Source organism: Lepidochelys olivacea, assembly GCF_965140295.1.
Source record: "Lepidochelys olivacea isolate rLepOli2 genome assembly, chromosome: 6".
Classification (NCBI taxonomy): Eukaryota; Metazoa; Chordata; order Testudines; family Cheloniidae; genus Lepidochelys; species Lepidochelys olivacea.
In genome coordinates, this window is record NC_140416.1 from 29,078,343 (window position 1) to 29,350,476 (window position 272,134).

Below are 272,134 nucleotides of genomic sequence, written 5' to 3' on the forward strand. Positions count from 1 at the left end.
CCAATATTCTTATTTGTGGTCAATGGTCTTCACAAAGTGGTACTCCTTCCACCCCCCCTTTTATTTAACAAAAATGACACTTTTAAGTTTGTTCAGAAATTAGGGTTCAGGTTGCAGGGTTTGTGTGACCTTGTTTTTCAGTTTTGCTCAGCGTGGGTTTGCAATATCTTAATTTCTTTTTGAGTTTTGGATTGAAACTAATGCAAAAACCAAAAGTGGAGGAAAAACTGCCATGTTTCCCCTGATCTTGATGAAATACCAGAGAATGATCCAGGTTTGCAAACCCAGGTGAGCTTTTTCAGTGATCTAAAGCGGTCTTTGTAGTTTAGAATTAATCTTGTAGAGATTCAGATTCACTTGAGAACATTTTGCAGCACTTTAATTACAAGTATTATGAAACTCATCTCTTTAAACTGGATTTTAACCCAATTTTATAACTCCCTTTTGAAAGGCTAATACATGCTTTGGAGCCTCCTCAGACTTTTAGCTTACTGGGACCTACCTGCTTACGTGTGTGTTTGTCTTTCAGTAGCTATCCTCACAAAGCACAGATCTAGTCAGAAAAATCACTTTTGAAAACCACATTGCCTTTACATTTGCAAATTTCTTTATCTCCAGAGCTAGCATGTCATAAAACCCAGACTTTATAAATACTGTGTAATACATATTCCTTACATAAGGACATGCACAACCCCTCAATGGCCAGCTCCAGCATGGTGTTGTAACTAACATCCTTGGTATGGGGTGTCACAAGGGCATGGAACTGAGAACAGAGTTTCAGTAAATGTGGTGAATGCCTCTTAAGTTGTCAACTGAGACATTCAGCACATAGCAGTGAAGTTAATAATAATGATGCTGCTCTCCCTTTGCATCCCTCTTAAGTTTCCTCTTATCACATGCTCACGCTTCAGACTACAATGGGTTAAAGACAAAAAGTGAGATACTTAGACACAGGAAACCATTTGGTTGTGCCTGTAGTGAAGCGAAGGCTCACTGGTGCAGCACCTCCTGCTGGTTATCTTGGGAATTAGCCCTTTTCCCAGCATACGGAGCACCCTCTGCAGGCCGGTGTCTCACCTGCCGCTGGCCCTGTGTCCCTCCTGGACCCAGGTGCCCTTTACCTCAGGGTTCTGCCCCTGCAGTACCCCCTCACTCTGGGTCTCCCCTCCCAGGGAAACCCACAACCCTCTAAACCCACCTTGCCTCAGTGGCTACTGCCAGTCATCATCTAGCCCCACTCTCTGGGGCAAACTACAGTCTGTCATGGCCACTTATCATTGGCAAGGAGGTTGGACCAGCTACCTCTGCAACCCCAGTACCTGTTTTGGGCTTGTAACAAGGCTTGTAGCCTGGAGAGTTGCCAGGCTGGAGCTCCCCAGTCCCTCTTGCCTTTCCCCAGCCCTGCTCCACTTCAGGTATCCTTTTCTCCCAGGCAGCTACATCCTTCTCCCTCCAAAGCTGGAGAGAGACTAACCCAGTTCCTCCTTTAGCCCTTATAACAGGGCCAGTTGTGGCCTGATGGAGGCGTGGCCCCAGCTGCGGCTGCTTCCCCAATCAGTGGAGCCTTTTTTCTAGAAGCGAGGGGGGGGGAGGGGTGTAACTGCCCCACTACAGTGCCCTCTTTAAGAAAGTTCTACCCTGTAGCTGGAAATCCTCATGTTATGTATTTTTATTACTTGTAGTAATTCTTCCTTCCCCAGCCTGTAGAAAACCGTGCTCCATCAAAGAAAATACTTCTGAAAGCATTATTAGAACCCAAGCATACCTAGGTAAAGACCCCGACAGAAGCAGAAATAGCATGGTTCTGCTGCACAAGAAATGACAAAGTGCTGAGAGGCTACACAGGGCCCTTTTGCACCTTGTGTGTACACCACAGAGCACTGTCTCCATTTTGGGGCTGGTTTCAGGCAAGGCAGGGATTTGGCTGGTGGTAGCCCGGTTAAATACCCTGCTTTGTAGAAGAGGGGCACAGCAGGTCTGGCTGTCACTGGACCCCTTGGATTGCAGTAGCAGCCTATGGGAGAGGAATGGATTCTATCTTCCCTAATCTTGCATGGGCACTCAGCGTAAAGCCCCAACTGAAACTGGGACCCCATTGTGCTAGGCACTACACAGACAGAGGAAGAGGCAGTCCTGCCTCAAATAAATTGAAATCTAAATAGACAAGATGGAAGAAGGATCATACAAGAGAGGTGAAGTGATTTGACCAGGGTCACTCATTAGGCCAGTCGCTGAACTAGGACTAGACTCCAGGTCTTCTGATCCTCAGTCAAGTGCTCTTTGCGCTGGCTTATGAGGTCTCTCTTATAAGTTTAGCCAAAGATTTTCCAAATGCTTTATGTCAATGTTAAAGAAAATGCAGTACCTACAGTAGGAACACAGACATACAAGGGGAATAGTAGTGCATGTAACGGGATGAATAAAGAGTAACATGTTCTGACTAGATCTTGTCTTTTTCAGCATCAAGTCTAGAGGAAAGGCTCTTGCATAACAAATTCAATAAAGCAATTATGTATACAACAAATACAAGCCTGCTCCTGAATACTTCTATTATACTCTTCAAGTAATATACATAAGTCTTCTAGCTGGTTCCTTTATATAATCCCACATAAAGGGCATTGTATTATTACTTCCTATCATTCTTTGATTCCCAACGAGTTGCAATTAAATTAGTTTATCCAGTATAATTTAGTACACAGCAAACATTTTGCTGGTTTTTTTTCTCCTTAGGAAGATGAGGCCCCTCAGAATATACCTTATGGCTGCACAGATTTACCATCTAGTCCTATACCATACTAGTATATCGAGGTACCACTGTGTAGTCAAAACATTCCAGGAATTATTAAAGAATGACTTGTCTTTGTTTTAGATTAATAAGTAACTCCAGAGCCCTAATAACTGATGTACTAGAAAGCATTGTCTGAACTGCCATGTTGCCATTGACTTAGTATCTAATCAACTGCCTTATTTTCTGATTTCTTCACCTCTCCTATTTCTCCATTACTCTTTCTGCTCTTCTTCCCTCCCACCTCTTCCTTTTTATCTTGTGCCCTTGTGAGAAGACACCTCCTTTGCCTCGTGGGCCTCAGCGTTTCTCCCTCTGGTGCCAGGGGCCTGGAGTAAATCAGTCCCACTCTAAAGGTTTTCAATGCCTCACTCTGGTTTATTTTTCAATATTTTACAAAGGGGGTCCCAGGGTAGGCCCAAGTTGTACTCTTAAGCCAAACAAAAGAAATAAACTCATAACACAAAAAGGAAATGCTTTGCCGGGACCTGCCCCTCTCTGGGGTGTTGCATTATTATGCTGGCTTTGGGTTAACTGGATTGTTTCCCTTATAGGGAAGAGAGCAACCTTCCACCCAAGAGAAGTGTTTTCTCCCTGCTGCCACTAACCTTACTGCAGTTTGTTTCTCATCCCTCCCCCCTCTCTCCCTTACCAGAAGAGGGGCTTTTTAAAGGTCACTGGCAGCCCTTAATTGGACTTGGGTGTCTCTCGTTAGCCTGAGGTAACCTCTTTTCAGTTCATAGAGTAAAGGGCCTTCACCATTCTGGGGCTGATATATCTGTCTTCCACCGCTCTCTTACAGCTATCAGATCGGACTTTGTCACACTACTGAAACATAATCAGACAGACCACCCTCTCTCCTGATGCTTCAGGCTTGGTACTCTGGGTGGGGAGAAATGCACCTCATGTCTGATATGAATTTCAGAACTGCTGCTGTGTTAGTAGAGATTAGCTCTAAACATGGGATGGAGCAGTATGAGTACACTGCTGATATGCAACTGTGTATGATATTCTTTGGTCTATGGAACCTGCAAATTCAACTGCCCTCGGGATGAATGCTTGGATATTACCAGTTGGATTCTCTCAGAGGTGCTTCATCCTCAACCCTAGGCAGATGCAGCTGTTATGGCATTGGGTAGAAATCACCAAATGGATGCTTTTGCTTCCTTTGTTTCCCTTTTCATGGATGGGGACCTGTTTGAAATAAGCAAGCCAGGCCAAGGAACTTGGGGACAGATCCTCAGCTTGCGTAAATTGCCATAGCTCTGTTATCAACGTTGCGGTAAGAATTTACACCCATCGAAGATCTGCCCAGTTGTCTCACTCACCAGGTCTTTTCCACTGACAGACATGTCAGGACATTTGGTATGAGGTTTTTACAGATTTGCAAACTAGACAAGACAAGCCATGTCTATGACACCTGCAACTGCAGTGCTTGACCACAGGACCTATTTATTGTAATTCATAAGAACATAAGAATGGCCATACTGCATCAGACTAATGGTCCATCTAGCCCAGTATTCTGTTGTCTGACAATAGCCAGCCCCAGATGCTTCAGAAGGCAATTTAGGAATTACCGAGTGATCCATACCCTGTTGTCCACTTCCAGCATCTGGCAGTCAGAAGCTTAGGGAAACCCAGAGCATGGGGTTGCATCCCTGACCATCTTGGCCAATAGTCACTGATGGACCTATTCTCCATGAGCTTATCTAGTTCATTTTTGAATCCAGTTATACTTTTGGCCTTCACAACATCCCTGGCAACAAGTTCCACAGGTTAACTGTGCATTGTGTAAAGAAATACTTCCTTTTGTTTGTTTTAAACCTGCTCCCTATTAATTTCATTGAGGGACCCCTGGTTCTTGTGTTCTTGTGTGAAGGGGTAAATAACACTGTTTCTCCACACCATTCATGACGGTTTTATAGACATCTATTGTATGCCCCCTTAGTCATCTCTTTTCCAAGGTGAGCAGTGCCAGTCATTTTAATCTCTCATCATTTGAAAGTTGTTCCATACCCTTAATCATTTTTGTTGTCCGTCTCTGTACCTTTTCTAATTCTAATTCATCTTTTTGAAGATGGGGTGACTAGAACTGCACACATTATTCCAGGTGTAGCATACCATGGATTTATTTAGTGGCATTATGATATTTGCTGTCTTATGATCTATCCCTTTCCAAATGTATCCCAACATTCTGTTAGCTTTTTTGGCTGCCACTGCACATCGAGCAGATGTTTGCAGAGAACTATCCACAATGATTCCCAGATCTCTTTTTTGAATGGTAACAGCTAATTTAGACTTCATCATTTTATATGTTTAGTTGGGATTATGTTTTCCAATGTGCATTACTTTGCATTTATCAACATTGAATTCTCTCTTAGCACAGCTGTTGCCAGTGCTTCTCCACTGCTTCTAGTATGTTCAGAAGATAGTTGTTTGCTCATTCATTTCAGCAGTTGTGCTCATCTTGCCTTTTTAAACTGACAGCTTGTCTTTAAGTTGTCCCGGTTGGTTTTTAAAGTCCTTAACAGTGCTGGTTATATTTAAGATTTTTTTTCTTGAGCCTTATGCTGAAAGATATTTGTACACAGAGAGCACCCAAATTAGAGATACCCCTTCACTACATTTTAGGATGATCAAATCTTTGCTCTGGTAGCCTTTTAGGATGTGGAATTCCCTTCCCTATCTCAGGACATTTCTTTCTACCCTCCACCTCCTTTGGACACGTGTCTAACCTTTTCCCCCAAAAGATGTTTTCACCATAACTTCTTGGTCCTATCTTCATATTTTTCTTTTCCCCTCTTTTTGTGTGAATTCTCCATTTTGGAGTTAAGGGTGGCTGTCTGATGAGGCCTGGTCTACATTATAAATTTAGGTCGATGTAAGCCACCTTAAGTCATAAGAACATAAGAATGGCCATACTGGGTTAGAGCAAAGGTCCATCGAGCCTAGTATCCTGTCTTCCAACAGTGGCCAATGCCAGGTGCCCCAAAGGGAATGAACAGAACAGGTAATCTTCAAGTGATCCATCCCCTGTCGCCCATTCCCAGCTTCTGGCAAACAGAGGCTAAGGACCCCACCCCCTGGCTAATAACCACTGATGGACCTATCCTCCATGAATTTATCTAGTTCTTTTTTGAGCTTGAAGTCAAGTTAATATATGCATCTACACTATCAGCTCCCTTCCACCGACCTACATTGCCTGTCACATTAGAATCATAGAACTGTAGGGTTAGAAGTGACATCAAGAGATCATCAAGTTCAGCCCCCTGCACTGAGATAGGACCTTGTAAACCTAGACCATCGCTGAGAGGTGTTTGTCTAACCTGTTCTTAAAAACCTCCAATGACAGGGATTCCACAACCTCCCTTGGAAGTCTAACTATTCTTATAGTTAGAATTTTTTCCCTAATATCCAACTTAAATCTCCCTTGCTGCAGATTAAGCCTGTTGCTCCTTATCCTATTGTCAGTGGACTTGGAGAATAATTGATCATTGTCTTCTTTATAACAGCCCTTAATGTGTTTGAAGATGTCCTCTTCAGTCTCCTTTTCTCAAGACTAACCATGGCCAGTTTTTTTAACCTTTCCTCATACGTCAGCTTTTCTAAATCTTTTATCATTTGTGTTCTCCTCTAGACATCTTTCCTAATGTGTGGCATCCAGAATTGGACACAGTACTCCCGCTGAGGCTTCTCCAGTGCCAAGCAGAGTGGGACAATTGCTTCCCTTGTCTTACACAGACACTTCTGTTAATACACCCGAGAATTATATTAGCCTTTCTTGCAGCTGCATCACATTGTTGACTTATATTCAATTTGTTTATCACTAGAACCCCCAGATCCTTTTCAACAGTACTACTGCCTAGCTGGTATTCCCCACTGTGTAGCTTCACTTTCTTTGCTTTGCATTTGTGTTTATTGAATTTCACCTTGTTCTCTAATTTGTCAAGGTCATTTAGAATTCTATTCCTGTCCTCCAGAGTGCTGGCATCCCCTCCTAACTTGTCATCTGCAAATTTTATAAGCATACTCTTCACTCCCTTATCTAAGTCATTAATGAAAATATTGACTAATGCTGGACCCAAGACTGGCAGCTGCAGGACCCCACTAGGTATCCCTCCCAGTTTGACAGAAAACCATTCATAACTACTCTTTGAGTACCATCTTTCAGCCATTTGTGCACCCATCTTATAGTAATTTTATCTAGACAACATTTCCCTATGTGTAGTTATAAAGTACCTTGGTGGGGGTGGGGATTTAAACAGTTATATTTTGTCCTGTGGTGGCTCCCTACCACAGGGCCTTGGCTCGGGGACCTCTACACTTTGAGCTAGGGACGTAATTCCTAGCTCAAGGAGACATACCCTCACTAGCTCTGAGTGATCTAGCACACTAAAAATAGTGTAGTTACTGTGACATGAGCAGCAGGATGGGCTAGTCACTTCAATATGTACCTGTCCGAGACACTAGATACATAGTCAGGGCAGCTAGCCCATTCCACTGCCCGCGCTGCCAACTACACTCTATGTTTAAATGAGAACTAGCACCAGGGTGACCATATAGAAAGTGTGTAAAATCTGGACATTGTTGGGGTTTTGTGTGTGTGGAGGGAGGGTAGGGGGGTACAGTTGCCTATATAAGACAAAGCCTCTAATATCGGGTTGGTACTGATAATATCTGGAGGTCTGGTCACCCTAGCTAGCACAGGTATGTCTCCTCCAGTTGGGAATTACAACGCCAGCTCCAAGTGTAGACATACCCTGAATAACCCTAGGGGGGCAAGAGCAAAAGGCAGCCCATGTTATATTTGAGAATGTGCGGATGGGATAGTTAACTCATTGTAGCTTCAGAGATGCTGAGTCCTGAATGCAGTGATATATATATGGGCTTTAGTCTAGGGACGTTATAAATTCTGGGAGTGCTGTATTCTGAAATTGTTTAAAGGTGATTTTAGAGAACACAGATCCCAAAAAGAAACAAAATGTAAAGTGTTTCTGTTTTCTTCTTAATTGTTAATTGATGATGGCCTAAAGCCTGGTTTAAAGGGACATCTGAAATCTTGGACAGAACAGGAAAAATTTCCTGATTTAAGAAAAATTATCTTTCAATGTTGAGCAAATTGATTGGTGATGCAAATGATCTTCCTGGGTGTTGTAAGTTTGCACACCATGTTTGGTGGATCTGTGAATACCAGGAGTCAATGCAGCTAAAAGCACATGTCACTCTTGATACCTACCTTTGATATCCACAAAGAGAGTGGATTTTGTGTGTGAAATTGCACGCTAATCTTGAACAATGCATTTATTACAACTCCTATACTCAATTATTACAAGTTGGTAGATACTCTGTCTTCCTAATATCTAAACTATTCAGCATGCTTGCACTAAAAGACTTATCTGACCAATAAGGAGTTAGAATAGGCTTAAATCCCAAGTTTAGAAGAGGTTGTTTTAATAATAAATTTGGTTTGTAGCGGGTAATCCTAGCAGTTTTTCCTCTCTGGAACCACATTTAGTGCACTGGGCTGTCTTACCATACCATTCCAATGATCACTAGTTTCTAGTTCATGAGAACAGGAGCCCAAGTTCACTCCTAATTAGCAATCTGGTTTCAGCTGCAGCTTTGCAGTTGGGATGGGACATGGCAGTTTCCCCATCCTATGCTGTTCTTCTCTCTCCCTACCTCCTTCCCGCTATTCCTACTTCACACCCAGTCTCATGGGGTCTGTTCAGAGACTGGGCATGCAAAAGGGAACACCTTTGGAGCTCATGTGCTCATTTTATTTGTTAATTGTCTCAAGGTAAGTGGTGCTGTTATTGCTTATTTCATTATTTGATTCTGGCAGCACCCACAATGTGCTAGGTGCTGTACAAACCCAAGAGGGCATAGTTCTGTCCTGAAGAGCTTCTATTCAAAAAAACTCCAAACCACAACCACAAAACAAATAGAGACTAGGGGATAGGGAACAGCACACAAATAAGATGGGGAGGAGGTAATAAGCCATCAGCAGCCATATGCAGCTGGAACCATTATGCGGCTTTGGAGTGATCTTGAGCCTGGCCTTCACTCCCACAGGTGATTAACCCTTGATTTTGGAGATTCAAGAGGGAAGAACACTTCCCTGTGCACACAATTCTACCCCTGAGGTGAGGCTATGAGAAGGAACCACATGTGACAGATGTTCGTCATATCGCTCAAGGCAGTAGTGAAGGTGCTCTGGCACTACAGTGATGCGGGCAGTATAAGACCCTAAAAAGAATAGAATAGACTAAGATGCTGCCATTATTAAGTTGACTTTGAACATCTTGCACAGATCTCTGTTTGACAGGCTCCATTTATTTAATAGCAGATTCCAGAGTTGTTACAGCAAACAATCGATTCTCTGGTGTTAAAATTCTAAGAATGGAACAGTGAGCGACGACCATTACCATATTTCTGAAACACCTAACTCCTGATATAAAGAACATAAAAGCTAAGCATATGTTCAGCTGCTGGTACCAGCTGTTACATTCATTACAGTAATTACTATTATTAGTTCTATTAATATTTCTCATGCAAACTTTCAAGACAAACCAAATGAAAACACTAAATCTGCTCCAGCTGCAAATGTTTGGGCTCATACAAGTCAGAGCATGAGGTGTCATTGATATGTGTGGGAGTTCTGAGTACAGAGGACTTTACAGGATTGGTGCCTTAAAAATAGTTAATTCTTAGTATTTTAACCAGTAAGTAATTTGATATCATGATCTCATAAGAGTAACTTTTCTCATCTGAAGGATGTGTAGATCTTCAAATTTACATGAGTGTGCAGGCAACAGGTTTAGGATCCGATCACCTACTGTCACAAAGACCCAAAGCCAGCCAAATAATACCCACACCTATAGAAGCAGGAAACTTCCTGAACTGATTCACTCCCCCACCCCTGCGTAACTTACAGCAGCCTCAGGGCTACTGTAAATTGCATCTGGGTGCAATGGCTCCCAAAACTCAACTAGCACAGCAGCACTCTGGCCATTCCCCCTAATCCCAGTTTCCTGCAACACACCCACTATATTAAGTCCAGGATGGGGGTGATATAGTGCTGGCTAGGTCAGTGCTCCATCACTCAACATTTTCTTATACCAAAGCAACCTTATTCTGGGCCAGGATCTGACTTCTTGCTCTGGTTTCCTCATTTGTTTGGGGTCTGTTAATTGTCTTCTATTTCAGTACTGTTGAATCAAGGCATTTCAGCTCAGAAATACCAAACGCTATTCACACCAAGTGGTTGGGAAAAAATGTTTTAATTTCATTTTTTTCTTTTATACAGAACCATTAGTGTGGGAGATGCTGTTAATTTAAAACACTCTTATTCATCAGTATGATGTATACCTTAGTTAAGCAGGGACCACTTAATTCTTGTGGTTCATCCCAGGAGAAATATTTGAAGTACTGGAGAATGTTGCTATAAGTGTACTTTGTGGCCTGATCCATTTTCACTGGCTATGAAAAAAAATTATTCAAGACAAATTATATTGGTGGTGCAAGTAAATTAGTAACCAGGAAATGACCCAATATCATGTAACGGCTGTTGTTTCCAATGCAGGTGCCATGTTACCACTACATAGTTACTGTGAAATAACATGTTTCAGAGTAACAGCCGTGTTAGTCTGTATTCGCAAAAAGAAAAGGAGTACTTGTGGCACCTTAGAGACTAACCAATTTATTAGAGCATATATTATGTCATAGTAACTAAAGCCTTGATACCATATTAAGCATGCTGCATATGCTTAACTTCAGGCCTGTGAACAGTCTCTATGAAGGCAGCTGGACTATTTATGTGCTCATGTGAGCTCCATGGTTGATCACGCTCATGATTTTATTGCGAGTCTCATGATATTTGGTGTTTGTCTTAAAGCCTCAGCAGTCATGGGATTATGAGAACTGAATCTTTCATTTTCCAGAAAAATGTTGAGCACATCTGAAAAATTCGAAACTATTAATCCTAAAGACCAACAAAAAGATCCTTAAAAAGAAAAGGGACTTGTGGCATCTTAGAGACTAATACATTTATTTAGCCTCTAAGGTGCCACAAGTCCTCCTTTTCTTTTTGCAGATACAGACTAACGGGGCTGCTACTCTGAAAAAAGAGCCTTAAATTTATTATTTTAAAAACTCTCATGATTTTTAAATGTTTTTTTTTGTGTGTGGGAGGGGGGGCTGACTCATGATTTTTGAACTTGGTGACAGGGCGGGTGTGTGAATACTTGCTCCATATTAGCAGAATTGCCTTGGGCTCCCATGAAGGAGAAGTTTCATCTAATCCTTTTCCTTGTAGTGAGCCGCAAAAATGTAACCCAGTGTCAACTGATTGCTAAGGCTCATAGGAACAAGCAGCTGGGTGCCACTTCTGCAGCATGAGGCTGCCGGGGCAGCTAAAGATTCTCTCTTGCCTCCCCCACACACATTCTTTTCCTGTAAATTTATATAAAATTCAGGGTGTGTCCCAAATAATTATCTCATGAGCATTCCTCAGAATCCTTAGGCTGGCTCTGTGGGTAGCAGCGGGATAATGGAGAAAAATCAGTTCTCTTTGAGATGAGGCATGGCAAAAGAAAAAAGTATGCTACAGATTCACTCAAATATGCTCAGTGTAGTTCTGCTTATTAACATTTTTAGGCTCGGTGAGGCTGGAACTGAGCGGGCTGCTGCCTACTCAAGTAGCTGCCACCCTGTAAGTGCAGCTGCTACCAGGAGAACTCCCTTTCTGTGCCTGCCTCCAGGGCCTCTCCAAGGTGCACTACAAAGTCTGCTGCGAAGCGATAGGCAGGGGGTAAGCTGCTGCTACGCTGAACGGGAGTCTTGCACCCACTTGTCTACTTTCTGGCTGGCTACAAACAGTTTGGAGTATATAAAGAACTCGTACAAGGGGATTGCCGGGACTCCACTTTCCCCTCACCAGCTAGAGGTAAAATGTCACCCCCCACCCAAGGCCTCTCATATCAGCTAGAGGAAACTTACACACACCCCAGCCACCCACCCACCACTAGCTATCAGGGATGTCTAGCTGAAGAGGGTTCCCAGCCCATGACCAGAGGGGTCCTGTTTTTCAGCTGACCAGCCACCTGCTGCCCCACCAGATAAAGTGAGACGCTATCACTAATGCCAGCAGAGGCCTTAAGAAAGTTCTGTTGTATCAGGAATAGCTGTTGGAGGAGACACCATTAAGGGCTGGGGAGGGAGGAGAGTGGATTGAGAGGTAGGGTGCCCTGGGTAGCATATATGGATTTGGATGAGGAGGAAGATAGGGGAAGTTATGGGTTTTTCAGAGATGTCGACAGATTTGGACTGATGGATTTTGTGAGAAATAGAAGGAAAAATATAAAACTAATGGATTTTGAGGGGGAGAGTTTCACTCGGGAAACGTCACAAGAGATGCTGACTGAGGCAGATGAGTTTGAGGGAGCCCTTTTTTTTAATTTTAGCAGCCCACCATTGCTATCACACCCATCATGTTCTATCATCATTTACATTGTACCTCAGAAAGAATAGGCCAGACCTTCAGCTGATGTCAATCTGCATCATTCCCTTGAAACCAGTGAAATTATGCCCATACACACTTACGAAGGATTCAGGCCCCTGAACTTGTAATGTGTTTGATTCACTGCTTTTGTTATTACATACGATAATATTACTCTTGCTCCCACAGATTTTCAATATACATTATAAGCGATATAGAAGATGTTGATAAATTTTTTTTTTCAAATACTAAAATGAGCTTGGTCCCCTAGAAAAACAATTGTACAACATCACATTGCTAATGCAATCAGTAATACTGAGGAAGTCTTGTTGTCATGGTATTAGCTCCTAATATTACAACTCCATCAGCAAAAACATAATGTGAAGTTTATAGTACAATAACAAATTTGGTCTTATTTCCAAATTGCTTATCTTATATGTGAGAATATCCATAACTATGTATTTATCGGGGGGTACTATCAGTTCTCAGTTAAACTCTGTGCAATATGACCTGCAGGATACTAAATTAATTTATTTGTCTGCAAAATGATATGCAAGGAACATGTGAACTGCCTTTGTTTTACTTTTATTGTTACATTTTCATCTAATTTCTTCCTGCAGCTTTTTGTCTGAATTAGGAATGTAGGGCTTACTCCTGAGATCTGCTCCACTTCCACAATGCAAAGCAGCCAGAGCACCTCTGCTAGGGATTTTCCCTGGTGTAGGCCCAACTTGGCAGAGAGGCAGAAGCACAGGGGCCATTCTCAGAGAATTCCTGAGGGAAGAAGGGTGGTAGCTGGTTTGCTGTTATGCTCTGCCAATCCCTGGTTGGTGAATGGCCCTTGCTGCCAGAGCCAACAGGGTATAATTTAAAGTAGCCTGGATGGACCAGTCCCCTAGCTATTCCAGATCAGGCAAATACAAATAACTGAAAGTCTTAAAATTATGGGTAAATTTTGGGGGTACACAAATTAGATGCACACACAAAAAAGCATTGACATAAGCAGATCAGACTGCTACATACAGTAGAGGAGGGCTGTCTAACTGCTCATCCAAATGCAGCATGCAGCTCACAAATCCACATCTTTGTATGCCCAAAATCTCAGACACAGAATTTTGTACCTGCAGTGTTAAAGGTGACTTTTGAAAAATTTGCCTTTTAAATATAAATTGGAATTCTACAAGAGGGGAATTAAATTATAATTCTCTTCCCCTCCTCCCCCCCTTAATTTTGAGTGTTTTTTAAACAGGTACAATAAGCTTGACTTTAGCTAGCAGTTGCCCTGGCTGATTTTTAGAAAAATTCAGTCCATGAAATGATTGCTTCAAGACTGATACAATTGCTGTTTCTTAAGATACTGCTGAACCATCTTTAACTTATAAATGTCCCTATAAAATAAGCATGGACTTTATCCAGGAAATAAGCTCTGGCTCCATCTTTCCATGAAAATCTTTAAGCAGCTTTAGTGAGCGAGAGGGGTGGTTCTACCAGACCTAGCTTTCAATGCTTTAGCTTTGAGCTTTTGTTCTCTTATTAGATGCTTTGCGGCCATAGGGTAGTTCTACTCCTTTTTTGACTTGAGATTGAAAAGGCTTTGGCCTCTCCATTCATCTCTACACTTCATAATCTGTCAGCCTCCTGCTCTTAAATGAATCAATAAATAAAACAGACTTGGCATGGAACATCTCCTCCTCATGTGCAGCAAGCAAGGAGGAGTTAAGCCTCTATTGCGCTGTCTCACCCAGGCACACTGTGCAAGCCCCTTTTGCAGAAGGGGCACAGTGGGTTTTAGATGTGGAATGGGAAGGGGTGAAGGAGCAGGACCAAACACTATGGCGCCATCCCTGAAAGCTAGATTTCCCAGGGGAATTACTGTTGGATGTTTTAATTGCCTTCCTTTCCTTCTCTTTCCCCAACCCCCCATCTCCAGCTGTTACTTTGTAGACGTGCAGGAGGACTCAGAGAATGACAGGCATGTTGCCATAGGGGGGCAGTTGTCAGAAACAGAGAGAGAGACAACATCCACACAAAATAGCTCATGCCACTGCAGTTCTGGTAGGTCCCTTTCTTTGGGTGCCCTAGGACCCATAGGGTTAGGCCTGGCTGAGTTTTCCTCCCTTCTCATGGGCTTCTTTAAAGGAAATTATTTGCCCCCTCACCATGTTTCGTACCACTCAGAATATCTTTCATCCATTACAAAGGTAGGCCACTGACCTTTCTTTGAAAGAAGCCAGACCTCAAAGATTGGGGAACAATATTGCTTCTAAAAGCCTTTTATATGGCATAATGGGGGTGTGAGTGTGTGTTACTCTTTCTACAAGCTGTATTGGTTAGCAGTAAAATAGATTTTCAACTAATGTAAAAATTAAATTCTCTATCCTCACATTGTCTTTATTATTTGAAGTATATTCTATAATTTATAAGCACTGCTCTGGCTAATGCATGTAGCCAGTCTTCCCCAGAGGAATGTACAGCATGTATGTCACCATAAACAAAGGCAGGATGGATGCCCGTTACTCAAATACAATTTATGCACTAACTTGTCTTCAGCTCAAAATGCTCAGCAGGTATTAATTGAATCCAGCTAGGCTTCTTAAAGCAGAGGCTGGCTCTGACATTTTTCACAAAGAACTTGTCACATCCAGGATAACTGAATAACTGCAGATTTACTGGTAAATTGGCTGAGGCACAACCATCCTTTTGAGGATATCCTTGCAACCATCAGCTTATTTCTGCCTCCTTAGGCTACATCTATGCTGCGAGCGAGGGGTGTGATTCCCAGCTTGCCTACGCATGCTTGCTCCGACTCTCCTTTAAGTTGTTATGCTAAAAATAGTAGTGTAGCGGTGGTGGTATGGGCCGTGGTAGCAGTGGCCACCAGGGTCCAAGCGGACGTGTACCCAGGGCAGCCAACCCATGCCACCGCTGCTTGTGCAGCCACAGCTACGTTACTGTTTTTATTGCATTAGCTCAGATGAGAGCTGGCGTGATTGCGTCTAAGCGACCTGAGAATCATGCCCCTAGCTTGTTGTTTAGATGTACTATAGCTAAATAACAGAGTACGTTGTTTTCCCATTCTCCCTTCTCAAGGCCTGATGCAAAGCCCATTTGAACTTACAATCTAAATACACAAAACAGACAAATATTGGGAGGGGAAACAGAGGCACAAAGCCAGTGTGGCGACTTGCCAACCAGCTCCCAGCAGGCCAGTGACAATAGTAGAATTCAGCTCTCCTGAGTTCCAGAACAGTGGTCTACACACTAGCCCATGCTGTCTCCCTGTCTGCCTCCTTATTCGGCATTGTGCTTAGATATTTCCAATGATTTTGGTTCCTAGGGGTTTCCCCCCCTCCGTGTTTGTAATCTTATTTTTTTAAGAAATATTTTATTTTTAAAAATGAGGGGGCTGGATGACGATAGGGTCAGAAAATGTGACAAAACATTTTGGGAACCTTTTCAGCGGGGGGAAAAAATCTCTGGCTTTCATTGCAGAATGTTAAAACTTGAAGATTTTCAACAAGCTCTATTCATGGGCTTGGCAATAGGATACAGAGTCATCTCCCTTTGTGTCTGCTTGGAATTCAGTGTAGGAATAGCGGGAGGAGGTAGGGAGAGAGAAGAACAGCATAGGATGGGGAAACTGCCATTTCCCATCCCAACTGCAAAGCTGCAGCTGAAACCAGATTGCTAATTAGGAGTGAACTTGGGCTCCTGTTCTCATGAACTGGAAACTAGTGATCATTAAGCAAACATGTATCCGTATCACAGAAGCTGTCATTACTATTGGCATACTTTTCAATTTTGACACTTGCAGTGTAGAGGCAACAAACTATTGAGCATAAAGAGAAGACTAAACTTTCCCTCCAAAGGGTGGTCAAATAGGGCTGTGATGGACTGCACAGTGGAAAGGTGATTACAGAGATTTCTGCATGGCTGCTGACTTATTTCTTCTGTGGACAGTGAACTTCACTCACTAAGGATGTCAATCTGGCATCTAGAACAGAATGTTTTTGAAAATATATTTTTTTCATGAAAGGGAACCTTTTTTCCTAATTAATGGTTCAATCACAGGGATCATTATCAAACACTGAGTAAAAAGAGATGTCATATGCTGGCCCTTCAGAAAGTTTGAGAATTCATCAGCAAATTCCTTAAAGCAGACAGAATTAGCATATTTCCTGAATCTGATTTTTTTTAAATTAAATCTTAACAAGAAAATTTGGTACGTGTGCCATGTTCTCCTAGTTTGAATAAATGGGACATGAGACTTTCTAGCATGATCACATTTTTCTTTCTCGGATACTTTCATGTTAGGTTAGCTGCAGGCTAAATGTGCATTAATCTTTTGACTTGTTCTCAGGACTTGTTTTAGAAATGTTTGTTTCTCCCTAGGGTTTACTTCCATAGTGTAGTTTATACCTGAGCCACAGATTGCCCTGAGTTCACTGATCCCAAAATGTAATACATTTAGATATGACTAGGATGCTGTATACAAACTGGTTCATTTAAAAATGAAAAAAAAAAATCAAATTATTCACCTAACATTTAATAGTTAAAATCCGTGGCTCAATAGTACAAGCTCTCCAAGAACAGAACTCCCAGTGGTTGGAGTGCTTTCGGGAGCTAGCTCTCGGTGAAATGATAACTTAGCACTACATTTCTTTTTCTGTAAACACAGACTGACTTGAAAGCAAATTTTCCGTTTCAGAAAAATAGGCAGTATTTGTTTTCTTACAGTTTTCATTAATTTGCCTTATAGTAGGTGTGTTGTGTAATATGAGATCCAGCAAAATTCAGTGCCATTAGGGAGTGAGAAGCTGGCAAACACAGAAACATGTATCTTCATTTTCTCATATTATTTCACGTATGATTTATCTTTGGGTACTTCATCGATGACTTCCTACTAATTATAATAAAACAAATCAGTGCCTTGTATAGCCCATTGTCCCCTTGAAATATACTTTATTTTCAATGCTTTCTGAGTCTTTATCTTTATTGTGGCTTTTTTTCAGCTTGCTGATATAAATGGTTTTATGGGTAGTTCCTTTAATTGTCTTTAGATTAAAACAACGAGGAGTCCTTGTGGCACCTTAGAGACTAACAAATTTATTTGGGCATAAGCTTTTGTGGGCTAAAACCCACTTCATCAGATGCATGGACTGGAAAATACAGTAGGCAGGTATATATACACAGTACATGAAAAGATGGGAGTTGCCTTACCAAGTGTGTGTGGGGGGCATCAGTGCAAATGAGATAATTCAATTAAACTGGAAGTGGGCTATTCTCAACAGTAGAATACCAAGGGAGGAAAAATCACTTTTGTAGTGGTTATGAGGCCAATGTAATCAGAGTGGCCCATTTCAAACAGTTGACAAGAAGGTGTGAGTGACAGTAGGGGGGAATTAGTATGGGGAAATTAGTTTTTGTAGTGACCCAGTCTTTATTCAGGCCTAATTTGGTGGTGTACTGTTTGCAAACTGTAATTCCAGTTCTGCAGTTTCTTGTTGGAGTTTTTTGGTGAAGAATTGCCACTTTAAAGTCTGTTATTGAGTGTCCAGGGAGACTGAAGTGTTCTCCGACTGGTTTTTGAATATTATAATTCTTGATGTCTGATTTGGGTCCATTTATTCTTTTATGTAGACACTGTCCAGTTTGGCCAATGTACATGGCAGAGGGGCATTGCTGGCACATGATGGCATATATATCACATTGGTAGATGTGCAGGTGAACGAGCTCCTGATGGTGTGGTTGATGCGGTTAGGTCCTACGATGGTGTCCCTTGAATAGATATGTGAACAGAGTTGGCAACGGGGTTTGTTGCAGGGATAGGTTCCTGGGTTAGTGTTTTTGTTGTGTGGTGTGTAGTTGCTGGTGAGTATTTGCTTCAGGTTGTGGGGCTGTCTGTAAGCAAGGACTGGCCTGTCTCCCAAGATCTGAGAGAGTGATGGGTCGTCCTTCAGGATAGGTTGTAGATCCTTCATGATGCACTGGAGAGGTTTTAGTTGGAGACTGAAGGTGATGGCTAGTGACATTCTGTTACTTTCTTTGGTTGGCCTGTCCTGTAGTAGGTGACTTCTGGGTACCCTTCTGGCTCTGTCAGTCTGTTTCTTCAATTCAGCAGGTGCGTATTGTAGTTTTAAGAACGCTTGATAGAGATCCTGTAGGTGTTTGTCTCTGTCTGAGGGATTGGAGCAAATGCGGTTGTATCTTAGAGCTTGGCTATAGACAATGGATCGTTTGATGTGGTCTGGATGAAAGCTGGAAGCATGTAGGTAAGTATAGTGATCAGTAGGTTTCTGGTATAGGGTGGTGTTTATGTGACCATCGCTTATTTGCACTGTAGTGTCCAGGAAGTGGATCTCTTATGTGGACTGGTCTAGGCTGAGGTTGATGGTGGGGTGGAAATTGTTGAAATCATGGTGGAATTCCTCAAGGGCCTCCTTCCCATGGGTCCAGATGATGATGATGTCATCACTGCATCGCAAGTAGAGTAGGGCTTTAGGGGACGAGAGCTGAGGAAGCGTTGTTCTACATCAGCTATAAAAATGTTGGCATACTGTGGGGCCATGTGGGTACCCATAGCAGTGCCGCTGACATTTGGTAACAGGTTGCTCAAACCACGACTGTATCTTACAGAGCACAGCAGTTAAAACAATGGAAAAGTTTGTCTCCACCTTTTTATTGTTATAAGGAGAGGACAGACAAGGGCTGATAAGTAAAGCACTGGAATGGGGTACAGGTCAGCAGTTCCTGTAGAGGAGGCAGGATTTGAAAAAAACAAACGATTCTCAGTGGTTGAGTAAAACAGAATGAGGAACTGGTGAGATGCAGCAGACTAGGCCATTTCCAGGTACAGCAACAAAGTACTGGCGCGTGGCAGATTTCCACTGTGAACGCTTAAATTCACTTTTTGTTTTATTATTATGCTCACTGTCTATATGGTCTAAACACATCAATACTTCTTGGGAACAGGCCTGATCCCAAGCCCATTGAAATCACCAGCAGTCTTTACATTAACTTCAGCAGGCTTTTAGTAAATGTCACTGTCAAGGTTCCTCCCCCACTCTGAACTCTAGGGTACAGATGTGGGGACCTGCATGAAAACCCTCCTAAGCTTATCTTTATCAGCTTAGGTCAAAAACTTCCCCAAGGTACAAAATATTACACCCGTTATCCTTGGACTGGCCGCTACCACCACCAAACTAATACTGGTTACTGGGGAAGAGCTGTTTGGACGCGTCCTTCCCCCCAAAATACTTCCCAAAACCCTGCACCCCACTTCCTGGACAAGGTTTGGTAAAAAGCCTCACCAATTTGCCTAGGTGACTACAGACCCAGACCCTTGGATCTTAAGAACAATGAACAATCCTCCCAACACTTGCACACCCCCTTTCCTGGGAAATGTTGGATAAAAAGCCTCACCAATTTGCATAGGTGACCACAGACCCAAACCCATGGATCTGAGAACAATGAAAAAGCATTCAGTTTTTTACAAGAAGACTTTTAATAAAAAATAGAAGTAAATAGAAATAAAGAAATCCCCCCTGTAAAATCAGGATGGTAGATATCTTACAGGGTAATTAGATTCAAAAACATAGAGAACCCCTCTAGGCAAAACCTTAAGTTACAAAAAAGATACACAGACAGAAATAGTTATTCTATTCAGCACAATTCTTTTCTCAGCCATTTAAAGAAATCATAATCTAACACATACCTAGCTAGATTACTTACTAAAAGTTCTAAGGCTCCATTCCTGGTCTATCCCTGGCAGAAACCAGCATACAGACAGACACAGACCCTTTGTTTCTCTCCCTCCTCCCAGCTATTGAAAGTATCTTGTCTCCTTATTGGTCATTTTGGTCAGGTGCCAGCGAGGTTACCTTTAGCTTCTTAACCCTTTACAGGTGAGAGGAGCTTTCCCCTGGCCAGGAGGGATTTCAAAGGGGTTTACCCTTCCCTTTATATTTATGACAGTCACTAAATCTGATATTTTTTCCTCTAACCCCTGCTCACAACCCAAAGCAAGATTCCTTTTCTCCTGTCCCATTTTCCTCCCCACCACAACTTTTCTCCCCAATCTCAAGATTCTTCCTGGTTTATCTTATCAGCCAAAGAGGACTGCAGATGGCTGCTTCCAGAGCTCATCTGTGCCATCCCTGGGGAAGGTTGGAGTGCTACAGAGATACCTGCCCCAGAGTTGAAGCATGAATATTTTTCAGTGGCATTAGCATAATATGTGTAATTCAACATGAAGCACTTTGAGATCATTGTATGAAAATAGCAGTTTTATAAGGAACTTTTCTAATGTGTACAGAGACATTGGTTATGCCTCAGTTGTGCTAATATTATCAGAATCTGACTTTACACTGTCACTCCAGAAGCATAAATCTTATATGCAGGTCCATTGGGACAAGGATGTTTTAAATACATCTGGTTTTGATTTTGCAGCAACAATTCATTTTGAGTGAATGTGGAGGTTTCCCCATGTCTGAAGCTCAGCTAATCACAGCTTGGTGCTAAATGGTCAAACAGTAGCTGACCCTGCACAAGAGTTGGAGACAGTGCAAGAAGCCTACATGTACAGCTTTGTAGTTTGATCAGTAAGTGTCAGACATGTACTTATAACATTAACATGTACTTAGTACATAACTGGCTGTACAACTCTAGAGAAGACAGTGGAGTGGGGCAAATTCTGCTTGCCTTACTCACAGGCACCAAACTGTGGTTACTCGTGTGAGTAGGGTGAGAAAGATTTGGCCTAGAAAGAGGGGGGCTTGTAGCTGAGAAGGAGTTTTGGAAATTTCTGAGAGTCAAAGAAGAGGTGCTGAATCAGACCAGGAAAGAGAAGGACTCCCAGAGAAAACCCTGCAGTACTCTAGGAGAAGCTTGATGAGGCCTGAAGAGGAGGTGAGTTGCCAAAAGAGGAGATCAGATTCACTTAAGACAGCTTTCTGCGTGAAAATTGATACAGGCACAGATTCGGAGCAGTCCTTTTATCTGCATAATTATTTTATTAAATGTACAGTATATAATATATAGAAACTCAGAACATTTTATTTCTTTTTCTTCATTGTTATCTTTTTCTATCCTAAAGCTGCATGAGAAATGTTGCTTTACCTTATCTCCTGTTATGCAAAAAGTGAAAATCTTCTGTTTGAAAAACTCAACTTTTGAAAGTGGAAGTCTCATTTTAATGCATCCGTTGTGGCTTTTCCAGTGCTGTTTGGGTCTGAATACATGCTTGGCTTAGTAATTAATTGTTGTTTAAGTACTTGCAATTTTATGTCTAACGGGGAAATTTTAAAAGCTTAGCTTCCTATGTTGTGCCAAGAAAGATATTTTGCCAACAATATTCTAGCTAACCTTTTATAGAAGAGTAAACAAGACTGCTTTGATTTTTTTTTCTTACAGAAAACGTCTAGTTGAAACATTGAAAAACTTGATGGGAAAACTTGCTTATTACCATATTAATAGCTGAATTTTTGGCAATTTGGTAGGGATGCTCTCACCTCTCTATTAGTTTTGATCTAAGTGCCTGTGTGCAGTGCTAAGGATTGCTGTGCAGAAGGCAATGGGCTGGGAACACACTCCCCTTTGAATCAGTACTGACCTCACTATCCCAGTGCAGTGCTAGAGGGAGTCAACCTTTTACAGTCTGATAGTCAAAAAAACCAACTCCTACCTGTGATTTAGTTTTTGAATGAATGAAGACTGAAGTGAACTGCAAAGAAAAAAAAAAAGCCCCTTACTAGTCTTCTGTGATAGAGAACAACAAGCTTAATGTTTTCCATTAGAACTATGATAACTCCCTCTGGTTCTCCTCCAAGGTCTCTGAGCAGCTGCAGAAAAATCCAGCCAATAGCTGGGGTGGAGTACTGGACACATGTTCTTGGGAGTGGGTAGCCAGCCACGTGAAAAGCGCCTTATGCTGTGGACTTAGGGTACCCCAGTGATCTACAGGTATGGGACACTTCTTAAATCCATGCCTCCCAGAACCCCTTCCCCTTGAAGAGGACTATCCAAAGGAAACTCCACAAAGCCAACCTTGTGGAATTTTCCAGCTTCCCTGGAGCCCTCCTTTGGAAGCTGGGGTGGTCTGAATCAGTCACTGTTAACTCTGTTGTGGCCAAATCAGTTGTAATTAGAAGTGGATGAAAAAAACATTCCCAACCACTGCAAATCTTTAAGATTTCAAATATTTTCTTATTCTGCATCAGGACAAAACCAGAGAGAGACACCCACTGCAGAAGAGCCAATAGCCTGGTGGTTTGGGCACTCACCTGGGATGTGGGAGTCCCAGGATTAAATCCCTATTGTTCCTGATTTAGAACAAGGACTTGAACCTGTCTCTACCACATCCCAGGTGCATGTCCTAAGCACCAGGCTACTGACTATTCTGCGGCGGGTCTCTCTCTCTCTCTGTCCGTGAGCAGAAACCCTGTCCTGGACCTGAGAAATCTTTCCTGATGAAAGCTTAGTCAAAACTTCATACATTCCTGCAAAATGTTTCTGTTTAGACAGATCAGCATTTTCTAATTAATAATATTTTGTCAAAAAATTCCCGACCGGCTCTAGTTATAACCTGGTAAACCATGGGTCAAACCATCTTATAACAATTTTTTTTTTTAAAAAAAGGACTTTTAACAGTCTGGACCGAAAACTCTAGTGCCTGGCACTGACAGCATTTGTGTTAACTCTCTTGCCTTGTCTACAAAGCCAAAACCTTAGTCATATTGAGACAGTGACTCTACAGAACTATGTAATTTTTACCAGTAAAATGAAACCAATAGAACTAATAACTTTTGCAACAACACATAATCAGCTAGCTGTTAAAGTTTAATTTATTCTGTCTCTATATTTGAAATAATCAATTACATTAGGCTACAACTTGGAGAAATACAGACTAAGCAATATGCTCTGTTTGACCTCTTTTACTGGCAAAGGTAAAAGCCTAAGGCAGTGTTTTCCATGCTGAACTCCCCATGCTTTTGCACCCACAATAGGCAGATATGTATTAGTTCAATAATTTTTAAAGCATAATTTACAGGTGTATATATTTCATATAGTAAATGAGCAGATTTGGTATTCCATTTAATAGTATGCATAAGTGATTAACCAACCCACTAGTGAGATTAGCAATAGAATGATGTACATTTCCCTTGGGGTTTAAGCAAAAGGTTAGTCAAGATGGCAGAAATGATGGTCTATGAGTTTAGTGGATAGGGCACTGGACTGGGACTCAGGAGACCAGGGTTTAATTCCCAGTTTAACCACAGACTTCCTGTGTGACTATGGACAAATCACTTCATCTACGCTGTGTCTCACTTCCTCATCTGTAAAATGGAGATGGTACTTTCCTACATCACAGAGGTGATGTGAGGATAAAATACATTCGTGGTTGTAAGGCACTCAGATAGCATGGTGATGAGGGCTGTGTAGAAGGCTCTGTATTGTGAGGAGAGTATCAAAGCAATAATTTAAGCGCTCTTTCACTATGCAGTTTCTTAATTCAGACATTTCCAACCAAAATAGCAAACAAAAGGAATAGCAAAAATGACGAGCTATTTCTCAATCTTAACTGTCATCTGAAGACACTGAAGATTGAGCGTTAATGTACTATATATCCCTGGTTATAAAAAGCTCAACTCATTCTAAATCCACTCCCCCGATTTTCTAGTTACTTGTGTCTCCAGTGTGAGCGCAGCTGAACTGATGTAATTTCTTTTCTTATACATGGAACTCAATCTCATTTTTAACAGAATTGCAACTATATGTTGAAGGGTTCCAGGATAAGTACTACTTGCAACATCTTCAGTTTATTTGTTTCTAAGGAAGCAGACCTCTTTCGCTAATCATGTTCACTGGGAGAAGAAATATAAAGGGCATAAAATTAGGTCATTATATTGATGTTCCAAGCTAACATTTATAGCAACACATTTTCAGTTCCACCTATTAGTTCTGCAGGGAGCACTTCTATTTTGAGGTTCATTTTTATGTGAAGCTAACAGCTTTTAAAAGCAGAAAAATCTGTGGATTTGAAACCTCTTTGGAAGAAATAAAGCTGTACAGAATTATCTTCTGGTTTCAAGAGCTTGTCTATTTTTTTAAATTTATTTTTGGAAGGTACAATTTTGTTTTGAATAAATGTATTTGATTTTTAAAACAAATGTATAACTGTGTCTCAAGCAGGATGGCCAATTGCAAGCAAACACATAGATGTTGGGCACACAACAGTCACTGAAGAAAATTCAGTAAGTAAGCACCAGGAGAAGTTGAGGGGTGCAAGAAGTCAAAACTGTCAATGTAAAAACCCACCTTGTCCCTCTAATATCCTGGGACCAACATGGCTACCACAGCCTTGCATACAATAATGTAAAACTTGGTTAATTTAGAAAGTTCAATGGCCAGAAGAAACCTTTTTAAAATAGAAGCTATGCAAAACTTTAGGAAGAATAGTATATGATTGGTTCAATTTTGTTTTAAAGTATTGTATTCGTGGAGAATTCACCTATGTGAACCATTAATCAAACAATTAATTAAATGAAGGTTGAAGGCAAATCCATCCGATGATCCTGCTAGTTCACTATTTGGGACCTCAATAGCTTTGTTATGGGCTGTGCAGATCAGTCTTATTCTTTGTAAGAGGTTGTGATGGGCTTACTATTGTCGGACATTATTTCCTATGGCAAATCAGATTAACGTGTGATTATGTCCATCAAAATATCTTGTGGCAAGAGTTAAGTTTTGTTACATAGTTCACCACTATACTGAACTAAAATTAAATAACAAGCATCAAGTGACAATTAAAAAACACTGACCAATAGTGGTAAATCTATGGGCTACTATGACTCAGTGGAGTACAAGATTGGGTGTATAGTGCTGGTGGCATTAGCTGAATCCCTCAAAAAATTAATTTTGGCAATACTTATTTATATAGTTTATATAAGCGTTCAGGTTCATTCAAATCACATCGACTTGATTTTATATTCCAAAACACTGGTATTAGATAGACAGGACCTCAGTGAAGCTAAGCAATTAGAACTGAAGCAGTTACAATGAAAATGACTCTTTCCAACTGGCTAGAAAATCATGTTCTAAGGCTTCAGAATAAAGATATTATTCCAGCATATTACTGATGGATATCTGAGCTTTCCAGCATCACAATAAAGAAATAGAAATGTACTCATTGGAATGATGATAGATGAAATAAAGGCAAAGAAAAGTGACCCTCTGCATCTGTCCAGAAAAGCTCAGCCAAGTAAAAAGTGCAATAAATCTTTTACAGATTTATGTCCCTTCCCAGAGTTTCATCTCCAAGTTATTCACATTCACTACACACTTCTTGTATCATAATAGAAAAATGAGATGTCACAAATGCTGGATTTTCATATTACTAGCAAAAGAGGCAGAAAGTTGTAAACTTGGACTTTCTCCTTCCACCTGTCTTTGAGCAAAAAGAGGGAATTTGGCCTAAATGTTTTGAGGACTCATCCAAAGCCCACTGCAGTCAGTGGAAGTCTTTCCATCCAGTCTTTGGTCCAGACTGAAGTTTTTTGGTGAAATTACCACTCAGTGCTTTGATTTTTGCAGGATCTATCTGAAAATCTTCTTTGTTGTTGATCCACTAAACTTCACCTTGTCATATGAAATCACATATACTTTGCATGAGTTCATTATAAAAAAGAAACTGTCTCAAGTGCATTCAAAACCAGTTCCAGCTTACTTCAAAAAGTTTGTGAGCCTTGTGAGGAAATTGTTCTGAGTTTGTAACCCTGAAATCAGGTGAGTTTTACTTAGTTTAGGGTGTGTCTGTGAATATTTGGCATAGCTCTACTTCATCTGAAAACTTGGTTTTCAGGGATTTCACAATGGAAAATCTTACACAACATTAATTGCATTTATACCAGTGCAAATCGACCCTATTTCTCTGCATTTAGGATTTTAAACGGGAAAGCACACAAAGCTGTTCTAATACCACTGGCCTCTAATTCTATCTTCACTCAGCTTTATTAAAGAAAAGAGTTGCACATACACAAAAATTTTTAAATGTTCATTTCTGCTACACTGTGATTTTAATAATGAGTAAAAATGTTTTTCATGGTATGTTCCGATGAAGCCAACAAAGACAAACTATCAGTTCCTGTCGTTTTTAAAAAGAGCATAAAAGGAAAGACCAGATTAGGGTCTTGCTGCCTTTGAATCAATTAGGTGATGTGCCACAGAACTTAATGGAAGCAGGATTGGGTCCTAAAGTAAGGAAATCTCTTTGCTTTTGTTTTTCATGATCATCAATCAAATTAAGAAACTGGAGGCTATCTTTGGGACAAATCAGACTGAAATTTTAATTCAATGCAGGGACTGCCCCCTATTTCTTAGGACAGTTAACAGGTACTGAAAATGCTCAAAGATATGCTGATTTGAGGATCTCTATGTTCTTAGCAGACTGTCTCTAAACAATGCCATTCTGTCAGCCTAGAAACAAGAAAGAAGCAGGTGGTTCTACTAAGAAGGAAGAAGAATAAACAAGAGTTTGAATGGAATAATAAATCTCCAAAAAATCCCCACTTATATCCTGCACACTGATTTCCAAATTGGTACGGATATTTCATATCTGTTTCAAGGATTAAGACAGCAGACTGAGGTTTCATGCTTCAGTGTTGGATGCTCCTTACTTTGATTGCCAGAAGGGTTTTTGCATTGAATTCAGATGTTTTCAACTGTTAGGTAAAGCTGTGTTGTATTATTCATCATCTCAATCACTAAATGTATTTGCAGGACAGCTACCTCACATGGAGGACAAACTCGGAATAATTGCTCAAGTAACAAATCTATATGTAAAGAGACAGTTCTCAGTGAACAAGTTTTGCAATGCACATGAGTTTGCAATCTTAACTACAACACTGGCTTCCAACAGCATTATGATAATACAGTGTTGTGTATATACATCACTTAATCTTTTAAAAATTCTCTTCTTCATCTAATGGAAGTAAGTCTTGCCTATCAGCTTGGTGACTAAAACTAATTAAGCATGAAAACTAAATAGCTTTTGATGGATGCAGTTCTCTTTACAGTTAGCTTTAGCAGCCAGCTATCATGTTGGCTTACAGATATTCCTGCCTTATTACATAGAAGTTATGTACAAGTGTTTTGTCCTGTTTTGTATAGTAACTGTCAGGAAACTGACCACTTCAAAGATCCAAGTCCAGGCTGAGCTGCTAAAAATTGGCAGCAGGTTAAATGAGCACTTATGCACTTCCAGGGCCATCCTGAGGTCTCTTGTACAATAAAGGTACCACCTTGACCCTCCATGAGCTTCCGAGTGAGGACTGCCCTTTTCACCCTCAGTCAGATCCTTGTGAAGTCTGAGTCTAGACACAACTCTAAGTGCACAGATAGCTCAGCTGCGCTGCCTCCATTGCAGACAACTATTGACCCAGAATGAAGACTGGGATCCACACTTCTGCTCACCTCACCTGTCTGAGGTGAGTACCAGATTGTGGTAGGATATTGAGGGTGGGAAAGAACAGAAAGGTTGGAAGCCAAAGACAGCAAAGTGTGGCACAAAGAGTGGGAGGAGAAGCTAAGTGGGTGACAGCTAGGGAAGAAAGAGGAGGAGAGGGGAGCAAAGGGGAAAAAAAGGTAAAAGAAAAAAAACCCCTAAAGCACAGAAAATGCAAGAGAAAGGAATGTGAATTATTTTCCTTCCCTTCTATTTACTTTATGCACATCTTTCTGACCCCACACTGAAACCATACCCTACAACTCCCCCTCTCCCAAGGCAAATGTCCCTGTTTTTCACCTTGAAAATCTGATTACCTTTTACACTTTTTATTTTTAAACATAAACACTCTCTCACGCTATTACACTATGGTAAACGATTTCACCAATTCAAACAGCTCAAATATTCAGCGGGTCCTTTTTGATGTTTGCGTATGAATTCATCTAGCAGACATTTGTACTTGGGGCTTTTTGACAGTACATGTTCTATTGATATCACAAATCCTGACAACATTCTCTGAAGAACTCAAGAACTTCTTGATCCGTGGTGTTTTTTGCTATATTCTGCAATGGGCACAGTTAAAAAAACCAACCCAAACCATTTACTACCACACAAGCCCACAGATATTTCTTCAGCCTATTCTTTTCAATTAAATTAAGATTTTTCTAGCGGTGATGAAAGTGTGGTTTGTTACTCATAGGAACTGCCATACAGGATTGGACCTGAGAGTGTTCTGTCTCCAACAGTGTTCAGCACCAGGAGCTTCGGAAGAAGGTGTAAAAACCCTGCAGGAGACAGATGTGGGATAATTTGTCCCCCCATTAGGTCCTGATCTCTAATAGAGATTAATTAAAGCCCTGAATCATCAGATTTAATATTCCTTCAAAAATCTGTCACAATTCATTGTGATAATCCTCGCTATTGTTATCTGTATAAACATCCACTGCCATTTTGAATTTGCTAAATTCTTGGCTTCAACAGCATTCCATGGCACTAAGTTCCACAGTCCAGTTATGTCTTGTGTGAAAAAGTATTACTTTATCAGTTTTCCATTTGCCATCTTTTAATTTCATTGAATGTCTCCTTGTTCTTGTATTTCTAAAAAAAGAGAACGGAACAGAACAGAAGCTTCTACCATCTCTATACCAGTTTATATAATATTACAAGGTAGAAGCTTCTGTTTTCTTTTTAAAAATATATATATACACACACACTTTTGATCATGTCCCCTCTTATTCATCTTCTTTTTTAAGATAAACAATCCTAATCTTTTCATTCTCTCTTCATATGAGAGCTTTTCCAGGCCCTTAATGATTCTTATTGCCTTCTCTGAATGAACCACCTCTAATTTTACATCATCTTTTCTGAGATGGTGACCATGCCTCCCAACTGCAAAGGATTTATGATCAGCATGATCATACCATAATGCACAGAGACTGCTTGAAGACTTTTTTTGGGGTTGGGGGAACGGTCGTTGACAAGCTGGCTCTTCATAACTCTGCTCCTCTTGTCTCTTTATCATTTTATCCTTTCCTCCTGACCAATGCTGCCAGCCTTGACTCCTTGTTGCTCTTATCTTTGTGCTTTCTTCCACAATGTCTGTCTGCAGGGAACCTCCTCCCTGAAGGATCCATAAGGATTCTTTTCCATCTTCCAAGTCCACCTCCAGATACACTGCTACCTTGATGCCTACAAGAAAATATGAAATTAATAGTTCTAGGTAAATGATATTTAAAGAAAATAAATCGACTGACTATTTTTATCCCTCTCCTCCATCCTTCATTAGATTCCTCTCTCCTCTGATTGTGAATTCTTATTAGTCTTATTATGTGTTTAGACAGAGCCTAGCTGATTGTCAGGGCTTCCACACCACAGTCAATGCATAATTCTTCTAATAATTAATTTAAGATGTGTATGCTCCCGGTCTCTTACTGCCAAAGAAGTAACGCCCAGCTTTTTGTGCTGGGGTCAGTACATACTTGTCTGTATTTAGAAGAGCTTTCCAAAGGACAATTGCCCAAATAAACTGAGGTTCTGGGATGGCTGCTACATCCCCAGCCACTGGAGAATTGTTGGCATTCTGTTGAGATTTAAGGCTTGTATAATACCTTACAAACTAACTATTGTTGTTACTCCTCTGGAAAGAAGGTGGTGGCATCAGATGTGGAAACTGCGGCACAGAAAGGTGAAAGCCAAATTTGCACACTTGTGTGTATAAAGTTAGGCACCTAAATCCATATATAGGCATCCAACTATAAGAGACTTGATTTTATTTTTAAGTGACGCTGAGCACCTGCAACTCCTCTTGAAGTAAACTAGAGTCATGGGTCCTTTGCATCTCTGGACTTACGTGTGCAAAGTTTGGAAATCTTGCTCTGGGGGACTTGATATAGACTGAAAAAGGAGTCTGTGTCAGCCTAGGGTTCCACTTCTTTTACAGCAAGATGTTAGCGCATATGGAACCTAAAGATCACCTGCTCCCACCATTCACCTGAAATGAATTATCAATAATACTGTTGCTTGTGTTCCATTAGCACCCACAGGATATATCTCCAGTGCAAGTGAAGGTGTGATTGTAGCTAGCACAGGAAACAATGGCAGTGCAGACGTGGAGGCAGAGGCTTCAGCAAGGGCTAACAACTACAATCAAGCCCTCAATGAGCCTGGATCCATACTCTGGTTACTAGTCTATGACACCCTGTCTACACTGCTATTATTGTGTAATAAATGGAAACAGAACAGGTTACATATATAAAATGCTATCCTAGGTCTACACTTATCAATGTTTAATAAAGTAGATTTTCTCCCAAGGATTCAGTCTTTGATGGAGATGCTGGTTTTTGGTCAACATCAGGATCAAAGAGTCATGAATATCTCACACCATTCAAGGGGTTTCCTCAGTGAAGGGATGTTCTTTTTTGCCTTCTACTTCTGTCTCCAGAGTTCATTGTCTTTACCCCCATCCAGGATCAGTGTTTGGTATTTTCCTACCCCCTGTTTACTGCATATGCAGACTTGGCTTACAATGAGTAATTTACATCTGCCTTAACACAGACTTTTTAGGAACATACTTCCAGTACACGTACATTACTCTTTACATGGTAGCAATAAATACATTTTGCAAGGATTAGGAGAATCTGTATGACATAGGCTTTTATTAGATACCTTGCATGATATTCTTTATAGATACATCCTAGGAAAGCAATGTGTTAGCTGTAGTGAGCTTGTCAGGCTGACCTAGAACAGTGAACCTTTTGCCAGCTGCATCAATGGGTCTCTGTGTCACAGCACTCCCTTACCTGTGTAACTTGTCAAGAGTCAAGGGGCACCTAGATTCCCAGGCTCACAAAGAAGTGGCTGTGAAAGGACTTGTGATCCGTAGGAAAAATCAGTGACAAGCTTTGAGTCCTAGCGACTGGTTTGCACTGGCTACCTTTTCGGTGAGATCTCTGCAAAGAAAAGGGCTAGATGCATTTAAAAAGGTGCGATTCTCCTTGGCCTTTCTCTTTTTCTCCAACTTCAGGGAAGCCATGGCTATGGGTTTTTGCAGGCCCCCAAAGGCCGCCGGAGAGAGCAAGAGGTAAAGCCTGGCAACATCAAAGCCGTGGCTACTGCTAATGCGGCAGCTATCAGAGCAAGATTAGACGGCACCTGTCGGCCAGCTTCAGTCCCTGCACGCAACCCTCTGGCCGCAAATCCCGTGGGGGGGGGGGGTACATGGCACCCCTCTCCGAAAACACCCAGCCCCCTCCGCTCTGTCAGTCTCCCCGGCTAAGCTCTTTCGAGCCCCCCGCGCGGTACCTCCATTCCCTCTGCTCCCCAACTTTCCTCCATCGTCCCCGGGCCTCGGCCCCCCGCCCCGCTTGCCCCTGTGCAGCAGCCTCTGCTGGGCGTGTATCGGCTCGGGCCGCGGGGATTGGGCGGCGGCGGCGGCGGCGGCCGAGCTGGGCTGCTCGTGCACTGACCCAGCGCGCGGCTCCTCCTCCTCCCCCTCCGTGCAGCGGCAGCGGCGGCGCTGAGTCCGGGGCTGCGGCGGCGGGCAGAGGGGAGCGGGCGGGGTTACAGCGAGGACAGGCGGGCTCGCTCCGCGGCGCTGCCCCCCCTCCCCCACGCCGGGCTGAGGCGGCGAGGGCTCCCGCTCCTGTTCCGGCCGCCTGCGGCCGCCGCTGCCAGCCGGGGACAGGCGAGAGAAGAGCGGGGCAGAGCCGCCGGTTGCTGGCTCTATGCTGCCCGCCCCGGCGCCAGGAGCCCGGCCCGGGGGGATGCTGGTGCTGGGATTGCGGCTGGGATAACCCCCGCCGCCTGCTGCCGCTGCCCGGTCCGGACGGAGGATGCTGCCCGCGTCGCGGGGGACTCTGACCAGGGGACCAGCCGCGGCGTCCTCTCCTCCGGCTCCGAGCGCTCGTGCTGCCCCTGGGGCAGCCGCCTCCGCCGGGGCGCGATGACTTCAAAGCACCAGGCGGACTGGATCCCGTACAGGTAGGGAAGGCGCCTCCCTCCCCCCAGCCTGGTCCTGGTGTCCGGCAGGGAGCAAGGGCAGCCCGGGCACGACGGAGCGTGGGGTGGGCGGCTCGCTCTCCGCGCCTGCAAAGTTTTTCGGGGGGAGGGGGGCTCCCCTTGCTGGGCGGGGAGAGTGGCTCATCCCCCAGTTGTTTTGGTTTTGCTCCAGTTTCGGGGCTGAGCGCGCCCCTCTGCGCGGGGAAGGGCTTCCAGGGCGGAGCGGGTGGTGGTCCTGAGCAGTGTTGTTTCTCGGGAGGCCAGGGAGCCCGTTTTTGGTCTGTTGGGGGAGTCCAATGGGCACCTCGCCTTTGATATCCTGGTTTTAATGACTGGACCCTGAAGTCGGCGGGATCTCTACTTTTTTTTTTTTTTTTTTGAACACGCCAGAGAAATGTGGGGCACCTCCGGTTTTCTGTAGGAAGCCTGGATACTTTCGTGTTTTTGTCTCCCAGGTAAAAGTGGGGGCGCCATCACCAAGTTATTGCTTTTTTTTCTCCCTGCCCCCCAGAGTCCTCTCAGATACAAATGGGCTCTAGGATATCACTGGTGTGAAAGTGAGCTGCGATGGGCCACCTGAGCAAGAGTCCAAATTTGGGGCCCAATCCTGCTCCCACTAAAGTTAATGGTAGCTTTACCTCTGACTTCTATAGGAGCATGTTTAGGCCTATTGCCTGTGATCAATGAACCGCTCTGGCTGCTATAGTATATTCTTCGCAGTTGTGAAACCTACTTTTACTTTGTAGCTGAAAAGCTTTGTAACCGTTACACACGTGCAGTGTTCAGAAGCACTAAGGCTGTTTAGCAGCAGCAAAAGCAGCGGATAAGCTTTTGGGGGTATTTTGATGTTAATTCAAAAGCAGTTCCAAGGATCACTCCTGTTCTATTTTGTAGAATGAATTGCACCACGAGTCCGGTGCTGCACTTGGGACTTATGTCTATTTGTAGTTTCTTGCTGGATGAGGTGACTCTATTGAATAAAGGGGACAGTTACTGGGGAAAGGAAAGGAGTTTGGAGGGTGTTGCTCAGACAGATTAGGTACCTGGCTGAGCATCTGTAGACTGAATCCGCAGCTGGTTTGGTATGTATTGTAGGCATTGGTGGGTAACTTCTTTGTGGAAGAACAAAGTAACCTTTTGTATGTGATGCCTCAAATACTTCCTTTCCTCTTGCCCACTCTCCCACTCTGACACAGTGTAGACACATTATGGGCCATATAGAAGCCTGGCAGTCAGTATTAGCTGCCCTCCCTGCTGCAGCTGCCATGGAGAAGAGCTGTGATTGCCATGGCAGCGCCAGCTATTGCTCTCTGTCATTGGTTCCTTGGTTGCCATAAGCTACCAAAGTCTCTGTCTGCTGGCTCTCCTTCTTGAGAGGTGTGTGCGTCAAAAGTGTGGTGGGCAGCACCTGTCACTCTAGAATGGATCCCCTTATCCCTGTTTGGGTGGGGAGGAGGAAGGGCTATAAAACAGTATGCAGATTGCAATCAGGGTTTGTTGGACAGCTGCACGTTAGGGGCTCTGATCCTTGTTTGTGTCTAGACTGGCACTGTGGCTGAAGTTATTAAGAGTTTGGGTGCACAGGGAATACAGTATAAAGGTTTCAGAGGATTGGTGTAGACAAGTGTGAGCTTAGGGGGGCTTCAGTCCCCCTTCCCCCATGGTAATTGCATTAATAAATAAAGGAAACTGTGGGAGAGAAGTTAATTTATCTCACTTTATTAAAAGTGGTTATGTTATGGTACAAAACTACTAATGCAAGTGCTATTTAGCTGCTTTATTATTTTTAGCTTTACTCACTTAAAAAAAAATTGCTTCTGCCCTGGCAGTGCCTGTATTACAGATAGCTGATGTTGCATCTACAGGTTTATATAATTTCCCTTATGTATCTACCATGTTTGGCTTTTGAATATTTTATTTGGTTTTATATTATCTGTTTCATGAGGTTTCCAGTTGCTTGTGCAGTGCTCTGAACACCTTCTATTACTTATTTTTAAGAATTCGCATATCAGATTTCATTTTAAAATGTTCTGTGTTTTAAATTGAAGGATTGCAAAGAGAAAGTGTCTGAGTTTTATTTAATGGCTTCATTTGATAAAATCACATTTCAGGGGTTTAGCTGCTGTACAAGGAGTAGTTATTAGGGTTATAGATGGAGACATTTTAGTTTGAATAGGTATATTCAGAACATTAGTAGCACAACAAAACTGTCTTATCCATGTTCCACCAGATTCTGTGTAAATCAAACAATTTTTTATATGCAAATAAAGTACTCAACAATTTTAGGAGGAAATCATAATTTTTTAAGAAGTTCGTTACGGAACACATTTTAAAAACTAGTACAACTGTTTGAAAAGTATTGTAGGGAAACTGTGCTTTGCCCCAATATATATTAACCTTTTTATATGAATTACAGCTATCCTAGTGGCTAGATACCATAGTGACAGATGCACTATAAATACAGAAAATGAGTAAATCAGTCCTTAGCATGGAGTAAAAATAAGGTGGTTAATGATGCAAATGAAAACAGTAATGTTTTTCTTTTGGGAGATTCATGTAGATTATAGTCCTAATGAACACAAGTATTTCAGAGATTCAAGAGTTTAAAAATTATTACAAAGAATGTAAGAATGCTGTCATTGACTCCTGGACTGTGCCTTCAGGGTGTGTATCAGAGCAGAGACAGAGCACAAAAGAAAATGGAATACTGCTCCAGAAGGCACGAGCTAAGCCTATTATGTCATTTGGAGCCATGTAGTAAAGAACAGTGTTCAACCAAATCAGTTGTTCCATGACTCTTCCCTGTTGCAGCCTTGCTGTTCCCCTTTTCTCACACAGTAGACGGGCCATGCTAAAACTTTGCAGAGGAGCTGATGGTGTCTATAGAGAGGGAAACAAAGAATGACGTGTTGCTACATTTTCCTTCCACACTGCTCTTTTGGTCTCCTCTGTACTGTACAATTCATAGAAACATACTACCCTTGGCAGTGGTTCTTCATATTTGCCTCTTGTGGATATTTATCGCAATCTGTCTAGTTTTATTTTCAATACATGTTTTCTTTACTATTACAACTAGCAACTGCTAAAAAAAAAAATCAAATTCCTTCTGCTGTGAAGTAAGTGTTTTTGTTTAGATTTATGGTAATGCTATTAATTCTGCCCTATGGAACTTGAGCTCTTTATTTTTCATTTGAGAAAGGGCTGTACTCTGAGTGGTGGTAAGCACTGATAAATCCTATTAAACTCTGTTGTGTTCAGCATCCCAGAAGATCCAGCCCAAAATATGTTTATCCAGAAAACTTGAATCTCTAAAGTGTGTTTTATTTCAGTAGCTGAATTACATATGAAAAGGTGTTAGTAAATTAGGGCAAAACTTGCTCTTTTCAGAGATTTGCACATGCACAATAAGAGAAAACCCTAAAACTTGTGCACATCTTAGACTATGTTCAGTTCTGTCTGAGGGAAAGACTTACACTGGCTGTTCTGACTTCTTACCTCCTATTTTCTCTTGTATGATCTGATTTCAGTGGTGGTTAGCTTTTAAAGCTGAAAGATCTGTTGCATACCTACAGTTGGTTGTCATATCACACCCCTTCAATACAATGAGGAAAGAGCTTGGGGGAAAAGCACAGGACTGTTGGCATGCTGCAGTCCATAAAGACTTGTGTAACATCTCCTGAACTTCATTGACCTACATGCAGCATGGTCCAAAAGCTGTAAGACCACTGCAGAATGAGAAAATAAATTGTAACTTTATTGTAGGCTCTAAACAATTATATAAATCGTTCGCTTATATTGCTCATCCTTGCAATTTGACTATGTCAGTATGTAGATGCATATCTGAATTTATTCAAGCTTAAGAGTCACTTCTTTATAAAATGTCAGACTGCTCATCTGAGTATAATGGATACACTTTTCCTTTAAAATGGAAGGAGCCAGGAAGACTACTAAGCAATCCATGAGTGTCCGAAGCTCATAATAGATTTTAGTACAATTGAGATATTGAAATTTTTTTGAGCAGATTAACTAAAAATATGAGAGAATCCCTCCAGGATCAATGCTAGTTTTTGCTCCCCCGTAATGGATGTAAATGTGCATTATTTGTTGGGTGTGTAAGCAGAGTCAGGATGAGCTCCACCCTGACATCTGGTGGTGAGTCATGGTGGGTTATGGAAAAGAACGTCAGGGGCTGATCTCATTTGCATAGGCACACCCACCCCACCTAGATGGTCACTTTGGCTGCTGTAGGAGCCCCAGTTTCTCTGTTATTGGGGCAGGAAGAATAAACTGTTATTATCCTGATTATGTGAATCAAGGACAGTGGAACTGTACTGGGTCTTTTGTTATGATGGAGGGACTCACCATCAACTAAGCAGCACTCGCTAGGCAAGGGTCATGGGTTCCAAAACCCAGTGAATTGAGAGAGGTTGGGGACAGGTATTAATACCTAGTGGTATGAGCCCCCTGATGAGGGCCTTACATACCAATGGCACCTTCTTTTCTCTCCATGGTGGAATATTAGAGCTAGTTTTGATTCCACTACAAGTCTAGTTACAGGCTACTGAGCTGAATTCACTTTGGGCCAATGGTGTACCAGCACTGAGGCTCCCCTACTACAAGGTGAAATCACTAAAGAGCTAAAATTACTAAGAGCTGAAATCACTGAATGTTATGTTAAGTAGTGGGGGGGCCTGAAGATATACTGTGGAGAAGTTTGTGGGACAGCTGGTGGAGCGGAGCAGCTGGCAGAGCAGAGCAATTCGTGGGGTGGATGGTGGAGTGGAGCAGAGCCCCCTGGAGAGGTTGGGCAATTGGCTTCAGAACACACAAGGTGCCCCTTTACCCCCGCATTTCCACCCAGGTAGGGAGGTAAAACTCTGCAGATAAACTTTCAAACTCTGGGACTGCACTGACCAGGGACAGAGACTTTTGGGTTATTGGACTTTTGGGACTTTGGGTGACTTTTGGGTTGCTGGACTCAAGAACCAAAGGGAAAGGACACGGCCCAATTTGCTTGGGGTGGGTTTTGCCTCATGGGTTGTGTTATGAATCCTGTTGGTGGTGGTTCCCCAACATAATACCACATTGTTTCTCTCTGTTATTAAAAGGCTTTTGCTACACTCAGACTCTGTGCTTGCGAGAGGGGAAGTATTGCCTCTTTGAGACGCTCAACGGGGGTGGTGTATATTTGTCCCAGGTCACTGGGTGGGGGCTCGAGCCAGATTTGCATTGTGTGTTATTGGAATGGAACCCCTAGATGCTGAACCCGGCCCTTGTTGCTGCCAACTCTGACGGGCAGAAGGGTTAGAGGTATAATTTATAGTATTTAACATTTTGCCCCAAATGCTTTTTCTATTCTATTCTATTCTCTCTTTTGTAGCATTAACACTGATAGGCCGTGGCACTGGAGACCTGTGTGTCACCTGCTCTCTCTAGTCTAATGCAATCTAATGTAGATTAGAGCTGCAAAAGTTAAGTTAACATAAAGTTAAGCATGTGAGTGAGTCTTTATAGGATTGAGGCCATAGGTGAGGCCATAGATAGTTGTTAAAAAAAACATGGTTCTGGCCCTCATTATAAGGAAGCAAAAAGAGTTGTAGAGTCCCATTTAAAAAAAAAAATTGTAGATCACCTGCAGAAATTGATTCGTTCCTATTTTCAGGAAGCTACATCTTCCTTAGCAAATGTTTTTGCTTCTCTATGTTAAATATCTTGCTATAGTGTCCGTTGGCAGTTTTCACTGAAAAGTATTGACCAAGAATCACATTAACGTTGTGTAAGTAATGATAACATATGTCTAAATATTTTGATATCCAAAATGTCTGTTGGAGAATCTTGACAAACATATAGGATACCTTAATTCATAAATGTAAGCAGAGGCATTCAAAAACCTAGATCCAAATTTTGCATTGAGCCCATTGCTAAATTGTAGGATCTATGGAGTTTACATATTAGTTTTGTTTAATACTAGGACATTAAAGATACTTTGGATGAAGAGGTACAGTTTCTTCACTAAGACTGTGTGAAACTCCCATTATTACAAAATAGACAAGTGTAGTAAAGGGATAACTCCCTCTGTGGAGTTGTAATGTCTCAGTAGCATGTAGTTTTTGTGACTATTTGAGTAGGTATAAAAATATTTGGCTGATTTTTGATAAGTTTCAACTAAAGAACATTTAAGGCAATGTTTATAAAGTGCAATTTTTACACCAGAAAAATATAGTACTGTCAAGGTTCCTCCCCCACTCTGAACTCTAGGGTACAGATGTGGGGACCTGCATGAAAAACCTCCTAAGCTTATCTTTACCAGCTTAGGTCAAAACTTCCCCAAGGTAACAAATATTACCCCCGTTATCCTTGGAATGGCCGCTACCACCACCAAACTAATACTGGTTACTGGGGAAGAGCTGTTTGGATGCGTCCTTCCCCCCAAAATACTTCCCAAAACCTTGCACCCCACTTCCTGGACAAGGTTTGGTAAAAAGCCTCACCAATTTGCATAGGTGACCACAAACCCAAACCCTTGGATCTGAGAACAATGAAAAAGCATTCAGTGTTTTACAAGAAGACTTTTAATAAAAAATAGAAGTAAATAGAAATAAAGAAATCCCCCCTGTAAAATCAGGATGGTATATATCTTACAGGGTAATTAGATTAAAAAACATAGAGAACCCCTCTAGGCAAAACCTTAAGTTACAAAAAAGATACACAGACAGAAATAGTTATTCTATTCAGCACAATTCTTTTCTCAGCCATTTAAAGAAATCATAATCTAACACATACCTAGCTAGATTACTTACTAAAAGTTCTAAGACTCCATTTCTGTTCTGTCCCCGGCCAAAACGACTACAGACAGACACACAAACCCTTTGTTTCTCTCCCTCCTCCCAGCTTTTGAAAGTATCTTGTCTCCTCATTGGTCATTTTGGTCAGGTGCCAGCGAGGTTACCTTTAGCTTCTTAACCCTTTACAGGTGAGAGGAGCTTTCCCCTGGCCAGGAGGGATTTCAAAGGGGTTTACCCTTCCCTTTATATTTATGACAAGTACTGTCAAATGAAAAGTGTTGTGAGCATGGGGAAATTTGTGTCCCTAGTTCTTGGAAGCGCTCAGCAAAGCATCTGTGTAGTTCTATTGGAAACCTGCAGAGTTCTTCAGATAGTCCCACAAAACCCAGCAGGATTCTGTGAACTGTAAAGCATGGGATTGAGCAACTTTAGCAGATGGCACTATATAAAATAACGTACTTATGCAATACAAGAAATATACATACAGTAGCAATATATATCCTTGGAAAAAACATTTGGATTGTGCATGCATTTTCTGTTGCTTAAATACATTTGCCATGGAATATCTAAGTTGTACTTAGAAATCTGAACCTTTTCAATGGTCAATCTATAGTGACATGATTGATTTTGTAAGATAAAAGATTATGATTTGATAAAAATTGTGTGGGAGAGGTGCCATATCCTAGATTCACAAATACTGGTAATTGGAGCGGTTGGAAATTTTTTTTAGAAATGACACGCAAATAAGCTCTGTAAGAAGGATGTGGCCAATACTTGTTCCTGCTCTGTTAAGATTAGAAAGACATGTATTTGATGTATATTGTCAGTCTGTTAGCCCCTGCACACCAAGGATTGCAATGTAGCTAAAAAGCTCAGCTTCTCAGATGGGTTTGTTTGTGATTGGGAATGTTTGGCACAATATGCACTTGTCACTCAGCCTGTCTGCTTGGAGGGGTTAGGGTTGGATGTTTGTAAAAGGGCTGCTCTTAAGGAGGAGCATCCTTAGACCGAATGTCTGCTGACCACCAGATCAGGCTGATGGGTCTACTCTGAGGATTTCTGTGGTGGGTAAAATTTAACATGGTCTCATCCTTTAGGCAGAGTTATAAGTGAAATGTTTTAATACGGAGACTGTCCTCCTTATAGAAGATGTTATAGAGAATCCAACTGATATCAAAGCCCTGATGGGCTGGGTCTTGTACGAACACATTATAAGAGACCATCCCTGTCCAGAAAATTCTAATCAAATAGACAAGCTAGACAAAAGGTGAAAGAAAGCTAGACAAAAGGTGAAAGAAAAGGAGTGTTACTGTTCCAATTTTACTTTTCGGGAACCAAGCCACAGAGAGTCTGATCCTTTGAAGTCAATGGGAGTGGGACAAGGAAGGATTGTGACTTGCTAAGGACACTCAGGGAGTCAGTGGTAGAACTGGGAATGGAATCCAGATTTCTCCTGTCCGGTGCTTGAACCTCAAGACCATCCTTACTACACTAATAATTAGACTGAGACCAACATCCCATTTAAGATAAAGCCAGTTATCTATAGGATAGTAATGACATTCAGTAACTACTGAGCTGGGCCAGAGTTGAATCCGAGACTTTGAATGGAAATGAAAGATTGTGTGTCCTATTACAAATATCTGAACCAGTGAGGTTCCTCTCTTAGGTGTGGGAATTTGCTCTCCCCCTTGATGCTTCTGCCACTTGCTGATGCATGAACTGGCTTTGTGAAAGGCAGCATTTCCTCTCTGTGGCTGGCTAAAAATGCTGCTTCTGGAGGGATGGATTTTCTCCACATTTCTTTGTCTGTTTCCTTTCCCTCGTTTTGATGACTATTCCTGTTTTTATTTTCTGTTTATGTTCCTCCGATACACTGTTTCCTTTTAACTTGTCCATATTTATCTCTAATCTTTGCTTCCCAAGCCCTTGTTGTTTTTTCCCTCCTATTTCCTTTCCTTCTCAGTTTTCCATGTTGTTCTCCTGCACAATTTATTTTGCCCCTTGACATTGCTTCAGATATTTCCTATAATTTTCAGTGCAAAGGGATAAATTGCTATGCTTTCAGGCCCTTCAGAAGTCTCCCTTCTTCTAGCAGTCCCTGGACTGAATGCAACCCCACAAAAATAGGTATGTTCTGTTGTGTTACTATAGAACCAGGAGGCACTGAAGAGAGCTGTGTGTGTGAAGGAGGAATGCATGTGGGCCCGGAAGCATGGTGCTTAATTTTTGTAGGCAAAAGAAGCAGAGAAAACCTCCTTAAAAAAAGAAGGTGGGAGACTTTGGAAACTGAAGACTCAACAGTGATGTTGCAGTTTGAAAATTACTGTAAGGAAAAAAAGCAACTTACTATTCTGTTTTATAAAAGTCATAAAAAGTGGTCTTTCTATGGAAAACATGAAAGTAGGACCCTAGGAAATTCAAGATCCATTTTGGTCAATTTCACAGCCAGGGTTTTTAAAATTAGTCAGTTTCAAGTTTTCAGATGTTTACATCTGAAATTTCATGGTGGTGTAACTGGGGGGGTCCCGACTCAAAGGCAGTCAGGCTGGAGGTGGGTGCAGGAGTTCGCAAGGCTATTGTAGGGGATCATGGGATTGCCAGCCTTACTTCTGCCCCGCTGCCTTCAGAGCTGGGCAGCCAAAGAGGAAGGCTGCTGGCCGGGTGCCAAGCTCTAAAGCCAGTGCCACCACCATCAGCAGAGCAGAAATGAGGGTCACAGGGTATGGAGTGGTGGGTTACTCTTTTGTCCAGATTTCCCAGCAGTCTCCCACCCCAATGGTAATGGGCAGGGTGTGGTTGACAGCTGGAGCCATGGAGCTTCCTGCAGCCAGGGAAGGGTCCCGGAGATGGATCTGACCTGTACCAAGAGCAGCCCCTGCAAGGGAAGAGGAAATCTCGTTCCTCCCATCCCCAGCCGGGATTAACAGCTGGATCACTGCTTGGACCAGATTTCACGGGGGAGATCAGATTTTACAATCCCTGATGTGTTTTTCACATTTGTGAATTTGGTAGGGCTCTATATATGAGTAAATCAAATCATGAACCGCACCTCAAGTTGGCATATACTACTGTGTTTCATTTGCATTTTTATATATATTATAAGCCTGTTTATGAAAATAGTATGGTGATTTGTTTAAACTCAGCATGTCTATATAGTAAATATGTTCTTCTAACAGGTTTATTACCTTTAATTGGGATTTTATTATGTATAACTCTTAAATAATAGTATCCCAATTTATTATTTTAATAGTTCAATAGTTAATACCCTTTAAAATTAACTGAAATTATTCATTCCACATATTATCAAGTATTGGTAGAAAATTGTTCAATTCGATTGTTACTTCAGGTTACTCAAAGATAAACTTACACAAGTATATTTTTGTAACAGTAGTTTGTTTTTTAACCTTTTCACTGCTTTCTATTGCTCTGGTATTGTAGAATGTAGGTGCCAGTTGTAAGGATTAGTAGATGCATCCTTGCTGTCTAGCTAGGAAGATTGTGGAAATGAATGAGAATTGTGGATTGCGTCAGGGAAGATTTGTGGAAATGAATGAGAGTGGGGAACAAAAGAAATATCTCCTTGGGATTTTGCAGCCTTCTTTACTGTGGGAAGTCCTGTGCAAAGAGGCAAGTCTAGTGTTGTGCTCTGCACATGGAACGATAAGGCCAGGGAATTCTGCAGCTGAGGGCGCTCAGATGAGTGTGAGGAGTTTCACCCTGAGCTCTGTTGTTGTTTATGTTACAGTAATACTGCACAGATATACAGAGACTGGCCTCCCTGAAGAGCTTACAAACAGGGGAGGGAAAGGGATACAACATGCCAGAAAAGTTATCAGGGTGATTATTGCCGTACATCTTGTTACTTACATTCATTTTTTGTTATGGATATATGATCATCAGCTGTCCCTCTAGTTGGCCAATATTGACTGGCTGATTTCTTGTATGTGTTGCTCTAGAGCTGGGTCATATGGAAGGCAGGGGAGGAGAGAGTGGTGGTCTTAAAGTTGTGATCAGGAAAGGAGTTTGTAAATGTGTGGCTTCAGGACAACCCTACAAGAGGTCCCTTGCCTCAGTTTCCCTCTTGATTCCTCAGATAAACTCCATTTAGTCTTTAGAGTACACAAATAGCCCTTCTTGTGGGGTTAATTTATTACTGGAAGTCCCTTGCCTCTACTAAAACCAGAATCCCTCTCCTCCTCCCCCGCAACAGTCCAAACAACAGTGTCTCACTGGTCCCAACAGTCCAACACCAAGTATGGCTCCGGCATGTCTCACCGCGCCTCACCCTAGCATTGGGGTGTTTCTCTGCCTGGTTTCCTTCCCAGGTAGGGTTCCGTGGGCTGATCCCTCTATCATTCCCCAGCCTTCAAGCGTGTCTGGCACTCCAGCTTCAAATCTCTGGCTCAGAGAGCCAGCAGCCATCTCCCTCTGCTGCTCTCAGCCTTCAGCCCTCTCTAGCCTGGGGAAGTTTGTAGGTGACACCTCCCTCTCTCCTTCCCTCCCCCCTCTCCCCCCGACTGCTTTTCACTTTCAGCAGCCTGATTGGGCTTCACTGTTCAGTCAGGGGACTCTCCTACTGTTGCCTCCTTCAGGGGCATCCCCTTGTTGAAGAGATGCTAGTGGAAGGAGTGAAGAGGTGGTCAGATTGACAAGCAAGGATGGTAATCTTAATGGCTGCCATCTGTATGGACTGAAGGGGGCATCTTTGGGATTGAGCTGAGCTCAGGGCTGTCTGCAAGATCACGTAATAGCTGAGGGAATGATGGAAATAGTCCACAATAATCTGAATTTGAAAGAGAATTTATTTTGATTGTATTTGTGACATTCTTGTGTTCACTGTCCAAGCAGTTGAGTGCTCCAGCTTTCTTCCATGAAGCTGAATTTTAGCTTTAGCTCTCAAACGTTCCCCCACATGCTGAGTTCTGAATTGTAAGTTTGATTGTAAAACTTGCAGTTCCTGCTGAGATGCATGTTAACACAAATCTGTGACTATTATAATTCATAATTAGTGATGTAAATCATCTAACAAAGGTAATGAAGTCACAGCATGAGTTTTGAATGGTATATTTGATTGTAATCACAATTTTAGCTACTTGCAAATGAGGAATTATATGTTGAGGAAATTCCTTGATTGATTTCAAATAATAAGTTTGTGAATATGAGTGAAGTTTATCCATGGGTGGATTAGATGCATAAGTACTTGGTCCCAGGTTCGGGGTGGGATCAAAACAGTTCTCTATGATAATGGTATCACTTTGAAAGGCAGAATGGTACAAAGCTAAGTACTTTCCTCAAATAGTGACTGTGCCAGAGTAAAAGTAAAAGGAAGAACAGCTGCACTTCTTTCAGTGTGAGATTGCAGCTGGTCAGATCCGATGCAGTCACACTTTTGTTGGTTTGTAAAGGCAGGAAGACACTACCTCCCTGTACACGACACTTCTAATAAAACAATACAATGTGAAAATTAATGCTGGATGCTGGCTTAAACTATCCACTTGGTTTCCTAGTTGCCACTTATAGTGACCTAAAGAGGCTTGCTATATATTAGAAACCATTCTCCACCCGCCCTCCCCCCTCCCCCCCACAACACACACTTTTTTTTTTCTTGGCAGATCTAAAACCAAAACCCAGGGTAGGAGGAATCTCCTTTCCATTAAACAAGGTTTTGAAGATGTTTGGGTAGCATGTACTTGTATATGCCTAGCTAAACTGCAGGGTAGGCATATGGGGAGATCTTCATCTTTTGGGACACAGCATATACAGAGAAACTGGTAAATAAGGTTTAAGTTGCTTCTGCACACCAGTGAGAGAGACTCTGATAATTGATCTTGCAAGTTAGTGAATTTTATATCACTTCATCTGCTGCTGTTGCAGATTTTAAAAGGAAGTAATGTACAAATTGCTAGCATTGTTTTTTTACATTTCTGTAAATTAGGCCCAAGAACTTTTTCTTGGCATGTAACTAAATATATCCTATAAAATAAAAATGGTGAGTCTTATTCCTTTGTTTGCGGTGGAAATGGTTAAGTATCTTTTATGCTATTTGATCTCTCAGTCTGAAATTGATTATATAGGTTCCTGTGAGCATTAACCCCAGGCTGTTCAAAGATAATTTACCTCAGCATGAGCCATCTACCCTTAACCTCTTTCCTATTACAATTTTCTTCTTGAACCAGGATTGTAATTTCCAGGTATGTAAGAAATAAATGATCACAAACATTCACGTTTATTCTGGGACATCCAGAATAGCAATCCAGAAAACTAGGCAACAAATTTCAGTTATTTTTGTAGAGTGTAATTTTAATTTGGAATTTCCAGGCTTTGTATTCTTTTTAACAGCAAAATTCCCTTGAGGGTTTTCATCCTCTCTAAATAATTGAGAAATATATTTTCAATTGTAACTCTGGGTTAACAGAGTAGTTCTTGTGTGTGGGAATATACAGTCAGACCACTTCATTTAAAGTATGGGGCATCTGGAAAAGTATTTAACGTCTGTGTCCTGTGTCCAGTACAACATTATCACTTAGGTTGAAATCCTAGCCTTTTTGAAGTCAATGGCAAAATTCCCGTTGACTAACATGGGACCAGGAGTTCACCCATAGTCTTAAAGATACAGCAACTCCAACATCAAAGAAACTTAAAATTAAAATGGTAGCAACTTTATTTTCCATATGAAAGTTATAACCCTGAGGCAGCCATCAGTTTATTTGTCTAATAGTGACTATGTGCTTGGGACTGTATAAGATTGAAAACAGTCCTGACTCCAAAGACTTTACAATCTTAAAAGTATAAATTAGGATTACAGGTAAATAGTAGCATTTGAATTTTAGGCTAATGTATACCTACAAGAAATAGAATGTTATGGGGGATTAAACATATTAGAGATTATGGGTGGGATTTTTAAAAGCACTCTGAGTTGTTCTAATTTTGCTTCCATTGTTGGCGCAATACTGAGTCCTTTTGAAAATCTGATGGTATAACTACTACTGACAATGCTGATCATTTGGGGGATGGGAGAGGAAGGAAAATTTGTTCTGCCTATTCAAAATGGCACGCAGCATGTATCTCTGAGACATAGACTGTTTTTGTGTATTCCTTAGTAAGAACAATTCATTCTCAACACAAAATGATTATTATCAAGAGAAAAAAAACACCCTAGGCACAAAAATACTATGTTTTTATGGTGTGATGAGTTATACATACATCCAATCAACAATACTGGGAGTTCTCAAATTAATTCCTTGTGCATCGTGATGTAAATTCAGTCAGAAGGGTCTTAGTCAGTTTATAACTAGCTTTGTAATTTCCATTTTTCTGTGAACAAATGTTTGGATTAAGGATGCTATTCATGACCTGCATATGCAATAAGCAGTAACTAGTGTGTGGCTTTGCTCTTTACTTGAGCTGCATTTGCCTAGTACCATTTTGTTGATCATTCCTTAGCAAAACTTTTCTTTTCTTTCTTTTGTTTGTTTCTTTCGCTACAGTCTTAATAGTCCTGAAATTGTTTATCTTGTGAATTGGAAATAATTTTTTCATTTTCCTTCTGGCTGACAAAACATTTTCCTGTGTATTGTAATAATCGTGTCACTTCTTCGTGAACTCTACTGAATTTTACCTTAGTGACTACTTTCTTTTTTATATGGTCTGGAAAATTGCTATCCTTCTGGTTATGAAATGTCTTTTGGCTCTTTTTGGAAGGGTAGGGATACTGGCCAAATTCCAACTAGGGTAATTGGATTCTGCAATTCCCCCTTTCAGTTTTTTGCTTAACCATATACATCTACTGCTGTAGGATTTCTAGACATGGCATGGATTAAATGTAAAACTTGTCATTAAGTCAGTAGTAACAAGGCATTCAGTATAAACATCTCTCCTCCTTGTAGTACTCCAAATATTCATAAGTAACTAACTAATAGTCCTAAAACAACCAAATGCTTGAGCAAGAAGATGTCATACAGCCGAGGATACTCTGTTGACGATTTCCTGCCTCTGCTCCCAGGTGGGTGCATTTGGGAACTTTCAATGAAAGTAGTCCTAAAATAGCTAGATTCCAAATCTATGTAAGGCTTTATAAATTAGAAACAATACATTGACTTGTATCTGGAAGCAGATGAGAAACAGACACATTCCACACTAAATTGCTCACAACACTCCATTAAGCAAGCTGGTTGTCACATTGCAATAATCCAGTGTGGAGGTGACCAAGGTATTGGTGGGTTCTGAAAGCATGCTCCACACCTCGTCCCTCTCAAATTTTGGTTGGAACTTCAGAATCTTAAACCTTGGGTCGAGTGCTGTAGCTATTTTTAGAAATCTCACATTGGTACCTTCTTTGTGTTGCCAAATCTGCAGTGAAAGTGTTCTTAAAATGAACATGTGCTGGGTCATCATCCGAGACTGCTATAACATGAAATATATGGCAGAATGCAGGTAAAACAGAACAGGAGACATACAATTCTCCCCCAAGGAGTTCAGTCACAAATTTATTTAACACATTTTTTTTAACAAGCATCATCAGCATGCAAGCATGTCATCTGGAATGGTGGCTGAAGCATGAAGGGGCATATGAATGTTTAGCATATCTGGCACTTAAATACTTTGCAACACCAGGTACAAAAGTGCCATGTGAACACCTTTTTCTCACTTTCAGGTGACATTGTAAATAAAAAGCAGGCAGCATTATCTCCCATAAATTTAAACAAACTTGTTTGGCTTAGTGATTGGCTGAACAAGAAGTAGGACAGAATGGACTTGTAGGCTCTAAAGTTTTACATTGTTTGTTTGTTTTTTTGAGTGCAATTATGTAACAAAAACTACATTTGTAAGTTACACTTTCACGATAAAGAGATTGCACTACAGTACTTGTATGAGGTGAATTGAAAAATACTATTTTTAATAATTTTACGGTGAAAATATTTGTAATAAAAATAATATAAACTGAGCAGTGTACACGTATTCTGTGTTGTAACAGAACTCAATATGTTTAAAAAGGTAGAAAAAATCCAAAATATTTAATAAGTTTCAGTTGGTATTCTATTGTTTAACAGTGTAATTAATCGTGATTCATTTTTTTTAACTGTGTGAGTTAACTGCGATTAATCGACAGCCCTAAAAAGCAGATGTAGAGCTGGTTCACATAGTGATGATTCTGCAGCCCAAATTGCCTCACCATGAAACCTCAAATCCCATGTTAAATAGGAAATATGAAAGGAGTTTTGAGGTGGAGAAGTAGCTAACCAGTACCATCCTCTAAGATTTCAAGAAAAGGAAGGAATGAAACCTTTGGGAAATTCTCATTCCCTTCTGCTGGGACCTGCAGATATACAGCAGCATGTCATCCTCAATGTCATCAGGCTGCTGATATTAAAAAAAAACAACCCTGTAATAATTTACGTGGATATAATGTTCTCCACTTCATGTCTTATACTGCTATTGTAAGGGGTTGTCCCCTTACTAACGTTCAGTGTGGGTGTTTTGGTTGACTAGCTCCCAGTACCAAAAGGGGAGAGGCCAATGCTCCAGGTCAGACTGATTGACAGGGAGGACAGGCTAATCAGGGAGTCAGGAGGCCATGGGGGTCCCATCCTCCATGTGAGCTGGAGTTGCCTGGGTCGGACAGAGTGGGGCCGAGCTAAGGAGAAAGCAGGGTCCCAAGCTGAGCTGGGGAGCAGAGCCGTGCCAGATCCAGAGGGGCCAGAAAAGCAGCCCAGGAAGCAGGTCAGAGTTGGGAGCAGAGTTACAGAAGCAGCCCAAGGAGAGCAGATCCTGTGCTGGGAGCAGAGCTGCAGTCACAGAACCAGAGACACAGCCCAGGGAGATTTCAGAGTAGCAGCCATGTTAGTCTGTATCCGCAAAAAGAAAAGGAGTACTTGTGGCACCTTAGAGACTAACCAATTTATTTGAGCATAAGCTTTCATGAGCTACAGCTCACTTCATCGGATGCATGCCAGGGAGAGCAGATCCTGTGCTGGGAGCAGAGCTGCAGCCACGGAGCCAGGTGTGGTGAGCAACTGGGCTCAGCCAAGGGGGAACCCTGGGCAAAGGGCCCAGCGCAGAAAGACACCCCCCCCCCAGCCAAGGGTCCTTGCAGGCCAGACTGGGAGGGGGATCTTAACCCGACGGGGGGCTGATGCTGGGAAGAAGGGTCCCACCACCCAAAGCCCGGAGGTGTGTGGCCACCACCATTGCAAGTGTCCAACCTGCAGCATCCCTTCAGCACAGCAAGGGCCTGCGAAGAAGGCCTGGAACCTATGAGAAACAGACTGTGAACTGCCCTGACGTTCCCGAGACACTATTTGTGATGTTCCCTGCCACAGAGTGGGGTGATGTGTTTTCCTTTAACCGTTCCCATTTTTCCTTGTTCTTTTTAAAATTAATTGTTAATTAAACAACTTGTATTTGCTTTAAATTGTATGAAATGATCAGTGGGTCAGGGAAGTGCCCAATGCAGAGAGAGAGTACCCTGGAGTGGGGACACCCTAGCTCCTGTCCTAGGTGACCATAGCAGGGTTGGGGGTCGAGCCCCCCCAGGAATCCTGGGCCCAGGCTTGTCGGGGTTAGGAGGACTCTGCCAGACAGGGGAGTGGAAGAGGAGTCCTCAAGGGCAGGGAGGCCACTGGGTAAAGGAAGCGGGAGCGAGGACTCAGATCCTTTCGCTAGCCCACCTCACCGGGGTAGTGCAGAAGCCAGAAAAGTTCCCCACAATAGCGGGACCATTCCCCCGTGAACAAAGAGTGGTGTTTTATCCCACAAACTGAAACACAATACTGGTAGTCAAAGTGATTGTATGCAGCCTGTACATTCAGTTAGTACAGTGCTTTGGGATCAGTTTGGATGAAAGGCACTATATTAAATGTAAGGATTATCATAAAGTCCTAATTTGTCTGAGGCCTGGTCTACAATAGAAAATTAGGTTGGTTTAATTATGTTAGTCGGGGTGTGAAAAAATCTGACTTAACTCCCCATGTAGACAGCACTAGGTTGACAGAAATATTCTTTTGCTGACCTAGCCTCCACTTCAGGGAGGTGGATTAACTACGCCAACCGGCAAATCTCTCCCATCGGTGTAAGTAGTGTCTATGCTGAAGTGCTATGGCTGTGCTGAGTGTTGCTTGGAAAAATCGTTTTCCTGTCTGACTGATCTGGATGCCAAGTATAGTTTTTTTTGTTGAGTTCCTGCCATTTCTATGAGTCTAGCATGAGTATTCCAAAATGAGTGCAGAAAAGATTAAAAGGAACAGCAAGGAGAAATATGCAAATACTTTAACAGGCTGGGCACTGAAATTGAGAGTTGAGACTTAGGGCATGGCTACACTCAAAACATCAAAGCGCTGCCGCGGGAGTGCTCCCATGGCAGTGCTTTGAAGTGCGAGTGTGGTCATGCACCAGCGCTGGGAGAGAGCTCTCCCAGCACTCCTGGTACTCCACCTCCACGGGGGGATTACCTCCGAGCACGGGGAGTGCGGCTCCCAGCCCTGGGGCACTGTTTACGCTGGTTCTTTACAGCACTGTAACTTGCTGCTCTCGGAGGGTGTTTTTTCACACCCCTGAGCGAGAAAGTTGCAGCGTTGTAAAGTGCCAGTGTAGCCATAGCCTTAATGTGCAAATAACCACATGATATATTGATTACATCCTGTCATTAGATGGGCCTTTGGTTAGTTCATCAAGAAACCTGGAAATATGCCGTCATGTATAATTATCTGGGAAGCCTGGCCAAACATATGCTGCCATATGGATTTCAATTATGAGTAGAAGGAAACTGTATTTTGACTATATAAACAATTCAATTTTGGAAAGTACACATAGTCCCTTATTCATCAGTATTTAGAAATAACTTCCCACAGTGCCAGAAACAGCTTAATTATATCTGGTACACTTGTACAGGACCTCCAGGATAATCTAATCCAGTCTTCTGCATCTAGCAGCAAAGATAGTTATTTTAACAATTGTACCCCACTTTTTCTGGAACATCCATACTGACTTTTGGCACGAGTGAGTCATGGAATAATTGCTTTAGTGGTCTTTATGTGCAGATGCCACTTCTGGTTTTAACTGTATTTCCCTGGTAACATTGTTGTTAGCTCAATAGACACTATAATACTTTGCCCTATGTGATGATTTGGGGAATCTTGTGAATTCTGTGTGAGGTTATGAACTTGCTGTATGTATCTTTACCAAGCAGCAAACCCCATTTTGAATGTGCAGCCCTGTGAATTCTGTTGTCCTTCTACCTTCCTGTTGGACTCAGTTTCAAGGGGAAGTGATACATGGCTGACCATACAGAGTTGTTAAATCAGGATGGTTTTCTATTCAAATACAAACATCTTAGATAATACTCTGGCTCCCACCACAGAAAAAGTGGTTTGTCAGAGGAGGGATAGCCTGGCAACAAAGTCACCTAGTAGGGGTCTGGGATCACCTGAGGAGGCTGATCTGGTAGTCGCTTGACAGAGGGACTGAAAGGCTATGAAAGGGCAAGAACTGTTTTCTTTGGGGATTTTGGTCATTTTCTCCATCTTAAGCAGATGGAAGCTGCTGCAGGAACCTGGTGAGGCAGGGGGACCCCTGCCTACCTCAACTCAGACAGTCCCCCAGGATTCCCTAGGGAAGAATGAGCTAGAATGTGATGTATTGCATACAGGACATTTGTTGTTTTTTGAAATGATCTGTACTCTCTCATACTATTGAGTAAAAAGCAATGGTGCTTTAGAATACTGTACAAAGTTTCTTTGTGTTGTGTGTTATACCTATTGCATGTCCTGGAAGAGTTAACCAGTGACCCCAGAGCACCCACATGGCTGGAGTTCTTGGCAGTGGGTGTGTTTAAGCTCTGAATTTGAGGGAGTCAGTACTAGTCCCAGGGGCTGGGGTAGTTTGACTGCAGGGTCTACGCTCTCTGGAGAGGGTTCTAAATAGAGGATCAGCACTGTGAGATTGTGCCTAGGGACCCCAAGTTAAGGGCAGTGCGTGGCCACTGTTCAGAATCTGGAGGTTTAAAGCAGACAGGATCCAGTGTTTGGATCCCTTACAGCAGTGAAGTAATGACAGGTTTCAGAGTAACAGCCGTGTTAGTCTGTATTCGCAAAAAGAAAAGGAGTACTTGTGGCACCTTAGAGACTAACCAATTTATTTGAGCATGAGCTTTCGTGAGCTACAGCTCACTTCATTGGATGCATACCGTGGAAACTGCAGCAGACTTTATATATACACAGAGAATATGAAACAATACCTCCTCCCACCCCACTGTCCTGCTGGTAATAGCTTATCTAAAGTGAAGTAAGTGTCCAGAAGGGAGTATTTGACTAGATCTGTGACACCCTGATATGACTATTTTCATCTGAGGATTATGGATTAGGTTGAAAAGGAGGAGAAATATTATTATCCTGATGCTGCATAAGGGGACACTTGAGATGGAATGAGATTGTGACTTTCAGTCACATAGTGAGTCAATGACAGGATCAGGAATAGACCACAAATCTCCCACCTCCCTCCCAACACATTCCCATCCCTTTAACTACTATTAACCATGCTACCTTTTGGGAGTTTTTCACTTGAAGCATATACAACTCCAAAAAAAAAAAAAGAAAGAAAGAAAGAAAAAAAAAAAAGGTAAGTATGCACATGTGTCCAAAATCCAATAAACTCCAAAAGTTACTTTATGGTACTGTATGCATCCGATGAAGTGAGCTGTAGCTCACGAAAGCTTATGCTCAAATAAATTGGTTAGTCTCTAAGGTGCCACAAGTCCTCCTTTTCTTTTTGCGAATACAGACTAACACGGCTGTTACTCTGAAACCTGTCTTTATGGTACTAGAGGCTTAAAAAGAAACTTCTGTTGGGTTTTTTTTAACAATAGTAAATAGATGTTGAATAACCAGTGCAGGAATGACAAGGATAAACAAGGAATACTTTCTATTCATATAAGTCTAATCAGACACTTAAAGACATACATCTCCACTGCTCTCTGCTGTTTGATACATTGTGCATTTAGCACCAAAATATATATTCTAATTGCTAGAACTAAACTATTATTTTTATGAGAAGTGTACTAAATAATGTTAGTTTTCCATTATTTTTTCATGATAGTTTTTCCCTTCTATAAAATCAGTAGTAGACATATTCCAGTATTATGCATTTGTATAATTTTTTCCATATTTTAATTTTTCCATATGAGTGAATTAGCAGGTTCAGAAGTGTGTTCACTGATGGAACCACATGTAAGTCTTTAGTCCTCAGTGGAGAATTGCTCTTACTGTAATTGTTGCCTCTGTTGCTGACAGACGTTATGGCAAATGAACTGGAATGATGAAAATGGCAGCTGCAGTCATACATTAATAAAATATGAAAGTGATGGTACAAAAGCCCTTTTTTGTTGTGGTACGATGCTGTCATTACAGCATCTATTCGCTGTTGCTACCTGATTTTGTAAGACAGGAACTGTATACATCTTGCTTTTCTACAGTGTCTTATCAGCAATGTAAATGAAAGCATAGCAGAGCATATCAACAGTTAAGTTTCCAAGTGTCATCTGTGTTAATTTTGTATGTCTTCTGGGATCCACAGGGGAAAAGTGTTGATGAACTGATTGTGAACATCAGTCTTTCCTTGTTCACTAGGGACTAGGTTCAGGTCAATCTTACTCATCTTCAGTTATGACCTTAATTAGAAGTGAATCCAGACTTTTCCAGAAGTAAAGACTAGTAAATTAACCCCTCTCTCTGCTCCTCATTCTCTTGGTGAAGAGAAACAAAAATTGCAGGTCCTATATTACCTTAAGACACACTTCTGTGCCATGTTTAGCTCCAATCTCCTACTCACATTCCTGGCTCATGTCAGTGACATTCTTTTTAAATTATGATGCTATGAGATGGAGAATTTGGGCTTCTGAAGTTAGACTTGTATGCGTAATTTTGGAGGTAATTTTATACAGACAAAAAAATACATACTTCAGAGTGGCCAAACTTGCAGATTTGTATATAGCTTTTGAATATGTAAAAGATGTTACATTTCAAAAATTTCTTGTTCATGACACGCTTCCTGTCTTGAAGCTCTCATGGTTAGAATGCAAACACTTGGGAAACCACTTTTCATGTGCAAACTGAATATGAATTTAAGATTAATCACAGCCCTACTGCCTGGGATCATAGGCTCAAATTGAGACAGGGTCATGTCTTCATCTTTCCTATTAGGAAAAATTAGTTCCATGCAGCTAACTGTATGCTTGAAGTGTTCTTTTATATTAAATCTTAAAAATTGATGTCTTGCCTACCCTGATGTCTTGGGTGGATGGAGTACTTCCAGTGTTACTTCTGGGAGGAACACAGACCTGCTCTGGTAGTCCTGGCCAAAATGTCTCCTCCCCTTCCTTCCACAGTGTGCTGTGTCACAGTTTCAGGGCAACTGCCCGTGTATTCCCCCTTCATGGTCCCTTGAGGCACCCATTTAAGATTTCTGACTTTGCTCTTGGGTGGAGATCCATGTCTCTCTCCCTCCTGACCAGTAGTTTTAAGGCTGCAGAAATTATAAATTATCATACAGCTCTTTCTGAGTAAGCACATTTATTCTTAAGGTAAAAGTATTACAGAAAACCAGTAAACAGATGTAAACACACACTAAACATACCAGAAGTCACCTGTCCGCCTTATTGGGCCCTAGTAGGCCAAAATCTTTCCAACCCTTTTTCAAGGGTAAGGTCGCCCCTTTGCCAGAAGTTCCTATCCATTAGTTGGATCATAAAGAAGGCCCTGAGTCAATTTCAACCCAGACTTTTTATATTAAAAGCTTTTTCTTTGTCTGTTGGTCTCTGAAAAACACATTTTGAACCAGCATATGCAAGCCTCCCTAACAGAGGTAACTCTTGGAGGTGTTTACAACCTAAGTTTTTCACCTGATTCGACTCACCCCACCACCACCACTACTGTTTTTGGTTCCTATAGGAGCTGTGATAACCCTCCCCACTGGAGTTGCATACAATCCCAGCCCACAGTGATACACCAACTTAATATAATAGAGTCCCCAAACATATTGCATGTGGTTGCAATATCTGTCACACTGTGCACTTACAAAGAAAAAAGGGAATAGTAAGGAAAACAGACTTTGTCTAATTAGTAAATGAATTGCAGTGTTTTCAGCATGAAGAGTGAAAACACTCATTACAATTGCAGATTTTGCTTTCCATTTTGTTTCAAAGCATTGACAAACATACAATTTGCTATCCTATATAATTAAAATCTTGCCAGCATTCTAAAGAATTACTGTTCTTACCAATATCTAGAATATAACATTCTGGCATATATTTTCTATGTACTGTGTCAAGGCTTAACAGCACAACTTTAATGAGAATTGTATTACTAATTCCACTGTTATTGTGCTGGTAATAGATTATTCTTTGCTTATTTTGAGACTCAAAACTATTTGCTATAAGTAAACGTTGTTTTATGGCTAGTGAAGAGTACGTAAGCAATTTCTCAGATGGCTATCGCTTAGTTTATAAAGCATGCCAAGCCATTTCCAAATAACAGCCAAAGAGAAGATTAAAGGCTAAATCAATCAAGAATGACTTAAATGATGTTAAATCCCAAATTCTTTCATTATTCTAATAAATTTGGATTTTATATTGCCGTTTAGGGATTGAGAGTTATTTTGATATTTAAAAACATTTCCATACCTGGAGTTCGATAATTTCCCCTTCCCCCCTTCGTTCCCCTATACACAGCTTAACGTTTTCCCTCTTAAAATATTTAGGCTATATTATTTGTATGTTAAAATATTGTTATAGTGGTCCATCAGAATAAGCATCTTGTTCTTTTGCTTCCTTTGTATATTACTGCATGGAAATGTTGATTGTCTGACATTAGTTTTAAAAAGACATAGGCAACACGTAAAAGCTGATTGACAGGTTAATCAGCCCTCTCTCGACAGCCCCAATTTCATAACTACAGTGTTGTTGAAGCTTCATAGACTTCAGTCCTGCAAACACTTACTTAAATATTCCCATTGAGGCCAATGGGATTACTCATGTATAAAAATAAGACACATTCAGAAGCCTGTGCAGGATTGGGACCATAATTTTAATTGACAGGGCACTTAATACCAGCCCCTAATTTCAAGTACCTATAATTTATTCTTTTTTAAATCCACTGGCCTGCAAACTTCCATATTTGTTGTCAGCTGAAGTGTGACTTTTGGGAAGTTTGGTACAATTCTGTTCTGACCGTTTCTGGAAAATATTTTTCAGACCTTAAATGATTTTTTGGAGAGGAGCATAGTAATTAGAGACACCAGTTGGGTCATCTCATCCAGCTTCCCGATATTGATAGCAAGATTACTGAAATATTTTGTTCAACAACAACAATAAACTATGCTTTCAAACTCTTAAAACAACTGACCAAAACTCATAAAAATGATTCTCGCAGACCTTGAAAATTCTTAATTTTATATCACATAATTATTAACCATTCGCTGGAGGGAAGAACACATTTTGGTGCAGGAACTGTTTTAAACATCTTACAGTGATTGGGAATTGCACATATTAAAATGAGTGATTTCAAAATGGAAGAATAAGAAGGAAGGAAAAAAATATTCAAAAGATCCATCTTATGGATTTGATGTCCCTGCACAGGGGACAGTGGTTGGAACTCTGATTCTCAGGGAAACTTGTTCCCAGCACCATAGAATTGAGAGCTTATTCATTTTGTGGTTTCCCTTCCACACCGCTTCCCAGAATCCCCTTCCTTACTGGCAGCTTGTGTGGGCAGGATATGAGTATGTACACGTGATTAGAGCAAAGTTTTAATCTTAATTTGAAAGCTTGGTATATCAGGTAATAGCCAAAAACACTGAAAAACATTTAAAACAGTTGAGTCATGCAGGTAGGTAGTAATTGATTTCTAAATTTCATTTAAATAAAGAAAATGGAAGATTTCTAGACTTGTCATTCTGTCTACAGTATCCCTTTTTAAAAGCAGTGAGAAAATTGGAGCTGCTTCTATGTAGTAACTCTAAGTGACGTCTTTCCTAATTATCTGCAGAAAGTATCTATTAGCCAAGCAGAACAATCTATAACGCTTACATCAAGTCACTGGGCTACCACTATTTCATATGGCTCTCTGATTCCTCCATACAACATTTGAAAAAGTGCTGTAAGAATAATCCAGAGTAATTGTTAGAATAAATTGTAATTTCTCATGTGATTTGTGGGAGGCAGTTTGAGAGAACCAAATGGAGACAACTCAGCAACTGGTTAGATATACCATGACATATGCCGTTTCTACGTTTGTTATTGTTTTACTTAGAAAGAAAGTAATTCATATTCAATAGCTTGCAGAACACTTGGTAAAATCACTGGGGAAAAAACTGTCTTTATTAAATGAAACGTTTACAAGGCTTACATATTGTAATTTCTCCTAATCAGTGGTGTTGGAACAATTTTTATAGTGAGGGTGCTGAAAGCCATTGAACAAAACTGTAAACCCTGTATATAATGGAAACCACAGCCAGCCAGGGAGTGCTCCCAGTACCTTTAGTTCCAGCACCCCTGCAGACTACAGTATTTGAGAGATGAATGAATAGCTCACACCTGTAAAAATGAAAAATGAGTTACTTTGTCACTGCTTCTTATTGACTCTACTCCCTTATTCCATGATTTTCATTATGATTTTATTATGCTTTTTAAATTTTATTTGTAGCTCCTAGAAGACTGTATACATGCATCATGAAAATTCCTTCCCTGTCTCAGAGTTTACAGTCCAAGGCTCCAGTCCTGTGAAGGACTTATGCACATGCTTAATTTTGTTCCCTGTGAGAAGTCCTGTTTGAAGTCATTGGAATACTCACAGACAATAAAAGTAAAACATGTGCGAGGTTGGGGCCCAGGTATGGAATATGTATGGTATTAGATATATTTAATACTTTTAGAATTCCAGGTGAAATAACAAATAGCTTTTATATGTACAAAATGTAGGCCAAATAAAATTTGTTGTATAGAATCTTGGAGGCTTTCTAAAGTAAATGCCAGTGTGAAATAAACAGTTTTGTTCTCAGGGCAGAGAAGCAAGTAAACTCGATGTTGTCCACAAAAAACTGTCAAAAATTTCCATTTGCGAGTAAGATAAATATAGAGAATGAAGTCAAAGCAGCATGAAAAATTTGCTTGTTTTATTCTCAGCCAATATGATGATGATGATGGCATTAGTATGAAACAGGTGTTAGATAATGAAATTGACATTATAGTTTGATACAAACCAGAAACACCATATCTTGCCATGGTGACTGTATTCTAAAATAAAACTGCAAACCTCCTTTTAAAAAATTAAATAGGAGCTAGTGATTTATCACTTTACAAATATAGCATAGTGGAGCTCTAATTCTTACTGTATTTCTGTTCAGCTTTGATTACTTAAGCACCTCAGGAGTTCTAGCTGGCATATTCTCTCTCCTTCGTCATTTTTATGAATAAACAATTGCACTTTTCACATAATTCAAATAAAACAGAAACAACATTTTTCACATTCTGTCCTAAATCATACAGCAGTGCTCCATTGTGTGTTAAGTGGTTGTACTCCTCCCCAGATATGGTTGCTTTTCAGAGGCGGGAGATGTGATCAAGGCTATGTCTACAATACCTCTTACGTTGGATAATTTATGGCACTCATGAGGTGTGATAGGCCACCCCCATATATGTAAGTTACACTGACCTAAATGCTGGTGCAGACAGCACTATGTCAGCCGGAGAGCTTCGCCGACATAGCTGCTGCTGCTTATTGGGGGTAGATTAATTAAATTGATGGGAGAGCTCTCTCTGGTCGGCTTAGAGGAGCTGTACTAGAGAGTTTACAGTGGTGCAGCTTCGCTGCTGTAAGCTCTCTAGTGTAGCCATAGCCTTAGATATTTGAGCCTGTGCCTGCAAACTCACTGCATGCAGTATTCCGACAGAAAGCAGCAGGAGTGTGGAAGTTCCACCCTTAAGGGATCATCACCATAGTTTATAATGTGTATTTTTATTTGTAAAGCACCATGGGAAACTTTGAGATAAAAATAAAGCTATATAAATATATGCTATTAATTTAAAGGTCAACTTTCGCTGCTTCCTGTTTCATTTTTGTGTGTGCCTCTTTAATTGTAATTGTAGGTAAAGGTATTCATTAAAAATAATAGTACTTAGAGCTTTTCATTCTTGCAGCTCAAAGATGCTTACAAATGAGGGTAAGCCACATTAGCCATCATTTTGCAGACACAGTGGGAGGCTGTACTGCAGATCAGCTGAAAAACTGGGTATAGAACCCAGCTTTCATCACTGTTAGTCAGGTGACCTAGTCCCAGGACCATACCCCATTCTCTCATACAGCTCCACATGAGTAAGTAAAGAGAGAATAGCAGTTCTGTTTACCAAGTATCCTCTTTACAGCAGTGGTTCCCAGCCTTTTCCATGCCAGGATTATCCAAGCCAATTCTAGTTAGCTGGGATCCCCTTCCCATTTAGCAATATTGGAAACCCTAACCTCCAGATTGAGTCCCCTGTTCTACATTATTCACTGTGTCTGATCAATAATGTTTTTCATTTTCCCATATTTTTTTTCCCCCTCGGATCACTTAATTTACTGTTATAGTGTGTTTTTTAGATTTCTGGATTTATATGCTATCCTGGAGCAATGGTGCAAGTAGGATTCATTTCCTACCAGTACATGGCACCAGCTAAATGGGGATGTGTGGGGGGAAGCACGTGACCTCTCCACTTGACCCCAGCCCGGGGCCCCAGGCTCTCCCCCTCCTCTCCCCATGATCCACCCCACATTACCTAGCCGGGGGGAGCACTCCCGATGGGTGGACACAGCACAACTGCTAAGAGAAGAGGAGGGCATGCTCTCTGGAACAAATAGCCAGTTTATAGTCACACCTGCTTTGGGAATTGCCAGCAGAAGAGCTTTAAACCAGCTCCCTCTGACAGCAGAGAATATTTTTTTCAGACACGTTGGCAATCTCCTCCAGTGTGGCTGTACTGCCCCCAGCCCTGTCCTCTGGCGGCGCTGCTGTACAGACCCTGGATAGCAGACACAGGCACACAGCTGCGTGGAAAGGCTGGGGGTGGTACAGCTGCACCAGAGGAGCTGCCAGCGCGGGGCTGTCGGGCGGCCCCACATTCTGCTCTTCCTGTGTTTTTCCGGTACACCATATTGGCTATAAATAGCTTACTGGTATGGCATACCGTACCGTCCTACTTGCACCACTGTCCTGGAGGCTCCTTTTTAACACATTTTGTTTTACCAATGGTTGGGTAGGGTACTGAAATATTAGCCTGTCCAGCTGAATTGTTGAACGATTGGACCTCTCTATGAGTAAGCAAATTAGTGTTGCTGATGCTGTAATGTTACTCATAAGTGTTTTCAGTAATTGCACTTCCTGGAAGTAATGTCATTCATTGTGACACTACATACATTTAGATCACAGATAAAATACTCATCCTATATTAGAGATGTATGGTACTCCTAGTTCAGATTTTTTTTTAATTTGTTCCAATTCTCCTTTATATACCTTTTCACTGATCTATTTAAACTTCATTCTACCTAATCTTGCATACCCAAAGTTTGTTCTGTATTGGAGCTCCATCACTCACGTTCGTTATATACACCTCTCCCTCTTTTGGAGCACAATCTTCATCTTCCTAATATTGCATTCTGTGAGAGAAAAAATAGCCTAGTCATTTCTTCTGAGGCTTCATTTCCATTACCTGTAATTTACTGTTATGTGCTTTCTCAGTCACCTGTCTGCACAGAATGAACCTGTACAAATATTAGTTTAATAGATCTTTCTAGATAAATGGGTCTCATAAAGCACTTGGGCATAGTGTAGGAGACAAGTCTGTCACCTATCATCGTCTGATTTTTTTGCCTTACTAATTGAAAGTCAGCCATCCAAATATTGCATAAAGACTAAACCAAAAACCAAAAACAAGCCTATTTTCTTTGTGATTCTAACTGGGAACCCAGTCCTGCTGAGCGCCTTCTTTTCTCATTAACTTCATTTGGTATTTGAGCACACTTGGCATCTTTTGCAGGATTGGGCTCTTATTGCCGGAATATTAAACCACATCTGAATGATACATAGCACATAAATTATCTATCTACAGTTCTTACTTAATATTTTAATATAGAGATTGCATAGGATTGTTTTGCCTTTCTGATCAACTGTTAATGCTACTTGACTGTCCCATAATATCCCATAATACTCCTGGAGCTTAGTCTTAATTGACTTTTCTCTCTCTCTCTTTCTAAAAATCTGTTTTGTATAATTTTTACAAAAAATCTCATTTCTACGTTGCCAACCACTTTCGTGTGCCCTTCCAGGCATACCCGTGGAGATGTATCTTGATGAATAATGTGAATTAAATTTAAACAAAATTATGAGTTGTACAGGTTACTGTGGGTATTTCATGCATCCCTGGAGACTTCATTGGAGTTTAGTTTAATAATTAGGTACTTGGAATTGAGAAAATAATTGCAAACATATTCTTGTTGCGATATCATAGAATCATAGAATATCAGGGTTGGAAGGGACCTCAGGAGGTCATCTAGTCCAACCTCCTGCTTAAAGCAGGACCAATCCCCAACTAAATCATCCCATCCAGGGCTTTGTCAAGCCTGACCTTAAAAACTTCTAAGGAAGGAGATTCTACCATCTCCCTAGGTAACGCATTCCAGTGCTTCACCACCCTCCTAGTGAAAAAGTTTTTCCTAATAGCCAACCTAAACCTCCCCCACTGCAACTTGAGACCATTACTCGTTCTGTCATCTGCTACCACTGAGAACAGTCTAGATCCATCCTCTTTGGAACCCCCTTTCAGGTAGTTGAAAGCAGCTATCAAATCCCCCCTCATTCTTCGCAGACTAAATAATCCCAGTTCCCTCAGCCTCTCCTCATAAGTCATGGGTTCCAGTCCCCTAATAATTTTTGTTGCCCTCCGCTGGACGTTTTCCAATTTTTCCACATCCTTCTTGTAGCGTGGGGCTCAAAATGGACACACTACTCCAGATGAGGCCTCACCAATGTCAAATAGAGGGGAACGATCACATCCCTCGATCTGCCGGCAATGCCCCTACTTATACATCCCAAAATGCCATTGGCCTTCTTGGCAACAAGGGCACACTGTTAACTCATATACAGCTTCTCATCCACTGTAAGACCTAGGTCCTTTTCTGCAGAACTGCTGCCTAGCCATTCGGTCGCTAGTCTGTAGCAGTGCATTGGATTCTTCCATTCTAAGTGCAGGACTCTGCACTTGTCCTTGTTGAACCTCATCAGATTTCTTTTGACCCAATCCTCTAATTTGTCTAGGGCTCTCCGTATCCTATTCCTACCCTCCAGCATGTCTACCTCTCCACCCAGTTTAGTGTCATGTGCAAACTTGCTGAGGGTGCAATCCACGCCATCCTCCAGATAGTTAATGAAGATATTGAACAAAACCGGCCTGAGGACCGACCCTTGGGGCACTCCACTTGATACGGGCTGCCAACTAGATATGGAGCCATTGATCGTTACCCGTTGAGCCCGACAATCTAGCCAGCTTACTGTCCACCTTATAGTCCATTCATCCAGCCCATACTTCTTTAACTTGCTGGCAAGAATACTGTGGGAGACTTACCTTTTCTTTAGTTAAATCCATTGGCTGTGTGATATGCAGGGAAGGGTAGCTGAGTCAAGATGTTGACATTTCAGCTGTGTGATTTCCAGAAGGAGGTGTTGCTAAAGGCCAGTATTATCGCTTGTACAGATGTAACTACCAAGTGTGTGGTGGTGGAGGAAGGAAAATACTATCACCAAACCCTTCCTCTCCCTCCCCTCCCCCCCCCCAAAAAAACCCCAACAACAACCCCTACTGTGTATTGACTGATTTAAAGTATAAAATTCCAAAAGTAATCCTAATCCACAAGTACTGGAATGTTGGAGTTAAATTATGACTCTGATATTTATACAATGGACCATGAATATTCAGATATACCACGTTGGGGCCAGCACTTCAAACAGTAAATTAATGAGACCTAGGAATGGCAGTGATTTTTAAATTATTGTGGCCACCAGGATTTTTTTTTTTTTTTAAGAAGAGAACTTGGTTCTGTAATTATCAGTACAACTGCAAATCCAGTCTCTGGTACTAGCCATCTACCCTGCAGAAATTACTTTTATGGTTACTTAGAACATTAATACATTGTTTGCTTTTCTTCATTTACTTGTATTTACCCACTGAATCACTGCTGATAATTCTAACACAAATATTATGTATGCAAAATGGATATCAGTATATTTCTGCCCCTCTCTTTTGTCCTCCTCCTGCTTCATCTCATGGGGTCTTTTTAGAGGTTCATCAAACAGCTGCACTAGAAATAAATAATGCTGCACTCCTTCACAGGAGTGCTTTTACCTGTGGTATGAACCTACAGAGTGGAAAGGACAATGAAATCCTAAAAAGAAAAGGAGTACTTGTGGCACCTTAGAGACTAACCAATGTATTTGAGCATGAGCTTTCGTGAGCTACAGCTCACTTCATCGATGCATCCGATGAAGTGAGCTGTAGCTCACGAAAGCTCATGCTCAAATACATTGGTTAGTCTCTAAGGTGCCACAAGTACTCCTTTTCTTTTTGCGAATACAGACTAACCCGGCTGTTACAATGAAATCCTAGTTAGTCTACCCTGCATTTGGTCCTGTGGGTTAAAAACCATTCCCATACAGGAGTGCAGCCCTTCATTTCATTACAGTTCCTGGCACCAGTAGTCTACTGAATGGTTAAGGTGAGTTTCAGAGACTGGATTTCTGCTTTCTCTTTGGTACTCGTAGGTCTCAGGAGAGAAAGTGCCCATCCTACTATCAAAGATGTGTGACGAAGCGGGACTGTTCTTAATGGTTCCTCTGAATATTGTGGGGGTGCCTCAGTTTCCACTATAAAGTTCTTAAGTATCTAGGTGGTGGGATAAGGGTGTATGATCGTTGCAGAGCCCTAGAGGGCAGGTATGTGCAGGGATCTGGACACAGAGAATGGCCAGCGCCCTGTTTCCTGGCAGCTGATGGCCTCGCCCTTCCCCCCTGCAAGATGAGAGCTAAAGGGTTGGAGAACAAAGGAATCAGGTGACCTCCTGGCCTGGGAAAGGGACAAAGACCAGAGGAGGAGGGGCTGGAGAGAGTTTTCAGTTTGGGTCTGGCTGGGGACGAGGAGTGAAGTGCAGATGGGGTTGACTGGCTCACTGCCCCCCAAAATGGACCCAGCTGAGGGGTCCTGTTCTCTGCACCTACAAGCTCTGTTTTAGACCATGTTCCTGTCCTCTAATAAACCTTCTGTTTTACTGGCTGGCTGAGAGTCACGCCTGACTGTGAAGTTGGGGTGCAGGACCCTCTGGCTTCCCCAGGAGCCCCGCCTGGGTGGACTCGCTATGGGAAGCACACGGAGGGGCAGAGGATGCTGAATGCTCCGAGGTCAGACCCAGGAAGGTAGAATTTGTGTGAGGTGTGTCCTGAACACAGTCTGCTCACAGAAAGGAGACTTCCCCAAAGTCCTGACGGATTTCGTACGGAGCAGTTCCAGAGCATCGCCTGGGGATTCCGTGACAAGATGGTTATCGGAGATTCTTCCTTAGATCAAGTATTTTTGGGTTTGAAGGTCCTGGTGAATAGCCCAGCATGAGTTAGCCTTACATACATTTAAAGAAATTTATCCAACTAAAAGGATTCTCTAATTACAGAATTTGTGCAATATATTAATGAGAACTGCTAATGTTCTGCCAAGTGACTTCTAGGGAGCTACAGCATACGGGCTGCATGGGAGCACAGTAGGTACATATGTGGGGACTTTTAGAGGCAGTTTATTAGCTGGCTTGGGAACTTATTTAATTAAACTTGCTTTCAAGGAGCTAATTATGTGGCATTCCCTGTGGAGCTCACGTACAGGTGGGAGTTCCTTGAGCCTATTGCCGGACTTTTGCAGAGGAAGTAAAAGCAGGTCAGTGGTACTGCTAGAAAGCTTTCTGCTAAGCACTTTACAACAGTGGGTTTAAAACTGTGAGTCATGACCCAGTACTGGGTCGTGGAATGTACGGCACTGGGTCGCGGCGGCTCTGATCAGCACCACCGACCGGTCCGTTAAAAGTCCCGTTGGTGGTGTTTCCTGGCTAAGGCAGGCTAGTCCCTTCCTGTTTTGACACTGCTGAGCCCCGGAAGCAGCTAGCAGCAGGTCCAGCTCCTTGGTGGCGGGGGGACCACGGGGCTCTGGACGCTGCCCCAACCTGAGCACCGGCTCCTCACTCTGCACAGGGCTGGCGGGGAGGTGCCTGTGGCCAAGAGCTGCGCGGAACCGCTTGTGCGCCTCCGCCTAGGAACCAGACCTGCTGCTGGCTGCTTCTGGGGCATAGTACAGTCCGTGGTGCCAGGACAGGCAGGAAGCCTGCCTTAGCACCTGCCACTGCACTGCTGACTGAGAGCTGCCTGAGGTAAGCCTGTGCCCCAATCCCCTGCACCAGCCCTGAGCCGCCCCCGAAACCTGGAGCCCCTTCCTTCACCCCAAACCCCTCATCCCAAGCCCCACCCAAGAGCCTGCACCCACAGCCCAGAGCCGCCCCAACCCAGAGCCCCCTCCTGCATCCCAAACCCCTCATCTCCAGCCCCACCCCGCAGCCCTCACCCCCACATCCCAACCCTCTGCCCCAGCCCTAAGTCCCTCCTATACCCCAAACCCTTCATTCCCAGCTCCGTTGGGTCGCGGGCATCAACAATTTTCTTCAGAAAAATAGGTTTCAGAGTAACAGCCGTGTTAGCCTGTATTCGCAAAAAGAAAAGGAGTACTTGTGGCACCTTAGAGACTAACCAATTTATTTGAGCATAAGCTTTCGTGAGCTACAGCTCACTTCATCGGATGCATACTGTGGAAAGTGTAGAAGATCTTTTTATATACACACACAGCATGAAAAAATACCTTCTCCCACCCCACTCTCCTGCTGGTAATAGCTTATCTAAAGTGATCACTCTCCTTACAATGTGTATGATAATCAAGTTGGGCCATTTCCAGCACAAATCCAGGTTTTCTCACCCTCCGCCCCCCCCCCCCCCCGCACACAAACTCGCTCTCCTGCTGGTAATAGCCCATCCAAAGTGACCACTCTCTTTACAATGTGTATGAAAATCAAGGTGGGCCATTTCCAGCACAAAAGTATGGGGGGGGGGGGGGTTGCTCCTTGTTCTGTCATCTGGTTTGAAATCCACTGCTTTACGGTAATGTTTGTCTAGATTTTATCACTATCTATTTAGTGAAGTGATTGTCAGCAAACTGTTAAAATGTAAATGGGCAAATGTCATGGAAACAAGTGTCCAGCAAGCCAAATGCTACCATTTTATAGGTTGTATTTATTTAATTTATGAGAAGAAACATAAGTCATTGATATGTCAGATAAGACTCTGAAAGTTTTAAATAGTTGTTTAAATTCCCAACAACTCATATCCTTAAAGTCAGCCTTGATGTAAAAGATTAAAAGGCCTTCTACTTCTGTTGTGCGTATTTGTGTATGCTTTTTTCCAAAATAAAAATGAAGTCCAAATGAAAAGATGTGAGAACTCTTCATGCTGGCTCTTTTTCTCTCCAGTTTGATCCTGAATGTTATTTCAAATGGTATTTGTAATACTAAATCCTTTTTTATTTTACTCTGAAAAAAGGTGAAAATGTGCATCACTTATAATTTATTTTTGCTTCTGCTCCCATCTGGAAAATGGTGGTAATATGGACTTTTTCACACCCTTGTCTGTTAAGAGCTGATTAGGGCAGAGACTGCCTCTTATGATGTGCATGTACTGAGCCTAGAACAACGGGGCTCTGATTTTGTCGGCACATCTAGGTAGTACTGCAATGCAAATAATTAATCGTAATAATGGAAAAAGGAAAATCCAAGGTAGACACTTTGAATCAGTGTGTGAAGGATCAAATGTTTAGTGTATTTGCTTGTCTGGAGCATTTGTCATTGCAATTTGTATGTTTCTTGACAGCTGGACTGCACAGACAAGTTATATGTCTAGTGCCTGTAAACCTGTTTCATTGAAAATATTCCCTTTAGTGAGTGGTGCAGAAGCAAAGCCAGAAAGGAGAAAAAAGCGCCAACACATTTTCAATACTTGCTTCCTTTTTTCAAAGATACCTTCACTTTAAAAATAATTAGTGAATATGTTCATTTTGCACTTTCTAATAGAATAAATATTTCATTTTTTGTTTTTTCTTACAGGGACTTACTGGAATGTGAACAATTTGCACTTTTAAAGAGACATTTTGTGAGCAGAAGTTGAGAATTAACTACTGTGAAATGCGTTACTTGAATCAAGACATTCCAATTTTATATTAAATTTAAATCCATCTGTGTAAAATTAAATAAATGTAATGAGGTTTATTTACTGAACCTCCTGCCTGTATGCTCCCAAGTTGGGGAACTTTTTTGTAGTCTATCTTAACGCTTCCATTGTGTATTAGCTAAAATCTGGCTCTCACTGGCTTCTCACCTATCTCATTTGGGGCATTTTTCAGATGTTGAAATATTGCCTATAAACAAGACTCTAAAATATTAAAATTATTATCACTGATTTTTTTAGTTTACCTTCGTTATCATACGGAACTTAAAAAATGTGATAAATTTTATCTATGTTGCACTGAGGCATTTCTATCATGCATGTTTCGTGCATTGCTGAAGAAGTGATACCAGACATAGTAGTCTGGCCAAAAGACTGTAGTGAAACATATTAAATCAACCACGGTGAATGAGGAGGACAATATTAAAATGAAATTACTCATTTAAAAGAGGAGGTCATCCATTTTAAATTTAGGACTTGATACAGTGCCCAATTAAATCAATTAATAGACTCTCATTGGCTTCAGTGGGCTTTGGATCAGGTCTTTAGTGTAAATCTCTAAAGTATAGACTTATTGGCCTGATCTTGACTCCTATACAAGGCATATACCTGCTGATCTGAAAGGGGAGTTTACCTGAGCTAGGAGTACAGGATGGCTCCTGTATGGAAAATTATCAAATAGTTGACCTACATAAATTCTAAATCTTTAACTTTATTTAAATTAGAAGTGTATTGCAGCAAAACTGCAATAAATCTTTCAATACTTTACACAACATATCATTGCCTTTAGGGTTTGGCAAAAACAGCTACCAATATATGGTGTTTAATCAACACTAAAAGAGTTGATTGTCATAATTTGCCTTAAAATTCTCAGCTGTTTAATATATGTAATTATTGTAATAATTTGTACCTAATTAAGACTTACTAAATCTGACTACCTTTGTGTTGATGAGGATTTTCTGATTTGCATGTCAAAGGTACAGCCAGATTTAATCTAGTAACCTCACTCTGTACGCAGCTGAAAGCAGCCCCTCCACAATACGCCCATCAGTTTTGCCATTGTACTGTGCTTTAGTCACAGACCCTCTCCATCACTGTGACCACTGATCAGTGAAACTGTGTCCACTTGTTCATTCACAACTACGTTTAGCAACAGTCTTAGGTCTGGTCTACACTACAAAGTTAGGTCAATGTAAGGCAGTTTACGTTGACCTAACTTTATTTTGTAGCATAGACTTGCCCTAAGTCACTGGGTCCTCTGCATGCAAAGGAGGGAGGGAGACTATGAACCAGTTGTATTTCCTCTGTCTGCAGAGGGAACTGGGAAACGCAGAGGATGCTGCTACTGGACTGTGGTTCTCCCATAGGTTGGGAAGGAAGAAAATGCCACTGCTGCTTCTGAACTTTCTTGTCCCCCATAAAATGGTATTGAAAAGAATCCTCTGTAGTTTGATACTAAGGACCGGGACAGCTGTTTGCCAGGGATGCTAAGTGTTGTCTGCTAACTCTTTATACTGGGTTTTCATCTACGTCTGTCAAAGGGTCACTTCAGTGCTGGTAACAGGCCACATCCCAGGATTTTCATGCAGGCATTTTAGGGCAGCACAGGGAGGTGCCACCTGAGTCATCCAGGCACCAGAAACCTATTTTTAAGATGCCAAATGTCCTTTCAATGACATATCTGGTGGGTCATTGAGCCTCATTATAATTTCTCCTGTGGGGAGTTTGGGAATGTGAAATAGCGGTCATTAGCCATTTGCTCCAGGGGTAAATGCTGTCCCTTAGAAAATAATAATGGAACACTATATTTCCAGCTGAGGGTGACCTACTAATATAACAGTAAAACACTGAAGGCTAAATTCTACCCTCATTTTCGTCATTGACTTCATTGGGAGATACACAGACATTAAGTGAGGGCAGAATGCACCCACAGGCACTGTTGTTGGTATTCTGTACTTACTCAAGAATAAAACCCCTGTGTCTAGACTAGGAAGGATTTGAAGGTGTGATATAGAATGTGTTGGCTAACAATGTTCTAACACATCTGAACAGTCTAGTGCAGATAAGGTACGCTGCCTTTCATACACGCTAAACTGGTTGAGATAAAATATAGGCATTAATTTGACCATCTTAGCACATTTTAACATATTCACTGCCTTGTTTGAAAAGTCTAGTGTCCCCTTGTTAATTAGAACTTGTTGGCTAATGCATTCTAACATCACACTTTTAAATCCTAGCCCAGGCAAGGTCTAAGTCAGGGGTGAGCAAATTACGGCCCGGGGGCCGCATCTGGCCCTTCAGACATTTTAATTTGGCCCTTGAGCTCCCGTCAGGAAGCAGGGTCCGGAGCTTGCCCTGCTCCAGTGCTCCAGCCAGGGAGTGGGGTCAGGGCCTTGCCCCGCTCTGTGTGTACCATGGCTCCGCGCAGCTCCCGGAAGCAGCGACATGTTCCTCCCTCCATCTCTTACGCATAGGGACAGCCAAGGGGCTCCACGTTCTGCCCCTGCCCCCAAGTGCTGCTCCAGCAGCTCCCATTGGCTGGGAACCACGGCCAATGGGAGCTGCAGGGGGCGGCGCCTCTGGAGGGGGAGCATGCAGAGCATCCTCCTCTGCGTAGGAGCCAGAAGGGGGACATGCCGCTGCTTCTGGGAGCTGCTTGAGATAAGCACCACCCAGATACTGCACCCCTGACCCCCTCCCATGCCCTCTGAACCCCTCGGTCCCAGCCCAGAGCACTTTCCTGCATCTCAAACCCTCATCCCCAGCCCCACCCCAGAGCCCTCACCCCCCCTTGCACCCCAACCCCCATTTTCATGATCCTTCATGGCCCGCCGTACAATTTCCATGCCCAGATGTGGCCTTCAGGCAAAAAAGTTTGCCCACCCCGGCCTAAGTGATGTCCTGTAGTATAGAGGATTGTTTGAAAATGAGCTGTAGGAATTCTTGGGACGCTAATGATAATATTTTTCTAATGCCTGCATATTTTTGGAGCTCCAAAATGCTTTGTAAACATTAAGCCTCACATTGCCCCTTTGAAGGAGGATGGGAAGGACGTATTCCAGTCCACAGAGAGTGAACTAAGGGGCCAAGAGGAGGCTGGCATGTTCACATTCCAACAGGACTCGATTTCACAGAAGACAACTAGTTTAAATCAGACAGTTTGAAGCTTAAACAACCCGAGGGACAAGGCTTGTAGTTTACACTTATTTATACAAGAAATGTGGAAAACAGCCCAGAGATTTATAAAATAGCCATCAGGCCACAGAGAAGGGCCTATGGAAGAAGCAAAAGAGCTTTGTAAGTTGTTGGCAAGCAGCTCTCAGTCCCAGTTGTGGCTGCATATACTTAGAGATTCTAAAAATAATGTCATTCAACAGGAAGAAGATATGGATAGGTGTCTTAAAAAGCACAATAGTCTCAATACCTGGCTGGAGATTCATTACTTTGGGCCCCATTTAGCACGTAAGGCAGTCACTTTGAATCCATTGCACACTAAATCAGTGAAAATTACATCCATTTTCTGACCAGTCCCTACATACTGTGTAATTAAATCACCATTTATAACACTGTAGGTTTTGGCCCAGACTTCTGTAGGAGTTGCTCTTGTTTACACAAAGCCTGGAGTTAGCCTGTTTAGTCCAATGAATCATAGCTAAAGATGAAAATGGAATTGAGGAGGTCAGCCATCTACTCCTCTGTTTTGACCACTAGGCCCTGTTTCGATATTATGATGAAGTGCACTATAGAAAATCTGAAGTTAGATCCTGGGTGTTCAGCAACTGTATCTATGGTGCAATACTTAGCATCACAGACAAACCAGGATATTACTGGAATATAATGGCTTGCAATAATTAATCTGTTTATATGGGAATGTATATGATGAAGTCTATAGCTCATTTGCTGTATAATCTGAGAGAGGCAGAATGGTCTAATGTATAATATAGGCGATGACATGAAAACAGAGTTCTGTTTCCAAATCTGCAAATGACTTGACTTTGAAAGCCACTTACCCTCTCTGGGCCTCTCCAGGTGCATTTTTGCCTGTGCAGTTCTAAAACTCTGGATTGTTATCTAAGTTTTTAAGCACTCAGTTTAAATCTCAAGAGGGGATTTTTAGTTAATGCACTAGGATTGATTGATACTCACGTTTCACTAAAATCATTTGGCCAAAAATATATTTTGGAGACACGTTACATGTATTATAGGAAAAATAAATATTCAGGAGAATGCAGACAATTTATATAACATGAGGATACTATTTATATACCTTTCATAATGTGCTTTGAGTTTCTCAAAAGAAAGATGCTAAGTACAAATTATTATTTGTTGTAGGTACTTTGTTGAAAAACTCGAGCAAACTTTGCTGTTGGTGCACTGTCTCTTTTGGAAAATAAATACATTGCTTGGTTCTTTTGAGAACAGCATCAAGACCATAAGCTCCCTGGGACAGGGATATGGGTGAGATTTTCACCCCTGCTATGGCCACTGTACAGTCCTGTGCAATGTACAGGGGCTGTAAAAGCCCTGTGGCCAGCCAGGGGCGAATTCTACCCAACAAATGAGTTGTATGGGACAGCTGTAGGCTCTCAAGTGCAAGCCCTGGAAGAGGCTGAGGGTGCATGGTAGGGGCATACCAGAAGACTAGGAGGGTGTTGTGCTATAGTACTTTGTGGTGTTGGGATTCTGGGCAGTTACCATGAATTGGGAGGTCATATGTGGCTTAATGCCACCTTTCCCTTTTCACCCCCAGGGCACTGCACAGTATCTCACTCAAAGTTGTCTTCTGTATCTTGTCCCACGCTGGTTGTGCTGTCAGTGTTTAATGAAGAATAAGAAACTGATATAAATAGTAGGCATAGCTAAGTAACTAATAACTGTAGGGTGTTTGGTGATTAGGAAGAGTCCTCTTGCCAGGGATCCTAAGGCTATTTTAGAATTTGACAAACAGATGGCACATAACTATGACGTGTTTGACATGCCCACCTCTTTTAGCCTCTCTCATGCCAGCAGTGTAATTTATCAAACTGGTATGTCTGAAACACTTGTTCAGTCTCACAGATTCACAAAATGATTTATCTGTATGGTGCCATGTTTTCTCAGAGTTAGACACGTTTCCTTATGGGTCTAGTACAATTTTCACTAAAGTGACAAAAACAAATTTCTTTTTACTTAAACCCACGACTCTCACTGTCCCTCAGGATGTTGTCTTTTGTGGAATGAGGCAGTAAAAGCACAGGTGCCAGCTGCCTCTGGGCCCCAGGTTGCTCAAGCCCCCCACTCCGCCGCAGGCCCTGCCCCCACACAACCCCTTCCCCCAACCGCCTGTCCAACTCCGTCCCTTCTTCTAAGCCCCCTTCCTCATCCCATCCCTGCCCCCCCTTCCCACCCAGTTCTGCCTCCTCCCTCCAGCACCTCCTGCATGCCACAGAACAACTGATCACAGCGGGTGGGAGGCACGGAGAGGGAGGAATTGGTGAGTGGGGCCACTGACGGATGGGAGGCACTGAGGGGGAGAGAGGGAAGCTTGGCTGCCAGTGGGTGCTAAGCACCCACTAATTTTTTTCCATGGGTGCTCTAGCCCTTGAGTACCCTCAGAGTCAGTGCCTATGAGTAAAAGTTTCAAACAGGATTGTTTTAACAGCAGTCGTGACTGAATCTGCCCAGATATATCTCAGATCAGCTGGCCCCAGCTGACGCCCACTCAAAATTTGCAAGTGCAAAGTTCACTTAGATGTCTCAGGGCCAGACCAGTGCCCCTGTCTTGCCTTTGACTTTTTAGATGTAGATACTCAGAGGAAATCTTACCTGTAGCACAGCTGGATGCATAGATGAGTAGAGACTTTTCAGAGGCCATTTTTTATGCCTCTAATGTGGGTACAAGCTTTGAAATTCTAACTGTTTGTCTCTTCATTGCCTGGAATGCTGCATGGGTTGTTGGCAGGTGGTATCCTAAATATAACACAGCTAGCATTATCTCCCTAAAAGACCACAAACTTTTATATCTGTAATTCTTCTAAGGCACAATTCCAGTACTCGATATGAAACTCGCCTCACTGTGCATCTTGTAACATCAGCCTTTTATAAGATATATGTAACGATGCCTGCTGCAGATCTTATAAAAGGCTGATGTTACGCTGCATGCTTCATCACACGTCTTTTATTTCTTTGTTCTCTGGAGGATGAGAGCCCAGAGGTTGTTCCTCTATTCAAGTCTGCCACTCAACTCTATACCATGCTGCCTGCAACCTAGTTAAGAAATGCAGAGTGCGCTGAACTAATATTATGTCACTTTCCAATTTTAAAATACGCAAAGGGCAGTTTTGACTCACTTGTAATTAATCGTCAAGGGTGCCTACAGTATGGGATGCACACTTTTGTGGTGTTATAAGTGGAAATCAAATTAATATAGTCAATTTTAAAGCATGTTATAGTTGTATCTTTTGGTAGTCTATATTCCTCTGTTTAATTAAATCTATAAATTTATTTATCTACTTTAAATTTTTAGTCATAATATTGTTATAGCATGTAGAACTTGTTCCCCCCAGAATAAGGTGGATTTAATAGTTTTATCAAATGTAATGCAAAGAAGGTTTGTCCTTTATTTCCATCCAACATCTAATTTAATGAAAATGACTGAATCTGGCATGACCAATCCCTCAACCAGCAACAATGAACAATCACCTAGAAGCAAAGAGAAAATTATGGTAATTGGTAGTACACAATACTGTTTGGATTGCAGATCTCTGACTTTTTGAGTGCAGACAGTAGATCAGAATCCCTTGTAAGTATAATTCTTCAGATTTTCAGGAAAGAAACCATTCTGGTTCTCAACCTAAAGAACCATTCATTTTCTCAAGCCAATTTAAAATACTGATGATTTGCTAAACTGCTCCTAAAACTCGTTACCATTTTATGTGCTTTATATAGAAATTTACGCTCTTGTCCCACGGCTGTACATGCTAGTATCTTTATTATAAGGTAATGGAGAACAAAGCGTTTCACAGAATATCAGGGTTGGAAGGGAACTCAGGAGGTCATCTAGTCCAATCCCCTGCTCAAAGCAGGACCAATCCCCAATTAAATCATCCCAGCTAGGGCTTTGTCAAGCCTGACCTTAAAAACCTCTCCACCACCTCTCTATATAACCCATTCCAGTGCTTCACCACCCTCCTAGTGAAAAGGTTTTTCCTAATATCCAACCTAAAGCTCCCCCACCGCAACTTGAGACCATTACTCCTCGTTCTGTCATCTGGTACCACTGAGAACAGTTTAGATTCATCCTCTTTGGAACCCCCTTTCAGGTACTTGAAAGCAGCTATCAAATCCCCCTCATTCTTTTCTTCCGCAGACTAAATAATCCTAGTTCCCTCAGCCTCTCCTCATAAGTCATGTGCTCCAGCCCCCTAATCATTTCTGTTGCCCTCTGCTGGACTCTTTCCAATTTTTGTTTGTACTGCAGGCATAAGGCTCCTGTGAAACACTCTGGATTTATGTTCCTTTATGATCTGGCTGAATCTAAACTTTGTAGCATGTAGACATTATACACAGAACTTTATTTATATTTCCCGGGTTGCTTTTAATTCTCTTGACAGCTTGTGCAGGTTTAGTTAGGCAAAACTTCCATGGACTGATCTGGGAGTTTTGCCTGAAGAAGTCCTGCAAAATATGGCTCCAGTAATTGCAACTTGGTGTTCTGTTTGACTGACAAATACTTTCTAATGAATTCTCTTTGTCTTTGCAGTGTTTTAGATGATGAAGGCAGCAATCTGCGTCAACAGAAGCTTGACAGACAGGTGAGATCTTGGAGTCTGCTTTCGGCCTATTTCCTTTTGACAGGTTAGGGCTTGCTTAACTGGATTACTGTGGAATATGGAGACCTCCTTGCATTGATACACATAGCTGATCGAGGTATCCTACCAGAAAATTACATCTTGAAATATTAGTTCCCCGGCCTTTGGAGTGTGCTATACATGCTTAAGTGATGGAAAGGAAAGGACTGTGAAGATTACTATTAGTGTTGTCTTTTTCTTATTATTGTGATTTGAGTGGTTTTCATTTTTGTTGACTTAGAGTTGCATTATGATGACCTAGAATGCATTATTCCTTTCACAGACCATGAAAAAACAAAAAAGAAAAGCACAAGGATACTAGTAAGAGTGTTAACCAGCTGAGAATTAACACACAGTTCTCAGAATTGTTCTTCCTTATTCCCAACCAGATAGAATTTAATACTCTCAGTCACTAAGTCATGTGCTGTGTTGTCTGTCTTTCTACCACATTCTTAAATGGCCTACATGAACATTCATTCTGAAGACCTTGAGTGAAATCTTGTCCCCACTGGGTATGTTTACACTGCAATTAGACACCTGCGACTGGCCTGTGCCAGTTGACTCAGACTCATGGGTCTCAGGCTGCAGGGCTTTTTATTTGCAGTGTAGACATTCAGGCTCAGGCTGCAACTCGAGCTCTTGGACCCTCCCACCTTGCAGGGTCCTAAAGCCCGGGTTCCAGCCCAAGCCCAAACGTCTACACTACAATTAAACAGCTCCTGAGCCCTGGGAGCCCGAGGCTCAGGCCAGCTGTGGGGTTTTAATTGCAGTGTAGCCGTAACCATTAAGGTCAAAGGGAATTTTACCATTGACTTTAGTGGAGTTAGGGTTTCACCCCTTGTCTTTAATTTCTGCTTGGCCTCCTTTTGAAGAACCTCTGGCTCTCTTTCAACATGCTTTTATGTATCAAACTTGATCTTCTGTTACCTTTGCTTCCATTGTAATGTCCATTCCACACCCATCAGGTTAGGGTTAGGGTCTTGCAGTCTGTGCCCCATTTTCAATATCAAATACTTTATATCTATGCCATCTTGCCTCTGATTGCAGTGTTGTTATAGCCATGCTGTTCCCAGGATATTAGAGAGACAAGACGGGTGAGGTAATATCTTTTATTGGACCAACATCTGTTGGAGAAAGAGACAAGCTTTCGAGCTACACAGAGCTTTTCTTCAGGCTTGGGAAAGGTACTCAGTGTCACAGCTAAATATAAGGTGGATCAGATTGTTTAGCATAAGTAGTTAACACATATTCTAAGGGACGATTGAAGGTGAAGTGGCCTGTTAACACCTCTGGGAACTTAAATTCATATCTTTGCTAGGCACTAAAAATCCTGGTCTTAATAAAGACACTGGATTTATGGTTTATTACAATAGTCAGTAACCCACTAACCCCACTCTTTTTCCTATAACTCCAGAGGTGTTAATAGGCCACTTCACCTCGAATAGTTCTTCAGAATATGTGTTAACTGCTTATGCTAAACAATCCGTTCTACCTTGTATTTAGCTGTGATACTCTGAGTACGTTTCCCAGACTGGAAGAAGAGCTCTGTGTAGCTTGAAAGCTTGTCTCTTTCTCCAACAGAAGTTGGTCCAATAAAAGATATTACCTCACCCACCTTGTCTCTCATGTTGCGTCTGAATCAGATTCTGACTTCTAATTCATATTGAGTAGCAGCACATCATTCATGGAGTAAAGTAGTACTCAACATGAGGGAAGGCTGGCAGAAACTGATCCTCTCTGGATATTCCTCTACTTTAATCCAGCCCTTTTGCTATTTATAACAGCATTGTATTTTCTTTTTCTCTCTACATGGAGAGAAGTCAAAAGACAACCCATGTAAAAACAGCATAGTACAGAGAAAGGGGACAAATAAGACACTGGGTTATTAAAATTAAACCACCTTAACCCCTCTAGTTTCTTGTGGATGTTCAAAGTGGCTGTGATAGAATGACATCTCATAAATATACATTGGCTTCTGTCAGGGTATACCCCGCCAAATCTGAACTCTGGGTACAGATATGGGGACCCACATGAAAGACCCCCTAAGCTTATCTTCTGCCAGCTTAGGTTAAAACTCTTCCAAGGCACAGTCTTCTGTGTTGGACAGATATTGCTGCCACCAACAAGTGATTTTTCACAAATATTCAGGGAAGGGTCACTTGGAATCCCTGTCCCCCCAAAATATCTCTTCAAGCCTCTTCACCCCCTTTCCTGGGGAGGCTTGAGAATAAAATACCAACCAGTTGCCTTAGCAATGTGAGCACAGACCAACCCCTTGTCTAAGGACTTTGGAATCAAAGGATTCTTTAAAAAAGGGTAAATTTTATTAAAAAAAAAAAACACATCTGAAAACTCAGGCTTTAGGGATTAAACACAAACAATAACTTTCTTGGGGTTCAGCTTAAAGGTTACAAGCAAAACAAAAGCACCTGGGTTTAGCACAGAGGACTCCACAAACCAAAAAGGTTCCTAATCGCATCTGTCTTAACTTTTCCTGTGCTACTTACATATCTTGGCTTCCAAATGAGGAGTTTCTAGGTATGATGCTGATGATTTCCCATACCTGGCTTAAAGCTTACAGCTCGTTGCTGCCTTCTCCTCTCTCCAGCCCAAGAGACAAAGAAAAAAAACCCACACCCAGCAATTTTTCCCATTTGAAAAGGTACAGCCTCCCTATTGGTTCCCTGGTCAGGTGCCAACTCAGGTTAAGCGTCTCTTAACCCTTTACAGTTAAGGCAATTAGGGTACAGCTGCTATAGCTACTGACTGGGTGTCTGCAAAAGGGAGCTTCCTCCTCCCTCCCCCCCCCGATTTATCATAGCTTCCATCACATTCTAAACTTAGAAACATCTGGAGGGAGAAACTTATGCAATCGTAAAGACAATCCTCTGCCTTCTAGCAGTTAATACTTGCTTTTCACCTGGTGTAAATGAGAATTGAAATTGAAAATAGGGTGTGTAATTAAAATTCAGCATGTATCATTGTTACACTGGGCTTCTGCCCAGTCTTGTCACTTGATTGTAGTTTACAGATTCTTTTCTTGATTTACATAAACATAAATCAGTGTTTTCATGCCTCGTGCTCTTGGTTATCATATTAATTCACAGTGCTCCCACGTTGTTGGCTTCCCAAAAGATTTTTTTTATCTAGCTCTGACACCAGTAGACTGCTCAGAAACATCTATTTGACCTGTTTGGTACTTTCAATAGAGTTTTTAGAAGGGTTTTCTGTGGCTTGGCATCCCAACGTCCTATTAGACTCCACTCTTGCCACTTGAAAATAGCATACAAGGTGGCCTGCCATTGCAGGAGTTGTAAGGATATCTGTTGTGATTTACTGGGAGTTCTACAGTATGAAGTCAAATAACATTCAGTTAAGCAGCATTTGCAGAACAGAAGCTATGTGCACACAGATTCCCCTAGAAAAGTGACATTTATTCTAACAGTAAAGTACTTTTCTTTGTATTTCCCCCAGCGAGCATTGCTAGAACAGAAGCAGAAAAAAAAACGCCAGGAGCCACTGATGGTTCAGTCCAATGTAGACAGCCGCACAAGAACGCGCAGAATGAAACATTCAGAGGAACAAGCGCCATTGGTTGAATCGTATCTTAACAGCAACAGCAGCACCATTTTTCATGGTATATTGACGTGATCTATAGCGTGCATGTTTACTGCTAGAAGTCCTGTTATTTTGTTGAAAAATGAAGTCAGCGTGGGAACAAGAATGTAATCTTTTAAATGAATGCCCTGAAAGCTTAGCTCAGCTGTGTTTGGGGATGAGAATGATAATAACTATGCAGAATTCCAGAATAACCACCCCCATAACTTTAAAATGAACTTTTTCGACAGTGGAAACTTTCAGTAAGATGTCATCCTGGCTTGGGTTCCTGCTCTCCATACTTTACATTCTCCCTTTAAATCTGATTTCAATATGTGAAAGGATGTTGTTGAATGTTTTGTACAAAGATAAAATATGGTAATGTACCATAATACTGGGAGGGGCTACGTGAAATCCAGATTTGAGTCTCCACATTACTCACAAATTGTGAGTGAATTTTTTTTTCTTTTCTGTGGAATTTATTCATAGAAGTTCCAGAATGCATCAACTATGAATAAGGGTTTTTGAATAATAAACCTCTTTTAACCATGCTTCTGAAAGCTGTTTAAGTAACAGATCTGATTTCAGGTGAAGGGGAAAAAACACAGTATTTTCTCTCATAATCAGAGAAAAACATATAAAAAGACTATTTTTTTCCCATGCTGTCTAGGAAGTTGATTTTGTACAGAATTTTATGAAAATGTTTTCTTTGGTAGCTAGCTACAGGAGATAGAAAATTTCCTTTTACTTCTTTCTCATTGTAACAGCTAAACACAGGTGTAAAACCCTGTCCTATTAAATGTTATTTTATGATACACAGCAGCAATTGCCTTCTAAGCCACCCTTTAATGTAAACTTAAATAACAAGGATTTCAAGTCTGCTACAGACCGGAGAAACCAGACATCTCACAAACAGTAGTGAAATCCTTATTTATACTACGCTGAATCCTGCAAGTGCTTGCACCCTGGGCAACCATTCTGACATCAGTAGGGGTTGCCTGGGGTGTGTGTTAAGGCAGAATTTGGCCCTTCATATCACATCACATCAATCTTTTTCCACTCAGGTCGTTCCCTGGAACAGTTACGTCTAGGCCTCAAATTACTTTATTTTAAATTCTCTCTCCAACCCTGCCACCAAAGGATGTCAGTGGACAGCACAGACTTTCAAACCCTGATAAAGAAACAAGACACTCTATTTTACAATGTCATGTAAACCATTAAATTAGGTTCTTTTTACATCTGACATAGTACAAGTAAATAAGATGGGCAGAATAGCCTAGTACTGAAAATGCATTAGTAATATGTAGCTATATTTTCTCACATTCAGCCTGTGGTTTGTAAACTTCTGGGGATAGCTCTCCAGGTAATCAGCTGTTGGCGCATTTATCAGAAGCCTCAATTTAACAGCATTTCATTACCCAATAAAGTGGTTTGTTGCATTGTAAAATCCTCTCTCAGGAGCATTATTCTTGAAAACATTGTGAGAACTACAGAAGTGTCCTTTTTTGTTGTATTTTTCTTCAGGAGTATGGTTGGTAGTGTCAAGATTCATCTGCTGTGTGGGGCATATTTGGGTTTCAGTGGCCATTTTCAACGACAGTATTCATCTCCAATGAAAACGTTGGTATCTGGGAGTGTTGGATGCATGAGACAGCTGGGCTGTATCTAAAGAACTGTTCTGCTCTTTCCCATTCACTTGTTTCTGTTATGGGTGTGCTTTAAAATGACTCTTTGTGGGAACTGGTGTCCTACTGCATAAACTGTACTGCATATATGAGCGAGTCCGTGAGATTCATTCCTATGTAGCAGGCACTGCACATGTACCACCCCACATATTTTTTTTCCTTGTAAAATTCCTGTCTGTAAACTTCAATAGGAAGGTGTAACACAGGAATGCTTGTTTAATTTGATGAGTAAAATTAAGCCTGCCTCTGGTGGGAGGTTGGATGATTAGATTATGGGGTGTATGTATAATGAGAGGTCAGGAACAGGGTAACATGATTCCTTGTTCCCATCATATTGGAGCTTGTCTACACTGGGAAATTGACAGCATAGCTATAGTGGAATAATCTAGTCAGCTATGGATATTCCAGAATAGCTCCCCATGTCAACACTTTATTCAGGAATAAACAAATCTTTATCCCACAGTAAAGTTACTTTTATTCCAGAATAGCGTTCATACAAGGAGCTATTCAGGAATAGCAATAGCAGACTATCTTCTCCTGCTCTAGCTGTGCTATCATCAGTTTCCTTTTTTAGACAATCCTTAGCTGGTGTTGGAATTCTGCAGGGAGCTGCAGAATGATTACTGCTAATCCAAGCTTAATCTATAATCTTAAACTAAAATAGGGAAAGAATACATTAAGAATTACTTAGACAAGTTAGATGTCTTCAATTTGGCAGGGCCTGTCAAAATACTTCCTGGTATACTTACGGATCTGGTTGAAGAGATCTCTGAGCCATTAGTGATTATCTTTGAGAGCTTGTGGAGGACGGGAGATCCCAGAGAACTGGAAAAGGGCAAATATAGTACACATCTATAAAAAGGGGAATAGGGACAACCCAGGGAATTATAGACCAGTCATCTTAACAGAAAGATAATGAACCAAATAATCCAAAGAGTCGGTTTGTAAACACCTAGATGATAATAAGGTGATCAGGAACTGTCAACATGGATTTGTCAAGAACAAATCATGTCACACCAGCCTAATGTCTTTCTATGACAGGGTAACAAGCTTTGTGGGTAAGCAGAAGCAGTAGATGTGATCTATCTCGACATTAGTAAGGTTTTTGATTCAGTCCCACATGATCTTCTCATAAGCAAAGTTGGGAAATATAGCCTAGACAAACCTACTATAAGATGGGTGCACAACCAATTATAGTTAGCAGCCAAGTAGACTTCCCTAGATATTAACAAAATGATATGGTTAAACTCTTAACATGGAGGTGAGAGGCCAGTTTGTTATGCCCATTCATTTCTTGGTGTGTGTTAAAATTGCCAGTGAGAGTCCCCGTTAGCACCCTTAGTGACATGGGTGATGACACTTCTCCATTCAGGAAATGGACTGAAACCATAACTCATTTTGCATATGTCACCAATCACTCAGTAGCTGGTAATTATTTTTCAGTCTCCAATGACCTTTGGCCTAGGACTGAAAGGTGTTGTGTCCCTGAGCCCATCTGTAATCCCATATAGAATTACATGTTTTTCATCTTTCATTCAATTACCATATTAGCATTGGTAGCAATTAATACTATAGGATAACTTCAGAAAGCAACAATATTTGTCAGGAAAAGGCAAGCTTCAGGTAAAGTGTGGGCTTCTAACATCAGTGTGCCAGTCCATAAAGTGACTGAATGGAGCTAAACAATTAGTAAGGAACAATGACAGCACTGATAGAATCTTTTCCCCGTGAGTATTAGTTGAGCTTCTACTTCTAACAGTCTAACAACTGTATTATTTCCATATTAGATAGCCATTGTGGATGGACCATTTCAGATCCATCTGGCCCTACTGAAAATACTTAAAACTATTACTGAAATATAAAGCTTATATTAAACAGCAGTATTTGTAGACAGATGATCTACAAATGGGGCCCTTGTATGAAAGAGGAGTTTTGTTTTGTACTGCTGTTTGGAAGAAATTACAAAATTACCTGTAGAGCAACAGCTGTGTTTTAAAACATCTTTATTTGATCCCAGATTTGTGTTAAACTAGTAACCAGACCTATGCTGATGTAGAATAATGCTTTCACAGATTTATAAAGAACTGACCTTTTCCACTGCTCCCTTAAATTTTCTGCAGAAATGAAAGGCAATTTTCATAGGTAAGAAGGTATCATTTTTTTTCCTGTGAAAATGGTGAGTTTCCACTTGGGACAAATTCCTTTTTTTGCAATTTTGAGAGAGGCTAGAATCTGAACAAGGCAAAGTCTGCTTTTATTAATGTTACTTTTTTTACAGACATGGCTTTTGTATGTTTGGAATTAAAATGTTTTAAATTAAAAACAGAAAAAAACCCTCCTTCAAGTAACTTTGCAACAACTTTTGATTTAGAAGTTTAGATTAACCATGTAAAAGATAGCAACATTACTTTCTCTTTCGTAGCATCTGTGTCAGTCCCAGGATATTAGAAAGACAATGTGGGTGAAGTAATATTTCTGTTGGTGAGAGAGACAAGCTTTTGAGCTTACACGGTGCTCTTCAGGTCTAGGAAAGGTATTGAGAGTGTCACAGTTAAATACAAGGTCGAACAGATTGTTTAGCATAAGTAGTTAGCACATATCCCTCCAGTAATGGGGAGAAAGGAAGGGGTGGGGGAGAAAGATGGGTGGGATGGGGCTTTCCACTAAAAGATATTATCTCACCAACCTTATCTCACTAATATCCTGGGACCATCACGGCTACAGCAACACTGAATACTTTCTCTTTGACATTTGGCAACAGGCTAAATTAGATGTCTGTATTTTGTGCCAAACAGATTTCTGATCACAAGTCATAACTCTGGATTGTTAAATTTGGCATGTCATTCTGTTCTGACACCATAAATGATATGAGAGAGAGAGATTTCCATTGAATGGCAAACTGTCAGATTTTAAGGTGACATCATTTAATCATTCATTTTAAAAACATTTGTGCATGTTCAGCAAAATCTAGTGGTTTGGATCGTGTTTTCTGTTGACTTCAGTTCGAGAAGGTGTTTGTTCTTTTTTGGGAGAAAGCAGGGAATATGTTATCTGCATTAGATCATACTCTGGATACTTGGAGTGCTGCCTTACTTCTTAATGAGGTGTGGGAGAATTTTGTGTTAGAAGATTATAATAATTTTTAGAAACTCCATGGGTCTCTTATAAATGGCAGCATGAGACCTCTAGCATATGTCCCCAAGATTGAAATCCCCCATGTTAATGTAGTTTAAAAAAGATAGATGTTTGAAGAGTTGCTCATTCTGTTCTCTTGTCTGACTTGATATGTAACAGAAAACCCCCCCGGTGCCTCATTTTGTGATTTACTAGTTAGTACATTGATCCTTGTACTATATTGGGGCATTTCTACAAGGAGTTACACAGTTTATGAGGAGCCATGCTATTTTGAATCACTAAAGAGAGACTCCTACAGCAACTTAAATACTAGTTTTTTCCCCACATGAAGCCCTGTTGAATTTGGTGGCGTTCTGTGCAGGCACAGCAATCTGCCTGCTCGCTGCCAGTTGCAGGCGCCTTAGACTGTAATCTTTTGGGGGAAGAGACTGTCTTGCCAAGTGTTTGAACAGCACCTAGACACTGGAAACCTGATCCTAACTGGGACCTTTGGGCATCACTTCACACATTCAGTTTTACAGGCCTTCTACAAAACTGATGAAAATTGCTGATTTTTTTCAATGAAATTTAACATTTTTACCCATCTTTACTTCACTAGAGAGTTCATGTAACTCTAGGAACATCTCATGCCTTGTAAACTACTTAAAAAGTTATAGTTTAAGCTACGTTGGAACAGTTTTAAAATAGATCAGATAAAATTATAGTGGATCACTGTCCGAATAAACAGTAACATTCTCAAGAGCCAAGAAATTACAAAGAAAGGTGCCAAGCCATTTTTATGGAGATACGTGAGAGCACATCCAAAGAGTAGGCAAAAGCCAGTGCATTTATTAAACTGTTGCTTAATTTTCTTTCCTCGATGCTCCTTCTATTTTCACTTGTCATGAAATGAGAAGTGTGAGAACTTTGATAAATGGACTGAATCGTTGCCTAGTAAAGCTGAGTGAATAATTTGCAATGAATAATTTATCCAGCTGTTTAGCCTCTTTTTCCGCTTGTGCTGTGTTTTTTTAAGCAGATTGCAAATTCTTCAAATATATTCATTATTCAAATAATCTTTGATCCAGAAGAGTTCTCAGTGGGTATTTAATATTCACTACATTGTGCGTGTGTTGGTTAGTTGCAATTGAGATAGTAAATGTACATGGTATTGTTTCAATTATCCAGTTGTTGCTACTGGGTATTGGTGTGCCTTTAAATCTCATTTTATTATTTCCATCACTTGCACTTGATTGTCCCATCTTTATCAGGTCCAGTCTGATGATGTGTATTCAAGATGGCAGCTAAACTGAGTGTCTCCATGGCCTTGAGCATAAAATGGTGGAAATCTTTCAAATCCTTCCTTGAGGAGGTCTCACCTCGGTGTTAATATTCAGGCATCTACTGATGAAATTTGTGACAGCTTTTCAAAATTAATTAATGCAGCTGGAACCCACACTAATAATTATTTAACTTCAGGTTAGTTAGGTCAAAGGATAGCTGACATGATGGAAAGTAGTTGGTCCTAAAAAGTTCTTGTGTTTTTAGTTTTTCAGTTAGTAATATCAGAACATTCCATCCCATTTTGATTAAGCCACATTTTAGACTCCTTCAATAGTGTTTGACCTGGATGGATGGGCATATTAAACAAAATATTAGAATGGCTTTAAATACCGGGCTGGTCATTTAATAACTTGTCAGGAAAATACTGAATTCTACAAACTAGATCATCATCATCATGAAAGACACAAAACCAGAGAAAAACCTCCCTAATTTAAAAAAGGAGAGACAGCTGCAAATATAGAACAGAATTACTGGGCACGGAAATTCAACTGTTTTAAAGTTTATTCACAGCAGAGGCTCTTTGCTGCCCTGGTTAGTCAGAGGCCTTTATGACTGGTGAAACGGAGCCTAACGTGCTGCCTTTCATATTAATCTTGCCATCCTCCCTGAGGGATTGAGTGGTCACTGCCTCTGTTCTGTCTCATGCATTATTCACAGTGTTTGGTAATGCTTTGCAAAGGGATTGCAGCCAATGAGCTAGTGACTAGTATCAGTCATTTGCTAAAGACTGTAAGTGGAATGAGGAGTTAGGGTGAAACAGCCCCATTGGCCCATCTGATCATCATCTAACTTCTGCAGATTTCATGGGTCTATTATGTACAAGTGCGCTAACAAAGGTCTCTCTCGTAAAAGAAAGAAAGTGATTAACTCACAGCGTGTTGTAAATTTAAGGTGATTTTTAGACTCGTGTGTTGCAGGAGTGGAGCTGTGAGTTTGAAAATTATTTTTATACAGGTTGGGTGCTTTTCTTGCCTTACTCATGTGACGATTCTCACTTAAGTCAGTAGTATTACTCATATGTAATTCAGGAGACACCATCACAGGGCCTAATAACATCAGCCACACTATCAGAGGCTTGTTCACCTGCACATCCACCAATGTGATATATGCCATCATGTGCCAGCAATGCCCCTCTGCCATGTACATTGGTCAAACTGGACAGTCTCTACGTAAAAGAATAAATGGACACAAATCAAATGTCAAGAATTATAACATTCATAAACCAGTCGGAGAACACTTCAATCTCTCTGGTCACGCGATTACAGACATGAAAGTTGCAATTCTTCAACAAAAAAGCTTCAAATCCAGACTCCAGCGAGAAACTGTTGAATTGGAATTCATTTGCAAATTGGATACAATTAACTTAGGCTTGAATAGAGACTGGGAGTGGCTAAGTCATTATGCAAGGTAACCTATTTCCCCTTGTTTTTTCCTAAACCGCCCCCCCCCCCCCGACGTTCTTGTTAAACCCTGGATTTGTGCTGGAAATGGCCCACCTTGATTATCATACACATTGTAAGGAGAAAAGGAGTACTTGTGGCACCTTAGAGACTAACCAATTTATTTGAGCATGAGCTTTCGTGAGCTACAGCTCACTTCATCGGATGCATACCGTGGAAACTGCAGAAGACATTATATACACACAGAGACCATGAAACAATACCTCCTCCCACCCCACTGTCCTGCTGGTAAGGAGAGTGGTCACTTTAGATAAGCTATTACCAGCAGGAGAGTGGGTTTGTGTATGGCGGGGTGGGGGTGAGAAAACCTGGATTTGGGCTGGAAATGGCCCAACTTGATTATCATTCACATTGTAAGGAGAGTGATCACTTTAGATAAGCTATTGCCAGCAGGAGAGTGGGGTGGGGGGAGGTATTTTTTCATGCTTTGTGTGTATAAAAGATCTTCTACACTTTCCACAGTATGCATCCGATGAAGTGAGCTGTAGCTCACGAAAGCTTATGCTCAAATAAATTGGTTAGTCTCTAAGGTGCCACAAGTCCTCCTTTTCTTTTTGTGAATACAGACTAACACGGCTGTTACTCTGAAACAACTCATATGTATTAGGAATCCAGGATTTGGTCCATAGTGGACTTGTCCCTTAACTTGTGAATTTGGGGAGTGTTTCAGTGGTTCTCAACCTATTTACCATTGTGGACTACATATGCAGCTCTTTGTGTGTTATGTGGGCTGCAGCCACACAATATATATACTAGCTGTATGGCTCTGAGGATGCCACATGGGCCGCAGCTATGTGCTGATTGACCGCAAGCAGCCCGCAGGTTGAGAACCACTGGTTTATATCTTCTATGATAGAGACTACTGGGCCACATGTATCATTGGGCCTTATCTGTTTACTGAGCTTCTGGGGTTTGCCAATGATATTTAAATGATCTTGTGAGCAAGCCAATTCTTTCCTCTAGATTCCTTGCCATATGTAGCTTTTTCTTCCTGAAAGAATTTTTTTATTTTTGTTTCTGGTGCAGGTGAGTGCATAATAATGGCAAATCTAAGCCTTAAAAAAATAGTGGTATGGTATGGGATCCACGTCCTGCAGGGTGGATTCTGTGCAGCTCTAGGGCTAGATCCTCTGCAGATGTAAAGTGCCTCTGAAGTGTTCCTAGCCTCTGTTTGACAGAAGTTGAGAATGGGCAATAGGGAATGGGTCACTTGACGAATAGCTGTTCTTGGTGTTGCCAACTTTCTGATCACACAAAACCGAACACCCTTGCTCCGCCCACTCTCTGAGGCCCCGCCCCTTCTCCAAGACACATGCCCTCCATTGCTCCCTCTCCCCTACCCTCACTCATTTTCACCGGGCTGGGGCAGGGGGTTGGGGTGCAGGTTCCGGGGTGAGACCAGAAATGAGTGGCTTGGGGTTCAGGAGGGGTCTCTGGGCTGGGGCTGAGGGGTTCGGAGTGTGGGAGGGAGCTCAGGGCTGGGGCAGCAGGTTGAGGTGCACGAGGGGGGTGTGTACACGGCTGGGGGTGTGGGATCTGGGGGTGGGGCCAGGGAATGAGGGGTTTGGGGTGCAGGAGGGATCTGAGTGCTGGGTCAGGGGGTTAGGAGGTACAGGAGGGGGTAAGGAGTGTGGGCTCCAGGCACCAGCCTCGCAGCTCCTTTTGGCCACATTTCTGGGCGAAGGAGAGCTGCGGAGATGGCACTCAGGATGGGGGCAGTGCACGGAACCTCCCTGGCCGCCCCATGCCTAGAGGCCGCAAGCACATATCGGCCACTTCTGGGAGCCGCACGGAGCCAGGGCAGGCAGGGAGCCTGCCTTAGCCCCGCAGCACCGCGACCGGACTTTTAGCAGCTCGGTCAGCGGTGTTGACTGGACCCGCCAGGGTCCCTTGGTGACTGGGCGTTCCAGTCGAAAACAGGATGCCCGCCAACCCTACCTGTTCTGTTCGTTCCCTCTGAAGCACCTGGCATTGGCCACTGTTGCAAGACATGATACTGGGCTAGATGGACCATTGGCCTAACCTATGGCCATTTTATGTTCTTATGTCGTAACTCCGCTGATGACAGTTTACAAAAGTTGAAGATCTAGCCCCTAAAGTTCTTATTGTACTGCTCAGTGTTGGTATATTTGGGGGCTGAAGGGCTTGACCATTTCTTTGTATGTAGTTCATGAAATAATTGCTTTAAATGAGTGTGCAAAACTGAAAAGTATCACAAAGCCACTTCGACAAAAAAAGTCACTTTATTTCACTTAAGGGCTCTTAACTAGAAGAATAAACTGGTGTGTGTGTATGTATATGTTTTAACAAATTTAAATACAGTCCTCTGGCAGTACTGTATAATAAATTGTAAATCTTTATTACTTTGAAAGTCACTGCAATCATGATTATTCTGGCTTTCACAATGAATGCTGTGTTCCATTGAGATTTCTACAGAATGAACTAATATGCAGCCCTTATAAAGTCAGAGCAACTTTTTTTTTTACTTTAAATGGATATATTAAGTCTCTATAAATTAAAGGTCCTTTCTTGCCAAAGCTGATTGTGCTGTGAATTTTACCATAAGAAGTGAGTTTTTGAAGTTAAACTCCAGATTATGCTTTTGCAGGAGTTAGCTGTATACTTAAGGCACTGAAAACTATGGGGGAAAAAACCCAACTAGCATTATCCTATATTATTGAGCTGGCTCATGGGGCTTGATCAGTGATCAGCATTGACAGAGCTTCACTACAGGGAAACTTACAGCAGCTCAGCAGCATAGTAACATTTATGGTGGTATTTTGGGCCTAATGCATAGCAACCAATATATTGTAGGAGGGGGAAGAATGGGAGAAGATGAAATAAGGTAAAATAAACCCTAGCCTTAACAAATCTGCCAATTTAAATTCCATTGTAGCTCTGCAATTGCTTGTTTGGTTTAATTTCCTCTCCGCACAAACTGAGATGTCAGCCAAACCTTAAACTCTGCTGCACTTGCATTCTTTTCTGTGGCTTCAGAGAGTTCTCATTTCATTCTCTCTCTCTTGTTTTCCTCTCTCTTTTTCTTTTTGGTGGGTGCCCTGAATCTCTCAAGCAGTTCAGGAGGCCGAGCAGGAAGATATAAAGGTGGTAGCAGATGCTCAAGCTCCAAAATCGACTAAAAAAACCAAGGCAGCAGCTGCAAGCTGTCAAACTGGCAGCACGAGAAAGGAGAAAAAGGGGAAACACAAAGGTTAGCTGCATGCTGCTGAATATCAAACATTGGGTTGAGTGGCAAGATGCTTCTGTATTTTTTAAGATTCTTTGAATGTGTGTGATGGTTGTGATAGCTGACAACTGTTTAAAACAAATATTATACAAATGCATACACCAGATGGGAAAATTTGCATTGCTTGGTCCTAATTTAGCACATACATATTGAAGTAAGGGATGGTCAAGATTTGTTGTCCTAATCGTTTTGCAAAGCCATGTATTAATGTAGCCTGTACTAAAAGAACAAAGGAACAAAATATTAATATAATGGGCACTTAAATTCTATAGAGGTTTTAGGAAATTGTCTGCTTAGAGCCATATTACACCAAATCATTTTTCAGATCAATCTGCACTTGCAGGAATCAGACATAAATTGCAGAAAATTCTGTCCAAAACTGAGTTTTAAAAGCTGTACAAATTTAGGGTCATTGCCCCTTTGGAGTCATTGGGAGTTTTGCCATTGATTTCAATGGGGTCAGGGATTCACCCTTACTATGGATTTGAAGTTATTTCAGAGCTATTACCCTCTGTCAGGTCAACATACATTTAAGGGTATAAATAAACATCTTTATGAAATAGTTCTGGACGCTAGCTCATAGACACACATAGTATCTATCCTAAAAATGTAATATCTAAGGCTGTTTAGCAAAAACAAATATCCACCATAGACAATGACAAAAGAGTGAACAGAAATGGAATTACTGGCAGTATAAGTTTTAGCAGCCGAATCATTTGAAAATAAATGGAGCAAGTGGGATGAACTGATTAAAAGCTGTATCAATGATTATATATATATATATATATATATATATATATATATACACACACACACACTTTTAACTGGAGACTAGATCCAAAGCCCATTAAAAATCAGTAACCTTTCCACTGACTTCAGTAGGTTTCACATCAGGCCATTATAACCTATATTGTCTGCACTCAGCTGTTTTCCCTTTTCATATATATCTGACATTCTCGCTTTAACTTCATAGGTAAGAAAATAATTTGTATGGTTAACAATCCTGTTAACAATTAATTAAAGAAAGCTAGTTGCTAATGCAGGAAGGCCCCTATTTCTGCTTGTGAACCATAACTGGAAACCCCTCTCCTGGAGTTGAGCAGCTTTGGTGCCTAAGATGTTTCTGGTGAGAAGGAGGTAGGGGCCTGCCTTGCGCCATACAAAATGGCCAGAGGAGGAGGCAGCACTCATCTTATAACCCAATGGTTAGAGAAGTCATCTGATATGTGGAAGACCGAGGTTCGTTTTCCCTCTCCCCCACCAGAGGGGAGAAAGAATTTGAATAGGGGTGTCCCACCTCTGAGGAGAATGCTCTAACCACAGAGCTAGGGATGTGGTCGCTCTCTCAGTCTCTCCTGTTGAAGCTGTTCCACTGTGGATAAATACTTAGTCATTAGAACCAGGGGGTTTGGATCCTAGGTCTCCCACCTCCCAGGTGGATGCTTTAACCACCAGGCGATAGAAATATATTCTCTCTCTCTGTCTCTTTCTGTCTCTCAGTGACTCCTAAGTATTTATCCAAAGTGGAACAACTTCAGCAGGAGAGATAGAAGGTGCCCCTCCTCCTCCTGTATCAGATTATTCCATAGCTCAGTGGTTAGAGCACCCTCCTGATACATGGAGGACCGAGGGGGGAATTAAACCTTTGTCTCCTACATCCCAGGTGACTGCTCTAATCACTGGGCTAATAATATGAGGTGGGCAGCACCACCACCACCTCCTCCTCTAGCCAGATTTTGAATGGGACTCAATCCGGTAGGTATGCTCAGAGGCCGCTTTCTAGATCAGGCCAGAAAGGTGAGATGGCACTCCTCTGGCTATTTTCCTCTGGTTCATGGATCACACTTGGGCTTAGGCAGGAGATAGCCATCCCGACACATAGTGAGGTAGCAGTGTGCAGAATGCTAGGCACTTAGGAAACTTTTACCCTGAAAACTTAGGTGCCAAGTGAGTTGAGGCTACTGTAGTGTTAGGTAGCAGCTGGGCAGGAGTTCTGTGGATCTCAGTGATGTGTCTAAAACTGAGATTTAGGCACGTAAGTACCATCATGGTCCTGAGGTAAAATTATATTGTACAAACCTCCTTGTCTCTTTGATACCCTGGGACCAGCATGGCTCCAACAACACTGTGTATTACATTTAAAATCACAGTTTTATATGTATTTGTTTTTTTAAAAATCGGCTTCTGAACTGAATTAAAAATTGCTGTTGGAATTTAAAAAATGGAAAGCCAATATTTCTGGACTTCAGGTAAAAATAATTTACACCAAGGCAGAAATTTGAGCACCAAGTTTTGCTCGTGAGTTAAATCCTCTTAAAATTTTAAAACCTGGAAACTTTCTAATGGAAGTGCTGACTCAGCCTGTAGCTGAGCATTGTGCATAGTAGTACATAAATCATTTTTACTGTATAATCACATAAACTCTGGGCTCTAGTAATACCCAGATTTTGACTGCCATATTTTGACTCTGGTAATAGTCCATTTTCCTTATATGGGATTTCTATACACATACTATATAATGTACAGAAGATAAAATATTACTTCAGTCAGTTAAAATAGATGAGATTTTGACAAATTTATATAATTAAGATTTGCATAATACTAAATTGCATATAACCGACTGCATTATACCTTTTTCTGTGCTGATTTTCAGACCATTTTCTAATCTCTTGGTCTAAGCTCACATGGTGAAACTGACAGGAACTTTGCCATTGACTTTAGTGGGGCCAGGATTTCACCCCATGTTTTCCTAGGTGCTTGTTTGGGTGCTATGGGAGTCTAATCCTGGTTGGGACCTTTGAGCACTACTGCAATAAAAACAATAATAATTACAGGAGCGTGTTGTTTAAAAATGCCTGATATGTCCTATGGGACAATGTCTGATGGAGAATGTTCTATAACCATTGGAATTGTTTTTGCTGGATAGTTGACTCAGTGAGAAAAGATTTGCTGTGTGTAGTTTAGTTTTATCATGATCAGTATGTGCTGACCAAGTTTATTATCTCAGCACTGCCAATAAATTAACACTAAAATTTTTGACCCCCAAAACATTGCTGCTTTGTTTTCAGGAAAGACTTTTTAAAAGGAAAATTCCCAAGCAGAAAAATGTTGACATATTTTAGCAGACATAGGTCATTGCAATTGTAGTAATTGCATATATTTTAGTACATACAACATGAATGAATTTGGTAACTTTTGCAAAGCGTATTCACCGTTTTCCTTGGAGCTTTTGGTAGTTTTCACTTACCTGAGGGATTCATTTTAAAAGGACACTGTCAGATAGTTGAGAACTAAAATTTGTTTGTTTTTTAAATTATATGAACTAATAGCAGCAGAAAATATTTATCTGAATTAAAAGATAATCCCTAATATAACTTTTAACCCAAACGTTGTAACACTGTACTAGTGTAATGAGCGTGAAACTGGCTAGTCTAATGTGACTATCCAAGCTAAGTGAAATGTGAATAGGGCTTCATCATGTAAGCAGATGAACAGCTTCTGGAATTGTTCAAATTCTATTGAAGTCTGTGGGAGCTGGAAGAACACAGCTGTTCCCAGAGTTGTTCATCTTCTTGCAGGATCAGGCCCATAATAAACAAGGTGAAATTCACATAGTTGCATGAAATCCCCTCCACGCTACTAAAGCCCCCCTGAATGTGGTTGTATGCATGCAGTGTGCACATGAAAGAACAGATGGGGCACAGGCAGAGCAATTGTACTGGGGGACCTCTGTACCTCCTGGATGCCTTGGAGAAGGAGTCTCCATGCTGGCGCTGACTAGGCCAATCTTGAAGGCAAGCTAGAGTCGGGCTTCTATAAGGAACCAATGGATCTTCAACTGCATGGATCCTAGTGGCCAGGAACAGCTAAGTAAGGGATGTAGACGCTCTGGTTTCAGAGAAGCCCTGCCTGCAGAAGAGGGAGGTGAATAATGGATTTTATCCCTGCAGTGATTTTCCTGTGTGAAGCCTTCTTACTTTTGCTTTGTGCAAGGAGAAGTGATTTCACCAAACGACCATAAAAGGTGGAGGTTAATTAAATCTTTAAAATTTCTTTTACAATCAGGTACCATCACCTATCTTGTTCATTTAATGTGAATTAATTTACCCCAGGATTTGTATCCTCACTATGTCCCTTTAAGCAGCAGGATGTACGCTGGAAAAGGTGTGAATTCACATTGTATTCTAAAATGACATGTTTTAAAGATTTCTCTGATGTTTAACAGTCGTGCAGATTACATTTCTGAGCGTGGCTCATCCCGTTGTGCTAAAGAGACCAGATTTTATGAATAATCAGCTAATTCAAACCCAATACATTTGAATTATATATGAGCAGCATTTGAATCTCTGTTGTAATGATTGTACTCTGGGTCTTAGATGTGTAATGCTTTTCTGAGTGGCTCCAAGAATGATGAAACTGCTATCAGAACAAAGTGATAAAGATGAGTATGAGGGAAATATTAGGCTTAATGAGGCTGCACTGAGAGACAGCAGGAGAAGCAGCCATAGGCTGAGACTAATTGGTTATGTAGAGCAGCTGGTTGCTCCAGAGATCTGGGTTAATATATTCTGTGGTTTTGCTCTATGTAGTACAATGCTTAGCAGCTTCGCCAAGAACAGTAACTGTTAGGGTTTTTCATACCTCACTATGATAGTTAATAGGTATTGAGCCTGTTTTTTTTTTTTTTTTTTTTTTAAACAAGCCTCCACTTAGGGAGCAGAACTGCAAGTGCAATTAATTGTAAGCACAAACACTAGCACTTAATAGTATCTTAGCTACTTGATTAAAATGACGAATCTGGTAGTTAGGCATCTGAATACAAACATTTGGACCTGCAATTAATTGTTGGGTGCAAACTGATTTGGGCGGCAGCAGAGAGATGAGGAGGCGAGAAAAGAGGCCAAGTTACGGTCACTTTAAAACTAACCATAAAGTATGTTTCCAATTAAACACAGTAGGACAAATTCTGTCTTGACTTATCGCCCCATGCAATTATGGCAATGGGGTGCAAATTGGGAAGAATTTGTCTTGCTATATGTACCTGATTTGCAGTGTTGCCTGGAGAGGCACAAATAAATTAGAAAAATAATTGAAATCAACAAGTAGAAAGTTATGAAAAATGCATATTGTACAGTATTATCACACTTGTAAACACAGTTATTAACCACAGGACTAAAGCAGACCCATATCATATGGAACACTTATACATCAAACACACACACTTTTTTTTTTATCTGAAATTTCTGGAAGTATTATACACACATCAGTGTGTCTGTTTTCCACTAAAGATTACCAAGAGTAGAGATTAATAACTGTTTGGTAAAAATGTTTTTCCTCTGTCCAGTGGACTAAATGCAAACAAACAGGAGACAGATAAATAACTTTTTTAAAAATACTCAAACCTATGATTTAACTCTAAAGCAAAAATATAGTAAGGATATTCAGGAGTAAGTAAATCGCACATACATGGCATATAAATAATTTAGGGGTTACAGCATTGGTGCACTAAGTGCCATGGGAAACACTGTTCACTTTATAGGGATTTTGAAACCTAAATCTGCAATCTGGAGGTATTTCATTGCCCAAATAAAGAACATCCTTCCATCTCTCTCATACATTTTTTCTTTTTGTCTTTTATGTTCAGTTTATTTAATTTAGTCAGATCAGTTTTTCTGGATGTCGTCCTGTCTGTCTGTGTGTCTGCCACACCATGTTCTCTTTGTCAGGATGGCTATTCTGGGGGGTTTTTCCCCCATGGTTTATTTCATCCTTGTTTCTTCCATTTGTTTGCTATGAATAGCCCCTTCTGTCCTATCTCTGTGTAATATAGGGAGCTGCGTTAAAGCTGGCCAGATAGGAAGGCATTGCCACTTGTAATGGAAGAGGCTCCATTACTCCATATTTCCTCATTTAATGGGAGGAGCTTAGCTCATTTAGACCTGTTTAAGCATGGCTCCACTGGGCATAAAAGCAATGGGACAGCACACGGCAGGAAGAACAAATGGGCTTCAGCTGGGAAAATCCTGTTACCTCTGGGCATGAGAACACTCTCCAGGCTGTCCTTTGGCCTGAACTTGACTGTAAGGAAATCATTATGGTCTCTGGTGCCAAGCCAGGCACTCCTTAGCACAGGGGCAGGCAAACATTTTGGCCTGAGGGCCACATCGGGTTTCCAAAATTGTATGAAGGGCTGGTTAGGGGAGTGCCTCCGCAAACAGCCAGGCGTGATCTGGCCCCCACCCCCTATCCGACCCCCCTGCTTCTCACCCCCGATGGCTCCCTCGGGACTCCTGCCCCATCTGCCACTCCCTGTCCCCTGACCACCCCTGACTGTCCCCTCATCCAACCCCCCACCCTCTCATTCCTGACTACCCGCCCTGGGACTCCTGCCCCATCCAACCCCCCTGTTCCCCGCCCTCTGATTGTCCCAACCCCTATCATAGAATATCCGGGTTGGAAGGGACCTCTGGAGGTCATCTAGTCCAACCCCCTGCTCAAAGCAGGACCAATCCCCAATTTTTGCCCCAGATTCCTAAATAGCCCCCTCAAGGATTGAACTCACAACCCTGGGTTTAGCAAGCCAATGCTCAAACCACTGAGCTATCCCTCCCCCCGCGCCCCTGAACTCCCCTGCCGCTATCCAACCCCTCTGCCCCCTTACCAGGCTGCCTGGAGCACCGGCGGCTGGCAGTGCTAGAGCCACGCCGCCCAGAGCATGGGGTCAGGCTGCCGCTCTGCAACTGCGCTGCTCAGCCGCCCAGAGCATTGTGCAGGCGGCATGGTGCAGCGCACTGAGACTGTGCGGGAGGGGGAATAACCTCCCGGGCCTGAGCTCAGGGGCTGGGCAGGAGGGTCCCATGGGCTGGATGTGGCCCATGGGCTGTAGTTTGCCCACCTCTGCCTTAGACAACGGAAGAGTATATATAGACAATAATATAGAATATAGACAACGGAAGAGTAGTCATTCCTGGAGTCGTCTTCATCGTGGCAAGACCTACTTAGAAGAATGGTTAACAAATATTGTAAACAATAGAATGGAACCTTCCCAAACTTAAGTGTAGTGTTTTGTTTTGTTTTTTCTAAATCAAATGTCTTAGTTCCAAAAAACACCTAGGAAAATGCACACTTGTTGAACAAATGGCTCTCAAAATTCTGGCAACTAGAATGTATGTTAAGAATTGTGCTGGTCCTCAAAATGGACCAATAGAGGTTTTGTTTTACACTTTCTTTATTTTAAAAATGTTTCACTTCTTGGCAGAATTCTTCAAAAGCAAAGTTTCAACCCACAGTGATTTTTTTTTTTAAGAACTTGCAAATGAGCCATATTAAAGGGTATTTTCAAAAGAAAGACCTTGAGCCATACCTGTATTACTGTAACTTATTGAACAATGGCTGAGACAGTACTTTTAAAAATAATACTGAATTATGTACTGATAGGTGCAAGACTAGCATTGGCGGTGGAATCGTCAGTAGTACTTTATCTCATCATAGTTCCAAAAGTAAGCCTTATATTCAACTGTTGTTTGGCCTGTTTAGTTTAAAACTGTGAATCAGTTGAGAAAAATGTAAACTCAAGGTTTGTACTGAATGAAATCCTTTAAAGGTTGAAAATTCTTTTTGTTCTGATGGGAGCTTAATAAAAACAGCCTTTCTGAGGATTCACTTTGTTGATAAACTCAGAATCTCTCAGTCTTTGATTTCAAAGCAGGCCAGCATTCCTCTGAAGTATTCTACTGCCACCCTCAAGTCAAACAGGGAGCGGCTTTGCAATGCTTCAGAATAGTAATTTGCAAATGTGTCCCCACAGTACACAGCAATGTCTTGAATGTAATAGATATCCGTGAGAATACCAGATCAGACTATTGGCTCGTTTAACCTGGTATCTCATCTCTGAAGCCTCGTCTAAAGAAATTCCCACCATTACTAAACACCAGTTCAACTCCATTGCTGTCAGCAACTTTATAGAGGAAGGATGGTCTTGTGGTTATATGCACTAGACTGAAACTTGGTGAATTTAAAGTTCAGTTCTTTGCTCTGCCACAGATGTCCTGTCTGACCTTGGACAAGTCCCCAGAGCTGATTCAGCAAAGTGCTTAAGCATGTGCTTAAAGTTCAGTATGTGAGTAATCCTGTTGCATTTAATGGAACAACTCAACATGCTGAACTTCAAGCACATGCTTAAGTGCTTGTCTGTGCCTCAGCACCCCATCCGTAAAGTAGGGATAATCATATTTTATTTCTCCCCCAAGTGCATCAGCTTGACCTTGTCTGCACTGAATTTCACCAGCCATTGTGCTACCTGTTCAATTAGCTTTGTTAGGTCCATCAGAAGTGCCTTTTAGACTTGTTTCCTAAGTAAATTCATGAATGTCCTATGAAGAAAGAATTACTTTAGTAAATAAAAACAATTCTTTTAAATTGATTTTAAAAATAAATTAGCTAAAATAAAGTGTTTGGGGAGCTTGGGGGGTTTCATGCTAATTGAATACAATAAAACTTCTCTTATAGTAAAATAATTTGGTCATCATTCTTTCCCATAGTACTGTAGCATTTTTAGATCTACATGCATGATCATGTAAAAGAAACAAGAAAAGGGGACGTTTGCTTGAGATCTTTTCACAGCAAAATATTTGAGTCTGGTTTGCACATTGTGAATAAATATATGATTTGATTTTCTTCTGGTTAGATCCAGTTATGAGGGATTCATATCATACATAGCTAATGTTTTGGAGAACTGACTCACTGTGCTTATGCCCATAATGTGTTTCTGCCTCCAGTCATTTTCAGACTGTAGTACTTTAATACCTTTTAAAATGTCTGGTTGCTACTATCACATTTAGAACCTGTGACTAATTTATTCAGGTTTAATGGAGAATAATATAAGAGACAGTTTTCCTGTTTACTATTGTTAGATAAATACACAGGATAATATCTGTCTCCATATTATGTCTAGTGCTTAGGTTTTATTTACTGGCTCTTCTGAAACCACTGTACATAAACATCATGTGGTTGTGCATTTAATATGTATTCTTTTTTCTTTCTTTCTAAAATACTTTTTCCTGATTATCTCTTGAACAATTAAAGTTTTAAAGTGATCATTTTAACCTGTAAGTCTTTAAATTACCATTCTTCCATAACATGATTTCAATTTTCAGTGATGAAAACTATCAGAAGTATTTCTAGAGAGACCATCTGGATAATATCTAAGTTCTGTCAAAATTGGTAGATCCCAAATTTGACCTTCTGTACATTTGTTTTCTCACATCTGATCTCAAAGCTCACTGAATTTTTTCTGTGTATTCCCCAAACAAATGCTTTTATTATAATAATTATTTAACACATTATTTAATATTCATTTTAATTATAGCCAAATTGTTGGAAACTCTCCCATAACAAACCAGTCAGCTCATGGAATATGTATGTGGAATAAATACAGCCACCCTACTGTTCTTTCCCAATGACAGCTTCCACGAGCTTCAGGATTGCAACTGTAGAAACAGATCTCAATTTCAAGTTTCCAAAAATGCATTATCATTACTAAATCAAGGGAGGCTGAAGAGATTTAAAAATTAAGAAAAATATGTTGATCAGACCTTTTGTAAGTAAAGTTAGACAAGTCTAGTGCAACATCACAAAGTCCATGAAAGCTTAGACTGGGAAAACTGATTTGCCTCCTGTGCATCATGAACATTTAGCAAAATTTCTTCTTATAGCTCCCTTTCCAGTGGTTACAGTAACAGGTCTTCTGTTTCCTATTGTAATAGTTTGTTTCCTTCCACTGCAGGAGCAAAGCTGTAATTGTTTCAGTCTCTGGTTGTAGTCATGTTCTGTTTAGAAGTCTGAGCTTCTGTCAAAAAATAAAATAAAATAAAATAAAAGAGTGGCAACCAGTCTATAAAAATGCTGTGGTGAATGGCATTCTAAAATAATAATAATAGACTTTATAGATTATGAGCTCTTCAGAGAAGGAACTGTTTCTTGTGTGTTTGAACAGTGCCTAGAACGTTGCATGTGCTACTAAAATATATGTAATGACAATTTCTCATAGGCTGGAAATCCCAGAAGAACATCCTTTCTGGGCTTCAGCTTCTGGTCTCAGATGAAACCAAGAAGTGCAAAGACCTGAATATGTCAATTTTGACCAAAGCGTGTGCTCTCTTGCTCGCTCTCTCAAAGTATTTAGGTCAGATCATATTATTTTCTGCCCTGGTTCACCCTCTCTTGATGAATAATATGAAGAATCCTGGTTTCAGCATCATTTTAACAGGAATGCAGAGACTTCTGCATCAAGGATGCTGCATTCTGTGCTTAGGAGACACAGTGGAAAATTCTGACCTCTGGCTCTGAAGACTTTACTTTCTTCTTTTTCACAGCCCACTGTCTGCCTTTGCCACCTTAAATCCATGTTCTCCAACCACTGAAGTTACAGGAGACTGTTAACTATAAATATGATTTGTCCCCCCACCATCCCCCGCACAATAAGCCACTTTTTTGGTATGTGGGTAGAAGGAGCAGGAGCCCACAAAGCCGAGAAAGTGAGGAATGTAGAGGGAGGGATCCATTCTAAAACTGTAATGAAAGATGAATCAGGGCTGCATGGCTTTTGAAATGCTGCAAGAAATCAGATGGGTGACGGTAAAGCTGCCTATTTACATTGTGTGTGAGTGTGTGTGTATTACACATACACACTCTCTCATTCTCACTTAAATAGGGATAATCCTAATGTGAAGGTGAGCTCTTCCTGAACGCTTCCTTTGCTGCCTTAGCCTTTCAACATCAGGCATCTTCAACTATTTTTGTACAGTGTTCCCCGTTATTAACATTCTTGAGGATGTTGTTTCATATTTATCTTTTCTTTTTTTCTGGTTACATCTTCCATCCCCAGTATGGTATGGAGTCAGCTCCTGGGACAGGTTTTATGTGTAATAACACTCTCTGCTAGTAACACATTCCTCTGAATGCTGAAATTGATTTTCCTTCTCTTAATGCATGACTAGCCAGTGTAACGTTTGTCCCAATGCCTAATATGTGATGGACCTGACAGCATGGGATGGGAACAGCAACCAGCATGATTAGACTGGACTATATAACGTCATTGGAGGCATTTAATTTGCCACAAATCAAAGTCTGTTTGGGAGGAAAGTGACCAATATTTTTAAAAATTGGATGTCTAAAATTAAGTACAAATATAGGTGGGTAAATAAATGGCTAGATACGCAAAAGTGATGAGCATCCCACTGCCCCATTAATTTAAATGGAACTGGTGGGTACTCAGCACTTTTTTGAAAGTCAGGTGTCTGGTTTAGAAGCCTAACTTTTGGCACCAATTTTTTAAAATGTTGGTCAGTGTGCATGTGTATATGTGTAGGGTCATAGGAATTGCCATAGTGGATTAGACCAGTGGTCAATCTATTCCGATATCCTGTTGTGACATTAAGAACCACGCAAGGGCCACAGGTACCCAGATATCTGGTAATGAATTGCAGCTGGCTTAACCAATTCACATGTACTCCAATTCTTTAATGTAATGAAATATATCTGAGAAGTATCATACAAGGTGTCAATGAAAATCTCATGACTCACTAGTTATTAATAAAAAGAAAAGGAGTACTTGTGGCACCTTAGAGACTAACCAATTTATTTGAGCATAAGCTTTCGTGAGCTACAGCTCACTCAAATTGGTTAGTCTGTAAGGTGCCACAAATACTCCTTTTCTTTTTGCAAATACAGACTAACATGGCTGTTACTCTGAAACTAGTTATTAATATTATTACATAATGTAGGTGCAAGCAAATGATGCAAAGTTATGGACGTAAACTGAAATTATAGTTCTTAAAATGTGTTTGCCAGCCAAGACAAAAGAACAGTTGAAGAGGAAAAATTAGTAGCACTCACTCAGCTCCATTTGACCATGCTTGACCAGTTTTTTTCAGCCAAAGTTATTAAGAGCCAATGTTCATCCCACAAACACCAGCCATTAGTAATGGTTACCAGTTCTTCTCTCTGTTGCTTATTAAAGAACCTTGTGGAGCAGCAAGCTTATATAGGCTTTTATTATTTACTATATCTATAAATGATATTATTACAGCTTTTATTAATGAAAAGTACATTTTTATGTGACTGACATTGTGGTACACAACGGCACTAAATCTTAGCTAGGAGTTACAATCTAGTTTACAATCTAATGTTGATAACTTGCTATCTTGGCAAAAATGAAATTGGCTTTCTATAGATGAGAACTAGGCCTAATCAGTGATTTATTTATAGTTGAGGGGAGAAAGCCAGGTAAATAGTCCCACTCTGAACACACTCTTCTGAGCCAGGGAACGTATTGTTCTTTTCCTCTCCGTATTTTATTCAACTGGGATTTTTTCAGGTTTTGGCCACATCTAGACATTGCTTGACCATGACAATACCTCCAAGAGTTAGAGGATACAGCATGGTCTAATGAACAGGAAGTACTGGACTAAGCATCTGCTGACTTAAGTTCTATTTCCAAACTTGAGCTTGGGCGACTTATTTCACCTCTCTGTTTTTGTTTCCCTTCCTACCATTTGTCCATTTTGACTGTAATCTCTTTTGGGAATGGACTTTCTTATTATATGTATGTACAGTGCCTAGCATAATGATCTCAGTTGGGGTCTCTAGGTGCTGCTGTAATACAAACAGTAAATGCATAAACTTATGCCAGAAGGGACCATCATGGTCTTCCTGTCTGACCACCTGCACGTGGCAGACCACAGAACCTCATCCACCCTCTCCTGTACTAGACCCATAACCTCTGGCTGAGTTACTGAGGTCCTCAGATTATGATTTAAAGTCTTCAAGTTACAGAGAATCCATCATTTACTTTAGTTCAAACCATCAAATGCCCCGTACTCTACGCTGCAGAGGAAGGTGATTAAACCCCCAGGGTCTCTGCCAATCTGACCCTGGGGGAAAATTCCTTCCTGACCCCAAATATGGGGATCAGTTAGACCCTGAGCATGTGGGCAAGACCCATTAGCCAGATGCCTGGGAAAGAATTTACTGTAGTAACTTAGAGCCCTCCCCATCTAGTGGCCCATCTCTGGCTGTTTCCTACATGCCACTGTAGGCAATCTTATCATGCCATCCCCTCCATAAACTAACCAAGGTTAGTCTTGAAACCGGTTAGGTTTTTTAATAATATAATAATAATACAATAGGGTTTTAAATATTATAATACTGCTCTGTTTATACACATCAACACACAAAGTCGAGCAAAAAAATCTTTATGTGGCTAAATAACCATTTTAGGTACCTACTGACTGATTTAGGAGCCTAAATATGGCACCCAATACCTTAAATAGACAGGGTCTCTCTTCAGAGGAGTGATTCAGTATAGTACCCATTTGGGTCCCTGCTGACACGAACAGTTTGGTGAGGTCCAGCCTTGAAGAAGCAAGGCTCACAATAGTTTAAGTGAAAAAATCCACAAGTGTGAACATTTTTTGAAACATGTCTGTTGGAAGTTTTTTAACACACATGCTTGAAATTGTTTTAGTATGTGAAATTCAACTTGTCACTCATATTTAGCATTATGTGCTAAAAATCTCAGCAATGTCTATGTTCTATCCCCAGAATACACTTGAAAATTAGGTGCTTAGATCTCATGGAAATGTATATGCTATAATCAAAGATCTGAAAGCTAGAAGTGGAGAAATCACCAAACCATTCTCTCTTGCAGTGCTTTCACACAGAGAGACATATACTTTCCATTTGTTTCAACAGTTCAGAAAACCTTTTAGCTTTTACACGGAGGGCCCCAATAAACTCTACACCAGCTTCAAAAAGAGTATTTGTTGAGGCAATGTCAGCTGTGGACAGTCTGAAGCCGAGTGTTTTTGCTCGATGAACTCCCATGCATACCAATACTCAGAACACTCTCTTCCAGGTCACAGAGCTAGTCTGATCTCTGGGAACAAATCAAAAGGCTTGGAAGTTCAAATGAGTTTGGCTTGAAGACTATTTTAGTCATGAAAATGTAATTGCAGACAGACTGCTGAGCTTTTTTTCTTAGGATGTCATCTAAGTATTTCTGAGTTGATATTGGTTAGCTTTTCAGTCATTCTTTGACTAGACTTTTGCTGTTGTCTGACAGGAATTGATGGCCCTGCTGCATTTCAAGATGACATTCAGGAGGTAGGAAGCCAAATTCAGATTCTTACAGTTGGGCAGTCTAGCCACAATGAAGATGATGGAGAGACAATGGCTAGTAGCCAACAAAGCAGGCAGGACCTTAGAGTAACAATGCAGAAAAAGGGTAAGTAGCCAAAGCTACCTACTTATGCTCCTTGTTGTTTGCTCTGTTTTTAGGCTGGCAACTCCTTCTTCTACTCCCAATGGTAGCCTGGTCCTAAACTAAGGCATAGACATGTTTTTTTCACCATTTCACTTGAGGTCCTTCCTTCAGTGAATCATCATCATCCTTCCCTTATTGCTCTGTTGTTTTACCTCCATAATTGTAATGGAGTTCCGCATTGGCCCAAGCAGCAAGAGACCTATGTGTACTCTGGGACATGGCTTTCCCATACTTCAGTGCAATGTTGCTGTCAAGGTGGCAGGTGTTAAAGCCCTCATCCATAAATTTTACAATCTGAATTGCAGGATGATAGAAATCACGTACTTAAGCTTTAAAAAAAAAGGGTTTGTAATGGCCACATTTTAATTAGAAGGCAGAACATTAAGTGTGGTTGTACTATCAATTCACAAATTCACATCTTACGTTCATCCTCCTAAAGGTGAAAATGACAGAACTGTATTCTGCGGCACTTCTTGGCAGCATATTTCTCAAATGTTCTGGGTTTTTTTCAAGGACAGCCCTGGCTGGGGATGGATGGATTGATTGATTGTGTGTATCTGTCTCTCCCTTTCTGCACCAGAGTTCTCTCCCATCAGACAGCAGCTTAGGAGGAAATAAATCCTAAAATCTTCACAATGCTTTTCTGAAGCCTTAATGGCTCTGCTTCTTCAGCATGCAACCTTTGAAGTTAAGATGGCTTTGACCAAAGCTGCTCTACAGAAAGAAACTGGTGCTTCAAAAATATACATAGTCCACAAAGAGCAAAATTTAAGTGAGAACTTGACTTGTATAGAATAGACTGTTCTAAATGTCAGCTTCATTTTGTAGAGCAGCTCTCACTGAGATTCATTATCTCAAATGCTTCACACTGTGGATGTGAGTGACTCAGCCTGAAATGAACACATTTCCTCCACGTGTGAAGTTTCCTGGGTATTTGGATATGAGAGAGACTGATTTGAATAACAAGTTCCCTGTGTATTGGTTGCCCCTTAAATGCATGGCTCAAAATGTTTATAAGCCAGTCACCTTGCTCACAAAAGTTGGTTGATTTAGAAATTATAAATACAGCTGGGTGAGAACAACATTTTCTGTTTCCTGGAAAGTTCTGCAAGTTAGAAAAAAAAAATCTGTTCCAAAATGGAAGGAAAACAAAAAATTTTGAAATTTGCTATGAAACCAAATTCCAAACAAAATATTTCATTTTGAAAAAAATCAAAACTTTTTTTCAGATTTTGACATTTATTTTGTTTACATTTATAATATAAAATAAAATAAATTTCAAATAAAAATAATTTTGAAATGAAAAATAGAAATGGTTCATTCTGAAAATGTCAGAATAGAATGTTTAAATTTTTTCATATTTTCCTTGAAAGGAGATTTTGTCAAAATAGCAATTTTTCTGCAAAACTTTTTGCTTTTGATAAATCAACATTTCCTGAGGGAAAATGTTGTCTTAGGAAATTTCTGACCAGCTCTAATTATAAACCGATTTTTAAGTTAGATCAAACCACTGGGGTTTATTATTTTGGGGTGGTCTCTTTTTTTATATTAAAAACTGTTAAAACAAGCATGCTTGATGGACAGTAAAGGTATGTCTACCCTGCACACTTCTTATGGAGCCATGCAGCGTACATACCCACATAGCGCCCCCAAGCATGGGTATAAATAGCAGTGTGGCTGATGAGGCCTGGCTTAGGAGAGTAGCTTAAAGGCATGCCAGTAGGGTGTGGGCATATAGGCAAGTACATACCCTACATGTTTTCTACTCACCCAAGTCATGTCTCTCCATCTGTTTTTAGCAGTGTAGTGTCCTGTGTTGCTGGAGCCTTTCTCCTCCTCAGGAAGTTTCCCCCCAGTGGGGGAAGGCTCTGGCAGAAGGGAAGCAGCAGGGAAAGAGTTCAGCATCTCCCCACTGTGGAATCTTTCCCCGTTGCTGGGAAAGACTGGCAGCAGGAAAAGGCTGTCCTCTCCCTGCATCTGGAGACTTTCCCATCTCTCTCCCCTCTGGCAGGCTGTTTGTAAGTACACAAACCCTACACACTGCCACCAGTGGTTTGTACAGTACACGTAGTCTAACTGTTTATGTGGGGGACGTTTTAAATGAAAGCACTGGTATTTAGCTTCATGACTCTTGTTAAGGTTAGTGGAGCACGCCATGCCCTTTGTGGGTACAAAGCACCAATAAGCTGTTTTTAACTAGTAGAGGTTCCATGGGATATTCCTGTTGGATGATGGGGTTTGCCATCCCATGGAGTGAGAAGGGGGCTTGTCAGCTAGCTTTTCTCACCCTTGGGTGTCCCAAGAACCATGGGGACATTTGTTTAGGAGCTGAGGCTTTCAGGTGCAGGCCCAATGCTTCTTCCCTGGTCCCTGGACCATCTCACTGCCATGTCACCATGAATCTAAAGAACCATGCTCCTGTGGGAACCTTGAGAGTAGCTGCCCATAAGCCACCTTCAATTTGTTTATGGGTGAGGAAGGGGAAAGCCACGTAAAGGCAATGCTGATGGTAGGAAAGGTCATGCTGATTGTCATTAGAATTGCTTAGTCCTGATTTGAATCCATTCTGCTGTTTGACAGGAACTTTGTGGTGAGTGTCCAATATTAACAGATGCCTGTCTCCACAGGGAGCGTCCAACATGTCTGTTTCAGTTAGGAGAAGATAGGTTATAGAATACATTAGTGCACAAGCAATATTCTCCTTGCAAGGAAATGCCAAATGTTTTATTTGATTTCCCCATCTGCTGGAAATTGCCACAACTAGAATAATTCTCTTCCTGTGGGAAATATTCCGGCCTTTTGATTTCAGTATTTTTAACATTGAGCCTTCCTTGTCAGTGAATGAATCACAAGGACAGACACACACTTCCTCAGGTTTTAGCAAAAATCAGATGAAAATCTAACATTTAGTTACACGTTTATCAGTTTCATTAATGTCATTGTGACCGTAGCAGTCTAGATAGTTGTAATTTTTCATTGCCAGCTGGAGGTAAAATTGCTGTTGCTTTGAGATTTAGAGAAGGAATAGATCTGTGTAATACTTCAAGCAGCAAACAAAATTGCTTTCTGGGAACAAAGCTGAAACAGGAGCTTCTTTAAAGCATTCTTAGGGTGTTCCCAAAAGATGCTTAGAACCAGTTTGTTAAACATTGGCAAACATTTGCTGGTGATTACACCAGCAAAATCTGACTCATGCACGATGGGTGTAAATGCATACCTAAATAAAATAACTGTTAAAGCTACTGCATATTAGTGTGCTCAACTCCCTGCTTTTTTATGCACCAGTGCCCATTTGGGACATGGAATGCTGAGGTTGCCCTCACAAATGCTGGATATAATTTGCATGCCAGTATCTGAAAAATTATTTTTCCCCCCTATCCCAGAGCATCTTTGCAGACACTGAGAACACAGTACAGCATTGTCTTTCATCCTGTTCTTCACTTATTCCTTCACTAAACCCAGTCTGATCATGTCCCTGAGTATGTCCTTCTGTCTAATTGGTTGTGTTTGCATTATTTTCATTAGCATCCTATCATTTGTTCGTCACCTGCAGCATCCCCATCATTGTAATCTTTTCAGTTGTAGCCAATCCTGTACTCTGATTTGACATCTTACTCTCTTCCTAACCTCTTCAATCGTCTTTAAATCATTTTATACCTGCTGTCTTTCATCTTTGCTGCCACCAGCCTTCTGATCTCTGTTTCATTTAATGCAACTGCTTCCAGGCCATAGAATAATACTGGTAGTACACTGATTTGATAAATTTTCCCTTTGATACCGGTTGTTATGTTTTTAACAGTCCATAATTCCATCAATTTCTGTGCAGCACTTGTGGCTAAGGCACATCTCCTTTTATCTTCACCCTTGATGGCGCAATTGGCACTGATCAAGTTTCCTAGGTACACATAAGATTCTACTTGTTCTATGACTTTGCTGAGTCTGCATTTCAGTACATTCTCTTTTGTCCCTTTCCAAGATTCACCCACTTCATCTTTTGGCATTTATTATAACTCCAAGTTGACTACACCAATTTTCCAAGGTAGCAAAGGATGTTATTATTCATGCAAATGTGTCTGCCTGTTGTCATCCACATAAGCTTGGGAGCTTAACTTCAGATCATTCAATGGTATGCCCTCCAAATCGTCTAATGTTCTTAATATCCAGTTGTAGAAAAGTGTCTGTAATTCCATGGCCCCAGTTTGAAAAATTGGCTCTTGTTAAATAGCTTTTAAGGCTCTCAACGGGAGTCAAAGAATGAAGAGAGGGGCACATAATCACATTCTCTTCAGGTAGTTCCTATTCATGTGTGATGATGGTGGGTGAGTACAAGTCTTCGAACTCTAACAGGTATGGCCAAAATGACTAGTTAGTCTAAGAGCTCTGACTTCCCTTATACACAGGATGTATATTTCCTGGATGTTGGAGACTCTTTTGACGCCATTTTTGTATTGTTTATTTCCATAATAGGGAGACCTAAAGCAGTGGATGATGGGACCATGCCTGTTGAATCTCTAAGGGATACTTAACAATGTATATGCATGTACTTGACCCCTATGTATTTGTGGGAGGATGAGCATTTGAAGTGATTGGAAATAGCAATAAAATAAAGAAAAAAATAAAAGCTACAGAACACAATTTCGATCAGTGTCAATATTCAAACCTAAGAATATTGCCACAAGCATTTCAGCTAGTATATGAGTCTGTGCACTATTTGGTTCAGTCTTTGCTTGCTGTAAAATAAATATTTTTTTATGTTGTTGAATAAATTTTCCTGTATAATCTGTGTGTACCCCTGAATTATATTGGTATGTCAAAGATCAAAAAGTAGACCAAAGACTCTCAATGAAGAACTCACCTACAATGTGCTGGAAGATTAACAGTGCAACCATTTAGTATGAATAATACATTCTGTAACCTCAGTTCTAAATTCAGGCCATTCTCATTTAATTCAAAATACTGAAAGGGAGGTGACACCAGGTTTCAATGGGCGTAAGGTAAATTTCAATCTTCAACAAGGGTTGGCTTTTATAAAGGAGAATATCTGAGAGTTATGGCAGCAGAAATGTGGCTGTACCCAGCAAGCCCTTGGTCATGTGTGGGGTCCTCTCATTAAGGATTGTTCATGTGATTAAGGGTTTGCAAAACCAAGCCCATGGATTTTTTCCTTTCCCAGATCCCCACGCAAATACATCCTGGTCCACTTCCACCTCCCAATCCAGTCTTGTGGCCCTGGATCATGTTCCAGGTAAGTACAGAAGGAAGAAGTTAACCCTGCCCCTACTGTTTATTTGGCTCCAAAGATCTTTGTTTAGTACTTGTCCTATTTTCCCTTCTATATTTGAATTAATGATCATGGAAATTCTTGACCAAAATTACGGAAAACAATATTATTTTTGGAACATATTATGTAATCAATCTGTAATTTCAGATTTGGACCAAAAGTGAAAAGTGGCTTCATTTACGTAAAACTCCCTAGGAAAACCAGGCCTGCTAGACTTCCTAGACCCCACCCACCTAGACCTTTTGCTGCCAAGTCCAACCTGGTCTTCAAAGTTACATTTCCTTAGACTCCTCAAAGTTTGTGTGGTTGGGGCACTTACGGGACTGACACATAAGTATTAAAGTGAAATGGATCAGTGATCTAAGGATTCCCTCTGTTCTGGTCTAATTTTTACATACAAAAACGTACGTAAAAACAGTTTGATTTTATAATTTTTTTACCTCACACTAAGATCTGCCCCCATGAGATCAGATAGGAATAGCCAAAGGCCCTACTTCAATTGCAGGATGATTGTCAAATAATTGTGGCAGAGTGTGGACAAGATACAGAAAAATCACAGAAAAGTAATAATGGACGTTTATTAATTGCAGTAATTTGGAAAAGCCAAAGAAGACCGATTTGTTTAAGAAAAATTTGCCAGAACAATACAAACACTCAAGTGTTATGTTATGCCTGCTAATTTTTTTTTTTTGATAACTGGACATTTTGGTGCAACTATATTACACTCATCAATGCGTGAAGCTGACAATGGGAGCCCCACCTTGCGCAGGTGCTGACAGCCCAAGCCCCAGCCGCTATCAGCTTGGATAAATGGGGCTCTACTGTACTAATGGTGAAAAAAGTATGTGTTGCAAACTTCAAAATGTATGCAAAATTGTGGACTGTTCAAAGTAAGCTAATTAAAATCAAAATTGTGGTGGAAGCCTAATCCACAATTTCTGCAATCTCACAAATTAAGTAGGGCTTTAGGAATAACTAAATATGAAATCTTACCATAGTGAGGTACATCTTGCAATTTTTTAGGCCCCCATGCATCTGCAAAGGGCTGCCTTGCAGGATTGGGGCTTTTATGATCTTGTATTTAAAGCACTCAGCTAGGAGATCTGGATTTAGTTCCTGGCTCTGCCACACACTTCTTGTGTGTTCTTGGGTAAATCACTCAATCTCTGTAAAATGGGGATGATTACACTTCCTTTCCTCCCACCCTTTGTATGTCTTGTCTGTTTAGATTGTAAAACTCTTCCAGGCAGGAGCTTTCTCTTGCTATGTGTTTGTACAGCACCTAGCACACTGGGACCCCAATCTCACCTGGAGCTTCTAGGTGCAACAGTAGGAGAAATACTAATCGTTTGTATCCTGTATGCATACATGTGCAGCTTTAGTGTTTTCACATTTCAAATAAACTTGTTTGCTTGCTCCTCAGGCATTTCAAGCAGCATGAATTTTGATGAAGAGGATGAGGATGATGAAGACAGCTCAAGTTCTTCCCAGTTAAACAGTAACACCCGACCTGGCTCTGCAACCAGCAAGAAATCAAACAAGGTTAAAAGGCAGAAGTGTTGCCTGTAGATTAATATGAACTTTGTCATTTCCAGGCCAGAAAGCCAGCGTTTTTTAACAGGGACGTTTTTTAATATAGCATCTTGAGGGAGGTTTGCTGTGGTACATCACAGACTTCAGAGAAGTAAGTAATGGAAAGGTTGAACAGGAGAGCATCTTCTGAAAACCAAAAACTAGAGATGGGTGAAATGACCTGAAATTTCACTGAAAAGTCAAACCAAACATTCCCAGAAGTAAACACATAGCTAATATTACCTGAACTTGAATGAAGAGAAAAAAAATAGGTAAACTAAATATCAAATTGTTAAAATAAAATCTTTGATCAGAGTTGGTGATGGGGAGAGAGGTTTTGGCTTTACTGTTATCTCCATCTGTAGTCTCTCACTCTGCTCCTGCCACTGGTACCCAAATTGCTCTCAACTCTCAAGTAGAGGCATTCTTAACCCTGCTACTTCAACTGTAATCCATCCCCAAACAACCCACTTTTCCCTTTCATGATCTCCCAATTGTCTACGTTTTCCAGCTATGAACTTTCTCAGAATTGGGGGTATTCAGATCTAGGGTTTTGGGAAGGACTCATCCATAAATATTGAGCCAGATTCTGCCTTGCATTGGTTATGAGTCTGACTTTCAAGGTGCAACTAACTCCACTCCTTTTTTCCAGTATGTCCCCTGCGCGGGGGTGCAGTTGGCACAGGAAACTTTTCCACTGGCTTTACACCAGCTGAGAGGGGGGATTCTCATCTGAGCAGCTGCATCCAAATCCCACCTCTTTGCAGCGCCTGAGAGGCATAAGGGGGCCAGAACAGGGGGAATGCAATGTGCTATGTTGTTGCCATTATTTTTTTTTTAAAAAAGAAAAGCTGTTTCTGCAGTGCAGCTGCTGACATGTTTCTTTAAAATCTTGTGTTTTCAGTCTTTCCTTTGTAATAATAAAGTAAACATGAGGTAACCTTTCTTACTCTTCTAGGAGGCAGCCTCAGCTCCCAGCCCTTCCACAAATGAGCCTGTCATAGATGTTGATGACCTGGAGGAGTTTGCTGTGAGACCTGCTCCTCAGGGCGTCACCGTCAAATGCCGAATCACAAGAGACAAGAAGGGAATGGACCGAGGAATGTACCCTACCTATTACCTCCACTTGGAAAGGGAGGATGGTAAAAAGGTCATAAAATATACCTGAATGACATACCAGTTGCACCTGAACTTAAACCCATTAAAAGTGTCTTCAGAATTTTTATGTAGCCAGTAGAATTATATATTTCCTTTGACTAAGGGTTTGGTACTATGCAGTGTATCACCACATTATATTTACTTTCCCATTCTTTATCATATTATTTGGTCTTAGAAGAGTCCATGCCTGGCAGCTGAAAATCGTTAGCAATTGAGGCTCCTTGCCCTTTGAGACTGAAAGGCTTCTATTTTCACTTTCCTTGGAGGAGCCAGTACAAGCTAGAATTAAACATTTAACAAAGCATATCAGGTTTAATTATTTAAACCATAAATAATGGATTGAAGGAAGAAGCAGTCACTGCGCCTTGCTGGCTTTTACCCATTTTTGCTAAGTGTCAGGTGACTGTGTCTGCTGATGATGATAAACCTCGGGAACATTGCCCATTTATTGGGAGGATGGGGTATTAAACATTCTTTAACATTCTACAATGTGACATTTTCTGCATTCCTTAGGTATTTCTATTAGCTGGAAGGAAGCGAAAGAAGAGCAAAACCTCTAATTACCTCATCTCTATAGACCCAACTGACCTGTCTCGAGGCGGAGAGAGTTTCATTGGAAAACTAAGGTAAACATTGAAGCACCCAAGACAGAGAGGAGGGAATATATGTTTTCTTGACAGAATATTCAGTTTCTTTGCAATTATGAAACCTGTAAAAAAGGAAGGCTTACTCTTAGTTACAGTCTTGGTTATATCATGTGACTCTAGGCCTTGGGTAAAATTTTCAAAAGTACCTAAGTCCCATTTTCCATTTTTAAAAGTGATTTAGGTATGTAGGATCCTAAATCTTATTGAAAGTTAATGGGACAGATTTCTGAATCTATTTAGGTGTCTATCAGTGTGGTTATGCGCCTAGGGGGATTTTCAAAAGCATCCAAGAAGATTAGGTGCCTAACTCCCATTGATTTAAATACCATTAAAAATCTACCCTTAGGCCTTTTTGAAAATTTTACCCCTGTCTCAGGCCCTTTAATAAAAGCCTTAAACTGCATTGTGATAAATGAGAGGGGGATAGCTCCCTTTTGTGGACATCCAGCCAGCCAGTTAGCTATAAAATTCCTCTTAGTAACTGTTCTCTACTTGCTTTACCTGTAAAGGGTTAACAAGCCCACAGGTAAAAGGAAAGGAGTGGGAACCTGACCAAAAGAGCCAATGGAAGGGCTTCAACTTTTTAAAATTGGGAAAAAAAACTTCCCCCTTTTCTGTGTGTTGTGGTTCTCTGGAGAGCAGAAACACAGAGTAGCAATGCTGTGAGCAGCTTTACTACCAGGTATGAAAAAGCATTAATTCATACCTCTAACCTACTTATCTGAAACCCCAGGTAGGTAAGTAAATCAGGGAATGTCTAAAAAGACGTGATTAGGTTTATTTCTTACTGGCTTGTGGACGCCTCTGTGCTAACTCCAGATGCTTTTGTTTTGCTTGTAACCTTGAAGCTGAACCTCAAGAGAGCTATCTTGATGCTTAATTTTTGTAACTGGGTTTTTTAAATCTAGCAAAAGCCTAAGTTCCAGATGTTTTCTTTCTTTTTTGTTTTTAATAAAATTTACCTTTTTTAAGAACAGGATTGGATTTTTGCTGTCCTAAGAGATTTGTGCATATGTTGTTTAATTAGCTGGGAACAACAGCTAATTCCCTTTGTTTTCTTTCTCAGCTCTTTCCTGGAGTGGCGGGGGGTGAATGGGCTTGAGGATACCCCACAGGAAGGAATTCCCAAGTGCACCTTCCTGGGTTCCAAAGGGTTTGCATTTGGGTGGTGGCAGTATTTACCAAGCCAAGGTCAGAGAGAAACTGTAACCTTGGGAGTTTAATACAAGCCTGGAGGGGCCGGTATTAATTTTTAAAATCCTTGCGGGCCCCCACCTTCTGCACTCGAAGTGTCAGACTGGGGAATCAGCCTTGACATGCATTTATTTACAAGTGGAGGAATTCTTATAGAACCATGAGCTTCTTCCCCCTCCTTGTCCTTCTCCCTGCAAGTCTGTTGTTAATATACACTTGTTGTGCTTCATTATTTTTATGACTTTCATTTAAAGAAAGGAAGAAAGTCTGATGTTGTTAAAAACTTGTATATATACACACAGGGAAAAGTCATTATCTGTTGTCTGTTTGGACTAGTGGCTAAAAATTTGGATGCAATATTAGAATTGGTAAAAATTAAAAAACTAGTGTAAGAGAAGTTGAGTCACTGGAAAGTTTGCTCTTCAAAGCAGGAGCAGCATTAGCAGCAGGCAACTAGGGTGGTCACCCAGAGTGCCAACTTCCAGAGTTGGGGTAGAGGGAGCACCACCTTCCTCTGACAGTTTTTTGTTTGTGCTGGTCGGTTAGTTGGTGGTTTTTTGCTTGGCCACTCAGAGGATGCTGAAACATTTTCAGCCCTGGATGGCAAAACATTTATTTCCAGACCTGTGTCAAACCAGGTATGAATAGTTAAATGGCTCAGGGTGGAGTAAATATGTTTCACTGCACAGCTTTCTCATGAATGTTTTATGTTATTGCACACACATATTTTAGTTATTTATTTCTTTAGATTTCTTTAAAAAATATACAGAAAAGTACCTATCTATTGATCTAGGCGCCTTTTGGTAGAACTTAAGAAAACCATCCAACTAAAACAGCAACTAACTGAACAGAAACTCCCAACGAAACTCAGCCTCATGAGTGTCTTAAGCACCATACATGATACTCAAATTATTTAACCCTTTTTTTACAGATGCTCTGCATTGAAAATGGCACTGTAGATTAACTAGAACTGCACCGCTTCTTTTATATCTGATTTATTGTCTCTTGGTAGATTACAGAATTCTCCCAGCACAGTGCAATAATAGGGACAGTCACTGTAACATGCATCTTGTAATATCCTGCCTCCCAGAGGTGCATGTATATTTAGGATTTCAGATGACCATTTTATTTACAGTTAATAGAATATTATGGGTTTTTTACCACTTGAGGCTCTGATATGATAAGGGACTAGGTAATTCAGGCTGTTTTGTCAACAAAAGTAATTTGTCCTCCTGTTTTTTGATAGATCAAATCTTATGGGGACTAAGTTTACAGTATATGACAACGGAGTAAATCCAATGAAAACAACATCAAGCCTAGAAGCAAGTAACCTGCGTCAGGAGCTAGCTGCTATTTGCTATGTAAGTACTGCTCGCAGGCAAAACCTGTAAGGAGTGGAAGTTAATTTTCAAAACATTGGACCTGGTTCTCTTCTCACTTACACTGGTATAAGTCAGCATTCGCTCCCTGAACAACTGAGGTTCCCAGTTCCAGATTGTCTCTCAGCAAGACCAGGAAACTTTAACAGGAAGTAAAGGTAAGAAATACTTACCCACATGTACTCCTTGTCACCAGACAGATTGCCATGTGACAGGCCCCTCATCTCCAGTCAAAAGACCTCAGAGCTCTGGTACTATGGGGATAGAATGCTTTACACTCCTGTACGTATCTTATGGGCAAGGCCTTTCTCAGTGGGAACTGTAACTGTGAGGACAAAATTACCACCAGTAAAACATGATGAGCAGCAATGGCACCCTGGAGATGGCACCTTTGTTCCAGTAGAGTTCACAGGGAGCTGGGCAGGTAGGTCTGAAATGGTCCCTCAGAGAGAAGGAGAGAGTGCATGTCTCCCTTTGAAGGAACCAGGAGCATCTGGCCGCTTCCTGGCTCCAGTATGATGTGGACTAGCTAGTCACACCGTCCCCTCTCCCCAGCTTGAGAGGGTGAGTCTCAGGCTGTAAGAAACAATCTGTCTGGAGTGATGGGTGGTGCGCTGAATGACCTGGAGGATTGTCAGCACATGAAAACCAAAATGAGGGGCCCTCCACTTCCATGGCCATGACTCCAGGCAGTAGGGTCAGTGGTATTACCAACATTAACATGGTTTTTTGGTTGGGGTATGGGGTTGGTTCTGTCTTCGTGCAGATGACACAACATATTTCCCCCACCCATTAACCCACCCCTTCACTCTGGTGTCTGGGTGCCTCACACCTGCCCCTTCAGATTTTCAGCAAACAATACCTTTAAAATCATAAACTCAAGCATTTGACTTCACTTTATATTTAGACTTCACTTTCACTATGATATAAAGGCACTTACATGTCTAGTGAATTATTTTTACTGACTTTTGTAGTGTGGCATTCCCTGTAGCAGAGCAACTGATCTGCTGCTGCTATCAGAAAGTAGGAATAAAAAAATAAAAACAACTTTTTATATGTATTAAAAAAAGAGAAATATGCAAATGGTGATATATAGATATAGCAAGAGCTATAGTTATAAAATATGCAAATTGAGGCACTGCATCATTTGCATGGAATCACCAGATATTTGGACATTGCAGGTGAAAACCCCACCATAGTCAATGGAGTTAGCATCTACATGCATGAAACTAATGTAAGTGAGATCAGAATCATACCCACTGTTTGGTGAGTTTAGCTAAAACAGATTAATGAGTTTGCATAGATGCCTATTACTAGATCGGTGTGTTTAAAACTTACAAGTATATATTAAAAAATTACATGGTTAAGCCTATTACTTGTTCCACTGATCTTTTAATATTTCAGAAGAAAATTATTAGATTTTCAAATGCGCTATGATTCTGACCACAGCACAAAAGGAGAGCTGGATTTGATTTGATTAATGATACTGCCTGTTAAAGTATCTTAAACCACTGTTGTTTGTACTGATTGCAGCACAAATGCAGTGTAGTAAAGTACCATACAGAAGGTATTCAAAACAACTTTATCCTAAGGTGACCTTTTTAATATGTCATAAATATAAAGGGAAGGGTAAACCCCTTTGAAATCCCTCCTGGCCAGGGGAAAGCTCCTCTCACCTGTAAAGGGTTAAGAAGCTAAAGGTAACCTTGCTGGCACATGACCACAATGACCAATGAGGAGACAAGATACTTTCAAAAGCTGGGAGGAGGGAGAGAAACAAAGGGTCTGTGTCTGTCTGGATGCTGCTCTTGCCAGGGACAGAACAGGAATGGAGTCTTAGAACTTTTAGTAAGTAATCTAACTAGGTACGTGTTAGATTATGATTTCTTTAAATGGCTGAGAAAAGAATTGTGCTGAATAGAATAACTATTTCTGTCTGTGTATCTTTTTTGTAACTTAAGGTTTTGCCTAGAGGGGTTCTCTATGTTTGAATCTAATTACCCTGTAAGGTATCTACCATCCTGATTTTACAGGGGGGATTTCTTTATTTCTATTTACTTCTATTTTTATTAAAAGTCTTCTTGTAAGAAAACTGAATGTTTTTTCATTGTTCTCAGATCCAAGGGTTTGGGTCTGTGGTCACCTATGCAAATTGGTGAGGCTTTTTATCCAACATTTCCCAGGAAAGGGGGGGTGCAAGTGTTGGGAGGATTGTTCATTGTTCTTAAGATCCAAGGGTCTGGGTCTGTAGTCACCCAGGCAAATTGGTGAGGCTTTTTACCAAACCTTGTCCAGGAAGTGGGGTGCAAGGTTTTGGGAAGTATTTTGGGGGGAAAGACGTTTCCAAACAGCTCTTCCCCAGTAACCAGTATCTGTTTGGTGGTGGTAGCGGCCTGTCCAAGGACAACAGGTGGAATATTTTGTACCTTGGGGAAGTTTTGACCTAAGCTGGTAAAGATAAGCGTAGGAGGTTTTTCATGCAGGTCCCCACATCTGTACCCTAGAGTTCAGAGTGGGGGAGGAACCTTGACAGTACTGATTGCAGCACAAATGCAGTGTAGTAAAGTGCCATACAGAAGGTATTCAAAACAACTTTATCCTAAGGTGACCTTTTTAATTCCAGCCTTAGGTTTCCCTTGAGCAAAAACTACCCACTGTAACAAACATCTGATGTCAGATGTGAAATCCAGCTCCCTCTTATTTCATATTGATCAAGTCCCCCTTTGGAGAAAGCTGTGCCAGCATCAACCAGCATACTGAATCTGACCAGCATGCCTCATTTATCCAAGCAAAATGAAAGACTGGCAATAACTTCATTGTTAATTGTGAGATAAATGCACTGAAATCCCTAATTGTGACGCTCCCCTCTGGGTTATGCTCCAAGCACTATGGCTGAAGTAAGTGCAAGTGCTAAGAAATTGTTTGTACTCTCACCACAGAGAATCTTATCGTGATGGCAGAATAGTTGATTAATAAATCTTCAGCAGCACCTAAAGGCCAATTTCAGAATAGCTGTGCTTTTGTAAACATATCTGAAGTACGATTTTAGTGAGATGCAGAGGTCTGGCTGTGTGCTTAGCAGCAAGGCTGTTTGCCATGCTCAACACTTACCCCTTTAAGTTCTGAATAGCGCACAATTCAGTTTTCTCCAGACTTAGTAAGTTGGGCGATCAGATAATAAAAAAATTTCTGATCCAGTTTCCACTGTAGTCAATGAAAAAACTCCCACTGACTTCAGTGGATGTTGCTCAGGCTCCAAATCACTTGCACAGTGAGGTAGATAGTATATCTTAGTGTGTTTTGATGTAGTGAGAGTTTTGGTCTTGTGTGTGATTCAACAGTAAATAAGTTCTACAAAAAGGCACTGGTGTGTGCATAGTTCAGATAGGAAGGGAATGAAACCAAGGAAAGACCGTGGGTATCATTGATCCAGTTTTTGTATTCCCTACAGAACTATTTGCAGGCAAGCAGTTAGGGTGTATAGTACGTGTGGCACCTTAGAGACTAACCAATTTATTTGAGCATGAGCTTTCGTGAGCGACAGCTCACTTCATCGGATGCATCGTGAGCTGTAGCTCACAAAAGCTTATGCTCAAATAAATTGGTTAGTCTCTAAGGTGCCACAAGTACTCCTTTTCTTTTTGCGAATACAGACTAACACAGCTGTTACTCTGAAACCGGTGTAGAGTACGTGGATTTTATAACTGTTATTGTAATAAAACACATAATAGCCTAAATTTACACTGTGTTTTAAAAGCCAGAGTATGCAAAAGTTCTGCAGTCCAGTGATTAAACACATGAATCACCATTATACTATTCCCAGGAACACCACACTGGTCAGGTAAATGGCAATGATCCATCACCTAAACACACAGGAGCAGCTCTTCAACTGATTTAACTCACTATAGCTCCAATAAAGTCAATTGAGCTATTGCCATTTACAGGAGCAGAGGATCTGGTCCACAGATCCTATTTTTGAGCTCCTTTGCACAAGTGTAAATCAAAACTGTATTACAGTAAATGGAGTTACAGTGGGGTCAGATCAGATTTTGGTCCATTTTCCCCAAATAGCACTAGTCACAGCCCTGGAATAAAAATGTATTTATAACAACATTGTTGGGTGGAAGGGAATAATGGAGGAGATCTGGGAAATTGACTTTATTTGGATGATGATATGTTGGGAAGTTCTGAGCTTAATTTAAGCTCCTTTTCCTTCCCTACTTGCTTTATTTATGTATTCCATGTTTATGCAGAACTGAATTTTAATGTTACAGCTTGATGTTGGCAAAATGATTACATCCATTGATATACACTTTCATAAAGCCTTTTAGTGATTTACTCATCAATGGTATAATTTACAGTGTGAAATCAGTACTTTCCTCCCTTCAGTTCCCTTTTCATATAGCGAAAGCATTAATTTTAGTTTTTATTCGAAAGTCTGATGAATATCTTACTGAAGTTTCAGGGGGATAATGTATTCTTGTTGCAAGTAATGTTATGCGGCATTAGTGTTTAACTCCAGCTTTCACGGTCTCCAGCCACATTGGTGTCTCAGTGGATTGCATATAACACAACTGCAGCTTGAAAAGAAATGCTCAGGACACTAAATAGAAAACCAGTATTGTCAATAATTAGTGGAAGATAAGCCTAGGCACGAGTCTCTTCACAGAAATTGGCTCTTGCTATGTTATCTAAGCTCTCTCTAGCTTGAGAATGCTGTTGGCAAATGTATTAGTTTGGGTCTCACTATTATACAGGCATCAAATAGGAATTCCCAGCTGAAATGATGACCTTTGTTTACTCTGTCAAAGACCTTGACAGAAGCATTTTGTAAAATAGGCAGAAAGCTTTCAATTACTGTCCTGGTGACATAGAAATCCATTTGTCTCTTCTGTACCCAATGGGATTTATCCAGCATGGTTGAAAATCTTTTGTAGGACTGGTAGAATGGTAAGGAATGTTTGTTGAAATAACTGGGGTGATTTCAGAAATTTGGAGTATGACAAAGGCTTCATCTACATGCAGACATTTTAGGCCTACATTTTCAAAAGTGCCTACAGATGTGGGGTGCCTTAATTTTTCGGTGCCCCACTTGAGACATCATAAAGGGCTCTGGTTTGCGAAAAGGGGGGGGGGGTCACAAAAATCAGGCCCTTTCTAGGCGTTTCCAGTTGAGTACCCAAAAATGAGGCATCCAAATTCACAAGTCACTTTTGAAAATTCCCCACGGATTGAGCTGCACTTGCCCTAGTTTAGATGAGGCTCTTGACAGGTTCTGGTGTCTCCCTGGGGTAGCTAAACTGATGGTAAAGCTCGTCACTGATTTCAGTAGGTACAGGGATAGGCCACCATGGAGTGATTTGAGAATCCTACCTTTGCAGTTTATTGCCCCTTGAAGATAGAAGAGGGAGGGGGAGGATAATAGCTCTGACTACCTGAGGACAAATAAGGACTGAAAAGAGAAATCAGACTAAGGGTCTATTTTGATTTTGGCACTTACCTTTTGAGAGACTCTCAGTTACCATGGCGGTGGGCACGGTTAAAACCTGAGTAGATAGAGAGCAAAGTTACATTTACTACGAAACACAATGTTTTGCATGGACATACCTTGGCACCAGTGTTTTTTTTCTCTACCGTCTCTGCCTCCGTAACTAAGAAAACCTGCCTTTGTGATACCATGTTTGTTTGTTTTTGTCATTCTCATCTCCAAGTCCACCATATTTGAAGACTTTACAAATCAAACCAATACTAACAGATGCTAACACTGGCAGCTCTTCATCTTTTGCTTTTGTGCTGGCTGTGGAATGAAAGGAAGCTAGGTTTCTTCCCCTCCCCCCCATTAAAATGTGTGTGTGCATTTAGTGGTTATGAAATTATAACTGCAATTTATTGTGATAACTAGTGGTACCCAGGCATTCTGGTTATTTCATATCTGTTTTCAACAATGAATGATTTTTTACCTGCATTAATGTAGCTGGCAGCCTGTCCTAGAAGCTTTGTCACAGAGGGCTTTATGGCAGACTGTTATATTTCCATTTTTCCTTTTGTCAGAACTGTTAAGACAGAGAGGTTGACAGTGCTGATGAATGCAGGCAATTCAGATGGTTTTTGAGTGGACTAATAATGGGGTGATGACACTGCTTTATCCTCTGTGCTAAAGAACTTAACTTCCAAGATTAAAAATAAGAAGCATTACAAATACTTTTTCTAAAAATTTTTTAGGAAACAAATGTCTTGGGATTTAAAGGACCTCGCAAAATGAGTGTAGTCATACCAGGAATGAATATGGACCATGAAAGAGTTTCTATCCGACCACGTAATGTAAGTCACAATGTGTCTCAACAATTAAAATTACTAAAGGATGTCCTCTTTCACCCAGATTGGTTATGTTTCTACTTCTGAAGGGTTGGATGTTAGAGATTTGTTCTGTTTGTACAGCACCTAGCACAGTTGGCTCCTAGTCTGTGGCTGGGGCTCCTAGGCGCTACCATGTTACAAATAAATAATAATACATTTCAGAGATCAGCTATGGACTAGGATTTTCAAAGATGTCTATGGAATTTGGATGTCCAATTCCTATTAAAATACTTAACATTCCTTTGTTTTGTTTTATTTGTACTGTGATACTCGAAGTTAAGGGTGACAATTAAGGAGTACGGTGGAAGTTGTTAACTCCCTTTCCCCTCAGAGAGTGCTAACTTGAAGTTTGTGTGTGTGTGATGTTTCAGGAACATGAAACGCTTCTTGCAAGATGGCAAAACAAAAATACAGAGAGCATCATTGAGCTGCATAACAAAACTCCGGTCTGGAATGATGACACCCAGTCCTATGTTCTAAATTTCCATGGTCGAGTCACACAGGCCTCCGTGAAAAACTTCCAAATTATTCACGATAATGATCGTAAGTGCAGATCACTGAGCTAAACTGATTAGAAACAACATTTATTTTGTACACACTCTGACACTGATTCTATCCTGACAATTCAGATCAGATTGTTTTTTATACCTACTGGGACAGATTTTGTGCTGTGCTCCCTGAAAGGTGCAGCACGGAAGATGCAGTGTAAGGGTAAAAGTTGCTTTATGCCACCTTTCTATCCTCTGGATTCCAGGCTGCTGCAGAGGCCGGTTAGGCCCCCCAGTGTAAATTGAGCAGCTCTGCAGGCTATGCTAATTTACAGCAGCCTCCTCCTCCTGGCTACTTATGGACTGGGCAGCAGCCCAGGATTCCCTGTCAGAGCAGTCAGCACTGTGCTATTCCCTGGGCTGCCCCAGCACACTCCTTTACATAAGGGCCTGTATTAGTCCTTTGCTGGGGAAATCCTATCCCAGCCATTTGTGGTTCTTTTCTGGTCCCTCTATGCCCTCAGTGTGCACTTGGCGAGTGGGGGCAGAATCTGCCCCACTATGCACTCGCATAACTCACAGGTGTAGATGACACAAGGAAGATGCAGATGTATCGGACCAGAGTCTTGTCTAGGACAGTGAGGGTGTTGAAGGCTTGGTAAGATCAACATTGTGAAGACCATGCATGGGAATTGGCAGTGCCAGCCTCTGAGAGCTATATGGTGTTTTAAACATTTGCCAAGGCTTCTAAGTGATGCTGAAATTCACACTGCACAATTACCTTTGAAGTGTTTCTGTGTCAAGTGTGTACATTCACAGTAGCAGAAAGGCAGCACAGTTACACCCATACTCACCCCCTCTCACACTCTTTCTCCCAATTCTCTTTGCCTGCCTGTCTGCCTGCCTCACCTTGCTTCTGTTAAATTCAATGGGAGCAGAATTAGATCCTGTCTGGTATGAGTGAAATTCTCCCCTGTACAGAGGATCAACACAAGTTCTGTGCATAGTTCTTGTGCTGGCCTTCTTCACAGAGGTGAATTTCATGCTTATGAATGCTAGGGAATAGCGGCCTTGTTTGGTTTTTTTTTTTTTTTAAACCCATTTTTACCTGGGTAAAATTTTAAAAGAAAACACACACAAGGCCTTTATTCCTGCAATTTGTCCTCATTCAAATTGTCCTCTTATGAATAATCCCATTGAAGTCATGACTACTTGTCTGAGTATATGTTATAGCATTCAATCCATCTATCATGGTGGGTTTTGGGCAGTGGGTTGGTATTGAACACGCATTTATTTAATAGGGGCTGCAGTCAAAACTAACACTTTGTCACTTTTATGACTTTTATTACAGCTGACTATATAGTGATGCAGTTTGGCCGTGTGGCTGAGGATGTATTCACCATGGACTACAACTACCCAATGTGTGCACTACAGGCCTTTGCTATTGCCCTCTCCAGTTTTGACAGCAAATTGGCTTGTGAGTAAACAGGAATGGTAGAGTCTCCACACAGCTGAGCAGTATGCCACAAGGGAAAACAACATGATTCCAGATACTCACTGGGATCATTTATGGTTCATACAAACCAGGCCAGGTAAAATTCATTTTTGGAAGGCCCACCATATTGCTGGGGAGAAAATAATTGGAATCTTTTAAACATTCAGGACATTCAGGAAATATTGTTTTATCTGTTATATATTTTTCTGAAAGTGGCATCAAGTTTCTGTAAATAAAAGTCCAGTCTGATAGTCTTAGCTATGTTATGGAGAGATGCCATGATGTACTGTACCATGGCTCAAATAACACCATTCCTAGTGGTGTCTCTTTTCTAAATCCATGAAACCTATCTTAAAAAAAAAAAAGTCTGTTTTTATGTTAAGAAGTATTCAGAGGCTGTACTCAGACCTCAAGATTGTGTTGAATACTTTGAACGTCACATCACCCAACACAGAAGAAACGATCACCAAAAAAGATGCACTTTTTGAATGGACGAGGATCTCGTGTAATATAAAACCAAGTCTGAGGGTGAAAGGCCTATCTATATTGGACTGAACTTGATTTGTTGCTATTATTTATGTGGAGGATCAGAGTGAGTTTTAATTATAGTAGGAGAAAAAGGAGAAGTAGACAGCACAAAATAATGTTGCACAAGTCACTTGAATTCTAAGGTGTCTTTTTTTTATGTTTTAACATCTATTTGCTTTTAAGTTCTGTTTCAAATGAAAACCTATTGGAATTCTAGAAAGGGAAAAAATCTGAATGCCAGCATTTTGGTATGCTGGGTCTTGGGAATTGTATCCTTATATATCCCTATATCAATTCAGATACATATTTTGTGTCAAGTGATATAAATATTTGGATAAAGATCTCTTCACAGAGCTGCATCATTATTTTAAGCCAGTTGTGTGAATGATGAAGGAAAGTAGTAGAAATAATATATTAAATTAGTCTGGCCTTTTGTGATTTAAATTTTGGATATTGAGTTTTGTCAAATCTGCAGTAACAATTTTCATATTAATTTCTCATTATAAAAGTGCTTGAAATCTATTGAAATCTATTTTACATTATAATGTAAAAGTGCCAGCTACTGAGCTAAATTCTTCTCGGCAAATATAGTGTACATTACAGACAAATTAGATTCATTCAGGACATACAAATAGCTTAAAATAGGATTTTCTTTTGTTTCATCTTTTCTGATAGGATATATAAATAAATATCATTTCAAAATACAAGCTGTCCACTCAGCTTTCTTGCATTGTAAACATCTCAAAAGTCATCAAGGAAAGACTTTAACTATGAGAAATGCATAAAACCCCTTTTAAAAATAATAGAGATCCTGAGTCTTACTTCTATTTTCCCTTACAATAATATTCCCAAACTAACACAACAGTTTATCAGAAGAGCTTTAAATATTGGAGTAACATTTTATACTGTGCTTATAAAAAACCCCTTTTTTATCCTTAAGAGCATATCTAGTTTATATAATGAGAAAATGAGATCAGATCTGCTTGTCTCATAGCTTCCAGTCCCTGTGTGACCGTAGGGGACAGGCCATTAGGACAGGTGGTGCCATTTGGACTGTATGATTTCAACTAATAAGAGAAATATGTTTTATTCTGTGCCTCTGCCTCCAGGTCTCATTACAGATATAGGGACAAAGAAATTTCAGTGGACAGATGTGCTTGCAGTTGGATTGTTGTTGCTTAATTTACAGCTTTATATGAAAGTCTGTTTTAAATAGAATAAACCCATTTTAAATCCCATTGAAGTCAATGAAGAGAAGCCTCCCGGCTTTGATAGGGGTTTGTTCACCCCTGGCCCAACCTATTGAATGTGTTCTAAACAATAGCAGAGACTGCCCTTCATCTTCAGTCTTTTCACAAAAGAAATATTTTCTTCCTGTAGTATAAAATAAGAAAGATATCTCCTGATCTGAGATAAAGGAGCAGTGAGTTCCTTCAATGAATGATAAAAATGGTAATCAACCAGGATTTGCAGTTTTCATTACTCAGCACTTTGCTAGTATGAGACCCCAGCAAATGGGTGTGTTCTCCTCTCTCTGTCGACTGTTGTGTTCTTGCACCACATCTGAGGCACTCTCTCAGCCCCTGTCCACTATCTGATTTTAAATTTTAACAAACAAATAAATGGCATTCATGTTATTGTTTGACAACTTCTAAGCTTACTCAGTGCTTCTAGGACTAGCTAGAGTTTTGGTTCAGCCCACTGCAAAGATAGATACAATTTGTTGAACTTGGATCTGGTCTCAATTCCAAGGTGTAGAAGGTGTTGGAATCTGGGGGTTTGATTCTGGCCATCTCCAATGATAATTATATGCCTAGAAAATGGCATGTGGCATCGCCACATACTTCTATCTACTTGCAAAATCCACTCAAATGAACGGAATGTCTTAGTCCATTTTCTTTTAATTGGGTGGGAAGATAGCCTGTAAGTTACACTGGAAAGAATATTAACTACAGTCTTCCTAATGTTACTTCACAGTACCGTAAAACAGTACTAGCTAAGTAACTGTAAAGGGAAATTATCTTTACAGTAGTCACTAGAAAATGAATACCTTTGTATAAAGAAGGATCTTTGTCACCCAGAGCACCCTACACCAATAAAGAGAATAGAAGACGTAACAAAAATTCTGAGACAACTGACTCAGCAAGAAACACCAGCTATGAGTATCATCACCCCAACCTTTGTGATTAGGATTTTCAAAGGCATCTACAGGAATGAGATGCCCAAATCTCACTTAAAATCCCATGGCATTTTTGCAAGAGTTCACTATGGTGTCCTTACCCTTGCCTGATGATTGTAAAGCAAGATGCTGTGTTCTGTTCAAGCACCTGGCTACTATCTTTTGCCCCAGATGTGGCCACATTTCAGTGGTGACATATCTATTTTGTGAAATGTGTGGGACATTTCCAGATGAAAGACATTACTACATATGAATATTTTTAGGTTCTAATTCCTCTCTCCCCCAATCTTTCATTCTTGCCATCCTGTTAAGCATATAGATTCTTCCTAAACAAAGCACAATATATGGAATTACATAGGCCCCAAGAAAATAGATTGTGCCTTGCACAATAAAAATGCATTTTGTAAATATTTTCAAAGATATCTGCTTTCCCAAATAACCTGTTCGACAGGTCTCCCAATTAGACTTGCTGGTAAAAGAGTGTTAGCACCAATATCTTCTGGAACTCCTTCATATCAACATTTAACAGCACATAAACCTTGTCCTTTCAGTATCACAAATAAGAATAATAAGAACAATATCAGGTCGTATAGTTCCCCTACAATGTCCCAGTGAGAATTTGGTTAGAATTGACTTCATAATGTTTTAGCTGTAAGTACTCATGATTTAATCTTGCTTACGTTATTAATTTTGACAGGGAGTCATAAAGAAACTGTGTCTGAATTGCTTATAGGCTAATATCCTTCTCTTTTATGTGACTTCTTAATTTAACTTGTCACTTAACAACTAGATTGTTGACAGCAAATCATTTCTTCCTGGACTCTATCTAATTTTCTTTATCTCTGAAGCTCTTCTACTGCTGGTCCGCCTCCTCTCTCCAAGCCCATTATCTTTTATTCTAAGATGTATAAGCCAAATGTGGTTGTTCTGGCAATATCATTCAGTGAATCAGCTGAATAGCGCTATCAGGTGCGCATCCAATAGTGCCCCCACAATGAGGAGCTTTATTGGGGCTGAATTTGGCCCTTTGGCTTTACAGTGAAGTAAATTAACACATTGAGAGGCAAGCGGATACAAAGAGCTTGTCAGAAATATAATCAGCATTTCAATGATTTTAGGAAACCTAGTAATAGCAGTTTCCAAGCCAGTGGCAAATCAGTGGGCAACACTGTCCGGAAGCCTGGAGTTTCTGTTATGAAAATTCTCTTTGTAGGGTTTTCTTATTTGTCCTTTTGGTAAGGGTGAAAGTGATTCTAAAAAATGCAACATGTCAGTGCTGCTAAACAGAGTCCACATCTGAGAAGCTAACCATCTTCCCACTCCGAGGGAAGGAATGTCACTGAGAAAAAAAGAGGTTGGGTAAAGCTTCATCGCACGGTAGTAATAACTAGGCCTTTATTATGAATCCTGAAACCATGGAAATCCACTTAAGTGTCTGTCCAGTTTATTTCTGCGTTTATTTTTCACGTTATCTTACAATAGTATTGATATCTCCAGACCATTGTGATTGCATAGCACCATAAAGGAGCACTGTTCTCACTCTAGAAATACATTTCTACATACGCTCTAGAAGGGGGCCCAGAATAAAATCCTGTATCTCAACACCCCAAACTGTAAGAGGGCCTGGAATCTTATCAGGGCTCTGGAGCCAAATTAATGCTGACCATTGTTTGTATAGTGCTGAACCAAAGCCCTGGATGCAAAGCTTCTGGCCCATCTCTAGCTTTTGATGAAGGAATTTTCAGAGAACTGTAACCAGCCATAGACATTATTAGGGTGACCAGGTAGCAACTGTGAAAAAACAAGACAGGGAGTGGGGGGTAATAGGCACCTATATAAGAAAAAGTCCTCAAAAAACAGGACTGTCCCTATAAAAACAGGACATCTGGTCACCCTACATTATGAGTGAGATTTTCAAAAGCTCTCAGCATTGTACCCCAATGAAAAATCCCACTCTGTATGTTCACTGCCAGCTGAAGAGAATGTGATCAGTTCAGCCCAGGGGTACAGTGAACTTTACTTCAATAGGTCTTGCATCTTAGCAACTTTTCATAGCATTAATTTGTTTGTTTTGCAGTAGTGACCCACTGAATAGAGACAGTGTAGGAGACAATCCTTGCCCTGCAGATTGGTACCAGTAGATTTAGTCTTTGATGATAGAACAGGATAGGATAGGTTTCAGAGTAGCAGCCATGTTAGTCTGTATCCACAAAAAGAAAAGGAGTACTTGTGGCACCTTAGAGACTGACCAGTGGGCTGTAGCTCACGAAAGCTTATGCTCAAATAAATTGGTTAGTCTCTAAGGTGCCACAAGTACTCCTGTTCTTTTTTCAGGATAGAATAGTCTTTCTTCCTGATCCTGCAGAGAGCTGATGGACTCTTACACCTAAGCAGTGCCACTTGTATTTAGTGGGTACTCAGAGATACAGAGTTTTGGTTTGAAGTCAATGGATCTCTGCACAGCATAAGAGTTGCCTCTACTAACCTTTTGCAGAACAGGAACCTGAAGCTGTCAGTTTCTAAACTGGCTGAAAACACATGATTTTTGACTCAGTAAGAAAACACATGTACAATTTGTACTGAAGTAGGCTCTTGCCTGTAAAATACCTCTTCAGATAAATCTGGTTACCACATTTAGTAGAATGGCACACGGTGGCTGCCCTTATTAGAAGTATGGGTTGATTCTCAAATTTCTTGTCAAATCTCCATAAAGGACATGTTTGTGGTTATTGGAAAAACATTGCTCTCCATTCTCATATAAACCTCAGTTTGGCCTTAGATCTTTCTGCAGATGAAGACTATACATGTCACTACACACCACTGATTTTCCCCTAGCTAATCACACGTGACCTCAGACTCCTCCAATGCATACTGCTCTGTGAAAATACAGTCCTTCTGTTTGCTTCTGCCCCTACTAAACTCCCTTTTACATTTTCTAATCAGTAGCCACCTAAAATTGTTTTGTTGCTTTTTTAGTGTTTGCTTTGATATTACAGCTGGCTGATGAGGAGAAAAAGATTTGTGAAAATACTTTCCATTTTGTTTTTGTTTTTCAGAAATTTCAAAATATTTTGCTCTGAGTACGCTGAACTCAAGCTCAGTAGCTGACACTCAGAAATACATTTGGGTTGGAAGAAATTGCATTAATACTTTTTTAAATGTATTTTATTTAACTGCCAAGAGGGTATAAATAATTCTTTTTAGATAGGTGCATGTTTGTCAGAACCCTTACTAAGAAGACTTGAACTACACGAGCTTTCTTGAAAGCCTGTTTATTAGGTACAGTGTACTGGTTTTGTCAGATTGCTTTATGTACATGATGCACTTAAGAAAAGTTTAGTTAAATTGTTGAGGAAAACTTTCTACGTGCTTTATAATTTGGTTGGCCAATAACTGTTCTAACAATTGCCACACAATGAGTATGTTTTATGTAAAACTACAGTAGTACTTTAAAAAAAAACAAAAAACACTTACAAAACCTTGCCTATACATAAATAGGAATTTTTTTAAAGCCCTGCTTGAAAGTCTGACCCCAGAGATCCTCAGAATAACAACAGGCTATGTTGCATATGTTTGTTGATGCACACCATTTGGAAAAAGTACCCCTAAAAGACACAATCTGTATTAAAATTGGCCTAAATTTGAAGCATTATCTAGTAGTTAGAGCACATGACTGGAAAGGAGGAGTGTTGTACCAATAAAATAAAAACCAGCAGGATCTTATTAAAGGGAAAAAGGCAAAATACCACATTTATTGTGAATACAGAAAGAATCATAGTAAGCAGTTAGTTATAGTTATAACATTCCATTCAATCTCAAATTTATTCTCACATTCATTCATACAAACATACACACACACAGGTTCTGCAAGGTTGTTATCATAGTTACCAGCCTTAGAGTTGCTCATGCCAAGCCACTGGCCAGGTGGCCTGGACATGAGGAGGGAGCAGGGCCTTGTCAGACGCTCATCTGATGCTCCTGGAAGTTGGTTTGCAGAATCAGACCCCAAAGTTCTCACTTTTTAGAGTCTATTTTTATAGGAATTTCTTCCTATGCCAGTCTATGGGAATTGCTTCATCATGTTGTTGCTGAATCAATCAGCAGATAGCACATTCCTGACGGCTCCAAGATGTTATCTTGTTCTTTGGTTCTCCCATTCTTGAGGCTGTTGGGTGGATTCCAGTCTGCCCTCCGGGGGGTCCTCTGGTTATTTCCACTTGACGCCTTCTTCAGCCGATGGACACTGGATTCTTAGGCTGGCACCTCCCTGATCATTCAGTTATTATCCACACCAAGCATCCATCCACATACATCCTCTATCTCTATTTTAATCACAATTGTTAATACAACAAAAGGGTGGGGAGTCTCTGGGTGCTGTTTCTGTTGTTAGAGTATTGCTTTGAGTCTCTCTCTCTTGTGAATTGCTTTGAGAACAGACTCTGTCTTAGGATGTACTAACACAATTAGCAGCTTGCAAGTTTCACACATAGAGGGAGAGAAACAGTACCAAAAACCAAGAGACCTCTTCATTAGTAATACCCTGGAATTTAAACTCTGGGGAATCAAACTCATTTGTGATTTTAATACAGAACTTCTTTAATATGATCCAACAGGAGGACCTGGGTTTTAGTCCCATGCTGACTCACTGTGTGTCTTCGGGCAAGTCACATAACCACTTTGTGCCTCAGCTTCCCCATGTGTCAAATGGTGATCATTATCATCAGACCATCTTCCCAGTTCTATTTTGAGGCTTAATCAGTTGAATGCTTTGAGACCCTTGGATAGCAGATACTATTTATGTGTTAAGTCTTACATTTCAGTTGATATTGCTGGAAACATAAAAGTGTGAATTATTATTTGTTACCTGGGCAATTTAGCGAAACTTACTAGCTAATGAAATTGTTGGGTAAAATCCTTGCCCTATTAGAATCAATGGGAGTTTTGTCACTGATTTCAGCAAGGCCCAGGCTTTCACCCTCAATGTACCCCTGATTATCAAATGAGCAGAAAAACACTGTGTCAGAGATATTGGGCAAACAATGTGATACTGTTTTCCTTTTTCCAAAGTGATGTATAGCTGTATTTTAGTGTACATTTATAAGTCGTCATAAAACCAGCATTCCTGAACGTATTCCATTGACTCTTTTAATCCTGTTGCCTGGTTGTCCTTCCTTCATGTTGAAAATCAGGCACTTACAATTTGGGCGGCACAGTGTCTTTTGCATAATTTTTCTATGAATCAGCCGTTAATAACTGGCATGGTGCATGTCTGCTTTAAAACCAGTGGGCCTGATATGAACTATGACTGACCTCTTCCAACACAACTTGCTTCTGACATAGGAACCTGTAAATGCTGCTTCTCCCTTTTAGTGATCCTTACCCAGGACTGTGCAACTCATTTAGGAATGTCACAAGTAACACTAAATTGTAAAACAAACTTTCCCAGAAAAACAGAATGAGAATGGTAAATCATATTTACTTTTTAGTGTTAAGACCTGGTTGATCATGAATATTTGTGCATATGATGAAATCCTAAGGGAATTACTTGTTCAGAATTTCTGTTTAGAAGCTTCTCTTGAGGTTTGGATCTCATTTAAGTTATTCAGAAAAACATTAAGGCCCTGATCCTACAACTGGCCCTGTATCAGTAGGCCCCTGTACCCAGACATAACCCCATTAACTTTGGCCACAGCAGTGTGCCGGTGTGAAGGCAGTTGCAGGATCAGGAACAAAAACTTAAAGACTGGGAGTTTCATAATGGCCTAAGGGAGTCAGGAGCCAAAGTTCCAATAGGATTTGGGCTCCTAACTTCCTTAGGCACTTTTGAACTTTTCCCTCCAAACCACTTACTAAAATCACTGTATTAACTGCTAACAAATGTACAACTGCATGATCTTCTTAGTCCCATTTGATTCTTCAGGCTATTCTGCACTGTCTCAGATACTGATACTGTTGCTTTATACTACGTTTGGCCTTGAGCCATGGGAAAATCCCTTCATTTGACCAACCATTTTTGTAATGCAGAATACCCCAAAACGTAAGAAATGTGAATGGATTTTTGTTAATAGTTCTGCTTTAGGGACTATCTACCGTAGAAAAGTAACAGTTGAAACATGTTTGTCAGACATGGCTATGGCCAACCCACCTTACAAGAGGATTGTTTCTTCCCAGTATGGAGTGGATAAAAGACATCCTAAGGCTTGACATTGGCCAAAAGCCTGTTCCCTAATATACAAAGGATTTCCTGTCCACCCTAGAAAGAAGAAATCCTATTATAATATAGTTTAGCCTCAGATGTCTCTAAACATGGTTATTTTTCTAGCACAGAGGATGGCCTTACTTGAAGCGTTCCCAAAGAAAAAGATAGGGCCCAGATAAAGCTGTGATTTCTGTATAGCTATAGTTACACTACCTTGGTCCTACTGAGAGAGAGCTGCCTTTGCCAGCAGCTTTCTTTGCCAATCTGTGGAGATGCATTTTGGATGGTAGTCAGTAGCTGTCTTAGGGTTATCCTAGTGGAGTTACTATGACAAACCTCTGATTTTTCTCCACCATATAGGCTCAATATTTTGATGCGCTGTCACTTCCTTGGTTCTGGACATCAGTATTGTCCAATGCCAGCTGCAGAGGGGTTAGTAGTAGATCAGAAAAATGCAACATTTTCATGAAGAAAAGAATGGAATTTCCACTACATTTCTTCTGGACCTCCGTCCACCCGCACATTTTTGACCGGCTCTAGTTTGGAGTCTGAGTGGTTGGCATTAGGAAAAAAATGTCTCATTTAAACCAAAACAGGGATTTATAGACTTTATCACAAGGGCTTTCCACCTGCCTGACTGATAACTCCTACTTGCCGGCAGTCCCATTGCTAGCAGTGGGATGCACTCCAAGAAATGTGAACCCTGATATCCAGGAATCACTTTGGCAAATCTTTGGAAACTCATCTGATCATACTCTTCTTTCACTGAAAATTTCCTTTTGTTATGTTTCTTGCAATAGTGTTCCATATATTTTAGGGTCAGTTTATGTTGTTAGGCCAATAAATATCAAAGCTCCTAAACAAACATCTATAAAATAACACTATGTAGCAGTTCATAAGGACTGTACAAGTTAGCTAGTAAAACATCCCCATGAGTGGTGGGATAATATTATTGTCCTCTTATTGTTTTTAGGCTATCTGAGATGCTGACAGGTTAAATGACTCACGCTAGGGCAAACAGCAAGTCATTAACGGAAACTGGAACTAGAACTCCAGAGATCTTGGTCCCAGATCTGTGCTCTAATGATTGAAGTACAGGTGATTCATTTCTGGGTGGAGGTACTCAGTTTTCAGCTCACATTGATAACACTAACCTCTTTCACTTTTACACTGAATATTAGGAAATCACAACTCCATCAGTTCTAAGATTTCTCACCAGGAAATTGAAAATCGTACCAAAAATCCAGCTTCAAATAATTTAATCCCATAAACCCTGCTTCTGCCGTGGCAGGAGTTTTTATTGGTCTGGCCATTAAAATAAATAGAGTAAGAGGGACATGCTGTATGTGGAATGGTCAGTACCAGAAGAATTAGGAATCTTCAACAGTCCAGAGGCCATATTTCATGGCAGGGGTTTTGCAGAAAAGTTTCCGTATTGTGTTGTGGTCTCTCCAATATAATGTAGGTCCTAGTTTGTCTCACCTTGCCTCCCCACCCCACCTAATTAATGGTAGCTGAATGGCTTATATTTCTCCATGGTATGTGTGAGGAACTAGAAAATAATAATGCAATTTACCTATTAGGTAAATTCTTCCAATTCCTTCACCAAAATCTTCCATGTTGGCACAATTATTTTAAATCGTGTTTTGTTTTGTTTTAAATTGGGGGCCATATTATTCCCATGCAGAAGCCTTTAAGGCTGTCTTTGTGTAAGTGTCTGAAAATGAAAGGCTGCTCAGCAAATAAATTAAATCAGGCCAGCCAACTTCTGCTTAATAAGATAACCCTGGAAATTATATTCAGTTCCTAACCTTTCCAGTTCTTTCCAAGGTTTAATGTACTTACATTGCAAGTATAAACACATCATTTACTATAATTCTCAACTTCAAGTCTGGGTTCAGGTAGGGACATGGCACCAGGATACCCCTTTTAAAGATTTATAACAACGTTTTGCTACTAAGATGAGTCTGGGGGCAGATCCTCAGCTGTTGTAAATTGTTACTGCTCCATTGAACAGTGCTAGGACAATTGACATCAGCTGAGGCTCTGCCCCCAACACTGTGCTATATTTGTATTCAGCACCACTGACCCTGGTGACCCTATTTTGGAATAGTTAGGGCAGATAGTGAGGCTGTGTTTCTACTTGGTCTAACTTCAAATAATCTTTTACAGCCTTAGTTACACATGCTAGTCGGATCAATAAATTTCTGGCTTGGATTCCCTGCTTTTCATTCTTCATCCAGTTGTCTCCTGCTTCAAGGTGCTATGAGTTAAGCTTATCTAGACAGAACAATACTGTGATTTGTGTCCATTCAAAATGATCCAACAGGACTTGAATTTCCTATTTCAGTGAATGAATGGCTTGGGAACAATCTATGGCCAAGAATTGTCTGTAGAAATTGATTAGTGCATAGTTTTGATTAGTGAATACATTTGTGAAAACTTTCAGAGTAGCAGCCGTGTTAGTCTGTATTCGCAAAAAGAAAAGGAGGACTTGTGGCACCTTAGAGACTAACCAATTTATTAGAGCATAAGCTTTCGTGAGCTACAGCTCACTTCCTCAGATGCAGCTGTAACTGTAAACTGCCCCTGGAGAATTCATCAATAGAATTAAAGAGGCTAAATGAATAAACTGCGATAGGGTAAGCTCTCAGCTCTTCACCTCTTTCCATATTTTGGCTCGTCATAATGGAGGGGATGGTGGAATTGTCTAACTCCGCCTCCCTGATTCTCTCAAGGGTGAATATTGTGTGACTACTTCCAGGAGGGTGTTGAGCCTTTTAAGGCATTTGATGCCCTTATCATTGGTGTTAGTTAATTTGCCAGATTGTGCCTTGCACTGGTGCAATCTAAGGTAGTTGAACTTTAAAGCCTGGATCATCTCTGACCAAGATACTCAAGCGCATTTGTAAAATGGATTCACTTTTCCCTTATGCTCAGTTGTGGCAATTAAGATCTGCTAGGCTGCTCTAAATATTGGCTCCCTAAAGTGTATTGTCCAGACACAGCAACAGGTCGCTGGGGACCCTCACCTCTGGCATCTGCTTCTTCTGGTGGCATGAGAGAGCCAGAATGTGACCATGCTCAGAGCAAGGCGTAGAGCACACCAGTATACTTGGGCTTTGCAGTGGCTCCATTATGACAGAAACATCTGTTTGTTTTTAACTGTTCATTGGAAAGACCAATATTTCCTTTTCTCTGCCCCTCCTTCCCCCCACCAGGGATTTTGATGACCCTGATGTCATTCATAGCAATGGTCACAGTGTAAGAAAACCACTCAGCATTTCACAGCTGATGGTTAGTTATCATTAAGAAATGCAACTATTGAATTCTCAGCCATCATTCTGCTACATCCTGTGCATGATTCCTTTTGCATGCTTGCTTCCCACTCTATGTACAGTAGCTCATTTTGTGTGCCGGTGAGGCTGCTGCAAAGATGTGCATGGAACCTTAACAAAAATGAATGATATTGCATTAGAGATATACGTTCTCTAATGGTCAGGAACAGCTTCTCATGAGCGGGAACCAGTTTTGACTGGTGGCTCTTTAAGCATGCTAGCATTTTCAGTCAGAGTTCTGTATTGATGTGCTGAACACCACTGCATATAAGAACACAGAAATTTTAATCACAGCTTCTCCAAATGGATTTCTTTGTTCTTTCTAATTCCAATGGTTTCAGCCTTCTGGCCATCTTTTCCTGGAAGAACGAAGACACAAACTGAGGAGGGTAGTTACAAAGAACCTAGGAAGTAAGAAGGAAGTCCATGTACAAAGGCTGTACGGTTTCATTTTGTACCCAGAGTGGTGTACAGGCAATAGAATGAAAGCCACTCAGTGAGTGAATAATTGACAATCAGTGTGATTTCTGTGTGAAAGTGTTGGCATATGATTTATTGGAAACCTTTTCTCGCTAATAAAAGACATCCTCATCTATTGGATGGTACTAACAAGGAATAATGGAATTGGATATTGCTTGATGTTATATAATGATCAATGGTGGGATGATATGTTAATGAGAGCGCTTGGGAGCAGTTCTCCTTGTACAAATTGTTTCTTTATCCAGTTAGTGGAAAAGCGTCGTCTCTTGTTCAGATTTTGTACGTACTTGTTCGTATCCCCCCCAAAGCCCATTGGAGTAAATGAGATTTTCCACTGACTTGGATGGACTTTGGCTCTATCCCCTGCACCCACATACTTGTGTGCCTCCATGAAGATATCCATGTGGCTTTTTTCTTTGTTTCTAAGTTGGGCTGACCTTGTCTTAGAGAAATCAAGCACTACAGGTACTTGCATAAATATTCTTTAAAATAAATTGGCCATCAGAGACCAAATTTAGCTTTGATGTACATCCCATGAAACCCGATTAAAGTCAAAGGAGTTACACCAAGAATATGTCAGTGCAGAATTGGTCCTGTTCTATGGAATGTGCCTTAAAATCATGAGACCCTATATTGCAACCAATGTGATGTATAATAAAATGTATATTGTAAGTAGTTGTGCATGCTGGAGAAACTAGACCTGTCACACAGCCATACTTTGCAGAATAATATCTAATAATCTAACTTGCAGAGCAATTGCAAAATCACCTAGGAAGGCTCCCTGAGTGATAAGGGATATCAATAACAAACTAACAAGCCTTTTAGCTCCATATTCTAAAACTTGTAAGAGAAAAAAATAAATGTTTGGCCTTTAAGTTTATTTTGTTGGCACTTTAAAGTATAAGTATAAATGTGTACATGACATTTAAACAAAGGACTTCTTTCAAAAGAGACTGATGAGATGTTTTATAGTCACGTTATGAAAAGAGAACACATACGTGCCCTACGTAACTTTTCATTCGTTTTTCCAACATTGCCCAATATGTTTGATATGAATTCACAAGAAAATTTCAGCAGGTGTTAATTAATCACACTTAACTTCTACTGTTTGCAAAGATTAACCCTAAAACAAGTTAACACCACTGTTTATGCTAACAGTGCAAAGTATCTATAAAGGGACACCGTCAACTGAAGATGACTTTTTCCGTCCAATAATCTTGCACTGATGATCGCTGCAAGAAACATGAGAGATAACTATCACTTAAAGAAAGTTATAAAAAAATTTTTTTTCAATTTGTTTAGCTTGTGCATATGATAGAAATGATGTGTCCAGTCAATCAGTAAGGCCCCAGTCTTGCATTGATCCTGCACTGACTTTGTGAGGGGGCTCTGTACAGGTGCAGTGGTTCATCTATGCGCCTCTCATTTCTCCCTTGTTGAATAGATTCTTATAAACATGAATAGGGGAATGAAAATTATAATTTTATTAAAGGATTTTTTTTTAATCCAAGACATGCTTATGAAAGCTGGATCTCAGAAAGTGGATGTTTTTGCAATTACTCATTTTCCAAAAGTCCAAGTTTATGTTGACCCCTTAAGATAATTCTTCAAAGCACTATTGTGATCCAGCTAATGACAAAGTGAAGACTCTGGTGTAGGATATTAGGTGGTAACTAACCTTTTTAGGATTTGTTGGGGGTCATTTGGCTCTGTTAAGGAAGATTAATCTTTGTTTCTGATTTCTGTTTACTTAAACTTCCAGAAAGTAGAAATTGTAGATGCTACATGTTAGTTTTGTTTTTGTTGTTCCTATAAAGGGAACATACAAAGTTTACTGAAAGATTCTTTTCCCACAGTAAACATTTTTTTAGTTCATCACTGTGCCTTTCCTAAAACAAACCAATGATTATACAGTAAAATTTGACTATGACTACTGTCTGGATTTCCTTTAAATATGAGGATCAAAAAAGGGGAAATGTTCCGAATTGGAAAAGTTTGTGTGTTAATCTTAAGAACAAGTATTTAACCAGTCATACTTTTTTCAGAATGCCTAGAATGTGATATGGCTCTTTGCATAAGACTGTCTTATCCAGTTTTGAGTGGTCAGGCATCTTACTTTTGTTTCCAACTATCTGGAGTTTTAGATAAATCTGCAAAAATGTGCTTTTCTGAAGTAAATTTCTAAAGAAACTCTTTGGTATTCTGGAGCAAATGTATTTATCAGTATATGTAAGAATTAATTTGGTATTTTCACAATTGCATTGTGTATGTTGTAGACTTTTCAGTGTTTGTCGATACAAAACATCTGCGGAAAAATTAAACTTGAATTGTTTCAAACAAATAATGACCGTTTTTAAAAAGGCTTGGGACTCTCTTCTGAAACTACCTGCGCAGTAGTAGCTAGAGAACTAGTTAGGCATACACAGAATGGGCTCCCCACCATGTTTTTCAGTGAATGTTCATGTTTAAAACAAATACAACCCTTGTGAATTGTAATGGGCCCAGTTCAGCTCGGATCTAAGCTCACTGACTTCAGTGGAGCTATAGCCATTTGCAGCACTACATGTTTGTACTGAGCTATGTCTTACACCCTGTGAACACAAGGACTTGAAACTCTTGCAGAAGGTGCAAAAGCTCCTTCCTCCTCTCCCCAGGTGAAGGGGAAATGACCTCTAGAGGTCCTAACTGGCCATGGGGAAGTTTTCCGGCCTGAAAGAGGCCTGATTCGCTGTTGCCCTTTCTATTACATGTCTGATTGGGACCACCTTGTCTGCTATCCAGAGGGGTTAGACTGACTGCTTTCTCCTGTCTGCTGCCCATCAGCCCAAGGAGCATGCTGATCTGTTTCTCCTGACCAGGGGACGCACACTTTCAGCCCTCTGCAGAGAGCAGACTGGTGCAGGCAGGAGAGAGACGGGGTCAGGGCTGCCCATGCAGCCTGTGATGAAAACTTCAGGGTCAGGCTTGGGGTGAGTGGGAGTGCTTGGTGCCTGCTGACCCTATATTTGTTGAACCTTTTGTATAAAATGAAATGAAAAATCAAAGAAACCATCCATTAAATAAAACTAAAATAAATAAAACAGAAAAATTATACTATAAAATTCAACAAAATCTCAAATAAAGCACTACGAACAATATATTACATTAACTACATGTGTGGCAGTATGAACTGCCATATGGGGTGGGGGGGGAGAGAAAAAAACCCAAGCAGCTGACTCCAAGTAACCACTCATCTCAAGAGGATGCTGAGAGCAGGAGGTGTCGGGAGTCAAAATCAGCCAGGGAGGAGGCGGTAACACGCACAAAGCCTGGGAGGCAGGCTGAAGGAATGCCAAGGAGGAAAAACAGAAAGGGGTAGGAGGAAAGGCAGTTGCCTTGGGAAAAAGTTACTGAGTCTGGGGAGGGTTGGGCATAGGTGGGCCTGCCTCCCTAGAAACTTTGAACTCACTAGAGAGGTCAGTGAACTTATGGGGAAATGGGACTAAAGACTCTGGGTGTACAAGATAAACTAAATACTGATACACCCCGTTATAAGTATTACTATGGGGTCACACACACACACACACACACACACACACACACACACACCCCCACTAAGCATGCTGCAGTGGAACAATTGCTAAAGCTTTCAGAGAGTTAGCCGTGTTAGTCTGTATCAGCAAAAACAACGAGTTGTCCTTTTGGCACCTTAAAAACTAACAAATTTATTTGGGCATAAGCTTTCGTGGGCTAAAACCTACTTCATCAGATGCATGGAGTGGAAAATACAGTAGGGAGGTATAATACACAGATTATGAAAAGATGGGAGTTGCCTTACCAAGTGGGGGGTCAGTGCTAATGAGCCACTTAAGGTGGAAGTGGGCTATTCTCAACAGTAGACATGAAGGGGTGGACATCACTTTTGTAGTGCTAATGAGGCCAATGTAAATAAGGTGCTCATTTCAAACAGTTGACAAGAAGGGGTGAGTATCAGCAGGGAGAAATTAGTTTTTGTAGTGACCCATCCACTCCCAGTCTTTATTCTGGCCTAATTTGATCGTGTCCAGTTTGCAAATTAATTCCAGTTTCTGCAGTTTCTCGTTGGAATCTGGTTTTGAAGAAGTTTTTTTGTTGAACTCCCATCTTTTCATATGCTGTGTATTTATACCTCCCTACTGTATTTTCCATTCCATGCATCTGATGAAGTGGGTTTTAGCCTACGAAAGTTTATACCCAAATAAATTTGTTAGTCTCTAAGGTGCCACAAGGACTCCTCATTGTAATTGCTAAAGCGAGGTTTAGCCGATTGCCAATACTCATCTTCCCCAGTTCTAATTTCTTAAGCATTAAATAAAAGATTTGGTCGTTGCTGATATCACAGCTATGGTATTTCTGTGATTTGCTGCTGTGTATATGCAACTTAAAATGTGTCAGTGCTGAAATAACAGACATAGAAATGAACCATTTAAAAAATCTTATTTGGTGTCTTGCTTGCTGTCGCACTGAGAGCGATGAGGGCAGTTGAAAAGGATTGATTGTCTTGTTTGGGTAAAGTAGTTCTTATCAGAGAATCATATTGTGCTGGGTCCTAGAGCCTAAGCTTATGTTGTACTTTTTACAAAATGCCATTAAATTGATAAAGAAAAACCCTAACAAATGGGACTTAATTGGTGTCAATGAGTGATGCAGATGGAAGATTACTTGAGTGTTTAACTGCTACCCAAACATCACCTCATTAGTTCCATTTTTAGTATTCTGTGTATCCAGCACTGATCTGGTAGTCCAGACGCCATTTTGTAGTCTGCTTGTTACGCTGGTAATTGTCAGCAGTGGTAAACAAAGTACCAGAAATGATTAAGTGTGTGTGTGTGGGGGGGGGTAGATATAATTTTATTGGGACAAAAGATTTCATGTAAGCAAGACGCTGGCTACTCAGTTTAGTTTTAACAAGATGTGTATTGCTTTAAGTGGCTGGCCGCTTGTGTACCAGCACAGTACAGTGATGCACGCTGTCAGTGAGCCCCACAGCACTGGGGCATGTAGCACAGGTTTACCACGATCCCAAGTCTGAGGGGATCTGGATCTGGGATTTCAACTTGGCCAATTATAGAGGTCGGCCCTCCATCTAGGATGTTCTGATCTGGATCCAGATAAGCATGTCTCCAAAATGTAGAGCTGTCTCTACTAGGAATTAGAGGCAGTACTGGTAGCGATGCCAATAATTAAGGCTGCCCAATGCTTTCCATTATAAGACCCTATTTCTAGATGCTTATATAAATATATGCTTATCTTGAAGAGGAAACAAGGTAAATTAATGTAAACAAAAATAAGTTAGCTGGGGTAGAAGCATATTATTCAGTTCAAGACCTGCTTGTAGAAGGAAGGCTATCGAACTAATTCAGAGGAGAGAGATTCCATATTTAACTACAGTCTGGGGCTGGACTATCAGTTCAGGACTGTATACTCCCTACCATCCACAACAGACTTTCCATTGATGTCAAAGGGAGGTTTGCACAAAGAGCAAGGAGTGAATGCAGCCTTTATGTAGTTATTAAACTTCATGTATTGTTGATGTGGTACCTTACTATGTCACACTCAGTCTGAAAATATGGTGCCCTTTAGGCAGTTCGTTATCTGTCCACGCTCAAATACTATCCAAGCCATAATACTTGTGTTATTTCCCATTAGGAGGAATAGGTCACTCCCATCAGTTCTTTATGTGCTGACTTTTCCAGCTTCTCTCTGGCATAATCTTTAACTCTACCTGTTTGATACCTAAAATGGACTTCACTTTCCAAGACAGTCAACCTGGCACCTATACAGAAAACTGCATCCCCTTAAATACATTTAATTTAAATACAGTCAATATGTACAAGTACAGTATAATTCCAGTTATCCAAATTACCTTTATCTGAAAATTAACTGTCCCCCATGTAGCCCTATGTTGGTTACTCACCTGCTAATAACTTCTCAATTAGCCTCTTAGCATCTGTTAGCCTTAATCACTGACTTTGTATTTGTATAGCAGTTCTGAGCAGTTACCTAATCTTGTTTCAGCAACAACAGCTTGGCAGGGCAATGTCGAAAAGAAATCTGGATCTAAAGCAGAACCCACAGATTCTCAAGAATTCTCTATTAAGCAACATCAGCATTACTCCCTTCATTCCCTGTATTTCTATACCCCTGAAACTGCAGCTCAAAATAGATCAAACCTTATAATAAATTGCATTTATCAGGGCTAGTCATCCGTCTCTGCTAGGGCTACTACTAATGCTTTAAGCATTTTCAACCATCTGTCAACTCTATGAAGAAAATAAATTAAACAATCTGACGGTTGTTTTTCTTCTATCCCTCGACATTTGGTATTTCCTCTCACATCTACATTCATCTGTGATGATCAGTCCTGGACCAAGGCAAGTTTAAAGTCTAGTATCTCATGAGCTGTTAGGGCTAGGAATATTTAGAAAGTGAGAAACCTCTCCCCTTTCCACAAGTAGCTTTTGTTTTCAGCCATGGTAGAGCCCAAGTTATCAGACCTCAACTGTGTCACTGGCCAGGGATTCACTATTGCCTTGGTTGGGCATTGGGCCAACTCAATTAAGTTCTGAAATATTGTTTTAAAGAGATTTCTATATTTCATCAGTTATTTCATTTCCTTTGAGGTCTGCTGTTAGGCCAGGCTTTATAGAGAACTGGATATGAAAATAGTACCAATGTGTCTTAAATGAAAAGAAAAACAAAAACCCTCTGATAATTTTGCTGTACAAATACCCAAGTACACCTACATCACATAGTAGCATGGTACAAAGATTTTATTGGCACATGTTTGAGATGCTAATGAATTATTAAGGGTGTCTTTATCAGTCCTCAGTAAAGTGGGCATCAAAATTGTTCATTCTTTAGTACTTTCTTTCAGATTATGCCTTTGGTTATTGCATGGATCTGAACTGACTTTGCTATTGCAAAGAACGTCCTGCAGTTTAGTATCAAATGTTATTAAAGAGAGTTAACTCTAAAGATGCATGTGGCACTTTTACTCAATTTACATTTGTTTTGAGATGTATAGCAAACAGCAACCAAAAATCAAATAAAAACAAAACCCTTTTTAATTTCACAGACATGTATTTATAAACAGTAGGACACTGAATGCTAGAAGCACACCTTCTCAGACATCAGAATTTCCTAAATCCTAGTTTCCATGACCTGCTATAAAATCTTATTCACATTCAGGAACCCAGATGCTCTCTTTGTTTGTCATGATACCATTTGGGCTCCTGCAGCAGATTAAAATGCACCATGTGCTATATCAAGTCTACAAAACAATGACTGTGGATGATAATCCTGTTTAGTCAAATCCATTACTCCTGGGGGAATTCTGTGCCAAAAAATTAAAAATTTTGCTCCCAATAGTTTAAAATTGTGTGTATTTTATTTGTCAAAAATAACAATATAATCACACCAGTTTTCATTATTTTGGTCATTTAAATACCCATCAGCAACTGTGTCTGTGCTAATACAGACAACAAAAAAGATTCAGGAAATGTTTTTTAGACAAATTGATTCCTTACAAGACATATTGATACAGAACTCTGAGTAATAATTAATTTAAACTACGCTACAGAACTGTTGCCTGTACCCCTCAGAAACAGTGCAAAGGCTGAGGGAGGTCAGAGAGGACCTGAAGGAGGGGGAAGTAATTGCCAGGAAGGAGCCTGGCTGTGAACTTGGAGGGTTGTTGGTGTGGGTAGGAAAAATATGAAATAGGTTTTTTTTAGGGGGTAGGGAGTGATTTGTTAGGGAGCTTCACCCATGCAGCTCCTGGCTGACCCTTAGCCTTTCCCATTCAGTCAGGCCATCCGACTCTGTCCCCATATGTCCCTCCAACCCCACTCAGACACCCAATCCCCATGTGTCCCTGCACCCCTTCTCCATGTGTCTCTGCACCCCCTCCCCACATGTGTGTCTGTGCCCCCACTCAGCCACCCCCTTTTCCCATGTGGCCCTGCACACCTTCAGCCCAGTCCCATGTGTCCCTCCACCCTCCTGCACTCCAAACCCCTCAGCCCCAGCCCTAGTCCCCCTCTTGCAGGCTGGCCCAACCTAGAACCCTCACCCCACTGCACCCCAACCTCCTGCCCCAGCCTGGAGCCCCCTCCCACACCCAAACTCACTCCTGGAGCCTGCACCCCCATCCTTGAGCCCCCTCCCACACCCAAATGCCTTCCTGAACCCCACTGCCCTCTGAACCCCTCATTTATGGCCCTACCCTGGAGTCTGTACCCCTTCCCACACCCCAACCTCTGGCCTCAGCTCAGAACCCCTCCCACACACTGAACCACTTGGCCCCCAACCTGGAGCCCCCTCCTGTACCCTGAACCCCTCATTTGTCTGTATCCCTTCCTACTGCCGCACCTCAGAGCCCCTTCCCACACTCCAAACCCCTCAGCCCCAACCCAGAGCCTGCCCACCCCAGCCAGTGTCCTCACCCCATTCTGTGCCTCAGCCCAGTGAAAATGAGCGAGTGAGAGTCGGGGAGAGCGAGTGTCAGTGGGAGGGGGCTTGAGTGAGCGGGGGGGCAGGGCCTCGGTGCAGAGGCGGTTTTGTGTGACTAGAAAGTTTGCAACCCTACTCCACCCCACTGTGGCCCTCAGCCTCCACCCTCATTCAGCCCCAAACACAAGCTGTCCTCCCACACTAGCCCTTATGAACCCATCTGTGACCCCCCCCCCCAGCAACCCCATGCTGTCTGATTCCCTGTTTCCTGACTGGCACTGGGAAGAAGGCAGGTTCATTCTCTTGCCTATGGTAGCTGGGGCTGGCTGGGAGTGGCTGCTCAGTTCTAGTGCCACAGTGCCCCCTGGTGGGCAAAAGTTATTTTTGGTGGGTAGAAAAAAAAGCACGCAGTGGTGCAGAAGTCCCCCAGGAGTAATATATGAAGATGTATGTTAACAGCCAGAAGTGTCTACAGTCCCCCGACTGCCTTTCCCTCCCCTGGAGTATTTGCTTTTCACACAACTGTTAGTACAGCTAATAAAGTATTTTACAAGCACTGATGCTGGAGCTACATGGAGAAAGAAATGCCGCTTGTAAAGGGCGGGAGCATATTCCCTAAATGAAGTGGCATAATGTCTTGCCACTGAAAACAGTGCCCTTTTCAGCAGCTGGGCATCGAGGCAAACAAGAGACCAAGCAGCTCATTAGAGCATTTGTTTGCAAGCACATGCCAATATTAGCAGGCAGGGCGCATGAAACAACTTCTGGTCTGGTACCTGACAGCACCTGCCATTACTGCTCCAGCTTAACGCTTCATTAAGTAGAGGTGAGAAAAAAAAAACAAAAACCTTCAGTAGCAGCACAAAGCTGCTCCACGGGAACCCTGTCGTGAAGGGGCATCCACATGTTCCAAGTGACTGGCTCTATGTGAACCACTCCTGACGTAGGGGAGGTGCTTGGGGCTGTGCAGGGGCCAGGCGTGGGCATGTCTGGCGTGCCTTGTGTGCATCCCCACCCAGATGAACGGGGCCTAGCGGGATCTCTAGCACCGCAGTAAGTTAAGCAACCTTTGCCCCCAGCAGAACTTGGCTAAGAGCCACCTTCCCTTCAGCCTCTCCGTTGCGTGAGGCCTGTGCTAACTGTTGTTGAGACACATACTCAGAACGTAATCAAACTATTCAAGACATAGCTGGAGCAAGACGGAGTCCTAAAGAGACCACAACTCTTTACAATGGATGCACTTAAAAATAAAGTAAAAATAAATATATTCTAAATAGAAGAAGAAAGGAGTTTACAGTGTTTTCACTATGATTTTTCCCTTCTATGGACTATTTTCACAGTAGGCTGCTATCATAAATAAAGTACAATGTAAACCTTAGTGGACGCTTTGTGAGAGGTTTAAATTAAGGAGCCACATGATAAAGGCATGTGAGCACGTGCAGCCCTGAGACACTGTTTCACTTCTGAAAGTGCATGCAGGTACTTGGCTCAGAGTGCCCCAATGGTCAAGGAATGCATATCCTGTTGTGTCGTATATATTAATTAATTACTGTGACAGCAATGTGGTTGAAAAAGGAATTGGTCATTCGTGTTGTCCCTGCAGATTGCCTTGCCGATTAGGTGAAAAGATACTTACCATCTGCTTCAGCGCAAAAGAGAAGCTATGAAACTTAACACGTTCCTCTCCATCTTCCTAAATAATCTGATGAAATGGTCTTGTTTTCATAACTGATAGCTGTCAAAGGCAGCAGGTAGGCTCGAGGCAGGAAGTCCATTCCTAATACTGGCAAGGCAGGACACTACAGTGCAGCTAACATTTCAGAGGAAGAGGTGGTTATTCAGAGGCAGTAATCACACAGGATTAAGTAAAGACAGAGTGTGGATATTGGAACAAAATAATCTTCTGTTCCCATTCATAGCAGTCTCTAGCAAGCATGTGCTGGAGGTAATAATGGAGTAATTTAAAGAAGGCCATTAGCTTCCAGTTCAGGTGGTGGTGCTGGAAATGGAGAAGATAAATGTGGGTCAAGAACAAAGAACACAGGTGTGAGAGTTTGAGGACTCTTGCTATAGCCACACATGGTGGTCCCTATTACTCAAGTCCCTTTGTGTTTCGCTTTCTCAGCATGCCTACTGCATCCATATCATTGGCTTTTTGGCTTTTCAGTCCTGCATTTTCGTTGTCAGAATCCATGGAGAGATCATCTTTGGCTGTGTCTTCAGCCTCACTGCAGCTGTCAGCATGGAACCCAGCATTCTCTGCGATGACAGCAGGATCATCCTCTTCATAGTGGCAACAGTAGCACTTCTCAAAGTTATGGCTGTGATGGAGGACACCACCTTGGTCACTGAAGCTGATCTGCTGGTCCTTTTTCTGTCCTATATCATGGCTTTCACACTCTGTAGTGAGAGCAGACAGTAAAGTTTCACTACACAAATAATCCTCATCTTCCATAACCTCCATTCTTTCAGCTATCTCTTCAGCAGAGGGCTCGTTCAGATCAGGGTAATCCACAAGGATTGTGTCCTGTCTACTCTTGATGCATTCAGAATTATCATAGACAGGATAGGTCTCTTCTGGATAACCTTAGGAACAAAAGTGACATGAACCTTAAAATATTAAATCCAGTTTTAAAATAGACCATTCTGATACAACAACCACGCTGACAAATCTGTTCAAGGAATTTAGAGCTTATCATAAGAATGTTAAAGTCTTATGAGAGCAACAGTTCGCTTTTACTCTGCTGAGGCTCCCTAAAGTACAGCTAATTCAAATTAATACCATCCCAAACTTGTAGGGAATGGGGTGAAATCTTGGCTCCTTTGAAGCCAATGGCAAAATTCCCATTGACTACCATGGGGGTCAGGATTTCCAACAGATTTTCAAAAGCACTCCACACCCACCACTGGGGCTAGAGTGAGAGCTATGGGAACTGCTAGGTGACAATATTTTGAAGATCTTGCCACTGATCTTTAAGTAAATACATTTCTGAATACCTCAGTGCCTCTCTAAGACATGTTTTGAAGACCTCGGATCTAGAATTAAACAACATCCTTTACAATGTTGGATAACTAGATAAAACCGAATGCTTTTGTTTATTTCATTTTTTTAAAAAGCATCAAGAACTGGACTAAGAAAGCAGAGCTTGAGGCTACCATTTTTGTTCTGGACGATTCTGAAAGCTTCCTAAAGGGCAAAAAATTAAGTCTACAATAAAAAAAAAAAAAGCCTTTAGAATTCAACAACACCGTCAGGATGTTTTTAAAACACCATCACACAACACAACAATGAGAAATCAAAAAGAGTTTAAAAAGCAGAATTTTAGAAAGACAGAACTCCTGGAGTTAAGTTCTCCAATTATCTTTACAATATTAGAGCAAGCAAAGAAACAAAACCAAAATTAAGTAAATAAGGCAAAATATATTGGTTCTTATTTCTGTGGTATAACGCTGAAGAAAATAAAACCTGGCCAAATGAAGAAAAGCACAGAAATAAATCTATGTCAGCCAAGACAAAGTATCAACTGGCGTGTACTCAAGCTCATCTGCCAATTCTGGCAGCAGATACTGTGTTATCCAGGCAATGTGAAATGCTGGATAGTTCAAAATCCATTTGCTCATTAATATAATTGGAAAACGAATCCTTCTTGTAAAGTCTTGGAGGCCACCTTTCTTAAAAGAAATGAGGCAACTGTGCAGGAGTCTGTTTGCATGGGGGGGGAGGGGGGGAGGGGGAGAGATTCTCCAGTTCTGGCAAAACAATTTTGTTCAGATGACAGTAAAGAAGAAATAAAAAACCGCATTTACCTTCCCAATCCTCCATATAAGGAGCTTCTTCAGCTTCCTTCTCTGGGGAGATGCCATCTATGAGTTTACCTTCCTTCATGACCCTAGTGATCTCTCGGAGCTGCTGGAGTAATCTCTTTTCCTGGTCTGTTGTAACATTTTGGGCCCTGCTAGAAAACATCAAACACCACTCCTGAAGGAGTCTGGATGGCAATATTATCAGTATTTAATATTTGAGTACAATAGGATGGTCACAACAAGCAAGAGGGACAGGAGAATGCCATATGCAAACTAAAGTTATGAAGTTGGTGGAGAATGCAGCATGGTAACTCTAAAGGCTATTTTTTTAAAGATGGCTAAGACTTGGTAGATCCTTGGTTGAGAAACTACAGGAAAATGCATGTCCTGTCATGTTGCTTCATTCAGGACCTACACTGAATTTTAAATGACACATGACACAGTGTGTGTAGCACTCCATGATGACTCCTCACTGACAGTGTGGGCAGCTGCTCAAGCAGCTCCTTAATTGTTGCTTTGACAGTACTGGGTTCTCATTGGCCAGTTAAAGTATTTTATTTGCAGACTGACAGCCATCATTAAGCCAGCTGGCCAGCAACATAATGTCATCATCAAACGGCACAGGCAGGATAGCTCCATTGGGCAGGAGGGAGAGATAAAAAATTAGGGTGTTTTTGTGTTTAACCTTAACGGTGGCATCTGGATTTGGGGTGAGAGAAATGAGGTTATGTCAAGGTTCCTCCCCCACTCTGAACTCTAGGGTACAGATGTGGGGACCTGCATGAAAAACCTCCTACGCTTATCTTGACCAGCTTAGGTCAAAACTTCCCCAAGGTACAAAATATTCCACCCGTTGTCCTTGGACTGGCCGCTACCACCACCAAACTAATACTGGTTACTGGGGAAGAGCTGTTTGGACGCGTCTTTCCCCCCAAAATACTTCCCAAAACCTTGCACCCCACTTCCTGGACAAGGTTTGGTAAAAAGCCTCACCAATTTGCCTAGGTGACTACAGACCCAGACCCTTGGATCTTAAGAACAATGAACAATCCTCCCAACACTTGCACCCCCCCTTTCCTGGGAAATGTTGGATAAAAAGCCTCACCAATTTGCATAGGTGACCACAGACTCAAACCCTTGGATCTGAGAACAATGAAAAAGCATTCTGTTTTCTTACAAGAAGACTTTTAATAAAAATAGAAGTAAATAGAAATAAAGAAATCCCCCCTGTAAAATCAGGATGGTAGATATCTTACAGGGTAATTAGATTAAAAAACATAGAGAACCCCTCTAGGCAAAACCTTAAGTTACAAAAAAGATACACAGACAGAAATAGTTATTCTATTCAGCACAATTCTTTTCTCAGCCATTTAAAGAAATCATAATCTAACACATACCTAGCTAGATTACTTACTAAAAGTTCTAAGACTCCATTCCTGGTCTATCCCCTGCAGAAAACCAGCATATAGACAGACACACAGACCCTTTGTTTCTCTCCCTCCTCCCAGCTTTTGAAAGTATCTTGTCTCATCATTGGTCATTTTGGTCAGGTGCCAGCGAGGTTACCTTTAGTTTCTTAACCCTTTACAGGTGAGAGGAGCTTTCCCCTGGCCAGGAGGGATTTCAAAGGGGTTTACCCTTCCCTTTATATTTATGACAGGTTATTTTTGGATTAAGTCAAAAGTATAGTCTCTACTGGCATATCATTTCATATCATTTATTGATATATTTTATTATCCAGTGAATACAAGGTCTTTGCTATAACTGCTCATTGTACAGTAATCTCAGTCTGCTCAGGGGAAAAAAATATTCAGGCAGCAGGCTTTTCATATGCCCACCCGTTGCTTGAAACCAAGTGATTCATTGTTTCTGTCGTCAGGTTCTCCCATGCTGATTAAATGCCATGAACAGAGAAGCAGTTGGTCTGAGCAAACTATTTTTGTTACTGTCTTTCGAAAAACAGATAAACATACAGCACAGCTGTGATTTAAAAAAATTTGGTGTGATTATTATATAATTTATACTGGTGTCAGGCAGGAATCACTCCACTGAAGTCAATGGCAGTGTGAAATTGGAATTGGGCCTCTGGTAAAACTGTCGGAGTGGTCAGGGATCGCGGGTCAGATGCTGTTCTCAGTTATGTAGGTGTAAAGCCACTGATTTCATTTGAAGTACTCTGGATTTAAACTGTATTACTGTGACTCAGGAACCTCTTTGTCCCAGCTAGGGTGCATAAGGGTACAGGGATCTCTGGGTCTGGGCTCTACATTCTAGTTCGCCAAAGATATGTTATCTAGGTCTGAGAGTTAAGGAAAGTCACCCAAAGGGGAACCTCACACTCCTGTTAGGCAGCGAGGAAGAGATGCTTATGCAAATTGAGTACTGTATGGTTCACAATGGATGCCCATTTACAGTCTGAGTAAAATGTTAATAGATTTGTGGGGAAAAAACAGGGTTTATCCTGTGTTGGAGCAAAGACAATGAACTTTTGGAAGTACATCTGAGGTGCAAATAAACACCTGCTTGTCCTTCATCATGCCACAGGACTTGGCTTCATGAAAGAAGGCTCTCGGCTATCCTAGCTGAAAAACGCTGTGAGAAAGAGTTTGGGGGTAAGCAGTACCTTATTCGCTAAGAGAGCATTGTGTGAGTTGAGTGTAGGCTGTAGAATGTGTGTTATGATTTTATTTGCTGTACCTCAGTTACCAACACCAGAGTTAGGAACTGACCAGTCAACCACACACCTCATTTGGAACCAGAAGTATGCAATCAGGCAGCAGCGAGACGCTCAAAAAAAAAAAAAAAGGCCAATACAGTACAGTGATGTGTTAAATGTAAACTACTAAAAAATAAAGGGAAAGTTTAAAAAAAGATTTGACAAGGTAAGGAAACTGTTTCTGTGCTTGTTTCATTTAAATTAAGATGGTTAAAAGCAGCCTTTTTCTTCTGCATAGTAAAGTTTCAAAGCTGTGTTAAGTCAATATTTAGTAGTAAACTTATGAAAGAACAACCACAACATTTTTGTTCAGAGTTTTGAACATTTCAGAGTTACGAACAACCTCCATTCCTGAGGTGTTCATGACTCTGAGGTTCTACTGTATTACCCTTTCCCCCCCAGTATTTCTGTTTGCTATCATATGACTCTCTATTCATTGTTAAATAAACTTACATTTGTTATTTCTATAAACAACTCTAAATGCTGTGTGTTAAGCTATGGTGTACTGTTCCTCTGGGAACAGCAGGCCTGGTAACTCAGAGTGTCCAGTGGAACAGGGGCTGGACACTGCAGCAGGAGACTGGACTCAGTGGTTGGAGTGGGCACTCTATATGCCAGCCTGCATATGGGACAGCAAGCCTGCATGGGCTGAGAGGGGAGTGCTTGTCTTGCCTGTGACTGGGAGAGTTAGGGAGTTGACCCTAGCTAGCAGGCATAGACAGGGCTCCCTCTCGCGATGGGACAGGTAGTAGCAAGGTGCCCCACAACTGTGGGTACCTCTGGGTAGTATCGCAGTGACGGAGATCAAAATTTGGCCATGTGAGTAACAGAAGATATTGTTTTTAAGTATTCCTGTAAGATGAATGTCAAACCTAACAGGGGCGCAGTGCCTGAAACCAGCACACAGTTGGGGATGCAGGGCTCTCTCCGTGGCTTCCTTGCTCTGCACACAACTTTCACTCTGGTATATCTGCTCTGGGAAATATGAGAGCTGCAAGCATCAGTTGAGAGCTTCCAAATATGGGCCAAATGGATGCTTGACAACATGCTGTATTTTTTCTTCACTGTCACCGCACATCCCCCACCTCGTGTACACACTCTTACTGGCAGAAGACACCTGTACGCCACTCAAATTCCTACGATAGTTGAAATTCTCCACGCAGTCGGACACTAGAAAACGGGCTGTTTACAGAGCTGATGGATTTTATGATCGTGCTACTTTTTCATTTTTACTTGGATTTTAGCAATGGAACTGGAACTTTATTAGCTCCAGTTATGTTAATCAACAATGGGCAGCCGTTCTGACAGACAGTAGAAAACTTCCAAAGGGCAAGTCTTTATGGACTTGACAAGTCTTGTTTGATAAAATTACCCCATCATGCTATAAATCAGATAGGGCAAAATTCCACCTCTGGGTTTCATTGAACTCTGATGGCAGAATTCGCTCCATAAAATTGATCTGGGTCTGAAATCACAAGTGATAAATATCTGAAGTGTGCAGTTGTGAAATTTGAAGACATGTATTTGAGATTACTGTTACGTATCATACCATATGAAATGGGTTTTGTCAGTTGTCTACCCTGGGCTGTGGATGAAATAGAACTGCTAGCCCAATCCCCCTTTTCCAGAGACAAAAAATATGTAAACTGAATAAATATCACCTTGAGACAGCAGCCAGCCACTGACAGCCTACGTGAATCTGTGCTGAGGCAGGGTCCTAGCACAAGGAAAAGTCTATTAAGAGGTGTTCAGCACTCTATGCTAATTGTATTTGAAACTCTTGAATAAGGCTCTATAGTGTGGCTTTAAATGTCTTGCTCAGACAGTGAAATTCACCACTATGCAGAGGTGCAGCACAAGTCCTATGCACTATTTCCATCCCACCAAAGTCCTCAAGCTAGAACTTAAATGAAACTTAAATGCTGCATACGCTATGTGATGGTCTTCGGTCCAACGAGACTTTCACCCAGGATACACTGAATGCCTGGACACTGCATAAGAGGAGGAGGAGGCAGACTGTTCGCACTGGCATTTCAGATCATTTCAGAGAATGGCAGTTGTTCATTTTTGCTGTGCATGCTTTTAGCGCCAAAAGAGCGATTACAATTTATCATGTCAATGAAGCACATGCTGCATTGTGGAATCCCAAAATACTCATTGGCAGGTAGAGCAATGTTTTTATATACTTACACTGAGATCATAACAGTTCCTAAGGAGCTATCATGATTGCTATGAAAATCCGTAATCGGAGCTTTTGGTCTACACCCTCTTAAAATAGCACCATTAAAGCACAACTATAGGCTGAAAAGAGACTGTAAAAATGGCTCCATGGAGTTCTATATTTATTCCCTCTCAATTTCCACAGCACATTTGTTCAGTTTATGGTAAAAAGATGTTTTTTTCTAATTGCTATCTCTGTCAACGAGACTTTGTACCTCAGAATGAAGTTGGGTCATTTCTACCTCCTACCGAATAATCAGAAATAAAGATTTTGCAGCTGAACATTAGCTGACAATTTCATTGATGCACAACCCAGAATAAAATCCAGCTCTTTAGTTGCATTGACTCGGCACTGTTGAGAGAAAATTAGATGCTTGTTATCAATAAACAGATAAGCTCTCCAGCTCTCTGAGTCCTAAGTTTGAAACCTGGGTTCTGAAATGAGAGCCCAAATGTAAGCGTTAAGGAAATTCAAGACATCACTTAGCATACGGGTGTAGCAAATAGATATTTGGGCATCTTAGGGCCCACCTGAGTGGAGCCACTAGTTGTTAGAGTCAGACATCCAAGTCTGAAAAGCGAGCCCATTGGCGCAGATATGCTGAAGGACAACATACCATTTTTTACATTCTCTTTGCTAACTATAATTAAACAAAAGAAGAAACAAAACTACCTAAGACTGAAACAAATTTAAACTGAGAAACTATGTCAAATGAAAAGTAACTTGCAAATACAGTTTCTTATCCTGCACAGCTGCTCCCTGTGTCCGTCAGACCTGTTTCCTTCAGTGCAAAAGGAAGATTTTATTATTTGCTATACTCATTCCCGCACAGCTACACTGCTTTAGGAAAGACAGATGGATTCTTTGCTGGTTTGTGCATCAACCGAATTTTTAACTAAGTTCCAACTGTAGGGCCACCAGCTCAATGTATGCAAATTATCCCTAGTTACACTTGTACAACCCCACTGAAACCAACAGGTTTGAGGGATATAACATGAGGCCAGTGGGGTTGCACAGGTGTGACTGGGGGCAGCATTTGACCTATAAAAGCTTTCCTACTGGTTATGATGTGGTAGCCTGAAAGACCTTAACTTGACCTTCAGATCCCAGGCTGAGTTTGTAGGATGAAAATCTTCTTTAATTGTAACCTGAGCAAATTTGAAAATCACTTTTCAGAGTGAAACTTCACTTTAAGTTCTTGCACAATATACTGCATGTGGTGAGGCACAAGAGGGTGAGTAAATGAGTGTTTTACACCGTCCTTTTTGAGAATTAAAGACAGATTCAAGGATACTTGTGTAGTATTTTTGTGGATTAACATGTGCTGGTCATTTAGACACCAAATAACAGTCATATGAATAAAACATCTCTTGAATAGAAATTTAGCAAAAAAAAAAATATTTCAAGGTATACTGTACATTGAACAGAATGATGAAAACAGGAATATGGTATATGGCTTAGATATTTGGAGGAAATGCGTATGGAATGATTTTGCACATATTGCAGCCTTGTCCCCATGTTAAAACATTCTAGTAAGAGCCTGGAAGAACAACAGAGATAGCCCTACACACCCAGAAATCTTTATTCTCCACCAGCAGAATCTCAGCAAAGGTCTGAGAAATCTAGATGAGTAGTTCCTGCAGGGAGTTTTTGCAGTGGCCAGGAGGTCTATGCTAAGAAATGGAAACCAGCAAATAAGCTGAATGTTAAGAAAACCCGGATCCTAACTGGACGCTATAATAAATAATAGCAGCATGACTGAATTCACAAACTGGGAAAGGATTTGTTCAAGAGAAAAGACTGAGAATTTTGACATTGTTTCAAAGCTTTATGATTCATGATGCCCTTAATCAGATGTGTCTATTGACAAGTCTATATTATGTAACAAATGTCATCGGTTTCTTGGTTTAGACTTTGTTATATTGCCATGTACCTGTACCTTTTTCTTCCCAAATCTTTCTTCACCTCCCTCTCTGTTAATACTTATAAAAATATCCTTTTACTCCTTTAAAAGTCTTCTGTTTCTGTGAGTGAACAATCCCTGTACAGCCTGCACTATCCATGATTTACTTTAATCTTTACCTTATTTTTATGCTCCCGACTTCTATTGTCCATTGTTATTTTGTTTGTAGTAAATTGTTTTCTGGGTGTTCCCCCTCTTTTCTTAGCTAACTCAAACATTCTGTCTTCTAGTTTACTGACCCTTTACTTAGCACAAAACTTTCATTTTCAGCCTGATAACCTAGTTACTTCCCGAATCCTGTCTTCCAAGAAATCAGGCCTCTCCCATGTTTAATTACTCACATCAAGCCAGACCTACAAGAAGTGCTGCACTTTACTGATCAACCCAGAGATTTGTGCAGATGGGACCAAAGGGAGATCAAAATTTGAAACAAATTTTATAAATCAACCCTATTTTTGCAAAGGCCCAAACAAAAATTCCAGTTTAGGAGGTTTTCAAAATCTCAATCTGGTCTCCCACCGACTTCACTGGGTATTGGATCAAGCCCTTAAAAATAACATATAAACAATTGGAAACAACATTAGAGCAGTGCTAAGATTTTTCATTCTGAATGTAAAGAGTATACATTTAAATTCAAAAGGAAATGGGAACAGATTAGAAATGGCCCATACCATTTATTTGTAATTTTGTAAAATTTGTAACAAAATCTCACTGTATTCAACTTTCATATTACAACCAAATACATATCACATTTCTTGGAGTGTTTTTTAATAATTCAGCTTTTTATGGAAGAATATGCAATCATTATTTCAAAATAATTTTAAACAGTGTGTGTGTTAAAAAGTTTTACACCAAATATTAGTGAGCAAATTATCCGAGAAGAAACAAATGTAAAAACACTAATTTAGCAAATTTTCTTTTTTCATATTTACTAACCAAGTGGGTTTGCAAGTTAAACTGGTGGAAATTGCTTACTGGAGCAGATTAATATGCAGCCTTGCCTCTAAGGAAACATTTTACAGAGATTCAAAAAGGCATCTATATAAAGTATAACCGCATTATTGTTTTATAAAAAGATCCAGAACACTAGAAGCTAACAGAAAATGAAGTAGTCATCTTGGGTAATATTCAGAAAATACACTATTTTTCTTTGGTTTTGGGCCTCAGACATTTTCATGTTCAATATAGACACACCTGTCTTTATCTTCCAGATTACATAGTATGTACAATGGGGTGTTGGTGTTCCCCTTAAGGAAACTGACGTTGCAAAAAATAATGTAATATAGAACTTGAAAAGAAAAATGTGAAAAATAGAGCAAAAATATTGTGTCAACATTATGAAGTAGAAACATAATTACTATTTTAACATATACAAGAGATTTACATTTTGATAAAAAGAAGATTTTCTTCCAAGAGAAAGTTTAATTTATCTATTCTAAACAGAAAGGAATTCTTCTTTAAATTCCTGTAATATAAAACATACCTGTCACAATTAGGTCCTACTCTATTGATTAATTTTTCCATCGCCTCCTCAGTATCTCTCAGCTTTTCTTGTAGTTGCGTGAGCTCATAGTCAGCTGAAAAACAAACACAACCACTAGCAGCTCTGAAAACTTATTCCTCTGGTAGTATTACAGACTGGTTGTCTCAGCAAATACTGTATTAAGACAAAACTGGTTCTGAGGGATCTAAGAAGAGCAGATGAAAGCTCAGTCTCCATAGAATTATTGGAAACATTCTCTCTCTTTCACTTCTCCAGGCATAACAAAGGGAGTGCAGAGAGATTCCCAAAGGCACAGAGATGCACAGAAAGCACTTCTCAGAATGGCAAGCAAGCAACCACTTGATATGCAGATTGAAATGATCTGACAGAAAAAAGCCACCCAATCTTATGTTCTAAAGGAAATTTAGTGATATGTTACCCTATTGTAAAGTCAACAGTTCTCATGGAATTTACCTCTTAAATTCCTGTGAATAAAGATTCAAAGCCACGAAAGTTAATACATTTTCTGCTGTCAGATACTGTCTGGCTCTTCATGGTATTCAAGGATATAGGGAGACAGCTCAAGGAGTTTACACCTGTGCACGTGAGGCAGCCACAATCTGGGTGGGGGATACAGCCATGGCTCCAGCCTCCTGGCTAGCAGTAACCTGTCAAAGGTGTAGGCTGGACCACTTCGAAGGATGGTGGAGCTGCTAGTACAGCGTACACTTCCCTAGTGCCCATAAGAGAATGGAGTGAGGGAGGGGAGGAAACATGCAGATGCCAGATACAGAAATTAATCAAGCCTGTACGGCACAGCCCTGCATGGGAAGCCACTTGCTGACTCTGAACTTTCTCTTCTTTCCCCCCTAACAACCCCAGTGCACTAGCAACTAGCTCTGTTGATTGGCACGTGTGCAGGAGGAAGATAAATGCACCATAAGCTCTCAGGCAGCAAGAAGGGAGCAGTCTATCCATTTATTATATGTATTATGGTAACACCTAGAGGCCCCAACCAAGATTGGGTCCCCTGTACCATATATTGCACAAACATGTAATGAGAAACTGTCCCTTCTTCAAAGAGTTTAAAGTCAGGACCCGAATTCTGCCAAGACCCTGATTCTGCAAAGCATCTGTTTAATTTTATGCACAGAGAGTTCTCAATCTTTTGCATGATAGAGGCCTAAATAGACACGTAGATACCGGGTGGGAAGGTGAACAAAGGCAGAGAGAGGTAAAGTGAGATCCCAAGGTCATGGAGCAGGTTAATGGTAGGTAGACCAAGGATTCAGGTCTCTTGAATCCCAGTCCAATGATCTATCCACTATGCTGCCTCCCCTCTGACTGTGATAGATTCTTTAATAGGGTGGCCAGGTGCCTGGTTTTCAACCAGAAAATGTGGATGAAAAGGGGACCGGACAACCAAAAGTCTGGTTACTGAGGGCGGGGGAGATGCCGGGTCATCACCTGCACCAGTCCCTACTCAGCTGGGGTCGCCTCCTACCTGTGTTGCGTGGCTGCAGCTCCCAGCCCCGGCTCCACAGGCAAGTCCCTCCCAAGCCGGGGTGGGGGGGCCTCAGGGGAAGAGGTGGGGCCGGAATAAAGATGGTAGAAAACACAGTCAACAGATATTAATTATTCTATCACTAATTTCTATGATTCTATAAAACATCATGATGTACATTTATGTCATGATTATTACAACAATATTACCTGAACCCTGTCGTAACATTATCTTTTTAATACCCTATAAGGTATTTGTGTTTTCTATGAGACTCTAGCCAACTCAGTAAAATATATTTAAATGTTATTACAAATAACGGCTAATCTGAGTTTTAAAGTTAATGTATTAAATTATCCAACAAATGTGTATATTTAGAAATAGGCAGATTTGTTATTTCATTGGTATTGTGACCATCCAACTTGGAGGAAAAGAAACAAACAGCTGGGGCGGCTGGGGGAGAAGGAGGGAAAGCTGGCCGCTTCCTTTACCTACAGGTATAAAACCTTTCAGCAATTTAAACAGTGTGACAATGGGAAGAGAATGTAACAGACAGCCTGGTAACTCCCCAGAACATACACATTAAGAAAAGGCATTTAGCTGTGAGAACTTTGCTTCTCAGCTGTTAGTATTATCCTAGATAGAAAGCTCTTTTTGAAGCTAGGTTCATTTTTTCTTTTTTTAATATTTGGCCTTTCAGCACTTTGGTCTGGTCTAAAACTCAATGAAGTCAGTGGAAACTCTCTTTGCTTTCAGTGATCTTTGGATCAGGCCCATACTCAGTAGTTAATGTTTGTTTAATGCTTTGAAGGTGTAAAGTGCTAGAAAATACCAGCGCTAACTATTATTATTACTAAACAGGCAAGGAAAAATATTTTATTTACTGGAACTCTAAATCATGAAGCTTACTTCTTTATATGTTTGATTGACAGGTTTCATAAGTGATCATTTTAGGGACTTGGCAAATTCCTTCCATGCTTAAGGAGAGACAGAAACTCCCCTTTCCATTGTTAGCCCCCCAGTCATGCAATTTGCTGAGTCTGTGTGGTGGGCCCCAATTGACTTTACTTTGCCCACATGTAATGACTTGCAGGATTAGGGCATTATGTTGCATAGTGCCACTTCAGAGCCACTTCAGGTGGACTGAGGATTTTGTACTTTGCAATGTGTATTTCACCTTTTTTCCCTTTGTAGATGGAGTGTCCTTATACTACTAATGAGCACTGGTAAAAAAAAAGTTTTTAAAGCACCACGATATTAAGTTAAAACCAGCACTAAATTGTTTATTCAAGAAGAACAAAGAAAAGAGAACAGACACTCTTGTACTATGTTGTGTTGCTCCCACTCTTTGCACATTTCATCTTTTATTGTAAACATGTCAATCCTTTAAAGGGTTTGATTTTAAACATTCACTTAGAAAGTGATGGAGCAGTAATTTGCTTTCAACATCTCCTCTCTCCCACAGCGACATAGAAGATAATGCTTGCTTCTGTATTTTCCTATTTGGCATTGGAGGTTCCAGAACAAATTCTGCGAAACAAATGGTTAAAAACTACTATCTAATATCAACTTTACACAGAACAGCAGATTTACAATGTATCCTGATGACAAAGACACTGTCCAACTGTATGGTTACGTGGGTAATTTTTAACCACCTGGGAAATAATACTTACTGATTTTCCTATTCATGTTTCCAGGTATAGGAGAAGGAGATTTCTGCTCCACTGTAGTGGTTTTTCCTTTGGAAGAGAGCTGTAAGTGGAAAAAAATTACTATTGTAGGAATTTACAGCAACAGCGGTGCAGAAGCCCCAAAGGCATCACACCGAGAAAAGGAGAGAAAGCTAAAATTATGCTAGAAACTAACCACAGAAAATACCACCAGAGTCAAAAAACAGACAGTGATCATGAAAGAAACTATGGAAACCTAGCTAACCAGAAACTGCTATGATGTATTTATAATGAATGATTTTTTTAACCAAAAATAAGGATTAACTGAAAAAATCACATTTACATTTAAAAAATGTGTACATTATTCTAAAGGGCCCAATCCTATAATCCGTCTGTACACAGAGACCCACTACTAAAAGGGGTTTTGTTTGGGCAAAGACTGGCCCTTGAAAATACTGGGGGGAAATTAATTCCAACCTATTTGCCTCTCTTTCTTTGGCAAAAGTTCTCTGGCATTTATGTATGTTTCTGGCTTTGCACTAACACTGTGACAGCAACACAGATGTCATCAGAATCTACCAAAAAGTGATACGCCCTTTAGTCACTCCCTTTCATCAGTATAAAGCTTGGATGCTGCTATCCAATATGCCCAGTCAGTATGCCTCTTTCCTGGCCTGCAGGAGCACTTCTGCCCTTCTTATCCTGGGACTCTCCTGAGCAGACACTACCAATTGTTCCGAGTCACTGGTCAGTGCCTGGTTCACCCCTTGTTCTACAGGGAGAAGCAATCTGCCCAAGCCCCTTACGCAGCAGAGATCAGTTTCTCCCCTGTGCAGGCTGACACATTGGGTGACTGGAATCAAGGCAATGTCCATTTCAGCTCATCTGGTCCCTGGCAATCTGGGCAGGAAAGGGTATAACAGAGGCTGCTCTTCCTCCCCCTTGCTGTAATCTGTGATGCAGGTAGCCCATACAGGGCACACTTTACACCCCCAGCTGGAAGATGTAGCATAAGCCTCCATTTTCCATGAGAGCAAATATTAGGCATTTCTGAGTAACAAGTATCCATAAAAAGTTCAAGCTATCTGAGAAGTGTTTAATCTGTGATTTTTTTAAAAACTTATCTTTGGGCCAGATCCTCAGCTAGGAGAACTCTAGTGAAGTTAATGAAGCTCCAATGATTTACACCAGCTAATGATGTTTTCCTTAAATAGTTAAAATAGAGTTAACTATTTCTCTCAGACTTTGTGGAGAAAAAAAGAATTGTAATCTAACCTAAAAATAGTGGGACCTAAATGATAGGAAGACCTTTGCTGCAATCTAAGGGTACATCTACACTGTAATAGCTAGGGCCGCATTGTCGAGTCCTCCTGCTATATTTAGCAAGCTAGTGTGGGTACATCTACACAAGCTGGATATTACACCCACAGCTGTAATGCAGGTACATCCTTAAATACCATGTTTGCTATTGTGAAAGCTATCATATATGCCCATTTGTCACTGTCCCACAAATTGCCGACTCACTAATTTGTGTCCTTTTCTGAGCTGGGTGGAATGAAAAATATTTTTGTCTAAATGATTTTTTAAAACAAGCCCAAAGTTAGACTTTTTAGGAGATTTCACAGGTGCATCAGCGGCTTAAAAATAAATGTTTATTCTTACCTTAAACAGAATGTACAGTATGTATAACAGGATTCCAAATCCATAAATGGGTATGATCTGCCCCACCAGACCTCTCCCACTGCCGCCTCCTCCTCCACCACCCTTGGCCTTGGCAACTGCCAGGTGAGACCTTGGAAAATGGGCACCAGAAGACCGGCCATTGGGGGACATCTGGTGACGCATCATTGGTGGAAAACGACTTGTCTTCCCTGAAAAACAAGTTGAAGATTTTTCTTCCATTAATTTTATTTTTCTGTGTGGAAGTGAAATAGTAGTTTGCAGATTTGGCTTCACTTCTGTGTTCTTGTTTTAAAGCACCACATTTGCATCGATGAAAGGGTAGTGTGCTGAAGATAAAATGGTGGACAATCTTTCCAATAATTCACTATGTGCAGTATCGCCAAACATGTAATCATAATTTCTGTCCTCATGTTACAGATGGGGAAATAGAGGTGTGGATGTACAAAAAAGACTGAGATAAATAGATTGATAACTTGCCCAAGACCTTCGAGCAAGTCAAGGATTAGAACTAAGAAACTCTTACTCTTGGTTCTGTGCACTATAGGTCACTAAATATACATCTCTTTCCTGGGACAGGCCTAATTCTGTAGTAGAATCTGTTAGCACAGACACAGTGCCCATGTACTTAAAGGAACTCTGCAGGAATCCACGCTAGCAGATCCTGTTGCAGGATTGTGATGTTATTTAGCACAGTAAACTGTACTTGATTCTTTCCAGCTCATGTAATAAATTAGTATTTATGATCTTATTTTAATTACTAACTTTTAATTCAAGAAAGGTGTTGGTTACACAAAGTATTTACTTACAAAAATATTAATGGAGAGATTGATAGATACAAAGAGCAAGACAATGTAAGAGGGAAGTATTTTTGCAGGGGGTGGGTGTGGAATGAAGGGTATTTCACGGAATAAATTAATATTGCCACTGAATTAAGGGATGCTTGCCCCAGCATTCCACGGGGCCACACAGCACCTGGGGCCCTGAGTATAGGTTATGCATTACAGTGAGTAAAATGATTGCTTTAGAGGAAGTTACAGAAATAATTTTTTTAAACAAATTAAGCCCTTATTTTAAAAGTTGCTGACTGAGTAGCAGCTTTTCTTAGAGAGCTGGGGGGGAGGTGCATGCCACTAACCAAAGAATTCTCAATCTAACACAGCTCAAACAGCTCTTTCAGAGTTACTATAGTCCATTTTACTGAATTATTAAAAGTGTACCTTGTAAGACATAATATCTTATTTACAAGAGTCTTGTAGATACAGCAGGAAGGTCTTGTAACAGGTTGCTATGGAAACAATTACGATGTCATACACAAAACACTATCACTTCAGGTGGGGAGTAAGCAGCAGGAGTGGGAAAACTCTTAGGAAACAGATCTCATATTCACTAAAATGCCCTTTGTAAAGGAGATCAGTTGCGGGTAGAGGGGACAGAAATATGTGACAGAACTGTTTTAAACTGATTATTTTTCTACATTTTCCATGAAGCATTTAAAAACTTTAAAACCCTTTAAAAACTTCAATTTACATAAAGAAATAAACTTAGAGGTAAAGGGACATGATCAACTTGAAATCTAGTTATTTACACAAAAGGAGTTGAAGTAGTTTCTGATATTACACCTGCCCCTGAGTTTCACTGCCAATTTTTGTAATTGCCAATATTTTCTTATTTCGTGAGGGAAAAAAACCCACACAAACAACAGAGGAAATTGACTACACAGGGGAAAGTGAAATGATGGAGTTCAAAGTGCTGTCAAATCCACAGTAAATAAAGGGAAATAGCGAAAGATTTTTGTCCGCCAACCTCTTTCAGCTCTAGTAAACTTTGGTGCCAAAAGTAGGAAAAACTGACGGAAGTGCAGTGATTTCCAAGGTCACCACATCTCTTTAAAAGCTGAAATTTCATTCAGCTCCCACCTACCTCAATGATTTAATCAAACAGCAAAAAGCACTAACAGCAACATGACTATAACGATGCATAATCTGTCTATGCAATAATATACAATCATTTTCACTATGTAAAGTCTTATTGAAATCAGTGCACAAGTATTCCATGTGTTGCAAAAGGAAGTCATAGAGCTTTGACTAAAAGTAATGAAAAGTAGTTTTAAAAAGCAATTTTCACAAATATGTAATATAAAACATTATTTCATATTTGGTATTAGTTGCTTATAAAAGACTGTGTTTCCATATTAAGCACTTGGTGGCATGACAGAGGGACAAATACAAACACATAAGTACGCAGTTGCCCATCTCAATGGGGAAAACAGATTTAAAATATCTTGATTTGAAAAAAAAATAAATGTGCATAGAGCCAATATTTCAGCCCAATGCCACGTGAAACAGTTCCCTAAAAAACCAGCTGATTGTGAAAATTACAACAAACCCCCTAAACGGGGGCTAGTATCAGTTTTCAGTGCTGTGTGTATGTGTGTCATGTGAATTTAGTGCTTGTAAAAGATGCCTGCTTGATAGTCCTAGAAAATGAAATCCTCTATCCACAGAACAGCTACAACGTACGCTCTTCCAGTGTGCACTTCCTCACACAGCTCTGCCATTGGATGTAGTTCAGTTTCCATACTCAGTCACTCCTTGACCTCGCTGTGGAAGCTATCAACAAGGTTACTAATTAATACCATTGTACTGGGTTTTATGATATGGACAGTAATCCATGGACAACTGGACTGAGACCACCAGATTTCACAGAGGCTGCTGAGCATCCATCAGACAGTAAAAACTTAAATTCACTACTGTCCTGGGCTGGCTGCAAATTGACAATTGGCGAAGGGTTCCAGATTTCATTATCTGAAATGGGTCCTTCTGATTACACTAGTCACATGTTATTATTCACTATTTACATGTGACTTTAATTTCTCCTTTATGCCACCCAAGAGGCTGAATATTTATTATTAGTTGTGTTGCCCCAACAGTTTGCTGGATGATTTACAAAAAATAACATACAAAAGATTGCTGCCCTGAGAGCTTGCAAATCCAAATAGATGGTGTGTGAAGATGAATATAAAGCAGCTCTGTGGATTGATAAGCATACATCTTTTTAGTGCCACAACTTTGTCTGGATTAATTTTTAGCTTCTTTTACTCATTCAATATTACCCCTTATTTTGTACACTTTGTCAGGGTTCCTTTCTAAACTATCATCTTAAAGCGCTCTTCAGATGGAAGTTCTTTATATCCCTAATATTTTTTGTTGTCTGTCATTGAACCCCTCCACTAGTTTTGCAACACCTGTTCTGAGAAAGGTGGTCTTTAGCCTGTGTAATGGTGCATCACTGGTTTATATAATGGGGTACTGTGGATGCAATTAGATGGTATTGGCCTCCGGGAGCTATCCCAGAGTGCTCGATTGTGACCGCTCTGGACAGCACTCTCAACTCAGATGCACTGGCCAGTTAGACAGGAAAAAGCTCGCGAACTTTTGAATTTCAATTTCCTGTTTGGCCAGCGTGGCAAGCTGCAGGTGAGTGCAGAGCTCATCAGCAGAGGTGACCATGATGAAGTCCCAGAATCGCAAAAGAGCTCCAGCATGGACTGGACGGGAGGTATGGGATCTGATTGCTGTATGGGGAGAGGAATCCGTACTATCAGAATTCCGTTCCAGTTTTCGAAATGCCAAAACATTTGGCAAAATCTCCCAGGGCATGAACGACAGAGGCCATAACAGGGACCAAAAGCAGTGCCCCGTGAAACTTAAGGAGCTGAGGCAAGCCTACCAGAAAACCAGAGGGGCAAACGGCCGCTCCGGGTCAGAGCCCCAAACAGGCCGCTTCTATGATGAGCTGCATGCCATTTTAGGGGGTTCAGCCACCACTACCCCAGCCATGTTGTTTGACTCCTTCAACGGAGATGGAGGCAACACGGAAGCAGGTTTTGGGGACGAGGAAGATGATGATGATGAAGTTGTAGATAGCTCACAGCAAGCAAGCAGAGAAACCGGTTTTCCCGGCAGCCAGGAACTGCTTCTCACCCTGGACTTGGAGCCAGTACCCCCCAAACCCACCCAAGGCTGCCTCCCAGACCCACCAGGTGGAGAAGGGACCTCTGGTGAGTGTATCTTTTAAAATACTATACATGGTTTAAAAGTAAGCATGTTTAATTTGCCCTGGCATTCGTGGCTCTCCTGGATGTACTCCCAAAGCCTTTGCAAAAGGTTTCTGGGGAGGGCAGCCTTATTCCACCCACCATGGTAGGAAACTTTACCACACCAGTAGCACGTACTCAGAAATCAATATAGAACAAAGCATTGCAGTGTATGTTTGCTGGCATTCAAACAACATCCGTTCTTTATCTCCCTGTGTTATCCTCAGGAGAGTGATATCATTCATGGTCACCTGGTTGAAATAGGGTGCTTTTCTTAAGGGAACATTCAGAGGTGCCCATTCCTGCTGGGCTGTTTGCCTGTGGCTCAACAGAAATGTTCCCCGCTGTTAGCCACGGGGAGGGGGAAGGTGCTAGCCACACGCCGGGGGGAGGCAAATTGCGACCTTGGAACGAAAGCACATATGCTTGAGTATGTAATGTTAATAGCAAGGTTTACTGGGAAAGAGTGTATCCATTGTTCTACAAAATGTGTCTTTTTAAATACCACTATCCCTTTTTTTTCTCCACCAGCTGCATGTGTTTCAAGGATCTCCTTCCCAGAGGCTAGCGAAGATTAGAAGGCCAAAAAAACCAACTCACGATGAAATGTTCTCTGAGCTCATGCTGTCCTCCCACACTGACAGAGCACAGACGAATGCGTGGAGACAGACAATGTCAGAGTGCAGGAAATCACAAAATGACCAGGAGGAGAGATGGAGAGTAAGTGGCGGGCTGAAGAGAGGGCTGAAGCTGAAAGGTGGCGGCAGTGTGATGAGAGGAGGCAGGATTCAATGCTGAGGCTGCTGGAGGATCAAACTAATACGCTCCAGCATATGGTTGAGCTGCAGGAAAGGCAGCTGGAGCACAGACCGCCGCTACAGCCCCTGTGTAACCAAATGCCCTCCTCCCCAAGTTCCATAGTCTCCTCACCCAGATGCCCAAGAATGCGGTGGGGGGGCCTCTGGCCACCCAGCCACTCCACCCCAGAAGATTGCCCAAAAAACAGAAGGCTGGCATTCAATAAGTTTTAAAGTTTCAAACTTTTAAAGTGCTGTGTGGCCTTGTCCTTCCCTCCTCCACCACCACCCCTCCCCGTGCTTCTCTCCTCCATCACCCCTCCTGGGCTACCTTGGTAGGTAGTTATCCCCCATTTGTGTGATGAATTAATAAAGAATGCATGAATGTGAAGCAACAATGATTTTATTGCCTCTGCAAGCGGTGATTGAAGGGAGGAGGGGCGGGTGGTTAGCTTACAGGGAAGTAGAGTGAACCAAGGGGCGGGGGGTTTCATCAAGGAGAAACAAACAGAACTTTCACACGTAGCCTGGCCAGTCATGAAACTGGTTTTCAGAGCTTCTCTGATGCGCACCGCACCATCCTGTGCTCTTCTAACCATCCTGATGTCTGGCTGCGCGTAAACAGCGGCCAGGCGATTTGCCTCAACCTCCCACCCTGCCATAAATGTCTCCCCCTTACTCTCACAGATATTGTGGAGTGCACAGCAAGCAGTAATAACAGTGGAAATGTTGGTTTCGCTGAGGTCTAACTGAATCAGTAAACTGCGCCAGCGCGCCTTTAAACGTCCAAATGCACATTCTACCACCATTCTGCACTTGCTCAGCCTGTAGTTGAACAGCTCCTGACCACTGTCCAGGCTGCCTGTGTACGGCTTCATGAGCCATGGCATTAAGGGATAGGCTGGTCCCCAAAGATACATATAGGCATTTCAACATCCCCAATGGTTATTTTCTGATCTGGGAAGAACGTCCCTTCCTGCAGCTTTTGAAACAGACCAGAGTTCCTGAAGATGCGAGCGTCATGCACCTTTCCCGGCCATCCCACGTTGATATTGGTGAAACGTCCCCTGTGATCCATTGCAGCACGATTGAAAAGTACCCCTTGCGGTTTATGTACTAGCCGGCTTGGTGCTCCGGTGCCAAGATAGGGATATGGGTTCTATCTATCGCCCCACCACAATTAGGGAATCCCATTGCAGCAAAGCCATCCACTATGACCTGCACATTTCCCAGGGTCACTACCCTTGATATCAACAGATCTTTGATTGCATTGGCTTCTTGCATCACAGCAGCCCCCACAGTAGATTTGCCCACTCCAAATTGATTCCTGACTGACCGGTAGGTGTCTGGTGTTGCAAGCTTCCACAGGGCTATTGCCACTCGCTTCTCATCTGTGAGGGCTGCTCTCATCTTGGTATTCTTGCACTTCAGGGCAGGGGAAAGCAAGTCACAAAGTTCCATGAAAGTGCCCTTACGCATGCGAAAGTTTCGCAGCCACTGGGAATCGTCCCAGACCTGCAACACTATGCGGTCCCACCAGTCTGTGCTTGTTTCCCGAGCCCAGAATCAGTGTTCCACGGCATGAACCTGCCCCATTAGCACCATGATGCCCGCATTGCCAGGGCCTGTGCTTTGAGAGAAGTCTGCGTCCACGTCCTCATCACTCTCGTCATCCTGCTGCCATCGCCTACTCGCCCGGTTTCGCTTTGCCAGGTTCTGGTGCTGCATTTACTGCTGGATAATGCGCGTGGTGTTTAATGTGCTCCTTATTGCCAAAGTGATCTGAGCAGGCTCCATGCTTGCCATGGTATGGCATCTGCACAGAAAAAAGGCACGGAACGATTGGACAGAGGGAGGAGCGACTGACGACATGGCTTACAGGGTTGGCTTGCAGGGAATTAAAATCAACAAAGGGGGTGGCTTTACATCAAGGGGAAACAAAAACAAATGTCACACAGAATGGCCCCCTCAAAGATTGAACTCAAAACCCTGGGTTTAGCAGGCCAATGCTCAACCCACTAAGCTATTCCTCCCTCTGGTATTTCAGACAGGACTTCATGGAGGGAGGGGGGAAGCAAATGAATACAAAACAAATCTGGTCTATTTCTTGTTTTGATCCACTCCATCTATCTTTTACATCTTTGGCTGGCTGCAGATGGTGCAGAAGGACTGCAAGCCATCCTCATCTCCTGCCTGCTCACCATAAGATGGGATAATATGACTGCCTGCAGGACTAAAGAGAATGACCTGGTCGAGTCACTCCTGATTTAGTCCCTGCACCCATATCTGCCCAGGCGCTCCTGACCGACCTTACCGAGGCAGCCAGGAGCACTTCGGACACGATGAGGTTGGTTTTCAGGCCTATTGTACCGTCTGCTGCCACAAGGCAATGGGTTACTGCTGCTGTGTAGCAATGCAGTACCACGTCTGCCAGCACACAGGAGAGAAACATACAGTGACAGTGAGCTGAGCAGGCTCCATGCTTGCCGTGGTATGGTGTCTGCAGAGGTAACTCAGGAAAAAAGGCGCGAAACGATTGTCTGCCGTTGCTTTCACAGAGGGAGGGAGGGAGGGCCTGATGACGTGTACCCAGAACCACCCACGACAATGTTTTCTGCCCCATCAGGCATTGGGATCTCAACCCAGAATTCCAATGGGCAGCGGAGACTGCGGGAACTGTGGGATAGCTACCCACAGTGCAACACTCCGGAAGTCGACGCTAGCCTCGGTACTGTGGAAGCACTCCACCGAGTTAATGCACTTAATGCACTTAGAGCATTTTGTGTGGGGACACACACAATCGACTATATAAAAACGATTTCTAAAAAACCGACTTCTATAAATTCTACCTAATTTCATAGTGTAGACATACACCGAGACAGACTCACTTAGTTCCGCTAGATATACTTCCACCTGTTTTGTGCTGAGAGTCTGTATCCCCACATCACTGTGTGGCGGGATTAAATCCCCTATTCCAAAAAAGGTTCATATCTTTCCAGATTAGCACCCAGCCAAGAGGATGCCAGAATTGTCCTTAATAGCTATTCTTACTTTGCAGGTACCAGGGAATAAAGGACTTCTGCCCTGCAGGACCAAAACATTCCTAGAATAGTGTGACTTACACTCCATATTCTTTATGGAAATATACTTATGATATGGATATGGTATAACATATTTTATGCAAGATAGGTCATGTAAGGTATCATCGGAAAGGTTGTAATTTACTGAATGTGATTATCCAATTTGTATGCATGTATCATTTCTGTATCTAAAGTTAGGAATATGGACTATGTAACAATTACAACTGGGTGTGTATTTAGGATACACTCACCAGACAACAGGCCATCGGTCTTGATGGGCCATTAGGAAGAAACAATAAGACTTTGAAGATACTAATCTCTCTCCTTCCTGAGAGGCATCCTGGAACATAGTTCTGACACTACTAGAGCTGGTGGTCCTGTCACCTGGTTCTAAAAACTATCTTGGACTTCTAGTAATTTTCCACTAAAAGGAAAGGGCGGTCAAGACTGGGAAACAAAAGATTCCTGCCTTATGCAAATCTTATTTAAGGCTGGGAAATAAGGAAATAAGACTCTTCTCCATTGCCTTCCTGCCCAAGAAGAAAGACTGCTGTACGTACCTGAAGAGACAAAGGAACTGAGCGGTGGGAAAGTCCAGACTAAGACAGGCGTCTAGTCTGTAAAGAGAAATAACTGGAACTCTAAGCTACAGAAACTCCGCAACTTGCCTAAAACAACATTTAGGGTGAGAAATTACTTCTTGAAACCAGTCTCTTTTTGATCTTAAGCTTAGTATGCATGTTTTGTTTTATTGGCTTGGTAATCTGCTTTGTTCTGTTTGCTATCCCTTATAATCACTTAAAATCTGCCTTTTATAGTAAATAAACTTGTTTTGTTTAGTATTAAAGCCAGTTTGTGCAATTTCTAACTGGGGGGGATAAGAAGTTGTGCATATCTTCCTCCACCTTGAGGGAGGGGGCGAATTTATGACCTTACATTGTATAGCTTTCTCTACAGCGCAAGACAATATTATTAGGGTGTACTTTTCAGAGGGGAGTTGTACTTGAGTGTTGGGTGATTTCCTAGCTGAGCCTTTTCATAAAGAGGTGTTTGCAGATTCTGTGTGGTTCTGCAGCTGGTGCGTTTCTACCTGTGTGTGCATGTGCTGCCAGAGGCCAGAGAGTCTAATTCAGCAAAACAGGGAGATGGAGCCCAGGCTAGTGAAGCAGGCAGGACCAGTGAAATCCCAGTGCATCAGGTGGCATCCCAGAAAGGGGGAGTGGGCTCCAACCCATCACAAACAGTCTATTACAATTTATTTTTATCCAGAAGTTATTAAACTGTCTTCCTTCTCTTTCAACTTGAGTTCATTAAATATTCTGCATCAGTAAGATGATGTGACACCTCCCTCTTCCCTCCTGCCCCTAACCAAAATACAAATCCTGATAGATCCACATTCCTGTTCTGTCCCTTTTGCTATCTGAGTAACACTGCATGATCTAGTCCCCAATACCGGTAGCAAGTACTTCTTCTATAGGTCCCTTTAATGCTTTGGGAAGGGGAAAGTACTATCTCATGGCAGGCTTTATGCAGCCTTTTGTTAAGCTAAAAAATATCATGTCATGGCCCTTTTAAATGGTTTTCTAACTCATTCCTGACTAAGACTATTACAATCCTGCAGAGCTAGATACCAGATGTAGAAGCCTCATATACCATTCCTTGAATGTCTTTGCAGTTTAGCTAACCTAAATCAGAATTTTGTAATACATCACATCACCATTCATATTCGCTAAAATTAGATAGTAAGGGCAAGCTCCCATTAACTTTAGTGGGTCTACAGATTCAAATACAAGAAGTAAGTGTCAAACTGACATTTGCACTGTATTTGTGTGTGTTAAGAGGTTGAGTTTTCTCTAGAGTGAAGGTGAAATCCTATTTAGAAATTGTACAGCATGTCATAATCACAGAGTTTATTCATCCTGCAACTGATTAAAAGAAGTTTTAAACAATCTATTCTGATTTAAATATGATTAAGGAAAAGGATACAATAATCCACTTCAACCTCCAAGTGATAATATTCAGAGACCAGTAACAGCTACTTCAGTAAGGATACTGCATGTGGTGCAGCTAGCGAGAATCTTTTATTGAGTGTTACTGCACCCAGCTTGACTATTTATCAATATCTACACATTTTATTTCTTATTAAGATTAAACTGTTTAAATCATAAAACTGGATTTAAGGTGTAATACAGGATTTGGCCGTAGCTAGCTAGCTGCAAAGTGCTGACTTTTGATATCAATGGGACATCCAGGAAGTATATATAACCCACCGTCACGTTTAAATTTGTAATCCACCTATACAGACCTCTATAGTATTTATATGGCTTCATTGCTGTAATATCTGAGTGCTCACAATCTTTAACTTATTTATCCTCAAACGCCTGTGAGGGAGGAAAGTACTATTACCCTCCTTTTACAAATCAGAAACTGAGACACATAGAGGCTAAGTGACTTGCCCACGATGACAGAGGAAGTCTGTGGCAGAGCACAGAAATGAACCTAGGCTAATGTCCTAACCACTCCACAAACTGAGCAATCAAACACTAGTTAAACGGACACACAATGCAGCACCTGGGGTAAGAAGCCTAGAGTCAGAAGACATAGGGTCTGGTCACAGCTCTGTGACTGGCTTACTGTGTGGCACTAGTCAGGTCATTTCACGTCTGTGTTTCAGTTTTCTAATATAAACTTTGCTACTTTTGTAAAGTGCTTTGAGTTCTAAGGATGGAAAGCATTATATAAGTGCTAGCTGTTAACTAAATGAGATTTTTATGTCTAACTAGTAACTATTACATTCTGAAACAAAATAATAAAATAAAAACTCTTCTATATCAATCAAAATACACAAGGTAAAGTTTGTTTTTATATAACTTTCCAGCTATCTGAGAAGTGGCTTCACGATGAACTTCAAGTCCCATGCAAAGCACAGAAGAGCCAGAACAAACCATGAAGGAAGCACCTACTCCCTCAGACATTCTGCTACTACCCTAAATTGCAAGAATAACAGTAAAAAGAAAAGGAGTAGTTCTGGAACCTTATTAATAAATTTATTTTGTCAAATAAATTTGTTAGTCTCTAAGGTGCAACAAGTCCTCCTTTTCTTTTTGCGGATACAGACTAACACGGCTACAACTCTGAAACCTGTCATTAAGAATAGCAGTGAGATACAAAAACATCCTTGACTTTAGGAATGCAAATTCTATTATCATGAGAAATCTACCTTCAAATTATACTTATGACTCTTTATAATTAAGGGTTGCATCAGTTTACGCTTTTCATTATAGGGAGTAAAGAATGAACGGTTTTTCTGACACTCATTGATATTAGGAATTAAAAAAAAAAATCTGATTACTCAGTACATCTCCCTCCCATTTCCTACAATATATTTTCTCATGTTTTGTCCAGTTTTATACGTTATAAGCCAGGGTGCTTCTATCACTTGCTTTTGAGAGACCATTCTACAAACTAATGCACCTCACTAAAAACTAATGCAGTTTTTCCTGATATTTAATCTGAAGTTTTCCTCCAGCCACCAAATCATTTTTATTGCTTTTCTCTAAACAATCTCTAGTTTGCCCATATCTTCCTACTGGGAACTGAATGCATTATTCCAGGCACAGTCAAACCAAACAAAGATCATACCTCTACCTATAGGAGGCCTAAATTATGTTAACCTTTTTCAAGCCACATTACATTACAAGCAGATGTTTAAATCACTGATCATTAACAGGTCTCTGTCTATTTTCTAGGTTTTCAACTCCCACCAGATCTGTGTTTTAGTTATTTTTCTTCACGTGTGTTAGTTTATATTTTCCCCCAATAGGACTTGTTTTATTTTCTTGACACAACTTATGTCACTTGAGCTATTGCTAATTATTAAGGCAATGGTGAAGAAAAGTATATATGCTTTTGGTATAGGCAACTGGTATAATTTCTCCTCAGGATGTACTGGACACAGAATATATTTCTTATATAAACCCAGTTTAGAACTGCTTTTCAGAAAAGGGTTCTTGCTGTGTTCTTAAAAGTTTAAAGTTGGAAGAAAACATTATAATTATGTCACCAAATGATTATGCACACATTTTATAAGATTAAACAAAAATTAAACACTGCAAGGAGAGGGAGCAGGGAGGAGAGAAGGTGTAAAGGACAAGATAGTTACCCTAAAAAGAAAAGTTCTCGCTACCTGGAGCCTCCCTGACCAAAGGAAATTCAAATGCTAATTGTGTCAAGATCCAGTTGCTCAAAACTGATCTAAAGTAGAATCTGTTGTAAGATCAAAATACTGGTGAATGATTTTGATTTTATGATTCAGAATTTTTAAGAAAGAACTAATTGCAAATTAACTGCAAATCCATTGTCCAGGACTAGTTTTTGCAATGCAGATGCAAAGTGGTTTTGTGGTTTGTTTAAAAAAACAAAAACAAAAACAAAAAAAAATAAATAGTGAATAAAATACACAGGATGCACTGCTGAGGACTATATTTTAAAGTACTTCTTTTAGGTGTCTGTATAGGCTTTATTCCTCTAACCAATAACGTATTTCAAACTCTTAAAAATATTTGAAGATTTTACATAATGTAAACAGGCATTGCCGATTTAAGTAGATACAAGAGTTTTGCAAAATAAAATTAAAGTAGCCTTCTACATGACGGCATAGTGGACATTACAAAGATACATCACCCATGCTGCTAAAGGCCTACATTAGTGTGGTTTACTGCTTTCTTAAATGAAAAAAATACTGCTTTACTGAGACAGTAGTTGACATAGCCACTAAGTTATAGACTTTAATGATAAATCTCTTTTAGACAATGTCTGATTCTAACAAATAGCAGAAAACTATAAGCATGTTTTATTCAAACTAAAGTTGAGGCATTTGCGTTAGGTTTAAAAATGACATCATCTGATTGAATTTCTAGGGCATTTAAACAGTAACTACAATATCAGTTTGTTCAAGAGGACAACTAGTGACAAGAAAATGAATCAAAGCTATTTAATTAAAAGAAAAGGAGTACTTGTGGCACCTTAGAGACTAACCAATTTATTAGAGCATAAGCTTTCGTGAGCTACAGCTCACTTCCTCAGATGCATATCGTGGAAACTGCAGCAGGCTTTATATATATACAGAGAATATGAAACAATACCTATTCGGTCAGTTTGGATGAGCTATTACCAGCAGGAGAGTGAGTTTGTGTGTGTATGGGGGTGGGGGGGATGTGAGAAAACCTGGATTTGTGCAGGAAATAGCCCAACTTGATTGTCATGCACAATGTGTAAAGAGTTGTCACTTTGGATGGGCTATCACCAGCAGGAGAGTGAATTTGTGTGGGGGGGTGGAGGGTGAGAAAACCTGGATTTGTGCTGGAAATGGCCCACCTGATGATCACTTTAGATAAGCTATTACCAGCAGGACAGTGGGGTGGGAATAGGTATTGTTTCATATTCTCTGTGTATATATAAAGCCTGCTGCAGTTTCCACGATATGCATCTGAGGAAGTGAGCTGTAGCTCACGAAAGCTTATGCTCTAATAAATTGGTTAGTCTCTAAGGTGCCACAAGTACTCCTTTTCTTTTTGCGAATACAGACTAACACGGCTGTTACTCTGAAACCAGCTATTTAATTGAGATTTACTTATTTTTTTTTTTATGGAAAAATAAAGTTTAGTCTGTGTAACAACTGTAATGAAACCACTGACATCAAACTGAAAAGTAGACTATAAACTTAAACTGAAGTTGTGCAGCTGACAGGGTTACATCCTCATCAGAGTAAGTCATCTGTGGTCAGTCCCAGAGGCTGCTGAGCACTGTCCCTGATCCACCAACACACAAACTCAAGCTTAAATTTAAGCATGAGAGTAGCTCTACTGAAGTCAAGAGCTTAGTGTTCTGATGGATTGGGGACAGAGAGCTCAGCACCTTGCTAGCTCAAGTCCTTAACAAAAAACTAATACCAGACATAAGCATTTTCTTTCTGCCTTCCATGTTGAAAGTGAGATGACAAAACTACATACAAAAAAAGCTTGTAAAGCTGTACTGAAGTCATTTGCAAATATGAACATTTGCAACAAGTTTTGATTTGTGTACCTCTACTAGATACCTCAGGGTGCAAAATAGTGTCTAGCAAGTTTGCCTTTATAAGAACATCTTTCAGTTGCTTACAAAAGTTATCCCAGGAAAAGTAGAATTAGTAAGATTATTTAACTATATGATCATATCAATGTCACAGAACTAGAAGAAAACGGAATTGATCAGAGGTGGTGTACAACGAAGTCACCTTATTAAATCCCCATTCCCGCAATTAGATCTACTAGCGTGGATCCCTGCCCCCATGCAGAGCCCCACTGATGAAGACAGGACTCTGCACAAGGGGTCTCTCTAGTGGATTATGATTGCAGAGTAAGGGACAAAGAGGTAAATGTAGCTCAATTAGTGCAATATTTAAAAAAATAATTGTACTGTACATAAATATAATCCTAACTATATGTCATGTAAAATGGTCATTATAAAAACCTGATAGATCGGTAACAAAATCAGAAATAATATTGGAATAGGAAACTAAACAATGTAGGTGATTTAAATGAATTTTTATTTCATGACACTTCAAAAGCAAAATGTAAAAACATAAGAAAATGACTTTCAAATAAATGACAACACAACAAATGAAGGATATTGTAATTTGCTCTCCCTTTACATAACTCAGACAAAATTTACTACACACATTAAGAAATAAAACTCAAATGAAACTTGAGAGTTTTGATTAAAAGGTTTTTGGGAAAGAAGAAATGTAAATCATGTCAGAGATGGGAACACTGAGCTACTACTCCGCCTTTGAAATTCCACGGTATACAAAAGATCTCTGAAATGAGAACAAGAACAGGTGAGATGGAAAAACATTTGGGTGAATTATATAATACTTTTCATTCCAAAAAGCCACCAACGCATTTTATACAAGCATTGCACAAACACCATGATAGAAATGAAAGCTGTAACCTTGCGGGAGCAGAGCTGCAGCCAAACAGACACTATACAATACTAGGGGCGAATTTCTGGCCAGACAAACATATGCTTACAAAACAGTGCAATGAAATGATCATTTCAACTTGCAAATCTGCAGATCCCATAGTACTTTACACCCATAAGTGAGAAATGCAAAGTATTAATATGACTCTATGCCTACCTACAGTAGTATTTTAAACTTGGTACCTAAGCTTTTTATTGCTACCAGTTAATGCTAAATGTAACTCATTATGAGACTCTTGGAATTATAAACATCATCCATAAACACACAAAGCGCCTTGTGACCCGCTTTTTGCCATGTTTTGTGCAGCACCTAGCACAACAGGGCCTTGGTCCAAGACTAGGGCTCCTGAGCGGTAGCTAACACAAATAATAAAACGCTGCCAGTTGTGGGTGGTGCCGAGACCAGGCTAGTCCCAGTCTAGGTGGGTTTCCCTACGGTCGGATGAAAGCGGGGGGCGGAGGGGCAGAAGCTTCTTTTGCCGGGGAAGCTGCCCGGTGGGATCAGACACAGCAAGCAGCAGACACCTCCCCCGTCCCCTCTGCACACAGGGGCCCAGAGCTAGAGCGGGCCACCCACCCAGGGGCCTCCGCGAGGAAGGGGGTGCATAAGACGGGGGAGGGGCGGGAGACCAGCCCCAGGCGTAGGGGTGGCCGCTCAGCAGCCGAAGCCCCTGAGGGCGCGGGGCCAGACCCCAGGGAGGCCTCTTACCCTCGGGCGGGGTAGGCGGCGCGCTGCCGGGCTCCTGCCTCCCGCCCCGGGACAGGAAGGTCCGAGGCAGGAGCAGCGAGACGCACAGCACCAGGCACGAGACCATCGCCACCTTCCGGACGGTCGGATACGACATGGCCGCCCCCGACGGCCGCACGCGCCAGAGACAGACGAGCCAACCGCCCCCCCCGCAACCGATCGGAAACCACGGAGCGCCACGGGAACCGGCAACCGGCCCCAAGAGTAACATCCGGGCTGCGGCCCGTGACGTATTTCCGGCGCGTGCTGCCTGGGCCCTGGGGAAGGTGCAGGCTCAGACTCCGCCTTCCTCGCAATTGGCTGATTATCAAGCGTGTCCGAGCGGCGGGAGCATGCGCACTAGCGACTGCCGGGCTGGTGCCGCCCGCTGCCCTGAGTGGCTCGGGTCAGCCTCTGCTGCTCCCCGTCCCCGAGCCGCGCCGAGCCCAGCCGAGCCGAGCCCGGGGGGAGGGGCGGAGCCATGCATCTCCACTGCGCCGACGGCGCGAGTCGGAGCCCGCCGAGCTGGGAGTCAGGGGGCTCAACTCCTCCGAGGCGGAGTTTCCAGTTTCTTCGGTAGGGTCTTCTCCCCTCAGTGAGCATCGTGAGCGCGACAGCCGCACCCTGGAGACCGGGCCCCCGTGTGCTCCCCGCTTCTGGGCTTCCCGTGTGTACGCACCGCCTCACCGCCGCTTACACGCTGGTGGGCTGGGGCCGTAGATAAGGGGGGGACATGGAGGGTGGGTGAGTCCCTGGAATAAAATTCGTCACCTTGCTGCTACTTCCCCTTCTGGGGCAACTGCAAGGGGAACCTTGTGGAGTTTTCCTTTTCCTACAGGCTTTACCCCAGGAATGAGCGATCCAGCTCACTCCGTGTAACTGACATGTAAGGTTAATGCGTTATCGTAGGCCAATAAGCATCCTTTGTATGCTGAATAGCCTATCTCGCTATGTAATTTTTTCTCACTGTACACTTTTCCTCACTCCCACCCAGAGGTTTGGTTCTGTGTCCTATGCTAAGAAAGGCAACAAGATGGTGTATGTGCAAGGCTAATGGAGTGCATACAGGTCTTAGCAACACATTAAGAACAAAAACAAAATGCAAATGAGAAATGGTGGTTTTTGACAGCTGATAACTTGGCCTAACCTAAATTATTCTTTATCAGGATAGAAAATGTCACCTCCCTGCCCCAGGACTATCCCCCTCCTAAATTTCAAAGAGCTGCTGCAGATACTGGAAGTATTAGACTTAAAAAAAAATAATGGAAGATGATAGGCAATCTAACTATGGGGTCACTGCTGCACCCCCTATAATATATGTAATGATGGTGGTGTCTGGCATGAAGATTTTATTGGCAGTTGTGGTTTACAACTTGTTAGTAACCTCACCTTCCCAGTGCAGGGGAGAGTGGTGCAAACAGTAAAGGACACTGAGAGAGTTTAAAAACCATTAAAGTACTTTTTTGTATCCTTCCACTTGTAATGCCAAGTTTCCTCAATATCATGAATCCAAATGTACAGACTTCAAGGAGAGGGATATCCATGTTCCAAACGCCAGTGTCATTTGTACCTCTGCCAATACACCTACAGCCCAAAGAGATAGTGATAGCTCAGTGGTTTGAGCATTGGCCTGTTAAACCCAGGGTTATGAGTTCAATCCTTGAGGGGGCCACTTAGGGATCTGGGGCAAAAGTTTGGGGATTGGTCCTGCTTTGAGCAGGGGGTTGGACTAGATGACCTCCTGAGGTCCTTTCCAACCCTGATATTCTGTGAGATGTGAGAAGTTACCTTACAAACAGATTGCCTGTCAATTAAGTGGGTTAAGAGATTTATTGAAAACAGAGGAAGGGATAGTAAAACAGAAGTGGTTTGCATATCACATTTAGCTTCACACATCTCATAAGCTGGAAATGCCCAAGGTACAGCAAAAGAATCATTTCTTAAATATATATACTTCTGACCATTTGCTCCTCAACCTAATGCAGCCTTATCTTGGCTGTCCCAGAGAGCTTTCCAGACCTGTTTATCAAGTTCCTTAATCCAGGACAGCTCCCTGGTGATTGAGTTTCTCATCAGGTTGAGAGAATAAACATTTCCACAATTAGTGGCTGAAATCAGGGGTGCCATTCAGAAAAAATGCAAAGAAATACAATGACCAGTCCCTTCATTCTGATAACATCACCTATCTTCCTGGCTCCTAGTTAAGTATTTCAAAGATCACTTCACAGTTCTTTACTTTAGCCATGTTCATTAGTCAAAGGTGGTTGGATTCTAAGGTAAGTATCCATTGTCCTTGGCAATAGATATTACATCATGCCTTCTGTCTAGCTGTATCCAGATAAATTTGTTAGTCTCTAAGGTGCCACAAGTACTCCTTTTTGCAGATACAGACTAACATGGCTGCTACTCTGAAACCAGTCTGTATAGTGGTGTCTCCAAGTGGCAAGAATAGATTTTTCTTGCTATAAATCCCTCAGACTCCACTTACTGTGAAACAGTGTTGACAAACCCCAGACCCTCTGTCAGTATGATACAATAGTATAGTGTTCAGGTCCAATATTTTGTGAGCAAGGCTAGCAAGTACTCTATCCCACTGGAAAGAAAAAAATCTCACTTTTTCAACAGGCACTATAAAACTCCTGTTTCTAGTCCTCTGATGTTGTCATAAATATAAAGGGAAGGGTAAACCCCTTTGAAATCCCTCCTGGCCAGGGGAAAGCTCCTCTCACCTGTAAAGGGTTAAGAAGCTAAAGGTAACCTCGCTGGCACCTGACCAAAATGACCAATGAGGAGACAAGATACTTTCAATAGCTGGGAGGAGGGAGAGAAACAAAGGGTCTGTGTGTCTGTCTATAGTTGGTCTTTGTCGGGGATAGACCAGGAATGGAGTCTTAGAACTTTTAGTAAGTAATCTAGCTAGGTATGTGTTAGATTATGATTTCTTTAAATGGCTGAGAAAAGAACTGTGCTGAATAGAATAACTATTTCTGTCTGTGTATCTTTTTTTGTAACTTAAGGTTTTGCCTAGAGGGGTTCTCTATGTTTTTGAATCTAATTACCCTGTAAGATATCTACCATCCTGATTTTACAGGGGGATTTCTTTATTTCTATTTACTTCTATTTTTATTAAAAGTCTTCTTGTAAGAAAACTGAATGCTTTTTCATTGTTCTCAGATCCAAGGGTTTGGGTCTGTGGTCACCTATGCAAATTGGTGAGGCTTTTTATCCAACATTTCCCAGGAAAGGGGGGGTGCAAGTGTTGGGAGGATTGTTCATTGTTCTTAAGATCCAAGGGTCTGGGTCTGTGGTCACCTAGGCAAATTGGTGAGGCTTTTTACCAAACCTTGTCCAGGAAGTGGGGTGCAAGGTTTTGGGAAGTATTTTGGGGGGAAAGACGTGTCCAAACAGCTCTTCCCCAGTAACCAGTATTAGTTTGGTGGTGGTAGCGGCCAGTCCAAGGACAACGGGTGGAATATTTTGTACCTTGGGGAAGTTTTGACCTAAGCTGGTCAAGATAAGCTTAGGAGGTTTTTCATGCAGGTCCCCACATCTGTACCCTAGAGTTCAGAGTGGGGGAGGAACCTTGACAGATGTGTTGCAGGGGATCAGTACTTAAATCTGGATCTCAGCAAGTTAGAGGGAGAATTATGCATGTCCCTTGCCCACCTGCTCTCCATCTGCTGATCCCCATCTCTAAGTCTGGGGGAAGAACAATGCAACAGAGGTGGCACTCTTTCCTTTAACATCCCCAAGCTAGGATGTAACCAGGTTCCTGCCCTGGTGATTCTGGACACAACTCACCCAGCTGCAGATCACCACTAGTATGTGTCTGTCCCAACAAGGTCCAGTAGAGTGGTGCTTTGGCTGGAGCATTTCAGAAAAAAAAAATAAGCACAACTCAAACCCAGGATCATCCCACAAACCTTCAGTGAGGCCCCACCCCTCTATTCAAGGTTTGTCTCCCAGTCTTTGCTTCTGCCAACTCCCATCCAAAAATCTAGTCATCCCTTCCAGGAGAGCCAATCCAGCTGGCAAGCAAGCACCATCTCAGGCATACAACCAAACTTCTCTCCCACCAAGAGAACTAGAGCTCTGTTCTCCTTCCTGATCAGCCCTGAATTAGGATAGGCCTTCTTCTCTTATCTTCCTAGTCCACACCTCACACTGGGTGCAGGTGTAGTGGGGTAGGGCCAGCTGGGTCCACAGGCATTCCCTAACCCTTTCATTACCAGTGAAGAGCCTGTCTGCCTCTTCAACCCCTTCATTGCCTCTGTGGGACCTCTCTGGCTCATCACACAAAGATCTGTGGATTGTTCATTCCCTCATCCATAATATGCAGGGGAGATTGTTTGGGTTCTGTAGGATGTAAAGCATTTCTTGTGAGCTGCTGGGTGTCCTCTGCTCTTCTTTCACTTCAGTAGGATTTTAGGGGGCACTCAACAGTACTCAGGTGGCTTTGAGCACTTTTCAGGATTGGGCCTTGAGTTCTCTTTTTGAGGAAAATAACAGAAGCATTCGTTTTGAACACACACATAATGTTTGTGGACTATATGAGGAAAAACCTAACATTTGGGTATATCAGGTTGGATAAAAATGCTCTTAATTATTTCAGAATCCAGTAGGCTATCTTGAGATTTTTAAAGGGTTTTGCAGCAAGTCTTTATTTAAAATTGACTAAGTGGTCAAGACTTAATAAGGTTATTTCCACTTACGCATATTCCATTTTTTGGTGACTAAACATCCAACAAAGTTCTCAGCAGAATGTCAGTTCAAACTTGCAAAAAACTATGGATCATACTTTTCTGAAGGAAAGATGTAAGAAGAAAGAGTGCGAGAAGATTACAGCAAGGAGTAATTTTGGATCCACTATTTACAATACAGGTTTCAGAGTAACAGCCGTGTTAGTCTGTATTCGCAAAAAGAAAAGGAGTACTTGTGGCACCTTAGAGACTAACCAATTTATTTGAGCATGAGCTTTCCTGTAGCTCACGAAAGCTCATGCTCAAATAAATTGCTTAGTCTCTAAGGTGCCACAAGTACTCCTTTTCTATTTACAATACAGAGTATTGTTTGTATATTTATGTATTCAATGCACTTTGGTACACTTCTTTAAAATGTTTTTTCCTAACTACACCAAGAAACACTCATTGAAAGGGGTCTACATTAGCTATTTCCCCTTAAAATTTCCCATTGCTGTCTAACCCCATTCAGAACAAATCTTGATGACTTAGCAATTAAAATTCCAGCAGCTGCCTGGGATTTGTCTGCTTACGAATTGTTACTAGCACAGCTGGAGCTGCTACAGTGGAAAAAAATAGCAGGGGGAAAAAAGGCAAATTTTGACAATGCCTTGATTACTGTGTCCATCTGTACTGCGTATTTACTGAATCCTTCCGTGAGTGCATTTATTTAAATATAAAGGAAAGAACTAAAAATCTGTCCCAACTACTAAAACTGCTAAAAACATCCTGGAATATATTTGGAGTGATTTTTTTCAGGAGGCAGTGTGAAATCTGAAGATTGCAAATAATTTGTAAGCGTGGGCTGCTGTTGTGTAAGCCGTCTCTCACACTACGTTTCTAATAAACTCTACTCTGCTCTCACTATTGCTAGGATGAGAGAGGTTCTGTGTTTATACTGGTTCATTCTCACAATCATAGGCAGAAATTGCATCACATCAAATTAAATGTCATGGTTTTGTATTTCCATTATATTTATATTACTGTAGTTGAATTAGACTATTTTCCAGAGGGTCTGGGTTGCAACTGCTGTTTTTAACTCATTTTCCACAGGGAATTGAACTTGAACCGAGGACTGACCTGCTTTCCACTAAGGCACAGCAGATCACTACGAAGGCACAACACTGAAAGGTCTCAAGTTACTATAAAAGTAAAATCACAGTGTAAGGACTTCTGAACACTTGGAAACCATTCTAATGGTTCTAGTAATTGTTCTTCTACAATGCTTCACCTCTGGGGAGAGGGCAGCCTTTAGCTGATTTCCCATTAATGAGAGCCCCTGTGGACTGTCTCCTTCGACAGCCCAGTAGGTCTTTTACCAATTCTCAGTGGTCTTGTCACAGTCTTAGTGGGACTTATTGACCACTCTCTGTAGACTTCTTCCTCCCCGTGGGACTCTTCTTCACCACTTCCTGTGCCCTCAGCAGGTACTGATAAAGGTCTGAAAACCAAAAATGATATGGAGTACTCAATGTCTAGTCACGCTGCTCACCTTAGTGAGGTCACAACAAGCTGCATTCCAAATTTTTAAAAATCCTAAGAAAAAATATGACAGAAGGTATCGCTCACCACTGTTTTTTGTCTATTTTGGAACAATGAGGAATTTAACTTTGGACTGCAGACTCTCTTGATAATAGCAGGGCAGATTCCTTCAGAGGCAAGTGACTGAGGTTAGTATCCTAGCTTACTCCTCAAAGAGTCTTATGCTTCCAAACAGCATCATCTCTGTCTTCTCTGCATTTAGCTTGAACCAGCTGCTTCACCAATGTGCTTTTCTCTTCCAGGCACTATGAAGTCCATATATGAATATTTGTCCTATTTGCTGAGAAAAAAATGTGGAGCTGGTTTTTGTCTTATGATCTCTTGTTGTGGTGGGCACTCACCCATGGAGCACCCCCTTGTGGCCCAGTGCGGAACCGCATGGTAAATCTCTGCCTCACTTTCCCCAGTGAGCTTTCAATGAGTTCAATTAAGTGTTTACAAACTGAATGGTGCCCTTTGTGGGGTCTGATTTATTTAATCAAAGACCAAACAAAAACACACGGAAGTCTTCACTTGAGTGTCCTAGCTGTGTGGAGGGTCTGGGGGTTAATCTTAGTCGGTTTGCCCCATTTGAGTCCATCCATCTCCTCCATATAGGCTCTTTACTACTAAGGCCCTCTGAACCCAGCCACCACCTGCCACAGCAAAGGTTTCCTTCTCTTGACTCAGGGCCCCTTTAGAGGTCAAATCACTGCAGCTCTTCTTTGAAGCAGTGTGTAATTAATCTGGGATCTGGACCATCAACTGCTGTCTGGTAAGGTCATTCTACTGAGACCAGGCCTCCTATGGGCTTGGCACTTGTAATTCTCCCCTTTTCAGAACCTCTTCACTCTAGGAGTATGTTTCCTGAATTCTCTTTCCTGCTGAGCTCCCTAGCCAGCTCCCTAAGAAGTCCCTTTCCTGAGGAGCTGTCTGTCTTCTGGCACCCCTTGACAGAGGGCCGGCTACCCTGAGACATCTCTCCAAGACATTTCATGTATGTGACAGAATCAATCCCTGCAGAACCCACAAATGAGAATTTTTGGGGAGGATAAGGAAAGTCCATCATGACTGACACATGTTTGCTGCTACCTTCACAAAGATTTTATTGAGGATGAATTGGAGACAGGCCAGTAGTTGGTGTTCCACTACTCACTTAGGGCCAGATTCTGCCACCCTCAATGTTAGGTGGCAGAGTGTGGCCCTCCCTTCGTTTGAGTTGATAAATGTCTTCTAGTGATGTAGAATTTAAATTACTTTATAGCTACATAGCACAGTCTATGGATCAATTACTGTTATTTATTTTCTTTATCTCTGAAGATTAAAAGGTAATGTTCACTCAACAAAATACCGTTTAAGCTTAATTAAAAGTGCAATATATAGAGATGATCCGTAGAATGAGTTTTTGTGATTACAAGTAAAAAATATGGTATTTTCCTGGGTAAGTATTATCCATTGGAAATTAGGTAAACTTTGTGCTGAGTGCAACATATGGTGTAGTTAATTACATTTGCTGTTTTAATACACATGGCAAGAAATCTTTGAAATAGCTTGAAACTTTTGATTTTCAAAACTGTTGGACTTCAGTTTACATTTAGATTTGAAATTATCTTTCTATAGTCATTCAAACATCAAACTGGATTACAGCTTCATGTGTTGAGCCAGAACAAATATCTGCCTAACACTATCAGGCTGGCTGTGAGATCTTGCACCAGCTTAGAACAGTGATTCTCAAACTTTTTTACTGGTGACTCCTTTTACATAGCCTCTGAGTGCTCCCCCCCACCATCAATTAAAAATGCTTTTTTTATATATTTACCACCATTATACATGCTGGAGACAAAGCAGGGTTTGGGGTGGAGGCTAACAGCTCGTGACCCCCCATGTATGAACCTTGCGACCCCCTGAGGGGTCCTGACCCCCAGTTTGAGAACCCCTGGTTTAGAAGAATCAGCTTACATGAGGTTGAAGTTTCACAGGACAAAGCCTTTGCCATTCCAGAAGCAGTATCAGTCAACTCAAACAGGAAATCAGTAGCAAAGCAGGGCACTCTGTATGTCAACACTATTTCCATTTTAACTTTATCTTTGGACATGCACTCAAGATAGTTAGACTGCTTGTAATAGGTCAGAGGCAACTAACAGATCTCTAGCACCTCCCTGAGCATCCCTATGCTCAGGCTGCAATGAATAACTCTCAGGAGACAATTGCACTATTAGCAGTCCTAAGAGTGACATTGAATCAGTGATGGTTAATATATGGATTTCCATGAGGAAATCATTTAACAGCATGGAACAGAGGATAGTATCACTATCTGCTAGCAGACTCTTCTTGACATAATACAAGTGGAAGGAATAGAAAATTCCTGTCAAGGACTGCTTGTTTTCTAACTTCCCCTTCCTTACTTTTCACAACAGAGAGGAATGGAAATACCCACTATGCTCAAACTCATTTTCCACACACTGGATAATCAAATCCCCAGTCAGACTATGGAAGCACTGTACAGTGACCACTCAGGAAGCATATGATAGTTGTTGAGCTCACAGTGTAAGGAAGATGAATAAGTTGAGTGCATAAGAACATAAAACATTTTTTTTTCTGAAATAAATGTTCTAGTTTGTTTGTTTAGTTGGTGCAAGACAGTTGCAGCAATTATTATTTATATTTTTATTTAACAACTTATAATATAGTCAGCAAATAAAGATCCAGCAACTAGTAAAGTGGAAGAACAGTCAACCATAACAAAGAAAATAAGATATACTGGTAGGAAGATCAGGACCCAGTATAAATTCTTCTGTCCCAAAAATTATTGTTAAAAGAATAATTTTCCTCCTTCACCCAAATCTTCATCTCCTTCAGTAAAAAATTTAAATGCATAAGGTATGTAGAATCAAACTCCATGAGTATTAGGGACCCAATCCTACATCCACTGAACAAACTTCCATTAACTAAACCAAAAACAGCATCTGGTCCTTATCATGTACAAATATAGGTATGGAAATAGGATAATAAACAAACAGAATAAGCAAAAAGATGAAAGCCTTGTAAATATGTGTTATGTACTTTGCCTTGTGGGTATAAATATAATCCAATACAGAGTTTCACGAATATGAATACACTGGTTATTCCCACAACACTTTGATAAAGGGTCAGCCTCATGAAGTGTGGGGTTTTTTTTACGGTTATTGTACATTGGATGTTGCTTGCCATCACATAGAAGGAGGTATTTTAAGAAGTGATGTCTGCACAACGGTTGATATTTATTCATGAATCTGCTGTATTGTACTGTGTTCCCTATACAGTCCTTATGGTATTAAAAATAGCAGGATTTATGTGGCAAAACAACTTCCAGCTACTGTAATGTGTGTATGTATTGCATATAATGGATATTAATATCAATACTTCCAACCATTAAGCCAAAATGGTTTATCTTGAACTTCTGAAATTAGACTTTAATTCTATTTATTCCTTATTCATTCTTCCTGACATTGATCCTATCCATTCCTTCCCCCTGCTGATCCTTGCTTTCCAACCATCCCAACTTATCCCTAGCACAGGGTGAATACTGAAAATGCATTCAAGAACATTTGTTCCATTAAGATGCATGAATTTGCTTTGTTGCTCCATGCTTTTATTCATTTGCCGAGAATATTCGTTTGATATTTTTGTTTGCAAAAAAGGTTCATAGAAACAGAAAATGTGCTAATCTGTATGCATCACAAATATTTACACTGCATATTTGAATACTCATGCAAATATGTGTTTGCGCAAATGTTTGCACCACAAATTACTTATTCAAGCCTTTTTCCTCTTTACAAAAGTTTCACTCATCCAGAGAGCAGAAACATTTCCATTTGATTTTGGTAACCAATCACGCAGCACAGCTTGAAGTAAAGAATAACAGCAATAGCACCTGAACAATATATAGGCTGATATCTGTTCACGTAACACATTAATTGAACATTCCTGAATAACAGAAATCCGTAAAAATCAAAGTTCAATTGTTGATAGTTTTGTGAACAGAAATATGGTGTGAAATTAGTTGAATGAATCATCTTGGGTCTGCTTGTTTCATTTAATCATATCCGAGAGGGGACTTAAAAATCTGGGTCTAATTTTGCTGTGATTTATACCAGTGTAAATTAGGAACAATTCCCTTGAATTCAACAGTAGTACACTGATGTAAAAGTGCCACGAATGAAAAAAGAACCAGGCCCAGTGTCTCTCAATGGTTTGAGTTTCTTGGAGCGCTGATTTGACTCTGCAGTCCAGCACTAAAACTTATGCAGATTTGAAAAAGACAAGATGAGTAGCAGTGTAGAAGAGAAAATTCTAAAAGTAAAAAGCCAAATTCTGCAGTTCTTTCTAAGGCCAAACTCCTTTGGAAATCAGTGGGAGCCTTTCCTGAGTAAGAATGTAAGGCCAAAACATCGAGCACCTAAATACCTCTGATAGGCTCCAGAGCTCTTAAAAGCTGTGAAACTGACAGCATCAGTCCATATGCTCCACCAGCATTGATTGCTGAGATTCTCCAGAGCAGATCTCTGCAGCTCCTCTGCCAAGAGAATATTGTGAGTAGGGAAGATGTATAGCCAATGGATTAGTGAACTATTTGGTTCCACTGAGATTCCTAAGTAGGGATAGCTGTGGGCTATATTACAGTAACTCCTCACTTAACATTGAAGTTGCATTCTTGAAAAATGCGACTTTAAGTGAAACGATGTTAAGCAAATCCAATTTCCCCATAAGAATTAATGTTAATTGGGGCTGGGGGAGGGGTTAGGTTTCAGGGAAATTTTTTTCACCAGACAAAAGACATTATATCCATATACAGTATAACCTTTAAATAATTTTAAACAAACAATTTAATACTGGTTTCAGAGTAACAGCCGTGTTAGTCTGTATTCGCAGAAAGAAAAGGAGTACTTATGGCACCTTAGAGACTAACCAATTTATTTGAGCATGAGCTTTCGTGAGCTACAGCTCACTTCATCGGATGCATACTGTGGAAACTGCAGCAGACTTTATATATACACAGAGAATATGAAACAATACCTCCTTCCACCCCACTGTCCTGCTGGTAATAGCTTATCTAAAGTGATCATCAGGTTGGGCCATTTCCAGCACAAATCCAGGTTTTCTCACCCTCCACCCCCCCACACAAATTCACTCTCCTGCTGGTGATAGCCCATCCAAAGTGACAACTCTTTACACAATGTGCATGATAATCAAATTGGGCCATTTCCTGCACAAATCCAGGTTCTCTCACCCCCTCACCCCCCTCCCAAAAACCACACACACAAACTCACTATCCTGCTGGTAATAGCTCACCCAAAGTGACCATTCTCCCTACAATGTGCATGATAATTAAGGTGGGCCATTTCCAGCACAAATCCAGGTTTTCTCACATCCCCCACCCCCATACACACACAAACTCACTCTCCTGCTGGTAATAGCTCATCCAAACTGACCACTCTCCAAGTTTAAATCCAAGTTAAACCAGAACATCTGGGGGGGGGGGTAGGAAAAAACAAGAGGAAATAGGCTACCTTGCATAATGACTTAACCACTCCCAGTCTCTATTTAAGCCTAAATTAATAGTATCCAATTTGCAAATGAATTCCAATTCAGCAGTTTCTCGCTGGAGTCTGGATTTGAAGTTTTTTTGTTTTAAGATAGCGACCTTCATGTCTGTGATTGCGTGACCAGAGAGATTGAAGTGTTCTCCGACTGGTTTATGAATGTTATAATTCTTGACATCTGATTAATACTGTACTCACCAATGATGATTGTGACGCTTAGTTGAGGTAGTGGAGTCAGAGGGTGGATCGTCCGGCTGCTCCTCTTGCTGTTATTGCTGAACTTTCCCAACTCGAAAAAACACATCTAGAGATTGTTGTTTTGCTTTCCTTTTTTTTTTCTTGGTAAATTTCTTTACAGCAATTCATTACCTCACCAACTTCCCTAATCAATTTGGAGCGACGTTCCCTGTTAGAATCGTCATCACTGCTAGGCACTGCACGATCACTTGCTGGGCATTTTTGACTCATGATGCTGGGTGATACAATCACATGTTAGAAATGTTCAGGGAACACTTGTACTGAGACAGCGTAAACAACAATGGCTGCCACACTGAAGTGGGAGCGTCGCTCGGCTTACATCACAAAGTAGTTACCTACTAGCAGGCGGCGGCCAAACAACATTATAACTGAACATTGCACGACTTTAAACAAGTATGTTTTCTAATAGATCGGTGACGTAATAATGAAACAACGTTAACCGGGACAATGTTAAGTGAGGAGTTACTGTATCTATGTCTTCCCATGTGCCATATTAGTGCTGTACAGGGAGCCTGGACTGAGGATTATGTCCCTAAACCCCTTCCACTCAGTTGGTTCTTCCCCATATTAGGAATTTAAAGATTTGACCCCAAATAAGTAGAGATGCGGCTGCAAATTCCATAGAGACTGCCTGCTTTCCAGCTATCTGGTGAGCCCGGGATCAGAAAAAGGAGAATCATGGTATTCTACAGAGTAAAATATGACCCAGAGTGAAGGCCTTGTGTGAAAATGGCTGGCTTAGTCTATGTTCTGGCAAGTGGTGAGGTAAAGACTTTTCCTTGCATCTTCTTTGCCGATTACCTTTGCTGTAGTTAGTGGGCACTTGGATTCCTTGGGCTCTTCTGTCAGAAATAAGGAAAATAGTTTTCTGCTCCAATTAATTAAACAAATAGATATAAATTCCCTACTTAAATCATACTTTGCATATCCATAATCTCTGCACTACATTTTATGTATACGTTACCCTTGGGTAAAAATTTGTGAGCATAAAAGTGCTTTCTCATATAATCTTGCTAAAGCACACTTTTGCCTATAAATATTCATACCACTGCCAAAACATTTGCAGGCTTTCCCCAAAGGTGAAATATGTGTAATGTACTTTGCCTTCTGGGTATAAATATTATCCAATACATTTTGTTTAATATGAATACACTAATTATTCTTGTAACCCTTTTAAAAAGGGTCATCCTCATGATGTGAATTTTTTAAAAATGTAATTACAGTAATTGGATACTTAATCTAATTAAAATTGGCTTTATCTTTAATGGAATTTTTCTAAAGAGGCAGAATGACAATTGACTTTTTGATAATCACTGTTTTCTTTCAGCTGGAGGATGCATTTAGTACAGTAGAACCCAGAGAACATGGTCTCTATACCATCTGCCCCCCATGTCAAACTAAAGTTTTATCCATTATAGGCAAAACTTTCATTTTAAATTATAAAAAAAGTATCTTTAACTTTTATGATAATATTGATTTTCATTGTGGCTGAGGTACAGTTAATCAAAAGCATCCATGTAGCGCTAACTATAACATAAAGCCTTTCTTAAAGTATATGGCTTAGCTTATGGACAGTAAGATAAAGCAGCTACATACAGAGGCCTCTCTCCTGTGATTGGGTTGATGCAGGCATACCCTGCACTGTGTGGTGCCCCACTGACTTCAGGGGACTCTGCCCGGGCAAACTCCTGCATGAAGTGAAGTCCCACTGAAGCCAACAGGTCTCTGTGTGGGCGCAGAGGTTCTCCTATATGGATTTAATTGTAGAACTGGGGCCATTGTTTGTACTGTGCTTTCTACAGGAATCTTCTCTGTAGGATGTGACTTACCTATATTAGCACGGTAGGTGTATGTGAGTCAGTTGGCTGTATAGGGACAGCTGATTTAGCACTGTTATCCTTTCAAAATGTGAATGTTATTTTGTACCTGTGTTGCATGGGGGAACCTGTCCAGACATAGCTCTCTAAGGATGTTGACTGTGTGGCCAAAGAGTTTATTTCATGCTAATTGCTATATATGAACAGGAGTGAAAAGAGATCACGTCAATAAGTGATGGGCGAAACTCATTAATCCTGTTGGGAGGTGGAAATAAAAAATGAGTCTTCAAACTGCTTTGTCCTTGTGGGGTAAAGAAATTGTTCTAGGAGGGAGTTGGAGGCTGCTGAGCACACACTCTTAGAGGGTAGCTGGACATGCCTGTAAACTAAGAGGAGAGAATGCTCTGAGATGGGGACTCATACCTACATGTGGAGGGAATCAAAGATATACTGTATGTAGCAATTTGAGGTAACGGGTAATATTTTGCGACAGAGACAGATCCTCTGGTGCTTTGCAGCCCCTTTGTGCTACTAAAATCCGGCAGCAACTCCCTTGTAGGTGCAAAGCTGCCATAGCCCCAAGTGTCGTATGTCAGGGTGGAGAGGGGCAGGAGGAATCATAGAATCATAGAATATCAGGGTTGGAAGGGACCCCAGAAGGTCATCTAGTCCAACCCCCTGCTCAAAGCAGGACCAATCCCCAACTAAATCATCCCAGCCAGCGCTTTGTCAAGCCTGACCTTAAAAACCTCTAAGGAAGGAGATTCTACCACCTCCCTAGGTAACGCATTCCAGTGTTTCACCACCCTCTTAGTGAAAAAGTTTTTCCTAATATCCAATCTAAACCTCCCCCACTGCAACTTGAGACCATTACTCCTCGTTCTGTCATCTGCTACCATTGAGAACAGTCTAGAGCCATCCTCTTTGGAACCCCCTTTCAGGTAGTTGAAAGCAGCTATCAAATCCCCCCTCATTCTTCTCTTCTGCAGGCTAAACAATCCCAGCTCCCTCAGCCTCTCCTCATAAGTCATGTGTTCCAGTCCCCTAATCATTTTTGTTGCCCTTCGCTGGACTCTCTCCAATTTATCCACATCCTTCTTGAAGTGTGGGGCCCAAAACTGGACACAGTACTCCAGATGAGGCCTCACCAATGTCGAATAGAGGGGAACGATCACGTCCCTCGATCTGCTCGCTATGCCCCTACTTATACATCCCAAAATGCCATTGGCCTTCTTGGCAACAAGGGCACACTGTTGACTCATATTGAGCTTCTCGTCCACTGTCACCCCTAGGTCCTTTTCCGCAGAACTGCTGCCTAGCCATTCGGTCCCTAGTCTGTAGCTGTGCATTGGGTTCTTCCATCCTAAGTGCAGGACCCTGCACTTATCCTTATTGAACCTCATCAGATTTCTTTTGGCCCAATCCTCCAATTTGTCTAGGTCCTTCTGTATCCTATCCCTCCCCTCCAGCGTATCTACCACTCCTCCCAGTTTAGTATCATCCGCAAATTTGCTGAGAGTGCAATCCACACCATCCTCCAGATCATTTATGAAGATATTGAACAAAACCGGCCCCAGGACCGACCCTTGGGGTAATCCACTTGATACCGGCTGCCAACTAGACATGGAGCCATTGATCACTACCCATTGAGCCCGACAATCTAGCCAGCTTTCTACCCACCTTATAGTGCATTCATCCAGCCCATACTTCCTTAACTTGCTGACAAGAATACAGTGGGAGACCGTGTCAAAAGCTTTGCTAAAGTCAAGAAACAATACATCCACTGCTTTCCCTTCATCCACAGAACCAGTAATCTCATCATAAAAGGCGATTAGATTAGTCAGGCATGACCTTCCCTTGGTGAATCCATGCTGGCTGTTCCTGATCACTTTCCTCTCATGCAAGTGCTTCAGGATTGATTCTTTGAGGACCTGCTCCATGATTTTTCCAGGGACTGAGGTGAGGCTGACTGGCCTGTAGTTCCCAGGATCCTCCTTCTTCCCTTTTTTAAAGATTGGCACTACATTAGCCTTTTTCCAGTCATCCGGGACTTCCCCGGTTCGCCACGAGTTTTCAAAGATAATGGCCAATGGCTCTGCAATCACAGCCGCCAATTCCTTCAGCACTCTCGGATGCAACTCGTCCGGCCCCATGGACTTGTGCACGTCCAGCTTTTCTAAATAGTCCCTAACCACCTCTATCTCCACAGAGGGCTGGCCATCTCTTCCCCATTTTGTGATGCCCAGCGCAGTGCCCAGGAGTGCCAGAGCACACTGAACTCTGGCTGCCCCCAGCTGGTGAGCAGTGCCATGGGAAACATTACCAGCTGGAGGAGTTGGGATGCTTAAAAACTTAAAACTTCTTGATGCTTAAAACTAGCCTGAGAATCAGGGAGCCCCTCCTCCTGTTTGCTGCACCCAGTGGAATCTGACCCCTAATTATCTCATCCATCTAAGTGTATTTTAGCAGGAGACTGAGATGTGGTTACATTCACTTCACCTTATTTTATGATATGAGATTCTCTGCATTGCACTTAAATAAAACTGCTTTTACTGAAGACAGAGTGACCTGGATTCTGGTGATAAAGCTCAGGGGTAATCACTGCTGGATGTTCCTGAGTGACAAGAACTGACTTCCGGCCATAAGTTTGGAGGGAACGGTTTGAGCCCTCGCCAGAAGATGGTTTGGGTGGGATCCATGCCAAAAGGGGAGAGCAGCAAGACACTTGCAATAGTCAGAGCAAAGACCACCGCAAGTGCAGACTTAGTGACAGCAGGACTCTAAGAATTGTTTCCGAAAATAAGATCAGAGTATTCAGAGGTGGGAAAGACCCATTAAATCGTTAAGTTATTCTCCCTTGGAAGGACATGATGTCATGGGTGGCCCCTGACAGCCATGACATAAGTGCACCAGTTTCCCCACAGTCCAGCCATAAAAAGAACACAGTCTTTCTCACTATCTGATAAAAAGGCATAATTTATTTATGTACACGTACAATAGTCCATAGAACCGTCATGGCAGAACCACTCTCCCAAGTCCCACAGTAAACAATACAAAAGTACCACCATTTTCATTTCCCCTCTCCAAGGACATCACTTCCAGGTCATCCACCAGTTAGGACCAGGGAACTGCATGCTGGTGGACTTTCTGCCCTTGTTCCATGGCCCCACTCTTCCGGCCATCCATCTGAGAGTTATTAGTCTCATGACTCTTCTGTCCAAGACATAGTCCAATGACTCAGCCTCCCAGCATTCAGCTCAAGAAGATCAGGAAGCTAGACCCTCCACTGTACTCTCAAGCAGCTCACCTCTCCTTGATTGTTCTTTATATGGCCCACGCACCGTCTCTGAATCCAAATTGGGAGACAGCCAACAAATCACAGGTGCATTAGATCCCACTTAAAGGGCCAGTCACCTGGTGACAGTCTCCCAATAGACAATGTATTAGATATTAAACTACTATAGCATCTAGGGTCCAATTTTTTTTTTGAGCACTCACATTTTTTATTGACTTCAGTGTGAGTTTTGGATGTAAATGAAATGAAGCTCATAGCCAAAAGGCCAGAAAGAAGTGGTAAACAGCCATCTCATTTTGTTTTATAATTTCCTGAATATGATGGGTCCGATTATCAGCTCATGTAAACTGACATGGTTGATGTCAACAGAGCTACACCAATTTATACCAGTTGAGGATATGGCCCAGTGTTTCCAAAAGTGGAATCTTGCCACATACTTGCATATAATTCTTATTTTTCTCTTTGTCCATTTCTGGAATCTCGTTGTTGTTCTTGACTTCCCACTTTCAGCCTATGCTGTACATCATCATGCTCTCTCACAGTAGAAGGAAGCTGTGATAAACTGGGAGCTAGAGCTGGTAAATAGTCCACAATGAATAATGTATCCAATGAATCACTCGTCTTTTTCTGTGCATGAGTTGACTGTGAGCAGCTCACCGTTTTCTCACACAACCCATATTCAGCTACGGGGGAGTTACACTCAAATTTACTTGTTATTTGAAATTATTTCCCAGATAATTTCTGGAAATAATATTTGGTTTCCAGGTGCCTTGCAAGCAGTTTGTTGTAAGTATTCACAATTTGCACTGTGCTGGTTAGTTTTGATTGGACACGTGTCATGTGGCAGGTTTCCCTTCCCTGTAGATGAGTGTCTCGCTTCCAAAGAGGTTTCCTTTTTGAATGCTCATGTTTGTAAATTCTGAACTTGCTCTTTGCACATTTTCCCAGCTCCCCTCGGAACTTTTTAGCAACTGCCAAGTCAGCATCAGGCCTCTTACTCATATTGGGCTAGATTGTGCCATTTAGGCACAGCCAGGTACTGGGGACAGTGTGGGGCATCATCTCCCCAGAGGGAGAGCTGAAGGCATTCTGTTAGGGGGCTCCCTGGTGCACACTCCACACTTAAACACTCCTCTAAAGGGTACAGCATACTTCCTCTCTAGGCAAATGGCCAACAGAACTAGCTGGCTGGTGAATGGTACGTCAGATCCATGCATCTGTGTACTCTCTGATCCCTTCCTGACCCCTTCAGGGTGGCGTTGGAATAATTAAAGAGCAATTCTGGGCAACTGCATTGCTTTCTGCTGCTTATGCAGACTGTTATGTTCATGACATACACACAGAGAAGTTTGAAAAATACTCTTCCTGGGAGGTTGCCAGTGCTTAATTTGTAATGAAAGACATGCCAGGGCTCAAGCAATTAGGTGCTGGGGCTCAAACAATTTTTTTACATTCATAACTTATGCAGCAAGCCCAGTGGTGCCAGGGCTCAGCCCTGGCACAAATTAAGCACTGGAGGTTGCAACATAACAATATTTCTTAGAATGCCGAACGACAATGCAGAAGGACTCAAAAACAGAGAGAGAGAGAGAGAGACAAATGAGGCTGCTCCCTAAGGCAGAGAGGCACAACTCATCCCACCTTGCTGTAAGCTGTCTGTTTCCAAACTGACTATGCTCACAAGCTTTGCTACAGGACTCCTTAGCCTGCAAGTAGGCCTTGAACCCACCCCGCCCCCAGCTCTTAGAGTGTCAGCTAGCAATTCCAACAAAGCAATTCTCAACACGCCACACATCAATGCAAGCATAGGGGAGGATTGTTACTTTGTCCCTGTCACTGTGAACCCACATAAGAACTGGCCAAAACCTAGACCAGCATGGGTCTGTTTTTTGTGAGAACACATACCATAGTCTCCTCATTTCTGTAGTGTGTCTGAGTGGGAGAAGAGGCTCTATTTTATCATTAATATTACTTACAAGAACACATTCAGTTTTGCTTTCTTTAATGATGCACGCAATAGGCAGCCATTATATTTTGTATCAACATATATTTCAGGAGCTATTTTACTGTCCTGGCTATTAAAAATTAACCATTCCTCCCGCCCGCCACAAAGTGTCTTGTTCACAGAAAGCTTGGTTCCCAGAAAGCTAGAAGATTTGCAATGCTGCAAGTTCCCCAAAAGATGGCAGTGACAGTACAGTAAACAACCAAGAAGCAGAGCATTGGAAGGAGATTGGTTTGTAACTTGTCAGCTCAGAACTGATTTATAACAGGTTTTAAATATTTTTTAAAAAGAGGCGGATGATCAGATAATTATACTTCAATGAATGTCCAAAGCAATAATGATAGTAGTCATTACAACTTTGGAGCGTGTCTGGTTTCTCAAGGGTTCACGACAAACGTTAATCCATCTGAATGGAAACAGGAGACATAATTTAGCAGCAGCTCACTTCTATTACCTCGATTGTATACGATAATTAATTTTAGCTACACATACATTGTATGTTGAATCTTTTCCTTCTCCCACACCCAATTAGTATTGTAAGTACAGGTGTTACAAAAACTACAAATACTTACAGTGGCTATTAAGTAAAATTGAACATTGAATCCAATTTCAGGGGATGAAGTAACACTTCTTGCAGTGCTTATGAGACCTCAGACCCCCCCCCTCAAAAAAAAAAAGGGCTGAAAATGAGTAAGGAACACAGCACGGCACCAGATGCAGTAATATGCTAACTACACTGCTAACCAGATTACAGTACAATAACTACATTGTCTAAAATATCTTGAGTCTGCTTTCATGTATTCTGCAAGTTGATATAGGTAATTTACAGGTTGAGGTTCATTTCTGGTTATTTTTTGTCACGTAGTGTTAGTGCTATGGTGACATATGATTTACTAAAAATAAGTGATCAATAAAAAGAACAGATTTCTTTTTCCATTCATTTATTATATTTGTATATGTCTTTTATTACCAAAAGGCTCTTTTCACAATAAAAAAGCTAGACACCATTTCCATGGGCAGAAGGCCAGTGAAGAGATATTCCGTACTTAAAAACATATTCACAAAAAATTCATCCCATTTTATTAAGACCTTTTGTTGAGAATCAAAAATTAGCAAAGTTGGTATTAGAATTCCTCTCTCTTGACCTGAAAATCATTCAGCTGGATTCAAGTAGGCCAGAAAACTGAATTTTTTTTCAAAAAAGGTGTTGAAAGTTTATACAACTGATCCTGCCCTCAGTACCCAACAACTTAGCCTCTTGTAAGAGCTCACATGAGTCCATTTGTCTCAAGAAGTTGGCAGTCAGTTGAAGGGGAAAACAACATTGTTTGGTCACTGGAAGGCTGTGCATGTTCCTTCTGCATGGGGCAAAAGATACATATGGTTCATTGGGTCTTCAAAAGACCCCTGATTTTGTGGGACAATAGTCAATATGTAAGTGCACTGAGGATAAATAACCTGAGACCTGATCCAAAAACACTCATTGAAGTCAAGGGAAAGATGACTTCAGCGGAGTTCACATCAGGTTTGTTAGCCAGAGGTAATGCTAGGATATTGGTAGATCAACAGAAGTTGTAACCATTACGATGTAGAATCTTGAAATGCCTGCTCAGTGCAGGCAAGCACCAAGGAAACTCTGGTATTCTTGGCTATGGGAATTTTGTCGTTGTACTTTAGGAAAACAGCTATGTTTGTCAGCATTCTGAGGAAAATCACTGGGCTAAATTCTGCTTTCAGTCATACCCATGCAACCCCATTGATTTCAACATGATTACAAAGGTTTAACAAAGAGCAGAACTCAGTCCAAGGAAATTGGTCTTAAATCACTACTGTGGAGTCAGACCATTCATTTGACATTAATAACTATACAGGGAGAATTTCGCAGATTCATAGATATTAAGGTCAGAAGGGACCATTATTATCATCTAATCTGACCTCCTGCACAATGCAGGCCACAGAATCTCACCCACCCACTCCTGCGATAAACCTCTCACCTATGTCTGAGCTATTGAAGTCCTCAAATCATGGTTTAAAGACTTCAAGGAGCAGAGATTCCTCCAGCAAGTGACCCGTGCCCCATGCTACAGAGGAAGGCGAAAAACCTCCAGGGCCTCTTCCAATCTGCCCTGGAGGAAAATTCCTTCCCGACCCCAAATATGGCGATCAGCTGAACCCTGAGCATATGGGCAAGATTCACCAGCCGGATACCCAGGAAAGAATTCTCTGTAGTAACTCAGATCCCACTCCATCTAACATGCAGCAGCAACTGTGGCAACTCTGGCAGATAGTCCCAAATTGGACTCCATGCAATAAGCAGCCTCACAAGCCATAATATTTCATATTAAAAGGCATTAATTCTGGCTTCATGCTAGTCAAGGAAGTATTGCAAAAGCTGTGAGTTTGAACTCATTGGTAGTAGTGTCAAGGAATTTTTAGCTGCTATATCAGGAATTACTACAATGGAATTCAAATATTATGTCCCACGGCATTTGCCAATTTTGGTTCTCATGATAATAATGCTCTTTCATAGAAAATAGGAATAGCCAGTTAATCAATCAATCTCTTGCACTTAAACATCCCAGAAACTTTACAATCAACTGAAAACAATTAAAATTCAAGGTCAAGTAACTGAGTCTTAAAAAAATAAAATAGAAGGAAATTCCATAAACAAGGATTATATCATCATGTCCTCTCTCTAATGAAGGAAAGCTGATCTGGCCCAAAAGGTATTATATGTAGTATGGTATGAACAGAATCAGTAGAGGTGATACATGTATTTGTACAATAAAATCTTAAACCTCATTTATTTTTTTCTTCACAATGTTGGTGGAGATCCCACAATGGCAAAGTTGATGGAAATGCTGGTTCTCTGGTCTGCATTACAAGTCTGAGAGAAGTAGCAGGGAATCCAAAAGTCACCGTAGAGAATTTCCATGTCCAACAGGTGTTTCAGTATCTTCTGTGGCATTCATATATGACAACATATATTGCTGCACAGAAAGGCTTTTCAAATGCTGACTCTACGATCGGATATAGATTTCAGCACAATGTTCCATATCAAAGTAACTTCAAAGTTGTGTGTCCTAAGAGCAGGATAAATAATGCAGCCATCACAGGGAACTAATCAAGAAGGAAATCAGATATCCACACTAATGCTACCCATTGTGTGACAAGTCTGCATTGAGTCTTGTCTGCATTCAGGCTGAGATAGTTAAAGGACATTCAACCCACAATTTTGCACTCCTAGCCATTTGGCTCAGAGAAAACCAACACTGAGTTGGCAGAGATCAAAACAATGGGCCAACTTCTCAGCTGGTGGGAAACTGCATAGTTGAAGTCAATGGAGTTACTCCGATTTTCATCAGCTGAGGATTTGAGCCTGCATATTTATGTGATGCTGTCATACTATACAAGTAACACTGAAACCTGCAGTCATGTCATGACCCATATTGTTCAAAAAAGCAAATGAAATAGGATCTGAACTAGATCTCTTTGGGACCCTTCAAACAATTTGAACAATGCTACAAGTGTAAGGTCCCACAGTGATAAACCAGTGTAAGATTTAGATAAGACCAGTGCTGTGCCAGATGTGAATCATACAAAGGGAATGGGAAGTTAGAGAAAGAACAAAAAATTAGTGAAATTTTCTCCCGGAAAACCCAGCCTTCTCATGGATGGAGGGCAATATTGATGTTTCCAAATAAGATCTGGACTCTCCTGGAAAAAGGAGAGGTTAACAACACTGGTGATAGCAGAGTATCAGGATCCAAATAGTTCTAACACAGATATCAGAGAGCTGGTGGTTGCTCAGTGCACATAACTTCACCAAGATTATATAAAGAAAACTCAATGTACCTGGAAACTTACTACATGAGTGAAACCAGAAGGGGGCAGTAACACACATATTCTTGGTCCCCCTTTATCTACAAAATAATTTCTAGGAGTTTCAGATCTGTGCCTTTGAAGATTTAGGAGAACATCAGTGATTCTAACTAAGATGGCAGAACAGTTTAAGATCCAAGTGGTAGCCCAAAAAAGGTGGGAAGTCCACCAGAAGAGTATATGTGTGTGTTTGTAGGTGAGTTGGGAGGACAGCAGAGGTGTGAGGCAGTGCAAAGAAAAGCTAGTAAAGTCTCTCTCCGCTTGTGGCTGAACAACTGGAAGTCCAGGTCCCAAAGACGGCAGTGTTATCCCGCAAAGGGACATGACCAATGTGGATGTGGGAGGCACCATTTGGATGAATCTGACCCACTACCAGAGGAAAACTGGCTATTTAGACTAAAGTAGGACAGGATGAAACACCCTTTGCTACCAAGATCTAATTAACCACCCAGCCAAATAGCCAGCATTTGTTGGTCTCAAGGGCAGTTGTGGTTTTTCACTGGAAAGCAGTGGCTCTCACTGATAATTTGTAACCCCAGATGGCTGGGAATTTCACACACATGTAGAACAGCAGCTCTGGTGACTGGCAGCTGCTAAGGACAGCCACCAGTAAGAACTACTCTCAAATCCAGGAGCAAATAGCCTCACTTCCACCAGCACCAGTTCCCCCTTATTTACAGTCAACCACAGCATTCAGAAAATTATCACAGGCCTAATTATTGCTATTTCTTCTATTTCTGTCCATGGTGCAGAAACAAATTCGTGGCTCTGGGGTGGGGGCTGTTAAGAGCTGGAAGTATCTGCACTGCTGTAATGTCTCCCCTTACAAGAGTTCCACAGAAGTCCCTCTCAGATACACTATGGGGTTGGCAATCCATGGGCTGGGAAGGGTGGAAGTGGGGCAGCAGGTCACACTCTCTACAGACTTGTTCCCCCCACCCCTCAGAGCGTTAAAATATTGCTAAGTAAAATATTACTTAGGGACAGAAAAATTGCATTGGCACTAACATACGCAAATGTCCATGCACATGCAGACCAAGTGAGCCATAATGGTTGGTAATAGGAATCAGACTCATCAATTGCCATGTTGCGTATTAATTGTTTGTAAGTTGCTATTGTAAACTGAAACCCAGCATCAGTTCAACAATATCTGATTTGATACTGAAAAAGAATTGGAAACAGTGGATCTGAACCCTCATAGCCTTCCCCCAGTTTTATGCTGGAATAACTCCATTTGCCAAAAGAAAAGGAGTACTTGTGGCACCTTAGAGACTAACAAATTTATGTGAGCATAAGCTTTTGTGAGCTACAGTTCACTTCATCGGATGCATGCAGCGTTTCCAGCTGAAGCTTGTTTAAGCTAGTATGTTTAAAAGTGGCTAACAGGTATTTTCAATTGTTAATCTGCATTGTAGAATATCATGTTAATAATCATTTATTAAAAGAATAAGGCTGTAATTTTGGTGTGTCTCAGCAATAAATAACATCTGTACAGAAATACTGTCCTAAAACAGCATATGGAAAAAGAGCCTGCTTAAATCATACCTCATGTCGATGTAATGAGGTCTCCCCAGTGCAATTATTTCTGACACAAATTAGACAAGATTCATATCTGTCCTAGTAAACAGCAGATTGTTTATTTGGATAAATGTTTGTTTCCATTTACATGCACTATTATCCTTTAAATATTTCTGTTTTATTACTCACAGTCTCATCTTTATTCAATAATATGTCCCCTGGAGTATTAGGGGGGAGTTCACATGCTACTCCGCACGTGGCCTTCGTCACTCAACTAAGAGATTGTGGCTAGGACTTTCAGAGGAGCACCAGGGAGTTACATGCTCAACTCCCACTTGGTTTCAGTGGTAGCTGAGGGCCTAATTCCTTAGAAAATCAGCCTCAACAGATTGGCAGTGGCAACTTTCTAAGAGCAACATCTATAGCTCCTGTTTCTGCTAAATGTAGCTATAAAATATTTTAATAGTGATGAGGTGTGGCTTATTGATGAAATTCAATTTGGCAGTACATGATCTTTTTTCCTTTATCCTCCCACACCCTCAGGGCAGTTTCCACCACTTATTTCAGTCTTATGCTGGTCTGGTCTGGTCAGGCTTCTAAATGTCATGTTGATGGATTTGGCTTCTTTCTCTGTTGTTCTGTGTAATGTTTCTCCATGTTGTGCTCTTCTTCTCTTTCCAGGTGGTTTCAATATTATCACTTGCCATAGACATTGTGTTGGTGGCATTCTTAAAGCAAGTCCTAAATATGTCCACCATCGTCTTCTTACCATATTTGATAATTTAGATTGGCTTGTTCAAATTAGTATTTCTGAAGTTGCAAGAAACTCTTTCCAATAGACTGAGGCATTTACTTTGGAATGAGTTGACTTTCTTATCAGTTTCTTTTGTAGATTTCCATGACTCTGCTCCATAAAGGAAGACAGATGTTATGTTAGTGTTAAAAATTCGTATTTTTGTGTCATTGCCAATCATGCTACTTTTTCACATTTGTGAATTACACCATCGTAGGGCTAAGTAGTGCAACACTTACACGAGTGAGTGCTTAGTCACACAAGTAGTCCCAATGACTTCAGTGGAATTACTCACATGTGTAACTGCTTGACAAAGTCAAAGGGTTGCATAGTCTGGCTCTTATGATTTTAAATAAATATATATCAGTGAGCTAGAATAATTGGGGCATATTCTCACCCCAATTGGCAAATTCTTTGCTACCATAGTCAGACATCCTATTTAGGCACTGTGGAAAATCCCACCCAAAATGTCTTTTAATAACCAGTAGGGGTATAGAATCATAGAAGATTAAGGTTGGAAGAGATCTCAGGGGGTCATCTAGTTCAACCCCCTGCTCAAAGCAGGACCAACCCCAACTAAATCATCCCAGCCAGGGCTTTGTCAAGCTGGGCCTTAAAAACCTCGAAGGCTGGAGATTCCACCACCTCCCACCACCTCTAGGTAACCCATTCCAGTGGTTCACCACCCTCCTAGTGAAATAGTTTTTCCTAATATCCAACCTAGACTTCCCCCACTGCAACTTGAGACCATTGCTCCTTGTTCTGTCATCTTGCACCACTGAGAACAACCTAGATCCATCCTCTTTGGAACCCCCACTTCAGGTAGCTGAAGGCTTAAATCCCCCTCACTCTTCTCTTCTGCAGACTAAATAAGACCAGTCTCCATAGGCTCTTAATCATTTTCATTGCCCTCCTCTGGACTCTCTCCAATTTGCCCACATCCTTTTTGTAGTGGGGAGCCCAAAACTGGACGCAGTACTCCAGATGTGGCCTCACCAGTGCCAAATAGAAGGGAATCATCACTTCCCTCGACTGCTGGCCATGTTCCTACTAATGCCGTTAGCCTTCTTGGCAACAAGGGCACACTGTTGACTCATATCTAGCTTCTCATCCACTGTAATCCCCAGGTCCTTTTCTGCAGAACTGCTGCTTAGTCAATCGATCCCCAGTTTGTAGCAGTGCATGGGATTATTCCATCCTAAATGCAGGATTCTGCACTTGTCCTTGTTGAACCTCCTCAGATTTCTTTTGGCCCAATCCTCCAATTTGTCTAGGTCACTCCGGACCCTATCCCTACCTTCCAACTCTCCCCGCAGCTTAGTGTCACCTGCGAACTTGCTGAGGGTGCAATCCATCTCATTATCCAGATCATTAATGAAGATGTTGAACAAAACTGGCCCCAGGATTGACCCCTGGGGCACTCCGCTTGATACCAGCTGTCAACCAGACATCGAGCTGTTGATCACTGCCCATTAAGCCCGACAATCTAGCCAGAGATTCTAAAATGTTTAAATATCGTATTTATAACTGCCAACTTTATATTGAATAATGTAATGGTCTGCTATGCCACCATTAACATGTTCTAAATAAATTATATGGATAGCTAATGAAAATGATGAAAAGTTGCAATATCAGCATATACTAATTAATAACTTTTTTGAAAAACCACTTAATGCAGAATTGAGAGCAACAATTATTGTAGCAACATCAATTTTTGTCACTGGAAATTATAAAGTATATGGTCTATGTACAGTAATTCTTTTTAATTGATGTGTAATTTTATGGTCCTGTGTTTGGCATAACATTGGTAAATGCTCTGTGTAAATTATAAATCTGCACAATTTGTCATAAAATGACCTTTTTAGGGTGTGGAATTTCAAGGAGCATGTCAGAGACTTGAATAACATGTTGCATTTTTCCCTTCTCCACCAGGCCATCTTCCATATTCCTGATGGCACACTAAGGGTCTGCCTACCTTTGAGGACCGCATCCTTTCTACATTTTTCTGAATGTGGTAACTAAGGCTCTGATGGGGCTCTATGCAGGCATAAGGTTCTGCTCTTGCTTCTCTGAATGCAGGAATGGCTAATTTGATATGCGCATGCAATTTTGAAAACATAGTAATTTGTATGAGCAAAACTGTATGCGTATGTGATGGCTGCCATCTTGGTCGAAACCAGGAATTGAACGGGCCCCTTCAGAGCTAAAAGTATGAGTTTCAACAGCTTCAGCTAAAGAACCAGTCTTGCCAAAAGGGGACTATAATACACTCACATCCTTTGGGAATTGGGCACCAGTGGAGGACACACACAGTACATAACAAATAGTGGGTTACACATAAAGTTAGAGATCATGTTGAGGTGCCTTTGAAAACAAGGCCTTAACTGGCTAAGGGAAGAGGTTGCCATTGAGTGAGGCACTGTTTCCCAGCTTTGCCAGCATGGAGAGCTGATCTCCTATATTGCAGTACAGAGCAAACGGATTTGAATGGAAATTTAAAATTCATTCATAATACTTTTTCCTTGTACCTTTACACTATCATTATGACTGGCTTACTAACTCTAACCCTATGAAAAAGCTATTACATACTGGAAATAGTTCACACCTCTCAGAGCTATTGTTTCTGGCTGTCAGCAGATTCAGGAAGATATGTCTGCATTGCTCAGTTATGTTTGATTCATGTTTTTAAGCTTTTTTTCCCCCCACTACAAAAAAGGCTAGAAATTGACTTAAAAAAAAAGAAAGCTGAGATTCTGATGTAATCACAGGACTCCAGGAACTGGAGCCCTAAGCACAGGACTGTGCTGCCTATGCATTAATCTGTCCCTTTGCACAGATGCATAGTTCAAATTACACTCTAGCCTCTCAGGGAGTGCATCTATCCACAGCCATCATAAATAAAGGACAGTTTATAGATTGAAGCACAGAGTTAGTAATTTAAATTATAATACTTAATTGGACATAAGGATTCCTAACACCCTCTTACTTTCCTAATTACTAAAATACTTAAGACTTATTTTATCCATAGTCCATGATATAAAAATTACTTGCCATCAGCTCATTAGTTAATTAATTACAGGGAAAATATTGAAGCTAAGAGTAAAATCAGGGTCTACACTTCAGCTTGAATAAAAAGAAAGACTCTGCTTATGGTTGAAGTTACAAAGAGGGGATCTGATTCCCACTGCCCTGTACCTTGAAAAATGGGTAAAGGCACAGATCCTCAGTCCTGCTACAGCTTCTTTGTACCACTCTAATGATCTCTGCCAGTCCCTGCTGTATGGGGCACGTCCAGGGGAAAAGGGCATGGTCGAGACATTCCTATCTTTCTTAGGGCCATTGCAGATGGGTGTAGTATATGCCTATACCCTGATCTTCTTCACAGTAGGGAATGATCCAGCCTTTGGCTGGCTACTTAAAGCAACTTTTCTTTAGCCTCCCATTCCTGCACTAAGTAAGGATCAAACTGTAGGATCCACAGACAACATGGATGATTTAGCTAACCAGTCACACACAGCAAGGCTACATAGGAAGTAGCAGGAGCCAAGTCCTGCACACCCTTACTCACTCAGATCCTTACTTATGAACGTCTTTCCATGGAAGCCGATGGGACTACTCAGAGGAGTACAGTTGTGGAAAATTAGTCCTTTGTCCAAGTAGGAGGCCCACAGAAAATGACAGGGAAGATTGCATTCCAATCTACTGTTTATTTTCCTCCCACAGTGTTTTAGCAGGTAAATAAAACTCTGATCCCTTCTTTTACTGTACCCTAAGCCACAATTTAAATCCCTTCTCTGCTAACATCATCTACGGACCAGAATGACCCTGCCCTCTTCCAGATACTGAAATACTGATGATTTCATTTTTTCACCTGCAATCTTTATAAGTTGAGCATGACTTTTGTTGGGATGGCGTCCTCTCCTTTCTTATCTGTCGTCCGACTGCCTTCATCTTTCTGGTTATAAGATGAAACAGTGTCTTTACTACTGGAGAATATTTAAGCTGGTCCACTGGAAGCGAACAATGTATATTTCAGCTTATCAGCCTTTCAATTTATTATCTGCGGAGACACCCAAACTCCAGTTTTTGCTTCATGCTAATTATCCTACTGAAAAAATGCCTCTCTTTTTCCCTATTCTTTGTTCTTTTTCTGTCTGCATAGATAAGCTAGAAGTAACTTTAAATTACTATTTCACCTCCTTTTAAAGACAAAAGTTGATATTTTCTGGAGCCAGAAACGCAGTTGCAAGTGGTATTTGTTTGTACCATCTTTTTCCTCAGCGCCCCCCCCACCCACCCACCTCTCAGGGTTTTCATGACATGATTTATTGTTAAACAGAGTATTTTCTACCACAGAAAAAAAACGGGAGTGGGGGGAGGGGAAGAGAATAAACCAAACTCCAGTGACTATTCAAAAATGTAATGCTTCTTATCACAAATAATTTTTAAAATGCAAGAACCCCAAATTGCAGCTCGGAGGCCCACTTGAGGGATGAGTTAAAATTTACTCCTTTATACACATGCCAACTCTGACTTCAAAAAGACTTTATTCCCAAGGATAAACAACCCAATATTTGTGTAATATAATTAAGTGAAGGCATCTTTAAATGTCATACCAGCTTGTGCCATGCTTTAAATTGTTATGCATCAACAGAATTTAACGAGATGGCCAAGGATCCTGCTTCCTGCGTGAATGCGATAAGCCACAAATACTGTATAGCTCTTTAATAGATTGCCAAAATAAAGCATTTTGTATGCAAATTATTCATGGAGTGGCAAAGCTAATATAGTGCCAAAATTACGCCCACTGGTCCTCTGCAATTAGTAGTTAAGTTGAAGTATCTTCAAACTGCAGAATTTCTTTCAGTGTCTCTCAATACTTGAAACATCTTTTCATTTCTGAACATATGAAATAGTAGCTTTCCATTTCTTATAAGGTTTCAGATACTTGTGCTTTTATAGCAGAGAGGTAGCAACTGTGATCTAATCTGAACACTTGCACATCGGCGACTCAGGAATTAAATACAACATTCTGGTGACTTGCAAGAAAGTCGAAAAAGATGGATGAAAAAAATTCTGAATCCTACTAAATCAGGCTAAAAATAAATAAACAAATAAATAAGAAAGAAACAAGAAAGAACAAAGAGAATAAATGTAAACAGCTGGATGTCAGTTTCTGGAATGCTCATGTTGCCTCACACAATCCCCATTTTAGTCTCTCTCATATTTCTCCTTGTCCAAGAAGTACCTATGTGATGGTAATTAATTCAGAAGAAAACCTCCTTTTGCATAAGTCACGCAGGAAGGCAGACACTACAAAACACCAGCACACTGAAATCATTTAATCCTTAGATTAACCCTGAAAGGAAGCTCTCCAAAGTTATTCTGTCTTAGTAGACTTGGTTACAAAACATCAATATTTAGGAGTTTCTAATTTAAAGTTAACTATACAAAAAGCCAACAAGTACAAAGCATGTTATTTATGAAAGGCCTGTAAAATTCTTACAATTTTCTTTTAAAATATTCATCTTCTCCCCTGAGCAGTGGCAGCAAAGAACTTTCACAGAAGAAAAAAACACTGTCTGACTGAACTTTTGGTGAGACATTTTCTTCATACTTTTCAGCTCTCTGAGATCATTTATCAAACAAACTTCTGGGGGGAAAATAAATAAAAAAGAGGAATTGTTCCTGCATGGAGAAACATATTTTGGGGGGGGGGAACATAAAAGATTAGAGTAGGAAATTGCTAAGTGTTCTAGGCGACTTTCAGATTGTTTGGTGTCACTTATAATACTGAACTAAAATTAGGCCTTGTAGAGAGCTAGATAGGCAAGTAGGTAGTACTGTCTATCATGTTCATTTTCGGTAGTGTTAATGCTGACTGTATTTTTCATTTACAATCTAATCATCAAAAGAGTATATTACATGTCAAGGGTCTGTGACAGTGATTTAAAGAGTCTGTATCAAACTGCTTGGGCCTAAATGGCCTTTATAAACTAAGCTGGAAGATTTACCGCAAACTAAACAAAAAATCTAATTCTGATCACAACTATTTTATCAAGTTTTGCGGAATGCTATAAACAACTGTGTTCACTCCAGTGAGCTCCAAAAGTTGTAATAATGGTCCAAACATCCCCACTTTGATCGTCAGGGAGGAAGGAGATAATTGGCCTCACTGTGGAAGGCTGTAATCACTTGGATAATTATAAAAGCCATAAGAAGACTGATGTTGCATTTTGCCCTATGAAAGCGACTGTGGTTTAACATGAGAATAGTAGAAGCAACTGTTACCCCAGATCATGTGCCAGACAATATCCGACATATATATTAAAGATTCATTGGCCCCAGCATCTCCATACATACACATATGGGGCCTCCAAATTCAGAGCTGAATAGCAAATAAACCCTATGCTGTCATGACTATTTAATAGATTCTATTGGTCGGGGTGTTGCATTGACAAGTTGTCATTGACTTAGTAGAAAAAATGGCAGCCAATGAAAATTAATCTTCTGATGCTCCAGTGCCTTAAATACCAGTAGAGCAAACAAACAGCCCTAAACAATACAGCAGAAACCATATATCAATTACGCTAAATGCTCAAGCATTTTTACTTCACAGCCTGCAACATACAAATGTAGGATTCTTACCCACTGCAATGGGATGATAATGGCACTGCATTGTTCTAAGACATCTGGCAGCTAGATAAGGACTGCCTGCACTTAGATGATAATGAAAGTGGGCAGACTTAACACTGTGATTTGAAAATTTCTTGGGTTTCCGAAAAAGGTTCTATTAAGCCCACTGACCCCAATTGAATATTAATTAGCTAATTAACAGATTTATTGTTCCACGCAATTTCTGGAGAGGCAATTTTTTTTTCAAGTGCCATTATTTTTTTAAATTATTTTTTGCATTGTGTATAATTGAATCTTTGCAGCTGCCAGCATCTTCTGCATGATTTGGCCAAAAAAGGAAAGAAAAGCACTTATATATATATTTTTAAACAAATGTTTCCAATCCCTTCAGTTAATGTTTGGGGGTAGAGGGGAAGGAGGGGGAAGGAGATGGCTGATTTATGATGCACTCTACAGATTTATTTATTTTTAAAAAGCTTAACTTAAAAATGTCTACAATCTTTTTCTTTTCCTATGATGAGTCACTGGTCTATTTTTTAGCCTGGGGTTACTACTGAGTGCATTCATTATTCCCAGGAAAGTAACAGAAATCTGTTTCCCTTCTTTCTTTATACATCCCTTTTAATATTTTATATACAATTCTCCCCTTCTTCTGACCTACCATTTGTTCACTTTTCTTTTTCCAACACTTCCTGCATCCTTACTGAAAGCTGCCCACTATGTGGGCAAGTTGGCCTTTGTCTATTCAGCAAAGGGATGTCCTTGCATGGGGTGACTTTCTTTTTCCTCAGTCACGTTCAGCCCCATTCCACTCTTAAAATTTGAAGCGACCTAGCTACATCTCTCAAGGGTGTGAAAAATTCACTCCCCTCATTGCTGTAGTTAAGCTGACCTAACCCTCAATGTAGATGTGGCTAGGTAGGCAGAAGAATTCTTCCATTGACCTTGTTACCACTACTAGGAGATGTGGATTACCTACATCAGTGGAAAAACCCCTTCCATTCATGCCGAAAGTATCTGCACGATGGTGCTATAGCAACACGGCTGCAGCGCCAGAGCGGCACCACTGTAGCACCTATAGTGTCTCCATGCCCTCAGTCTCCATTGGTTCAGAAAGCCCCAATATTTCTCTAAACCCTTAGATACTGGTAAGGAGAGTTAAGCTCCCATGCCACCTTCTGGGCCATTTCTGATTATTTTAATTAATTTTCTCTTGCAGAGACTTGAGAGCATCACTTTTAACTCAACAACCAGTTGTAGAGGATCATCCATGGGGTGTGAGTAGTGTGCAAAAAGGCATGCATGAAATAAGCATTATTGCAAACCTTTCCATTACCTTTCACTGAATTAAAATTTATTTCTAAATAGCCAGTTTGTGTGACTTAAATAAACCATCTTTACCAAAATCACCAATCAAGATTTACTAAAGAGGGTATAAAGTTCAGTGGATCATTATAAGGAAGAGTGATATTACCTCATTGAAGCATATGAAAGAAAGTTAGACATGACTTTGTAGTGAGGAATAGAAAAATATAAGGCTCAATTGCCAAACCTGTGTGATTAGACAGAGCATCCAAGTTCCCTTAAAACTAATATACCTAAGTGCTGATCTGGCCACCAAAATGTGGAATTTGCATGCTCTGTATAGGTGCTGCTGGTTGACAATTGCGTCCTGCATATCCCAGGAAGGGATTGTTTGGGCGGTCCAGGGGCGGTGATGGTGCATTTTTTGACGTTAAACCACCAAGGTAAGTTTAGAAATGTGCAACACAGACATACACATAGATACACCTCTAAATTGTTTTAAAGCCTCATTTGTTACTTTTTAAATATTAAAAAAAAACCCTTTCTTCCACTGGCTCAAGCAGAAAGGATGGATTCCAGTGTTGCACATCTCTCATGATTATATGGAATCTCATGAGATTTGAGTATTTTCCTAAAGCCCCAGCTCCTAGAGTTATATCCAGGGGTGTGGAAAAAAGCTTAAACACAATCAAGTGTAACCTAAAGGCTCAAAAGCCAGATGGCAAATACAAAGCCCAAAATGTATTATTATTTTAAGTAGGGCTGTCAAGCAATTAAAAAAATTAATCGCGATTAATCACGCTGTTAAACAATAATAGAATACTATTTATATAAATATTTTTGGATGTTTTCCACATTTTAAAATATATTAATTTCAGTTACAACACAGAATACAAAGTGTACCGTGCTCACTTTATATTTATTTTTGTTATGAATATTTGCACTGTAAAAATAAAAAAGTATTTTTCAATTCACTTAATACAAGTACTGTAGTGCAACCTCTTTATCATGAAAGTTGAACTTACAAATGTAGAATTATGTACAAAAAGTAACTGCATTCAAAAATATAACAACATAAAACTTTAGAGCCTACAAATCCACTCAGTCCTACTTCTTGTTCAGCTGATTGCTCAGACAAACAAGGTTGGTTACAATTGCAAGAGATAATGCTGCCCACTTCTTGTTTACAGTATCACCTGAAAGTGGCAACAGGAGTTCGCATGGCACTGTTGTAGCCCGTGTTGCAAGATATTTACGTGCCAGATGCACTAAAGATTCATATGTCCCTTCATGCTTCAACCACCATTCCAGAGGACATGCATCCATACTGATGATGGGTTCTATTCGATAATGATCCAAAACAGTGCAGACCGATGCATGTTCATTTTCATCATCTGAGTCAGATGCCATCAGCAGAAGGTTGATTTTCTTTTTTGGTGGTTTGGGTTCTGTAGTTTCTGCATTGGAGTGTTGCTCATTTAAGACTTCTGAAAGCATGCTCCACACCTCATCCCTCTCAGATTTTGGAAGGCACTTCAGATTCTTAAACCTTGGGTCGAGTGCTGTAGCTATCTTTAGAAATCTCACATTGGTACCTTCTTTGCATTTTGTCAAATCTGCAGTGAAAATGTTCTTAAAATGAACAACATGCTGGGTCATCATCCGAGACTGCTATAACATGAAATATATGGCAGAATGTGGGTAAAATACAGAGCAGGAGACATACAAGTCTCCCTCAAGGAGTTCAGTCACAAATTTAATTAACACATTTTTTATCATGAACACACTTTGGCAATTAGGAGCACATTAAACACCAGACGCATTATTCAGCAGTATATGCAGTACCAGAACCTGACAAAGCGAAACCGGACGAGTAGGCGACGTCAGCACGGTGACAAGAGTGATGAAGACATGGATACAGACTTCTCTCAAAGCACGGGCCCTGGCAATGTGGGCATCATGGTGCTAATGGGGCAGGTTCGTGCAGTGGAATACCGATTGTGGGCTTGGGAAACAAGCACATACTGGTGGGACCGCATAGTGTTGCAGTCTGGGACGATTCCCAGTGGCGGCAAAACTTTTGCATGCATAAGGGCACATTCATTGAACTTTGTGACTTGCTTTCCCCTGCCCTGAGTTGCAATAATACCAAGATGAGAGCAGCCCTCACAGCTGAGAAGCGAGTGGCAATAGCCCTGTGGAAACTTGCAACGCCAGACAGCTACCGGTCAGTCGGGAATCAATTTGGAGTGGGCAAATCTACTGTGGGGGCTGCTGTGATGCAAGTAGCCCACGCAATCAAAGGTCTGCTGATATCAAGGGTAGTGACCCTGGGAAATGTGCAGGTCATAGTGGATGGCTTTGCTGCAGTGGGATTTCCTAACTGTGGTGGGGCCATAGACGGAACCCATATCCCTATCTTGGCACCGGAGCACCAAGATGGCAAGTACATAAACCGCAAGGGGTACTTTTCAATAGTGCTGCAAGCACTGGTGGATCACAAGGGACTTTTCACCAACACCAACGTGGGATGGCCGGGAAAGGTACATGACGCTCGCATCTCCAGGAACTCTGGTCTGTTTCAAAAGCTGCAGGAAGGGACTTTCTTCCCAGATCAGAAAATAACCGTTGGGGATGTTGAAATGCCTATATGTATCCTTGGGGACCCAGCCTTCCTCTTAATGCCATGGCTCATGAAGCCGTACACAGGCAGCCTGGACAGTAGTCAGGAGCTGTTCAACTACAGGCTGAGCAAGTGCAGAATGGTGGTAGAATGTGCATTTGGACGTTTAAAAGTGCACTGGCGCAGTTTACTGACTCGGTTAGACCTCAGCGAAACCAATATTTCCACTGTTATTACTGCTTGCTGTGCACTCCACAATATCTGTGAGAGTAAGGGGGAGACGTTTATGGCAGGGTGGGAGGTTGAGGCAAATCGTCTGGTGGCCGATTTTGAGCAGCCAGACCCCAGGGCAGTTAGAAGAGCACAGGAGGGCACTGTGCGCATCAGAGAAGCTTTGAAAACCAGTTTCATGACTGGACAGGCTACGGTGTGAAAGTTCTGTTTGTTTCTCCTCGATGAAACCCCCCGCCCTTTGGTTCACTCTACTTCCCTGTAAGCTAACCACCCTCCCCTTCTCCCTTTGATCACCGCTTGCAGAGGCAATAAAGTCATTGTTGCTTCACATTCATGCATTCTCTATTCATTCATCACACAAATAGGGGGATAACTATCAAGGTAGCCCAGGAGGGGTGGTGGAGGAGAGAAGCACAGGGAGGGGTGGTGGAGGAGGGAAGGACAAGGCCACATAGCACTTTAAAAGTTTAAAACTTTAAAACTTATTGAATGCCAGCCTTCTGTAAGGCCACATAGCACTTTAAAAGTTTAAAACTTTAAAATTTATTGAATGCCAGCCTTCTGTTGCTTGGGCAATCCTCTGGAGTGGAGTGGCCGGAGGCCCCCCCACTGAGTTCTTGGGCATCTGGGTGAGGAAGCTATGGAACTGGGGGAGGAGGGCGGTTGGTTACACAGAGGCTGTAGCGGCGGTCTGTGCTCCAGCTGCCTTTCCTGCAGCTCAACCATACGCTGGATCATATTAGTTTGATCCTCCAGCAGCCTCAGCATTGAGTCCTGCCTCCTCTCATCATGCTGCCACCCCCTTTCAGCTTCAGCCCTCTCTTCAGCCCACCACTTACTCTCTTCAGCCCACCACCTCTCCTCCCGGTCATTTTGTGCTTTCCTGCACTCTGACATTGTCTGCCTCCACACATTCGTCTGTGCTCTGTCAGCCACAGGCAAACAGCCCAGCAGGAACGGGCACCTCTGAATGTTCCCTTAAGAAAAGTACCCTATTTCAACCAGGTGACCATGAATGATATCACTCTCCTGAGGATAACACAGAGAGATAAAGAACGGATGTTGTTTGAATGCCAGCAAACATACACTGCAATGCTTTGTTCTACAATGATTCCCGAGTACGTGCTACTGGCCTGGCGTGGTAAAGTGTCCTACTATGGTGGGTGGAATAAGGCTGCCCTCCCCAGAAACCTTTTGCAAAGGCTTTGGGAGTACATCCAGGAGAGCCGTGAATGCCAGGGCAAATTAATCATTAAACATACTTGCTTTTAAACCATGTACAGTATTTTAAATGGTACACTCACCAGAGGTCCCTTCTCCACCTGGCAGGTCTGGGAGGCAGCCTTGGGTGGGTTTGGGGGGTACTGTCTCCAGGTCCAGAGTGAGAAACAGTTCCTGGCTGTCGGGGAAACCGGTTTCTCCGCTTGCTTGCTGTGAGCTATCTACAACCTCATCATCATCTTCCTAGTCCCCAAAACCTGCTTCCGTGTTGACTCCATCTCCATTGAAGGAGTCAAACAACACAGCTGGGGTAGTGGTGGCTGAACCCCCTAAAATGGCATGCAGCTCATCATAGAAGCGGCATGTTTTGGGCTCTGACCCGGAGTGGCCGTTCACCTCTCTGGTTTTCTGGTATGCTTGCCTCAGCTCAAGTTTCACACAGCACTGCTTCGGGTCCCTGTTATGGCCTCTGTCCTTCATGCCCTAGGAGATTTTGACAAATGTTTTGGCATTTCGAAAACTGGAACGGAGTTCTGATAGCACGGATTCCTCTCCCCATACAGCGATCAGATCCCATACCGCCCGTTCAGTCCATGCTGGAGCTCTTTTGCGATTCTGGGACTCCATCATGGTCACCTCTGCTGATGAGCTCTGCATGGTCACCTGCAGCTTGCCACACTGGCCAAACAGGAAATTGAAATTCAAAAGTTCGCGGGCCTTTTCCTGTCTACCTGGCCAGTGCATCTGAGTTGAGAGTGCTGTCCAGAGCGGTCACAATCGAGCACTCTGGGATATCTCACGGAGGCCAATACAGTCTAATTGTGTCCACAGTACCCCAAATTCGACTCAGCAAGGCCGATTTCAGCTCTAATTCCCTTGCCGGGGGTGGAGTAAGGAAATCGATTTTAAGAGCCCTTTAAGTAAAAAAAAAAAAGGGCTTCGTCGTGTGGATGGGTGCAGGGTTAAATTGATTTAACGCTGCTAAATTCAACCTCAACTCCTAGTGCAGACCAGGGCTTAGTGATTGGCTGAACAAGAAATAGGACTGAATGGATTTGTAGGTGCTAAAGTTTTACATTGTTTTGTTTATCAGTGGAGTTATGTAACAAAAAAAAATCTACATTTGTAAGTAGCACTTTCACGATAAAGAGATTGTACTACAGTACTTGTATGAGATTAATTGAAAAATACTATTTATTTTGTCATTTTTGCAGTCCAAATATTTGTAATAAAAATAATATAAAGTGAGCACTGTACACTTTGTATTCTGTGTTGTAATGGAAAGCAAAATATTTGAAAAATGTAGAAAAACATCCAAAATATTTAATAAATTTCAATTGGTATTTTATTGTTTAACAGTGTGATTCAAACTGCGATTAATTTTTTTAATCGCAATTTATGTTTTTGAGTTAATGGTGTGAGTTAACTGTGATTAATCGACAGCTCTAATTTTAATCCAGTCTCATGATTTATTTGAGGCCTGACTATTTTTTGAATGCTTAGGGATGGCAATACTAAGATTCTCACTGAATTTCTTCAGATAACATTATTATTGTTGTGTTATTGTAGTCCCTACAGAATCAGCCAGGGATTAGGCCTCTTGGTGGTAGACATTATGGCTGGGGATTTCAAAACAGCCCTAAGGTAGTTAGGGGCACAACTCCCACAGGTGGATAAACAGGCTAATGGAGTGGGGGACCAGGAACACTTAAGCTAGGTGTGTTGCATAGCTGAGTGTCCATGGTCCTCAGTAGTTACTGGTGGCTGCCAGCCTAACCAGTGCTTACAAGGGTTCTTTGATTATTTGTTTAGTGGGTGGTTCTTGGGTTTTTTATTTGATTTGATGAGATTAAATTGCAGTGTTGTGGAGCAAGTACGCCCCGTCCCCCCTTGGGGCAGGGCAAGGGCGTCATGGCCCCACGGTTAAGTCCACCAGTCTGGCCTTAGCCCTCAGAGCAGTACGGCCCAAAGGCCAGAGTCAATATGGTCACCCTTGTCGTCAGGGCTGTATGGCCTAATAACCAGAGTCTAGGCACCCATGATGTCAGAGCGGTATGGCTCAATGGCCAGAGTCAATATGGTCACCCTTGCAGTCAGGTCAGTACAGTCTGATGGCTGAAGTCAATGGAATCGCTCTCTCACTTGGGCTGTATGGCCTAGTGGCCACAGTCAGTATGGCTGACCACCTCAACATGGTTGTGTGGCCAGGGAGCCAGAGTCAATACAATTGCCCTCTTACTAGGGCTGTGTGGCCTAATGGTCAGAGTAGGGGAAGTGGGCTGCTCCCTGGGCAGGGAGGGTGGCAGCTGGTATAGGGGGACCCAGGCCCTCGCTCTCCACTGGGTCCCAGCCCAGGGCCCTGGTGGTGTGGCGCTGGTGGTGTGTGATGGCACCTGAAAACTTGGGGAATGACTTATTTATATCTCAGGGCATATATTCTGTACCCACTTGACTCAGACAGATAACACTTCCTGGCTTAAATTACAGTTTGTTTATCCTCTTTCTTGTTCTATGTCCCTGTGAATTAACACTAGATTAAGGCTACTTTCAGGCTCTCATATGGGGCAACCAGGATGTTCTGGTGAAAATGTCATCACCTCACTGAATCAGGTAAAAGAATAAATTGGAGCTGATAACATAGCACAAGATACCCACATGTTGTTTGACTATTTTTCTTATTTCTGGAAAGGAGCATGGAGGCGAGGTTAGAGGTGCTCAAATATTATGCTGGTAAGTATTAATTTATAGCTGATAGACAACTAGACAGATGATGGAGAAGAGCGGGGGACTTGATTCTACTCATTTGTGTGCTCTGCCTTGCCTTTGCTCTGTGGCTTTGCACAAATCACTCAGGCCACAGTATTCTAAGCACTGACTGATTTTGGGTGCCCTCACTTTTGGGTGCTCAACTCAGACCCTTGAAAAATGGATGCACCTAAATCAGGAGCCACTTTTGAAAACTACAGTCTTAAATAAATGGAGACTGAGAGAGGTTATTTCTAAAACTGCTATAAGACAAACCTACCCCACAAAGGTGGTGGAAAGATTGATGATCACATCTGTTAAGCCAGAGCCAGATGTCAAAGAGCTCTAGTCTGCACCAACAGGTGTCCTCAGAAGCTCTCTAGCTAACTCAGCTGGAATTCCTCCAGGAATGGGAGAGCCCAGGCCAGAGTGCAGAATATGCTCCCCCTGCACATGGCTTATGCCCACTGTTTGCTGTGAGAGGAAGGCTGCACCTTTCCTGGCCCAAATGGGGAGGCTAGTAATCTCAGCAGTACTATTGTACTCAGAGTAGGGTATGAATTAGATTGTGCCTGGCCCCTCTGCTGGAGCAGGAGATTGCTCATGCAATTCCCCTTATCATTTACATACCTGAGTAGGCCTGGGAATAAACCAGCCTTAACCTGTGGACCTCATTTGGAAAATATCAAAGATCTCAATGCTTTCTTATGATATTATTATTAATTCTTATTATAATTTTTTGTATTGTGATAGCTCCCATAGGCACCAATCAGGTTCAGGGTCCCACTTGGCTAGACAATTTACAAAGACATACAGGTAGTATGTCATGTATGTATGTATGTCATGTACATGTACATACATGTATGTACATACATGTACTCCTTACAGTCTAAGGCCGCCGTTCTGTGGACTTACACACATGCTTAACTTCATGCTCTGTGAGTAGTCTCACTGAAGTCAATTAGGCTACTCACAATGCGTAAAGTTGCATATATGTATAAATCTATAATATCGGTGCCTAAAAATTTGTGTCTTGTAGAATTTATCATAAAGGTTCAGCCCCGAAGTATCTGAAACTGTTATGCCACATTTCCAGAAGTATATTTATCCATTTCTAAAGTACACAGCCTTGAAAAATACAGCACAGGGTAATAGCCACTAGAGACAGGCCCAAACCATCCTCATTTAAATTTGGATCCAAATGTCAGTCTTCCCCATCCTTGAACTTTGGAAGTGTTTGGATCTGGGTCTTTAGTTTTGTCCACTACAGAGGAAAAAACAGCTGCAAAATTCAGATCTAGATTTAGATACTAGTAATCCTCACAATGCTTTGGGTTGTCTGGCTTTGGACTTTTGGTTTAGGCCCATCTCTAATAATAACCTAGGCCTTGATCCTGCAAAGAGAACTGCACAGACAGACCCCTATGCCCTCATCAAACCCCACTGAAGTCAGGCACAAAGTGATATCTACATGGTTCTCCTGGCAGGCCCAAGCGATGCAAGCCAGCTCAGTAGGGCATTCATATTATGAAGGCTCTAGCTGGTTTCTGATTTTGATGTTTTCTTTCATGGCTATGGTCTGGGAAACCCAGATATGTCTGATAGCCAATTAGTTTATTTAAAATACTAGGTGAAAAATTACAGGGAAATTGAACTAATAAGAAAATAAAAAATACTAAGAAATATGATTTCTGTTTTTGAAAATATAAAGAATAGGAAGAGGGGAAAAAACAAGTACGTGACTGGGATTATTGAGATATGCAAGACTGTGTCAGTAAAGATCCCGTGCTAGACTTATCAAAGGGTTGGTGGATAGTATTTCATATTGACTTTGACCTTCTACTCTAATGTAATTACTAGGATCATTTTATAAAGAAACAATTTGAATAACTTTTTTTTTTTCAGGAAAAAAAAAGCAAGCCTTTTCCATTGCTGGAAACTGGAAAACAAAATGTTTGATTGAGGTCATCTTGACATCCATTAGTGTGATAAATGAAGTGGAATTCAAGGCTGTTCCATTATCAAGGTTCATTTTTGTTGTTCAGAGCTGGGGTTTTCTCTCTCTCTTTCTCTCTCTCTTTTTTTTTTTTTTAACAACATGGCCTCAGACTCAAGGCTGATTACAATAATTACATTTTCTACCCACAATAGTACAAATGATTCAAAGAGTTATTCAGAATGTTTCAATGTCAGCACTTAGATAAATGCTCATTCTTTCATAGGGATTTCATTTTTTTTATGCAGAAGGTTAGTTAGTAGCTGCAATAACGGTATAGCTGTCAGAAAGCAGTGAATTTACGTGCCCAGTAACTACAGTCACAATTGTTTGGAACTCTGCGTGGCAACAAAACCGAATGGGATACTAGATAATTTATAACTATTCCCCAGTACAAGGAGAACAATTATACTGTGTGCAGTATAAAATGGTCATTATTTAGCTCAATTTTAAAAAATTATTTGAACAAAATGCCTCTCCTTTCCAGGGCTATTTTCGTCGTAGTTCTAATTAGATACCCTAGGAATACAGGATGTGTAAATTTTGGCCAGCAAATATATTTATGGAATTTTAATTTGCTTCTTGTATGTATATTTTCTGCTCTGCCATAAACCTTGTAAGCTTCGTCTCGAAGGTTTTTAATCTTGAAGGCAAAAAAATAGGAAAGCGATAGTTGTACACAAGGTAGCTGCCATTTTTTCTGGGGAGCAGCAAGACTCTCACTGTATTCCACTCCTCTGATACCATGAAATTATTGCTGTGTGGGTTATGAGAGCAAGTTTTGCTTGTACAGAATTGACAAATTGAATCCTCCCATGGATAGTTTTTCTTAAAAAAAAAAGTAGAACCGCAATCAATTGTTTGGGCAGGCTTGGGTCAACAGGTCCTGCGAAGCTCTAGACAAAAGGCCCAGTCCAATTCACACTGAGGTCTCTGGGAGTCTTGACTTTAATGGGATATGGATCAGGCCCTAAAACAGAGAGATAGGCACCAGAAAAGCCTCCAGACCTGCTGTATAACCTTTATGCACTTTTGGGAATTTTTTGATTCAGAAAGGATCGAAGTGCCGAGTCCAACTCCCATCGAAGACAATGGAAATGCTCTATTGACTGATCAAGCCTCAAGAGAGGAAAAAACAGAAGACATCCAGAACAGCTTTTACAGTGCTTAAAAATGTTCACAATTAGGAATCTCACAATGCTCAAAAAATAAAAGAAAGTAAGTGTGTACACTCAGGCAGAACGGTCAAGAATGAGCAAAATTAACTCCTCTATAATCCATGCTCTGCTTCCTGAGGTGAGGGGGGAGAGGGAACAGTGGAGGACTAGGGAGGAGAGAGTCTGTAAATCTGAACGAACAGGATCACTTAGCAGATACCTAGTGCTTTTAGGTCCCAAGCCCATTAAAGTCAGTGGGAGTCTTTTGAATAATCTTGGGCCAAAAATCTTCTCGCTTTTCAACTACCAACTCGTTTATCTTTGCAACACATCCTGAACTCTAATGCCAGACCCAAGTAAACACCGGACTCTGGAAAAATGTGGCTCAAATCCATCTCTACTTCCAATACCCCTATGAGCAAATATTCTTATCCCTACTTTACTGACAGGGAAACAGTAAGAAAAGTTAAGTGACTTGCCCAAAGCCACTAAGGGATTAAGTATCAGAACCAGGATTAGACCACTGAAATGCCTGGTGCTCAGACCGCTACACCTTTTTCTAAATTTTAAGTGCCTTAAGAAAATCGTTAAAGCAATTTTTACTCGTGTGGTTCACATTATCAGAGAGAGGAAGAACATTATCAGTGCAGATGCAAATCTGAAATACTCACCTATCACCGGACAATTCCTTCTTCCTCTGCTGAAAGATCACATGTATGGTGTCAAAAGGCCCAAGAGTGAACTTCTGCTCCCAGAGCTCTTTCTATCTTGATTTCACTGTGTTTTGCCTGAGTAAGCAAAATTTGGCCTGCCAGCAGCCTTTATAACAAAGAGTATAACTGGGGTGGGGTTTACCGTGTCCAAGTGAGCCTTGCCAGCCTCCTTTCCCACTCCCAACATACAGTCTCAGTGTCTCTATGACCCAAACTCCCCTTATGCCTTCTGACTGACACACTGTTTTTGACTCCAACTGCTATAGTAACCAGAGTTAGGGGAAACTTGGTAGCTTTGGTTCAGAGTGCAAAACGGTTCTTTGGTTCCAGTTCCTGAAGGATTCACAACTCCCTCTCACTCTCTTAAACACAAACCATTTCAGGCTTGAATGAAGCCCAGAAGCATCAAGTTTCATCTGGTTTTGCATGAAAGTGACGTGAAAATTGAAGTTCAATGAAAAACAACATTAACCGCCTCCAGTTTGCTTGTAACTGGGTGCAGGTTTGTAACAAGCCTGAAACTAGACAAGTGGGTTTTTTCCTGTTTTGTTTTTTATGACACCTTAAAATTTCACATATCTTAATCTAATCTGCCTAGGAATTTGCACTGCACTCATCAACATTACATTAGTCCTTCTCTTGAAAAGGAGGAAGTTAAGTAGAATGCAGGACTCAAATGATTTAGCAGAATAATAATTGTGACCTGTAAAACTAAAAGAAGGCATTATAGCAGTATTCAGAGTAGCAGCCATGTTAGTCTGTAGTTGCAAAAAGAAAAGGAGTACTTGTGGCACCTTAGAGACTAACCAATTTATTTGAGCATAAACTTTCGTGAGCTACAGCTCATGTCATCAGAATGCATCCGATGAAGTGAGCTGTAGCTCACGAAAGCTTATGCTCAAATAAATTGGTTAGTCTTTAAGGTGCCACTAGTCCTCCCTTTCGTTATAGCAGTAGTTATCCTACAGAGAGATCACAGCCAGAATAGGAGAGTGAGGAAGAAGCAGCCACACTGGAAAAGGAGCATGCTACTTTTCTCCTAAAATGGAGGGTGTGGGAATAAAGCTAAATAACTAAAACGCCCCGAGAGCATGTAAAGGAGAAGTTTGCTCCATGTGCTGTTTCAGATGAAGAACAGCAGCGCTTGGTGCTGGGAAAAGCTCAAAAAATTCAGCATCTGATATCTGGTGCCCAGGCACGACCGGGATAGGCCCACTAGAAAGGCGAAGCGATATTAGGCAGAACTTTGCTGCACTGCAGGGATCAAGCTTTGCTGCTGAGCCAATCAGACCAAGTTCTTGCACGTGGTAATCGTTACATTTGTGCCCACCTCGTTAAAGTAAAACCAGCCCCGTCTCCCAAGCCTCTGTGGTGCAAAAGGTCAGAGTGACTCAGGGGCAGAACGTGAGAGTGGCAGTTGCAGTGCTGTCCTGCTAATATTTTAGCCCTGGCCCCCCCCAGAATTTCTCGCCGGACTTTTGCCCATGAAACCCCTCGGGTGTACACACGACAAGACTTGGGAGGAGAGACTGCAGGGAATCAGTTCATTAATTTTTCCATTTCACCCAGCCGTAATGGGGGAGGGAGGCAGAACCACTGGGCTAACAAACTTAATACTACTAAGGGGACGCCACTGGAAATGTTTATACTTTGTCCCTGAGAACTGTTTATGCTGTGGTGAAGTATTTAATGTATCCGTTTGAAAAAGCGTGGCTTTCTTTTTCTGGGAACTTTTGGTAAAGACCTTTCACTTTTTGCAGTCTGGTCCATTCTAAAGGCAAGGACAAGTCAGCTTTGGCAGGAATAGTTCGGCGGCATCCAAAGCACTGATGTGCCTGCTGGAAGGAGCTCTTGGCTAAAAGGATGTGGGGAGATTGCCTTGCCTCTGACGGAACTCGTACCTCTCTGGATTCTAAGTCACCCCAGCCAGAGCTGACTTATCCCTGGGGCTCAGAAAATCCAGATGGGCACTGCCAATATTTTGCCGTTGGAATGGACCGGACTGTACCAACCAGCAGTTTTTCTACAAGCTTTCCTGAAGCAAACTCCCTTTTAGATCGCTGCCCCCCCATGCCTGGTCAGCATCTTCAGCTGCATACTGAGGTATTCTCGCAATATAGCAGTAAGGCTTTTAGGAACAAACTATTCACATTTACAGCATATGCATTTCACAGACATTTTCTTGCCAAGTGATGTTGCCTCCCTCCTTGATTATTTTTATGACAAATCATGTATTTTACCTGGGAAACAAATACATACCTTATTTCACTTGCTCACCTCTTCTCACCTTTTTGACTGTGAGCTTTCCCACAGGGACAGATTTTGTGGAATCCCCTTGGCGGCAACACCGCCATGATCCAGAGAGGTTTGATGCAGCTTATGTACTAATTTGAGTCCAGGGGCAATTCAAAATTATGCAAAACAGCATCATAGATTCATAGATTTTCAGGCCAGAGGCCATTGTGATCTTCACAGCCATCTGCATAACACAGGCCATAGAATTTCACCCAGTAATTTTTGCATCAAGCCCTTCTCTCCTACTGAACAAACAGTGTCACCATCTTTTGGCTCCTGGTCTTAGCCAGTTGCTAGAGGACAAGTGTCCCCATCACAAGAGCCTTTGGCATTGAGAGCCTCAGTAGGCACTCCGACTCTTGTTGTCCAACTATAGCAAGGGCTTACTGGGCATCGAGACTGAACTACCCTCTAGAGATGGCCCCTGTAGACAGGATCAGGGATTGGGGAATCATGCTGTTGCTGCCCATGTTCTGCGGAAAAATGGTAGCCCTGGAGACTGAAGAACTTCTAATCTGCTGCCTGCTACCAGCATCAAATTTCACAAAATGCAACTTAAAAATGAGTTCAGGACAAAGATTATGTCTCCATATATGCCTCCACTGTGCTGAGCACAGCTTGGGGGCTACTGTCATATAAATTATAATAAAAACAAATTGCTGATCCAGCTGCAGAATCTGATAGATGGCAGGTGGTTGGGGAAGGGAACCAAATAGGGAGTGTGAACTCCAAGGGACAAAACCTGTCCCTTCCTCCAAAAGGCAAGGAGGGCTTTCTAGCTGCAGAATCTGAGCATTTCTGCTATGCAAAATGCAAAAAGGTTTTGCAGAGGGATGTGCTTCCTGTGAGTCATGGGATTCAGTTCCTCAGGGGCTCCCTGTGTTGGTACATCTAGGGGAGGCTGGAGGTAGACACGCAGGAGGTGGAAGTGACAGTTCTACTGCTATGCAGATCCTCTGCTTTTTCTTCCCCTGGGGGAGGAGGAAGGTGAAGGCACTAGGGCCAGTTAAGCTAGGCCAGCATTTAGGCTTGTTCTAAGCCCCTTCAATGTCTAGCACAGTTACTAGGGCTGGATGTTGGGAAGCAAATTCTTACCCAATGTTGTTAGCTAGATGTAAGTCTGCATATTCCAAGAGATCCACATGAATGAAATAAACACAATTGTTTTTCCTTTTCTAAACCAAGTCACACTGCATTTATTTCAGTGTGATGTATAAAAAATCCTCAGGTGTGGAGCTAAAAGATATTGGCACTATATTTCAAGTGTTGCCCACTGTGTAAAATGATATGCCCCTTAATACCAGCTTGCATAAGATCTATATATGCCAGTTTACTTATATTGTGAAACTCAAGGGGAACTCTATATATACATGCCCCAATTTGCTGATAACTCATAATCTTTAAAGGAAACATTAAATGCCTTGCTCAGATAATCTGCCCTTGGCTTTGATTTAAGATGACTGTTGTTCTGCTAGGATATTCAGAGTATCCAGAGTACAAGGTGATGGAGTGGTACAGAATACACAATTCTCTCCAGATAACGTTCTAATTAAAAATTATGTTCTGCATATATTTCCTTAGTTACTTTGTTTAAGGAAACTTAAAACCAAGATCAGCCTGTTTTCCTATACAACTATCCAGGTGACAATGAACATAAAAAATTAGATAAATCATTGAAAAATTGCGGCCCAGTTACCAAAAGCTGTTTCTGTTGCTGGAAGAAAATGTTAATACATAATAAAAATAAAATAATAAAGGGCTCTGGGAACAAGGGTGAAGGAGCCAGGTTGTGTTCTTGTCCATCCTCTTGGTTGAGGGGAAGGGGCCAAGCAGGGCCCTGTGCACTTGGAGATGAACGCATGCCTGCACAGATGGTGTCGATGGGAGGTCTTTGGCTTCCATGACCATTGGATGCTGTTCTGAGATGAAGGGCTGCTGGGGAGACAAGGGAGCTACCTGACCAAGACGAGAAAGAGCATCTTTGGACACCAATTTGCCAACCTACTGAGGAGAGCTTTAAACTAGGTCCAAAAGGACTGGATGACAAAAGCCCACGGGGAAGCATAAAGAAAGGGCTAGACATTGAGGGGCACATGGAAAATTACAATAGGATCATAGACGTAACAAGAGGGAAATTAGTTGGGGAATCTGTTCAGCATCTTAGATGGTTATATACAAATGCAAAGAGTATGGGGAATAAACAGGAAGAAGTAGAAAATGTAGTACATAATTTAAATTATGACAATTGGCATCAGAAAGACTTGGGATAAATCTCAGGACTGGAATATTGGTTTAGAGGGGTATAGCTTGTTCAGGAAGGACAGGCAGGGAAAAAAGGAAGGTGGTGTCACTTTATACATTAAAAATATTTGTTCTGAGCTCCAGAAGGAGGTGAGAGGCAGACCAGTTCAGAGTCTCTGGGTAAAGATAAAACGGGGGGAAATAGGGTGATGTCATGGTACAGGTCCATCAAATCAGGAAGAGGAGGTGGCTGAGGTATGTTCTAGAACAAATAAAAGAAATATCCAAAACACCAGACCTACTAATAATGGGAGACTTTAACTACTTCAGACGTCTCTTGGAAAAGCAATAAAGCAAAACACAAAAAGTTCAATAAGTTTTTGGAATGTATTGGGGACAACGTTTTGTTTCAGGAAGTGAAGGAAGTAACTAAGGGCACAGCCAATTTAGACTTGATTCTGACCAAAAGTGAGGAATTGGCTGTGAATCTAAAGGTGGAAGGCAATTTGGGTGAAAGTGACACTGAATCATAGATTTAATGATTCTAAGAAAAGGAAGGAGTGAAAGCAGCAGAATAAGGACAATGGACTTCAAAAAAGCAGACTTTAACAAACTCAGAGAACTGGTAGGTAAGGTCCCATGGGATGAAAAATGTAAGGGATAAAGGAGTTCATGAGAGCTGTCAGTTTCTCAAAGGGACAATAATGAAACACACAACTGTCGAATATCTCAGTGAGAAGGAAAGATAGGAAAAATAGTAAGAAGCCACTATGGCTCCATCAGGAACACTTAAATGACCTGAGAATCAAAAAGAAATCCTACACAAAATAGAAATATGGACAAATCGCTAAGGAGGAGTTCAAAAGAATAGCACAAGCATGTAGGCAAAAAAAAAAAAATCAGAAAGGATAAGGCACAAAATGAATTACACCTAGCCAGGGACAGAAAAGTCAATAAGAAGAGGGTTTTTTGAAATACAATGAAAGCAAGAGAAAGACGAAGAAAAGTGTAGGGAAGAAGAGCTAATAACTGATGACAAGAAGGCTCAGCTGTTTAATGCTTCTTTTGCATCACTCTTCACTAAAAAGGTTAATGGTGGCTAGATACTCAACACAATTAATAATAACAAGGACGAAGGAACACAAGCAGAATAGAGAAAGTGCACATTAAAGAATATTTAGATAAGTTAGAGATTTTCAAGTTGGCAGGGCCTGACGATATACAGCCTAGTACTTAAAGAACTAGCTGAAGCAATCTTGGAACTGTTGGCAATTATCTCTGAGAACTCATGGAGAATGGAGGTCCCAGGGGTCCCAGGAGAACGGCAAACAATATCTTTAAAAAGGGGAACAAAGACGACCCAGGGAATTATAGCTCAGTCAGCCTAAATTCAATACCTGGAAAGATATTGGAACAAATTAAAGAACAATCAACTTGTAAGTACCTAAGGGATAATGGATTTATAAAGAATAGTCAGCATAGATTTGTCAAGAATGAATCACGCCAAAGTAACCTAATTTCCTTCTTTGATGGGGTTATTGACCTAGTGGACAAGAGGGAAGCAATAGATATGATATGTCTTGCTTTTAGTGACGCATTTGACATAGTCTTGCATGACAGTCTCAGAAGTATACTAGGGAAAAGTCTTTCAAATTAAATTACTACCAGGTGGGTGCACAATTGGTTGAAAGACAGCACTCAAAGAGTAGTTTTCAATGGTTTGCTGGTAGGGCGTATGTAATGGGATGCCGTAGGGGTCAGTCCTGGGTCTAGTACTATTCAGTATTTTCATTAATGAATTGGCTAATGGAGTGGAGAGTATGCTTATAAAATTTGTGGATGACACCAAGCTAGGAGGGATTGCAAGCACTTTGGAGGACAGGATTAGAATTCAAAATGATTTTGACAAACTGGAGAATTGGTCTGAAACCAACAAGATGAAATTCAATCCAGACAAATACAAAGTAGTTCACGTAGGAAGGAAAAATCAAATGCACAACTATAGAATGAGGAATAACTGGGAAGGTGGTAAGACTGCTGGAAAGGATGTGGGGGTTATAGTGGATCACAAATATGTGTCAACAATTTGATGCAGTTGTGAAAAAGGCTATCGTCATTCTGGTGTGTATTAATAGGAGTGTTGTATGTATGACACAGAAAGTAATTATCCTGCTCTACTGGTGAGGCCTCAGCCAGTGTACTGGGTCCAATTTTAGGTGCCACACTTTAGGAATGATGTGGACAAATTGGAGAGGGGCCAGAGAAGAGCAACAAAAATGATAAAAGGTTTAGAAACCTGATTTCTGAGGAAAGGTTACAAAACTGGGCCTGTGTAACCTTGAGGAAAGAAGACGGAAGGGGGAATCTGATAACAGTTCTTCAAATACGTTAGGAGCTTTTATGAAGAGGACAGTGATCAGTTGTCTCTGTAGCCACTGAAGGTAAGACAAAAAGCAATGGGTTTAAACTGCAATAAGTTAGATATTAGGAAAAAACTTTCTAATTATAAGGATAGTTAAGTTCTGGAATAGGCTTCCCAGGGAGGTTGTGGAATCCCCATCATTGGAGGTTTTTAAGAACAGGCTAGACAAACACCTGTCATGAATGCTCTAGGTTTACTTGGTCCTGCCTCAGCATAGAGGGTTGGACTTAATGACCTTTCACAGTCCCTTCCAGCCCTACATTTCTATAATACAAATAATAATAGTTTAACATTTATTTTGTATTATTAAACCCTGCAGCTCTCAGACTTTGAGTAACCACATCTAAAACTCAAATGCATATTATGTACCACCCTCGCTCCGGCTGCCCCCTTTGCTGATGTCCCCCCAAACTCTACTGTCTCCCATGCTCCAATGCCACCCTTGTCTCACCAGCATCCTCCCTCCCATCCAAAGCTTCTTCTCCAAGGCCCACTCCATACACTTTCCTTGTCCCCACCTCTTTCCCAAGGTCACCATCCAAAACCCCACTGTCACCCAATCTTTTCCTTTCTTAACTTGGGAAGGAGGAGAGGTTGAAGCTGGTGCTGAGGAGCAGTAGGAGGAAGCCAGCCACAGCCCCTCCCAACCCCAGCAGCTCCAAGCAGACACTAGTTAGGCTAGGGGTCCAGGCAGGGAAGGAAACTGGAGCTGGGTGGGAACTGGATTTTCCATTTTGTGGGAAATTCTGCAGATTAATTTTTTTTTCTGTTCTAAACCAGAGTGAAAAGAAAAAAACCCACACCTTTGAAATACCCTGCAAAATCACATTCAAGGGCAAGTTTGGGGTCAGTCAGTATGTTTGTCTGATTTTGACATTTAAATGTATAATATATGAAATGTTAAAAAATGGAAAGAAAGATTCATTTTTGGAGAGGAAAAACCAAACTGTTCTATTGTGAAAAGCCTGAAAGGGTACAATACTAGCTGTTTCCACAGAACATTTCAGTTTCAGAAAAACAGCATTTCCCAAAAGCAGAAACGTTCCCCCGGAAAATGCTTGACCAGCTCTAGAGGAAATGAAAATAGTTCCAGGGAATAGACTCAAAGGGAGCATCCGGGCTGCACTGCAGAATGACAGACTGGCCCCTAGAGGCAGCAGCAGTGCAGCCTCCTGCCCATCCTCTCAGCTAACCGACCAGTGGCAGGAGATGAGAAGGAAGGCTGAGTTTTTTGAGGGCCGCTGCTGCCCTGTGCAGCCTCAAGTTGCTCTGTGCTCCTCCTTCCTCTCCAGTTGTGGGAGGAAGAGGTGGCAGTCTTTTTCATTTTTTTAAAAACCAGTCCAAGTAGCATCCTTCTGCACATATTGTCTGTATATTGTTGTATGACCTAACAGTCTACTTACTGCTGAGCTGTCCTATGCAGGAATCCCTGGTGTAATGACACAGTGATTAGACTGGAAGAGGGTACAGAAGTATCGCCTCTCCTGTTGCTGATATTGGTGGTAGCTGATGCTGTGTTGCCAACTGAGTTGAACATGAGTCTCAGGCTACTCGGGATTTTACTGAAGGCTCTGGCACCTGGAGTCATGTGTTTATGTGAGAATCTCAGATTTGTTAAAAAAAACCCACTAAATTTCTAGCTCTTATGGTGGTGGAACAAAAGCTTGAAAATGTGAAGCTGAACGCCCCTAACACCCGAAGATAAACAGAAAACCCGCCCAGGTTTGTTTTTTTGTTTTTGTTTTTAAACCTCACGGTTTTGAAACCAATCTCATGATTTTTGGAGACCTAACTCATGATTTGTGTTTGACAATACTGCTAAGATTTTTCTCTCCCCCCCACCCCAGAAAGAACAACAGACATGCCCATGAACTTCTTCTCAGCCCTGGTTGCTGAGCAGGGGTCCTGCTCTCTGGGAGGAGCCATGCCCTTTGTGGGCGGTCTCTGCCAAGGATACTGCCAGAGGGCTGCTTCGTTCAGTGCCTCAGTTCTAACTGGCTGAGCATAGCACCAAGAGCTTCACAGTGCCCTGCTCAGACCCTCTTTCTGAGGAGCTTCGCCTTAAAAGGCACAGTCCCCAGTACCACAGATACTAAGGAGCACTCACTGTTCCAGCCAGGGAGGTAACTCTGTTGCAATAGGAAGTGCTGTATCTTTGTCTTCTCATATGTGAGATCCACTGTTCCTCATACACAGAAAGACAAGTCAGCTTGTATTCAGTGGAGTTATGGGTTTTACTTTTTAATTTCTAATCTGCCTCATTCTATCAGTCCTTCATTGTACACTTCTGGACTATGCCTTTCTTTGCTAAGGAAGTTTGGGGTGGGGTTGGGGTGAGGCTATAAGGTTTTAGCCACTCAAAACCTTTCTGCTGCCACTGTGCAGGGCCTAATAGCATAAGGAAAACTTGTCCTCCTCTCCCTAGCTTGGTAAAGCCATGATAACTTCCCTCCCACCACACACCTTCTTGGCTCATATGGCTTTCCTGCCTGTTTCAGGAGCAAGGTATACAAAAGAACACTATGGCAGTGTCCTCGCTTTCTCAGAGCACCTTAAAATATTAAAATTACTTTCAGTTTTGTTGAGCATGGCTGCACTCAATGGGCAGCAGCCAGCCCTGACTAAAAAGCCCAAAGCTCTGCTCTAGCTAATACACCAGGCCCAGTGCCTCTTGCCTCTTCTGGTCGGTCACTTCTTCGGCTGTTTTCAAATCCTGGTGAAAATTCTAGTGTGGATCCTCCCGGGAAATTTCAACCAGACATTAAAAATGAGCAATGAAAGGCAACAGGCCACAAGTTGATCAAGCATGATTTAGGTGTTAAAGTAATACAAATAACAATAGCCATGCATCTAATTATTACCCCTACAGTAACGTCTGAACAAAGCCACAAAGTCTCTGCTTGTCTTTTCCTGGGTAATGGGTAGGAGCAGTAAATGGAAAAGCAATATGGAAAAATAAGAGCTTGCTCCCCGTTTTGACATGCTGACCTGTTTATAACACAGTAAGGGGAAGAATTTTTGTAGGAACTCCTTGTTAAATTATTGGTCGCACATCCCTTGCTCTTAGTGTAGGAGATTGGTACAGTTGCCAAAACAGCCTGAGAATCACTGATCTGATGTATCCCTTTAAATGAAAAGTAATGGCTGGAAAAAAAGGAGAGTGCTCAATATTACATGGGAAACTAAACAATTAGTGTGTCAATTTTTCTCCCCATCTTTCATTTGATATTCCTAGATAAAGGATCTTTGCCAAACGAGCACACCTCAACCTAATATTTATATAGAGAACTATATTCAGGTTTCCTGTAATTTCAATATCAACATTTTTCTTTCTTATTTTCAAATATAGGTATCATTATTCAAACAAGACCTTTCCTTTTACCATCTACCTCCTCTCTTCACCATTTCATGCAGTAGAGTCATTATTCTGTGCCTGTAATATTACAGTAATTACCACGGCATCAGATTGCAATGATACAAACATTGAGTGGATAGGTAGAAGGGGGATGAGGAACAAAGCTCCTGCTCAAACATGAATTGTCTGGTAATTAGCATTAATGAGAAGGGAACTGCAGCACATTTCATTGAGGGAAAATGAATAGTTTAAACCATTTTTAAGGGTTGCGTCAGATTTGAAATAGCTCATTGAAGTACTTTGGAGAGGTTAAATAATTAGCTCTGTCTTTTCTAATGAAAGCAAAAGGGACAGGAAAAGGGATTCATTTAATAAAATACAGGGAAATACTGCTGACATCAGTTGCAAACAACATGTAGGATAACAATGAGTATCCACAGTAACTTGAATGTCGGTTGCCTGAATGGCGTAAACAGGATTGTCCTTACAAGTCATATAGCTGGGCTGTATACTGTAGAGATCTAACTTTAGGGGCCAGTTCCTGAACTGATGTAAATTAGTGTAGCTCCAATAGTGCTGTGTTGATTTACATTAAGTGGTTTATATTTTGTTCTGATTTGAGGTATTTATTTTAGGCAACTTGTGGTTCATTTTCACAAGTAAAAACTCTTCATTAGGGATCAAAATGTATTTGTCATGAATTGTATAATTATACTGACAGGACTTGGTCCAACTGTTGCCTCATGCTTCTGGGAATGGGATCTCTTGAGCCTGGCAGAAATTTACGGTCCACTGGCCTCCTCTGCAAATTATTTTCAGTCCCATCAAATGATGAACTATGGATGTCTTGTGAAGCCTATTAAATATCTGATGGGGTTTTATCTGCTTTAATCCATTTAAACCTGAAACTAGAAGCCATGGAAAGGCTGCATAATTTAGCAGCAAGCCCATTGATTGCAAGTCAGGATACTTGGGTTCTGTTCCTCCCTGCCGCTGATCTGATGGGTGACCTTGGGCATGTCACCTCTCACTTCTCCTTCTACCACGTGTCTATTTAGAGTATAAGCTATTTAAGACAGGGATTATTTCTTACTTTGTGTATGTATGCAACCTAGCATAAAGAAGCCCTGAATGCAGCTGGGACCTCTAGCTTCTACTATTATACAAATAAATAATAACAACTATACATTGTGCATTTTGTTTTATCTAACATAACCTCATCAAGCTCTTTCTTTTATATCACCCATTAGTACAGCATCACCTGCACCACATGCATAAATTAAAAGCAAAATTTCTATTTGAAAGGGCCTTAACATTAATCTTTTCATTGCTTTCACTGTTCCCCTTGGCATTTCTGTTGTGTCTCCAGGAGGGATGTTGCTGGCTGTTCTGCATTTTTCATGACTAAAGTAAGGCTTAAGCAAAAAGCAGTGTCATGAATTGTACTCTGAAGATCATTAAGACTTGGACTCATGAAGATCTCTGGCAGTAGGACCTTCCACAGTTAATACAGAACACCCAGCACATGAGAGTTTCATACTAGACTCCATCAGCCATAGCACCCCACTGCTGCTGTCATGGGAGAGATAGGCCCTCACCCACTGAAGGCTTTAACCAGGGCACCAGGACCTTGAAAAGGATGTATATCTAGATGGGGAGATTGTGCTATGATCTGTTCTGCTCATCCATCTGTTGCCTAGCACATAGATTGCTGTACTTTGGCCCACTTGGAACTTCCTCATAACTTTCCTTGGCAAACCCAGGTAGAGTAGCTCAGTCTGGAGTCCATACAGGCAAGTGCCACTGTGGCACCTGAAGAGAAGTGATCTATTCCCTTGGCTAGTTGGAAATAGAAAGCTGCATTTCCACCTACCCCTGCTACTTGAATAACCAGGAGCAGGAATAAGTTCAGTAGAAGGCACATGATAGTCTAGTCAACTGTGAGTCCCGTTTACTTTATTCTCATTTCCATTGTTGGATTTAGTGTGCTGGGTGGTGCTGATAGCCTGTAATATACAGGAGATCAGACTAGATGACCAGTGGTCCCTTCTAGATTTAAACTCAAACACCCTGAAGATGAAACTGTGAACTGCGTTGACAGGCAAATGGCAGACACCCTCGGCAGAAAGTGAGGTCAAAGCTGCAAAGAGTTTCTCAGAATACTTCCCCATCTGACCACCATCCCTTTTCTTTCCCCTTAGGTTGAACTTGAAGCAACTAATTTCCATTCTCATCTTTCTCTATCTCAGGCACTGGGACATTTTGGTAACAGAGCTGTCCATATTTCATAAGAGTGAGATATAGAGCTGGGTGGCACTGAAGCCAGTAGTATGTATCCCCAGCTCCCCTAGTGCTCTGATGGAAAGGAGGTGGAGAGAGGATGGATCCCAGAGCACAAATGACTATTTTGTGGAGGAGATTCAGCTGCCCACCCTGAACCTTTGGGATCTAGCCAAGAGCAATGAACAAAAACAAAAAGAGATTAATGCAATTCCTTCTTCTCTTCCTTGACCTTGTAGGTGAGTCAGCAGCATCTTCTCATCAGTTGTGTCAATAGATAAATTGTAGGAGCAAAGATGTATCATTTAGAGAAATATGTATCTCTATATACCCCCTCCACCAAGCAAGAGATATACATCTTTTATAAATGTCTCCTGCTCAAGAATTTGGAAACTGTACACTCATTCACTTTATGTAGAGCTAATATTTATAAGGCAAGATGGGAAAAATGCTAGCGAAAGCAACTGGATACTGTTATATTTGTATTCTATTTGGGATTATAATGAGATGGTTAATACAGAGATACAAGACAGTAATAAACCACTGACTTTTACAGATCTCTATGAATCTGAATTATTATTTGGAAACCAGGAGATCAGTGATATACAATAGCACATGCAGCTTTCTCCCTCTCTCACCTCTGCCAGGTAAAGCAGCAATCTCAGAATTTCTCTCTGTCTCACAAGAGATTGTGCAGGCAATAAAGGCAGTAAATCCACTCTGGACTCCAAGGGAATGCTTTTATTGGACAACGTTTTATCAATGGAGTATGGATCAACTAATATCAATTAAAATATTCCTTTTAAAGAGGAATCCTTTCTCCTCCGCACAAATGGTGCTAATTTTTAAATCACTTAATCGTGTGGAAAATTCCACCTTGTAGCTCAAGATAGATTAACTTTCAACATCAATGAAAGGATTGGAAATAATATTTTTGCTCGTGGGCGAGAGAGTTAATTAGTAGCAAATGATCTGCTTTTAAGTAACATACAATTAAGTAAACTAACTTTAAATTTTAATATCTTTGAAAGTAACAGACTCATGGAACAATTGAGACATTCTGTTTATGTGGGGCAGTGCATGTGCTCAGTATACAAGAGTTAAAAAGGAATGAAATTGTGCCTTGTGTGTGTGATTTTCATAAGCCAATAGTGATTTTGGGTGCCCATCTTGACAAACTTTGAAGAGGCCTGATTTCAGGTGGTGGGAGCTCAGCACTTTCTGAAAAGCAGGCCCCTTTGAAGTTGCTTCAAGCGGGCACCCACAAGTCACTTTTGAAAAATCTTTTCTCTCCTCCCTTAATAAATTACCAGTACTTGTGAATTCAGATGATATTTCATTGAGGTACCCAAAGTCCTCCACTGATCCTTCCCATTCATATTCCCTTTACAGCTGGTAGTCATGAAGTAAACTGTACAAAACCAGGATACCTTCTGCCTTTACACTGCAAATTTCCTGGATTCTATGGAGACTGAAATGCATGACGATTTATATGAAGGAAGAAAAAAAAAAAGATAAAATGTTAGAGGAAATGATCCAGAAATGCTGAAATAGAAATGAAGGACTGAAATAATCTATCAATACTTTATGCAGCAATATAGACAAAAGATAAAATACTGTTGTTTTTTATTGAGAATTCTTTTTCTTCACAAAGAAATTGTTTATGCAGAATCTCCTGAGAAGCTTCATTCTTTATTTATATATCCATATATATGAGTGGTGGTAATTTGAAGTCCTCCAAACAATCACCTGTAAATTATAATCTTTTCAAGCAGCAATATATATTCACAAATCAGTCCCAGGACACCGAAATTATACGTGAAACGGTCTATTTATATCGCTGCAGACACGGAAGGAAAATTGCCATTTTATAAGAAAGAAAATTTCTTATTAACATATATAGTTAATTGGATAATAAAAAGAGAAAAGCCCTTTAAAATTCCTAGGATGACGGGAGAGTCAATCTATTTAACTCCCGAGCAGAATGATTTACCAGGATATAGATACTTCCGCCTCTTCATACTGTGCAAGGTGAAGATTTATCAACTGTACAAGACTGCACAAAATTCCCAAATCTTTCTCCCCCTGACTGACACACACAGAGCTGAGCTATCTGCGCACAAACAACACATGACAAGAACAAGGAAGTGTTCCTCTTCTTCCCAATTATCTCGCTTAATGTATTTTTTTGGCATATGTTTAATAGCTGAGCCACTCATGCTGTAGAAGTTAGGTCACGTTAGCCACCTCTGTTAGGTGGTTCGTTTTAGGGGTTTCTAGGGAAGTTTAAAATGTGCTCTGGGCTGAAACTTATTTAGAAAACAAAAATCTACGTAGCTGTGTTTTTAACTTACAGGAGACGTTCTAAAGCATGGAAAGAAGTTTGCTTCTCAGATGGCCGCCATGCGTTTGGATTGCTGGGACATCCAGTCACAAGGTCCAGGCTGAAGTAATTTGCCTGCAAGTTGAGTGAATGAAAGATTCAGGGCTTGGGTTATTACTTTAGCAAAAGCCAAACAATAAGAAACTAAGTCATGAGATCTTCCCACCCTTGATCTCCAGAGAGAGTGCTGCAGGGGCCCTCTTTAATCACTGCCCGCACCTCCCAGTAGACACAGTTATGGAAAGTAACAGGTGCTTGCCTCTTTCTCACTTGGTGATCTGAACTTTTTGAAAATCAAATCTCATAACCTGATAGCTTCAGGCTGTGTCACTGGTGCAAATACCAAGAGTGAAATCCTGGCCCACTGAATGGCAACATTCCTATTGACCTCAGTGGGGTCAGGATTTCATGCTCCCGTTAGTCAGTTGAGGGCAAATATATCTCTGTTAAGGATCTATAGGAGCCTTCCCTAAATGTGCTCAGTGGAGTTCCCCGATGTGATGCTGTGGCTCTTCAAGCTAGCAGAGAAAGGCATAACATGATCCAGTGGCTGGAAGCTGAAGCTAGACAAAGTCACACTGGAAATAAGTCAAATTTTTAACAGTGAGGGTAATTAACTATTGGAACAAGTTGCCAAGGGTCGTGGTGGATTCTCCCTCAGGGCTATTTTTTATTCATCAAGATCAATGCACGAACTAGGAGACAGATTTGGTTTTTTATATATAGATATAGATATACACACACATATCTATAGTTTGCTTTTCTTTGGCATTGTCAGTATATTACATTAACAGGATTCCCTCTAGTGTAGAATTGAATATATATTAAAAGATTAAATTTATTCTCAACTAAAGTCCCTGGGCCATATCCTCAACTGGTGTAACTCAGTGTGGCTTCATTGATTTCACTGGAGTAAGTGTTCGCTTAAATTGTGAATGTACTTTATTGAGAACAAGATGTCTTTTTGCAGCTTTTCTTTTAGTAAATCACTTTCTTGACTCCCCATTAACCATTGATAGAAATGCAAATGAAAACATGACCATCTCTGTAAAATCTGATAGATCTAACATATTATTAGCTGAATCATTCACCCTGATTATTGGGTAAATACCTCCAAGTATTCATTTAAGAAAGTTGCTGTAGCCCCGCTTACACCTACTTTGTGTTCACCTTCCATGAACATTTGAGCAATCAAATTTTACTTGCACAAATGCTTGTGGAACATGAATTTTAAGCTTGCACACACGAGTATTTTCACTTGCTGTATTTTCAGTGGAATATGACATTTTGTGACACCTTTGTCAGAGTCTTGGCACAGAGACAATTAAATGAGTCAGACTCCAATGTGACAGCATGCTTTGCAAATAGGATTAAGCATGCCTACACAATCACTTTGTGTCAAAGATTGCAGTGATGACAGAACATTAGAGACCTGTAAATGCACTAGAGTAGGTATATTTTACATGGCACAGGATGCCATTTGGGACAGTGTTGCCAGGGTCCTTACACAGGGACAATTAATGTGATCTAGACAGTAGATTGTAACTTTCACAACTTGGGCCTTTCACACACACATGCAATTATTTTGTGTAAAGGTGACATGATAAATTTAAATTTCACCGTGGGCTAATTTCCCTTGGAATAATGCCGTGGGAAAGCCTGTGTGACTCTGGAATGAAAAATATGGCATTTTCTAAACCACCCTAATCCTGCTCATCTGGTACCTCTGCCTGAGTGGCTCCCGTAAGTCCTCTCCCTAATTGAATGAATGTAATTCTTATAATCAGTGGTAGAAACAGTATCATATAACTTACGTGGCCAAACACAAGTAACCAACACAGCTCAAATTGCAAATACTCACTGTGAGCTGTCCAAGATGCATCCACAGAAGAAAAAAATTGTCCAGTAAATTTGAATACTGAACAAATTCAAGGAAATCGTGATCTTTTTGTGGACATTGTGCTAGGAGAAAAAAAGGTTATATTTGTCAAGGAAATTATTCACTGTGAATTATTTGCTCTGCTAATAAGCTGCTTCCCTGAGATACCAAGACAGATAACGTGATTATGCATCCTGGGCCTGTCTCTCCTCTCACTTTCAAGGGCATAAATCAGGACTCACTCCACTGAAGTTAATGGAGTCACTGCAATTTTACACCATTGTAAGTGAGAGGAGAAATCAGCTCCCTTGTTTTAGGATTGGAAAAGTATGATGACAAGAGACTATTACACGGTAATATCCAATCATTTTGTCTATTTTGCACGTTGTTTATGTAAAAGGTTCTTGCAAATAAATACTCTCAGAAGCAGCTTAGATTTGCAAGGTTGAGATGAACTATTTTTTAAAAAGTGCCTTGCAACATGCAATTGTTCGCTAAGTGCCAGATACTCGTGGAGACTCTGGCCCTATTCGTTCATTTCCCAGGACCTACTGAATTTTACAAAGCCTTTCAGAGAGAGTTCAAGTTGGAAATCACCTTGACTGTGCAAGACCAAATAAAGGCTAAGAAGGGACCAGAAAAGATTTGATCGTGACCAGGGACCCAGTGTCCTTCAGATGGTTACTTTGAAGATCTCACACATTATTAAAGAAGCAGCATGCAATCAGGCTCGTGTGAGCTGTAAATCAAATGGCCTCAAAGAGTAAAATGTGAACCACCTGGTGCGTGATCTGTAGCTCAGACATGACAGTACCTTTGATAGTTTAAAACCAAAAAAAGAACATATGTGGGCTGTAGCTATAGACTAAGCGAGAATATTGTTATTGCTTTGGAAAGTTCTGCCAAGAAAGGGTGGTTGAATTTCTTAACATGTAAATAAAGATAAAGCTAACTTTAAAGCCCGTGATCTTTATTCAGGGGTTTCAAAGTCTGGAAATCTGACTCTGAGTCGCACTCATTGTGAACGAATTAATTGTTGTGACTCCTATGGTGGTGAGACAAGTTAATTATGTGATTCTTGCAAAATGACATGTTATTTCATGGAATACGATATGGTAACTCCATTGGAAATAATAGAAACTCACATAGAAACTCACAGAATAAAATCACATAGAAACTCATGTTACCTTATGAGAACTATATAATTAAAATGTGCTTGAACTTTGGACCAGATCTTGATGTATGGTGTAGTTGCCATTGCTGGCCAAATCTAGGCAAAGAGCCAGTGTAGCCAGCCATGGAAGGATCACCCCAGTTTAGGGGGATACTCTGGTGACATAAAGCCAGAGATGTGGGTACTGCACCATTCTACTTCCTGTAGTTGTATAGGGCCACAGCCAAGGAAATCAGACATAGCCAGGGGAAAAGCCATGTGGCTGGCATGGCTGATTGCCCTAGAGATTCTTGGCTGCTGTATTGGCCCCCTGGGGTTGCTGGCACACAATGTAACTTAGAGCAGCCATCAGCATTTCCAGAGAGGTTAAGTAACAGTGTTATTAATAGTTGCTGTAGAGCTTTAATGTTCATTCTGCCTTCATAGTAGAGCCAACACTGAACCCACCAAAGCCATTTTGGCAGTCTTGGCAATTGGTAAGAGTTTAATTATTAATTGGTCCTTTGCTCAGTGTTCTCCAGTTCCTTCCTGTGCTCCAGTTCCAGACACTGATGCATTTTAAGTTAAAAAGGCCAACTGAATTTACTGTTTTCCATTTGTCTTTTACAATAGAAGTTATTTTTAGACAGCATCTTTCAAACAAATGATGACAAAATGATTCACAACCAATTACAGTCTCTACATATAAATGCAATAGTGTGTATTCAGTAGATAACACAGAGCTGTGCTGTCCCCCTTTGTTAAGATGCAGTGGGGTGAATTTATTATTATTTAAATTATATATTTATAAAGTTCCTTAATAGAGATTTAAAGTAATAAAAACATGGCCCCTGCCCCAAAGAGTTTACAAACAAAATGAGGCAAACATGGATCTAGCGGGGCTCACTTGGGCCCAGCAGGTCTAGTGGGCAGGCCATGGTTCAACAGCCTCGCAGAGTCTAGAGTTGGCTTTGCCATGCAATCTGAAGGCCTAGCAGCTGATTTACAGTGTACTGTCCCTGGGTGCTCCCCAGGTTCCTCCAGTTGGGCACAGAAGGGAGGAAAAAGGGGAGGGAGACCTAGACCCTCCCTCTCCACCAGATCCTGGCCCGCGGAGGGGGTGGGCAGAGTGAGGAACATCTCAGTCCCCTCTAGCTGGTACAACAGACCAGCCTCCCCCAGGCCACTTCCCATCTCCCCCTGTTCTCTCTTCAGTTTGGGGCAAGGTCATGGTGCTCAGCTTCCCTCTCAGTGGAGGATTGATCCCACAATCTCAATAGTTCAGAGTTCCCAACTCACTTTCCAGTATCCACTTTCTCCCCCTTGTCAGTGAGAAGGAGGGGCAAAGCAAAAGGAGCTCAGACCCTTGGCCTCTGGGTTAGGTCTTACCCACAGTCCAGACTCTTCCCCTGCAGAGCCTGCTGTCCCAGAAGTTGCAGCCAATCTCTCCTTCACTCTCCCCCCTGCTTGCCTGTCAGCGTCTCCTTTTAGGCAGGCCCGCCGTTTGGTCTGCTGCTGCTGAGGGGTAGGGCCTTTATGGCCTATTATTGCTCCATTTCTCCTTTAGTCCTCCCGCCACACTGGGAAATGATAACAGAGAAAGGCCGAGGCCTGGGTTACAACAAATAAAAGGAATGGGCATCAAATTCTGTTGTGAGTGAAGAGTGAGAGCTTTGTTTTGGCAGGAAGGAAGAAACGTAAAGAACAGCTTAGAGAGAATAATGGAGGATGTGGAAGTTGGAAGGCATAGGGGGCACAGGCCATATCCTCAGCTGGTGTAAATCAGTGTTGAAATCAATGTAGCTATGTTGATTTACATCAGCTGAGAAACCAGTCCTACAACTTGATTTATTAGAGAAGGTCAGGAATTGTAGATCCAGGGGAAGAGATGGTTCTTGATATGGGATTTGAAGGGAACTAGGCAGTTAGATCAAGTGGGGCTAATCAAGATGATGAGGAAAATGTGGAACAAGTTTCTACTGCCTGCTATGAAGAGAATGGGGTGACAGAGAGAAATGTGGCATCTGGGATGTGTCAGGAATGCACTGGAGAAGAGGAAGAAAGGACATCAGAAGGCGAGGAGAATTTTCTACTGAAGCCTGGAGTTAACAGGGAGCCAGTCAAGCATTTGGAGGCCGAGAATAATGCAATGACTTCAATAGAGCTATGATGATTTACACCAGCTTAGGATGTGTCCCAATATGTTTTTTCCAGAATGAACTGTAAACAATTCCAGCAAAAGGACTTAATACAAGTTTGTTTGCCAAGTGGTGCTGTCTCTCCCCTGGGCTGTGGTTATGAGAAAGTATTTCTGTTGAAATAGGAAAGCAGATGAATACATTCCTCAGTCTCTCTGCAGCGAACACACCCATGGGATACAGATGAATGGGGGAACTTTTGTGGGAACCCCTTGTTAAAATATTGGCATCATGTCACTGCCTCACTCTCCTTTCCTGTGCAGTTGTTCCCCCCACTCCTACCCCCACGATGCCACAGTGGAAAAAATGTAGTGGTAGAAGAATGTCCCTTGTTAGTCACAAAAATAAAGAAGCAGCTTGACAGGTCAGACCCAACTAGGATTGCAACAGTGCCCAATACTCCAGTGAACTCTGCCAGGGATCGTGGTCAGGAGGAGTGATGAAAGTGATGAGCCATCTTCTGACTCAGGACAGCAGAAATATAATAATGAAAAGACTTGCCCCAGACCCAGGAGGACTCACTGCTGTTCAGCTCTTTCTTTTTTTATGAACTGTACATCCCTCAGAATTCTAGTTTCGTAAGAGATTTTTCAGTCTTGCTCAGTGTGCATGTGTGTGTGTGATAATCCCACCTTCTGATTGCTCAGTCACCCGTGGGGGGTCCCTAGAAGCCTTTTTAAATCACACCTAGAGCCATGGTGGGTGTATTTGGGAACACAAGTGCTTTTTGTACAGACTGCCACTTTCTTCAAACCAAATGAAAACACAGTGGGGCTAATTAGAGAGCTGACCTGCTTTGTCCAATCTTTTCTGTTAGCTGCTGCACCCACTTCTGTCTCCTCGGCATGTGAGTCACCCCTACTTCACAATTCACAGTGAATGCCAAGTCACTGAAAGTTGCACATACTGTTGCCATTTATGGGGCTTGATTTTCCACGGTTCTTCACCTGTGTAGTCATTTAATACAGCTGTGCAAAGTAGCTGGCATACGCTGCAAAATCAAAATGGCCACACTTTCACCTGCTTGGCACTCAACTTTGCCCAGGTGTAAAATCTACATAAGGTGGAGGGCCATGGGGACTCAGACTTTAAGCCTCTACCTGACCAAGGGCCAAAAATCCACCCTCTATGGAGCTTCACCTGCTTGTAACTCAGTAGAGTAGAAAGGGCAGTTTTTAGTTCTTATGTTTCATTGAATCAGAGTGCGATTTTGAACACCTGACATGCTAATTTGCTTACCTGTACAACACCACTATTTACAATTCTTTAAACTGTGTAGCGTCAAAGTGGCATTAGTGGGAGCACACTGCAACCACTCAGCATGCGCGGGATGCAAAGTGAAAATACTGGAGAGGAAACTAAGTTGCTGCAAAATATGTAAAGGAAAAATTATAAATACGTTGACAAATAGGAAAATTGTCTGGCTAGATCCCACGACAGGCACCTTCAAAATACTTGAGATAGTTCATTATCTTATTATTGCAAACTTAAATCCTTATGCGAGACACCAAGTTAAAAACATGGCCATAATTAGTAAGATAATATAAAAAAGAAATGCATAACAGGAACCAAACTCTCCCACACTGTACCTGAATAAGACAAGGAAATAAAACCTACTTGTGTAAAGTTACTTTTTTTTCCCTTGAATGACTGAACAACTTCTTTTTCCCTGGCACCTTGAAGGTCTTTCCTAATAAAGTATGTGACCTTACCAAGGATTGGAACTTAGCTGTTAGTGTGCCCTTCAGATTCTTTGTTTTTATTGGTGCCATATTATTAGACAAAACATCAGCTGCTTCAATTTAATTTCCCTTGACTGTCTGCCCCTCCACAAATAAATAAATAAATAAATTTCAAGGATCATCAGGGTCAAGTTTACTGCTGATAACTTTCATTTTTATAAAACCTAGTCAACAAGAACCATAAGGGATCAACAGTATGTGGAAAATCAAGTCAATGAAGTCAGTCGACTATTTGAAATGAAAAGAGAGGAAATGACTGTCAGTTGGCTATTTGCAGTGAAAGACTAAACAAGTCTCCCAATAGGCAAGCTTCATTTCTTGCAGCAGACTTTTCTAAACTATTAACCTTCGCGCTAGAGAAAGGCCAAGTGCTTTCTGGCCAAATTCACTCACCTGCATTTATTGGCTTCCCCGCCCTGCTTATTACCTGGCAACACATGAAAATGTCAACATTGTATATATATAAGAGAGGAAGAGATTGCAATTACAGTAGCATGGTACCTAGCCTGGACCCATATTTAACAGCCTACTGTATGGGGCATAGTAGCTTCCATTTAAACCAGACTCATTGATTTCAGTCATACAGTTAGAGATTTGATTAAGGGCAAAACCATGTCCTGGTTCTATGCAGTCATGAAGGGTAATAAGAGGGAGTAAAGTTCTCCTTCAGTATTCAACTGCTGTACGGCTCTGCTCTAGGGGCAATATGAGAGCACACTCCGTGTGGCTTCCCCATAGCAAGTGAGTGGGAAGGAGCCGGAGAGGGACAAAAGGGGGCAGAGCCTTGCCCTTCTTTCCAATGCAGCGGCCATTTGGGACCAGCTTATGGGAGTGCAACAGCTGATAAGGAGCCAGAGCAAATACATTTCCCCATCAGAAGCAAGGAGTGGGCAGGAGAGGAATCACAGCGTTACTCTTCCTTCGCAGGGCCCCTGCTGGGCTGGCTCAGCCAGCTGCAGCATCTGACACACGCCTGGACCGAAAGGCACAATCAAACAGAACTTAATCTAGTCATTTGCATGGTATGAGGTTTTGACCCTCCGCCTAAGCTTAGCACTGGCACTGCAGGTAAGTGCTGCAGTACAAAACCCAGTGATACTATGGGATTATAGTTGTGCTACGTTTTGTACAACTAACTGGTAAGTTTCTCAGAGCAGGCACACAGCATCTTCTACATTTTGTTCAGCATTCGAGGTAGAATAATACTCACTGGCAAACTGCGGACAAGATTTTTCCTTTTTCCAAAGTTGTTCGTTCATTCCAAATATTTTCCACCAAATACTTGCTTTTTTTTTTAGCATTAGCAATTATGACTATGGAGTTTCAGCTGCTTATTGATTATTTTGAGTGTAATTCTGGTTGCAAGATGGACAATGCTACCGTAGGAAAACCAACTATTAGCAAGCTCATTCTCTATTCAAAAGCTAGAATAAAGTGCTTTTAGGGGGAATTAAAATTCTGGAAGTCAAGACTCCTGAGAGGCTGAAGTATGGGCTTAAAAAGTGTGTGGGCCAAAAACCACTCCTTACCTTCTCAGAGTTAAAGTCACCAAAGCAGAGCTTCTGAAAAGCAAAAGCAGCATAACAAGCAAGTTACACTGCCCTTGAGCTGCATAAAACATCTGGGGAAAAGTCACTCTTACGTAACCAAATATTACAGCTTACAAAGACCCAAACTGGCAAAAGAATACAAAACAAAAGAGACTATATTATTGAGGTGAATGAAATAATATTAACGTTATGTAATGTAGCAAGCAATAATAAATGAATTATTATAATTTATTTGTATTATGGTAGCATTTAGAAGCCCCATCCAAAACCGGGGTCCCATGTGCAAGGCACTGTTTCGCCACAGTAAAGTCAGTCTCTGTGCTGAAGAGTCTGCAACAGGTTAACGGCAGGGTTGGGAATATCAGGTCTCCTGATTTCCTAGCCACTGGAACATGTTTTGTAATGAGGAGAGAGAAAACAATGCGGGATGCTTTTCATTAATGTATATAAATCTTCCTATAACATCAGTTTCAAGGTTTCACATTTCCAGTGTCAACAATTTACTGTCATTGGAACACAATCCTCATTGTCCCTGAACTGAATGGGAGCTTTGCCTGAGCAGGGCCTAAAGACTTCAGGGCTGAGCCCATTATCAGTTAGATAACAGCACATTTGTGTGGGACTGAGGTCGAGCTAGTTACGAGGCATTAGTAAATGGATCCAGAAAGGAGCAGAACACGGGCAGGCCTACATTTTCAAAAGTGACTGGTGAATTTGGCTTCCTGACTGGAGACACAGAAAAGGGGCCTGATTTTCCAAGGGTGGGTGCTCAGCACTTTCAGAAAATCAGGCCCCTTTATGAGGGCTCAAGTTGAGTACCTGAAACATATAGCGCTCTAAATCATTAATAATTTGAAAATTTAGACCATGGTTTTAAAATGTTTTGTATTGTTAAAAGAAATAAACAGATATGATTTTGCTCAGTGGACTAGATATTTTTATTCCTGGTTTCCAGTGGTCTGTTGACCATATATAAAGAAGAAAAGCCTCTTGTAAAAGGTGTCAGAATTGTCTTGTCGGGGGTTAACATGTGTAAGAACAATTTTTAAAATTAAAAATATAGTTCTTCAGCAAAGCACGAGCAATCGAAGAAGGTTAGCCTAGTGGGAGACTTGTTTTGTAATGCAGTATGAATAACCAGCTGACAACCCAGTTTTCTGTTTTCTTTTTGTATGGCCAATGGCCAAGCGCCAGCCAACTTTATTGTCCTTGAAATGTCATGATTTTGAGTATGCACAGAATTCTTAACTGCCCAAATTACTGCATAACATTCCCTTTTATTATATGGCAACAATGTGATGCTGGGCTCAAAGACTTACTAGTTAAGAAGATTATGTGTTTTTCTGTTTTGTTAAAGTGCCAAGTCTTGCATTTTTGGCATCTTCTAAAGAATAAAATGTCTTCTGAAATATTCTCTCGGAGCACAGAAGTTACCTCAGAGGAGCTCAGAAATATAGGGCTTTTCAATAGTTTCTCATTTTCTCAGAAGTTCAGATGCAATTTTTTTCCTCAAAAGCTTCCAAATTTTGCTGCTTTGTCTGTTTTGACAGCAAAAAATTGTCCTTCATAAGTTTAATGTTCCTTTAATTTGGTGCCATTAATTTATTTCTCTTTTCTTTAATTTGGTGAATGCTGATGAGACTGGTCGAGTATCTAGAGTCAGGCATAGAGCAGGCAGGTGGTAAACAAGCTTTTCCACATAGCTCTGCCAATGCAACTAAACCGTAATCTGTAGCATCCATATTAATCATAGTACTAAGCCGATCCTATAGAGAAAGTGCTTACCATGCCAGATTATGGCATAGTTTTGCGGTGGGGGTAAGGGTATATCTCATTAAATTCACTTCACTGATGTCACAATACTCCCCTCCAGCAAACAAAAGGGGGGGAGCAACACCACACAATGGGGAAATGCCAATGGAAAACTCTGCAAAGTCAGCCTCTAGGAGTTTCTGCTGAACAAGTTCCTATAGCTTGAGTGCTTTGTAGCCTTGTTGATAGGATGGGGACAAGGCCTTTAAAGAACATGAGGATTGGTAGGTCCCCTTCATGAGTGCTATCTGGCCTGCCTCTGTGTGCTATAAGAACTACTGCTTAAAGGAGCCATGCGTCTGTGGGGCTTCTCACCCATTTATGGACAGAACACTCTGAAGGGTTGTGCAGATAGAATGGAAGCTGATACTGATTGAGTCACATTCACTTGTCAAGTATTTCCAGTGGAAAATCTGTGGAGCCTTGAGGGGAGCATGCCATGGAGAATGTTTGTGCCATGCTTCAGCTGTAGGAAACTGAGCATGCACAGAGGCCAGTTACATGCCTAGCCCAGCTTAACTCTTGAGCAACTGGCAGCGCACTGAACTAGGTCCCAGAAGGGACCTCTCCCTCTTTCTCCAGTTTCACTCATCATACTATAGCTCCATCCCTGAACTCCTTCAGAGCCTCATTGTGTGGAGCAAGGCGTTTAGGCAGTCTCCAGTGGCAAAAGGAAATGTACTGCACAACCAGCTCTCTCCATCTTCAGCAGTGCCTGTCTCCTCCACCGCAAATTACTCCTGTACTTTCTCCTGTGTGCCTGGCAGCAAAGAGGAGCACCTAGACCTGAGTTCCCAAAGCAAATTTGAACCGAAGCCTCCATCACACATTGCTCGAAGCAGGTCCCTCACAAATTTTTGTTTGAAGGTTAATCAATATAAATGCAAAAGACAAACTCAAAGTTAGCCCTGATATAAATGGGAGAAACATCGAGGGGCTTCAGTGGGAGATGCGCTTGCTAGTACCTGAGCCAAATTAGTCCACCAATGGTAACCTACAGTTAGGACAGTAAAACGTAGCATTATGTTACAATATATCTTTTTTCACTAATTCCAAGAAACAGTTTTATTTTTCAAAATCACATTTGCAGCCTATCTTTTCAGATGGCTTGTTCTTCTGACAGACAGAAGCCTTCTAAATATGTTTTTAACCAGCTGACATTTAAGTATGAATAAACAACTATTATGAATGCACTAAATATTCATGTTTTACAACATTGCCATTGCATTGAAGAATTATTTATGAAGCTTAGTGTTCCATGTCAGGATAAAATTACATAGTTGTGTATGACCAGAAACAGCCCATAAGCTCTTCAGAGCTGAAGCAGTTCAGTGGTAACTGCTGTCTCCTAAATGGGTGGGATTTTTTCCAAAGCCCCCTACATGTTTTTGGAGTAGAGCTCTGTGAATAACAGCTTTTATACCACAAAATGAGGAAAAACAATCGTTTTGGTTCAAATCCAAACTGATTTAAAAAAAAAATTCTGTGACTCAGAAGAAATCATTTGAGGTTGAACAAAACCTTTTGTTTGACCAAACTAAAACATTTTGTTTAGATTTTTGACTATTTTTAAACAACATTGCTTTTTAATAAACTGGAAATTTTGAAACAAGAAGTAGTTTTGAATGAAAACATTTTGTTTCAAAAATGTCAGAACAAAATGAAATGCTCTGATTTTTTTTTCAGCTGAAACGCTTCAGCAAAACAAACACGAACTTGTGAAACTTTTCTCTGTCATCAAATCTAGCTTTTTCTCCAAAAAACAGTTTCGGCCAAAAAAACATTTCCCGTCTCTATTTACGAGTGCACAGCCTGTTGAAAGTCATCACTGAGGAGCTGCTGGATCCTGAGCTTTTTGGAAGATCTAACCTGGGATCTCAGGTCGATTGCAATCTGGTCCAAAACCTTTCAATAAAATTTATTTATGTGAAAGGCAGGGAAACCACACACAAAATGTAACAGTAACCAAGAAAATTTGTTAAAATAAGAACAGAACTCTAATCCAGTTACAGTATTTTAAAATTATGAATTCCCACTGTGATTTTATGATGGAATTGGATAATAAAATATATTATGGTGTAAAATTACCAGTGGCACTAATGTGTGTTCCCGCTACATTATGGTATGTGTTACAGAGGCAAATCGTTTCAACACGTCCAGAGTGTTGCCAAAGACCAAACCACTTTATAACAAATGAAGCTACACTGCTGTTGAACACCATCAACAAAGAAATTAAATACAAATCCTCCTCCAACACCAGTTCAATGATGATGGCTTAAAGTCAGATGTGGATGTTAATTTGAAGGGATTCTTTATGTTAATTAATAGATGTTGAAAAGAAATGTTAAAAACCGGTATAATATTCTCCTCATACAATACTTGTACCCATGGACAATAGTAATCTATGGACAAGCTCTGTTAATGGGCAGACTTTTTCCAGAAAGGATTACTGTCCCAAAACAGGCACTAGGGGAACACAAAGGAACAAGCAGGAAACAACCAGAGAGACACACAGTTATGTACTAACATATGTGGCTTTTTTTTTTTTTGGGCTATCATTTTTCTGTTCTTTAAATAAAACAAAATGGAAAGAATTGTGGTGCTCATGTGAGCGAGGGGCTAATACCTTGATAGGGGAAAGGCATTGTGTAGGCATGTGCTGTGCAGTTCAGAGTGGATGGTGAAAGAATAGACACGGTATCTTTAGTAGCACTGTCCTTGTGAATGGGCAGGATGCTAGTAGGTCCTGATCCAAACGCCACTGAAGTCAATAAGAGTTTTTCTATTGACTTCAATAGGCAGTGGAACAGATTCTAAAATCTTAAAGGGCTTGACTCTCCAAGGTGCCGAGCATTCTGGCTCCCATTCAGCAAAGCAGTTAAGCACACGAACAGTCTCAGTGTACTAAAGGGATCTATTCACATACTTAAAGTTAAGACCATACTTAAGCATTTTGCTGGATTGGACCAGCGTAGCAAGCCCTTTACAGGAACAAGATGCTATAGAACAAGCATGGGCAACCGTGACATTGCTTTATGGACCCATGAAACCTGGTTGTTGGACCAGAGCACAGAAGACAAACTGGTAAAGGAAAACAGGTGAAGGCCAGATACCTTCAAAGGACCTCAGTATTGGAAAGGGATTCACATTCATGACACTTACCCCACAGCCGTTATGATCAGTGAGACTCCTGGCGGCTGCAAGGATCTATCTGTATTGCTCCTGTTGCCAAATCAGGACTTGCTACTTTAAGGCAGTAGTTCTGGAAACTAGGGCAGCAGTTAATTCCCCAACAGGTTGTGAGATGTCTCCCAAAAATGAATTCATTGGGTTGGTTCCTTAGACATGGCAAAATATATGTGTAGCTTATAATTTTTATGCTGATCCCACAACATTTCCCCAACATTTATGGTGACTAGCCTACAGGACAGGTCTACTCCTGACTATCCAGCTGCTTATATGTGCCTATCACCATAGGAACTGAGCACCTGCCAAGTCAATAAAAATAACACTCTTTTTTCTTGTTTCCTTTCTGGCATGTAGGGAAAATAGCTGGATTAATGTATTTTTTCTACGTTTGTTTGGCATGTGAGTTGTACATCTGGGTCTGTATGTGTACAGAGGCAAAGCTAAAAAAGAGATTAGGTTTGCATTTACTTCTGAAAGTGAATATGATCCTCTCACCTCCTGCAACAGAGTTCCGTAGACAGAACTTTCACAAGGGCTGGCCCTATCTGCTGCTAGTTGGCAGCTTTGTTTTATCTCAGAGGAATATAACTGCTGTTAGTGGTCATGGAGGGAGAGGCAAACTCTTGGGTAGCCAGAGCCAGTCCCATTCAGGGCTTTGAATTTTAGGCCAAAGATTTTGAACTGTCTGTTGGGGAGCCGACAGGTAGTACAAGGGTGACATGTTCGCAGTAGTGTGCTGAGCTTATGGCCTGCTGTGTTTTGTACCAGCTGGAGCTTTGTCAGGGTATGTAGCTTTATTCCTACATAGAATGAGTTGAAATAATCGAGCCTGGAGGTCACAAATTCATGTATCACCATGGCTGGGTTGGTACCTGAAAAAATGGGGTGTAATTTCCTGGCAAGGTGCAAAGGGAAGGTGTTTTTAGATGCCATTGATATTTGGACTCTACTTCCTGCTGGGATGAGAAAACTACGTTCCTTTATTTGCTGAGTGCTTCCTCCTAGTGCAGGAAGTATTATATACATACACGCACACTTTCATTTTTAAAGAAGTGCTTTATTTGTGATAGCTTCATCTTTCCTTTTGTGCTGTTGCTGCTGGAAGGAAGAAAAGGGAAAATGACATTTCCGTATAACCAGTCCTGCTTGGGACAAGCAGAGTTTGAAGCTGGGGCCTTCAGTGCTAAAAGTGTGAACAGCTATTGCTTGAGCTAAAGGCCTAAGCCCATTAGCTGAAAAGAGTAGCAGATTCATAACCATCTGATGTGAACCAGCTGCTAGAGGGCAACAAAGACCCACAATGCTTAGTGTTGGTTACCCCTGCTCAGAGTTTCAGGCTCTGCTCAGGATAGGGTTACTGCTTTCTCTGGTTCTCTATTTGGGGGGAGGGTTCTTTCAACTGCTGTCTGAAGAAAAGAGAGAGAATTAGGCCCCCGTGACAAAATATTCATAGAAAAAAAGAAGGAGGTGATCTAACAGGAGCATGCCGCATGGAATACATTCTTTAACTGCTTCAGAGTTCGCTGAATTTTTTGATCAAGGACTCAAGCAATGGACTGGCATGTTACACATTGCATAGGATAAACTGCAGAATGAAATTCAGTCTCTAAATGCCTAGGTGTTAATTTAACAAAAGTCTTGTACTTTTTACATGATTTCTACTGAGATAAATGGACACCTGACTAAAAACACAACAAGAAATGCTATCTAAAGGAATTAAAATGTTCAGAGAGCATACCTGCTTGGTAAAAATTACTCACTTACAAGGGCTGGAGTTGCATTATCAAGGTTTATTTGCAGGTGAGTTAAAAGATTTTTAAAAAAGCATCAACCTACCTATGTCTGCACATACAATAACCATGTGTCAGATTCTGTATTACACAGGTAAGCAGCCAACAGACAGATTTTTTTCAGAGGGGTAGTGAAGAGGGGTGAGGCATTCCCACTTGTTTCAGGGGAAATGTTTGGTAGTAGCTTCTCCCCACAACTATGTCTAGATGTAACAGTCCTCTTGACCAGCCCCATCCTCTTTTGTGTATGGGAGGCACAGATGTATAATTTAGGATCTTTTCCAGATTCATTTCTCAAAATGAGGCACTCAACTCTGGTGCCACTAAACAGGGTCCTTCTGTTTGTAACAATGCCACCAGCCATAGTGAAAAATATGCTCTGAATATATACTGGATGGTTGGCAACTCAAGTGTAGTTGGACTTACCTATTCAAAGCCCATGTCAGTGCTTAATATGCCAAAGGGGCCTCTCTGGCATCTGTAGGCCTTTCATCATAGAGCTGTTCTGTCTCTGATAGACGAGATGAATGAATTTGCATGGGTAGTCAGCTTTCATCTACAGTGATGATGACAAAAGGCCCAAATTACGTATATTTTCCAGCACTGAAAATTAGAAGAGGAAAAGCAACAACTTTTTGTTCTTGTCAAAATGAATTTATTTCAATTAGTGTAATTTTCATTCCCTGATGTTCCAGGAAGGTATTCTGTGTCAGGTGGCCTGTGAGCTAGAGAACTGGATGATGATGGCTGGTGATTTATGCATTTCAATCTCGTGCATAAAGTCTCATGATTTATTGGTGAAATTATCTATGCTGCAGTCTATAAGTATGTTATTATACTGTATAAATGAGCTGGAAGTACGACTTCAGTTTTGGTCTTTGGGACATAGATCAGTCCATGTGACCAGAATATATTCTCCTCTTTCCAGCAGATCACTGATTCTGGAGCCCAAAGGCAGATCAGAAGCTAGGGCCAAAGTGCCCAGTGTATTCCCTTGTTTTGTGCCTCTCCATTTTTGGATGACCAACTGAAAGACACTTTGTGCCTGATTTGCTGGGTCCAGAGCACCCACAACTCAGTGCTCTTCAGCATCTTTGATAAGCAAGCGTAAGGGACCAGATTCTCAGCTGATGTAAATCAGCATAGCTCTATTGATTTCAGTGGAACTACACTGACTTACCCAAACTGAGGAGTAGGCCCCAAATGTCTCCACCTGAGTAAATAATTCAAAATTAGGCTGCAAGTTTTCTGCTAGTGTAAATGTAATATTGTTTCACATTCAGTTTTGGTAAAAACACTACACAAGAATAATGACATAGCTAAGGCTCATAACCACTGCTGATCTCCCATGTAGCCAGCTCAAATGGGAGAAGACGCGAAGACGCCAACTAGCTGTCTAAGCTAAAGGCATCCAAATTCCCATCAGTGGTGGTGAGGATAACATCGGTCTTATGCCTGCCAGTACAAGCATAGACCTTTTTTTGTTCTTCCAGAACCCTCTTAAACATAATGTTCCTATGATTTGTCCCACTGTTGCTGATGCAGGAAGGGGCTCTCTTGCTAGCGAGGGCTCAAGATTTTTCTAGCTTCTGTGGAGTATGCCTAAAGCTGTAGAAACTGCATGTCTGTCTAATTGTACACACTAGACCTATGTTTTCTGTACCATAATTTTCACACAGATTATATGCAGTAGACTATTCTTTGATGTACACTCTGTGTGGGTTTCTGTAAGCAGGTGAAGTTCCCACCCTACTCTAAACAAATCAATATTGTATATTGTTTAAACTTATTTCCTTTATAGGGCTTTGAATTTAATGGAAACTTAAAAGACACCACCACAAAATTCAGCCTAAGCTTTATCCCTGATATTGGCCCAGCTTGGGTTTTCTCTGTAGGACCTCCTCTGTCACACTTCTCATTACCCTCTGCCACAGCTAGGTGCTCCAGCCTCTATTTTAGCTTGGCTAGATCTAGCAAGATCCATCCACCAGTCTGAAGAAATTATTATATGCCTTGATACAGGTTTCTAGCACATGAGCTTAGTGTGACTCAGTAGAAGAACTAACCATTATGCCAAGTCCTAGAACCTGCAATCCTGTTTGGTATAATGAATACAGTATGTGCATGAGCCCAACTTCAGGTTTGTGCTGCATCTCCTGGTGCCTGGTGCTGTCTATGGTCTTCGCCAAAATACTTCTTTGTAACGTGACTGCCTTTGAATGGGGAGGGGGTCTGGGCAAACACATTACAGCAAAACATTCCCCATTGTGCTTACGTAACTCAAACAGGAGACCACTGGGCTACATCCTCATGATGAGATGGACCTCGTCCTCATCTCAGCTCATTTTTACTGATGCATTGGACTCTGTGCACAGCAACGTAAGTCTGTGGAACATCATTTTTTAAAAGAAGAACATCCAAGAAGGAACATGCTAACAGAGTCAGCTGCAGCCATCAGTTTTTTGAATGGTTTGCTGAACAACATATCAAATGGCAACATCAGTCCACAGATTTCCTCTTTAATGTTCTTGCTGCAAATGTACAGATGGTTCATTCACTGTGGGCTTCATTTCCATGGCCAAAATTTCATGCTGTTTTGTTTGCCTTGGACTAAGCTTGCCCAGTCACATTAGGGCTTCAAAATTTCTTATGTTGCTCATGTAATGAAACAAAATGCACCTTCTAGGGGGAATTTCCCCAGTACACCACTGTACTGACTGTCGATTACCATAATGCAGAGGTGAAAGGGGACCCAAGGATTGCACCCTATTGGCTATCTATAGAGAAACAAGCAGCTTCACTGTACAGTCTTGATGCACCTATATCCCTATAGGGGTCTCTTCATGGAGTCATGGCACAAGCTTACAGATAGCTGGCTTTGATACTGCAGTCACATAACCCTCACACAAGTGTCAGACATAAGAGTTTGGCAAGGAAAGAATAACTGTGCAAAGGTGCATTGCACTGTGTATATGTGATGAGCTCAAATGGGCACACACATGCTCATGGAAATTTGTAAGCTAATTTCAGTATTCTCAGCCTTTAATATTCCACAAACCGGCAAATTAGAACCTGTGGTGTTGCAAGCCTTGTCTATACTGGAAAATGCAGCATGTGAGAAAGCAGCTTAATTAGCACATTTTAACTTAGTCCAATGTGAAACATGGTTTTTCCCTGAGTGTGGACAAGGGCAGGTGTGTTTAAAAACATGTTAGCTGGTTCCTGAGACGGGATCCTATCACATCCCTTGTTTCTTACTTTAAATCTGTACCTTGGCAAAACTCCAAACTTAAAGAGTCACTGCTCCCACTTCACCTTGCTCCCTCTCCGGTGCCTTAGTTGATGTATGGAAAGAAAGGAATGATTGTCACTGCAATGCCAGAATAGGATCAGCTATGTCAGGTTTTCTTTCTGATAACCATCCTCAGTCTCCTTTGCAGTCCCTTTCATTTCATGAGCTTTAACCATGGTGGCTGGTGATTTCTCTCTAAGTGATGTTTCAGCACAGCAAATGCTAAGGGCCAGATTTGTAAAGGGATTTAGGTGCCTAAAGATGCAGGTAGGTGCCTACTGGGATTGTCAGAAGCACCTAGGCTCCTAACTACCTTTAAAAATATTGCCCCTAGTTTCTACATTCCCTTTCCCATTACTCACACTTGTGGTGCTGATGGCACATCATAGATTTATTCTAGATACATTAAAAGACTGAACAATATTGCCCTGGTATTTGGGCCCCTTTTCTTTTTGTAGCCTGTGATATGTTGAACAGGACTTGGAGATTAAGCTTCATTGATTCTGGATATTAACACCACCTGAAATTATTGATGAACGTATCCAAAAAGGCATAGTTTGGATGTTTGTTTGTTGGGAGTTGTCCACACTTGAGACTAGTCCAGATTCATAAATTCTAAGGCCAGAAGAGACCATTGTGATCATCTAATCTGACTTCCTGTATAACACAGGCCATATAACTTCCCAAAATAATAACTATTTTAAAAAGCATCCAATCTTGATTTTAAACTAGTCAGTGCTGGAGAAATCACTATGACCTTTGGTAAATTGTTCCATTAGTTAATTATTCTCACCTTTAAAAACTTACACCTTATGTCCAGCCTGTAAGTTTCAACTTCCAGCCATTGGATTGTGTTATATATTTTTCTCTGCTAGATGTTCCCCATGTTGGAACTTATAGACAGTAATCAAGTCACAGCCTTTAACCTTCTCTTTGTTAAACTAAAGAGATTGAGCTCTTTGAGTCTGTCACTCTAAGGCATGTCTTTTAATCCTTTAATCATTCTCATGGCTCTTCTCCGAACACACTCCAATTTATCAACATCCTTCTTGAATTGTGGGCACCAGAACTGGACACAGTATTTCGGCAGTGGTCACACCAGTGTCAAATACAGATGTAAGATAACCTCTCTACTCCTACTTGAGATTCCCATTTATGAATCCCAGGACTACATTAGCTCCTTTTGGCCACAGCATCACACTGGGAGCTCATGTGCAGTTGATTATCCATTATGATCCCCAAATCCTTTTCTGAGTCACTGCTTCCCAGGATAGAATCCCCAGTCCTCTAAGTATGGCCTACATTCTTTGTTCTTAGTTGGATTTGTTTACACCTAACCATATTAAAACACATATTGTTTGCTTGTGTCCAGTTTTCCAAATGATCTAGATCTCTCTGAATCCGTGACCTGTCCTCTTCATTATTTACCAGTTCCCCAATTTTTCTGTCATCTGCAAACTTTATCAGTGATTATTTTATGTTTTCTTCCAGGTCACTGATAAAAATGGTAAACAGCAAAGGCCCATGGGATCCCTCTGAAAACACACCTGTTCAATGACAATTCCCCATATGCAATTACATTACATCAGTTAGCCAGTTTGTAATTCATTTAATGTGCGTCATGTTAATTTTACATTGTTTTAGATTTTTTTTGTAACGTAAAATGTTGTGAGGTACTAATTCAAACACCTTACAGAAGTCTAAGTATTCAGCAGCCAGCAACCAGGAAGCTGGTGCTGACCCTGGATGTAAATAAGGACAAGACAGAGTTTGCATCCATTAGTTAACAAAGATAATTCCTGATTAACTCAACTGGCAATTGAGAGAGAAGCGCTGGTTCAAACCTTTGCATGTCTCTGTGTCTACACTTACAGGGCAGCTGTGGTAAGGCTATACCCTGGCCCTTTTTTCCTAGTGTAGACTAAACCTTGGGTCCAGTAACCCTTGGCAGACTCTACTCTCTCTCAGTAATTCTCCCTCCTTCACTGAGCTTCTTGTTTGGCTTACCTGAGTCACTAGCAGCTTCTTTAACCTTCTTCACATCCTTTTCAAATCTCATTTTGGCTGGAAGTACAAGGGAATGGATGTTATAATGCACAGTGACTAGTACAGTATAGCACATGGAAATTCTTTAGCACTAGCTGCCTTCACAGCAGGACCTACTCATTTCACAGTATAGTTATGGTGAAGAAAAAAGCACCCTCCATCATTTGTGCTAGTTATGTGCAGATTTTGTGGATTGACTATAGCTAGTTAGTTGTAAATGACAGGTGGATACTAAAAAACAATGAAAAGTATCCTGCCCAGGCTATGCAACTGCTGCTGTATGCTGAACACAGATAGCTTCATAATAAGCAAAAGAAGCTTATTAGGCATCTGATAAGCACCACACACACACACACCAACACCTACAAAGTTATTTCAAAAATTTGGCCGTCTTCCTGGTTAATTTTTTGTATTCTACATATTTTTGTATGTTTCCTCCCTCAGGCATCCACCTAGAGTGAGAGAGAGCCCTCTCTTCTGTACAGAACTTCCTCCCTCAAGGAAAAACAAATTCAGCAGTTTTTACATTTAATTAAAATGTATATGCTTTTAGCATCTTTTTAATACGTTGCCTGCATCTATCTGGATTGCTTACTGGTAGCGTGAAGAAGTCAGAAGAATTGGGCAAGTAAGTTTAGAGCCAATGGGAAATGTCTGTGGGTTTGTTTTGTGTTAAGCACCTACAGTGATATATTCAGCCAAGCGAACCAAGCTATCCAACTCTGTGATTCAAGGTTAGCGGTAAAGAAAGTTAAATAGCTAGGTTTCAGATTAGAAGCTGTGTTAGTCTTTATCAGCAAAAAGGAGTATGGGTAGGTGGGTGTTATCTTCAGAGTCATTTAAATATTTACAGATTGGTAGTGGCTCATGTTTACTTACAATTTACAGAGACAATCTGGAAGTATGCTGGACAACTTTGGAACTTGTCCTCTTTGTACAGTAACTTTGCTTTACCATGCATCTTATTTCCCTTGTTAGGCTATTGTGTGTGGTCTGAATTATTTGCAAAGGCCTTAGCTCACTCCCAGACCTGAGTCTCCTGCATAATAGCACAATACGCTATCGCTAAACACCCTGTTGGGTATTTGTCATTTGTTACTGCTGGAATGAGAAATCCTACTAACAGTTATTACTGCACATATTTTAAGATAAAAAATAAAATCTATTTGCAGAGAAAAATTGTTAGATTAATAGCATCCTCATGCAGCAATCATTTTATCAAGCAAAAAAAACCCAGCAAACCAACTAATCAGTGGAAGGTCCTGTAATGTCCGTATTCCAGCACTGTGCATAAACGTTTAACATTGCTGAACAGCTGCATGTAAACCAGCTCCGTTTGTTTTAGCCACTCAGTGCAATTTGCTCGGTAATATTCTGCTGCCTGTTGAAGTGGGTCATTACCTATTTAACCATTATTTTTACCCCTGAGATAACCACCACTAACATGACTCAATTGCTAAAAAATGTTTTTATGGTATTTGCCTTGTAAACATCTAGCTCTGTTTTATGAGGGCCATTCTTCTTTGAGATTTAAAGCTGGGATTTTCAAAAAGATGCCTAAATTGATTGGGGCTCAACTTTAATCAAATTCCAGTGGAAGCTGGGTGCCTCTCTCCTTTAGGCAGTTTTGAAAATCCCACTCTAAAGCTTATCATTGTAAATTCCGTGCACCTCCCACCCCAATCTTTTGCTATTATACCAGATTTACTGCAATCCTTCATAATTCTTCAACTTTTTAGGCAGAACACATTTCCTCTATCAGAAAAAATAACACTTACCAAATTTAGCAAAGAAATTACAAGAAAGCGTTCAAATGAGACATTTTCAAGAGACTGATAATGGGATGTTGAGCCTTTCACCTGTTAATTGCCAGTTGAAGCCCAGCCCAGAGCTGTGGTTGATGACAGTGTGTGTATGCTATTTGGCAATTTGTGTGAAATAAATTGTAGGTGTCTTTACAAATCCAAGTCAATAGGTCTGCATACCATAGAAACTCATACGTAAGAAAAGTTAAACATATAAAGTACAGTAGAACCTCAGAATTACCAGCACCAGAGTTACAAACTGACCAGTCAACCACATACTTTATTTAGAAGTGGAAGTACACAATCAGGCAGCAGCAGAGACCAAAAAAAAAAAAAAAATCAAATGCAACACAATATTGTCTTAAATGTAAACTACTTAAAAAAATAAAGGGAAAGCAGTATTTTTCTTCTGCATAGTAGAGTTTCAAAGCTGTATTAAATCAATGTTCAGTTGTAAACTTTTGAAACATAATATTTTGTTCAGAGTTGCAAACAACCTCTATTCCCGATGTGTTCATAACTCTGAGGTTCTACTGTATTGACTATAACTTGATTTTTTTTAACCTGTCAGCAGGTGTCAAGCCTTTGTGACAGGGTCGGGCCAGATGGCTACAGGAGAGTAACAGAAGGCAGATATATTAGCCCCAGGTTAAGCAGGTCCCTTTTCCCTGGGTAAGGTAACACAGAAGTTCCAGAACAATCAGGAACCTTCTGGAGACAATTAAGACAGGCTGATTAGAACACCTGCAGCCAATCAAGAAGCTGCTAGAATCAATTAAGGCAGGCTAATCAGGGCACCTGGGTTTTAAAAAGGAGCTCACTTCAGTTTGTGGTGTAAGTGTGAGGAGCTGGGAGCAAGAGGTGCTAGGAGCTGAGAGTGAGAATGTGTACTGTTGGAAGACTGAGGTGTACAAGCATTATCAGACACCAGGAGGAAGGTCCTATGATGAGGATAAAGAAAGTGCTGGGAGGGGGCCATGGGGAAGTAGTCCAGTCCAGGGAGTTGTAGCTGTCGCACAGCTGTTCCAGGAGGCACTCTAGACAGCTGCATTCCACAGGGCCCTGGGCTGGAACCCAGAGTAGAGGGCAGTCCCAGGTTCCCCCCAAATCCTCCCAACTCCTGGTCAGACACAGGAGTCGTCGATCTGGACTGTGGGTTCAGAAAAATGGCCAAGCTGAGGGCTGCCATGAAGCTCCAAGGTGAGCAAATCCACCAATAAGCGCAAGACCCACAAGGTAGAGGAGGAACTTTGACTGAAGTCAGCTGTTCAATGCCTGATTTCTTCATAATTGCAATTAATTGGTGTTATTGTCCTTTCACATCTGGCACTACAAGTTAATCAACACAGAACAGAGCAACAATAAGATAAAAATATAGCAGTTTAGAATGTGTGTGACGGTTGTGGGGTGTGGATGTGATCTTTTTAAGAAAGCCTGATAGTCTGACCAGAGTGCTTCATGGCATCTAAGACCTCTGCTGGGGATGTCACTGATACATAAGTATTGCTGTTTCTAGTAGTAAAGAACAGGATAGAAATTATAGCTGAATTGGGAGGAGCGATAAGCTGAGATCACAGAGATACTTTCCAGAAATAATATGGTGTTGGACAAATTAATTAAATGTAAATAGGCACACAATCAAAAATAGAAGCTATAAATCTCGTAGACAATTGTGGGAAATTTAAGAGCAAAAGTAGGTAAACTAACATCCCTAGTACTAGAAGAGGATCTTGACATAAAAGGCATTTTCGAAACATGGCGGAATGACAAAGACAGTCAACAGGACACTGCATTATCTGGGTATACACTCTACAGGAAGGACAGAGGCAGTCATAAAGGTGTGAGAGAAGCAGTAGCCCTGAAATGTTCCATAGAAACTAATGGGATAAGATTGCTGAGTGGAGAGGATCATGCATATCTCTATTTGTATCCACACGGATACAAATCTCAAGTCTCTGTGAAACTAAGAGTTATATCACTGGCCTCCATGTAAAGAAAAATATATTGAATGAAATCAAAGAGGCAACTGAATCTAATAAAGAAGTAATAATGGGTGAATTCACCTACCCACATATACACTTGTCATATGTCACATCGGGACAAGTTTTATAGAAGCAATTTCTTGACATCTCAACTTGAAACAACTAGTTCTTGACTACTCAGAGATGCTACGCTCCATTCAGTCCTAAGTAACCCAAAGAAGTTGATCTAAAAAGTGACTATAGTTTAGCCACTAATTTATTGTGATCACTTTGTAATTAAGTTTAACACCTGAGAGAAGCAATCATGCAAAAAACAAAACAAAAAACCCTAAATTAAAAAGAATACTTAAAAAAATTAGGAAGCAGGTAAAAAACGTAAAGTCAAATGTGAGGAAATTAAAATCCTGAGAATCACCATTGAGACTACATAAACAGAAGGCATACTGTCACAGATATTGCAATTTCCTACAATAATCCTTTAAAAACCTTAAACGTTAGTATCTTCTGAGTCCATTGTATTAAATGCAATGGTTTGTTATTTATATTATTGTGGGCCGGGATTGTATGTAACTTTTCTAAGAAGGAGATGTGATGTGAATCTTGGGAAGTGTGATTAACTTCAAAGGACTGTATTGAACAATGTGCCAGACGAGAATGGACTTTTGGGACAAACAAAATGTCAAGTGGTTTGTCTGAGGAATTGGGGGAGGTGAATGCAAATTCTCACTTGTGGATATGCAAAAACGCAGCTTTAGAAACTATGCCCTGAGGAGGGGACCACTGTCTGCTGATTACCTGTTCCCAGAATCTCAAGAATAAAGGCCCAAGCTGACTGATCTATTGAAGAAAAGCCCAAGCTGACTGATCTATTCATGGGTGGGCTAGTTCAGAGCTAAGGCTGTTCTGAACTTGTAACCACACTAAAAACCCCTTTGTGGGGCTGAAGGACTGAGCCCACCCAGAGCCTTTGTTGGAGTTGTGGGGTGATCTCTGCTAAATTTATCAGCATATGTGTATGTTCTTTTTAATACATTTTCTCTGTAATGCTTTTATTTTAAGAATAAATGTGCTTCCTATAAAGAGCTGTGTGTTAAGTAGTAACTGCTTGCAATTACAGCTGTTCATAGTTTTCGGAGAGAAAGCAAAGCACAGATGCTGGCCTGTTTAGGCAGACTTGCTTGCTGGAGATATCACAGTGTAGGCAGTAAACTGTGCAGCCTGAAAAAACTCTGGTCAGGAGGGAGAGAGATGCAGATCTGTGTCCAAAAAGGTCACAGCTGAAGAGTGAGAGTCTAGAGGGGGTGTCCCTAGTGGCGAACTAGAGGTGCAGTTGCTCTAATCTATGTGACAACTACATATCCCAAACCAAAAACAAACAAAAAAGGAAGCAGGAATGCAAGAAAAACACAACATGGTTTATGGCCAGGCACAAAAGGTAATGTGAGCTAAAGAACTGTCCTTCAGAAATGGAAATCCTCCCCAATTTATGCCAATAAAAGGAAACATAGAAACTGAAGGTAAAAATCCAAGATCAAAATCCTACCTTATTTCCAAGAGCCAAGATGTGAGAACGAAAATGAAATTATTTAGAAAAAAGCAGAAACTGGAAGCCTGCAAGAGAATCAGTAGATCTGCTGGAGCAGCGGGGATTAGAATAGAAGCTAAGTAATTTCTTTGCCACAAAGGATAGGTACCAGTGACATGGGGAAGGGTAGGAGAGAGGTCCTGGAGACCAAATTTAGGCTGCTATGTAAGAGATTGAAGTCCAGGACCTCCATGGTAGCATTCTCTGAAATGCTCCCAGTTCCACGCGCAGGGCCAGTTACACAGGCAAAACTGCAGGGTATCAATGCATGGATGAGACGATGGTGAAGGGAGGAGGGGTTTAGATTTATTGGGAAGCTTTTGGGAGAGGGGGAGCCTATACAGGAAGGATGGGCTCCACCTAAACCAAAACAGAACCAGATTGCTGGCGCTTAAAATTAAAAAGGTTGGAGAACAGTTTTTAAACTAAGGGCTGGGGGAAAGCGACAGGTGCGGAAGAGTACGTGGTTCAGACAGAGACATCCCTTAGGGGAGGATCTATAAATGGAGATTCCCTATGTCCTAATAAGGAGAAGAGGATGGAAAATGATAAAATACAGGGAGGAGCTGATGAGAAACAGTCAAATGAAAAAAAAATCCCATTTAATTACATCATGCAATAGAGGACAGCCAAAAAAATGACAAGTTTTTAAAATGCTTATATACCAGTGCTAGAAGTCTTAATAATAAGATGGGTGAACTAGAGTACCTCGTATTAAAAGAGGATATTAATATAACAGGCATCACAGAAACCTGGTGGAATGAGGATAATCAATGCAATACAGTAATACCAAGGTACAAAATATATCGGAAGGACAGAACAGGTTGTGCTGGTGCGGGAGTGGTACTATATAGGAAAGAAAGCGTAGAATCAAATGAAGTAAAAATCCTAAATGAACTAAGTTGTACTATAGAATCTCTATGGATAGTAATTCCATGCTTGAAAAATAAGAATATAGCAGCAGGGCTATATTACAGACCACCTGACCAGGATGGTGGTAGTGACTCTGAAATGCTCGGGGAGATTAGAGAGGCTATTAAAATAAAAAACTCAATAATAATAATAATAATAATGGGAGATTTCAACTATCCCCATATTGACTGGGTACATATCACCTCAGGAAGGGATGCTGAGATAAAGTTTCTTGGCACCTTAAATGACTGCTTCTTGGAGCAGCTAGTTCTGGAGCCTACAAAAGGAGAAGCAATTCTTGATTTAGTCCTAAGTGGAGCACAGGATCAGGTCCAAGAGGTGAATATAGCTGGACCGCTTGGTAATAGTGACCATAATATAATTAAATTTTACATCCCTGTGGTGGGGAAAACTCCACAGCGGACCAACACTAGCATTTAGTTTCAGAAAAGGGAACTACACAAAAATGAGGCGGTTAGTGAAACAGAAATTAAAAGGTACAGCACCAAAAGTAAAATCCTTGCAAGCTGCGTGGAAACTTTTTAAAGACACTATAATAGAGGCTCAACTTAAATGTATACCCCAATTTAAAAAACATAGTAAGAGAACCACCATGGTTAAACAACAAAGTAAAAGAAGCAGTGAGGCAAAAAGGCATCCTTTAAAAAGTGGAAGATAAATCCTCATGAGGAAAATAGAAAAAAGAGCATAAACTCTGACAAATGAAGCATAAAAATTTCATTAGAAAGACCAAAAAAGAATTTGAAGAACAGCTAGCCAAAGACTCCAAAAGTAATAGCAAAATTTTTTTTAAAAACATCAGAAGCAGAAAGCCTGCTAAACAACCAGTGGGGCCATTGGACGATCAAGGTGCTAAAGGAGCACTCAAAGATGATAAGGCCATTGCGGAGAAACTAAATGAATTCTTTGCATCGGTCTTCACTGTTGAGGATGTGAGGGAGATTCCACAACCTGAGCCATTCTTTTTGGGTGACAGATCTGAGGAACTGTCCCAAATTGAGGTGTTAAAATTATAATTAAGGCTAGCGTTCTCAAACACTCAGATGTGATAAGGACAAACCAACACAGCTTCTTGTAAAGAAAAATCATGCCTCTCCAATCTACTAGAGATCCATTATTTTCAACCCACACTCTGTAATCTTGAGTATGTTTCTGGTGGCAATGTTATACTATTCTGTCTAAACATGGGTCAATGTGACTTAAGTAAAAAGACAATGGGCTAAATTTTGGTCCCACATACTGCACACATGCACAACATGCATGGAAGTAAATGGGAAACTGCACAAATATACCTAAGAGCATAATTTGACACAGTGTTTTTCATTGCTACACTGGAATCAGTTTATTCACATGTCATTTTTTAAAATATTTTTGTGATTCTATGTTATATATTAATTAATTAACTTCCTTCCAAAAGGATGTGTTACAAAATCAGTAACCATCTCTTCTCCTATAACTACACATTTTCTCCCCTGATGGTACAGAAATCCATAGTTCTTTAACAGCACACAGCCACACTACCCTGTTGTTCAGGACAAAAAGAAAAATGGTGTCTAGATGGAAAATGAAGGGCCAACATTTAGTTCTGCAGAATGTAATTATGTAATCCAGAATTTGGTCCCAGGCCAATACTCACCTGAGCCGACAGAGTCAGGACATCTTCTGAAAGATGGCAACACAATTCCCCCCAACAATATGCTAGGGCACAGGTTTATTACTAACTCATGGGGATGCTTGCCACATAGTGAATCACATCATCATTTCCTTCAGCACTTTTTTCCCTTGGAGGTCTCCCATCCAAGTACTCCTCAGACCTGACCTGCTTAGTAGGAGATCTCATGAGATCACTGCCCAAGGTGGTACAGCATTAAAGTTTGAGAATAATTTTCACATCTGAGCCTCTTATAATGGTCAGAATCTGGGTCACCGTGAAAATTGCGTTTTAACATGTGGTTTGACTGAGCTCTTCGCTTGCCCTTTTCTCTTACAAGAATTTGCAGTGAAAAGACAGACACTTCCTTTGCCCATAGATAAACCTCAGAAAATCCTGATGCACAAGATAAAGAATAGCATGAAAGCACTATATAAATGCTTCAGGAATCTGTTGATATTAGAAATGTCTGCTGTTGTGCCCATATGTCTACTTATTTCCATATTAAAGACATTTACTGTATACGTTTACCACAAGGGAAAACTACTGTCTACAATTCAGCTATATTACTGGAAGTGCAGTACTGTATTTGTATGTGTCTGAATCTTACATTTCCAGGATGTGTACAGATCTGCATTTTATAGCTCTTATCTTTGAAAGACTCCTCCAATCTGTGTTTCACTCCCAGCCAATTAGTGAATATGCCTCATTAGGATCACTCTGTTTATATGAAACTTGCTACAGCCCCAGAGAAGATGCATTCTCTGCACTGTTCTCAGCAAAGTTAATGATGGTTATGGCACAAGGGGGGGGGGAACACATTTTATAACTGAATGAAACAGGGTTGAGATGCAAATACAGCATTTCTTGTAAGGTAAATTAAGCTAACAACAAGGTAACAAACTGCTGTTAATATTAGATTAACTTGTTTGGCAAGGTATGAAATCAGGAGAGCTGGATTGTCGATAGCCACGTGTTCAATAAAGCTAATGTAGCTCAGGAAAGTAGAGCATCCATCTGAAATACAGAGGTTAAAAAAATAAAATAGATTAGAGAGAGAGAGCCAGAACCAGCACAATTATACCAGTGTTAAAGACACATTTAAAGGACTCAAGTTTTTGTTTTTATTTCAAAATCAAACTGAGTCACTACCAGCTATTAGACCAGGAAAAAACAAAACACCCCAGATTTTTTACATTTGGAATCTAGAGCCTAAATGCCACATTGATCTAAGAATAAGTAGGCAAATGGCAAATAGTTCAGAAGTTAAAGCAAGGTGCATATGTTTTTCAGCAGCACCGTGCTGTAGTAATTCTGCTAGACTTTGAGTAAGAATCATTAAGACTCAAGCAGAAGGGTCATAGACAGTAGCATTCTGAATGCACGGATTGAGACAAAAGCTGAAATGTCAAACTTCATGCCAGTGGTCACTAAACAGATTAAGCCACGGTTATCTTGAGCAGTAAAAAAGGCTAGCTGCTAATACTAAATGATTAGAGTCTAAAATGCCATTTACTCTGGTGTGATTCCTCAAATGAATATTTATACCAAGTGATGACTAACACACCATCAAAAGAATTTCATGTTCTGTTCATCAGAGTGTCAGTGATTATTCAACAGCAGGTCTGTGCTTCAGCACTTGTTTCTATTAAGCAAATTTGCAGTGTTCAGACAAAAATTCATGATTGCATTTTCCTTCTGGATTTTTTAAGAAATCACATTCTAGTCCATCATAAGAATGTGGGTCACAGCGGGTGGGCCTTGTCCAATACATAGATATGGAAGTGGTTATACAGGCATTGAGCAATTTCTCTACTGTATTTTATATGAAACTGGTGGACATTTGCTGCACTGTATTCAAAAGGAGCAACCACAATGCATGCACCGCTTCTCTCTCATTTGCCCAGCAACTCACAACTCTGCATGCAATACACAAATCTGGGCAAGCCAGGAAAAAAATAGAAATCATTCAGTCCAGGAAGCGTCTTATTAGGCATCCAGAATCAAATTTACAGTCAGTCACTTCGCAGGGGCAAAATAATAATCCTGACTATTAAGCATTAAATCAACTATTCCTACATTTACTGAAGTGGTTAACCACAATTTTTAATGCAACTGACACCTGATAACATATACAATGTTATGCCCATGGTAGGGTACGGTAAGTCATTGGAAACCTTGATGATCAGAAATGTATTAACCTACTACACCATTCCTGCAGCCCCATTGTCTCTCTTCTAAATGCAATTGCCTCCAGGCTTCTCATAATGACATTAATACCACTTTGCAATCTATGACACCTACCATCCAAGGACCTCAAAGTGCCTCACTAGCATTGTTGCATTAATCCACATTGTTCTGTAATGATATAGCCATTATCTGCGTTTTAAGATAAGCCTAAGGAAAGTGAGGCACAGGGGCCAAGTGACTTGCCTAAGTTCTTACAGGAAGTCAGTGACAGCACTGGGAATAGGACCCAGCTCTCATGAATCAGTCCTGGCTTTCACCACAAGAACATTTTTCCTTCACTAGGTGATAGGATTTCAGAATCTGGCACGCACACACAAATGTATTTTGCCTCATCACTAATGTTGAAGTTTAGGACCTATCACGGTCAAGGATTTGTGAAAAAATTAGAAGATGTAAGACCACCCCCATCAAGGAAAAGCAATATAGAGGAGTCAAGAGTGTAACAGAGCAGAGTTCAGCCCTGTGTTTTTGGTGTATACGATACCTGGAAAAATACCCCGGTGAGAAGTGAAGCTTGGCTGAAGACAACATGCCAAAACTGAACTGACATACTTCTACCAGGAGCTGGCAACAGGTGTTTCCCCCTTCTCCACTGGTTGAACACTAACTACTTGGGGACTTTTTGGCAGGCATCTATCTGCAATGATGCCTACAAAAATCCTGACAATGGTTCGGCAGCTGGCAGGCTGTGACTCTATTTAACAGGGTAACCAGTATTGTCTGATTGTTGTATCCACCTGCTGTCTCCTCTTAGACTTTGATCCTAAACACCTCTGTGCAGGGACTGTCCTGTGTTTGTATAGTACTTGCAAAGGGTCTCCAAAGGAACCCTAGGTGCTACCATTACACAAGTAAATAAAATAATGTAAGCTATGCAGAAAGCAAGCCACCAGAATTTTGGTTTTGCGCCATTTCCGCTCTGCGTGGAAGTTTTCTAACGTTTGCAGAAGTTTTTGCAATAGCATGTAACAGTTCATGTAATTGGAGATTATCCTTTCTACTGAGGGATCCTCTCTAACAGTTCAAAAAAGAGGCGGGCTGAAAATGGGCGCTTGGAACTTCTTGCTCCCTAAACCTACTTCACTCTTTTGGAGGGTGGCTGGTACAAGGACATCATGGAACATGCTATTCAAGACTGCCCAAGATGGTTTTCTCTGTTTCCATGGTTATTTTCCTCCCCCACTGGGACTGGAGAGGATAGAGCCAAGGAGACTGAACTAGGGAAGGGAACAGGAAAGTAGGCCAAAAGAAACAGAGAAGAGTGCTGTGGATGCATGATGACAATCTTTTTCTTTCATTAACCTTGAATGATTTCTGCAAAGCAAAAATAAATAAATAAAATCATTAAGCTTTGTTAGCAAGTAGAGCTGGCTTTAGACAGCCCAGTCATGTCCACATTAAAGAGTGCCTCATTAGGAAAGCTACACAGTTATCTTCAATCAAGCTTTCCAACCCCCTTTATGTACTATTCTTTCATAATATGATACTCGGAATTCTGAACACTGCTCCAGCTGAATTTGCACTCAAATGGTCTAGACTTAAGAAATCTGCTTCAGAACAACTAAGGTCAGAGCCACTAAGGTCTACTGCTATGTATTTCCTTTGGTTCTTGCTTTTGGCCAGCCTGAACAGGGCAAGATGAGAAACTGCTAATGCGTTTTTACCCATTCAGTGTATTTTTTTGTGCCCAACCAAGGACGAGAAACAAAATATCTTTTTGGTACTTCCCCTTGAAACCAGGAATTGAAGAGGTACTCAAAAAGGTTAGCACACTTAACTTCAAAGCTTCAAAACTCAATTGTGGTATTAGAATGTGTTGACCAGTCCCCAACTACAGATGGTCTAATCTTTTCTTTCTAGTCCTACATGTCCTACTTATGACTATTAGCTTTTTTACCTACCATTAAAACCATAGAATATCAGGGTTGAAAGGGACTTCAGGAGGTCATCTAGTCCAACCCCCTGCTCAAAGCAGGGCCAATCCCCAATTTTTGCCCTGATCCCTAAATGGCCCCCTCAAGGATTGAACTCTCAACCCTGGGTTTAGCAGGCCAATGCTTAAACCACTGAGCTATCTCTGCCCCCAAATATTTTTATGTTTCTGTCCACTTTACTTCTATCCCAGATTGCTCTTCTGGCCAGCATGTTGCAATTTGTAACCATTTAGACCATTAGGCCATTACAATCTACATCAAATCTAAGCCATTCATCAGTCTGTGGCCTGTTTTTTCCAGATCCTTTTGGATTTCCTCTTTATCTCACATTAGCCTGTCTGCCATTCTCATGATTCCTGCTGATTTCCATCGGTTGTGCCCTGCACCCTGTGCCACTGAATGAGATTATGCCAAAAAATGCATCGGAGATATTACATATGCCAACTTCTCTCTCTTTCTCCATCTCCTGCTACCCTCTGACATCACTTACCAAGTCACTTTAAAAAAAAAAGATAAATAACACTTTTTCTTTACATTAAAGGAAAGAACTTCAGTGTCAGTACACCTTAGGAAAATTTAATCTGTGCCTAGACAGTTCTGAATAGTAGCAACAGCAAATTGTAATGTTCCTTCTATACCTTAAGGGTGTGTGAGCACTCTGTCAGAGCATGTGATTCAGTAGAAAAATGTTCGTGTGTCCAGAGAGAATTTTCTTCTGTTTGTATGCCTATTGTTGAGGCTACATGAAACAAGAGCCATCCCAGATGTGCCTCAACACAAAAGATAACTCCCCGATATTCTCAGCCTAAGGAAGCAGACAGGTGGCTCAATCACACAAAAGAAACCTGCCTATACAGACCACACAGCCATTTTATAAATCCAAGCTTCTTAAGAATCACTTCTCCACAAGCTACTGGATAGATTTCTCCCCTCTATACTATGCACTAATACTTCAACCTCATTGTCAATACGGCATATGAATGGGTAATAGAACTGGTTGGTGGCCAATATGTCTTGGCAAATCTTTTGAAGATAATTTCTTCCAGTGAAAAGAAGGATAAAAATTAAGTGATATGATCTTGAAAGAGCATTTCTTAGACATCAAAAAGTAAGTATCAGTTCTCTAAAGAGATTCTTTAAACTGACACCAAAACACTTCTTTCAAACCTTAAATAAGCCCGATAGGGGAGCTAACAAATCTGGCTTTCCTATCATCGGTGTGGGATGACACCCCTATCATCCCAAATGTAACCATTTTAAACTATGGAAGGAAATCATGGCTATGGAGATGTCAATTTTTCCCTTGAATTTAGAGCCTGTGAAATGTGGTGGAACGACAGTACTGGGTATCCGCAAAAACAAAAGGAAGACTTGTGGCACCTTAGATGAAGTGAGCTGTAGCTCACGAAAGCTCATGCTCAAATAAATTCGTTAGTTTCTAAGGTGCCACAAGTACTCCTTTTCTTTTTGCGGATACAGACTAACACGGCTGCTACTCTGAGTACTGGGTATGGTAACCGACTTAGATCAAGAGAACAAATACAGTTTGAGTAATGAAAAATAAAGCTTCTCCTATACTGTCACAAGCAGCCTCAACCATGAGCTTATTTGATAATCTTCTTAGCACTAGAGGCTATTTAATCCATGTCCGTTTGTTCCCCCCCGATGAAATTGCTAAAAGGAACCAATTGGTATTAACTGGAGGAGTCACCTATTGAAAAGATGCCTGACAATCAGAGAGACAGAATGGAGACCAAACTCCTCATTTTCCATGGCCATCCTGATCCTGAAATATCTACCTCGGTGTTCAAGAGAAGGAATGCTCAAGATACACTATGAGGTATGTTAGCTCATTAGCGATACCTCAGTGCTTCTCTTACATCTCTGGTGCTCTGCTGTTATTTTTTTTAGTTTGCTCAGCTTGAGTTCTGGATGTACTGTGAAACAAACAGTTAAAGAAAAGAGATATGAGAGACCAAGATAAAACTGTATATAGTATTTGTAATGCAGAGGAAACAAGCGATACGAGATTCAAGATCAGTAGCCGGCTATTAATTCATGCTGGGGAAAAAATTGAAACAAACCAACAAAAAAGCAGGGAGACATAATACAGAGAATTGAAGTAATTGTTTACCAGTGCTGGCTGCAATGTATAAAAGTGATGTTGGTTGTACGTAAAATTGTTTGGTGCAGTCTCGTACCCTGCGCATGAATTGTGTAACACTGAAAATTGCACAAAGTAGAGTAACAAACATTCTGGAGCTTTATCGGAGTCTTTTTAAATGACCTAGATTAACTGGAATCTGACAGCTTGTTGTGTGGGAGGTCAAAACAACTGGCAAATGACCAGCAAAGAGATCTGTAAAACAGGTGATGTGGGTTCAATACCAGGCTTCATTTGAAGTCTCTGGCATCAGCTGTTTTGGTGCCTGACACTTGGAAAACTGATGCTCTGTATAAGAGAATTAAGCCATGCCAAAGCCCTGAAATGAATATTCTGATCAGTAACTGGCCACCTGTTGACAAGGCTAGATAGATTCTATTCATTAGGGTCCATACTGAGGAGATACTGTATTAGCTGGTCAGTAGGGTTCTTGGTCATAACATTGCTCTGTCTGAACTGATGTGCTTTCACTTAAAAGAGGCCTGTGTCCACAGATACCGTTCATGGTGAACAATTAAAGAAGTTGTTTACCACAGAACTCATGGGGATTGACTAGCGATGCAGTGAAGATTCCCCAGCCATCACCCACACAGCGCGCATTTA

The 272,134-nt window shown here is 41.1% G+C and overlaps 2 protein-coding genes across 9 annotated transcripts; one reads left to right on the forward strand and one right to left on the reverse strand.

Moving 5' to 3' along the window:
• The first annotated feature begins 31,817 nt into the window (after positions 1 to 31,817).
• Positions 31,818 to 158,365, forward strand: TUB (TUB bipartite transcription factor). Of its 3 annotated transcripts, XM_084632274.1 has the most exons (14): positions 31,818 to 32,262; positions 75,175 to 75,226; positions 78,737 to 78,899; positions 89,539 to 89,673; positions 103,832 to 103,993; positions 109,206 to 109,277; positions 110,737 to 110,855; positions 111,844 to 112,035; positions 112,557 to 112,669; positions 115,131 to 115,245; positions 121,486 to 121,584; positions 121,992 to 122,163; positions 123,460 to 123,585; positions 157,263 to 158,365. In XM_084632274.1, exons 1-14 carry the CDS (start codon positions 32,225 to 32,227, stop codon positions 157,370 to 157,372), a joined length of 1,668 nt encoding a protein of 555 aa, XP_084488400.1. In that variant the 5' UTR covers positions 31,818 to 32,224; the 3' UTR covers positions 157,373 to 158,365. The 3 variants fall into 3 exon arrangements, with proteins under 3 accessions (XP_084488400.1, XP_084488402.1, XP_084488401.1); XM_084632276.1 differs by lacking the exons at positions 109,206 to 109,277; positions 157,263 to 158,365 and having other exon boundaries at positions 31,822 to 32,262; positions 123,460 to 124,488; XM_084632275.1 differs by lacking the exons at positions 89,539 to 89,673; positions 157,263 to 158,365 and having other exon boundaries at positions 31,825 to 32,262; positions 123,460 to 124,488.
• On the reverse strand, positions 128,576 to 221,683 carry RIC3 (RIC3 acetylcholine receptor chaperone). 6 transcript variants are annotated; one of them, XR_014712184.1, is made up of 7 exons: positions 221,559 to 221,683; positions 161,820 to 162,028; positions 160,161 to 160,239; positions 156,987 to 157,080; positions 148,607 to 148,755; positions 146,436 to 147,385; positions 128,576 to 137,559 (listed from the first exon to the last, which is right to left on the reverse strand). XR_014712184.1 is itself a non-coding variant. In XM_084632277.1 (6 exons), the coding sequence occupies exons 1-6, from the start codon at positions 177,790 to 177,792 to the stop codon at positions 146,892 to 146,894; spliced, it is 1,275 nt and encodes a 424-aa protein (XP_084488403.1). In that variant the 5' UTR covers positions 177,793 to 177,878; the 3' UTR covers positions 146,055 to 146,891. The 6 variants fall into 6 exon arrangements, 1 of the variants encoding a protein (XP_084488403.1); XR_014712185.1 differs by lacking the exon at positions 221,559 to 221,683 and adding an exon at positions 177,543 to 177,878 and having other exon boundaries at positions 148,607 to 148,752; XR_014712186.1 differs by lacking the exon at positions 221,559 to 221,683 and adding an exon at positions 177,543 to 177,878 and having other exon boundaries at positions 146,436 to 147,199.
• Between the last annotated feature and the right edge of the window lie 50,451 nt (positions 221,684 to 272,134).

Coding starts and splice junctions, on each gene's coding strand:
- TUB (XM_084632274.1), top strand. CDS start 32,225: ATGACTTCAAAGCACCAGGCGGACTGGATCCCGTACAG. Junction 109,278..110,736: donor GGCCCTGGATCATGTTCCAG/GTAAGTACAGAA, acceptor CTTGCTCCTCAG/GCATTTCAAGCAGCATGAAT. Junction 110,856..111,843: donor CCAGCAAGAAATCAAACAAG/GTTAAAAGGCAG, acceptor TTACTCTTCTAG/GAGGCAGCCTCAGCTCCCAG.
- RIC3 (XM_084632277.1), bottom strand. CDS start 177,792: ATGTTACTCTTGGGGCCGGTTGCCGGTTCCCGTGGCGCTCCGTGGTTT. Junction 162,029..177,542: donor GCCGCCTACCCCGCCCGAGG/GTAAGAGGCCTC, acceptor CTTGTTTTTCAG/GGAAGACAAGTCGTTTTCCA. Junction 157,081..160,160: donor AAACATGAATAGGAAAATCA/GTAAGTATTATT, acceptor TTTGTTTTTCAG/CTGACTATGAGCTCACGCAA.